This window comes from Pelodiscus sinensis, chromosome 7, assembly GCF_052426305.1.
Source record: "Pelodiscus sinensis isolate ZL-2025 chromosome 7, ASM5242630v1, whole genome shotgun sequence".
Taxonomy (NCBI): Eukaryota; Metazoa; Chordata; order Testudines; family Trionychidae; genus Pelodiscus; species Pelodiscus sinensis.
Window position 1 is genome coordinate 10,160,655 of NC_143058.1, and position 243,793 is coordinate 10,404,447.

The following is a 243,793-nucleotide window of genomic DNA, read 5'->3' on the forward strand; positions in this document are numbered from 1 at the left end:
CCCAAACTTACTCCCACTGCAACCAGTGGCCAAGACCTTTTTAACATCAAGGTGAAATGCTGTAAACTGTGAGGCTGGATGCTGTGTATTTGAGTCAGTTTGTGAGTCCATCTGTCTGTCCGTCCATCTGCCCGTCTGTGAGTCTATTTGTTCAAGAACGCCTCCTAAATGGTACGAGCTAGGACCACCAAATTTGGTATGCAGCTTCCTCTTACCCTAACTTAAAGAAGTGGTCTGTGGACCCACTCTGAAGCTACGGCTACACTGCCTTTTTTGTGCGGAAGAGGATATGCAAATTGTGCTCTCATTTGCATATCTTTTTCCAAGTCTTTTTGTGGAAAAGGTTTTGCCGATGAAAAGCCCCGGGTAGACAGGGCCATTTGTTAGAATCCTCCCCCCTTTTTCGCAAGATTGCTTATTCCTTGAAAATCAAGGTTTACAGGATCTTGCGAAAAAAGGTTTTTTTCCAACAAATGGCCCCGTCTACCCAGGGCTTTTTATTGGCCAAACCTCTTCCGCAAAAAGAATCGGAAAAAGATATGCAAATGAGAGCATGATTTGCATATCCTCTTCCTAAAAAAAAAAATGCAGTGTAGCTGTAGCTTGAGAGGTGCTACCAGGCCACTCCAGTTTGCTTACTTACAGGTTCCGGTTCACCATTTTCAGCCAAGGGGAGCCTCGGGAAGCAGCGGCCCGGGTCATACTGCTTACTGCAGCTTCCCTTGATGGCAAACGGCGAATCACAGCCGGTGGGAGATGCGGGGCTCTGTGGCTGCGGAGCCAGTAAGTAAACAAACTGGAACGGCCTGGTAGCAGCTTTCTCAAAGTGGGTTTGTGGACCACGTTGAGAAATGCTGAATTAAAGCCAGGTCAGGGTTTCGGTTGTGCCAGGACAATAGGATGTGTGTGGAATGCGATTGTTTCTCATCAAACAGAAAGGGAGGCTGTGATGTCAGAGAGAGTTATACGCCAGAATGACCCAGGGTGAGGCACGACAAGCAAGCATGCCTCTGCGGCCCTGACAGGTCTGGAGAGTAGCAGAGCTGCCTCCAGCTAGGCAGCCTGGCCCCCTCCACCCCAGGCCAGCCCCTGGGAGTAGCTGCTGGCTGAATTGTGTGGCCCCTGCCAGCCCGGACCAGACTCAAGGATCAGTCCTGCCCCCACCTCCTGCCCTGAGCCATCCACTCCCTGCTCTGAGGGTGAGGGTGCATTTCTGCACCAAATGCACCCTCACCCTCTTCCCTGAGACCCCCACCCCTGCCCTCACTCCTGCACCCCCCTGCTGTGAGCATCTCCTTACCCCCAGCCTTGACTCCTGCACCCCCAAACCCTCAGCCCCCTACCCTGAGCCCCTCCTCACTCCCTACCCTGACTCCTGTGCCCCCATACTCACAAGCAACCTCCCAACCCCAGCCCTGACTCCTGCACCCCCTACTCCTTGCTCTGAGCCCCCGCAAGGACCCAAGCAACACCAGGTAAATCCTTTAGGCTATGTCTACACTCGTGGCTTCTTGCCCAAGTAATATGCAAATGAGGCTAAGCGTGGAATATCACCGAGCCTCATTTGCATACCTAATGAACCACCATTTTTTTTCAGAAGAGGCTCTTGCGCAAGAAGGAGCATCTACATTGCTCCTTCTTGTGCAAGAAAAGCCCTCTTGCGCAATGCCATTGCACCTATTACTTGACAGGAAGAACGGCATTGCGCAAGAGGGTTTTTCTTGCGCAAGAAGGGGCAGTGTAGACGCTCCTTCTTGCTCAAGACCCTCTTCTGAAAAAAAAAATGGCGGCTCATTAAGTATGCACATGAGGCTCGGCGATATTCCACGCTTAGCCTCATTTGCATATTACTTGCGCAAGAAGCCGCGAGTGTAGACATAGCCTTAGTTTATAATGTATTCAAAGGAAGTAGCATGGAACAAATCTAGGCAGAGGTAATGGCAAGAACATGTTTAGGCCTTGTACTTGCAGGATCAGAGAGAGCACAGGTTTGTCTCTGTAAACCCCACCACCTAAAGCATAGGACACCAGGACAGAATTTGATCTAATGTGAGGAGAGCTATTACTATGGAATTTCTCATGGTATTCCCAGCATAACATTAATACCCAGTCTGCTCAGGTATAATCTGAGTTTTAGGTGAACTTTGAGGTCAGTCTGTATTTTATCTAGGCAGGTTCCCCTATCTCAACTTTGTTGTCCCTCCTCAAGAGAAACCACAGTGAAGTAGGAAACAAACTGATGTGTGTCTCCAGTTAGTCTGTCATGTTTTATGCGAAGTTAAAATAAAAGATGAGGAGCACTGAAAGAACTCAGTGTATAGAGGTAACACCAGACATAGTATTTTGCGAAGTTATTAAGCATGATGTCTGGGGATCTGAAATTTATTTCATTTTAAACACTAAGTGGTTGGTCCTCAATTAGCACTTTGGGCATTGGTTTATTCAGAAACACTGAATTTGGATTCTGTATGCATGGTAGTCTATGCAATATACAGTAATTGATTTCCATTGTACTGTGCCTTGGTAAAAATCAGATTGCTGGCAGATTATCTCTAGTGACCTTGTGCGACAGTGCAGGAGAATGCTAATGTAATGTCTGATTTTTAGTAGATCAGCTACTGCATGTGGCTGAGAGAGGAGAGAAAGTTACTTACTCAGACATAAATACGTGTGCTCGTTACCAGAGCCTCTGAGTGTATCCACCTCAATGAATTCTGTTTTTAGCATTATGCTGCCAGCAGCCAGCATACTCCAGATGTACAACATTCCCAGTGGAACACAGCTGCCCCATGGGATCCTTAGATGAAGGTGGTTGAGGGATCCAGATAAGGAAGGCTGGACAGAAAACAGGAATATTTTTCAATAACAAAAATCCCACCAAAACTAATGCTAAGTAACAGGCTCAAGTTAAAAATGACAAAGTGAAAATACAACGTAAGATCCCGGAGTGATGGCTTCCATGACTGTCACTGGCAGTAAGAAGAAACTGAGGAAGGGGCCAGTTGGCAGTGGGCTATATACTTGCCACACTGGCACCACTCTAGGGGTCTCCATTGCCGACCTGCGGGTCCTGCTAGGGAAAAGCCTTCCAACAGCTGTGCACGCACACCTAACTTGGAATGCATGTGAAAACTCCTGCCAGCTGATCCCAGGGCTAAATCCTCAGCGCCCACTCCCCCAGATCCTTTGTCACCACACAGGGCTATAAAACTAGCTTATTTGCCCTGATCTTCTAGTAAATGGGGATTTTTACCATTTAATCCTATGGGGTCAGAATCAAGCCTTAGTAATTAACAGCAATGTGGAGAGAGTTTATTGTCGTTTTTTATCTGTATTATGATAGCAGCTCCAGGCCCCATCCAAAATTGGCGCTTCCTTGTGCTAGGCACTGTACACACAGCTAGAGCTGCCCCAACCCCAAATAGCTAACAACTAATTAGGCACAAAAAGCAAGTAAGAAAGGAAGTATCATCACCCCCAGGTTACAGAGGGGAAATTGAAGCACAAAGAAATTGAATAACTTGATGAAGGTAATGTATAATATCTATGGCAGAGGTTGAAGTAGACCCCAGATCACTTGATTACTAAGCCAGTATTTTAACTCTAGGACCAGCCTTCCTTGCTGAATTGAATATTTTCTGAAGAGCATCTATCACCCGCCATTGACAAAAGTCTCAGTGATCACCAGACTAAGACGGAAATGTAATGAGAGACCAAGATTTCTCCCTGATCCAAATCTCCACATGGCTCAGTGTTCTGTATCTTTAGCTCAAGTTACTTTCAATTATATGAGTGAGTCATAATTTACACTGGTCCATTCCAGTGGAGCTGTTTTGGGCTCTTTGCTAGAAAAATCACTAAGTGGTAACCCATTGCTTTAAGAAAACCATAAAGTATAGCACTCATTAAAAGGAGGATTCTTACTAATGTGTGTACTGTGTCTTCATTATGTCAATGCACGTCTATAAAGAGATTTGTAGGAGAATCCGTCCATTCATTTCCACACATAATTTCTCAATAGACCATTTGCTTCAAAGATTTTATCGACTTTTCCCACTACATGAATCCTCAGGTATTTATTTTTAGGTCCCAGAGGACCCATTAAAAAGAGAATTTATTTTATTAGCTTTTATGACTGACTGAGGTTTTTCCACAGCTAAAAAGCTTCCTATTATTGCCCAACTTCTGTTCTCTACAAAGAATCCTTTGCAGACTTTTTGCCTACTCCTGATTGCTGACTAAGATGGTGCATTGACTTGCAAAAATTTAGCCCCTACAAACAAATAAGAATCGAATTCCCATTATATCACACATCTGACAGGACACACTAAAGGAAACAGGAATACTGCAAAGACAAGTAGACCCTGGCTTGTAGATCCTTCTTCTCGTCCTTAAGAGATGCAGAAGGACTGACTGTAGCCTGGACTGAGTGGAAGAAGTGCGGGATGATGTCCGCCACATTGGAAATCCTTCAGGATCAGGGGCAAAGAGTACCAGGTGGCGGAGGTACCAGGTGTAGCACTCAGCTGGTGCTCTGGGGAGAACTCACTTCATTTGTTCAATGTGTGGTGGAGCTGCTCCTCCAATGTGTATTGCTCTGATTCAGGTGGGATATCTCCTACAGCACAGCCCCTTTTTGCCTTCCATCAAGACAGGCCAGGACTTAAAGCCCCAGACTGACTCTTAATGGGGATTCCCTCTTGAGGCAAGAGGTCAGTCTTTGCTCATTTGATCATTGGTGTCTTTTTGACACTTAATTTTGATGATAGAGGGATACATCGCCACTGGGTTGTCAGACCACCAAGAAAAACTCACACAGAGCACAAAAGGTCATAAACTCCTCAAGGACATGCCTGTGCCTCCTCTTGTGTCTGTTACTTTCCATGTCTGCTTAGCGGTTCTATGGTAATAATGTGACATCTTTGAGCAGACATCAGCAGGTAACAATTTATATCATTAATGACTGGGTCTGGATTCAAGCCAGCTCCCTAGCAGGGAAAGAGTGAGCTTGATGAAGAGCTGGGATTTCACAGTTCACTGCCAATTCCAGAAAAAAAATTGACGTGGTTTTGGGTTGTCAAAAATCAAATGTTTCCAAATTTTAGGCAAGTCTGATGTTTTTTGTTGTTCTGGGCTAAATTAAATATTTCAGACAGAAATGAGCAGTTTTGTACATTTTAAAATGGTTTTAAAAATAAAATGAATTTGAAAATTCAAACCATGCTTTTGCATATCATAACTGGGACCTTGAATCATACAAACAATAGCCAATGCTGGTTTTACAGGTTCGTTCTCTGCATCTTACCACAAAATCCCGAGTCTCGGGTGTTCTCAGTTATACTCCCTGGTTACATCTACATTGGCAAGATTTTGCGCAAATACTCTTTAACGCAAGAGTTTTTGCATTAGAGCATCTACACTGGCATATGCCTTTGCGCAAGAGATGTGCTTTTTGCACAGGAGCATCCGTGCCAGTGTAGACGCTCTCTTGCGCAAGACAGCTCTGATGGCCATTTTAGCCATCGGGCTTTCTTGCGCAAGAAATTCATGTTGCCTGTCTACACTGGCCTCTTGCGCAAGAACAGTTGCACAAGAGGGCTTATTCCTGAGCGGGAGCATCATAGTTCTTGCACAAGAAGCACTGATTTCACACATTAGAACGTCAGTGTTCTTGCACAAGAACTCCCCGCCAGTGTAGACAGGCAGCATGTTTTTGTGCAAAAGCAGCCACTTTGGCACAAGATCGCGCCAATGTAAACACAGCCCCTGTGCTGAACTGTTCCTCCTTGCTTGACTCCAGCTCGTGGGCACATTATATATTTCCACTCAGTATAGTAGAAAACAGCCAGTTGCAGTGCTCCATTCACAGCTTTTAGGTTCTATCTACCCCACAAGTGGCTGCATTTCATTGGTGAGACAGGTGGAGTCCATAGAATATGCTGGGATTTGTAAAATGCAGTGGGATCCTTCAGGGATCAAAGGTGCAATATAAATATAAGATTATTGTTATTTATTAACTTGTTACAGCTCTAAAGCCTGCTAAGCCAAGCTATCACCTTCCTCACATATTCAGATCCCTCCTAAGGAATCTCACTTGCATAGATCCCTAAAATATAAATCATGTTGGAAGATTTTGATTTTTGTTATTAAACAAAAACTGACACACAAACTGACAAAAATAAGTTTCCATCAATGAGAACTGAAATGTACAGATACTCAAAGAAAAATGCAGCTTCCATACTTACTAGTTGGATAAAAAGATATTTACTTTGTACATTTGGACACAGGATGCTGACAAGTTGTGTTTTAATGGTTATAAAGCTTTAACTTTAGAATCTCAGGGTGTGTCTTCACTGCACAGAGGTAAACGCTGCTGCGATCAATCTTCTGCTGTTCAGTTTAGTGGCTAGTAAAGACCTGCTAAAGTGAATACTGAGACAGCTCCCGTCAACTGCAGTACTCCTGTTACAGTGCAGCTCTGCTTTCCCCTTGATATTTCTTTTTTATACCCACTACCTCCCCCCCTCCCATTTCTTTCCTTCGTCTCCCTCCTTCCTTCTCCCCTATTTGTTTTAGTTCTGGACATCCAACACTCTGGTCATCTGAAGAAGTGGGTTGTGCCCATGAAAGTTGGTGGGTTTCCAGTATAGGGTGGTGGAAATTTGTCCACTATTTAATTGCACTGTAGTGTCCAGGAAGTGGATTTTCTGTGTGGACTGGTCCAGGCTGAGGTTGATGATGGGGTACAAGTTGTTAAAATCCTTGTGAAATTCTTCAAGAGTCTCTTTTCCGTGGATCCATATGATAAGATGTCATTGATGTAGTACAAGTAAGAGTTTTAGAGGGCAGGAGCTGAGGAAACATTCAAGGTCAGCCATAAAGATGTTGGCGCCATGTGGGTGCCCTTGGCTGTGCCGCTGACTTGAAGATACAAATTGTCTCTGAAATGGAAGTAGTTGTGGGTGAGGACAGTCACAGAGCTCTGTAACCAGGTATGCAGTGCTGTTATCGGGGATGGTGTCCCTGATGGCTTGTAATGTCTGTAAGCGGGGTCAGGGTAAGCTCTACCCTGCCATCTGGTGGCGAACTGTGGCGAGTGGTGCAAAATGACTTCAGGGGCTGATCCCAATTTGCATAGACACACCCACCCCATCTAGCATGTGCTCACAGCAACCCAAATGGTCACTTTGGCCACTGTGGGATCCCCAGTCTCTCTGTTATTGAGGCAGAGGGGATAAAAGTGTTGTTACCCTGATTAGGCGAATCAAGGACAATGGACTGGTGGAACTGTTTATGACAGAGGGATTCGCCATAAACTAAGTAGCACTCACTACACAAAGGGCATGAGTTCCAAACCCAGTCAAATTGAGAGAGGCTGGTGATAGGGCCCTGTCTGAGGGCCTAAACAACACTGATGGCACTCCTTCTCCCTCTCCCCACTGTGGAATATCAGAACTAATTTGGATTCCATTTGGAGTCTAGTTGTGAGCTGCAGTGTTGACTTCTCTGTGGGCCAGTGGAGCACTAGCACTGAGGCTCCTCTATTTTGAGCTGAACTTACTGAAGAGCTGAAATCACTGTGTGCTGTAGAGAGCCTGGAGCTATACTGCGGAGGAGCTGAATCACTGTTGCTGAGGGGAGCCTGGTGCTATGCCGTGGAAGAGCTGAAATCACTATTGCTGTGGGGAGCCTGGCGCTATGCTGCTGAGCTACTAGCAGAGCGGTTTGCAGGGACAACCAGCAAGCTCAGGTGGACAGGAGAGCGGTTTGCGGGGACGACTGGTGGGTGCACACGGACAGCAGAGCAGATGGCGGGGACGACTGGGGGGTGCACACGGACAGCAGAGCAGCTGGTGGGGGCGACCTGTAACCGGTAGGAGCGGCGGCAGACAGCCAGTGGAGCAGCTGCAGGATCAACCAGCTGGCGGCCAGGGGTGTGGACCGAGACGGCAGTTCGTGGGACAGCTGAGGTGGTTGACTGGACAACAGGTGGAGTGTGGCGGAGTGACTCGCATTGACGGCTGTGGCAGAACCCTACAGAGAGGCGGAGCCATCGGTAGACCATGTAAGGTGTATCAATCCCCGCCTCTCCAGGTTGGGATGGAAAACCCTTGCTGGGTGAACTTTTGAACCCTGAGGCGGCACTGACCCGGGGCAGAGACTTTTGAGGTGTTGGACTTTTAGGACTTTGGGGGATTCGTGGCTGGGGAAAGGGTCTTTGCTCATGTTTGGCCTATGAATCCGAGTTGTGGTGTTTTCCCAAGTTAATGCTGATGTTGGTTACCTCATGTTATTAAAGGTTTGCTGCTATACTGAGGCTCTGTGCTTGAGAGAGGAGAAGAATTGCCTCTTTGAGGCACCCAGAGGTGTATGTAAAATTTCCCAGATCACTGAGTGGGGGCTCGAGCCGGTGCTGTATTACCTTATTGGGAGGAGACCCCTAGATACTCAACCCAGCCCTTGCTGCTATTAACTCGGCCTGACAGAAGGGTTACATGTCTTTATGTGGAATGTTGGTATAAAGAGCTTCTACTTCCATAGTTGCCAGGATGATATTATCAGGTAGATTACTGATGTTTTGAAGTTTCCTCAGGAAGTCAGTGGTGTTGTGGAGATAGCTAGGAGTGCTGATAGCATAGGGTCTGTGGAGGGAGTTGAGATAGCCAGATAATTCTGTGATAAGTGTGCCAATGCTTGAGTTTATGGGTCGTCCGGGATTTCCAGGTTTGTGTATCTAGTTCTGGACATCCAGCACTCTAGTTATCTGAAGAAGTGGGCTGTGCTCACAAAAGCTCATGATACCATCTACATGTTTTGTTAGTCTTTGAAGTGCTACCAGACTATTTGGGTTTTTTAAATTGTATCCTGTACAGACTAATTTGGCTACCCCTGAACAGTTCTTTCAGTCTTCCCTCATAGGTCATGTTTTTTAGACCTTTCATCATTTTTGTTGCTCTTCTCTGAACCCTCTCCGATTTCTCCACATCTTTCCTGAAATGTGGCACCCCCAACTGAAAGGAAGAATCAGATTATAAAGCCAGAAAAGGCGGTGATCATCTATTTAGTGTGACCACCTATATAACATGGCCATAGTACTTCCCTTGATTAATTCCTACTTGAACTAGAACAGGTCTTTTTTAGAAAAACATGCAGCCTTGCTTAAAACATTTAAATTCTTGATGTCCAGAGAGAGAGAGAGTTTCTATCTGTCCAGCTGCCTTGTAAATTCTTTGGACAGAGACTGTGCTCATTTGGTTTTGGGCAGAGCTTTATTTTCAATGCTTAAGAATAACCAAATAATAACAGGACCTGACTGTCTGTGCCAAGGCCACTTTGTCTGAGCCATGCCTGTTCTTCTCACTTTGATTGACACCAGCAATTGATCTTGTTATCCATATGAGCACTTGAGAGACATATCATGCCTTCTGTGACTCATGATTGTTCTTACTCAGAAATTGTTACTGACATTAAAACACAGCTATTAGTTGCAATCATCTTTAATTATCATATGGGTTATCACAAGGCTCCTCTTTCTCTTTTCCCTCCCTCTTTGGCCTCTCATAAATTAAATGGAAACTTTCTATAGCCAAGGATTGGATTATCCAATATTACTTGCCTGAAGCAATCAAAATAAAAGGTGGAAATTGTACTCTTTTAATACAAATAAATAGATTCCAGAAGCTGTAATCTAATTAACCAGCGATTGAGTTAAGTGGAAGATACTGCATTGTGCATACAAAATACTTCCATCCCAATAAGAGATTACAGCCAGGTTCTTTATTTGGTTTATGTGAGCAGAGACAGAGAACCTCTCTTAAGGAATCATAGTTTAATGTTTACAGGTGTTCACAGTAGCGAAAAGAATAAAATGAAAGATGCTTAGAGGCAATAACAAAGTTAACAGAAACACTCGGGGTTAAATCCCAGATGTCAATATGAGTTTTGCTATTGACTTCAAGGGGTCCAGGATTTCACTTTCTGGGATTAAATTTCTATCTCCACAGTGAATATAAGGTGAATCTTTTAGAGAAGCTGGAGGAAAAGGTTTGCATCTTATGGTCTTCTGTACAGAGACGCCAGAAGTCCCTATTTAGTCTCCATCATATTTTCTTGATATCACACTTTTGGTTAGACTAAGGCCTTGTCTAAATTTACCTGGAAGAACAAATTAAGATATGCAACTCTGGCTACGTTAATTGTGTAGCTGGAGTCTACATACCTTAATTCAACTTTTGGTGCTGTAGTCACAGCAGGAGGTCAACAATAGAAAACTCACGAATTGAGGAGTACCGGCATCAACTGGAGTGCTCTCAGCATTCGATTTAGCGGATCTTTATTAGACCCGCTAAATCGAACTATGGAAGTTCAACTACCATACTGTCGATCTTCCTGGCATTGAAGATGTGGCCTTAGATATCACAGTTGTGTCTGTAGTTATTTTGAATGACGTGACTCTGGCCATAGTCCCTTGGGTGGAGAAAACCTCTGCCATTGGTTGCTTGCAAGAAGCTCCCATGGCAGTCATTGGGCATGCCTGTTTGAGGGCAGAGATTTTGATCCTCTGTATTTATCTTCACCTGCAATGCAGTGGAGATCAGATGCAGCTGGACTCTGAGTTAGTGAGGCATTTTAAAGCTGATAGGAAGAAGTCTCTGCTCTGTTACACTGGGGCAGTTCTGGAGATTTGCATGGCGCTGCACAGCTGGTGCTGAGATCAGAATTTAGCTCCACCTCTTAAGCCTTCATTGCTAATGGCCTATGGTGTGTTCCTGGATAGGAGGCTCACCGGGGCAGTTTGCCCAATGACCAGACAGCACGTGTGAGAAATCAGATGGGCTACAGGGTAATTGGTGCCTATACAGGTTGGGCCTCCCTGGTGCAGCACCCTCAGGACCTGACTGGTCCCAGATGAGAGATTTTGCCAGACCAGGGGAAGTCATTCCTGTCCCCTCCCCCTGCCACTGCCCCTCCTGCCTTGCTGCCCCACTGGGCTTCCTGGCTCCCGAAAACAGCCCAGTTGGGCCGCACATCGGGCTTCTGCCCCCTCTTCCCAGCAACACAGCTGGGCCATGTTCTCCCAGCGTCAATCCCCTCCCCCTCCCCTCAGAAGCATGGCAGCTTCCTGGCTCCCGCCCCACACATGGCAGAATGGCAGTTCCTGGCTCTCAGCCCCCCGGCAGCCCAGCTAAGTTGTAAGCCAGGATCCCCCACCCACCCGCAGCACACCGGGCTCTTCTTTCCCTTCCTCCTCCCCTTGCCCCTCCTCGTCAGCATGCAGGGACTCTCTGGAACATCTGTGATCCTATTGGACCATGGATGTTGCTAGACGGGAGAGTCACAGATAGAAGAGCAACCTACATAAGCAAAAGCCCTGAGTATCAGGACTGTCCCTATAAAATAGAGATATCTGGTCGGCCTCCAACTCCTAGGATCTGTTTGACCCTCAATGAGAAAGCTCTATTGAAGGAGTAAAGGAAACCCACGGAACCTTCCACACACCCATGGTCATTCACAGTAGACTTGAAGAGATTATGTGAAAATATAGTAACAGCTAGAAGGAATTTGCCTCTTGGGACACATCTTATGCAGAAAATCTTGAGGAAGGAGTTTATTTTATTCTGGAAACTCCTTAGCCTTTTTCCTCCCCTGTATTTATCTTCATATAGGTTGGCAACATGCCGATGGTCATGTAAGGATGTGACACCAAAGGTCATCCTCCATTTTAAAAGGCAGGGCTTTGGGTAGCAGGCTGCCTATGTTCTGGGTCTTGTTATGTTAGAACCAAGCCGTGTTTAAATAAAGAGATTGTAGATCTTGAGCACAAGTTCTCTGCCCCCTCAGAAGAACTTCACCACAGGTAAGGGAATGTGACTTTAACCTGCCATTGTCCGCTTAGCACTGCACCTTCTCCAGAATTAAAGACCCCCATGATGAAGTGTAAAAAACCCAAGCTACTTGTAACTGTGTATTATTTGAAAGCAAGGCCTGTCAGGGATTTGTCATGAAAAGGGAGGGATGATTGTGCGGAGTTACTCCTGCAGCAGGAATTTCAGGCAGGATCCCAAACCAGGTGCATTGATAAATGTATCACAGCCAAAAGCTTGCACAGCCTAAGAGCTTCTATGATTATGATGAATTTTCCCAGCTGCTGGAGTTAATGCATAATGTATTGATATCATTTGTGTTCTTTGGTAGCAAATAATTACCTTAAAATATTATCATTCATTTGCATTACTTGACTTCTCTATTAATTGTATAAATAATTGTTTAAAACATGTTCAGATCAATGAGAAGCATCAATAATACACTTGTGTTTCCTAATAAATACATAGGAAAAATTGGCAGGCACACAGAGATGTGGTTAAAAAGCCTGGAATATCTTGGAATTTCATAGCTGACATTATGCATATACTACTGAAAAGATGCGTTGTAGGAATAGAACTTAGCTGTTCAAGATCAAAAGTATCACTCTAGCTAAAGTAACTCTCCGTAAGTTCTTGGCAGTACAGGGCATGTAACAAATGTGCAGGCAGCTCTTTCCACACAGTAGAGGGCAGTGGCATGCCATATTCTGATTAATGTATGATCCAAATTGTAATTAACTGACTAATGTGCATACACATTATACAGTTAACTGTAATATGGATGATACTTTAAACAGATAAATGCATTGCCAACATATTCTTATCTACATCAGTTTGCAAGAGATGTGTTAAACTGACTTGAGAGTCATCCTGTTAGTATCTCTGCATACTTTAGTATTACATTTTGAGCCAAATCATATGTCAGCTGCATGTGGAGTTTCCTCTCACTTCCAGAGAAGTGTCTCAAATGGAGGATTAGCAAGGGCCCAACATCTTCATGTACAAGTAGCAAGAAGTATCACATGATGCAAAGCTGAGGGAAGAGTTGTTTTAATAGTGGAGCATCATAGCTAGGGGAAAAAGCTGGTGGCTGTTGTGCTCTTGCATTGAGCATATTTTTGGTTGTCACACTAAAGCCTTGTCTCCACTTACCAGAGGATTGATGCTCTGGTGATTGATCTTCCAGGATTCGATTTAGTGGGTCTAGTGGGACCTGCTAAATCAAATGCTGAGGGTGCCCGTCCCATTGACCATGGAACTCCTCACTGTCATGAGGAAGGGAAGTCAAGGGCAGTGTTTCATCCTATCAACTTCCCACTGTGGGGCTTCCCCAGAAAATCGATACAAAGTACATCATCTCTAGCTACACAATTCACATAGCTGAAGTTGTGTATCTTGCATTGATTTTTTCTGCCAGTGTAGACCAGGGCTGCGTCTAGACTGGCATGATTTTGCGCAAATACTTTTAACGGAAAAGTTTTTCTGTTAAAAGTATTTGCGCAAGCGAGTGTCTACACTGGCACGGATGCTTTTGCACAAAAGCACATATTTTGTGCAAAAGCATCCATGCCAATGTAGATGCTCTTTTGCGCAAGAAAGCTCCGATGGCCGTTTTAGCCATCGGGCTTTCTTGCGCAAGAAATTAACGTTGCTGTCTACACTGACCCTCTTGCGCAAGAATACTTGCACAAGAGGGCTTATCCCTGAGCGGGAGCATCAGAATATTTGCACAAGAAACACTGATTTTGGACAGTACAAGTTCAGTGTTCTTGCGCAAATACTCGCAGCCGGTGTAGACAGGTGGCAAGCTTTTACGCAAAAGCAGCCGCTTTTGCACAAAATCTTGCCAGTCTAGATACAGCCCAGGTGTTTGACCTAGCTGGAGGACTGGACCAGCATTTGGGGAGTGGTGCTGAATGAGAGGGAGCTGCAGAAAAGACTTAGAGACACCTCTGCTGCTTGGAGCCGCACTAGAAGCATAGGGGCTGGACTGGATTAGAGGATGATGATGGATGTGCTGTCTGAGCCAATTGTAAAGGGTAAACTGTATCTACGACATCCAATTTTTGCTTTAAAATATGGAAATAACCTGTTATTTCTCAGGAAAGAAGGAGAAGTGTCTGCTCTGCTTTTATAACCTCTTGCTCTAAATTGTCTGTCCCGTGACACTTCTAGAAAGAGCAGTCCTAATCACACCTGTTTATAATACATACAAAGGTACCAGATGAAAGGCTACAGGGCCAATAACTCCTCTACTGGGTGCCCTTCCATCTAGCTTGATAAATGGTGATTTAGCACAAGATTTTTTCATGCACTAAAATAGCAACATCAGGCTATTTTCCTTCCTTACAACGTAAAGCAGAAGAGATGTGCTTTTCCATTCCATGGCAGTGGTCTTCATTTCCAGAGCAATCTCAAAGTAGGACAAGTGAGGGGACTGACTACAAAGAAATGGAAAAGAACTTTTACAAGTGGTTTGTGAGTTGCTCCACCCGCTTCTGATGCATCAGTCAAATCACTAGAGTATCAGGAGAACATGCTTACCTCGTTCTCATCTTGTCAGAAATCCTTGGCAAGGTTGTATCAATGGGAAGCACAGCTCCCTGGGAAACCGCTCCAATCTAGCAGGCTGCCAAAAACAAAAAAAAGTAGCCAGTCAATTAGCTGATTCTCTCCGAAGAAAGGATTCCAAACTGCTCTGAAGAGAAAACGTAAAAAGCTCTCGAAGTTTTTAATTTGATAAAGGGTTTGATGCCGTCTGGCCAGTTTAGTATTCTAGAGGCAGTACCACTCTGTGACAGTGGAAAATAGTGCCAGGGGGCTTCGTGTACTTATGGCTTCTCAGTGATTTCCATATGAAACATGCTTGGGATCAGAGTGATGCTCAAAACTGGGCAGTCATTTAACGGGGGCAATACCACGTATGGATCTTTGCTACTCCTTGTTGTAAATCTTTGTAAATCCTACCATCAATCTTGGTCACAGGGCTTGAAAGCAAAAAGAGTGGAGAGCCAGTGGGGAGCTCCGACTCCACGGCAAATACTCTCCTTCTAGTTATGCTCCTGACATGGCCCCCATCTCGATCACTGATTAGTTATCCTCACAACAATCTCTTTGAGCTAGGCCAATGTTGTTATCCCCATTTTACAGATGGGGAACTGAGGCACTGAGAAGCTAAGTGGCTTGCCCAGGATCATGCTGGATGGAAGGTTGTGACACAGCAAGACCTTAAGCCAAGGTCTTCCAAATCTTAGAAGTCAAGTCACCAGGGCCTGATGAAATCCATCCTAGAATACTTAAGGACCTGATTGAGGAGGTATCTGAGCCATTAGCTATCATCGTTGAAAAGTCATGGAAGACAGGAGAGATTCTGGATGATAATATGGTGATAGATAACAGCGAGCATGGATTTGTAAAGAACAAATCATGTCAAACCAACATGATAGCTTTCTTTGATAGGATAACAAGCCTTGTGGATAATGGGGAGTGGTAGATGTGGCATACCTAGACTTCAGTAAAGCATTTGATACAGCTTCACAGGAGCTTCTTATCAATAAACTAGGAAATACAATGTAGATGGGGCTACTATAAGGTAGGTGCTTAACTCAGAGAGTAATTATGATGCTGGAAGGGCATAACAAGTGGGATTTTGGGACCGGTTTTGTTTAATATCTTTATCAATGATTTAGATAGTACTCTTATAAAGTATGCTGATGATACAGTGATTGGAGGGGTTCTTTGGAGGATAGGATTATAATTCAAAATGATCTGGACTAATTGGAGAAACAGGATACAGTTCAATAAGGACAAACGCAAAGTACTCCTCTTAAGGAGGAATAATTCATTTCACACCTACAAAAGGAGGAAGTGACTGTCTAGGAAGGAGTACTATAAAAAAGGGCTAAGGGTCATAGTGGACCACAAGCTAAATATGAGTCAACAATATGTTGCAAAAAAAAAAAAAATTCATCCCAGAATGATGTTGGCTTAACAGGAGTATTGTAAGCAAGACATGAGAAGTAATGCTTCCACTCTGTTCTGTGCTGATTAGGCCTCAACTGAACTATAGTGCCCAGTTCTGGGCCCCACATTTCAGGAAAAATGTGGAGAAATTTGAGAAGGTCCAGAGAAGAGCAAAAAAAAAAAAAAAGATTAAAGATCTAGAAAGCATGACCTATGAGGGAAGACTGAAAGAGTTGGGTTTGTTTAGTCTGGAAAAGAGAAGACTGAGAGGGGACATAACAGTTTTCAAGTACCTAAAAGGTTGCTACAAGGAGGAGAGAGAAAAATTGTTCTCCTTGGCCTCTGATAATAGGACAAGAAACAACGGGCTTGAATTGCAGCAAGGGAGGTTTAGGTTGGACATTAGAAAAACTTCCTGTCAAGGTGGTTGAGCACTGGAATAAATTGCCTAGAGAGGTTGCAGAATCTCCATCACTGGAGAAATTTAAGAGCAGGTTGGATAGACATCTGTCTAGGATGATCTAAATGGTGTTTGGTCCTGCTGCAAAGGCAGGGAACTGGACTTGATGACCTCTCAAAGTTGGTCACCAAGGAAGCATGCAGCAGAGATAAGACTTACATGCAGATTTTCTGAACCCTAGTCTAATGTCTGAAGTACAGAGCCAAGGAGGCATAAATGCAGGCTGTAGATTATGCACAATCCATAGCAGAGCCAGGATCAGAACCCAGATCTCATTCCTTGCTTAACCACAGGAGCTTCCCTTTTCCTCTGACAGTTTCATGGCCCCTGCTGTTGTGCAATGCATTCCCAATGAATCTCAAGCCATCCTCATCTCCTTGGGTGTGTCTAGACTACAGGGTTTTGTCTACAAAAGTGGACTTTTGTCAACAAAACTATACTTGCGTCCACACTGCCTTTGAGTTATGTCGACATAACGTCGACAAAACTCAGCAGTTTTGTCGACGTATGTAAACCTCATTCTATGAGGAATAACGCCTTTTGTTGACAGAGTTCTGTCAATAGAAGGCATTATTGCATCTACACTGTCCTTTGCGTCCACACTGTTATGTCGAGAAAGCAGCTTGCTTTGTCGACAGAACTGGATGTAGTCTAGACGCTCTATGTCAACATAAGTTTTGTCGACAGAATCTGTTGACAAAACTTATGTCGACGTAAGCCTGTAGTCTAGACATACCCCTTGTAGGCACTGACAGTACAGTAAAGCCACTCCAGAACCTTCTCTTTGTTGAGCTTAAGTAGACCACTCTGAGTCTTTCACTTCGGTACTTGAGTCTATCACTCGTTAGATTGGATTGCTCAGGTGCCCGGAGCAGTACGAGTGATAGACTGAAGTACTGAAGTGAAAGACTCAGAGAAGTCTACTTAAGCTCTACTGTACTGTCAGAGCCTACAAGGAGAACAAATATTTAACATTGGGCTCTTTGGTCTAGCGGAGAAATGCGCAATGTGATTCAATGGCTAGAAATGGAATTCTGATGGAAATAAAGAACACATTTGAAACAGTGAGGGAAATTCATCTTTGGCACAATCTACCAAAGGTCATGGTGGGTTCTCCATCACCAGCCATATTTAAATCAAGATTGGATGATTTTCTAAAAGATCTGCTCTAGGAATTATGCTGGGGGAAGTTCTCTGGCCTGCATTATACAGGAGGTCAGACTTCATGATCTCCGTGATCCTTCCTGGCCTTGGAATCTATAAATCTTTGAAATTTGATTGCCTGTATCTACTCATGCCTCTGCCCTACAGGCCCTTCTTATGTCTGCTCCACTTCCTGTGTCCTGTATTGCTCCCTTTTACATATAAAACAAATGGGGATGAGCCACTCCTTGAAATAACTTGGATTAACTATCATGCTATATACTTCTATTACTATTTTAACCAAATCCTGGGCTCAGGTCTGAGCATTTGTTTGGCTCATCTTCTGTGATTTTGTTGGTGAGATTTCACATCACCTATTTCTCTGTCCCCTTGCAACATTCCCAGACTTGCTGTGGCTTAAAAAACTATCCAGTTGCCCATTGAGGGATAAAGAACACAAAACAGTTGGTGGCAAATCAATTATCCTGGCTTGTTTTGCATAGATCTCTGTTGTCTACCTCCCCAGCCCTAAACCAATACACATAGCTATAGCTAAACATTTCCATGTTTCTGGAGTTCTGGGAGGAAATGTTTTCCACTTCCGTTCTGCTATTTCCAAGCATAATAACTGGAGCATGTTAGCATAAGAGAATTCCAGAGGAGAGATTGGATCCTGAAAAGCTCAGACCCAAAGATCTTCAGACACAGATCAAAAATCATGCCTGGTAACTTCCCCAGATCCCCCAGAGAAGGAGGCCTCAGGCCCCCAAAGCATCATCATATTATAAAAGCAACTACAATTTATTGGCACAAAAGGAGCAAAGATTATTTAAGTTAGCGATTAGCCAACAAAGCCTCACACCAAGCTGGAGTCTTCAGAAAATGTGTGCTCAGAAGTTTGTTTGCCAAGGTTAATGAAACTCTCTCGTGGCTGTGTGTGCACTCAAGTAGGATTAAATAAAAAACATATATCCCAACGGGACCCCAGGAGGGAAAGCAACAGAAAATTGAAAATATGCAAAACATTGCAAAGCAAAAGGCTGCAAGGGCCTGAACATTTTGCAGTGTTTCATGGCAGAAGATTCTAACTATGCCCTAGGAATTATTTTGTGGGGATTTCAATTCAACACTGAAGGTCAGAGGAGATGATCACAGTGGGCCCTCCTGGCCTTAGAATCAATGCAGCTTTATGGAAGTTAAATTAGAAGCAAGGCACACATTTTGAATAGCGTGGGGTGATTACCATGGGCACAAACTACCAAGTTGTAGATTATCTGTCACTTGAAGTTTTCAGATTAAAACTGGATGCCTTTCTGGAAAAAATACTTTGGAACTTCTCTGGCTGTCCATGAGCCTAAGGTCCAACCAGATCCACCAGGGTCCCTTTTCAACTGGCCGTTCCAGTCGAAAACCAGATACCTGGCAACCCTAGCTACTGGACTCATCAGAGAAGTAATCAGATGACATTCTAAGGCTTGTGTTATGCAGGAGCTCAGGCTAGATGAGCTAATGGTCCCTGCTGACATTAGACGCTAGTACTCTGGATAGGAGCAGGTCTCTGGTATGGAGAAGGCTGAGAACCACTGATCAGAAAGAAAAACAATCAAAGAATCCCAACAAAGTGTTGACAAGCAGGTCAAGAAGGGACTGCAAGCCAATGCTACTGGGGTGTAGCCAGTAGTCTGTCATTGACATTCCATATAACTGTGGGCTAATCCATCAACATGACTGTGCTTTAGCTGACCCAGCTGTAAAATGGGAATTGTTTTGGGTAACTATGGAGTATGTTGATGAAATTTTGCGAGGAAAATTCTCCCCAAGGGGTTGTATTGGGGCCATAAACCAGCACTGCACATTAATGAGATTTCAGTTTGCCATCACTGACCAGCTATACAAGGCATATTTGAAAATAGCAAAATGAAAACAACGCCTAACCTATTGCATGTCCTAGCCAACTCCAGTGCATGCTAGTGCTTCTTGGAGATGTAGCAGTGCCCCTGACACGGCTCTATATATGAGGAATAAGCCCCACGTCCTCTGGTCCTAAACACACAACATAGGCTTGCCAGCTCACCAGACCAGACAGACCAGAAACCATTGTAGCAAATAATGTCTGGTCCATCCAGTCGAGTTGGAAACCTACACACAAGTCTCTGCTGCAATGACAGGCAACCTAGGCTAGTGAGTGGGCCACATGAGTGGCCGTCCTATATCTCAATGGGCTGCAAGACTGTTGTAATCAAGACAGTCTCCCGGGATAGGGTGGTTTTGCCAGCTGCACTTGCACACCTAGAATTTGCAGTGTGCGCTGATTGAACTGTTGCTGCACTTTGGATGGGGCTGGGGGGGAGCACAGTCAGTGCTGGGTGGAATCAGCATGCCGCTCCCTTCACATGCTTTGCTTTTCACTTTCATAATACTGGTAGGGAAAAAAACCTGTGTGGCTGGAAACCGGCAGAATCTGGCAAACCTGCGCATGGGCAATGATGACCAAAATATCTCATGGACCCCACACAGAGCTCCCATGGGCATCATGTGGCCCGCAGATTGCCCACCAATGCTCTAATGATTGAGGCTCCAGTTTGTAAATGGGGGGCAAAGGGGGCAATAGCACATTGGTTGAGTTCCCCATCACAGTGGTCTAGAGTGCACAGCCTAGTGTAGATGCATGCCTGACTGCAGCTGTATGCTGCATAAGTGTAATCTGTAAAGTCAAAATGACTGAGTGTTTAAAAATTGCATAGTGACCGCTAGTGAACCCGAATGATGCTTCAGCCTGGTGATACTCTGGACAAAAAGAGCTCTCATCATCCTTTTAGCTGTTGCCACTGCTTCACACTGACTTAATGGACATCTTGGGGTGCAGCCAGGTGACAGTCCTGGAATCATCTTCTCTCTAGAGAGGGACTGACGAGGAAATTGCTGGTAGCATTACAACAGTGCTCAGGTAGGGCACATTAAGAGCCTGAGCTATGTAACCGTGGCTATCCACAATGTTGTCAGTCCCTGAAACTTTTAGTTTTCCTGAATGATCTCTTCTGAGGTAACAAGGCAGCCCCAACCCTGGTATTGCTCCCCCTGCACCTCTGGCATTATGCTGCTCATGCAAATGTGATGAAGGAGTTGCCAGTGGTTTCAGTGCCTATAGTGGCTTGGGATGGAGTTTGACCATCACAAAATAAATACTCCTAGCTCAGACTGGACACATTACATGGCTTTCAGGCCTGAGTTATTACAGCATGCAGACAGAGCTTTGGATCCCACCAGCTGTAATTATATGATTTTAGCTCATCCCCTTGAAGTGATACCATTAGCCTGAAACATAGTCAGTTTATAAGGACTTTGGGTACCACACCTTCCCCCCGTGTTTTGTTTTTCTAATCACACCCTACTTGTTTTTTAAAACTTTTTACCCTTGCTATGTGAAAAATCTATGTAAACAATAGGGAAAACTGACTATAAAGAGGCACATTTAAACTGACGGTTCTCAAAGTGCTGTGAAATGCACAAATCAATCAATATGCGGGGTGGGGAGGACAGAAGAGCCAATGGCCATGTCTCCACTTATCAGAGGATTGACATTCAGACGATCAATCCTCCGGGGTTTGATTTAGCAGGTCTAGTAAACACTCACTAAATCGAACTCTGAGGGCATCTCTGTCATCACCAGAACTCCTTGCTGTCACGAGGGGTAAGAAAACACACTGGGAGCGTTTCTCCCTCCTGCTCTGGGGCCATCCCAGAATATCAGTGCAGGGTACGTTGACTCCAGTTATGCAATTCACGTAGTTGGAGTTGTGTGTCTTGCATTGATTTTCTCCACTAATGTAGACCAGGCCAAATTCTTTTCTCTACCTCTGCACTCTTTCTGCTACACTCATATCAGGCCTTACTTGTATCAAGAGTAGGTAAATCAAATGTGCAGAACAGAGTGTAGTTTTTATTCAGTTTCCTTTAATAAGACATTCATGTAGTTCAGTGTGAGCCCTTCATTAAGCTTGAGAGCTAATAAAGTTAAGTCTAGGGGTGTATGAGGTTACATTCCTGACATACTAAAAAGAGTGGAGAGTCTTGTGGTTAAGGCAACAGCTTGTGAATCAATAGGTTCTGTATTCAATTTTGAGCTCTGACATTTACTTCCTGTGTGAGCTTGGGAACGTAATTTAACCTCCCGGGCCTTAGTTCCACATCTTTTTTTTAAAAAAAAACCCCTACCAATAATGCTTTCTTTTGTGCATCTTTTGTGGGTCTTAGAATCTAAATAGACGCACTCTTCCAGACAGGGACGGTCTCTTAGTATATGTCTGTACAGAGCACACCACAATGGGCCCTGAGCTCAATTGCAAATAGAGAATAAATGATAAGAGCGAATACAGGTTCAGAATATAAGAACCGTTCTTCACTAGAAAAGCAGGCCCCTTTTCACAGTGCATTGGAAACAGATGCACCAGCCAAGTGTTTGTACAGAAAGTGAAAACAGATCTGTCCCGCGAGTATCTCTCTTGAGTGCCCTCCAGTTGCATGGTAACTGATGAGTCCCTGACCTAATCATTGATGCCCTAGGAGAACAGTAAAGTTTTATCACTGTTGTGTAAAGGGAATAAGCTGTTACCAGTACCCACTGTGTCTGATTGGTATGCATATTTAATAAACACAAGATGTAAATGAGGACTCGTGCTGGCATGGCCATCTGGGTAATGGCACCTCAGTTTTGAGTAAGTGATGTTAGTCTGTGGTTTCCTCATGATTGTTACTTCCATAATGATTTTCATTTTTCTGCTGCTTTCATTGTGGTAATTTTAACCTGGCCATGGAAATCAAGTTATTTTCTGCTTCGCTAGGCTACCACCAGTGAGCAGATCATGGGACATATTGTACGATTCCAAGGCAGCTGCCGCTAGCCTCAGATTTTCAACTGAAACCAATTTTTTAATGGCAGCAAATTGCTAATTTCACTCAATGGAGTTAGAGCTAAGGAGGTCTAAAACCCCCAAACAACTGCACTTGTCAGTTTTAAGCTGTTCTGATCCTTGTGCTCCTTGTTGTCGGTTTCGTTTCTCTCTCTTGTCAATTTCACACCCAGGCACCTTGTGTACCTGGCAAAAGGCACATGGGCCTAGGCGTGCCACATAGCACACTGCAGCCCTGGGAGGGGGGCAGGAGAGAAGTACTCCTGGCTTGATGGCATCAAATCAAGAAGTAGAAGCGGACGCTATACAGGCAGTCCCCGGGTTACGTACAAGATAGGGACTGTAGGTTTGTTCTTAAGTTGAATTTGTATGCAAGTCGGAACTGGTACATATTGTAGGGGAAACTCTAGCCAAACATTTCTCCAGAGCTCAGTTTTATTCTCCCACACCTCACTTCCCTCCGTCCTTTATTCTCAAGCTGAGGTGTCTGCTGAGAAAAGCCGCTCCGCGTCTCCCTGGTCGGCTGGGGGGAAGCAGCTAGTGCAGGGTTGCCTCACCCCGTTTGTAAGTAGGGATCCGATGTAAGTCGGATCCATGTAACCCGGGGACTGCCTGTATACAGACACAGACACAGATAACGGATATTGCTATTATTTTATGCTGCAGACCTGTAGCCCTAAGCTGTGAGGTACAATATGTCTGGCAAAGTGATTATGTTTGGCTGAGTTTGCCTGAAGGCCTGATCTGGCTCCAAAAGTGTTTCGTGATTAATGCAAAGACTTAATCCAGAAGCAGTTGGTGACGTGTATCATCCACAGGAAGAACTGCGCCTCAGAGAGTTCCCAGGCTGTTTTCTCCCCGACCTCAGGAAGGGTATGAAATGCGTTGCTTGTAACGCCAATAGACCCTGATCAGGCTGGATCAGAACTGGAGTCTCTGGAGCTAAATGAATGAACCTCTACTGCAGTGGTCTCCATTCTTTTATGCCCAAGATCATTTTCTGAATTTAAGGGCAACCCAAGGTCTATCTGCTCTTTCCCGAGGCCTCGCCCCTCCCCTGAAGCCCCACTCTACTCAGTCCATCTGCCCCTCTCTCGTCACTCTCTCTCCCCCACCCTCACTCACTTTTACCAAGCTGGGGATAGGGGGTTGGGGTTCAGGATGGGGTGAGAGCTCTGGGCTGGAGTTAAGGGGTTCACAGTGTGGGTGATGGGTGCAAGCTCCGGATGGGGGTTTGGGTGCAGGAGGGGGGTCTGGGCTGGAGCAGAGTGCTGGGGTGCAGGAGGATGTATGGGATACTGGCTCTGGGAGGGGGTCTGGCTGAGGCTGGGATTTGGGGTGCAGGCTCTGGGAGGGAGCTCAGGGCTTGGAGCTCAGGGTGCAAGGGGTGTGTAAAGGGGTCATGCTGGGGCAGGGGGATTAGGAAGGGGTGTGGGGTTTTGGCTACAGCAGGGGGCGGTTGGCGTGTGCCCTCCTGCCCGGCAGCACTTATGGCCGGTGTTTCCTGTGCAGCAGAGCAGCAAGGCTATAGCAAGAGTCCTGCCAGCCCCACACCGCTTCTGGAAGGGGCCAATATGCCCCTGTGGCCTCAAGGATGGGGAGAAGGAAGGTGGCCCCATGAGCTGCCCCCTCTCTGCTGGCACCACCCCTCTTGTCTCATTGGCCATGGTAACCCGTTCCTGGCCAGCTGGAGCTGTGGGGGGTGGTGCTTGCCGGCAGGAGCAGCACACCAAGACGCCTGCCTCCTCGGTCCCCTCAGCTCACATGTAGGACTGCATTGGCCACTTCCAGGAATGGTCTGGGGTCATGATCAACATGGAGACTCTCCAGGATCATCCAGTTGACCGTGATTGACCCATTGGTGACCTCAGCAGCACTGCATGAACATGGCTCTTAAGTAAAGCTGTAGAGCAGCCTCATTGATCTCTCTCTAAGTGGTCTCTGAGCCACTAGATGGGACAGAACACCACTCCCAGGACATGCATGGGTCACGTAGGCCTCAGTTACAGGTTGGCTGTGCTGGCTCATGCATTGCAAGGGGTGGAGCCAAGCTCTGAACACTCCCAGCCCACCTGTTCTCCGGGCATTATTCTTCTGCTTATTGCTGCATGCCTAGACCCAAACACTGGGGAGCACAGATGCATCAGGGTGGAGGGTTTTACTTCCCCAAAGGCAAGAGAAACTCCTTGCACTCCGAGTCACACTTTAGCCCTGTGTCACCAGAGTTATCCCAATCAAATATGTTTTCCAGGAAAAGCCATTGGAAAAGGCACAAAGAATGCACTCTCCAGTGTTTAACTTGCTCAGTGTACTTACTTAGACAATTATAAATACAAGACGGAGTCTCTCACCAGATTTACAGCAGTAGCTTCTCACCCTGACATTGACCTTACAGTCATTTACTTTCCTGCTAATTCCCAGTGCAATCCCCAAAACATAGTCAATCAGTGGCACTGAAGAGCAGCCAGTATTTTCATCTGCACTCCATGAAAGCACTTGTTAATTCTCTATTCCTGCCTTAATTACGTTAATGCAATGACCATTTTATCAGTGCTTTACAACTCTGCAGGTAAATTTACTATTAAGGCAGGAATGCTCCAGCTCAGATATTTTAATTAACATGAGTGATCTCACCTTTGTCTGCACTGGGGTTTTTTAATGTTATTATTCTAGGTAATTGTTAAACTACTCACTGTTTTAGAGAGTTCTCCTCTTTTGCAAAATGTCAGAGCTTTTTGACTCAGGCTTTTTGCTCATTTTTTGTTAATGTAACATTTGCAGATTATTCAAGCTAAATCCAGTTAAATGAAATAAGAACATGGACTGTTTAAAGCAGGGCTGGGCCCAGCCTATGAAATTCTTGTTTGAATCAGAACTTCCTCAAAGTTCCAGCGGTTTTAGCTTTGGGATTTAGGTTCAGGCTCAACCCCAGACCTGGTAGAAGAAAAAGATAAATATATTTAGCAAAATACTTCAAAAGAAATAAATGGTAGTTTTTGTTTGGAATATTTAAATACATTCCATTTTATATGTTTCCTAATAAGTGAAATTGGGTTTGCAGGTAAAACTAAAGAACAAAATTGAAACTTTTAGAACTTTTATCAAAAATTACATTAAATTCTTTTTGTTTTGAAGATTCAGTGAAAAACAGGAAATTTCAAAGAAATGGACATTCTTTTGTGAAATACTGTGATTTGGGTAAAATACCATTCTTGACCATTTTTTAAATTGAAAAAATATGAAGCAGCTCTACTCCTCTCTAGATCAGGGCAAAATGAAGCATTTTTGTTTGATCTGTTTAGACTTATTAAAATGCTGCTGTTTCTGCGTGCAACTTACGTTGTTGCCTTAAAAACCCATACCTAAGGGACCAATAGCTAGAAACCAATCACTCCCCTTTGCCCCCACCCATACACTTCACACTTTCATTTCCCCTCTGTGCAACCTTCCCCCCCACACCGTAGCAATGCCAGAAAAGCAGTCAGGCCATTGAACATGAACTGAAGGTTTCCAAATTCAGTCTGTGATTAAACCAACTGTAGGTGCTCAGATACGATAGCGATGAACTACGTATCTAGGTACTAATAAGCTCTCCACTGTAGTAGCCGAGCACATTCAGGGTGTGTCTACACAGCACACCTACCTCGAAATAAGCTACGCCATTTGCACTATGTAAATTGTGTAGCCTATTTCAATGTAATAGCTTATTTTGAAATTTGGTGCTGTCTATACAGCATCAGATTTCAAAACAGAGCACTATTCCGAAACGTCCCTTATCCCTTGTGCAATGAGGTTTACAGGGATGTCGGAATAGCAAGCCCATTGTATTCAGATATAAAGGGCTTGCTCTTAAGACACGGAATAGCTATTTCGAGATACCTCTGGTATCCCGAAATAGTTCCGTTGTATAGACGTAGCCTCAGTGCTTATGGATTAACTTCATAAACATCCCTGTGTGGAAAAGAAGTATTCTGTCACCCCAGTTTACAGATGGAAAAACTAAGCCTATATCTACAATATCGTGTTTGTCAATAAAACTTATGTCGACGTCCAGAAGTTGGCAAAACAAAAATAATCAGCAAGTGTTCATGCTTGCTCCCTCTGTCTACAGATCATGTCCACATTGTGTCTGTCCCCTCCCCCTGCAGCTGCAGTTTGTCTGCAGCTGTGATTCTAGTGCAGGGCAGAACAGGAGCGTTCCAATGATTTGCTCTTTGTTTGTTCCAAAAACAGAGCAGCTCACTCAGCTGTCAGATATTTCCCAAAACTTTGAAAGGGGGCGGGGGCACATGTCTCCAGGACAGCAAAGATCAAAACACTGAGCACAACCATCAGGGCAGGCATTCTGGGATACTGGTGGAAGCCAGTTCTGTAGACAAAACAAGCAGCAGTGTTCACATCGGCTCTTTGTTGATAATAAAGAGAGAAAAAGAAAAAAGTCTCTTGTTGGGGTGGAAGTTTTTGTAGCTGAAACTGGGCATTTTTCCCAACAAAAGTCTCAATGCAGTGTGTGCACTTTCAGAGTTTTTCACCAACCAACTGTAGTAGTATAGACACAGCCTAAGTGTCACGGAAAGATTAAGTGATTTGCTCAAGATTACATGGTTTGTGGCCAAGATGAGTGTTTAATTCAGAGTTTGCAAGCCCGAGCCCAGTGTCTTATCTACCAGAGCTTTCTTCCTGACACCGAGTTTTAGACAACACCGAAGCATGCATTCCAAAGCTGAGGACCTTTTATGGAGAATGTCCTTCCACCAGCCCTCTTTCTGGTTTAAACAAGGGGGTTCTCAGTTCAGGCACCTTAGCTGATCACAGCTACTGTCTTTTCAGGCACTCTGGCCTCAAACCACTAGGAAAGAGAAAAAGAGGCCAAAATTAGAACTGCATATCTAAAGCCCTTCAAATTTCCAAGGAGCATGTGGCTAAATCTGAGTCCAAGCTGTAGTAAGATGAGGGTCTGTAACAAAAAGATGAGGGACTGGACTTGATCTCTCGAGGTCCCTTCTAGTGATTTAAATCGATTATTCAATTAACTGATATTTTATCAGTTACTTGACTATTCTGTAGTACCCGGGGGTGAGGTCAGCAGCTAGTGCACTCTGGCCCCACTCCTGAGGAGCTCCATGTCACTCCGCTCTGCTGCTTCTGTATCAGAGGCAGCAGCGTTGGGGTGCCAAGCGGGAACTGGTCCGCAAGGGGAGCCAATTTAAAAGCCACCTGCCCTTGCGGACCAGCTTCCTGTCACCCCGTGCTGCTGCCTTTGATACAAAGGCAGCAGAGTGGAGTGGCAAGGATGTGTGAGCTCCCGGACCCAGCACAAGCCGGGCTGCCTGCCTGCCTAGCTCCTCGTACACTTTAAATGCAGAGGTCCTGGACCCAGTGTGAGCCACGACTGAACCTGGCTGCTGGCCAGCCTGCTAAAAAAATTTCTGTTGTGGGGAGGGAGGAGAAATGTGAGTAGTTTATAGCATTAACCTATAAGCTTTTGTTTATGGGTTAAATAGTTAATCGACTGTACGATTACATCTCTAGTCCCTTCCAGTTCTAGTATTCTATGATTCTATGAAAAAATCGGCAGGCCTGAAATCTGGTGAGCAAAACTTTGGCTCAGTGACACTGCAACTTGTTGATAAGGGAGAAGCGGTACATGTGGTATAACTAGATTTCAGTAAGGCATTTGATACAGGCATGACCTTCTTATCAATAAATTAGGCAAATACTACTTAGATGAGGCTATTATAAGGTGGGTGTATAACTGGCTGGATAACTGTGCTCAGTGAGTAGTTATTAATGGTTCACAGTCATGCTGGAAGGGTATAACAAGTACGGTTCCGCAGGGGTCTGTTTTGGGACCGGTTATATTTAATATCGTCATCAATGATTTAGATAATGGCATAGAGAGTATGCTTATTAAGTTTGCAGATGATATGAAGCTGGGATGGGCTGCAAATGCTTTGAAGGAGAGGGTCAATTCAAAATGATATGGACAAAGTGGAGAAATGATGTGAGGTAAATAGTTTAATAAGGACAAATGCAAAGTATTGCACTTAGGAAGGAACAATCAATCTTACACATACAGAATGGGAAATTGAAGCAAAATGCAGGACAATGTAGCACTTTAAAGACTAACAAGATGGTTTATTAGATGAGAGCTTTCGTGGGCCAGACCCTCTTCCTCAGATCAAATAGTGGAAGAAAGTAGTCACAACCATATATACCAAAGGATACAATTAAAAAAATGAACAATTAAAAAAATGAAAAAATTAAAATTAATGGATGAAAGTAGTCACAACCATAAAATGACTGTTTAGGAAGGAGTACTGCAGAAAGGGATATAGGGGTCAAAATGGACCACAAGCTAAATATGAGTCAACAGTGTAACACTGTTGTACAAAACACAAACATGATTCTGGGATGCATTAACAGGAGTGTTGTGAGCAAGACAAGAGAAGTCATTCTTCCGCTCTACTCTGCGCTGATTAGGCCTCAATTGGAGTATTGTGTCCAACTCTGGGCACCACATTTCAAGAAAGATGTGGAGAAATTGGAGAAGGTCCAGAGAAGAGCAACAAAAATGATTAAAGGTCTTGAAAACATGACCTATGAGGGAAGACTGACAGAATTGGGTTTGTTTAGTCTGGAAAAGAGAAGACTGACAGAAGATGATAGCAGCTTTCAAGTATAAAAGACTGTTACAAGGAGGAAGGAGAAAAATGGTTCTTACTGGCCTCTGAGGATAGGACAAGAAGCAATGGGCTTAAACTCAGCAAGGGAGGTTTAGGTTGGACATTAGGAAAAACTTCCTCACTGTCAGGGGGTACATCTAGACTACCGCATTTTGTCGACGGAAGTTTTGTCGACAGATACTGTCGACAAAACTGTCGACAAAGAGCGTCCAGACATATTGAGTTCTGTCGACAAAGCAAGCTGCTTTGTCGACAGAACTCCGTAGTCTGGACGCATGTTACAGGCAATAACACCTTCTGTCGACAGTTCTGTCGACAGAAGGTGTTATGCCTCGTAAAATGAGGTATACCAGCGTTGACAAAACTGCTGAGTTCTGTCGACGTTATGTCGACAGAACTCAGCGGTAATGTAGACGCTGGTATAGTTTTGTCGACAAAAGTCCACTTTTGTCGACAAAACTAGATAGTCTAGACACACCCAGGGTGGTTAAACACTGGAATAAATTGCCTAGGGAGCTTGTGGAATTTCCATCACTGGAGATATTTAAGAGCAGGTTAGACAGACACCTGTCAGGGATGATCTTAGATGGTGCTTGGTCCTGATGTGAAGACAAGGGACTGAACTTGATGACCTAGCCAGGTCCCTTCCAGTTCTAGTGTTCTATGATTATATGAAAACATCATCAAGCCTGAAATCTAGTGAGCAAGACTTTGGCTCAGTGAAACTGCAAGCAAGAAAGAGGCTTGGCTAACAAGGAATAATACAAACAGGATCAAGCATAAAAAATGCCATAAGGTGCCAGGCACAGACCGTAAAACACATTCCAGAGGGGTTATAACAGAACACCTTGGTACCAACTACCACCCCATAAATAACATACTTACCAACCCAGGTTCAGGATCGGGTCTAAATTAACAGCATGATGGATAGTAATGGAAACCCCCGTTCTGTGAGGTAAGGGGGGTGGTAACTAGCTAAGGGTATGTCTACACTTGCACCCTTTTTCGAGAGAGGGATGCAAATGCAGCTGAGCGAAATTGCAAATGAAGTGGCGATTTTAATTTCCCGTGCTTTATTTGCATAATCGCGGACCGCTGCTATTTTGAAATACCCTATTTCGAAATAACAAACGCTGTGTAGACGTGGTTATTTTGAAAGAAACCCCTTCTTTCAAAATAACCCTTACTCCTCAAAAAATGAGATTTACTGGTTATTTCGAAAGAAGGATTGCTTTCAAAATAACTGTGTCTACACAGTGTTTGTTTTTTCTAAATAGGGTATTTCAAAATAGTGGCGGTCCACGATTATGCAAATGAAGCACGGGAAATTCAAATCCACGCTTCATTTGCAATTTTGCTCAGCTGCATTTGCATTCCTCTCTCGAAAGAGGGTGCAAGTGTAGACATACCCTAACAGAGGTTGGCAACTTGAAACTTCAGGAGTGATGTGTAACTTGTTTGTACCTGTGTATAAAAGTGCACCCCAAAGGGTGGTTGTCAGCTGACCGAGGGGATAATGTTAAAATCCAGAGCGTTGATTGTCATAATGGACACCAAGGACAATCTAAGCAGACAATGGATAAAACAAGAGTGGGTAGTAAAAGCAGCTACAAATTGAAGGTTCAGGTTAGGCCTTGCCCTGTTTTTTATTTCTGTTGGCTTGCTTTGTTTTCGTGTGTTGTGTATGCACTTCTCTTTCCATGAGTTACGTGGATGGGTGGGATAGTGTTATACCAGCCTCCCTGACGAAAATTGTTTCACTTACATTGTAAGCTGATTGGGGCATAGATTGTCTTGTTGGTCTGTGTTTGTACAGCACCTAACACAAAGAGGTCCTAGTCCATGACGGGAACTTCCAGGCCATGTTCCCTCAAAGCTGAGCCCTTGGGCGGTTGAACAGAAGAGATTCAGGTGCCACCTAGCTGATTAACAGAGCTCCCACAGCTGGTAGCATGTGTTGTTGAGGGTGGTGCACATCCACCCAGGCCTTGGAGCACATAACAAAATTTATTCTGCTCATGGATGGAAAAAATTAGAGATAACACTACTCCCAGGTGCTGCCATCATACAAATAATCAATATGAAAGAACACAGGAGGGATGGGCGTCTCAGACAAGCTTGGGACAGGGCTTACAGGCATGAGTGTGGAAGAACATGGTGGTGGCCTTTAGTAATACAGCTGGAGTGTTGAAATCAATAGGACTGTTTGCCGGAGCAGGCCCAATGTAGCGATGCCAAGAACTGTCATTAAGTGGGTTAATCATATTCATGGTGCTAGGAACATTGTGAGTTATGTTAATAGGCGCATCTGGGGAAATTACATCTTCATTAATTGGTCCTGATTGCTTTTCGCTGGATGTGATGTTTTTGGCTTTAACATCCAGCGTAACAATTATTGTAATCAGCCCATGCAATAGATGCACAAACACTAAACCGTCCACTAGCCAAGCTAATTAATTCTTGCAGGCACTAGACATGGCAAAGGCCTGTTAGGTCATCTTCACTCCTCTCCCTTCTGAGCCAGCCAGTGCTGGGTTGCTTCTGGTGCTGTGTCTTGGAGAGTTTTTAAACATTACCCTGACATTTAAAATGGCAACAGTGTGGCCCACAGCCATAGGGCAGAGGTGATGTCTGATCTCCGAGCCAGGGAGCACCGCGGGATGCTTTTGGGCCCAGATTTTGGTGGCAGTTCTACCTTGGTTCTCTTGGTTCAGTTACAGCAAGAGGGGCTGTATGTGAGCCCTGATTCTGCAAGGCACGCAAAACCCCTTAGCAGGCACTGCGACTGCTACACACCTGGCTAAAGTCAGAAAATACTTGAATAGTTTATGGCCACAAGGGACCATTAGATTATCTAGCCTGATCTCCAGCATATTAGAGATAGGGCTGTAAAATATTAAACAGTTAACTAGTTAGTATTAGCCTTACTGTTAATCCAGCCTAACTATTAGCCCGCTGTGTGTGGGCCTCATACTGGTTCTCCTGCAGCAGAGGCACTGTTTTGGGATGCTGGTAAGAGGTGCCTATGGCAACCAGGAAGGGGCTAACCTGACAGAAACCATTGGGAGCCCAGTCTCCTCCTAAAGGGGCAGGGCCAATGCTAATGCTCTAGCCCGGGGATTCTTTGCCCCCAGGGCTTTGTGGGGAGGTGGGGGGAGGCAGCCAGATGGGCAGAGAGAGCATGTTTAGGCTAGATTTGCCAGCTCTCCAGTTTTTGACTGGGACATCAAGCGGAAAAGGGACCCCTGTGGCTCCGGTCAGCGCTGCTGACCAGACTGTTAAAAATCCAGTTGGCAGGGCTGGCAAGCTCCCAACCGGGCTCTGCACAGCTCCCCAGAAGCAATGTGAGAAGGAGGGGTGGCCACATGGGTTCCACATGCTGCCCCCACCTCATGCATTGGCTGTGCGGCTCCCACCTGGCTGGGAACCGTGGCAGGTGGAAGCTGCAGAAAGGCAGCATGCTCTGTGCAGAGCCCCCTGGCTGTGCTCCCGCCTCAGAGCCGAGGGATATATCGCTGCTTTCTGGGAGCGGCCTGAGGTAAGCGCTGCCAGGAGCCTGCTGCCTGCACCCGCTCCCACACTCCTTCCTATGCCTTAACCTCCTGCCCCAGCCTGGAGACCTCCCCTCCCCCGGACCAAAATTCCCTCCCAAAACCCACACCCTGCAACCGCTCCTGAACCCCAGCCCCCTCCCACACACTGAACCTCTCACTTCTGGCCCACCCGGAGCCCACACCTCCAGCTGCAGCCTTCACTCCCTCTTGCACCACAACCTACAGCCCCAGCCCGGTGAAAATGAGTGAGCGAGTGAGGGTGGGGAGGAGCGAGCGACAGAAGGAGGGGGGACGGAGTGAGCAGGGGCGGGGAAATGGTATTTGGTTTTGTGGGATTAGAAAGTTGGCAACCCAAGTCTAGGACTGGTGAAGCATGGGCTGCGGGCCCAGTGTGTGGGGGGGTAAAGTAGTCCACGACCTTCCCCCAGTGCCTCTGGAAGGGGCAGGACTGAGGAGGTGGATGGCATGCTGGTCAGTGAAGGGAAAAGAAGCTCTTTTTGGGGTGGCCTGTAATATCTGCAGAGGCCTCATTGGGACAAACTAGGTACCTGGGGCCCCTCCCCCTTGAATTGGTGAATTGGGTGCATGACATGTTTAAATAGGTTGAACGGCTAGCTTTTTCAATGATATCTACATCCCTCATTAGAGCCCACTGAATTTCACCCAGAGCGCCCTATACGAAGCCCTGTGGCTTGAGTCAGTCCCAGGGAGACTAACCTGTTGTGTGCCACAGGCAAGAGCCAGGTAGCCTGCTGTGCCACCAGTGCCCCAAAGCCCAGTGATGGTAGGGAACTGATTAGGTGAGATTTACCCAGTTGATCCATACCCCATGCTGCAGAAGAAGATGAACATCCCCTCCCCCTATATCTTTGCCACCCGGATAAGGGTCAAAATTCCTTCCTAAACACAAATCAAGCAATTGGTTCGAACCTGTGTATATGAGCAAGATATACCAGCTAGTACTCAGGAAGAGGATTTTCTATACCACTGCATGGCCCTGCCCCACCCTGTCTACTGCCCAGCTCCAGCTATGGCAGTCTCTTATGCTTCAGAGGAAGGCAAAACAACCCATCCCCAAACAAAAATACCCAGAATACGTTTGACCAATTTTGCACTGGTGGGGGGTTTCCTTCCTGACCCCTGCAGGTGACCAGTTGAACACCTGCAGCATGAGATTTGATTAAGTCATTATCTTAATCCAGAGCTGCAAGTATTGTGCCTTTTGAAAAGATTCCAGGCAATTCCTTTCCTCCTAAGGCCTATGAAGGCTGGGGTGAACAGGGGATGGGTATGCCTACATTTACAAATGCCGAGGGCAGAAGAGACCACCCTACTCCTCCAACTTGAACCCCTGCAGACATCAGATCTATAATTTCTCCCAGAAGCTGGTTTAAAGCATAGCTTTACAAAAAATCCAATCTCCCCTTACACCTCTTAGAATGATGAGTCGACCACCTCCCTGATAAACTCTTCCCACTGTTAGAATAGTGATAGAAATGTAGCCATGTTAGTCTGGTGTAGCTGAATCAAAAAACAGGACTATGTAGCACTTTAAAGACTAACAAGATGGTTTATTAGGTGATGAGCTTCCGTGGGCCAGATCCACTTCCTCAGATAAAAAAAAAAAATCTGGCCCACGAAAGCTCATCACCTAATAAACCATCTTGTTAGTCTTTAAAGTGCTACATAGTCCTGTATTTTGATTCCCACTGTTAATTACACTTATTGCTAGGAAACTGCATCTTCTATCAAGGTGGAAAAACTCCCCACTATCAGATCTTTTTTCCATGTGTAAGTACCTATACTCAGTGATCAAATCACCTCTCAATTTCTTTTTGATAAACTGAATTAGTTGAGCTTCTTAAGCACCACATTATAAGGCTTGTTTTTCAGCCTCTGCTTTGTCTTTGGAACCCCCACACCCAAATTCACTTCAAAATGTCCACATCCTTCTTGAAGTGCTGGAGATCAGGCTAGTGTTTTCATGGTGGTTTCACCAGTGTCGGGTCAGAGGCAAAATCACTTCTTGACTTCTGCTTGATAGTTACCTTTTTATACATGGAAGGATTGCATCAGCTCCTTTGGCCCCAGCATTGCCCTGAGAGCTCATGTTGAGGAGATTGTCTAGGCTAGGGTGAACCCTAAATCCGTTGAGTCGTTGCTTTCCAAGGCAATCTCCCGCTTTGCTGGTATATCCTGCAATCTTAGTTTTCAGGTCTATTTCCTTGCATTTGGCAGTATTAAAACCCGTGCTTTAGCACGTGTTTCTGAATTAGTCCAGCCCTGACCATGGTGGTGGGGTAAAGTAGTTCACGATCTCTCCCCAATGCCTGGAAGGGATACGGCTGCAGAGATGGATGGTGCACTGTCATGGCACGGGGTGTCTGTAGAGGCTGCATTGGGACAAATTGTCAGAGTAACTCAAAGGCTACTGACAAAGATTCTTTAAGCCGTTGTGTCCCCCCCGCCACAGACCGTGTTAGCCCGATGATCTGCAGCTGGCCAGAAGGAGCTCTTTGATACAATGGCAATGATCTATGTACAAAGCAGCGCATGGATCTCAGCAACTGTTTTGCTTTCAATGTAGCTGCAAACACGGAATTAAACTGCATTGCCGGGAACTATTGCTGCCTGGCAGAAAGCCCCGTTTTCAGTGAGGGCAAGGAGACTAATTTCTTCGGGCAAGAGAAAAAGCTCAAAGACAACAGCATGCCGGGCAGAGGTAATACATTACCACTCCCAAGGAAATAGGCTAACGCCCACTCAAGGCAGAGCTCCTCATAAGTTTTAAGGCAGATCATTCTGGGCTGGCAGTAAGTTGTCTTATGGCCCTGCTTGCTCTGCCTTTTATTTACACAACATCATTTTTCACTTTTAGTGGTGGTTCTTCAGTCAGCTTTATAAAGGCTGTTACTAATTGGATTGGATTTGTATGCTTTGCCAGGAATCCGAACAAGGCCTGCATTGGTTAAATGAAAAAGGCAAATTTTGTCATCTAGCAATTCCAAGCATTTTGAATGGTGGTTTTCTGAGCTGAAGAGTGGTGTGGGGGAGACATGCCAAGAGAGAAAGTTAGTACAGGAGTTTAACCCATTAGTTGCCCTAGAAATGTAGATATGCCCTATAGTTGTAGTGGTTCAATAGAATACCAGTGTATTAGAGGGTTAAGAAAGAGTAGCAGAAAGAGAGGAACAATACCCTACAGCTTTTTGCAACTACACTTCACAGCCTTCCTGGGGAGGAAAGATCTGCTTTCTTTTTAAGAACATGGGTTTAAAGATCAACATTTTCATTCTTTGGAAAAATGTGATTTTAATTGATTATTGAGGACTGTAATACCTATTGGAACGTCCTATAAAGATCCCCTTTTCCTAGGGCTTTTGGTAAAAAAAAGAACAACAAAGCAAAGTCTACCATCAAATGCTTCAGATTAGGTCGCACCGGGACATCACAGTACTTGTTTCATGTTCCTTTAAACAGGGACCTATCAGCTTATTTACCTGTGAGATGCCCAGTGTCATAGAATTATAGAATCACAGAACACTAAAAATGGATGGGACCTCTGCCCTCATGACAGGACCCAGTACCATCTAGACCATCCCTGATAGATGTCTCCCTAACCTGCTCTTAAGTATCTCACAGATGGAGATTCCACAACCTCTGGAGGCAACTTATTCCAGTGTTTAACCACCCTGACAATTTCTCCACATCTTTCTTGAAATGTGGTGCCCAGAACTGGACACAATACTCCAACTGAGGCCTAATCAGTGCAGAGTAGAGCAGAAGAATGACTTCTCATGTCTTGCTACAACACTCCTGTAAATGCATCCCAGAATCATGTTTGCTTTTTTTGCAAGAGTGTCACACTGACGACTCATATTTAGCTTGTGGTCCACTATGACCCTTAGATCCCTCTCTGCCGTACTCCTTCCTAGACAGTCGCTTCCCATTCTGTATGTGTGAGATTGATTGTTCCTTCCTAAGTGGAGCACTTTGCATTTGTCCTTATTAAACTTCATCCTATTTACCTTAGACCATTTCTCCAGTTTGTCCAGACTATTTTTAATTATGACCCTATCCTCCAAAGCAGTTGCAGCAACCCCTCCCAGCTTCATATCATCTGCAAACTTAATAAGCGTACTCTCTATGCTAATATCTAAATCATTGATGAAGATATTGAACAGAACCGGTCCCAAAACAGCTCCCTGTGGAACCGCATTTGTTATGTCCTACCAGCAGGATTGTGAACCGTTAATCACTACTCTCTGAGCATGGTTATCCAGCCAGTTATGCACCCACCTAATAGTAGTCCCATCTAAGTTGTATTTGTCTAGTTTATTGATAAGATGATCATGCAAGGCCGTATCAAATGCCTTACTAAAGTCTAGGTATACCCTGTCCACCGCTTCTCCCTTATTCACAAGACTCATTATCCTAACAAAGAAAGCTATCAGATTGGTTTGACATGATTTGTTCTTTACAAATTCATACTGGCTGTTCCCCATCACCTTATTATCTTTCAAGTATTTGCAGATGAATGCTTTAATTACTTGCTCCACTATGTTTCCTGGCACAGAAGTTAAACTGACTGGTCTGTAGTTTCCTGGGTTGTTCTTATTTCCCTTTTTATAGATGGGCACTAGATTTGCCCTTTTCCAGTCTTCTGGAATCTCTCCTGTCTTCCATGATTTTCCAAAGATGATAGCTAAAGGCTCAGATACCTCCTCTATCATCTCCTTGAGTATTGTAGGATACTTTTCATCAGGCCCTTGTGACTTGCAGATATCTAACTTTTCTAAGTGATTTTAACTTGTTCTTTTTTTATTTTATCTTTTAAACCTAACCCCATCCCACTAGCATTCACTATGTTAGGCGTTCCCTCATCATCAGACTTCTAGGTAAAGCCTGAAACAAAGAAGTAATTAAGCACCTCTGCCATTTCCAAGTTTCTTATTACTATTTCTCCCTCCTCACTGAGCAGTGGGCCTACCCTGTCCTTGGTCTTCCTTTTGCTTCTAATGTATTTATAGAATGTCTTATTGTTTCCTTTTATGTCTGTAGCTAGTTTGAACTCGTTTTGTGCCTTTGCCTTTCTAATCTTGCCCCTTCACACCTGTATTGTTTGCTTATATTCATCCTTTGTAATTTGTCCAGGTTTTCACTTTTTATAGGACTCCTTTTTAATTTTTAGATAATACAAGATCTCCTGGTTAAGCCAACGTGGTCTTTTGCCATTCTTTCTATCTTTCGTACGCAGTGGAATAGTTTGCTTTTGGGCCCTTAATAATGTCCCTTTGAAAAGCTGCCAACTCTCTTCAGTTGTTTTCCCCTTAGTCTTGCTTCCCATGGGATCTTACCTACCAGCTCTCTGAGCTGACCAGAATCTAGCTTCCTGAAATCCATTGTCTATATTTTGCTGTTCTCCCTTCTACCATTCTTTAGAATCACAAACTCTATGATTTCACGATCACTTTCACCCAAGCTGCCTTCCACTTTCAAATTATCAACTAGTTCCTCCCTATTTGTTAAAATCAAATCTAGAATAGCTCCCTGCAGTAGCTTTTTCAACCTTCTGAAATAAAAAGTTGCCTTCAATGCAGTCCAAGAATTTATTGGATAATCTGTGCCCTGCTGTATTAGTTTCCCAACAGATGTCCGGATAGTTGAAGTCCCCCATCACCACCAAATCATGCGCTTTGGATGATTGTGTTTGTTGAAAAAAAGCCTCATCCGCCTCTTCCACCTGGGTTGGTGGCCTGTAGTAGACCCCTAGCCTGACATCACCCTTGTTTTTTACTCCTTTTTGCCTAACCAAGAGACTCTCAACACATCTGTCTCCTACGTCCTCTCCACCTCAGTCCAAGTGTATATATTTTAATATATAAGGCAACACCTCCTCCCTTTTTTCCCTGCTTATCCTTCCTGAGCAAGCTATCCCCTTCTAAACCAATATCCCAATTGTGTGTATTATCCCACCAAGTCTCTGTGATACCAACAATGTCCTAGTTGTGTTTATTGATTAGACTTCCAGTTCTTCCTGCTTATTCCCCATACTTCTCGCATTCATATAGAGGCATCTCAGATACTGATTTGATCTTGCCTCCCAGTTCTGCCTTGTCCCTCCGTTTTCTTTGCTTTGTCCTCTTTAAATAAGTAAACAAGGGTTCTGAGAGCAGGCATATTAGAAGTTTTAAGAAGTCAGTATAGGTGTCAGGCAAAGCTAGGTGCCTTAAATAGAGCTGTGAGTCTTTTACCTTACTGCTCAGTTTGAATGGTAGCTCAAAGTGCCCATTAATCTAGTAAACAAGACCTGGTGGCCCTGGGTTCCTAGTTTATCCAAACTAACCAACTCACTCGTGTGATATGGCATCTCATTCCCAGAACAACTTCAGCCCAGCTATTAAACCTCCCAACAGCGATATCACAATTTTAGTTTCATAAGAATAGTGATAGAAATGTAGTCGTGTTAGTCTGGTGTAGCTGAAACAAAAAACAGGACTATGTAGCCCTTTAAAGACTAACAAGATGGTTTATTAGGTGATGATCTTTCGTGGGCCAGACCCACTTCCTCAGATCAAATTGTGGAAGAATATATGGTTGTGACAATTTACCAAAGGATACAATTACAAAAAATGTTTTTAATTTCATAGTTTTAGTTTCATATGGATTGTCAAGACAGGAAAAAGGTTGAAGATAAGATGACTCAGACCTTTTCCCTAGCACAGGTAAATGGTAATGCTTTTACCTCCATTGATGGTTGAGGTCTACCCCAGCTGCCTCACTAGATAGGGTAATTCTCCTTTCATGCCCATTCAGATTTTGGATTCTGTGTTGAGACTGCCAAGTTATAAGCGATAGAAACACATAAGCAACAAATTCAATAAACAGGATGCTAATTTCATGAGGTGGCCCCTAAAAACAGCCCCATATTTTATTGATAACAAGAAGGTTTCTAACAACTATTGCAATGGGTCACACATTGCAAATTATTTCCTTGTGGACCCAGCCTCCAAAATAGACTCATCTTATTTCCATTGACTCATCAGACCAAAGACATACTCATGTTCACAGGGGTCTGTGTGGAGCATTGTCTGCCTCTGATTGCAAGACCAGATTCCTAGTTAGAAGAAGACAAAAGTGAGAGGTAGAGAGACATCGTGATCCTTCTGACTAGAAATTCAAATGCAGTAGATGGCTGTGTGCATCACATTTGTGATAGTTTTCTTTTTAAGACAGTGTTGTAAAAAAAAAGGTCAGAAAAAAGCTATAAAGAAAGAGGCTGCCGTTACCATAAGCATACATGAGTCAAGCTTTTTGGTAAGAAACAGAACACATTAGCTTATTAGTAGGCTGGAATTATTGATAGATAGCACTATGTTTATCTTACACAGCAATTAGGGTTGTACAAGCATTCACATCGCCTCATCAATATGCCAAATTCATTAGTTGAAAATTTCAATAGCGGTCTAATGCTGAAGCATAACATATGCTGGAGTTCTTGAGCACAATTGCTTTATGACCTCAAATAAATAAAGATGAAAGTTACAAAAAATACAATGAGAACAAAATTAAAAAACAGGGAACTAATTAATGATGTAAAGTAGAATACTAACTTGTGAAATTATACTTCTGTAATGGAAAAAAAAGTTTACAAGAAGGGAGAAAAAATGCGTAAGAAACCTAATTGCTTCAGGACATTTTTCTCTAAAAGGTGCGACTATTTTTGCAGACATCCTAAATAAATTCAGCTCCCTTGCTGAGAAAATGAGTACTCCTGTGGCATCTTAGGGTGCATCTACACTGCACCATTATTTTGGAATAATGGCCACTATTCCAAAATAACAATGTGAGTGTCTACATAGCAATTCTGTTATTTTGAAATATTGGATGGCTTATTCCAACTTCTGTAACCCTCATTCCATGAGGAATGACTCCTCTTCCGAAATAGCTATTTCGAAATAGGGTGTGTGTGGATGCTCCACTGCTGCTATTTTGAAATAGCTCCTCCGCAGGGCCATTTTAAGTACTTTCTCCCCAGTGCTTCCTGTGGCTTTAAATCGAGGTAGCATGTCCACATTAGGGGAACCTACCTCGGACTAATTTTGAGGCTTCCCTGTAGCACAGACACTCTATTTCAAAATAACTCTTCTGGAATAGCTTATTCTGAAATAAGTGTGCAGTGTAGATTCACATATATGGTATCATGAGCTTTCATGGGCAAAACTCCCTTCATCAGATGAGCTGCTCATTTGGTGAAGTATGTTTTTGCCCATGAAAGTTCATGATACTACATATATTTGTTAGTCTCTAAGGTGCCACAGGAGTACTTGTTTTTAAAATTAGGGTATGTCTACACTACATTGTTTTTAAAAAAAAAACTGCCCTTTTTTTTCAAAAAACCCTGCGTCCGCACTGCAATCACGTTCTTTTGAAGCTAAATCAAAAGAACACAGGTTTTTTTTTGACATTGGTAAACCTCACATTACAAGGAAGAACACCTTTTTTGAAAGAGTTCTTTCGAAAAAAGGCGTGTGTGGATGCAGAACAGGGACATTTTTCAAAGGAGGAGGCAATCAAAAAAAGCACAGATGCCTTGGTGGCCATTTTGTGAATAGCAATCAGGGTTTTCTTTCGAGAGAGCGTCCATGCAATCTGGATACCCTCTTTCAAAAAAGCAGATTGCTTTTTCGATCTGGTTTTGAGGTGTGGATGCTCTCTTTCGAAAGTAGCTTGCAGTCTAGATGTACCCTTAGAGACTAACACGGTGACCCATCTGAGACTTTTTCTCTTGCTGTGGTTTGTGTTCGATGACAGAAAGTTACTAGTGCTGGTATAAAGAGCCTGTGAGGGCAATGGGGAAATTTATCTTGCTTTGTTATATGACTTTTCAGCTCCAGCCATCTTGTGGTATGTTGAAAGCTCAATTCTCTCACTTAAGTATACAAAAGTTAGCTTGCGTTTGTCCAGGCTTTCCAAGATGGCTTTAACATTGACCGAGCAAAGCTTCTGCATTTGACTGTGGTCAACAAGAGTAAGGAGTAAGAACTTTAATAGTGTGGGTCTTTGGAGCCTATGTTTTACTGAAGATCAGTGATACATTCAGGTGTTTACGTGCCTAAGAATGGGATGTAGCCATATGAATCATATAGGACAGTGGTCCCCAACGCGGTGCCCGCAGGCGCCATGGCACCCGCCGGGGCATTCGTGTGCGCCCGCTGACAACCTGGGCCAGCCCCGCCCCCGGCGCACAGGAGGCGCCGGCCCCAGGCACGCGACATGCACCGGCGCTGGGTGCGCGGCTCTTTGGCGGCCCCAGCCCCGGTGCACACGCGGGCGCTCGGGCGCATGGTGCTCGAGCTGTGCCGGTGCCAGCACCAGCCCCGGGCCCACGGCACAAGGCGCTCGGGTGGCCCCAACCCCGGCCCTAGGGCAGACGCTGGCGCTGGGTGCAAGGGCATCCCAGTCCCCTGGCATGCCCCCGGACACGCGGCCCTACCTCCCGGGCGCCCGGTGCGTGAGTGGCCCCACCTCCCGGGCGCCCAGGAGCCTCTAAAGGTTGGGGACCACTGATATAGGACTTGTAACTCTGAGTGGTGCAACATCTAAATACCTTTATAAATCCTGACCTGTGTTCCTTTTGTGAAATCTCACTTCCTTTTACAGATCTTGGCTGTGCACAAAAGATGAAATCCTGCCCCCAAAAAACACAATGGGAGTTTTTGACATTGACTTTAATGGAGTTAGAATCATAGAATACTAGGACTGGAAGGGACCTCGAGAGATCATCAAGTCCAGTCCCCTCATGGCAGGATCCAGTACAGTCTAGACCAGTGGTTCTAAACTTGTTTTAGTCCATGGACCACCAGGCCAATCAAAAAATGTTCGTGGACCACCTCCTTTTTGAGACATGATAAAAAAGAGCAGACAACGAACATTTTGGTTTGAAATGTATTTCTTACTAACAGATTTTTGGATTCTCTTCTCACTGACAAGCTTTTCAGTGTTTGGAGTGGTACTTGATAATGCACAACTGCAAGCCGATTCCACTGCAAGCCGATTCCTCTGTTTGGACTTAACGTGCAACAAACACAAAAAGCCAGTCTCACACATATAAGTTGATGCAAATGGCAAAAGAAATCTGACTGCACGTGTGCTGACAGATTTGGGTAACTCCCAGTCACGCTGGCCCAAAATTTCTCTATGGTAGCCTGCTGGTACATGTCTTGAGCTGCAAAATTATTTTTCAGATCCAAGAATTCCTCCTGCAGATCCTCTGGAACACTATTAACATCTGTTGTAAATGGATTCCTGATGAAAGATAATCCATCCCTTGTCCTGTCCACTTCCGGAAAGTATCGTTGGAATTTGGCTCGTAGCTTCTGTAAATGATCGAGAATTTGCATCCGAATGGCTTCCTTTTCCCCGAGTATGGCATTCACACATGGAAATTGAACCAAATTATTGCCTTTGACTCTTACGATCCAGAGTTTCAATTTGTCAAGAAAAGCTTTGATGATGCTTTGGCGAGAGAACAGATTTGCACCTTTCCCTTGCAGCTGAAGATTCAGTTTGTTCAAGATTCCAAAAATATCGACAAGATACGCAAGATCTATATTTGACTGCGTCAGCACATTTAGGAATTCCTCTTTCCTGTGAGCCTGGAGAAATAAATTCAACTCCTCTCTCAGTTGAAAAACTCTCAGTACATTCCCTGCTGACAACCATCGTACAGAAGTGTAGAATAGCAACACATCAAAGTCGGAACCCATGTGCAGCCAAAATCCTTTGAACAGCCTGGTGTTCAGAGCCGATGATTTGATGTGATTCACCACTTTCACCAACCCTTTGAAAAGGGCATTCAGTTGATCAGGCAATGTTTTTGACACCAAAGCTTCCCTATGAATGAAGCAATGAACTCCGGTTACCATTGGAGCGCGCTGTTTCACCAGTGTTTGGAAGCCCGATCTTGAGCCCAGCATTGCAGGTGCACCATCAGTGGTGACACTCATAAGATTTACCCAATCCAGACCATGTACTTCAAAGAAATTGTTAACAATTTCCATCACATCCTGAGCCTTTGTGGTGGTATCAAGAGTCTTACAAAAAAGAAACTCATCTTTGAAGTCTCCCTCAACCATGTATTGTGCAAACACCAAAAGCTGAGAACACAATGTGACGTTGGTCGATACATCCAATTGTATGGCCAACAATGGAGACTTCTTTATTTCATCCACAACTTGTTCACTGATGTTCTGTGATACCTCATTTATCCGTCTTGATACTGTGTCGTTAGAAACAGATATATCATTCAGCTTCCTTGCTGCTTTCTTGCCAAGAACAAGCTGCACCATCTCTTATGCACAGGGGAGCACAAGTTGCTCTACAGTGGTATGAGGCTTCTTGGCCTGTGCAACTTTGTATGCAACAATGTAGGAAGCGCGCACTGCATTGCTTTCTTATTGTAAAATGCATTTGTTGAGTTGAGGCCCTGGTGTTTCAGACCTGATAACGGGCGCTTAAAACAATCTGCATCCTTTTGCAACGAGTTGAGGTGACACTTTTCAAGATGGAGTTTCAGCTTAACCAGCTTCACTGAGTCATTCCCCAAGACTTTGAAATAAATAACACATTGTGGCAAATCCACGCCACCTTTTTCTTGACAAGTGAAGCTGAATTTGATGTAGTCCTCTGAATACTTGCGCTTGACATTTCTTCCTGTTGTTGCCATTATAAACAAACTACACCACACCTGTAAAACAGCACATGTAGCACAGGACAAATGACACAGCAACCGCTCAGCATGACGGCAGCAGCTACACTGACACTCAGAGCCTCAGACAGAAGTTACTGGCAACACAACGTGTTTGTGTTCTAGATTACGCTATGGATGACATGCTGCATGCTTGTGAACATGGGGTAAAACAGCCTAATGGCGGCGCCTGTTCACACCGTGTGACTTTGGACAATGTTCCTGTGGACCACCGAAAAAGTCAGCATGGACCATCAGTGGTCCATGGACCCAGTTGAGAACCAAAGGTCTAGACCATCCCTGATAGACATTTATCTAACCTACTCTTAAATATCTCAGAGATGGAGATTCCACAACCTCCCTAGCCAATTTATTCTATGTTTAACTACCCTGACAGTTAGGAACCTTTTCCTAATGTCCAACCTAAACCTCCCTTTCCAGCAGGATTGTGAACTGTTAATAACTACTCTCTGAGATTGGTTATCCAGCCAGTTATGCACTCACCTAATAGTAGCCCCATCTAAGTTGTATTTGCCTAGTTTATTGATAACAATATCATGCGAGACCGTATCAAATGCCTTACTAAAGTCTAGGTATACCACATCCACTGCTTTTCCCTTATCCACAAGACTCGTTATCCTATTAAAGAAAGCTATCAGATTGGTTTGACATGATTTGTTCTTTACAAATCCATGCTGTCTGTTCCCTATCACCTTATTATCTTCCTAGTGTTTGCAGATGATTTTCTTAATTACTTGCTCCATTATCTTTCCTGGCACAGAAGTTAAACTGACTGGTCTATAGTTTCGTGGTTTGTTCTTATTTCCCTTTTTATAGATTGGTCACTATATTTGCCCTTTTCCAGTCTTCTGGAATCTCCCCTGTCTTCCATGATTTTTGAAAGATGATAGCTAACAGCTCAGATACCTCCTCTATCAGCTCCTTGTGTATTTTATCAGGCCCTGGTGACTTGCAGACATCTAACTTTTCTAAGTGATTTTTAACTTGTTCTTTTTTATTTTATCTTTTAAACCTACCCCCTTTCTATTAGCATTCTCTGTGTTAGGCATTCCTTCATCAGACTTCTCGGTGAAGACCAAAACAAAGAAGTCATTAAGCATCTCTGCCATTTCCAAGTTTACTATTACTGTTTCTCCCTCCTCACTGAGCAATGGGCCTACCCTGTCCTTGGTCTTCCTCTTGCTTCTAATATATTTATAGAATGTCTTCTTCTTTCCCTTTATGCCTGTAGCTAGTTTGAGCTTGTTTTGTGCCTTTGCCTGTCTAATCTTGCCCCTGCATTCCTATATTGTTTGCCTATATTCTTCCTTTGTAATTTGTTCTAGTTTCTATTTTTATATGACTCCTTTTTCATTTTTAAATCATGCACGATCTCCTGGTTAAGCCAAGGTGGTCTTTTGCCATATTTTCTATCTTTCCTAAGCAGCAGAATAGCTTGCTTTTAGGCCCTTAATAATGTCCATTTGAAAAACTGCCGACTCTCTTCAGTTGTTTTTCCCCTCAGTCCTCCCATGGGACCTTACTTACCAGCTCTCTGAGCTTACCAAAATCTGCCTTCCTGAAATCCATTGTCTCTAATTTGCTGTTCTCCCTTCTACCATACCATAGAATCATGAACTCTATGATTCCATGATCACTTTCACCCAAGCTGCCTTCCACTTTCAAATTTTGAACAAGTTCCTCCCTATTTGTTAAAATCAAATTTAGAACAGCTTCTACCCAGTAGCTTTTTCAACCTTCTGAAATAAAAAGTTGATTAATTAGGAATTAATGCAAAGTTACATGGACTTAACCAGAATCTATTTTTACATAGATTTAGTTAAATCAGTGCTAAGTCCTGCAAGTCCATTATTAAATTTGATTTCGGCCTGGTTTCCTGGCAATGTAGTGTCAGTTGGTAAGGGATCAAAACAAGCTAAATTGCTAGAAACCAGGCGGCAGTTAAGAGTGTGCATCCAGAAATTGGTATCAATATAAATATAAAAACACCACTTTAGTTACTCTTATGCAGCTTTGTGTGTAGACTGGGCCCTAGCAACATTTATTAAACATTGACCCTTCAGACACCACAGTGGTGTTACTCTTCAGGATACTGGCAGACCTGCTTGTCTGTTTCACTACGCCAGAAAAGCTTCCATAATAGCTCCATCCTACTAGCCCTTTTTGCTGCTACTTTAGCCTCCCACAACCTACTGTAGTGGGACTGTCCTGCCAGTTTCTCTGACTCCCATCCTTGCAGCCAGCAAAGACTTCCTAGGACCTCCATACCCCCTGCACCGTATTGGAAAAGTACCGTCTCCCTCCCCCATACTCAGAGAATTGCACCTCTCTATGAACCTGCTTCCATATGCAGGGAGACATCCTGGCCCCATGCAGTCAAAAATAATGGCTCTAAGTGGGACTAGGCAGCTGAGGACTGGGGGGCTAAAGTGACTTTTTAAACCACATTTGTGCCTGCCCAATCCTGGGTTGCTCCAGATAAAGGCCCCTCAGCAGAACTTAGAGAGCCTTGGATCTCTCTCAGTGCTGGCAGCCTCCTTGGACTACCTTGTAGGCTACAGCACTGCTCAGAATCCCCATAATTCTGCACCCGTGCCCTTGGTACCACCCTCCTGCCTTAAAGGCCTGGCATGCTCCCAATGCCAGCGCTTTGTCTCATCGTGCCAGTGCTGAGGGAATTCTCCTCCAGCTGGAAAAAGTGGCTTTCAGAGCCCTTTTTGCTTATCTGGCCCTTCTGCCCAGGGAAAGGCTATAAGGAGTGAGCTCCTAAGTCATTGTCCAAACAGCCTGCCACTAAAGAGGTCAGAACCGTTTGTTTAAACAATCTGAATCTGTAGAAAGCTATCCAAACTCTTCTGTGCAGTGCCTAAAGCACATGCTGAGTCCGAAATCATGGTCTCCTGTATACTCTGAATTGGCTCATAGAACTATAAATTTCCTTCTTATTAGTCCATGGGCCATTTGCTATACATGACTCCATTCATCTGGTAGTAATTTCTCTCTCCATAACCACTTGCATTGAGTATATGACTGATTTTTATAGTATGTCTGTGAAGCACGCAACCCTTCTGGTGTTTTTACACAGCGTTGTAAACAGGTCTGCTTTGGCCTCCCCATCTCCTCAGATAACGATTTCTGGCTGTAACCTCATCTGTTAATCATGGCCCGCACCTGGCCAGATGTAAAAAACGCTACTCTCAGCAGACAGACTGAATGTTTATTTCAATGAGTGATGTCTCTCTCTGGTCTAATTCAGTGTTGTAATCATGGCTGCCTCTGTTATGCAGACTCTCAAAGGTAGGCTTGTGGATACTATAGGAGAAAGCTTGTTAGGATCTTTGAGGAGTCTATAGGCCTTCTCAAGGACAGACATTCTGCAACAGGAAAACTTTCACTGTAATACAAAATGCCCTGGTCTTGTAACATCTAAAGTTATCTTGGCTATAGAAAAAAAGGATGCTTAGCTTAGACTTTGCTGAATGTAGTAGCCCTGTGTCTCAGGATCTGCTTTTCCTTCCTACCCTCTGTGTACGTATCCTCTCTGGCTACGTCTACACTGCCGGCTTCTTGCGCAAGAAGCCTTTTGTGCAAGAGCTTTTGTGCAAAAACTTCTTGTGCAAGAGCATGTCCACCCCTCAAAGTGCATCACAAAAGCGATGTGCTTTCGTGCAAGAGCATGTCCACACTGTATGAATGCTTTTGCGCAAGAAAGCTCTGATGGCCACTCACAGATTAGCCATCAGAGCACCTGTGCTTTTTCCCCTGGAGCATCCACACTTGCCTTTTTACGCAGTAGCTGTAGTGCAAAAGTGAGTTATGCCTCATATAAAGAGGTTTACCTACACCAGCAAAAGTCCTCTCTTCTGCTGTTTTACTGTGATTTACTTGTGCAAAAGCACATTTGAGGTGTGGATGTTCCATAGGTTTTTGCGCAAAAACGGCTATTTTTGCGCAAAAACCTTGCAGTGTAGACATAGCTTCCTAGATAGCAAAGCTTTCTTCATGAGAATTTCTGCTGAGTGTATATTTCAAGGAAACATTTACAGTATCCCTCACCTGATGTAAATATTCCCAGCAGCAGCCTCTGTCTGTGCTTCAACACCTGTGGTCAGACCGAGAAGACGGCCAACAGAGCAATGGGGAATGACTTTCATTAGAGCATGGTTCCATTCTGAAAACTGACAATGTAAAAATGGTGCCTTCTTACTCTACAGCTCGGCATCTAGGGTGCAGGATGAGTCAGAAAGGCAGCAGATGCAACTACACTGACGTTTCTATTTTTTGCTTATACCCCACTGGCAGGGCACCGCCAAAACAGAGACAGGTAGATGATGTGGTCATTCATCAGTAGAACGATGTACTAACTTCCAGCCTGTCACTCTTGTGCAGTCTTACAGAAGCATAAACCAGATTGTACAGCTGTAACTGATGATTTAATTTGGCCTGCAATCTTTGTGACTGGTAATGAGGCACAAGAAGAAAAGAACCATCTTGGGTTTGAGGTCATGGTTGAGTGTGCTGGACTGGGAATTAGATAAAGAGAAGTTTACTTGTTAACTGGCACATTTAGGTCACAGGGAGACAGCAAATATTCCTTCCAGCGCAACAGAACCACATTCCAAACTTCTGAAATTTTCCTCTGAGCGTGCTCAGAAGTTACTTTCCCGAACTTCTTATACTTTTATTCTTCATTTTTAATTCCCCTCACCCACCTGTGTTGGTACACTAACCTTATTGTCTCTCTAGCCACGGCTGGCTAGCTCCAAGTTCAGACTGGAAAAATGTGGGTGACATATTCCTCTGTACATATTCTCCAGTCTTCTGTATCATTCTCCAGTCCAGTCCCATCAGGGGTTGAGGCCTGGATTTCCCAAGCTGTGACTCAGAACAAGGATCCCAATCCTGCAAAACTATCTCATGTCAGTCGTGACAACTCTGACCCCCTAAATGCCCAGTGAGGACCTTATCTCAGCAACATTTCAAATTTCAACTTCAATTAATTTTTACTCTAACAAAACGGAGTTGATTTTTTGTTCATTTTTTATGACTGGAAAAGTCTCTCACCCAATAGTATTATTAATTATTTACATGGCTATTGCCTGGAACAGGCTTAGAATACAGCACAGATGAAGAGAATCTCTGACCTTACAATTTTCATAATTCAAAGATGGTTGGAAAGTGACTTGTGTGGAAATAGCACTATTGGGAAGAGATCTGGCCAAGAAAAATGTGGGACAAAAGGATGGAAGCTTCAGAAAGTTATCAGTGAGTATAACTGGAAACAGATTTGCCATCTTAACTACAGATGTTATTAGGTGTCAGCAATAAAATTGTCTATGCAAAGGTTTCAAAAGTGGTCTAAAAAGACTCTGGCTGAAGCTATCATTAATTAGGACAACTGCCATTCTAAAGTTCTGAAGCAGGTAAAGCAAAGACATTAAGATCATTTCAAGGGACTTTTAAAGTGACTTTCCAACTGTGTTTTATTGTAATGTTCTTGCAAAGATCTTCCAGCTAGACATATCATATCCTGTGGTGAAAACAGCACCGAGTTCACCATGTGTTAATCCCCCAAGACTATGCTTCAGGGATCAATATCGTAGCTTCAAAAAGATTCTGCATAGCTTCCAAACTTGGGAACAGACTCTTGCTGTGGATCAGAGGCTATTCAGTATGCTTCTTGCAGGATACACAAAAATGGATTTCCTCCCAACTTTTCTAGCAACCTGCTGAAAACATAAATCAACGAATCAAAAATAGCCCACTGGATTTGAATTTCCTATTATCCGAACAGCTGCTCAGAGGGTCTGGAGGAAGGACTGTAGAACTTGTAGCACTAACATTTTTTCATATTTCATATGGAGTAGCTGGTTTTCCTCATTGTAAAACTATCTTCTTCGTTATATTTCCATGTGCTACCTATTTCCAAACTACCTGAAGGCCACTTGATCCTCACTGCAGGTTCTTCTCCCACCCCACCACAAAACTACTTATTGTGGAGAAGGGAGGGACATGAATATTGCATTAGGTGTAGAACTTCTAAATTGGTATTAAGTATCTCCAAGTACTTATTTCTGTCTCAAGTGTTCTTTCCTGCTGAGAATATATCAATTTACAGTAGACCATTTGCTTTATATCCAGTTTACTTAATGGCTTTTCTATATGGCTGTGTACACGGCCCCCAATCCTTTACACTGTGCACTATTATCTGGTAGAGGACAGCTGGTTTTCTTCTGAGATGAAACTTCTCTTCAGGTATAGCTATTGCTGTGTCTGCACAGGTGAATCAAGCCCAATATTCCACGAAATGCTGAAGTGGATTAATGACATCCACTTTGACATCCACTTGACTTTGGTATTAAGTACTAGGTGCTACAGGATCTTAACACCCCATAATTATTGCCTTTCACAGGATTATGCCTGTTTCAGGTTGGCATGTACAGAAAATCTGTATCCAGGTGTGCATCAGTCTCCACTCAAAGGCCAGAAGGGACTATCAGATTACCTAATCTGGCCTCCTGGGTATCACAGTCTACCAGCCTTAAGTATTACAGCCCCCAGGAAACTACAGATTCAACCTCTCAAATCTCAGAACTTTCTGGTCTGGCAACATCCAATTGCTGGGGATCCCCAGTCTAGGAATCCGCAACTGTGTCTAGGGCCTGTGGCAGCTGGGGATCCCCATGGCTGAGGATTCCCGGCTGTGCTGGTATTGGCTGGGGATCCCCAGCGGGGCAGCAGTAGGGACGGGCAGTAAGCTGGGAGGCCAGTGGCAGGGGATCTCCCCTGGTCCGGCAAAATCCCTCATTTGGGACTGGTCAGTTCCCAAGGGTGCCAGACCCGGGAGGTCCAACCTGCAGGCTATTATGAGCCACAGGCAGAGAATAGGAGGCACTGAGGTACCCTAGTGGCTACTGTATTATTCATTCTCTCATCGGTCTGTGCATGATTTTGTTTGAACCCCATATGAATGGAGGTTCCACATACCTGTTACGGATTTAAACTAATTATTAGGTTATGGGACACTAAAGATACAAATTGGAACCATGTTGTAATCCAATCAGGGGACAATTGTGTAGTAGCTGAGTACAAGTCTGTTATATTTCTAATGCGGATGGATCCAAAAGGCACTGAGTACACATTCCCTTTGTTTTAGCTCTATTCGTTGATACTGACTATTGTTAGTTATTTATTCTAGTTTGGGGTATTAATTTTTATACTACCATTTAATCATCTGAAATATGGAGTTGGTCTGGTGCCTTACATGCATTCCCAAGCATACTTGTCATATTTAAATATATGCAGTTTTTTAAAAATAGTAAAATATTCAATTACTAGTGAGTTTAAAACCCCAGAACAATCTTGCCAGTTTCTCTCTTTATTCTAGAAATAAAATAATAAAGTACACTGATATCAAACTTCCTCTCTCTCCAACAAGAGACCAGCCACTAAACTGATGACTTCTGGATTAACCAAACAATCTAGCAAGTCATTTGTAGAAATGGCCATTTGTGAAGAGTTTGCAGTGCTGTCTGATTCAGTTTGATCTGCCAATGTTTCATAGTCACTGTTCATTACCGATTGCTTCCCAGTGCAGCGTAATTTTCCAAAATGTCGTCCTTCATTTTCACTGAGAAGGTCTCTAAAGTCACTTTCCACTGCTCCTGCTCCCACCATGCTTGCTTCTTGAGGCTGTGGTAATACTGGAATAAGATGTACCCCGAAAGGTATTTTCTGCAATTTTTGTGCTTTAACCACTGTAAGTCCAGCTTCATGGGTCAATGATTTGCAATCCTCTGGTTTGGTGTTTACTTGCATTTTCCTTCTTTTACTTGAAGATGCCACCTTCTCTGTATCACGAGTGCTGGGATCTCTGTCCTCTGATACAGTTGCCTTTTGGTAGTCTAAATATGCAGAAGTTGCTTTATTTAAGTATTGAAGATTGGTTTCATAGGATGTTGCCTCAACCTAAACAAGCGAACAAAAATAAACCTAGTGAACAAGCTGTACGTTTCTATTCAGTGCTTATTCTTAGCTGCACGAAAGGCACTTAAAAAATTGTTTCACAGGAAGAAAAGACTCATAATAAGTTTAAAAGAAATGTCAGTAACTCCAGGCTATTGCTGCTAATGGAAACAAGAGGGAGCTTACTTCTGTGGGATTTAGCCAGGCAGCCACATGGCTGGGGTTTTCTGCAGATTTTATGGCACACACTAGCGTTCGAGTTATTGCCTCTTCTACCCGGGCTCTGTGGTCAGCATCCTGTCTCAAGGAAATAAAAGGTAAATGTAAAAAATGTGGCACTTCATATCCTTTAAAAAGCCTATGGACTTTGGAGAGGACCAAACCAACAGCCTTAACTTGAAAATCCTTCTTAACACAAGGATGACAAGCCAATGGGTCTGCCGAGTCCTTGCCATTCCTTACTCATGCAAGTAGTTGTTATTGGAATAGTCATGGGAGCTGACAGCCGTGCCAGGCCTCTGGGTATGTGTGTGTGTGGGGGGGGGGGCGGTGGCTCCGTGGTCACAGAAGGGGCAAGGCCGGGGACAGACAGCCCTGAGAGTGCCACCCAGACCATGGCATGGGCCCCCCCTCCTCTCTAGCCCTCAGGAGCACAGTGCTGGGTGCTCTGGCAGCAATTTAAAGGACCTGGAGCGACCGCTGGTGCAGAATGTGGACGCCCCAAGCCCTTTAGAATCACCAGTCCTGGGACGACTGCCTCGTTTGCCCACCCTGTTGACAGGTCTGCATGGGGCTATTCACATGAGGGAAGAGGCTGCAAGAGGGATCTTTTGTTGTTGTTTAAATCTGGTACCTCATCAACTATACAGCATAGGGATCCTGTTGAATTTCTATTGATTTACATTTATACAATCCCTTTGATTCAGACAGACCACTATAGCATTTCACAAAATTATATATATAAATATTTTAAACACTTGAAACACAAAGGATTTGAGCACGAGACAGCAAATATCTTGGGGCTACCAAGACACAGGACTAAGTTCTATGAAAATTCAGGAAGCTCGTTGTCATCTGACAGTAAAAGAACCTCACTGATGTGGGGTTGCAATTTTAAATAGCAACAGAAGGAAAAAGAAATGTTTCCTTTACTGAAAGATGCTGATATGCTTCTGCTGGAATAAAAAGCCAGTAATTGATAGAGCTTCACAAATGTGAAATAAAATGAAAAAGAACATATAAAGTGACATGCAACAAAACTTGCCACCTGCAGTAGCAACTCCTACTCCATGGGACCACTCCCAAATCTGAGTGGCACTATGGGCCTGTGTGCCAGGTTGCAATGGCTAGAATGGAGCAGGGATGTCAGCGTGTAGACAACTACACAACCCTGGACTTCAGAAAAGCAGACTTTGACTCCCTCAGAGAACTGACGGGCAGGATCTCCTGGGATGCTTACCTGAAGGGGAAAGGAGTCCAGGAGAGCTGGTAGTATTTTAAAGAAGCCTTATTAAAGGCACAGGAAGAAACCATCCCAATGCGCAGCAAGACAAGCAAATATGGTAGGCGACCAGATTGGCTTACTGGGGACATCCATGGTGAACTTAAACACAAAAAGGAAGCTTACAAGAAGTGGAAAATTGGACAGATGACTGGGGAGGAGTATAAATATATTGCTCGAGAATGCAGGGGAATTATCAGGAAGGCGAAAGCACAACTGCAATTGCAGCTAGCAAGGGATGTGAAGGATAACAAGAAAGGTTTCTACAGGCATGTTAGCAAGAAGAGGGTGATCAGAGAGGGTATACGGCCCTTACTGGATGAGGGAGGTAACCTAGTGACAGATGATGTGGGAAAAGTTGAAGTACTCAATGCTTTCTTTGCCTCTGTCTTCATGGACGAGGTCAGCTCCCAGACAAATACACTAGGCAATGCAGTATGGGAAGGAGGTGGACAGCCCTTGGTGGGGAAAGTTCAAGTTAGGAACTATTTTAAAAAGCTAAACGTACATAAATCCATGGGCCCAGATTTAATTCATCCAAGGATACTGAGGGAGTTGGCAAATGTCATTGTGGAGCCTTTGGCCATTATCTTTGAAAACTCATGGAGATCGGGAGAGATCCCGGATTATTGGAAAAAGGCAAATGCAGTGCCCATCTTTAAAAATGGGAAGAAGGACAATCCAGGGAGCTACAGACAAGTCAGCCTTACCTCAGTCCCCGGAAAAATCATGGAAGGATCCTCAAGGAATCTATTTTGAAGCACTTGGAACAGGGGAAAGAGATCAGGAATAGTCAACATGGATTTACGAAGGGCAAGTTGTACCTTACCAATCTGATTAGCGTCTAAGATGAAGTAACTGGTTCTGTGGATATGGGAATGTCAGTGGACATGATATACCTTGACTTTAGTAGAGCTTGTGATATGGTCTCCCACAATATTCTTGCCAGCATGTTAAGGGAGTATGGATTGGATAAATGGACTGTAAGATGGATAGAAAGCTGGCTAGACTGTTGGGCCCAACAGGTAGTGATCAACGGCTCGATGTCAGGTTGGGGGTTGGTTTCTAGAGGAGTGCCCCAAGGATTGGTTCTTGGACTAGTTTTGTTCAACATCTTTATTAATGACCTGGATGAGGGGATGGATTGCACCCTCAACAAGTTTGCAGATGACACTAAGCTAGGGGGAAAGGTAGATACGCTGGAGGGCAGGGATAGGGTCCAGAGTGACCTGGACAGATTAGAGGATTGGGCCAAAAGAAAGCTGATGAGGTTCAACAAGGACAAGTGTAGAGTCCTGCACTTGGGATGGAAGAATCCCAAGCATTGTTACAGGCTGAGGACTGAATGGCTAAGTAGCAGTTCTGCAGAAAAGGACCTGGGGATTACAGTAGATGAGAAGCTGGATATGAGTCAACAGTGTGCCAAGAATGCTAATGGCATATTAGGGTGCATTAGGAGGAGCACTGGCAGCAGATCCAGAGAAGTGATTATTCCCATTTATTTGGCTCTGGTGAGGCTACATCTGGAATATTGTGTCCAGTTCTGGGCCCCCCACTATAGAAAGGATGTGAACACATTGGAGAGCGTCCAGCGGAGGGCAACCAAAATGCTTAGGGAGCTGTAGCGTGTGACCTATGAGGAGAGACTGAGGGCGTTGGGTTTGTTTAGTCTGTAGAAAGAAGAGTGAGGGGGGATTTGATAGCAGCCTTCATCTTCTTGAAGGGAGGTTCCAAAGAGGATGGAGAAAGGCTGTTCACAGTAATGACCAGGGCTCGACAAATAATGCAATCTACTCACCCGTGGAGTAGACAAATAATGCAACCCGGAAGAGCCGGGTTTTGGCGATCTGCGCATGCGCAGAACGATCTGTGCGTGCACAGATCGCCGGACAGCTCGGCTAGAGAGCAGGACTTGCTGCGGTTCAGCAAGCCCTGGTAATGACGGATGGCAGAACAAGGAGCAATGGTCTCAAGTTACAGCAGGAGAGGTCTACGTTGGATATTAGGAAAAACTATTTCACTAGGAGGGTGGTGGAGCACTGGAATGGGTTACCTAGGGAGGTGGTGGAATCTCCATCCCTAGAGGTTTTTAAGCCTTGGCTTGACAAAGCCCTGGCTTGGTTGATTTAGTTGGGATTGGTCCTGCTTTGGGAAGGGGGCTAGACTTGATGACCTTCTGAGGTCTCTTCCAGCTCTATGATTAATAGATAAGCTTATTGGTTAATCCTGTTGACTACATGCATTCCCCTTGCCCCCCTGCTGCCTCTGTATTAGGGCTGCCTCTTTTAAGCCAGCTCCCTATTAGCACTGGATCCATTTGCCTTCCCCATCCCTGTGCTGCTGCCTCTCATCAGGGGCACCATTTCAGATTGCGGGGGGAGGGGGACGACAACCTATGCACATCAGGATACCAAAGTTCTGTCTAGCCCAGTATCCTGTGTTCCAACAGTGGCCAATGCCAGGTGCTTCAGAAGGCATAAACAGAAGAGGCAATCATCATGACCCACCCCTGTTGCTCATACCCAACTTCTGGCCAACAGAAGTAAAGGACACCATGCCTGTCCACTCTGGCTAGTAGTCATTGATAGACCTATCCTCCTTGAACTTCTTTTGTACTTACTGTTAGGCTACGTCTAGACTGGCATGATTTTCCGCAAATGCTTTTAACGGAAAAGTTTTCCATTAAAAGCATTTGCGGAAAAGAGCGTCTAGATTGGCACGGACGCTTTTCCACAAAAGCACTTTTTGCGGAAAACCGTCCGTGCCAACCTAGATGCGCTTTTGCACAGAAAAGCCCCGATCGCCATTTTCGCAATCGGGGCTTTTTTGCGCAAAACAAATCTGAGCTGTCTACACTGGCCCTTTTGCCAAAAGCTTTGCACAAAAGGACTTTTGCCCGAACGGGAGCAGCATAGTATTTCCGCAAGAAGCACTGATTTCAGACAGTAGGAAGTCAGTGTTCTTGCGGAAATTCAAGCTGCCAGTGTAGACAGCTGGCAAGTTTTTCCGCAAAAGCAGCTGCTTTTGTGGAAAAAGTTGCCAGTCGAGACGCAGCCTTATAGTTTGGGCTTTTCCACCATCTCCTGGCAAAGAGTTCCACAAGTCGATTGTAAAAAAAATAATTAATTTTGTTTTTTTTTTAAATCTGTTGCCTATAAATTTAATTCCAGCAGCTTCTTGTGTTATGTTAGTGAAAGAATAAATAACATTTCCTTATTCTGCTTTTTTCCACCCTGTCCACAATGTTCTAGACATCTAACGTATCTGTGTCAGCAGCCTCTGTCCACAGAGGAAGGGAGGGGTCCAAGTTCCCTGTGGACTCAGGTGCCCCATGGACAGGGACTGCTGCTGCCTCTGATAGAGGCGCATCAGTGTGGAGTGGAAGGGGGCTTCCAGGGGGCTCCCTGTGCGGTTACACGACTATTCAATTACACGCTATCTTACATCCCTAGAATGGAGAGCGGGGCACAGCCCTGAGAGACAGAAGCTGCTGCTGTGAGGTAAGTGCAGGATGGGCTCACTCTGAAACATCGCAGGACCCCTCACTCTCCCAGCAGGCAGGATAACACAAAATAACATGACATTGCCTCAAAATAAAACTATATGAAACAATTCAGTTTCATGGGGCTCTTGTGAGGTACTTCGCTTCTCCCTTTTCCCCTTGGCCAGCTAGACATGGGCTACTTTGGGATTTCAGAACAGAGGAATGCAATTTTGTAACAGTCCGTAGTCTTCCACTTTTTATTTAATGAATCACTTAGGGGCAGTGGAACGCAGCTAGAAAGTCAGGAGGCTGATCAGGGTGTGCAGTGTATAGCATTCTGGTATCACAGGGATGAATACACTAGAAATGTAAAGATAATCTAAGAGTCACTCATGCTCTTAGAAAGCAGGGTTTGGAAAAAAGGAAGATGTACAGTGCTCGGTTCTGCCGTGAGAGCAGGGGACTGGACTCGAGGACCTCGCAAGGTCCAGTCCAGTTCTAGGAGTCTGTGATAATAAAGCAGCATGTTCCCAGCCTGCAATCCTATGAGGAGACTTTTATTGCAGTGAGCAGTCCCTTTGCAAAACGATGTACATAAACAGTTAATATTTTTCAAGGTACACTTGAACCTCTTTAATCCAGCAACCCTGTGAAATGGAATGCTAAATTAAATATTTTTCTGGGCCAGAGAGGGTGCTGGGTGGGTGTGTCTTGGCATAAGCGAGATGGGGGTGGAGTGCTTACCTGGCATCCTGCTCCTGAGGACCCATTTGGCACCTTGCCCCCTCACTCCCAGCCCCCACTGCTATGGGAGCAGTGGGGAAAAGCCACAGGGGAATCACATCACTGTGCTGCTATTCCCCTAGCTGAGGGGTAGGGGGAGCAGCAGCATGCAGAACCGCTTCCTCCTCCATACTATAGATGTTCCCAGATTAGGGACACCTGGAATAGAGAGGTTCAAGTATACTGTGATCTTGGGATTGATTTTACAGTGCTAAATCCTGGGGCTGCATTAATCACGTGACTTAGTTTGTTAGGAAGCAAGGTTTGAATCTGTCACATTATGTAGAAAGCAAATTACACTTCTCTTATTCTAAGAAGTTGGCAAAATAATTAATGGTATCACTAGGACAATGCTGGTATGACATGCATCTGTCAAAGTGAAAGCAGCTGGTTACAGCTCCAAGTGAGAGAAATGCTTGAATAGGTAATGGAAATGTTCTCAATATTATATTTTAGTGCCAGTGTCATTCATTATTTTCCTAGATGGATTGCCCACATGTGAAAACAATGTTGCTGTCATCTGCAGGGATAATAGGCTGTAATCAACTGTCACCTGTGCCACAATGCTTACATGCAGTCCGTTCTAAGGTTAAACTGCTGTGCAATTTTCTTATTACCAAAGTCATTTATTTTGTTTGTGGGGCTTTTTCATTTCTGATATCTTATTAGGAAAATCCAACAGACTCTATTCAAATAGGACTCCCATTACGTTCAGCCAGAGCTTTACATTAGTAAAGGTTGTAGAATTTGGCTCTTTCTTATTGCAACCATGAACAAAATGAGAACAGAGAGAGGTCACAAAAGAACAATGGGCCCAATTCTGACCTACGTTCCTGAGTGGTGCCGTTCAAGAGGTGAAGCCCAGATAAGTGCTGCGGATGAGGGGAGCTTTAAGTGACCTTTGCATGCTCTGAATTTTAGAACCTGACACAGGCACCTCCAATCGCTGGCACAAATCAGAATAGTCTCAGGGTCTGCACAAGTTTATGACAGCTTTGAATGGCTGTTTGTGGGCTGTATGGCTGACCCAGAATGGAGGGAATGCAGTGTGTTCCGAGTTGCCCGCTGTAGCCCTGACATGTTCCTCCCATGACACAGTGTAGGAGTCTGGTGTAAGGCTGCTACACATTGTTCTTATAACGGACTCTCCCTTACAATGAGGATTCTTTAATGGAGGAACCATCCACGTTTGAATCCCTCTGTTCTTCCAGGGTAACATAAAGGTACCAGAAGATGTCGGAGAAAAGGGGCGAGCACTATAATTCTTTGTTTGGATCATTTTAGCTCTCATTTAGCACCTTCCCAGATTTCTGTCCTAGTAAAGCAAGTTTCTTTCTTTAGCTACTTCAATAGTATTTCATATTAAGATAGTATTAATAATAACGTGATGTGAGTTTGAGAACATCGTGGAGTACAGGTTGGACTTTCTTGGTCCAGCACCCTTGGGACCTGAGCTATCCTGAACCAGGGAAGATCAGTGCTCCCCTGCTGGCTACACTGCTCCCGGGCTCTGGCACAGGCTCTCCACTATGCTGCCCCAGGGTCTCGCAGGGTTCCTGGCAGGACCCTTGGCTGCTGCCAGCCCTGCTGCCACAGAGTGTTCCCCGGGTTACAGGCTGGGGCCACCTGGCCGCTGCCAGCTCTGCTGGGGTTCCCCAGCTTGGGCCACCTAGCCATCCCGCCCTGCTGCTAGGGCCGCCCTGCTGCTGCTGGGGATTCCAGCCACCCTGCTTCAGTCAGGAGTGTTCCCCAGCAGAGCTGCCTGGTCACCCCGGCCCCAGTGCCACTGGGGGGGGGGTTCCTGGCCGGGGCCACCTGGCTGCCAACAGTCCCACTGTAACTGGAGAGTCCCCAGCTGGGGCTGGAACTCCCCAGTCACCTGGCCCAGCTGGGGTGGGAGCTCCCAGCTTACTGCCTGCCTCACTAATGCCAGGGCTTCCCCAGTTGGGAGGTTCAACCTGTACTGAGACTGTATCACTGAAATTATCACATACCTGTTGGTGAGCACAATAAAAATCAACGCCTAGAGAAAAGGTAAATTAACAAACTCAAAAAATCCAATACAAGCACAATCTATGTCCTCAGGAAGATATGAATTAAAACATTCCAGGCAGCTCATGTTCTTTGTCATTCATTTTTTGTCTGTCATTTAGGGCCTGATTTAGAAAAGCACTTAAGCAGAGTCTTTGCTAGTCTGAACAGGCAAAGAATCAAGCTCACGCTTAACTTCAAGAAGCTCATAGAATCATAGAGCTGGAAGAGACCTCAGGAGGTCATCAAGTCCAGCCCCCTGCCCAAGGCAGGACCAATCCCAACCTCATACTTAAAATCCATCCATATTCATCAAAGCAATTAAACATGTGCTTAATATTAACCTGTTACTTCAAAGCATATTGCTTTTGTCCCATTGAAACCACAAGTTAACATTAAGCATGTATTTAATTACTTTGCTGAATAAATAGGGTGAATTTAAGGACTTGCTTGAGTTCAAATGCTTTGCTGAATCAGGGCCTGGAATTCTGAGTCTTCAAATCCTTATTCATGGGAAGTCTAACTGATCATGTGGTTAGGAGTAGAGCCTGCTTCCTTCCTTGCCAAACCCTAGACAGAGGACAAGATTAAGGGAGCCTTTATATGGCTTCCTGTAGCCCAGCTGTTTCCTCAAGAGCAGGCAGATGAGAACTCTCTGACCTGGTCAAATTCCCCTCTGTAGCATTAGAGAAGTTATTCTGCTTCCTGATTTTCCTTACTAAAAACATCCAGGCAAACACAAACCATTGTGCAATGTGTTGACCTACGTAGCTACATTCTAGTGATAGGTGATAAACGATCCTTGTTAGTCTCCCTCAGGATGCTATGTAAATATTAAATTATTATTATAAACCACTCTAATGTGGCTCATGATGTCATCAGATATGGGGCAGAATTATTTGTTTTTGGCTACTGAGCCTATCTTATAGGGCATACCTATGCTTTGTACCGTAAGACTTACATAATAATGGCTTAAAAGGAACATACCAGTTCAATCCAAGAGTTTATACTGACTGTGATGGGGTCAACACTTTCTACGTAGTGCCACCAGTGCCTGGGAACAAACAGGACCTGAAATGAAGGGACATTGTCGTTAAAATAGCAGCAGGAACCCCCCTTTTCCAAATATTTTAGCAAATGGTCAACAAAGCCTCTAGTGTAGCAGCAATATATCCTTTTTTTAAATGAAAGTTGGAAGAGTATTCCCAGTTTGAAACACTAAGGCAAAAATGATGATACGGTCTCATTAGCAAAGTACCATACTGTACCCAGAATCATTACAAGAAAACAAATAGTTACTTGAATATATCATTCATCCAAAGAGTTCAAACACTGTTACATTTCATCTGTGATGCAACAGCGTGCCTTTTATGTAGATGGGAACAGAGAGGTTAAATGATTAGCCCAAGGTCACATAAGAACACAGCCAGGTCTACAATGCAAGGGGTCTGGTCGGACTTTCATTTCTCCCTCAAGCTCAGCATAGTTCACTGTCTTAAAATATCAGTAGCTATTGTGCATGGCAAGGAATATAATCCTGTATTCTCTCTCATTCAGAGTCCTCTAACAGGGTTGTAACCTATAACTGTCTTAGTTGCAGGAGGTCCTGATGCATAAAAGGCTGCCAGCTGGCTTAGCAGGGCTTTAGAGAAAGCTCTAGCCATACCCTGCTGAGCAAGGACTCTATAGACTCTCCAGTTCAATAGGCTTTCCAGTTTCTTTATAAAGATTGCCAAGCTGGTCTCCCCAGAAAGGTAGTATTCTAATGTTCTTCTAGGTTATTAATAATGTGCAGCTCTAATTCTGGCAAATAACTGTCCTTTATTACACTTGTCAAATTCTGTGGACTATTTTAAAAATAAGCTGCCCTAAAAATCATGACCATCTAGTTTAGAACAGAGCTATATTACAATATTAGTGTTGTATTTTTGACATACAATTGATTTTAAACGTTGGCTTTATGGTACAAAGACATTAACGTTTTGATGATACAGTATTAGCTTATCAAGACCAGCATACAAGACTGCATTTGAATGAGCAAGAAATTGGTTGGGCTACAGAGAAGGTAAGAAGATGGATTCAATAAGGGGAAAAGAAGCAGTAATTTTTATCTGAACTATGGGCAGCTTTTTTCTTGCTAGATACAAATTATTTATAAGAATGTCCTCATCAAGAGAGCAACCTTTTTGGATAATACAATACTAATTTGACTAGAAAACGGTCTGGGAAAAGACCAATATACTATGCTACAAACACTCACACATTTAACTTTATGTACATGAGTTGTTTCCTTTAAGTCATTTAAGACCTACATAAATGAATGAGGTATCAGGGCTCATTGGCCCTGGTTAATTTTGATGATGAGCTGAAATACTGCTCACAAGTTTTTATTTAAGAACATAGAATGGTCATACTAGGTCAGACCAAAGGTTCATCTAGCCTAGTTTCCTGTCTTCTTACAGTGGCCAATGCCCGATGCTTCAGAAGGAATGAACAGAACAGGTAATCACTGTTTAAAGTAAGTGAGAGGCTGTAGATGTTTGAAGGTAAAAAATATTCAGAAAGTAACCATAACCTCATGCAGGAGCAGATCAAATCATAACTACCAGCACAATGTATACTTGCCATTAAACAAACTGAAGCAACTGTTAAATGGTAGGTACAGTGCACAAATCCAGACTCTTCCACCACTTGCTAGAGATGGACTCCAGTGGAGTTAAGTCAGGGAGTTAATTTAATTATTTGCCCTGCATTTTATAGGATATTAAACCAGATAATAATGGTCTGCTCTGGTCTTAGAATCTATAAGTGCAGTTCTCAGTTTTAAGACTTTGAACTTGATCCAACAAAGTCAATGGCAAAATTCTAAGGACTTAATACTCATATACATGAAGGCCCCTTCAATTTATACTTGCATTACACTACCTTGTACGGCATTTTGATTAGCACAATTGGACCAATATAAAATTAACATAGCACACTTTACGTGGATTAAAAGCTGGCTAGCTGACAGGTTTCAAATGTAATTGTAAACAGAAAATCATCACAGCATAGGGACAAATCACAAATACAGAGCTCCCAGTGGGCTGCTGTGCCCCAAAGAGCTAATGCTATTATTGGAAGAATTGCAAGGGAATCTAGCGTAGGAGTAGAGAAGTTATTTTACCCCTGCATTAGGGATGTTCAATATCAGTTAATTGAATAGTTTATTAACCTCGTGAATTCCTATTGGTTACTTGACTATTCTATGGTACCCAGGGGTGGGGTCAGCACCCAGTGCGCTCCGGCCCCACTCCTGAGGAGCCCTCTGCCACACTGCTCTGCTGCCTCTGTATCAAAGGCAGCAGCATGGGGGCACCAGGCAGGAGCTGGTCCACAAGGGGAGCCAATTTAGAAGCCAGCTCCCCTTGTGTACCAGCTGCTGTTGCCCCATGCTGCTGCCTCTGATAGAGAGGCGGCAGCAGCACAGGGTGGCAGTAGCCCCTGTCCAGGGGAATGTGAGCTCCTAGACCCAGCGTGAGCAGGGACACCTGCCCGCCTAGCTCTTAATATACTTTCAATGCAGAGCTGCAGCAGCAATAGGTCGTGGACCCAGCATGAGCCAGGATTAAGCCAGGCTGCTGGCCAGCCTGCTAAAAAAAATTTCTAGTGGGGGGGAGGGAGGAGAAACGCGTGTAGTCAATAGCATTAACCTATAAGCTTTTGTTTATCAGTTAAACGGTTATGACTACACTTTTACATCCCTACTCTGTATTAGGCATTGATGTAATGGCTGTTGGAATACTGTGACCAGTTCTTGTGTTCGCAATTCAAGAAGAATGTTGATAAACTGTAGAGGGTTCAGTGGAGAGACAGGTGCATGACAAAAGGAACAGAAAACATGCCTTATGGTGACAGCCTTGAGGGGCTCCCTCTATTTAGCCTAACAAAGAGTCCTAAGTACCTATGTGTTGAGCAAAAAAAATGGGGAATGTATAACACAATCCAATGGCTGGGAGCTAAAGCTAAGAAAATTCAGACCACAAAGACATAAATTTGTAATGGTGAGTAATTAACTAGTGAAACAATGTGTCAGGGGTTGTGGCAGATGCTCCATCACTAGCAAGATTGGGTGTTTCCCCAAAAGATCCTAATAGGAATTATTTTGGGGAAGTACTATGGCAGCAATAGGCAACCAAGGTTACTGAGTGGGCTGCCTCAGTGGCCCTCCTTTATCTGAGTGGGCCACAAAATTGTTACGACAAAGACAATCTCCTAGGATAGAGCATTTATGCTAATTACGCTTGTGTACCTAGAATCTGTGGGGTGTTCTGACTGAATCCATAGCAGCGCTTTGATTGGCTGCAGAGGCAGAGCACAGCTCGCACCGTCAATGTTGTGTGCCATCAGCTTGCAACTCACTTCATGTGCCCTTGTTTTATATGCATGTCACTTACGTAATACTAGTAGGAAAAAACCTATGCAGATGGAAGCCAATGGAATCTGGGAACCCTGCGCATGGGCAATGCTAAACAAAATGTCTCATGGGCCAGACTCTGAGCCCAAATGGGCAACATGAGGTCTGTTCTATGGCCTGTGGTATACAGGCAGTGACACTAGCTGATCACAATGGGTCCTTTAGGCCATTGTGATGTATGGGAAACATTGCTTCCAGTTAGAAGCCTGTTGCACTAGAAGAAAATGGAAGAGGATGAATGCAATACAATGCGGAGGAAGAGGATGGTATCTATAATACTTCTCATGTAGATCTTGAAGTGCTCTTTCAAAGGAGGTCAGTCTTCTTATCCTCATTTTACAGATGGGAAAAAGAACCATAGGGTAGTGAAGAGACTTGCCTAATATGGTGTAGCACAGCTACGACTAGAACCCAGCTCTCCTTAGTCCCAAAGAAAGGGTTATGGCAGGGAAGCATAAGCAAGGTAACATAAATTGGCAAGTGCAGAAATGTTAAATGCAAGGTGCCGTTTGGAAAATGAATTCTATGCCAGGAATGGAAGAATGTGCAGGCAGTTTGCCCTTTCGGTGTGGTTGGTCTGTGGTTGCAGGAGCAGAAGAAAGGATTTCACTTGCCATCTCATCAAATGTAATCATTGTAAAGGATGTTTATATCTGGAGCCAGCCCTGTTTCCTTACCAAATGTATAGAACAGCTACAACGCTTTGATAGTAAGAGAAAAACTATGAATCATAAATAAGAAGCAGAGAGACAGCTGAGTTTAGTGAGCATATGATCATTAACATCAGAATTTATTCTAGAAAGAAATGTACTAGTTATCAAAATGTAGATAGGCAAAGATTTAGGGAAGTTGCAAGAAACAGAAAAAAAAAAAAAGACACTGGCACCCAAAAATAATGAGTATGGAGGCGTCCATAGATTACGTAACATTTTTCGAGTATTTTCAAGCCCTATCTACATCTCAGAACACTTCAACACTGAAACACAAAAAATGAAGGCCTACCTACCCCATAATGCAGGGATGCTGAACCTGTAGTCTGCAGGCCATACATAGCCCACCAGATCATTTCTTAAGACCCATAGCCTGCTTCAACACAGTGAACTAACAGCTGATTCATTAGAATTCTCTCATCATTTTCAAATTATTTTAGTTTATACAACTGTATAAACAGACAATACTGTATTTGGGAACAACGTATCTAAATACAAACATAACAAGCAAACAAAATATAAATCAATACAGGTGATTTTAAATCTTATTAAAATGTATGTAGAATCTGTTTGGTGCACCCAAAATTGTGCTTAGGTTTATGTGGCCCTTTGGTGTAATAAGGGTGAGCACCACCTGCCCTAATGCGTTTCATAGATTATGGAATGTCCCTAAAAGAACAAAACTGGTTGAACGCTGGGAATATTTCAGGTGAGAGAGAAATGGAGAGGTAGGGATTTTACAGAAAGGAAGAAAACATTTCATCAGATTGCCAACGGAAACAATAAGGAGTTCAATATGTTTGTGCTCCTTCAAAGTGGAGCATACATATTTAACCACATATGAAATTCAATGAGGAACATGCCAGTAAACCATGGAGAAATTGAAAGAATGGGGTAAAAGTTTAGCATACAGCTCTGTGGATGTTGGTGAAAGGTTATACCAAAAAACAAAGGACAGACAGAATAATTTCAAGCTGAGAAAGAATTCTCTGTTGTCATGCTTTTCATTCAAACCACTTGGTTGCAGAGGCTGGGAAAGAAAGATACAAACTTAAATAACAAATTGTCAGCCAGAAGCATCGTATAATTATATATTTTTGGGTAGTAGATGATAAATATAGCTCATCACGGAAAAAGGCAAACTAAAGCATTTGTAGAAATCTCCTGAAAACAAAATGAAAAGGCAAAACACTAGAGCACAGATACATAGGTAACATCTATGGAGTAAATGGAACAATACAGAGGGTTTCTATCTCCAGAGTGACATAATGGGATGAAACTTTCATGGAATACGATAAACTTAAATCTTGCTAAAGTAATAAAATGCAAATATATGGTGGTAATAGCCTCGCTTTTTAAAGAAAAGGCTGAGCTTTCTGAGAAGTGAAGTATGTATACCCACGCTTGTCACAAAGAGATGCTCTAGAAAGTGATGCATAGCAGAACTTCAGCAGGGAAAGTGGATGGTGGCAAAAAAAAAAAAAAAAAAAAAGTGCCATCTAATTTAAAAATTCCCAGGCCAGCTCAGCTTGTCACAGGGATCTTAGTTCTCTGTGTGCACCCACTATCACAGCAAACTGTGGCAGATGATGAGAAGTATCCCATTCTTGCATCCTTCACCAGCGCCTCTAAGAATAGGTCTATATGATAATACAGGTTGAACCTCTTTAATCTGGTACGCTGTTCTGGAAACATCCATGGTCTGACATCATTGGGGACCCCTGGGTGCTCTGAGGTACTCATGGTGAAAAACTGGCCCAACGGGACCACAGATGTTGCCACAACAGAGAGCCAGGCTGGCGGCCAGGAGCAGAACCCAGCGGCTGGTGCCCAGCAGCTGTAGGTCAATGGCCAGGATTGGAGCCCAGAGACTGGGAGTGTAGTCTGGAGGCTGGCTGCAGAAGGGCCAACATTGACCTCCCTGGCCTAGCAAACTCCTTGGTTCAGGACTGGTCAGGTCCAAGTGTGGAGGATCAGACATCCAACCTGCAACAGACCAAGGCACGACCACCGCTGACTCAGGGCAGTGGACATTGGCTTGTGGAGCTCAGGCTAAGAGCTAAAAATGGCAGTGTAAATACCTGGGCTGGGGTTTGGGCTCTGAACCTTATGAGGAGGGATGATCTCAACTCTCTACAGAGCTATTATTAGCCCTACCAGGCTCTGAGACTTGGTGCCCTTGGTTTTATTGCAATGTAAATGTACCCTAAGTGCATGTGGGGGCACCACAAAGTTCTACCCTCCCCCACCCACAATAGCTTGTCTTGTCTCCGTTCACTTGCAGCTACTGCAGGACACCTGGACTGCTACCACAGCAGTAGGCAAACAGCTATGAGGTAGGAGAGCCAGGAGCCTCTGTGAAACACCAGAGAGGGGTCAGCATAGTAGGTCAGGTGGTAGTAAGCAAGAGGATGGAAGGATTGAGGAAATGGGAGTACATAGTTTGTGGATTTCCTTTTTTGGTGAGTACAGGAAAAGAGTGGAGCTGATGGACGAGTAATTCAGACAGGGATTTTCACATGTTTTGCTAAGGTGGTAATTTTGTGAGGCAACCTATTTTGGCAGCTCACTGATAATGGCATAAATCCACTACCAGTTTCTCCACCTCATCCAAATGTATTGTACCAGATAGGATTGTTCTGATGTTTAACTGAGCCAACCAGATGCTCCATTGTATTAGCAAGAGCCCACATGACTTGCAGCCGCACATGCTGCTCCCCCAAGGAAGTTGTTTTATCCATGTTAATCTAATAGTATACTATGCCAGTTCTGACACTTCCGGATTCTTCTTTAGTTTCATTAAAATCCCTTTGGATATTTTAATACACCCTCTGAGCTTGAACATTTTACTGACTTTTCAGAAAAGCTTGAATATATTATGTTTCCTATATCCCTGGCCTGTACTTCATTTTCAAGAGTTTTTATGTCAAGATAGAACTTTTATTTATCAAGAATTTATCTGCTCTTGTTGCTTATTACTGGGGGCCAATCCGTGAAGTGCTAAATTGGTTTAAAAAATTGGTTATTCAGGTAAAATCGGTGGGAGTTTTGCTCTGCCTAAGGGTTGGGTAAGAACAAAGTAAAGGGTTCAAGACCTGGTTCCACTCAAAGTCAGTGTTGTGCTGGATTTTATTTTATTTATATTACAGTGGGGCCTAGGACACCAGTCATGGAGCAGGATTCCATGACGCTAGATACTGTACAAACAGAGAACTAAGACAGTCACTGCCCCACAGAGCTTAGCAGAATTACCAGCTGTGGAATGAGAGGTTGCGGGTGAGGACATGTATATTGTTAGTTTACAATTTTAGCAGGAAGCCAGATAAAGAGAGAAGTTGCAAAAGGTTCTAGGCAGAAGCCCCACAATGAAGCAGAGGGGGAGAGAGAGAAAGATGAGGAGTTTTTCCTTATCCTGTTTTCCTCATTTCCAACACTGAAAAAGGAGCGTTATGAAAGACAGTGAATGCTTCCCTATTGATCACGTGACATAGAGGATATAATGACAGGAGCATCACAGCAGGAGGCGGCAGTAATAACAGGGGAGTGGGGTAAAGGGAAACAATGATCAATAATACTTTGCACTTCCATAGCATCTTAATGTATTTTACAGGCATTAAATTAAACCTCTTATTACTCTGGAAAAGGTAGAGAAAGGCAGAGGAAGAATAGGATATGGCTCTGGCTTTTCTTTAAGAACATTTTTTGTATTTTTTTGGAAACATTAAATCATTTGTGAATAAAGAAACCAGAACAGCAGTGTTTTGAGTGAAAACATATAGGCTTGCTGAATGAATGCATCAGCAGTCACTCATTCAGTTTCTGGTTTGCCCTTGTGGTTCTCCCCTATCGAACAATCAAGTAGAAGGCTAGGGCCACATTTTTAAACACAGCCTCTCATTTTGCCCCTGACATTTTGTAAGTTTAAATGCAATTGCTTGAGCTTGCAGTTTTGTGATTCCAGTCACTTGCAGATGTACACACTTGATTTGAGACCTCCAGCTATTGGCCCTCTAAACAGCTAGCTGTTTATCATGTGCATCCAAAATGTATTGTGGGTGCAAAATTGGAAGTTGCATTGAGGAATTATTAGAAATTTAGCCCACAGACACAAGTCATGTTTAAATTGCAGTCCTTCTTAAAACGAATGCAGTCTGTATATAGCTAGCTAAATTGGGAATAGAATTCTTTTCTTCCCGTGATAAGTTAAAGAGCACAAACGTTATAACCAAAGCAAACTTAATATATAATGTAGCCTCAACATACTAATGAGGAATAGTGTTAAACTTTGCTGTAAGCAATTTTCTATGTTTATTTGTAAACTGATGAAATTAAAGTCTCAGAGGGGCAGCTGTAACTTAGTCTGTAACTTTAAAAACAATGAGTAATCCTGTAGCACGTTAGAGACACACACACACACACAGTATTATGAGCTTTCGTGGACAAACCGCACTTCCTCAGATGACCAGAGATGTCTCGGCTCATCTGAGAAAATGGGTTTTGCCCACAAAAGCTCATGATACTATATATATATATTTTTTGTTAGTCTTTAAGGTCTACTCGTGATGAAATTAACACACTGGCCAGAAGGTGGCATTAGCAACATTACATTTATTTGATATTCAAAGCTGCACTCAACCTACATGCAATTGCTTTCCTGAATACCCAGAAACACCTTTGTCTTTATTTTTTTCAATCCTGTATTGTTACGTATCAAATACAAACCATTTTGTTCATTCTCGAAGGAGAAGTGGAGATTACTATAAATTACCACAAGATACTGCAAATTCTATTTGCAAAAGACTGCAAATCCTGAAGTAACTGTATTAATTCCCATCTGAAAGAGAGAGACTGAGTGGATATCACAGTCTTTATTATTTAGGGATCTTCTCCATCACTATTAATGGCATCCTTCTAGGTTATTCCCTTCTTCTCACTGAAACAATAAAAGGTTCCAAGCCAGTAGCTATCATACTTGTGGGTGAGAAATACTGGATGAGTAATACTGCCCTAATAGTTGGCTGTTGAATGGCTGGAGGTACATCCTCACTAACCCAAATCACTGTACGGTTCTCTGTGCATGTGGGGTGTGCGTGCATACACACAAACACACATTTTCTTCATGGCACTGACTACTACTGAACTGACCAAAGACGTTTATTCTTAAAGATTAATTTGTAATTGGTTTAAGCCTAATTAAGATTGTATTATAGAGTACAGGCAGTCCCCGGGTTACGTACAAGATAGGGACTGTAGGTTTGTTCTTAAGTTGAATCTGTATGTAAGTCGGAACTGGCGTCCAGATTCAGCTGCTGCTGAAACTGATCAGTAAGCAGTTATAAATACAGGCAGTCCCCGACTTACGTCGGATCCGCAGTTACGAACGGGGCCCATCTCCCTGGTCTCCAGCAGACCAGGGAGAGGAAGCAAAGCGGCGGGGCTGTCCGCTGCCCGCGTGCTCCGCCGCTTTGCTCCCCGTCCCCCTGGTCTGCAGACCAGGGAGACGGGGAGCAAAGCAGAGCAAAGCCGCGGAGCACGCGGGCAGCGGACAGCCCAGACGCGTCTGGGCTGTCCGCTGCCCGCGTGCTCTGCCGCTTTGCTTCCTCTCCCTGATCTGCTGGAGACCAGGGAGACGGGCCCCGTTCGTAAATGCGGATCCGACCTAAGTCGGATCCGCGTAACTCTGGGACTGCCTGTATTTATAACTGCTTACTAAATGATTCAGTATGATAAATCACTATAGCAGTGTGTGGCACTGTGGATAATGGTATGCTAAACAAAACACACAGTTTTACTGATATTAAGGACAAATTAAAAATTTAGTAACACCCCTCCAATGCACTACTGCCCTAAGGCATTCATTCATTTCATTTTTGGCACTTAACTATTAACAGTGTAAACTATCAATATGCTATGCACACAATAAAATTACTTTGAAAAGGTCTAAGCTCTCTCTTTTCAGGAGCACTTTACCAGAATGTGCGTTGCTAAATATGAGAAAATGGATAACGAATGCAATAAATGGCTGAAAGCTGAAGCTAGACAAATTCAGACTGGAAATAAGACATACATTTTTTATGGTGACAAGAATTAACCACTGGAACAATTTCCCAAGGTCGTGATGGATTTTTCATCACTGACCACTTCAAAAAAAATCCAACCTTGATTTAAAACAATCTGCTCCAGGAATTATTTTGGAGAAGTTCTGTGACCTGTGCTATGCAGGAGACCAGATTAAATTATTACAACAGTCCCTTCCGGCAGCAGAATCTAGGAAAATCAGGACCATGTTGTACATACAGGGAAAATCATAGAGCTTAGAGCAAGAGATTAGGAATTGAAACTCATGAATTTTGGTCCTTTTCTGCTACTTACTGGCTGTGTGATATTGAACATCTCTCTTACAACTTGATTTTCAAAGAATCAGTCCATTGGTTCCCTCATCAGTAAAATAGGGTTACTAACACTAGAAAACCTTGTAAAATGCAACACCATCTTTCAATGAAATAAATGCACAATACGTGCAAACAGCATTATAAATGCTCCACTATGAAAGCAACAATTTGGGCAAATGTTTCCACAGTGAAAGTTATTCCTTACCATCATAACAAACATGTTTCCTTGCTAGTTCTGCCTACTCATTAATCAAGTACACTTCACACAACATCCTGGTTTTAGAGGAGAGAGCCTAGAGCACTTCTCTAATAAGTTTCACAACAACTTTTTAAAGAGGATATGTAAGTGTTTGCAAGGACTTTCTATGAAACTAGGCAGCCTTTTGAGCTAGTCCTCAAAGTGTCTGCAGTTCTTAGTTAAATGTCAGGTTGAAAAATGTTACTGAGCAAAGCAAGTTATAATTGTCTGGATACAGCATGAAATTCCAAGAATTGAGGGGGAGGGCAAGGGGAAAACTGATCTGTTGTCTTTTCCTAGCTCATTTTTAGCAGCATAAACTATTTACAAAACGGTCCAAAGTAAAGTCTAAATGTAGGTGGTACCTGTCCTGGATTCAGTGTAATCACATGGGTGTGGGCTTTCCTGAACATAGGAAAGAGTTTCAGATCAGGGTTGACCACGTTGACTTTGCTGAATATGCTGGATTCTTCATAAGGGATCCTAGTGGGATAAAGGAAAGTGGTATCCCCAGGTGGGAAAAGGTGCCATCTTTTCCTGAAAGGAGAGAGAAGATAAAAGTGGATTCAGTACATGTCTATTATGATGGATGACTGAAAGCAGTCACATGGTTTTCAAATCTGCCTGCTGTTTGAGTCTCCTACACAGTAAGAACACATGCCGTTCTTACAGTCTGTTCTACTAAAATGGTTTAAGAAAATTCGACAGATTTTTTTTAACCAAAAAGGAAGATTTACAGCTTCTCAACAACTTGTTTTGCAAGGGGAATAGGAAGTCTATAGCTCTTTCATTAGAGCACTTGAATAATCTACAAATACTCCGGGCAACTCTACACTACAAAATTAAGTCAACTTAAAGTATGTCAATGTATAGCCCACTGAAATAATTAAATCAGTTTTGCATGGTCACACTAGCTCCTTCTGTCAGTGGTGCATATCCTAATCGGGAGAGTTTGCACAGATTTAACTGTAATCATGGGGTACTGACAGCCTGAGCCCTGGGCGGTGGGTCTATGGCTGTCAGGTGGAACACTCTGAAGTAAGCAACATAGTGTCTACACAGACACTGCACCAACTACTCCTCCTCTCAGAAAGTGGAATTATTAAGTCAGTGTAGTGGGTGACTTATAATGACGGGAGTAACATTATAGTATAGATGCGTACAGAGTTCTGCCTCAAAATGTTCAATGCCCGATGTTTGTCCTATGAATCATGATCTATGGGTGAAGATTAAATTTTATTAGGAAAATATTTTTTGATTCACTAACTGTCTGCAATATCCCTGCTTGCTATAAGTAGAGGGCACAATACGTATGTGATGTTGATAGTAATACGAGTACAATATTGATATTCTAATATGTGTTGTCTACATTTCTTATATTCTTCTGTTAATCCCACAAAGTTAATTATTTAATTCACTATTCCATAACAACGTGGTACTCATCTACCATAGTTATAAATATGGCATAAAGACCAATAGGTTAGCTAGATATGCAATTAGCAAAACAAGATGGGAGAGGTAATATCTTTTACTGGATCAACATCTATTGCTGAGAGAGACAAGCTTTTAAGCTTCATGGAGCTCTTCTTCAGGTATGGGAAAGCTATACAGTGTCACAGTTAAATGTAAAGTGAAAAGGATTATTTAGCAGAGCTAGTTAGTTAGTTAATACCAGTGAAGTATCTAACTGGCCCTTGGCGGTGCACGAGGGGTCACACCAGGCATAGCGTCCAGCTCTTTATAGAAACGGCAAGTTTTGCATGCAGCACTAGAGCAACTGTTTGCCTCCATCTCTTTAAGGTCTGCCTGCCTCAGCTCCTTTATCTTCGATTTGTACTGCAGCGTATCCTGATCGTAGCCCTTTTAGCACAAGCCTTGAGAAACGTGCTCATAAGCATCCCTATAGGTCAAACGCAGCTGGGACTGCACAGCCTCTTCTCCCAATATACCAATCAGATCCAACAGCTCCACAGTGGTTCAAGCTGGAGAATACTTGGTGTGATAGCCAGATATGGTCACCTGGGAAGATGCAATGGAGGCAGTAAGAAATGGAATTTAAAAATTCCCAGGGCTTGCAAAGGGAGAGGCGGATGGTTGCTTACCTGGCTGCAGGGCAGAGCAGCAGAGTTCAAAGTGCTGACCAGGGAGGCCAGGAAAGGCATTGTGGAACACTTCCTTGAGGTCACATAAAGTGATTAAAGCAGCCATGATGTAGGGATGCGAATGTTTAACTGGTAAGCCTCTCTCTTAATAGGTGAAGTTTACCATTTAAGGAGCAGCTTTGGGCCCTGGCCGGAGCAGCCTCTGTCTGCTTGGTGCCCCGGAGGCAGCAGCTGCTCCAGCCCAGCCAATGCAGCACCTGCTTGTGGAGGGGGGCCAGTCCAGCCCCCCATCTACATCCACCCTTTAATCAGTTAACTGATTAACCAATTAAACAGGATTTACATCCCTAGCATGGGGTCTTCACTGGCTCTTTGTCTCTAAAAAAATGTATAGGAAAAAGACAAAAGTCTCTTGTGGGGGTGGAAGTATTTTGTCGTCAAAACTAGGCATTTTTCCTGACAAAAGTTACATTGCAGTGTGTATGTACTCACTGTTTTATTGCCAAGTATAGACAAAGCTGTACTGTTGTTCTGGTCATTGGGAACTTACTTCTGAAGATGAGCTTGGAGTGATAGTGTGGAGTTGTTTGACGGCCAGTAGGAAAGACTTATTTCAAGATGGGGGTCACAACTGAATATGGGTTGTAGTTGCTCAATGATACCCTGTATGGGGTGTTGTGTGAGGTGGCAGGTGAAGGCTAGGGGTGTGGTCAAAGGGGTTTTATTTCTGTGTTGAAGTAGATTCTCTCAGGGTAGGTGTTAATGAGACACTCATCCTTGAATGGTTCCTAGTGTGTAATATCTATGCTAAACAATCTTTTCCACTTTGTATTTAGCTGTGACACTCAGAGTATTTTTCTAAGACCTGAAGAAGAGCTCTATGTAGCTCAAAATCTTGTGTCTCCCTTCATCAGAAGCTGGTCCAACAAAAGATAATACCTCACCCCCCTCGTCTCTTTGATATCTCTAATATCTTGGGACCAATACAGCATATGCGATTAGTAGTTAGATCTATATTCAATGTTGTCGGCATAAGTGTCAGACATCTCTAATAGCTAGTTCATGTAGTGGATAAGAGCCTACTTCTGCTCCCAGCTAATGGAGCTAATATATTAACCTGAGTAGTAGAGAACTGTGCTTTGGAGTGCAAAGACCCAAGCTCAATCCCTATCTATGACCAGAGGTACAGGTACTTCTGCACAGCATTGTGCATGCTGATAAAATAACCTAGGAGATCTGAACCATATCCCGAGGAGTTTGCAATCTATTTAAACTGCACATGCTGCACTGAAAAATGTTGAGTTTGCCAGACTTTGGAGCATAAGTTTTATGTATAATATAAATAAATCTTCTTAGCAGGTAATTTCTACATATATTTTTCCATAATGCTGAATGGCTAATATATGAGGCGAAGTAAACAGGCACATAAATAACAATTTGTAAGGAGAGTACATTATGTGATGGAAATAACCAGAGCAGGAGTAATTAAAGTAACAGCCCAAATGGTGAATTTATGAAATGTTTTAAGAGTAGCCAACTAATCAATACAGCAGTGACCCGCATGTTTACTGACACCATGGACTGGAAAAACAGAAGGCAGCGCTATGAAGCAAGGTTAGAACAATCTGTGCTGCTCCCCTCTGACTTCCAGATTCTGGCTGCTTCCCCATTTCTTGCTCCTCTCCTATATTCCTGCTGCTCAGCTCTTACTTGCCTAGTGTATCTGGTTGTGAGTTCTAAGTCACAGATCTGAAAATGAGACATGAAGAAAGCCAAGTGGCACAAAACCAGAAGAGAGGGAAACAGAAAAGAAGCCAGAATGAGAAAAATCAGCACAGATGGGAGTACCACAGGTTGCTGACATTTCTTGGTACAGAAAATAAAAGCTACCGCTAAGCAGCTGGCACCAGAGAGAATTTTCAGTGTAAACAGTTTACCTGTGTCCCAAAACGCAATTACAGCAATATTTTGCACAAGCATAATGCCCTGATAAGGGACAGGAGAGTGAATAGTTTCGGAAGCCATGGGGCTCTATGCAGGAAGACAAGGTTTCTATGAGCAGGACCACAATACAGCAGTAAAGCCTGTTAACCTCTTGAGAAACAGTCTGAAACATATAGGAAGAAGTGTGTGTTAGCAGCAAAGGCCCAGGGGAGCTGTGTGTCTGTACGGGAGAGGCAGCAGCACTAACTTCAGTGTAATCCTATTTTGGGAAATGAAGATTGAGTTGTTTGCCAGGGAGTTGAAAAGTTTTACTTTCTCTCTGATCTAAGAAGACAAGGGATTCACAAACTTAACATGCAGCCTATTTGAAAGCTTTAGGCCTTGTCTACACTGGCAAGTTTCAGCATGGTCAGTCAGCTCCCAGTTCTGTAACTCCCAAAGTGTCCACACTGGCAAGGCACTTAGTGTGCACTAACACCGCAGCTGCAACGCTCTAGAAAAAGCACCTTGATGAGAAGCATACAGCTTTCTGTGCAGGGGCTACAGCACCACAGCGCGAGTGTAGAGAGCTGGTCGATGACAGCGCTGTGACTGGCCTCCCAGACATCTCTCACAATGCCCGTTCTTGTCTGGTCATCGGATTAAACTCTACTGCTGTGCCCTCAAGTTGCCAACTGTCACGCCCATCCTTTAAATTCCTTGGGAATTTTAAAGTCCTCTTCCTGTTTGCTCAGTGATATGCTCTCAGCGCATATTTCCGGCTGGCTATGCCTGCTCCATGCACCAGGTGAACCCCTGCTTGGAGCCATGCCGAGGAGCTGGACCTCGTTAACATTTGGGGAGAGAAGGCTGTCTGGTCCTAGCTCTGCTCCAGCCACAGGAATGATGATACCTATGGCCAGATATCAAGAAGCATGATTGAATCAAGCCATGACTGGGATGCAATGCAGGGTCCACATGAAGGAGCTGCGGAACACATATCACAAGACGCGGGAGGCACACTGCTGCTCCAGTGCTGTGCCCACAAATTGCTGGTTTTACAAAGAGCTGGATGCAATACTTGGGAGTAACCACACATGCACTGTGAAGAGCCCTGTGGAAACTGCACCAGCTGAGACTGAGCTAGGAGGAGGAAATTGTGGACAAGGAAGCTGAGAGGGGGAGGGAGACCCAAAGCCAGAGGATGACTCAGCATCCAGAGTCAGAAGCCCTTTTTACCCTACAGAAGGTTAGCCAGAAACCTGTCAATGGAAGCTGCAAGAGTGTGATGAGGACAGGGGCAGTACACAAAGCCCCCCCCCCCCCATCCAGGCTTGCAGCTGTTTACAGAAAAACAGGGCCCTGCAGTCGCCTTTTCTAAGCAATGTGCAGAAGCAGGGCAGACAGGGAGCCTGACTGAGGCTCCCGCTATGCCCACGAGCCAGATCAAGTACCTTGGCAGGCCGGATTTGGCCTGAGACACATATTTTGCCCAGCCCTGCAATAAGGGACAGATAGGGTCTCCTAGCATCACAATGAACATTTTGACTTTCTCTACAATGATCTGCTAGTTCAGGAAGAAAGATTCTGCCTGCAGTTTCCTGAACATGCCTGTGTTCCAAAAGCTGCATGCACCACGCACCTTTCTGGACCAGCTTATTTTAATGTCAGTGAAATCTCCAGAGTGATCCCCAAGCACCTGAAGAACTATGGAAAAATAACCCTTCTAATAGATATACTAAAAGGGTAGGTGATCGGATGCCAGAATTGGAATGTGTGTGCCATCTATTGCCCCTCCACAGTTAGGAAAGCCATATGTGCAAAATGTCACGCACATTACCCAGAGCCATGGTCTTGTATAGCAGGATGCAATTAATGGCCCTGCACACTTACATCAGCATGAATCCAACAGCTGACTTTCTCTCTCTGAACTGATTAGTGACCAATCGGTAGCTGTCAGGAGTAACCAGCTTACTGGGGATGTTAGATATTGGTTAATTGAATAATCATGTAACCACATCACATTTTAGCAGTTACACAACTATTCAATAGTCCCCGGGGATGGAGCTAGCAGCTAGTGCACTCCCAGCCCCACTCCTGAGGAGTCTCCTACCAGCCCACACTGCTGCCTCTCTAACAGTGGCAGTAGTGTGGGGCGGCAGGAGGGAGCCAGTCTGCATCTGTAGCTGGTTATTAAACCAGCTTCCCTTGCAAACTGGCTCCCTCCTGCCACCCAACGCTGCTGCCTCTGATACACAGGGAACAGCACAGGGCAGCAGCAGCCCCTGTCTGTGGGGGGTCCAAGTGGGCAAGAGCTGCACCAGCATCCCACACAGGAGCCTCTGCCTGCAGTGAGCCTGGGCCTGCTTCCAGTAGAGGTTGCTCTGCGGCACCAGCCCCAGTCCACGGGGGAGGGGGGGATGAGCTCCCTGTGAAGAGAGGCTGCACCAGTATCCCCTGGAGAAGCCTCTGTCCATAGTGAGCTTGGGCCCACCGTGGACAAAGGCTGCTCCACAGCAGCCTGCCCTGCTCCCCCGTCTCTGTGGGAGGTGGGAGCCTCCAGAGGATCCAGTGCTGTTGGGGAGCCTGTTTAAAAGCCGGTTCCCCTGGGCACCAGCTCCTGCCTCTCCACTCCTTGCTGCTTCTGATACAGAGGCAGCAAGCGGGGGAGAGGGGAAGTGTGTGTAGTCAATAGAATTAACTGATAAGCCCAGGCTTAATGGTTAATCGCATAGTCAACTACAAGTTGACATCCCTACAGCTTACATAGCGCAATCACCACGTGCTTCTCCATAAGCAGGGCAACTCTTGTTCTTGTGTCTTTATGCCACAGGGCAGGGGGCAGGCTCAACACACAGTCCCATGAAAGAGGCTTTCCTCATTCAAAAGTGTGCAGCCACCGCTCATCATCAAGACTTGTATGATGATGTGACCCCCCCCCCCACTCCGTGCTTGTTTCCCAAGCCCAAAAGTGGCAACTAGTGTGGTCAGCACCTCCGTGAGAGCGATAAGCAATCTCGTGGCATAGCTACTATATGTGGCAAGATCAATCTCCAATCTCTGACTCCTCTTCTTCACTTTGTAGTATAAGGAATAACTCGATGGCCATTTGTGAAGTGTTAGTGAGAGTCACAACATATTCTTCAACAGTGTCCGATCCATGCCTGCAGACCAAAGAGGCAGAGCACACACTACAAAAGTCGTTGAAAGATGGTTCCAAATGTGAACCAAAGCTCAGGGATTGCTAGGATGAAACGTGATGCACTGTGGGGCTTTGGGACAGGACCCAGGATGCCCTATGACTCCCCTCCATTTTTCCACAATCCTCAGTGGCAGAAGAAGAAGAAATGCTCTTTGAGGAAGCTGCCCAGAATGCACTGCTCTGAATGATACTGCAAGTGCCACAAGTGTGGTCACGCTATTGCACTGGCAGGTGTCAGTGTGAGTATACGACAGCAGTTTCCCTGCAGCACTCTCCCAGAAGCACTGACTGCCAGCACTGTACATCTGCCAGTGTAGATAAGGCCTTACGTTCTTGTTCTGAGGAGCAAAACTTTGTCTCCAGCGTGCTTGGAAGTTTTATGTCTATCCTGTCATAGAAAGGAGCATGCAAGCAGAACCAGGGACTTTATTTTACCAGAGATAGAAATTAATTTGGGGAAGGCACACACATCTGCAGACTAAATTCAGAATCCTGTCTAATGCTCTACACTGGAGACTGGAACTCCAAACTGTATAAGCCATAAGGACAGCTGGGAGGCAATTCTGTGTTGCTGTTGATCCCCCAAATAGGCACAAGTTGAACATCTCCAGTCTGGCATTCTCTGGTCTGGGAACATCCATGGTCTGGCATGATTTTAGTTAGCTGGATGTCCACTTATCATGGGTATAGTCAAATATCCTGCAGTCTCATAAAGTTTCTTTACAGCCACCAGTCCTGTCTCTGTGCTGTTATTTAGCTCTAATTTACCACTAAATGTCTTCTCAGAGCCCAGTAAGCAGTGGAAGTACTGGTAATGCTGCTAGACAATATTGATCTCCTGTGGTTCAGCAAATTCTCTGGTTTGGCACCGGTCAGGTCCAAGGGTGCCAGACTAGAGGCAGTAGCTGTACTAGCTGTTTACGACGGAACATAGTTCCTCTGAAGTCAGTAGGATTATTCATGGTAATAAGGACTATGGTCAATAGTATTTGTTGAACTGGGACCATAATGCCTTCCACATGAGGATCTCAAATTTCTTAACAAACATCCTTGAGCTAAATATAACTAACCTTGTTTAAAAGATGCAGGAACATTGAGGGGAAAAAATGCCTTGCAGCAATGGCAGAGGCAAAAAAGAAGTCTGAACTCCTGATTCCCAGTCCCATACCTTAATCTCAAGACTATCCTTCCCAAAACACAGTGGTTTAGTTAATGACATTAAAATCCACTGGCAAACCATTCTGCCTTACCCTCATAGAATACCAGAATGCCTCGCACAAATATACACAAACTGCTTTGTTAGTGGTGGGTTTTTAACTGGTGTTAATAGTATTTTTTTTCTAAAGGAAATTGGAACAGATACCTATAGGGAAGGAAAAGAAGAATTGCATGAAATTTTCAAAAAGGAAGAATGAACAACAAAAAACAGGTCCAAAATTTGAATTTCAAGCCTTGAAGCGTTCCTTTTAATGTTTCTCAGAGCTGGCTGTTAACTGTCCTAATATTTCCTTTGTAAATTAATTCTAAGGGGTTATTAAGCCTAGACCAGTGGCTCTCAACCTCTCCACACCACTCCTTTCACAAGTCCAATTTGTCTCGCAAACCTCAAGTTTCACTTCACTTAAAAACGTCTTGTTTACAAAATCAAACATAAAAATATAAAGGTGTCCCAGCACATTATTACTGAAAAACTGCTGACTTTCTTATTTTTATACATACAATTATTAAAAAAAATCAGTTGGAATATAAATACTGTGGTTATATTTCAGGGTATAGTGTAGAGAGCAGTATATGAAATTGTAGTTTGTACTGACTTTGTTAATGCTTTTTAGGTAGCCTGTTGTAAAACTAAGCACGTATATCCATGAGCTGATGCAGCACCTGGAAGACCTCTGTGTATCCCTGATTGAGAACCACTGGCCTGGAGCAGTCTATTTATCCTCACCTCTTTTATTTTTTTAAGAGAACAAAGAAATAAATAAACTTTCCTCTTAACCCCCAATCTGCTCAACTCATAACTATTCATGTTTTAAAATACGTATTTATTTTAGATGTATAAAATAGGCCCAATACAACCTGTTACCTGTATATTTTACAATGACTTTTTAAAGTAGGTAAACAAAGACTCTCCTTCCTTCAACACAACGAAATATAATTTATGAACCAAACATCCAATCAAAGGCTAACCCTCGAACCTTTCATCACTTCCCAAACAAAAACAAGCTCAGCTGTGCTGGCTGGATCTTTGAAGGGTACAGAAAATTAAAATGTGTGAAGAGTGAACAATTAACATAGTAAAGGCTGGTTTATAATAAAAGTCCCCTCTGTAAAATCTGCACAAACATAAATCTTTCTGGTTACCTTCCCTGTATCTGTAGTACTAAATTGCACCCATAGGAATCCAAATGACAAGGAGTGTTTGCTCCTGCTGAGCCAATCCACAATGTGCTCTCCTTTCCATTTCTTCCAGAGAAACCAAAATCAGACCATATTATATCCTGTGGCAGAGACAAAGTTATAGATGTGAGTGAGGACATCTTATCATCCTTTGACTTCTGAGGCCCTGTCCTCTTATGATTCTCTTTTCTCATTACCTTTGTGATCACCCTTTCCTTTTAATGTTTTGCTGTTCCTTCTATTCTGCTCTATATAAGGATCCTACAAACCTAATTCCATGGCCTGCTCCTCTTCTCCCTCTAAATGTTATCCTTGGGTGACCTGCTGTGCCGTGGCTAAGTAGAAGACTCAGAAATCCAGCGCTCCATGCCTGCCCTGTCCCTATATCTAAGGGTACGGCTACACTGTGAGGCTGTGTCCAGACTCAGGGGTTTTTTCGAAAAAAGTAGCCTTTTTTCGAAAAAACTTCACCTGCGTCTAGACTGCAGCCGCGTTCTTTCGAAATTAAATCGAAAGAACGCGGCTTTTCTTTCGATGGCGGTAAACCTCAATTTACGAGGAAGAACGCCTTCTTTCGAAAGTTCCTCTTTCGAAAGAAGGCGTTCTTGAATGTAAATAGGGCTTCTTCGAAAGAGAGCATCCAGACTCACTGGATGCTTTCTTTCGAAAAAGCAAGCTGCTTTTTCGAAAGTTCAACGTGCAGTCTAGACGCTCTCTTTCGAAAGAGGCTCTTTCGAAAGTATCTTTCGAAAGAGCCTCTTTCGAAAGAAGCTTGCAGTCTAGACATAGCCTGAGGGTTGTTTTTGAAGAAGGTATGGAAATTACACTCGCATTTGCATATCTTCCAATTTTTTTTCCGGAAGAGGATTTTCTGATATTTGGCCTATCTACATGGGGCTAAATGTCGGGGGGAAAAACCCCTATTTCGGAAGCCCCCTATACACCTCATTTTACAAGGAATAAGGGGGCTTTCGAAAAAGGGCTTTTTCTGACATTTGGCCCCAAGTAGACAGGCCAGATATCAGAAAATCCTCTTCTAGAAAAAAAAAAAAGGGAAGATATGCAAATGTGAGTGTAATTTCCATACCTTCTTCAAAAACAACCCTCACAGTGTCATCTGAGCTTTTCTTTTCTTCCTATACCCTCATCATCCTCCCATCTCTATTCCACTACCATCTGCTTCGGTTCAGAATTCCTGGTTGAAAGATGTCACAATCTGAAATTTCTACAAAAGAAAGGAACAAAATTGTCATAAAAACTCCACTGTCTTTTTCAACCAGGTCTGATTTGTGTGGCACCTTTGACATCTCTCTTTCTAAACACTGTCATGACTTCCCCCACAACTGCCAGAACATTCAGCCCTTCTTTCTTCTCTCTACCCAAATGACTAATGTTTGTGTGTCCTCAATTTCTGAAATTTCCTCCTTTTTTAAGATAATGGGGATAGTCCTGCTCCTGCTTTTGCAGCCATGGAGTCACCCTTAGCAGCTGACTCAGTGCAGTTCTGCTGCAAAGAAAGATGGGGAAGATGAAAGCATGCTATGGAGGGTGGCACAGGAATCTACAAGTGTTTGGATCCTCCCATCCTTCTTTCTTTGATGCCAAAGGCATATAATGATATACAGTGTGGTAGTGACATACCATGCATGGATGTGGGTGGTTCTAGGGCTGGATTAAGGGAGGGGCTAGCCGGGCAGCTGCCCGGGGCGCCAACATATGGGGGGGGCACCCGATTGAAGTGGTAAGGGGTGCCGCATGCCCGGGGGCGGAGCTGCGCATGCGTTACGCGCCCGGGGCGCAAGTATGGCTCGGTCTGGCACTGGTTGGTTCTCCCTAGTTTGGGGCAAAGTATTCCCATCTACACCCGCACCCTGCCCACCTGAACAAAATGCATCATAAATAGTCTGGCTAGCAGTTGGGTAGAGGATTTGTCCTTTAGAAAATATTTATCTGTAGGCAAGCAATATTGTCTACTGGGTAGAGCCCGAAACTGAGACTTTGGTGATCTGCGTTCTATTCCTAGTTCTGCCACTGGCCTGTTGGATGGTTTTGAGCAAGTCCATGTTCAGTTTCCCCGTCTGTAAAATGGGGATAATGATACCTCCTTTGTAAAGTGCTTTGAGTTCTACAGATGAAAATTAATAGAGCTAGATGATTATTATGTAATAATCATTACTGCCATGACTCAATATCTTGAATCTTTCAAAACAAATGAAGTACTGTTAGGCACATCTTGATTTTAGAAATATAATAAAAAAATACAAAAGCTTAATAAACATTTGTCAAAATCAAGAAGAAATCAAAAAGAAAAAAAAATGTTCAGAGCTTTCCACAGTCAGAAAATTTAAAATCCAATGTAACTACTTTAGTGACAAAGTTAAGCATAATAACCTCTCTACACTTTAATCTCACACCTAAATAGTTTTTGTATTTTGTTACAATTTAAATGGAAAGATCAATCAATATTTGATTTAAAAAAACTTTTTGAAAATGCCGCAACTATAGTAAATACTTGAAGTGATTGTGGGTAAAATAGTTTTTAACCAATGACCTGAAAAGAAATTGGTAGGATTATTGAAATCTTGGCACAGTGGTCGTCTTTTTTACAATAAAAAGGCTACAAAAAGACAAAATGCACTCAAAAAGGTGTTCCAACCATAACAGATGGCACATTACTTGTGAATTACATTTATTTCATTTTCTGCCTATAATGAAGTTAATCTGTACCCGTATATCATTTTAAAAGGTCTCATTTCTATTTAAACTTCATGCATATATCTTGCTGCTGATTTATATCTCAAATGTTGTAATAAAATATCAACTGAACAAAAAAAAGTAAGAGGCTAGATACTGCTCAGAGATTAGAATAATGGAATCATTACCTTAACCCACACAACTGTAAATGATAAACAGTGCAATCTAAATTTCAAACAACTTCTAAATGGCCCTATTAATCACTATAAATAACAATGTAGTTAGCCTTCTTTTCCCCTTCAAGTCACCTTAAGCAAATCTAAATAAAATCTAAATGAAAAAGGTGTTATCAAATTCATAAGAGAACAGGAGAAAATTACTACAAATATTACTTTTGGGTGGCACTATAGTGCAGCTGTGGTTGGCAATTCCTGTCAGTCTGTAGCGGATCGCAAGATTTCACTCCCATGCTCGTACCAGAGCATATAAGTAGATAAGATTCTTAAACTCCAAATTATGTATTTGTGTGGGTGGGATGGCAGTTGCTTCCTTCAAGAAAATTTCTTACTGACCCAGTGAAATAGCATCTACTTAAAGATGTTCTGGATGTGGGTTTTTGGTGTTTTGGTTTTTTTTTTTAATTCTCCCGATCTTGTGTCGTAAACGAAGGGTTCATGGGGGCAAAATATACAGAGCCAAAATTTGAGACAGTCATGCGGGGAAAGCCTGAAATAGTGCTGAAGCAGTGTCCTCTGTAAGCTGTGTGCCTCTGCAGCCTCTCAGGCTGATTAGCAGAGCATCCACATCTAGGTTTTGTGTTTCTAGTGGTGATACACAGTCACACATGCCTCGGTGCACATAAAAATTTATTCCACACATGGATGTAAAAGATTAGAGATTGTACTGGAGCTTCAGATCTCATTTTAGCCAGAGAGAATTCCTCTTACGAATCATGCTGACATTTGCCGAGTCAATACCCCAATATTTAGAGCTGTGCAGCTGTATTATTTATTAAGCACTGGCAATGTGTACAACATGGTGCATAACAGATGTTATGAGAATCAAGCAGAGAAGGCCAGGAGAAAATATAAAATATGTCCAAAAACTTTGGCTTGGATGTATGCTCATCCTTGCAAGAGCAGGCAACTCCAGTGTATTCTAGCAATTTCATGGACAGTAAGGGCATAACCTTGCAAAGACTTGTGCATTGGGCATCAAGAATTATTTAAGGAGGAGCTGTGGGCTTCCTGAGCCAGCAAAATGGCAGAAAAATTGTATTATGGTCTGAGTCTATGTAGATGGGATCCTTGGGCCAGTGGAGTTCTATTGATGTTAATGGAGCTGGGTATAACAGCAGCATCCAACAGCAGCATCAGAGCTTATATTTGTAAACTATCATGCATGCCAACTGTTTATAATATTAGTGAGAAAAAAATCAAACCTCATACTCACATCTAAAAATAATAAAGAGTAGAGGTTTTCACTTGTATAAGTCACATAAATGGCAATTTAAGGGCCTAATCCAAAGCCCACAAAAGTGAGCGGAAATCCAAGTAATCAATAACTTCAACTGAGTTGAGATCAGACCCAAAATTATTTGTGGTTGGATGAGGAGGAAGTACAGCTGTTTTAGACAAGTTTTGTAACTCCTGTAGTGCTGTGTTTTTAAACATTTATCACACATTTTTGAAGCTTGAGATGGATGCTCTTTGATGAGAAGATATTTTTTGTTAGACTGAAATAGAAATAAATAAGTCAACAATAAAACTGAAAAATTGGTCAAAGGAATAGAGAAGTGAAAATGCTAGGTGGATTTCAAAAGCTACAATTCACTTAAATAATTAACCAATGCCTTTAGGATATTTTCCTGCATAGTTCTAAGTTTAAGGTAAAAAAGGTAAAGATAACCATTTACCTTGAATTTTTCTCTCTTGTCTTCAAATAGCCTAGCAATATATTTATAATCAGCATAAGCCCAATATTTGGAGGAATCGTAAAAACTGAATGGTCCAGAGAAACAAGTAGGCTGTCCACCACTCCAGGCCAAAAACTCTTCAAGTGTAGCTTCCACATAACTGCACTTGGTTTCAAATTGAGGAGCTGGAGCAATATAAGAAAAGACAACACTGCATGCATACTGAACACAAAGCCATAAAAAATAGATATAGGGTGAAGCAGTTTAGCACAAATCAACAATAACTTTCTGGCTCAGTTTGGACCATTGATTAAATGCAATATAAAACCCAAAGCAAAATTAGTTTGGTTGTCTCAGCCAACACACAACTAAAATAGACCATGCCACCATGCTCATGATTAATTTAACACAACTGATGGTTAATTTGTCCTTTAATTAGTATCCCTCCGTAAAGGTTCTCTCTTTTGCACATTTTCCCCTGCCCTCCCACCTGTATTGAAGTTCCTTTGATTTATGGAGCTGGACTCTATCTTTTCTCCTCTGATCTAAGGGAATAACTAAACCAGCACATAAACAGCAAATAGGGGTGGGGAACCTTTTTTGGGTTGGGGGCTGCTGACACCCAGAAAAATCAGTCCTGGGCCACACATAAGTGAAAAGCAAAAAAACAAAAACAAAAACCCAACCCCACTTTTCACTGACATGGTGCCCGACAGAGGCATTCCCCTTGCACACCAGTGCCTAGGAGGGGTTCAGGCCAGTAGATTTTGTGTGCTCCAGACCTTCAGGAGGGCGCTGATGGGGTGAAAGGGAGCTGGAGTGCTAGTGTGGGTTCCCCAGTGCTGGGTGGGGAGCCCTGAGCCTCAGCGGCCAGAACCAGGCAAGCCAGGGGCTGGATAGATTCTCCACCCCTGAAAGCAGATGCTTATATATGTCTAATAACCCATCTGAAAGGCTGTCACTATTTTTCAGCACTTATGGATAAAGCATCTTGCAGCATCCCTTGCCAGCCATAAAAGATTCACTAGGACAATATCCCAAATGAAGTGAGCATTCTTTCCTCAGCAATATATTGACAAGATAGCTAATTTTAAATATAATTATCTTATAACTAAGCTCCATTCAGTCCAGCTATCTCCATCTCTGTGCTGGGAGAGAGACTGCACAGCTACATTATCTCTACACAGGAGTCAAGAAGTGTGGTTGCAGCAGATGCAGACATACTAGGGATGTTATAATGTGGTGTGTGTCAGGAACCGGTTTTTAAGCCAGCTCGTACCTGCCACCCTGTGCTGCTGCCTCTGATACAGAAACAGAAGCGTGGGGCAGTAGTCAGTTTCCTGGGAGCCAGTTTTAAGTCAGTTCCTAGCAAGTATTGGCTCCTGCCTGCTGCCCTGCTCCCAGGGAGCTGGACCAGGAGCTGTGTGTAATCATTTGGAACAAAATACAGGACTATGTAGCACTTTAAAGACTAACAAGATGGTTTATTAGATGATGAGCTTTTGTGGGCCAGACCCACTTCCTCAGATCAAAAAAACCCTTTGGGTAACTGATAAGCACATGTTTATCAGTTACCCATTTAAACAGCTACACCTTTAAATGGCTACCCCTGATTGCAGTGCAGGCATATCCCATCAGAGACTAATCTTTAGCAGCTGCTACCTGCTCACTCCACCTTCCTGTGTAAGTGGCATGCTTTAATGGGTTAATGTCCCTTTCATCCTACACTTCGGGGTGGGGGGGAGCTGTGAATCTGGCTGGAAGCAGGCAGGTGGGCATTTCCTGATCAATAATCCCTCCAGCACCCTTGGTATTTTGTCTCTGGATGATTGTCATTGTTTTATCCTTGCTTCTTCCTGACAGCCTCCTTTTAAAAAAATGTTGTGTAGTCAGACAGAATATCATCAGCAGGTAAATGGAGGCCCCTATCATATTCATACACACAGTACAGATATCGCACTTGCTTTCCACATCTGGACTGTGGAACACAATCAAACCTGGAACCGCTGGAGTTTAGTGCATGAGCCTCTACTGCTTGAGCAAAGAGCCAGCTGGCTCTCAGCTAAAGTTGTAGAGCAGACTCATTCTTCTCTCTGTAAGTGGTCTCAGTGCCACTAGATGGAAAGCACGCTGGCTACTGGCTATTTTATATTAACAGTAAAAGCAAGTGCAGAGCCAGGGCCCGCACGGAGTACACCTTGCCAGCAGCTCCCTTTCTTTTATACTGAATGAATTTCAGTTTGAGGGCTTCCACAAGCTACAGCGTTGACTCTTGGAAGGTAATCGGCAGTCTCAGGTAGGCAGGGCCCAGGCCACTTAGGGCTTTATAGATCAAAATAACCAACTTAAACTCCTGCAAGAAACCAGTAGGCAGCCAGAACCATTTACAGCGATAACACTGTTGGCTTGCAACAAAATCCCCTTAACCATGCAATCTGTCTCACTCTGAGCCAGCTTCTGAACGGTTTTCAGGTGTAACTCCAGATGGAGTGCACAGCAATAGTCTAATCTTGAGACAATGAGCATTAACAAGATCTATATCTGAAATGAATGTTCGCAAGCTCCTACCCAGGCATGGATGGAAAAAGCCATCCTGGCTGCTGTTATCATGACCACTGATAGGATCATCTAACAACACCCTTAAATTGTAAACTCACCTTGACTAATGGCAGGTGAACACAATCAGAGGGGCCAATGTAAACTTTGCAATATCCTCTAGTTCCTTCCTATAATCACTATCAGCACCTCAATTTGTCTGGACAAAGATACTAGCTCTGGATAACAGTGATAGGAAAGAAAGCGCCAAGCACATCCTTCAGAAAAAATGTTAATGCGCAAGACAGCAAACAACCTACGTACATCTAGCAACACACACAGATATATTACATTGTTTTAGGCAGTGGTTTATGCAACAGACTCTTACAACGTAATGCTTTTTGTTAGAACAAGATCCTCATTTAGCGACAGTGCAGCCCCAAAGGCTCTTCTCATTTTCTTGAATACATTTGCAACCTGTATTAGTATAAAATGGTGTGATCCTAGAGACTGGCTGTCTTCAGGGGTGAGCAATGAAGGACAAAACATACAAGGGCTTTAATCTCAAAATATGAAAACTCTAAATGCTTTGAATCTAGTCCATATCCCTGGCGACTGAAAAGTTGTTATATGATGACTTATCAAGTAAGTAGGTGGCATCAGTCCAATTCTTGACAGGTGTTCACACAACTGGAACTCTAATTTCCAAATCTCAAGAAAGATGCTTAAGATTTGATAGACACTGAGGCTAAATTACCCTTTCACTCCTATTGGAGTTTCCTCCATGTTAAGGGGTAAAATGCATTAAGAGAGCATTGAGCTTCACCGCTGTTACATCCACTGGGCTTGTTTTCACTGGTATTGACATAGTACCATCTGTAAAATGAGGATAATTATAATGGCTGCTTATGTAGTGCTTTTTATCCATAGTCTTGAAGAGCTTAATGAAGTCAGTATCATTATCCCCATTTTACACCTGGGGAAACAGAGGCATGGGAGACTGACTTGCTGAAGGTCACCTAGCAGGTGGGCAGCAGAGTCAGGAATAGACTGATATCCAGATCTCCTGGGTATCAGTCCTGTGCTCTCGACATATGAAAAAGGGGCAAAGTGAGGATTGATTAATTCTTGTTTGTAAAATGCTTTGAAAATATAAAAGGCCAAATATTACATATCTGACAATATCTGCGTTTCACAATAACCCAACATATACTTTATCAATTCGGTTGTTGTTAGTATCTCATAATACTATTACATACTTTTATCTTTCTGGTTTTGCTTTGGCACATTCAAAAAAATATTAAATCTTCCTGATTAATTAGTGCACGTGTGTGTGTGAAACTGCCCTCTTCTGGTTAGACTCAGAACTGACTGCATATTCATGTCCTGTTGGATCAGATTGTCACCATAGACAGCAGCCTCTAAAGCAGCGATGGGCAACATCATTTACACTTCCTTTGCAATATTAACCCCCGACCAGCCTCTTTTCTGTCTCCTCTCCCAAGTGTAGGCTGTCTCTGCTCCTCCCCCTCTCTCCCAGTGTAACCTACACACCTAGGCTACATCTACACTGCAGGCTTCTTGTGCAAGAACTTTTTGCGCAAGAGTTCTTACGCAAAAGTTCTTGCGCAAGAACACGTCCACACTGCCATTTGCTTTTGTGCAAGAGAAGTGCTTTTGTGCAAGAGCGTCCATGGCACTGTGGAATGCTCTCTTGCGCAAGAAAGCTCTGATGTCCATTTTAGCCATAGGGTTTCTTGCCTTCTTGCACAGAGCTCTTGCACAAGAAGATGTTTCTGTTAAAAGCATTTGCGGAAAATCATGCCGGTCTAGATGTAGCCATGAAGATTGTCTCCATTTCACAGAAGAAGAAAAAGATTGGTTAATGGCATGATTTTCAAATATGATCAGCACCTTTCAATATCTAAATCATCACCTACAATCTAAATTAGTGGTCTCCAACCCTTTTAAGCATGAGGTTGCTTTTTTAATGCAAGTAAAATCCAAGAACTACCTCAAATTCAAATACCCGTGCCCCTTCTCCAAGGCCCTGCCTCTGCTCACTCCATCCTCACACACTTTCACCAGGATGGGGCACAGGGTTAAGGTGCAGGCTCTGGTCTTGGATTAAGGGATCTGGAGTGTGAGAGGGGCTCTGAGCTGCTCTTTGGGCAGGCAGTTGGAGTACAGGAGGGAGTTCTAGGTGCAGGCTTTGGGAGGGTGTTTGGATGCAAGAGTGCTCAGGGCTAGGGCAGGGGCTTGGGGTTCAGGATAGGGTTCATAACTGGGGTAGGATTTTGTGATGTGGGCTCCAGCTGGGCACTGCTTACCTCAGGTGGCTCCTTGGTGGTCGTGCAGTAGGGTAAAAGCAGGCTCACCCCTGCCCTGGCCCACTCCCAAAAGCAGCCAGAAAACTTCCTCTATCCCAAGTTCTGTTGTGCCCCCTCTCTGCTCTGTGAAGAAAGGATACAGAGTGGGAGGGGGCACCATGACATCAGCACCCTTCCTCTTCCTACCCTGCCCTGCACAGAAAGCAGGAGGCTCACGAGGGAGGGGCAGCTCCAAAGCAAAGGGCAAGAGATGCACGGCAATGGGAGGAAGGGCACCTGAAGTGCAAGACCTTGGCTGTGTCTACACTGGCCCCTTCTTTGGAATAGCCATGCTAATTTAGAACTTTGGAATAGGGAAATGTGCGGGGGATTTAAATATCCCCCGCGGGATTTAAATAAACATGGCCGCCGCTTTTTTCCCAGCTTGGGGAAAAGCTGGAAAAGAGCGTCCAGACTGGCGCGATCCTCCGGAATAAAGCTCTTGAAAGTAGGAATAAGAGATCCTCCGGAATAAATCCCCCGCGCATTTCCCTATTCCAAAGTTCTAAATTAGCATGGCTATTCCGAAGAAGGGGCCAGTGTAGACGTAGCCCCTGACAGCCTCTTGGCCAAACCACCTGTCAGAGGCTCCAAGAACTATCAGTAGATCCCAATCTACTGGTTGGTGACCACTGATCTAAATCATTAGGGATGACCTCATAGCAATTATGTAATAGAGCCAGGAAAAGAAACCAGGATTTAAGATGATCAGAAGTTAGCTCTCACTATTAGATTTACTGCTCTAAATGTTAAAAGTGGGAAAAGAGCAAGTGAGAGAGAAAGATGAGACATCACTGGCTAAAATAAACCTCCCATTTCACTCCTCTCACTCAAAGGCTTTGTTAGATGTAATTTACTGTGAAAAGAACATCTGGCATGAAAGCACTGCAGAGGATTAAGGAGGATATTAAACAGAGTTTCTAACTGTAACCTAATACCATCTAAAAACCTACCTGTGTCCTTTTTCTTTATTCCCATTCTAAACTGTATTGTCTTTCCATCCAAAGCCTCAGAAAGATATTTAGCATTCCAATGTAGTACTGGCCAATCGAAAACCATGTTACAAAAGATTGCAGGTTGTTGTAGAGACATCACAATTTCCTTGGCTTTCTCTGGAGTGAAAGGTTTGACAGCTTCACCTTTGGAAAGAAAGAAACAGTTGCAGAGAGATAATTTACAATATGTGAACAGTTATCTATCATCCCGCATATTGTGGAAAATACAAATTACTAATATCTCCCTCAATGATGGTTGATTTTTTTTCTACGTGCTTGCTATATTTGTTTAACGAAAATTCTATTGTAAGTCCAGAGAGGTCATTCCTTATCCTAAATTATAATTTAAAGAGGCACATTAAACATCCAGAATACAATACATTGGTAAATATTTATGATTTTCAGTTCCCTATTGTAGAATGTAGTCCATTGGTTTATAATTACTCTGACAATTAAGAGTTTTGTGATTAATGTTCAAAGTTTAAAGAATATCAATTTTATGACTAACATTGCTTCTGTGCAGGGCTCCTTATGAAAAGTGCAGTATACCATCAGAGATGGCAGACAGAATGCCTAATGCATCTGATTCTAACTAATGAATTAAACATTCCTTCCAGTGTAATCACAAGAGCAAATATATTAAAAGATAGATTTATATCTATTTTAAATTATTTTTGCCTATAGGATTTTAAAAGACAAACATAGTGCCAATACAAGGTCTATGATAATCCCAGATTTCAATTCAGTCTTTAGTTGTGGAGAGATTTATATATCCCACTGAAACTGTCAAGCTGTAACATTGGCAACCTTGAATAAACTCAGCAGTTTTACAACTTCTCTTTAGGGATGTGTTGAGAGGGAAAGCTTAAAAAAATAACTGGGGCAGTGGATTAAATGGATCATAAAAACCGTACGTTCATTATTCTAACCTCTAGTAAACTGTCTCGTGCCCATGCTGCAGAGTGCCTAAGCAGACCAAAAGGTGGCCCATTATTCCCTTGCACCAGTTTTCTCTATCACCACTTGAAGGCCTGATGTACACTAGGACTTTACATTGACTTTAGCACCATACAGTTGCTTTTCTAAGTGATGCATCCACACTACCACAACTACCCATTAGTTAACATCCCTAACAGAGAGACTGGTCTGATTCAGGTAATAAACAAGAGGTCCAGCATACTTACTGTATAACCATTTAGTAGGTGTTTGTAGGCAAATTTTAAAGTAGAGGTCTGAAGAGGGATAGCAGAGTGGCCCTGGGGATTTTTACAAGGGCAACTCCTATTTGCAAAGTGTGGCCCGAGGAAATGCACAAAGATGCCTGATGGAAAATTTGACCAATAGACAATATAGACAGATATTGCATTACTGTAATTCACACTGAATATAAAGAAAAAATATCCTATCAGAGGCACTGGTACTGAATGATTAACAATAACTGCACAAAATGATAAAATTACATTTTGTAATTTTTACTTGGGAAAGAGAAAAGATTAGCAAAGACCAAGTTTCCGTTCCTTGGGGGATATTAGCAATGTGCAAGCTAACGTGGATCTGACTGATAAAACAAAAAAGGAACATTAAAAATATATTGTTTCCAGTGAAAACTAGGATCTCAAAGAATGCAATCACCTGAATTCAAAGTACAGATTGCGTGATCACCAGCATTAACCAAATGCCAACTTTCCATTTTGAAAATTACACTGCTGTTGGCAAAGACAAGAAAACCATAAATGCATGATGGGTTTAATATTGCAAGGTACTGAACTCACTGGCCCAAGTCAGCAAAGCGCTTAAACATGTGAATAGTTCTACTGACACCAGTAGGTTTGCCTCCTTGCTTAAAGTTAAAAATGTGCTTAAGTGCTCTGCTGGGCTGGGGCCAGAGTGTTCAGTAGGTTGTAGGATTAAACCTTATATAAAAGCTTCTTTCCCTCATATATTATGCTTAATTTGAAGACTTCCATTCAGTTTCTTTACTCTGTCTAAGAGTTGTCTCTTAGAACAACAACATGGCATAATTTATTTGAGAACAATCAAAAGCCCTTGAACTTCTTAAATGAGCTGCAGAAGGGAACAATGTAATTCGGCTTCAAATCATGTAAAAGTGGAACAACATAAGTAAATATCTGATTTCATAAGCCACACAATATTTCCATCCAAGAAAACAATGTTCATTAAAGAAAATTCTTCAGCGTATACAACAGTTTTAAAATCAATCTGTGTTTTGGAAAATACAAAATAACTGCATACTCTAAATTTCTATATTCCTAGATGCTGTGAAAAGCGTAATTTTATCTGAGAAGAAACTGGTGTGTTAATAAAAGGAAGAAAAAACCAGAATGGATTTATTTAAATCAACAAGTAGAAAGCCTTGGAATAATTGATTTAAATCTTTTTCATTTGTGCACTAATTTTTAAATAAAGGTGCATTTTAATTGGTTAATATAACTATTAAAGCATATTGATTTTCAACTAAATAGTTTTCACTATAATAGCCTTTTCACTAGATTGGATACATCTTTTTGCTATCTAAGAGTAAACTGTAACTATATACATTTAGTTATACAATCACATAGCTTAATGTTATAAGACTTTTATTAATTGTACATTTTTAGTATGTTAGAAAATGGTGAATGATATATTGCTTATTTACTAGACAGTTAACTTTTTGCTCATGATGTGAGTCAAGTTGCATTAGGATGGTAACTGAAATTTAATTTAATTAAAAAACTGCATAGATTTTTGTTACACAAAACCACCATAAATGATATGGATACATTAACTTCTCTAATCAACACACATTTCACATTTACAAGTGAATGATTTATTAAACAGAGGGATTAACTGTTGTTAGAGAATTAAACTGATTACTTCAGGTCAGTCTGGGAAAATTTTCAAATAAGCTTAAGTGAAAGTGACAGGAGCTTTAACTTACTACCCAGCTAAGTCTCCGGAAAATGATACAGTATCTTAAATTACTGAGGCTGACCTATTGTAGCATATTTATAAATCTTAACCTCAAAAGTTAGACATTTTCTCTCAATGCTTTCTTTATATAGGAAACAAGGCTTTAATTCAACACTGGATTCAGAGTATTTATTTTTTATATAAATGTTTAAAGAGATAATAAATTTAGGCCTTATCATATTTTGTATTGAATTCAAATCTCATTTTTAACAGATTTATTTTTAAACAAAAAAAATCATGATTTAATTAACAAAATAAAAAAATCCAATTTAAATTTAAAAATCAGATTTTTTTCTTCAAAAACGTATTTATTTTTGTCCACCTGAAGAAAAACGAATACATTCATTTTCTTCTAATAGAAAAGTTTAGACTAGTGGTTCTCAAACTTTTGTACTGGTGACCACTTTTACATAGCAAAGCCTCTGAATGCATCTAGACTCACTAAATCAAACTCTGGAAGATGAATTGCAGCAGCAACGATCTTCTGTTTAGAGAAGACATGGCCTAAGGGTGTTTGGTCCCTAAACCTCATTGAATTTCAATGAAAGTTGAATTTCTAACTTCATTTAGCTCTTATGAAAATTTCGGCATGTAAAGTTTAAGAATAAACCCGAGGCATCTCTGTTCATACATTTTTACCAAATTCATGGCCATGAAAAATGTGTCTCAGACTCTGAAATCTGGTCTGTTGTGTGCTTTTTTCCCTATTTTATACTGATTTCAAATCGGGGGTTCTGACCCAAATGGGAGTGGCGGTGGGGGGGAGGTCACAAGGCATTTTAGGGGGTTTATATTGCCATCCTTACTTCTGTTCTGCCTTCAAAACTGAATGGCTAAAGAGCTGTGGCTGTTGGCTGAGTGCTCAACTCTGAAGGCAGTGCACTGCTAGCAGCACAGTAGAAGAAAGGTTGGCAATATCTTATCAAGGCACGCTTACTTTTGCACTACTGCCTTCAGAGCTGGGCAGCTGGAGAGTGGGGGCTGCTGATGGCCCAGTTCTGTAGGCAGCAGCGCAGAAGTAAAGGTGACAGTATCATACCAGGCCATCTTTACTTCTGCGCTGCTTCTGGTGGCAACTCTGCCTTCAGAGCTGGGCCTCTGGTCAGCAGCCTCCACCCTCCAGCTGCTAAGCTCAGAAGGCAGCATCACAGCAGCAGTGCTCAAGCAAGGATAGCAGTATTGCAGCACCCATAGAATAACCCTGTGGACCCTCATTTCCCACAGCTCCTTTTTTTGGGTCACAACCCCTACAATTATATCATGGAGGCTACGTCTAGACTACACCCCTTTTTCGTAAAAGGGATGTAAATTAGACATATTGCAATTGCTAATGAAGCGGGGATTTAAATCTCCCCCGCTTCATTAGCATAAAAATGGCTGCCGCTTTTTTTCGGCACTGAGCTTTGCCGGAGAAAAGCGCCAGTCTAGACGCTGATCTTGCGGAAAATAAAGCCTTTTCCGAAAGATCCCTTATTTCATAGAGGGATAAGGGATCTTTCGGAAAAGGCTTTATTTTCCGCAAGATCAGTGTCTAGACTGGCGCTTTTCTCCGGCAAAGCTCAGTGCCGAAAAAAAGCGGCAGCCATTTTTATGCTAATGAAGCGGGGGAGATTTAAATCCCCGCTTCATTAGCAATTGCAATATGTCTAATTTACATCCCTTTTACGAAAAAGGGATGTAGTCTAGACATAGCTTATGAGTTTTCAGATTCAAATAGCTGACATCATGAAATTTACAATTTTTAAAATCTTATGACCATGAAATTGATCGTGGTCTTGGTAGAGCCTTACTCATTTTGAAGGATTAAAAAGTAATATTTTTAAAGCTGGCTGCTATTTCTTAATTCAGGTTTTTATAAGCTCTCCTCTTTTAAGCAGAACAAAACTCACCAACATGGTATTGCTCAGAGAGAGAGAAAAGAGATAAGGTTAAGTCCTGGCTTTCAACCTGACACACTCCATTACATTATACCCAAGCATATGAAGGTCTCATGGGGACCTTGCCATATGTTATCCTTTACCCCAGAGAGCAGCAGCTATGGGTTACCAAGCAGTAAATTTAATATACATGGAAAAAGTCCGTCCGAGAGCAAGACAACAGATACTGGTGTGGTCACAAGAAAGCTGGCTATCTTGTATGATTAACAGATTGCTGCTCAGCATGTTTTGGTGAGACACTAGGTCAAAGATTAAGGGCAAAGCTCAGACAGTGCTGGAGGGACAGACCGAACTCTGGGAGGAGAGACCTTTTAAAAAATTATACCACCCTTCACTGCTAATTCCTAGTGCAATTCATTGTGTTATAGAGCAGAGCTAGCTTTCCATGACTGGGCAGCTGTGCTGGACTTATTTATCTTTTCAGCTTTTCAAACACAGAGTAAAATAAAATTACTGCTAGACAGGCTAAATTTATCCCCCACACAGCTGTTCTTCTGCCTGGCTGGATCTTAAAAAGCTAGCAAAAGCCTGCAACATTTCATTTTTGAGTATAAATTCAAAGAGACGCAAACAATTAGGGCAGTATTCTTCCTTGTTAGATTTTTTTAAAACTGCATTTTAATGTGGAAATATCAGGTGTATTATATAGATTAAGATACTCAACGGTTGGGGGGGGTACTGCAAAAGCCCGTGTCTAGAGACTTTCCCCATAGGGTAAGTGGGAGGAATCATTACAGCATCCATTCAGCCAACTGTTGATTTTGTGTGTAGTTCCAAACTGATTTGTATATATGTCTTGTACTTTAGCAAAGTGTATTTTTTAAAAACCTAATGAATACACTCTTCTAGAAAGCTTGGGGCTTGAGCCAAGAGAGTTTGTGCTCATCTACTATCTATTTGAGAGTGTTTGTGCATCTGACTGCCTGTTCAAAAAGTCCTCCTATATGGTAAGAACTGGGACCACCAAATTCAGTACACCGCTTCCTCTTATCATAACTTAAAGCAAGGTAACGGGTTTGGTTTGCCAGGAAAATGAGATGTGCTTGAAATGGAAACCGTACAGAAAAGAGACAGAGTCACAAAGCATATGAAAAGGGCTGGTTGAAGGTGCTCATCCCGCACATTCGGGACTGCCCCAGACCCAGCTTCCCACCCCCAGGCGTCCTTTAGCTCTCCCACTTCAATTTGTATCGGAACTGGGCTGTTCCCCAGGGATCAAGGGGAAAGTGTATGGTTTGCTGCATTGCTCATTCTGATTAAGGAGTGCAGTGGAGATACAAATATGAACCTGTCCCAGCCAGGGGACATGCACCCCTCCCCTAGCTGTGCTCACTGGAGCTGCAACAGCTAGGGTTACCAGGTGTCTGGTTTTGAACCGGACTGTCCGGTATTTGAGGGTTCTGTCCGGGAAAAAAATTAAGAAAATACCGGACATATAAAATGTCCGGTGTTTTCTAATTAGGTAAGTTTTATTATTATTAGGAGTATCAGTACAGAGTTGCGTACTGCCTGGCTGGTAGACACGCTCAAACAGTGTCTACCAGCCAGGCAGCACGCAACTACGCAAGGGGAGGTGGGGCGGGGTGAGAGGGAATCCCCAGGGCTGGACTCACTCGTCCTTCACCAGGACTGTGCCCGGGATAGGCAGCGCCCCGGGATCTGTGTGCGCCTGGGTCAGTCCTGCTCTATGCTGGCTGCTTCTCCCCACCCCACAGCCAGCCCTGCTTCCCGTCAGCTGGTCCCTACACCACCGGATCTCCCCTGGCCAGCTCTGCTCCCCCTAATCCCCTCCAGGCCAAACCTGATTCCCGCTGGTCAGTCCCCACCCCATCTCCCCCAGCCAGCCCCACTGCCCCCAACCCCAGCCCCCGCCAGCCCTGCTTCCCACCAGCCAGTCCCCCCCCCCACACATCCTCCCGACCAGCCTCCCCCCCCCCATCTGCGATCAAGTGTGTCTGACTTTTTTTGAAGCCACCTGGTAACTCTAGCAGCAGCCCCATGAAAAGGTGCTTCTCACCTGGCCCCAAGCTGCTGTGGAGAGAGAGAGGGCTGGGGGGTAGTCCTCTATCCCCAGGGCAGCCTGTATATTGAACCATTCATTTCCAGCCCCTCCCAGAGCAATGATTAAATGAATAAAAATTGAGTTAAGAACCCAAGCAACACCGGGTAAATCTTCTAGTGCCAAATCATTAAAAATCCTTTCTTATTTCAATTGCTCTAGTTTCTCTTGTGATATCAAAATCAAATATCTCCTCCAGTCACATGGGTGCATTGTATTGCAAATTTAAGTTCCGGTTAACTGGAAGGGGCTGGAACAGCTCCACACCCGCCCCGGGAGGGCTGCTTCAGCCCTGCAGGGATTACAGGAGCAGCCCCAGTTAACAGTGATAGAAATGTAGCCGTGTTAGTCTGGGGTAGTTGAAGCAAAATGCAGGACAATGTAGCACTTTAAAGACTAACAAGATGGTTTATTAGATGATGAGCTTTCGTGGGCCAGACCCACTTCCTCAGATCAAATAGTGGAAGAAAGTAGTCACAACCATATATACCAAAGGATACAATTAAAAAAAATGAACAAATATGAAAAGGACAAATCACATTGCAGAACAGAAGGGGGATGCGGGGGGGTGGGAAGGGGGAGGAAGGAAGGTAAGTGTCTGTGAATTGCTGATATTAAAGGTAGGGAGAGTGGGATGTTTGTGAGTTAATGGTATTACAGGTGATAATTGGGGAAACTGTCTTGGTAATGGGTGAGAAAGTTCAAAGTCTTGTTAAGTCCTTGTTACAGTTACCTACATGCATCCAGCTCCCATCCAGAACACACCACACGATCCATCGTCTATAGCCAAGCCCTTCGATACAACCGCATCTGCTCTAACCCCACTGACAGAGACCAGAAGCTTCAGGATCTCTACCAAGCATTTATAAATCTCAACTACCCACCCAGAGAAATAAAAAAGCAAATTGAAAGAGCCAGACGAATACCTAGAAACCATCTACTTCAAGACAGACCCAAGAAAACCAACAATAGAACACCACTTGTCATCACCTACAACCCCCAACTTAAACCTGTCCAACACATTATCAATAAACTACAGCCTATATTGGAACAGGATACCATACTCAAAGAGGCTCTGGGAGACAGACCCATAGTCTCCTATAGACAACCACCTAACCTCAAGATGATTCTTACCAACCACCACAGGACATACCACACTAATACCAACCCTGGTACCTTCCCTTGCAACAAACCCCGTTGCCAGCTTTGTCCACATATTCATTCTGCTGATACCATTATTGGACCTAACCAAGTGAGTTATAAGATCAAGAACACATATTCCTGCGCATCCAGAAATATAATCTATGCTATCATGTGCCGAAAGTGTCCGTCTGCTATGTACATTGGACAAACATCTCAGACACTTCGCCAAAGGATTAATGCCCACAAAACAGATATCAGACAAGATCACAAAGAGAAAACAGTTTCTTGCCACTTTAACCAGAAAGGACACTCTCTAAATGACTTAGCCACCTGCATTCTGCTACAAAGACCTTTTACATCTGCACTTGAAAGGGAATCCTCTGAACTGTCATTCATGTTAAAATTCGACACTTGCCAACAAGGACTTAACAAGACTTTGAACTTTCTCACCCATTACCAAGACAGTTTCCCCAATTATCACCTGTAATACCATTAACTCACAAACATCCCACTCTTCCTACCTTTAATATCAGCAATTCACAGACACTTACCTTCCTTCCTCCCCCTTCCCACCCCCCCGCATCCCCCTTCTGTTCTGCAATGTGATTTGTCCTTTTCATATTTGTTCATTTTTTTTTAATTGTATCCTTTGGTATATATGGTTGTGACATTTTTTTTTAATTGTATCCTTGTGGTATATATGGTTTCTTCCACTATTTGATCTGAGGAAGTGGGTCTGGCCCACGAAAGCTCATCATCTAATAAACCATCTTGTTAGTCTTTAAAGTGCTACATTGTCCTGCATTTTGCTTCAACTACCCCAGTTAACACTGCTTCTGCTCCCGGGGAGGCAGTTTCACAGCAGCAGCATAGCCTCCTTCCCTGGAGCTGGCTTTGCTGTCTCCTCTGGAATGGGGCTGGCAGCAGCTTCTGCTGGTCCCGCGCCTAGGCAGGCTTTGCTGCTGACTCTGCAATGTAAAGCTTAAACAAGGAGAGCCTGCAGCATGTGTAACTGTAAAACTGCTAGGATGTTTAGCAGTTACACAGTTACCTATTTAACCACATTTTTACATCCCTATTTAGCATCCAGAGACTTGTGTCAATTTGGGCTATAGACTCTCATCATAGACTTTTTCGACAGATCCCTTATGCCTCCTGCAAGGAAGTTTACAGGATCTGTCGAAAAAGGCTTTCTTTCTCGACAGATCCCCCTCTAGACTGCCGCTTTTTGTTGACAAAGTGCTGAGTCGGCAAAATGCGGTGGCCATGTTTATGCAAATTAGGCACAGGATATTTAAATCCCTGACTCATTTGCAATGTCGACGCTGCCTAATCTGCATCCCTCTGCCAACAGAGAGATGCAATCTAGACATACCCCAATAGTATGAAGAGAAGAAGGAAGGGGAAGGGGAAAAAGCACTTCAGGTTCCAAGGAGCATCTCTGCACGCTCCTGCTCCTTCTCCTTCTATGCAGAAGGAGAAAGAGAGGAGAATGATTCACTAACCCAAGAGGTCTACAACAACACTAGATAACTATCTTGAGGAACACTGGATGGGAATGCTGAAAAATGTAATGGAGAATTCTGCTATTCTTTCCTACAAAACAACAGTCCAGTCTCAAGAGGGTACTGATCTGCATGATATAAATACCTCTCTTTTAGTTAGAACTAATATAGTCTCTACTCTCTCATTGCAAAGTTGCTGCCTGGATAGGTACTGAAATACTTTCCCCATTCAGTAACAAAGCAGCCTGTGAACTGTAAATAAGCAATTCTTTAATTAAAACAAACTTCCTACATAATTTTGTCCAAGAGAGAGTGAATGGTGTTTGTTTTTTGGCAAAAGAAAAAAGGCCTCTTTGGGGTGCAGCTTAAAGCTTCAGAGAACAGTCTGGCAGGAAGCCTTCTTCTGTTTAGGTAATTTGTATGATTTGGTAAAATCCAAAGAACAGAGAAATAGTTGTGACAGATACAGCAATTTTCTGCAGGATAGTTGGGAGATTTTACTTTATGTATCATTATGGGCCAGGGATTTTAAGTAGCTCCATGGGAGAAGGGATCCACGGCTTCACTCAGAACAAATTCACTCAGGCTATAACATTCCCCAAGAGATACCCCTAATCTGTACAGGCTCACATATACCGGTTCAAACTGGATTCTCTAGGGAATCAACAGACAAAGAGGACTTTGGGATAAACATCCTGAGTTTAAACTCTGATCTAGCCAAGAGATAGGCTTTCCGTCCAAAGGCCCCAATCCTTCCTGGAAAGAACTCACCTGCTCCTGGGGTGGGAGTTTGTTCTGGGACAAGGTAGTTATGAATTATTTAAACACTCCCTGGTGGGATCTGAAGGACTGATCACCTGTCAGAGTCCTTGTTGGAGTTAGACATAATCTCTCTTTAGTTTGTTAGCATGCATGTGGGTGCTCTTCAAGGATTTTAAGTATCAGGAAATTGACCAAATGCATAGTCGATGCATTTTGCATCGACTATTCGATAGGGCGCCTCCGCCTTTGAAGTGTAGCAACAACCCTAGAGCTGTTGCTACACTTCAAAGGCAAAAAAGCATTGTGTGGAGCCTGGGGACAGCTAGCCCCAGGCTCCATGCAGCGCTGCCACTTTGAAATGTCGCAAGGAGCCAAATGCCGGGCTCCCCAGCATTTCAAAGAAGCAGCGCTGCACAGAGCCTGGGATGCCAGGCTCCACATGGCACTGTCTCTTAAGAACCCCCTCTTCTTCCCTCTCTTACTGCCTCTGATAGAGACAGCAAAGGGGGGGAGGAGGAAGCAACTAGTCGACTATCCTGTCAACTATCCAATAAGCATGTGCTTATCGGATAGTCGACTAGTCCTTCACATCCCCCTAGTTCTCTTATTAATGTAATATATCTTCTCTGTAACTTTCACCCTATGAATAAATGTGCTTGTTTAGAATACGTCTACACTACCAAGTTTTGTTGACGAAACTTATGTGAATACCCAAACGCGGACAAAAGAAAAATCGCCTGAGGGTGTTCATGCTTGCTCTGTCAACACATCATGTCCACCAGCGGGCACCATCAGAGGAAGTGTGAGCAGTGCACTGTGGGTATGTATCTCACAGTGAGTGTCGTGGGAAGGCACAGTTGATCCCTGTGCATCTTGGGATTCCCTCTAAGTTCTCCCACAGCATCCTCAGCCACTGAGAGCAGCATCCTGAATAGCTCTGTGAGCTCTTGGTCCTGAGGAATGTCAAAGCAGCACACCTTCTATCTCTCTCCTTGTTACCCAAACTGAGCAGCTCACTCAGCTGTCAGAAAGTACCCAGAGCTTTGAAAAGGGAGGGACGCATGTTTGTAGGGCAGCAGAGATCAAAACACTGAGCACAGCCATAAGGACAGGTACTGAGACACACTGCTGAAGCCAGTTCTGTAGACAAAAAACCCAGCAGAGTCTAGACTGTCTGTCGACAATAAAGGGTTGGGAAAAGAAAAAAGTCTCTTGTAGGACTGGAAGTTTTTTGTTGCCAACACTGGGAGTTTTTTCCCGACAAAAGTCACATTACAGTGTGAATGCTTTCACTGATTTGTCACCAAAAAGCAGTTTTTGGCAACAAAATTCAGTAGTGTAGATGAAAGTATCACGTAGTGACTTATACGAATGGGCAATTATGCTACTGAGAGCCTCTGAGGTGAAGGCACAGCAGCCTCCATAGGTGATCTTATTTTCTGGGGAATTCAAGGTAGACAGCCTAGAAAAAACCCAGTGAAGTGGGAGAGAGACACAGTCTCTGCCCACAAAATGAGACAGGTGGGGAGCTGGAAGCCTGAAAGTGGGTGCTCTTGGTGGACCACAGAGGAGGAATACTGGTACAATTATCCTGACCTGTGACATTTGCGTCAGGGGTTTTTGAGCGGTCAGTTATTTAGGAAGCTGAGGCTCTTCAGACTCCCTATATTCATCTAGTTCTAGTTTATCATTTTCCAGTATTATATCAGTCTCCTCCACAGCTTTCTAAAGAGTTGTAAGCAATGAAAATTAATAGGAAATAAGTAGTTTTATTTTGCTTCAAATCTTGCATCCTCCTTCCTTCCGCTGGGCTGACTATAGCACTGTCAAGAGGAAAAATGCCCTTTTCTGCACTTCTAAAGGTGCTGTGATAGGATGTGTCAACTTCTTTCCTGTGTAGCTCTTAATCAGGACGAGCTCCCTGGTGTAGTCCTCTTCATACCTCTTGGTAATTAGCAAGCAAAGGAGAATATTCATTTTTCAAAAAGTTCACCTAGGTCGAATTATTTCATTCCTCAAGCGAATTCATGGGCAACACCATGACACATACAGTATGTTAAGAAGGCTATTTAATCCAAGTAGATAATTATCAGTCAATTGCAAATAATATAGCCAGTAAATCCTGGCATAAAATAGAAGGTAAAACTTCCTGAATATTCAGGTCATATCATACCACTTAATAAAACATTTATATCACATTAAACTTTCACACAAAAATGTAATTATGTTTCTGTCATGTGAAAACAGTACAAAAGATCAGTTTTGAAAAGGTATAATTGGATTAATCATGTGCTACTTCATTTAAATTGTTTTATACTTCCAAGTGTATGTCAGTTGTAAACGAATGTCATGATTTTTTGCTTTATTAACTGTGTGGCTGTGAGCTATGGATAAACACTTCTCTCTCAGAACTTCAGGTATCCAACATGAAATCTTATTCTCACTGCAGTGAAACAAGTCACTCCTCTAAGTTTATATTCTTTATCGCTAAGTAAGTGCAATCCTATAATTCTGTGCTCACATGAGTAAAATTAAGTGTATACTTGTAAGATCAAGGCTTTAGTGATTGTGAATAACTTGTCCAGACTGTAAATTGATGCAGATATGCAATCTGCTGCTTTAAAAAAAAATTCCTTTCTTCTAATACTCCTGGGTTACCTTCAGTTTTACTTAAGCTCATTCCTAATTACCAAATTCTATACTGATTTATATCCTGTGCAAACTCCCTGTATTGCAGGGAGCAGAGATGCAGGTTCTCATTGAAGAGGAGAAACATTGAGTCTTCTGCTGCCCAGTTGTAATCTGATTTAAAAAGACACATTAGTATTAGCAAACTAATTCTTTCTGTCAGACCCAACAAGTGACGTATCTTCACAGCACAAAAGGCGAACAAATTATTTGTCCTACTTTTTTGACTTTGCACAAGACACACACAGACGCCAACCAAAAATTGTACTTTGTCAAGTTTCAACTCAAATTCTGTTACTGCAAATGATCTGGCACAGATGTTTTGTATTGTTTGGAATGGCACTTCATTGCTGCTACATTTCAAAATAATCTGCTAATTGAAAAGGCAGTCATTTTTAGAAAAGGTGCTTTAATATATGACAATAGATCCAGATTTTAGTACAGGAAGGGAGGTAAAAAGTGTAGTGATGATTTCTGACAATCACTTTCCAGTCCTTTTGTGCTGCTAAAAGAAAGATCAATTTTTGATTTCTGATTTAAAAATTATTCTGAATAGTGTGCAGGGTTTGGGAATAGAGAGTTTAACACAGCAGGGAGTCTGCAGAAAAATGGGCTTGATCAAAGTTGTTCAGCAGTTAAATGTACAGTCATTAACGTAGAATAATGTAGCAAATTACAAGAATTCATTAGCGAACAGTAGTTGTCTCCTGCCAATGTATCCTGCTGTTTAAATAATGGAGTTTAATTGAGAGGTTTTAGAATTATTTTCTAAAGGAAGGAGAATAAATCCTATTGAAAATATTTGTAGAATAAGCCTCATTACACTGTTTTCCTTGCAAATGAGTAAGACTTTATTATCCTAAGTTCTTATAAAGAGAAAAAAAAATGATAAAGAGTTAAAGGAGAACCCCCGATATTTTGAATACAGTACTGTGGAAGTGCCAATCCATTCAGGTCAAATACCCTCCATCTTCTCATGTGCCTGGCAATGAAGGGAAGGTAGTCAAGGCAGGGGAGCCAAAACCCTGAAAACTGAAAGTAAATGTAATGATGTGGGCAGGAACTTATTCTTAAAAATGTTCTCAATTACACCCAACAAAGAAATTTTTTTTAAATAGTTACCGTAATTTGCGTGTGGTTATACTGGTCTACAAATAACAAAACTACAACCAGTATATTTCATGTCAACAGGAGGCACTTAAATATATTTTGATAAGATTTTAGGGCACTGCATGATATGACTTCTCTGAGCAAGTGATTAAAATTCCACGGATCTCTGCAACTATTGGAGGAGTAGCCATAAAGACAAGAAATGGACCCCACCAACCAGCAGTGCTTTCCTAACATCCTTGAAGAATCCTACTAGCAAAGGGAATGATCAATCTGTAAAGTTATGCTCAAAGCCTGATGAAATAAATCACATTACCTACGGTTTATATTTCTTTCTCTGAAAAGTGATTTAAGTCATCAACTGAGAAGCCAGCATTATGCTCAAGCTGCATTTCATTATTACAAAGGAGAGGATGCAACTCTAGACTTCAGCTGGAGCACACTCTCATTTGGGCTAAAGGACAATATTTAACAGATGTTGGTAATCTTTGTGTATTTCTGTTTATTGGCCTTGGTGTCATGGGACACAGAATGTTTAGAGGATCAAGGGAGAGGTAGATATGCTGGAGGATAGGGATAGGGTCCAGAGTGACCTAGTCAAATTGGAGGATTGGGCCAAATGAAATCTGATGAGGTTCAACAAGGACAAGTGCAGAGTCCTGCACTTGGGATGGAAGAATCCCAAGCATTGTTACAGGCTGGTGATCGACTGGCTAAGAAGCAGTTCATCAGAAAAGGACCTCTGGATTATAGTGGATGAGAAGTTGGATATGAGTCAACAGTGTGCCCTTGTAGCAAGAAGGCTAAAGACATATTAGGGTGCATTAGGAGGAGCATTTCCAGCAGATCTAGAGAAGTTATTATTCCCCTTTATTCAGCATCGGTGAGGCCACATTTTGAGTGGAATCCCCCCACTAGAAAAAGGATGTGGATGCATTGGAGAGGGTCCAGCAGAGGGCAACCAAAATGAATAGGGGGCTGGAGCACATGACCTACAAGGAGAGGCTGAGGGATTTGGGCTTATTTAGTCTGCAGAAGAGAAGAGGGAGGGGGGATTTGATAGCAGCCTTCAACTTCCTGAAGGGAGGTTCCAAAGAGGATGGAGAGAGGCTGTTCTCAATAGTGACGGATGGCAGAACAAGGAGCAATGGTCTCAAGTTACAGTGGGGGAGGTCTAGGCTAGATAGTAGGAAAAAGTATTTCACTAGGAGGGTGGTAAAGTACTGGAATGAGTTATCTAGGGAGGTGGTAGAATCTCTATCCCTAGAGGTTTTTAAGTCCCAGCTTGACAAAGCCCTGACTGGAATGATTTAGTTAGGGTTGGTCCTGCTTTCGGCAGAGGGCTGGTCTTGATGACCTCCTGAGGTCTCTTTCAGCTCTATGATTCTATGATCTACAGAACCACAGGGCTGATGACTATTTGTTTGTTGTAGAGAGAAAAGATGATGGTGTTTGATCAAAAATCTCCAACAGGGCGGTGTACGGGGCGTGTATACGGTTAACACACCCGAGATGCTTTTGCCGCCAAAATCATTATCTGCACACAGTACATGACTGTGTACACTGCACTATGGTGCTGCACACAACACGAAAGTCTGCACCCGACTCTAGTTTTGCACCCAGCACTATGCCCTGCTTTGCACTAGAGACCCTTAGAGTTTTCCCGCCTTGAACTCTATAAAATCTAGAATCCTAAGGAGATCAGGTCAGCAGTTTTCTCGACCATCTTGGAGAAGGAGGTGTCCTGTCACAAGAGAAGACCATGGTGAAGGCCCAGTCTAGCTGACAGACCTACCTGATTCCATTCCTGCCACCCTCAGGGCGCTTCGGCCCACACTGTGGCAATAGCCCAGCATCGTGAGCCTTACCTACCTGATTTCTCCCTGCATCATCGGGACCAAAACAGAGCCTCAAACATTCTTCGGCACCTGCTATGGTGAAGGCCTTCACGGCGCTTAGAACCACTCTTTGCACAAACTGCGCATCTGTCCGTTGTGCAAGCAGAGACTTAACAGCAAACCAAGCGTCTCACCATATCCTCAGGGACGCCTCAGTGTTCCTCCCCTGACAGATACCTTAAGCTAAAGGGTTGAAGGTCCTGAACATCAAAGCTGCCTCTGACGGACTAAGTATAATATTCTGTTGCCAGTTATCTCTCTCCTATCTTCTTTTATTTCAGAGGGTGAGGGGCTGGGTTATCGATTCAGTGTTGTGTTGCTGTTACTTACTTGTTGTATCTTCAATATACCCTTTAACTTTGAATCTGAAACGTGTCCGTGTTTATTTAATGGGACTGGGGGGTAAATCCGACTGTGACAGATACGGTGGTTTCCAGGTCGGACCTCCTTCTGGGGACAAAGGCATTTTAACATCTAATCAGAGCGGGCCCCGTTAAATTTCGTTTACTAGTGCGCCTTTGCTGGTAACAATTTGGTCTAACATAAGGATGTAAAATTTAAATTAATCAGCTAATCGAATAGTTAATGGAATTTCCATCGACTACTCAATTAGTCGATAAAGAATAGGGTGGGGCGTTCGCTATCCCGGCTGCACCTCTGCCTTTTAAATATAGTAAGAGCTGCCCATTCCCTCTGCACCTCCTCTTTCTTTGCAATTTAGCAAGATTCCTGCAGGGCTCTTGCTACATTTAAAAGGCAGAGGCACAGCAGTTGGACTGGTGCAAATGGGGACTGCTTCAGTCCCTGCTGCTCCATTTCCCGCTGTGCCTCTGCCACCCCCACCCCATGGAGACCAATCCAGCTTCTGCTCCCTCTCCCCTTGCTGCCTCTGACACAGGGGGAAGCGACTAGTCATCTCGACTACCTGATAAGCCTGTGCTTATTGGGTAGTTGACTAGTCGCTTAGGGTATGTCTACACTACCCTCCTAGTTTGAATTTCCCGGGCTTCATTTGCATAAGCGGGGAGCCGCCATTTTTAAAACCCCGCTGGTTCAAACCCCGTGAAATGAGGAGTAACAGTAGTTCGAACTAGGAAGCCTAGTTCGAACTACCTAGTTCGTGCCCCGTGTAGCCGCGCTGCACGGGGTTCGAACCAGCGGGGTTTTAAAAATGGCGGCTCCCCGCTTATGCAAATGAAGCCCGGGAAATTCAAATCCCGGGCTTCATTTGCAAGTGTGGTATGCCTACATTACACCGCTAGTTCGAAAAGCGGGGTAGTGTAGACATACCCTAACATCCCTAGTCTAAAGAGATTACACCCATTAGCTATAGTGTACAGCCTTTAACACACTTTTTGAACCCCTGGGTTGCAACCCACATTTTGAGTTACAACCTTATATAAGAACATAAGAATGGCCGTACTGGGTCAGACCAAAGGTCCACCTAGCCCAGTATCCTGTCTGCCGACAGTGGCCAGCACCACGTGCCCCAGAGGGGGCAGACCGAAGACAATGATCAAGCGATTTGTCTCGTGCCATCCATCTCCAGCCTCTGACAAACACAGGCCAGGGACACCATTCCTATCCCCTGGCTAATAGCCTTTTATGGATCTAACCTCCATGAATTTATCTAGCGTCTCTTTAAACTCTGTTATAGTTCTAGCCTTCACAGCCTCCTCTGGCAAGGAGTTCCACAGGTTGACTATGCGCTGTGTGAAGAAGAACTTTCGCTTATTAGTTTTAAACCTACTACCCATTAATTTCATTTGGTGTCCTCTAGTCCTTATATTATGGGAACTAATGAATAACTTTTCTTTATTCACCCTCTCCACACCACTCGTGATTTTATATACCTCTATCATATCCCCCCTCAATCTCCTCTTTTCCAAACTGAAAAGTCCCAGTCGCTTTAGCCTTTCCTCATATGGGACCCGTTCTAAACCCCTAATCATTTTAGTTGCCCTTTTCTGAACCCTTTCCAAGGCCAAAATATCTTTTTTGAGGTGAGGAGACCACATCTGTACACAGTATTCAAGATGTGGGCGTACCATAGTTTTATACAGGGGAAGTAAGATATTCTGTCTTATTTTCTATCCCTTTCTTAATAATTCCTAGCATCCTATTTGCCTTTTTGACCGCCGCTGCACACTGCGTGGAAGTTTCCAGAGAACTATCCACGATAACTCCAAGATCTCTTTCCTGATTTGTCGTAGCCAAATAAGCCCCCACCATACTATATGTATAGTTGGTTTTTTTTCCAATGTGCATTGCTTTACACTTATCCACATTAAACTTCATTTGCCATTTTGTTGCCCAATCACTCAGTTTTGTTAGATCTTTTTGAAGTTCTGCTTCTGTCTTGACTATCTTGAACAGTTTAGTATCATCCACAAACTCTACTACCTCACTATGTCAAAGGGTTGTGTGGAAGATCTATTGGGGTAAGGAGGAAATCAGGTCCCAAGCCCTGAGAGAGGGGGTCAAGTTCTGTACCCCGGGGATTGTGGGGCAGGGTTTCGAACTCACCCTACACTTACCCTGCAGCAGTGGTTCCTGCAGCTCTGGTCCCATGGTGCTGGCTGGGCTTGAGTGTCCACTCCAGGAACTGTGAGGTTGCTGTGTTGCTCAAGTATAATCTAGCTGCCCCTCCAGAATGATGATGGGGGGCCAGCCAGACCAAGATTGAATGGTACTGTGACACTAAGTACAAGGTCACAGTTTTACTCTCCAAATTTGGCCTGGCTATTCCTTCAATCAAAGAGGCTGGGCCAAATCTGACCAATTCTGCAACCCCAGAGGACAAAATGATCAGAGCAAGGAACTGAGCCCAACCAGTTTGATAGGACAGGAGCTGCTGCTAATGCCATACTACACACAAACAGACTCCAGTCAATAGTAAATAAAGCTAGCTGTACATCACCTATTTTGATATCTGCTGCTTATTTTTTGTTATGGTTGCTGTTTCTTGCTTAAAATATATCAGCTTTTACTGGTCAGTACAAGGCAAAATATATTCCAAAACAGATGATAAGATGGCATGAATTAATTGCTGGACATTTATTATGTTAATTATTTCACATGCATTTCAGAGTCTTCATTTTTACACTATGGTAAAACAGGGCACTTACTAGACCAGTGATACTCAGACTCAGGCTTGGAGGCTGCAAGTGGCTCTTTCATGTGTTTCCTGCCACTCCTTGAAGTAGGGATGTGAACAGGTAATGGGTGATACTTGCCAGATAACAGTTAACTGTTATCATGGAAGCAGCCCGCTGCCCACCATAGGCAGAGGGTTGCTCTAGCCCTGCGAGGCTGCTGGCTCCTAGACCATAAGCCTGCACAGGTTAGGAGCCAGCACCTTCCACCTCCCCTCCTTCCCCCACCTCAGCTTCCGGCCCAGTGCTGGCAGCCCAATGTGGGGTTGGAAGCAGATGGGCTAAAGCAGCCCTTCCAGCCTAGCCCCATTTAATCAGTTAACCGGTTAATCTTAATGCTTAACTGGTTAACTAATTACACGGGATTTTATATCCCTTCTTTGAAGCACATGATATTAAAACACCGTGATTTAAATATTAACCATTTTAAGCTCCGAACCAATCAGGATGCTTTTACTGTGTTATTAATCAACTGTAGAATACTTAGTCATTTTGCTGTGACAATATATAAAAAAGTTTTCCTCACCGGGCCACAGAATGACATCATCATGCTCTCTGGCGATGAAAGCTGCCAGAGATAGGGGGATTGGAGGGCAGTGTTTCCTTTAACATTTTCTATCCTTGGGCAGGTTGAAAATTCTTATGTGCACCACCAACATTAAGGCAGTGTAGATGTGGCACCACCAATGCAAACAAAACACACACATTTTTTATATATATTTCTAACAACTCGAGCTAGTATTTGCTACTTCTGACTCATAAGAACTGTACCACATAGCAAAGATCTGGCCTTAATGCAATACAATATGCCATGTATTAATTAGTAACACAGGATTTTTTAAAAAAATCACTAAGATCAGAGTTTTAGATATCTGCAGCACTCCAGAAAATTCTGTTAAAAGAATATTTTTCTTTCTTACCTTAAGTCATTAACACCTATGTAAACTTTGTTTGAAATGTAATCATGCACATGTCATTCTGGCACACACACACACACACACATCATATACCATGCAACCTGCTCCCCCCCATTCCAGACAAAGACTGCAATGAGTCAGACACCCGAAACTACCACTTGCCTCCACCTCACTGCATAGATGCCAGCACCCACCCACCTCCTTTCCCCCACCGACACTATGCTGTGCACTCACACAGTCTCCTCGCAGAGACTGGACTCTCCAAACTCCCTTCCCCTCTGACTCCTCATCAGCTAATTACTTACTTACGCCCTTCCTCTCCTCTTCCTCTCCCTGCCATTTACTGTCTCCTTATCTCCGTTTACGTGCTCTGGAAGCTGCTCCATTTCAAGCAGGAGCAGCTCTGTTTAGCTGCTTGCTCAGCAAGATGACACTCTGCCTACCACTGGTCAGCTGAGCTCCCTGTCTACACGGGAGCTTTGAACTTCTGAGCACAGCTCAGAAAACAGCTGCACGACTGCACAGATGCGTAGCTTACAGGAAACTTAGTTGGTGAGCGTAGCAAGCAAGGGGCACAGCCCCTGAGAAAGTAGCCAGAGAGAGGGGGGGTTGGTGAGCATAGTGAGCAGGGGGCACAGCCCCCTAGTAAATATAAAAATATTAAATGAAATAATCAATTCACACTATTGTGGCTCTTTTGGGTAAAGCTGACTGCTAATTTGACTCCTGAACAACTGAGGTCTGAGTTTCACTGTACTAGACATTATAGAGCACTGAAAATTCACATTTCTGAACGAATTCTATTTTCTACTCATTAATGTAGCTAGGAATACCTAGGATTAATATAACTTAAAAAGGTTGGGGGGAGAGAATCTTTTTCCCCTCACTTAGTTTACTTTTTGCATTTGACAGCAATTTATCATTAATGCTACTTTAATAAGTCTGAAATTAGTAGCAGTGTAGTTGCACCAAACTGCAAGTTTTCAACGGGCAGAGTTGAAATATTTTGAGGTGTTGGTGTTTGTAAAGGACCTCCCACTATAAGGCACTGATTTTGGTTGATACTAGGGAAATAAGATCCCATTTAACCGATTAAAGGGAGGGAGTAGGGGAACTTCTCCAGCTCAGTTGAAATGGAGCAGCCCATGCCTTGTGGAAAATCCACCTCGTGGATAAAGGCTGCTCCGGCCACTGAAGCAGCCCCTGTCCGCAGTGCCCACTTTCCCCCATGAGGCTGGAGCAGCCCCCTACCCACAGGAGGAGGGAAGCTGCTCTAGCCCTGACCAGTTAAACATTCACATCTCTAGTTGATACCTCTAAGCATTACTGAATATATACAATACATAACTGAGCCAGGCCTGAATTTAGATCATATTTAGTTTGGAAGCCATTTCACATTAAAGTTCAAATCTAATTTTCTCTCTTCTATTATCCATATGTCTCTCCTATTAAAGAATTGTGTGTGAAATATATTGTCCCAAGTGAGTTAGTCTGAATTAGACAATCTCATTTTCTTATTTTTTGCCCATATGTCTAATTATTTAGGCTGTTATAAATTTACTTCAGTCCACTTTAGTGCCTGCAATTCGTAGTTTAGGTCCTGTTCCTGCAGTCAGATTTGCATGGGCCATACCATTGTGCCAGTGTCCATCGTCTTTCATGGGGCTCCATTAGGGCATAAGGATCCACCAGCACAGATATGATTGCAGAAACAGGGGTTAAGTACCATGCATGCAAATGTCATTGGTGTGCTGCTTAGTGCATCAGTAATGCGATGTATTAGTGAGATAAATAACATTGAATCTAACAGTTATTTTGGTGCATGCACCCCATTACAAAGTTTACCCTCATTCAACATACTGCCATTTTATCAAGTTAAGTTCCAATCTTTGTGACAGAAATCCTATGCAAGCTCATTTGAAATAAATAATTTTTCAGAGGTATTGAAGTACTGTGAAACATTAACCACTAATTTTATTATGACAAATGCATGAGGTAAACAGAGTCTATTACCTATTGATACCTGTGTCATACAGAACTGATTATATTCTTCAATTTATTCAAATGATAATTTATAATGAGCTTAGCTCATGTGACAGACGACTAAATTAATCTAAGGTTTTCTAGTCTAAATGCAAATCATAGCAAAATTCAATGGGGATTTAATTTTGTTTTATTTAGACCACTGCTGATTTTTATCCACCTTATAAAACAATACTAACAGCCTAGAAGAGAAGCCCTGTGCCCATCCAAGTCATATCTAGCAGCACAGGCAACTGTTGCCTGTGGTGGGTGTATGTGTGCAGGCAGAGACACGCAGAAGAACAAGAAGGGGGCATGAGGAGGCATCCCATTTCACAATTAAAATTTTGGCAGGGGCACACTGGGAAATGCACTGAGGTCTACCACAAGTCACCTATTTCTAGCAGATAACATCAGAAACCAGATTTTTTCCCCACCTCTTTGTTTCCTAATCAAGTAGATAACCTATCACAACACCTCAACATCTCTTATAGAATCTCAAAACCAAACTTAATCCTGGATCCTGCATCTGAATCTGTGCACATGGATCACAACGAGTCTCGTTTAAATCAAGGAGAAGTGGTATCAGATCAGGGAGATTTATGCAGTGTACATATAATGAGGTTGCTTGATTAGTAAGTTACCTACATCCACTGAGGAGGTTCCTTTAAAGATTAAGTTATTTTAAGCATAGAGGCATGGATTATTATTTGGGAGGAAAGAGACTTTGAGTAGGGATATGAAGGAGCAGAGCAGGGAAGGGATGGGGCCTTTAAATAGAAATAAATGAAAGGGCTTCTGCTTCCCCTGTGGCAAGCTCTTTGAATTGCTTCTATTTAAAGAGCTTGAGCTTTAGCAGCCAGGGGAAGGTGAGAGCCCTTTAAATAGAAGCAGTTGAAAAGGGCTGCAGCTCCTGGCCCCCCTAATGCATTGCCTCGGAGCCTACGGGTAGGTGCAAACCCTTTAACAGAAACAGTTGAAAGGGCTCGCATGTCCCCGGTTCCCAGGCAATGCATTAGGGGGTGGGACTGGGAACTGCCACACGGGCCTGACAGAAGAACTAGGTGGGCTGGATGTGGCCTGCTGACAGGCTCTGCCCAGCCCTGGAGTAGAGGGAAGATGCATGGTACACAAAGTCCCAAGGATCAGCAGAGGATTAGCCACATACGAATTTACAGAAGAAAGATACAAAGAGTGAGTGAAGACACTGGGGCTACATCTACACTGCAGGCTTCTTGCGCAAGAACTGTTTTGTGCAAAAGTTCTTGTGCAAGAGTGCATCCACACTGCCATGTGCTTTTGCGCAGGAGATGTGCTTTTGCACAAGAGCGCCCATGGCAGTGTGGTGATGCAGCCATGTTACTCTGGTCTAGCTGAAAAAAAAAGACAGAACTATGTAGCACTTTAAAGACTAAAAAGATGGTTTATTAGGTGATGAGCTTTCCTGGGCCAGACCCACTTCCTCAGATCAATGGCAGTGTGGATGCTCTCTTACACAAGAAAGCTCTGATGGCCATTTTAGCCATAGGGCTTTCTTGTGCAAGAAACCCCTGATGCCTGTCCACGCTACCTTCTTGTGGAAGAGCTCTTCCACAAAAGGGCTTATTCCTCATGGGAAAAGGACTAACTTTTGCACCAGAAGCCCTGTTTTCCCACGCTTTACTGTAAATTTACTTGCGCAAGAATGCATGTGCAGTGTAGACGCTCTGCAAGATTTTGCACAAGAATGCATGTGCAGTGTAGACGCTCTGCAAGATTTTGCGTAAGAATGCATGTGCAGTGTAGACGCTCTGCAAGATTTTGCGTAAGAATGCATGTGCAGTGTAGACGCTCTGCAAGTTTTTGCGCAAGAATGCATGTGCAGTGTAGACGCTCTGCAAGTTTTTGCGCAAGAATGCATGTGCAGTGTAGACGCTCTGCAAGATTTTGCGTAAGAATGCATGTGCAGTGTAGACGCTCTGCAAGATTTTGCACAAGAATGCATGTGCAGTGTAGACGCTCTGCACGATTTTGCGTAAGAATGCATGTGCAGTGTAGACGCTCTGCAAGATTTTGCGCAAGAATGCATGTGCAGTGTAGACGCTCTGCAAGATTTTGCACAAGAATGCATGTGCAGTGTAGACGCTCTGCAAGATTTTGCACAAGAATGCATGTGCAGTGTAGACGCTCTGCAAGATTTTGCGCAAGAATGCATGTGCAGTGTAGACGTAGCCAGAGAGTAGGATTGAACCTGTACCTTGTATCCTTGGAAAACAGCAAACAGAAACAGATTTATTTAAAAAAAAATACAAGACATTTCAATCTTAACTGGATACGAAGTGGATACGGGCAAGTTAACCTGAAGATGAGAACTTTTAACTTCTGTGTTTCCTGAGGTTGTACGGTTTTTAAATCCACGGCCATCCTGCCTTTCATGCCAGCGGGCCGCCAATCCCCTACTTCGCCCTTGGCTTTGAGACAGGGCGAGACCAGCACTGGGGTGTAAAGGCCCCCTGCGCCCGGCACGTTACGAGAGCCTTGCAGGCTGCAGCGCCAGGCGTGCTGGGAGCGGCGCAGCAGGCAGGACACCCCGCAAGCCCGAAGACTCTGCCGCCAGGGCAGAGCAGTGCACGCGCCAGCCGGCCGCGACCACCTACCAGGGAGCGGGGGGTCCGCGGCCACTGCCATGTTCGCGACGAGGCGGGGGGGGGGGGGGGGGGAGGGGTTAGGCCTGGCTCAGGCTTTGCTCGTCACCGGCAGCCCCGCCTCCTCCGATCCCGCGCGAGCAGCGGAGCCCTCACGTGGGTTTGTTTGTGAGGCGGCCGAGCTGTCACGCGCGCCAGGCGGGGGGGTGGGGTCAGGACCCGGCTAAGGGCCCTCGCAGCCCTGGTCGCCAACCGCGCGCGCGGCTCCCCATGGGGGAAGCGACCGTTGCCCCAGGGGAGGGAGGCTCTGACTGAGGTGGTGACCCTGTCTCCCACAGCTCCCCCCCCCCTGGAGTAATTGGGTCTGATAGAGGGAGGGGCCCCCTTACCCTAGGGAGTGACTGTGGTGGGGGGAGTGGGAACTGCGTGGTAGCCCCCCCCAACGAGTGTCGGGGGGCAGGCTCTGACTGAGTGCCCCTCCCCCCACGGACTGACCGTTGCTGGACTGGGGTTTTCAGTTGAGGGGCTCCCCCGCCTCCTGCTAAGTGACCGTTGGGGGCGGGGGGGGGGAGGGAGGCGGTGGCTGGGCAGAGCCGCCCGGCTCGCGCATGCGGCTGGGCAGGGCCCGACAGAGCTGCTGTGATTGTGGCTCTGGCCTGGCATCGCTTTCCCGGGCCTCCTGGCCGCCCGCAGGCTGCTCCCTCGCCGCCCCGCGCACATGGGTCTCGGCTGGAGCAGCTCGGAGGAGCGGGAGTCCCTCCTGCCGCCGCAGCCCCGAGTGGCGGCCGGGGGTCCCCTAGCTCCCCAGCTCCGGCGGGACCTTGCTCCTGCGGCGGCGGCGGTGCCCCGGCTGGCCCCGGCGCCGGGCCGGGTGTACGGGCGGCGCTGGCTCGTGCTGCTGCTCTTCTCGCTGCTGGGCTTCGCGCAGGGCCTGGTGTGGAACAGCTGGGGGCCCATCCAGAACTCGGCCCGCCTGGCCTTCGGCTTCTCCAGCTGGGACATCGCCTTGCTCGTCTTGTGGGGCCCCATCGGCTTCCTGCCCTGCTTCGCCTTCATGTGGCTCATGGACAAGAGGGGTGAGCGCGGCGGGGGGGGGGGGGGGGAGTTGGAGCTGTCGGGTGGCAAATGAACGGCCCTAGGAAAGGCTTTCGGGAAACATGAGGTTGCTAAGCGCACTGGTGGGGCCGGGGGATAGTGTGGGTCGCACCCCTAGGGCGCTGTATGAGGAGTGGAACTTGAGGGGCTGTGGCTGCCTGGCAAGGGGGTCTCATAACACCTCTGTTCTCCTTATCCCGCCTTTCCCATTGTCTTTTTCGTGTTCCCTACTCGCCCCTCAACATCTTTCACTCCTCTCAGCTCGTCTTCCCTTTGCCATTCCCTTCTCTCTCTCGGGGGGTCAACTGAGGACTCTGACCTACTTTTTGTGTGTGTGTTCCATTTGTTTGAGTTTTTTGTTTGTGGATGGCTGTAGTTTGGAACTAAACCATATAGTATCTTTTTTTTGTCAACATAACTATATGATACTGCTGTTACCGATCTATAATGTACTATTTTTCATCCTTAAATCTCCTTATAACTCACCCATTCCTATTTGTGTTCAGAGTTGTCCATTAAGATAGTTTGAATGAGGTAATGTCTTTAAAAGGATTAAATGAATGATATTCTAAATACACAGTTGAAATAAATGACTAGCAAAAGACATTCATTATGAAGATGTTTAAACATGTCTTTAATATTTTTTAAAATAAAAGGTTTTAGGGAATTTCCAACACCAAATCTGAAGACCTTTAGGTGAGGATTCAGAGGTGGCTTAATTTCTATAATCTGTCCATTTGAATTATTTGGAAGCACAATGGTCTTAAAATCTTAACACGTTAGGCTTGCGAAACAGAGCTTAATGTTAGATGTTAGGCATCAAAAATGAAAATGTTATGACAAATTGGAGGACTTGAGGTATTTGCCGTGCCTTGAAAAACTTTAAATTAATTTTAAATGGATTATGTGTCAAATTGGTGGTATTTTTTAACCATTCTTTGTGAAAATTTAAGATATAAAACTGATTCTTGAAGTGGTAAATTAGATTATAAACTGTTTGAAACTTGTTTTCTTACCAGTATTTAAAGTAGCATATTTACCATGCAAAAAGTCTAGATTTTAGACTTTTTGCATGCTAAATACGCTATTTTAAATGCAAGGCCTGTTAGGAACATGAGTACTCCCACTGATGTGAATTGTGATTATTCATGGATTAAAGATGTTAAGTATCGGGTAATTGATTGATCAAATAGTTGATGTATTTCTGTATCAACTATTCAATTAGTCGATAGAGTGCCTAGGGCTGTTGCAACACTTCAAAGGCAAAAGAGCTGAAGCCTTGGGTCAGCTGGGGAGTCCCCTCCTGATCCCGGGCTCCAAGCAGCACTGCCGCTTTGAAACTCAGGATGTTGAATTGCGATTAATTGACTAGTGCTTGGAGGAGAACAAAACGGGAGAGGAAGGAGTGCAATCTTGGCCAGAAGGGGAGGGACCAGAGGCTAGCCTCCCCCTGTAGGCATTTCGCTTACTGCCCATGTGCCTACGGCTTACAAAAAAGTGACTTTTTGTGTGGCTTTTACGGTTCATGCTGCCATAATATTTAGAAATGCACTGTTGAGCAAGATGGCAGCGATTATCAGGTTTTTTTTCTTTCTATGTCATGCTTCCCCAATGGGAGGGAAGGAGGAGAGTTCAAGGCTTGAGGCTTCAGCTGCTGGGGGAAGGTAGGGGTCTTGGAGAGCTAGCTCTGTGGAGCTCAGGGCTTCAGGCACTGGATAGGTAGGGAGGAGGGGTCATCTTGTGCCCGGTCATAGTTTGACTTCTGTTTCAGAAGTGCAGGCCTGGTAGGGTTCAGGCCACATCTGCACAGCAGGGCATGGGGAGGGAGCAGCACATGGGGTCTGAGCATCAGCCACCAGCAGATGGAGGAAGAAATGTGGGTGTGCTATAGCTGCCTTCTCTCACACTGCTTGGCTCCTGCTTCCTCCTTCTGACCTGGTCAGGGTGCAGGGTCTCGGGTGCAAGGAGAAGAGGAAATAGGTCTTGGATATATGGAGCTGCCTCTGGAACTGCCCTAATTTGGCGTTGCAGTTTGGAGGGGCATCATCCCCCACTTCACACCTTATCTCTACCATGGGTTTGGGGCTTCTGCCCTACAGAGCACTAAGATGTGCAGACCCCCTGAAATTGGCATGGTCCCACAGGCGGGTGCAGACCCTCAATTGAGGACTGTTGCTGTCACGCACATAAGCTTCGTCAGAGCATTGACCTGGTTCTTTGGTGGTTGAAGCTCTCTTGGTTAAACATTTTCATTTAGAGCTATGTTTTGATTTCTCTTGAGGAATACAAATATGTTTGTAATTACTCTTAATTTGCTGTACTGCGGAAACATATTGAAAATACACCATTTTCTCTTATAGTATATTCACCCTTACTTGCTATCTTCAGCACAGAAAAGTACATTGAAAACTGTATTTGTCAAATTTCGTCATCTGAAATTAGTTGTTTTGTTACATATTACAATTCACGAGAGAAGAAAAACAGTTCCAGTTCAGTAATACTGCTGGTCCATATTCTGCCTTCAATATTTATGGACCTTTCAGAGGCCATAATATGGCTTATCATTAATTGTGTAGCTGGCCATGCTCTGTTTAGTCCGATTTTGTTTCATGATGATTCAGATTCTTTGACGTGAAAGTTATTCATTTTTTTAAAATCGCTGTTGTGAATAGTTTCAAGCTTTTAAACTTAAGCTAGTTCCTCATCAAAGTTGATTTGTCTTTATCACATACATGTATGTTACATTACTGTTTATAAACATTTGACTACTGGATTGATTTTTTTTTAATCTTTTTAAAATCTGGAAATGAAAATGATCATTCTGCAATATGTGCTCAATCCCACTAATTAGGCTGAAAAGAATATTATGCATATAGACAACAGCATATTTTATTTTTTATTTTTGAAGGATTCATAAAATCATACTGGTGTACTCTAGTGCCCCCATATGCTCTCATTTTATGACATTACAGTTGTCAAAGAACCCTGGACTGTGAAGTCAGCTTTAAAAGGGTCAGGTAAGTGGTGTTTCTTTTTAGTAAATCCTATCATTCTAAAATAAATACTACTTATCTGACCCATAGCCACATTCTTTCCTACCAACATCTGCATACGGAAGGGATATTTCATGCACATATCATAGAAATGTAAGGGACCCGGAGAGATCATTTAGTCCAGCTTCTTGTGCTGAGGCAGGACCAAGCAACTAAATCTAGACTATCCCTAAATGGCATTTGTCCAGTCTGCCCTTAAAAACCTTCAGTCATGTGGATTACACATTCTCTCTTAGAAGCCTGTTCCAGGGTTTTTCCATTTCATGCTTTGTCATAGACATAGGCATGACTGAACCCTATCTCATTTAGTCCTAGCCATTTCCCCAGAGTCCTGGATCCTGTGGGAAGATTGGATTTTACATATGTGATGAGATTGGAGTCTGGGTGAGCTGTGGATGGGAGGAGTAGAGCGGCTGCAAGAGATGTGTATCATCCCATATTTGATTTTAAAAGATAATCTCCAGCATATAGTATAGCCTATCTGGCTTGTGGAGCCTTCCCAAAGAGTTCAGGGAGCACCTGCAGCCAAGGACAGGCTTATGGGAAGCGACTGTCTAGGAAGGAGTATAGCAGAAAGGGATCTAGGGGTTATAGTGGACCACAAGTTAAATATGAGTCAACAGTGTGATGCTGTTGCAAACATGATTTTGTGATGCATTAACAGGTGTGTTGTCAGCAAGACACGAGAAGTCATTCTTCCGCTCTACTCTGCACTGGTTAGGCCTCAGTTGGAGTATTGTGTCCAGTTCTGGGCACCGCATTTCAAGAAAGATGTGGAGAAATTAGAGAGGGTCCAGAGAAGAGCAACAAGAATGCTTAAAGGTCTTGAACATGACCTATGAAGGAAGGCTGAAAGAATTGGGTTTGTTTAGTTTAGAAAAGAGAAGATTGAGGGGGGACATGATAGCAGTTTTCAGGTATCTAAAAGGGTGTGATGAGGAGGAGGGAAAAAATTTGTTCACCTTGGCCTCTGAGGATAGGACAAGAAGCAATGGGCTTCAACTGCAGCAAGGGAGGTTTAGGTTGGACATTAGGAAAAAGGAGTGGTCAAGTACTGGAATAAATTGCACAGGGAGGTTGTGGAATCTCCATCTGTGGAGATATTTAAGAGTAGGTTAGATAAATGTCTATCAGGGATGGTCTAGTCAATATTTGGTCCTGCCATGAGGGCAGGGGACTGGACTTGATAACCTCTCGAGGTCCCTTCCAGTCCTAGTATTCTGTGATTCTAGTATTCTATGGTATGGCTTCTATGGAGCCAGAGTGGTTGCTGGGGTTGGAGCCAGTGTGAGTTCTGGGCCTAACTTCCTTCAGATACTCAGGGATATCCTAGGTTTGAGGGTAGATCCTAGAGCTTTTGTCCTAATGGTGTTTGTGATAAAATCCTGATAAACGATGTGGAGAACTTCCATAAGGGACTCGCCATGGGGAGTATCACTCTGCCTGGAAAAAAAAATCTTCCACTCCCACAAAGAAAGATGAAGTGGGTCCCTTTATGGGCTGATGTCATGCTCTAGTAGGGTTCTTTCATCCCTAATGCATTTGATTTTGGATGGTGAGTTGGGGAGAGATGTGAAGTTTCATAACAGAACTCTATCTAGTTAGTGTTATTTTGAGGCATCTGAGCTGACTGATATGTTTTGTTTGTGCAGCATATTGCTTAGGTAAATAAAAATGTATTGATTATGTTGTTAGAGCATAGTTAAGAAAATATACTGTGCAATATCTTTAATATTTGATTTTCAGAAAATAAACTAAAATATGTAGACTTGACAAACAAGTAAGAGTGAGTCAAGGGATGCTTTTCTGCTTAAATTTTTTTCTTCTGCGTTGAGAATAAGGTTTTTCTGACCTAATGTCATTTTACCAAACACTTGCTCTTCTATTAAAGGTCCACTTGTAGGATTTTATTTGAGAGGAAAGGTGCAAAGGAATGAGGGTTTTATTTTTTTTTTATTTTTTTTTAAACAAATGTATCTTCTTCAGTCAGAGAGTAGAAGTTATACCAATCTTAAGACCATTTTCTTCAGTTCTCTTAAAACATGAGCTATTGCTCATCAAAGTAAATGAGAATATTTTCACGGAGGTCCGTGAGCCTTGGATTAGGCTCTTGTTGTTTGAATGGTCCATATTGGCTAAAAATTTTAAGTAGGGATGTTAAAGTGCATTTAATTAAGTAACCATGTAACCGCTACAAATTTCCTAGAACCAGATATGCCTGTACTCACCTTCACTTGCCGGGCAGCCACTTACTGTGAGGAGGTGAAGAGCCTGACGTTCGCAGGCAGAGCTGTGAGACCCTGCTCTTGCAATCTATCCAATAATATCTTGTTCATGATTGCAAACAGTTCAGAGTTCTGAACAATGTCCCTTCCCGAGGTGTCCATGACTCTAAAGTTCTACTATATTGCTGTCTGTTAGATCATTCACTAGTCAGGAACAAGGGTAACTTCAGCTGAAGAAACCCGAGATGAGGCCAGGCTCCTACACTTCAAAAATTCTTGTAACTAGAGTCATGGTTAAAAGGGAAATTGAACACTTTCTGAAACTATCCATTCAGTTATTGCAATTTTTGTCAGGTCCAGTAAGATGTTGCGGTTCTTCTTCGAGTAGTGTCCCCGTGGGTGCTCCACTGTTGGTGTCATGCTTGTCTCGGTGCCGCAGATTGGAGAACTTTTAGCAGTTGCCTGCCAGACCATGCATGCGCGGTGGTCGTCTAGCAGCTTTTTGCACTGTTTCTGGTCAAATGGTCCGGCTCCCGCCAGTTCCTCCTGTCTTCGGGAGCAGATGGAGAGAGCTACCTCTCATGTTAATTCTGTTAGAAATCGAGAGACAAAATTTTTTTAAACGGTTAGCCGTTGTCACCTAGGGTATGTCCAGACTGCATCCCTCTGTTGACAGAGGGAAGCAAATTAGGCAGGTCGACATTGCAGATGAGGTGGGGATTTAAATATCCTGTGCCTAATTTGCATAAAAATGGCCACCATGTTTTGCCAACTCAGCACTTTGTCAGTAAAAAGCGGCAGTCTAGAGGGGGATCTGTCAAGAAAGAAAGCCTTTTTTGACAGATCCCTTATGCCTCCTGCAAGTGCCACGGCAGGAGGCAAGACCGCCCCCCAGAGGCGAGTCTGTAATGCTACAGCGTTACAGACTCTCAGACATTGGGCTACTATATACATGATAATTCAGTACGTTCGCTAAAAAAAACCCCAAAAGGCCCCCAAGGATGTTCTTCACGATGCCCTGCCAGGATCACGAGGCTTAAAAAAATGTGGCACATGCCGATGCCTGCATTTGACGGGCACGCATTGTCTATAAGGTGCTTGGGCGAGGGGCATATTCTGCAGAAATATCCCCAGTGCTCGAGCGTGACGAGACTGGGAGATACGGCTAAAAATGCTGCTCTTTGATAAAGCTCTCCAGTCACAAACATACTCCCCTGGCCCTTCACAATCGTTACCAGCAGCCAAGCGTCGACCTTCTCCGAAGGCGACGCATTCTAAAAGAAGGCCTGCTCCCTGCCATCAATTTGTGTGAGCACGGGAGACAAGCCAGGCACTTCGGGCACAACTACAGCCTGCCGACCTGACAAACAGAAACAGGTTCAGAGTGTGTCGGCACCAAGCCCGGCACCGACAGTACAGTCAGCAACGGTCGCACAGACCAAACAGGTGCTGAGTCTGGCAACAGCTTCCACACCAGCACTGGAACTCCATGTGTTGCCAACAGCACTACACACGTCGGCACTGACGAACCAGCCGGCACCGGCGCACTGCCCGACTGCGGCGCCGTCATCCTGCAAAACTCTCCAGACGGCACCAATTCCCACATTGACACCGCCCTCGTCACCAACGCAACACTCTCCAGCACCAACCAAAGCGCGTCGGAAAACACCCAAGCTACCGACCCCATCGCCAAGTCCGGAACAGACTGTGTTCTCTCCTGAACCACCTTCACCTTCTCCGATTCCATCAGTCCATTCAGACCACTTTCCATCCAGAACTCACCGATACTCACCAAGTGCCTCTCCTTCTCCCAGATATTACTATTGGCACCATTATATGTCACCCTATCCGGTGTGCTCATGGGGTAGATCCTGTCAGCCGATGGTCAGGGCAGTGTGTGTGTCTGTTTCCGAGAAAAGGTTTAACGTCCGTGCCTTTACTGCTAGGACCGGGGTCCCATCGCAGAGGGTGGCCAGCAGGCCAACAGACGCCCCGTTATATAGGAAGAGCTTATTACACCTTAGATTTTAGCTGCTAGAACACAGGGATCCTTCGCAGAGGGCAGCCTTGGGGAAAGGCTGAAAGGTGCCCCAGTGGATTGTGCCACCTGGGTGTGACAAATCCAAACGCCCAAGCTCTCCCTATATCTGTCCCTTTATGACCGGCTGAAGTTCTTTTAAATTGTGCTTGGTTCTGTTACAGCAACTGAAGGAGTCAGGTTAAAGCTTAAACAGTTACAGGTTTATTTGAGGAAGCTTATAAATCATATGGTTGCAATGGCTATTGTTCTATTTCTTAACTACTAGCAAAATATAGATCTTAAAAATGGTTACAAAGAAGATAAAGATAGAAAAATAGAAATAATGGTACCAAGTAACAGCTTACTCTTTCTATGTGTACACTTAAGACAGAGGACCACATCCAGGTACCATTTTTACCTCCTTCTGTGCCTCTTGACTCCAGCATGTCAGGCCAGGGCCGGTCCCTCAATTCCTAGGAAAGACGAAAATACGAGGTGGGCGTCCCCATAGAACCTCGGGAGGTCAAACACCTAACCCGACCAGCAGGTAGAGGGTAGAATGACACTCAAAGTGAGTGTATGCTGGGCCCATCTTTTACACTCATGGGGTCACGTATTTCTCTTTCTTATCTGTCATGCCAAATGGGGCTGGTCTGTCTTTTGTGAGACCAGTTCTTACAAGGGAGCTGTGAACTTAATTTACACTTGTAAGAGAGATAACTAAATTGGAATTACTGGGGATTCTTTTCTCAGTGGGAAATTCCTCTTCCAGGGACTGTGTGTGTGTTCGAATCAACATAGGTGCCAGCCGGTGGCAGTTCTCGCAGCCTCAAGGCCAGCTTATTGCCTTAATCGCTCTCTTCTCATATCTATGTTTCAGCTTCTCAGGATCAGATGAGCCAGCATAGACTATGCTGATTTTACTGCTCCTTCTCTGCCCTGTATGCTTCAGAGAGGCAAATAAGATGGATGTGATGGAGGTGGGCTGTCTGGCCACAGATCCAGATCACCTAGGTCCACCACACTTTCCACCAGCTCCAGGTACTGAGAGATTTGCAGACTCAGCCATCACCACAGATACTCCCAGCACTACTACAACCGTCAGCATAGACACAATCATCATGACCGTCATTACACTCACCGGATCATACTTCATGCTGGTCACCATCCGATCATCGGACACACGCAACCTGTGGCACAACTATCTCTTCTCTCCCTCTACAGTGAGGCCATCCACACATACAGGAAACCACCCAACCATAACACATCAGTCTGAGTCAGAAGACGGACAGCTGTCAGACAGAGATGAACCACGAGATCGTTCTCCTGCAGACATCTCTTCCTCTTCACTCTGATAACTCTGTCTTCCCTGGAGACTCCTCACCCATAGATGACCTAGGCCAATTTCAGGAGCTGTTTAGAAGGGTTGCCAACAGCCAAAAGGTGCAACTATCAGAGGTCCAGCAGAAGCATCACCATCTCCTAAGAAATCTACAGCCCTCGCAAACATCAAAGGTGGCTCTACCACTTGACGAGACAATCCTAGAAGTGGCAAATGACATATAGCAAACACCCGCCTCCACTCCAGCGTCAAAAAGACTGACAAAGTATTTTATACTGACAAAAGGCATGGAGTTTTTATTTAATCATCCACAGCCTAACTCCCTTGTTGTCGACACGGCGCAACAAAGAGCAAAGCGCTGCAATACAAGAACCTCTCTGGAGGCAAGGATAGTAAGCATCTGGACCTTTTGGGGAGGAAGGTCTATTCATCAGCCACTTTAACATTGAGACTGGCCAATTATGCAGCATTATTGGCCAACCACAGTTTTGATAATTATTCAGAATTAGTTCCCCTCCTCAAACATTTACTGGACACTAAGTGTCATGTACTCAAGGCTGTTGTACAAGAGGGTTATGCGGTCTCCCGATCGGCATTGCAGATCAGCCTTGATACAGTGAATGCAGTGGCGTGGACCACAGCCACATCAGTGGTCATGCTCAGGGCCTTGTGGCAACAGTGCCAAAGGAGCTTCAATCAAAGGTAGAGGATCTGCCTTTTGATAGACACAGCCTGTTCACCGAGAAAACTGACTAGGTGTTACACTTGGGTAATGATTCTCGTACAATGCTTAATATGCTAGGCATGTACATGCCGCCCTACTGTTGCAAGCAATATCCATCTTACCAGAGACAAAGGCCTTTCCCTTACTCGACACCACAGTTCAGACACTACAAACAGCAGCGTTCCTGGCAGTGTCAACAGAGACTGAGGCCACAAGCCAACAAACAGGCCATCCAATCAGCAAAACACCAGGCAACAGGTTTGACACGTCAATCGAGGGGTTGCAAGCCATTCCAATATCAACTGGCCAAGACATCACCACCAGACTTTCACCGTCGTTTAAAGTCTGTTTTGACATCGCTGTCCCCCTATAACCACAAAGCGATGGGTCCTACAGCTGATCACATCAGGCTACACAATTCCATTCACTTTGCCCCCTCCTCCTACCCCTTCCTCCCCATCCTTCTTCAGGTACCCCTCTCACAAATTCCCTCTAAGACAAGAGATGGCTCATATGCTGGATATCGGCACAGTGGAGAGAGTACCAAATTAATTCAAAGGCAGGGGATTTTATTCCCACTATTTTCTAACTCAAAAGAAGTCGGGGGTTGGAGACCAATTTTGGTCCTTCGTCGGCTAAATCGGTACCTCTGCAAACAATGATTCAAGATGGTGACGTTAGCAACGATTATTCTGGCACTTGACCAAGGGGACTGGTTTTCATCCCTCGATTTACAGGACGCCTACTTCCATGTGACTATCCATCTGGCACACAGGCAATTCCTACGTTTCGTAGTAGGATCTGAGTACTTCCAGTACAAAGTCTTACCATTCGGCCTCTCTTCAGCTCCCAGGGTTTTCTCAAAAACGCTTGGCAGTTGTAGCGGCATTTCTCCAATGGTCGGGAATCATAATATTCCCTTACCTAGATGATTGTCTCCTCAGAGAGTCTTCCTTCGACAAAGCACTCTGTGCCACCAACATGGCAAGGGCACTATTCAAGGCACTTGGCCTTATAATATATGTTCCCAAGTCATCCATGACACCTCAACAATCCATAGAATTTATAGGGGCTCGACTCTATTCAGACATGGCATGTACGTACATACTTGCCCACCACCAGATTCCACGCTATTCCAGACCTTATTCAAGTTCTCACCACCAGTCCAAGGGTTCCCATACTTACCTGCCGACACACTATAGCTGCCATGTGCCCCATGGTCTGTCGTGGCACATGCAAGACTGCACTTTCGATGCCTCTGACATTGGAGGACTGCAGTGTACGTGCCGCACAGACACAATGTACACAGGATGGTGATGGTGCCACGCATGGTCAAGGAGTCATTTAACATGGTGGACCATTCCCTGGAATATGTTGGCTGGGATACCTTACCACCGACCCCAACCAACCATGCAGACCCCAACCGATGCATCCCTACTTGGCAGGGGCGCCCATCTCCATGACAAACAGACCCAAGGACCGTGGTCTGCACAGGAGTCCATTCAACATATAAACTTTCTCGAGTTGAGAGCTGTCTTCGATGTCTGCAAACATTTCCTTCCTCTTATCCATGGCTATGTGGTGTGCATCCTCATGGACAACATGACAACAGTATACTATATAAATAGGCAAGCAGGGGCTTGGTCCCGTTCCTTGTGCATGGACGCCATACGTTTATGGAACTGGTGCAACTGGCACGAAGTTGCCATTACGACAGAGTACCTCCCTGGCGAGGACAATATCACGGCAGATGCCCTCCGCAGGCATTTTACCCAGCAGCATGAATGGGAGCTACAGCCACACATCCTGCTCGTGCTATTCTACCGCTGGGGATATCCATCCATAGACCTCTTTGCCACTCCATAGAACGCGAAGTGCCCTCAATATTGTTCAAGAGCGGGCATCAGTCTGGCATCCAGGGTAGATGCTTTCCTCTTCAGTTGGAGTTGTCACCTCCTATACACGTATCTCCCCTCACCCCCATTCCTTTGATTCCAAGGGTTCTAGAGAAGATAGCTATGGATGGAGCCAGAGTGGTATTAGTGGCACCCTTCTGGCCGCGTCAAACGTGGTTTCCTTACCTGTTCCGCATGTCGCTCCATCCCCCGTTTCATCTTCCCAGACGACCCTATCTATTGACATAGGACTACAGGCACCTGCTACATCCTCAGCCAGATGGCCTCGCATTGACAGCATGGCTCCTATTTGGTTCAGACAAGGAGAAATGAGTTGTTTGCAGGCTGTCAGGCATGTTCTCTTACATACTAGAAAATCTAACACGCGCATCACTTACCTGCACAAATGGTGCCGGTTCTGTTCTTGGTGCTTGTACAGGAAGTTAGACCCTAGCATGCTACCCCTGCAGTCCATCTTGGGCTATATTCTTCACGTCAAACACCTGGGCCTCGCACTTTCTTCTCTGATGGTCCATTTAGCAGCAACCATGGTTTTTCGACACCTGTGAACAGCTATACTGTTTTCTCGCACCCTATCACAAGAAGATTCATGAAAGGGTTGGCCAATATCTTCGCATGCCACAAGCAACCCCTGGATCCATGGAATCTGGAATTGGTCCTAGATATCTTAATGTGACCACCATTAGCCATGTGTGATTTAGTCACTGTAACCATGAAGGTTATATTTTTGCTGGCAATAACCTCAGCACGCAGGGTAGGAGAGTTGGCACGCAGGGTAGGATAGTTGCTTAGGTAGTATGACTCCCTATCGGCAACATCTCCCTATACCGTCTTTACACCTCAGGGAGTTATACTATGACCTCAACCAGCATTCTTACCTAAAGTTAACTCGGAATTTCACATAAACAAGGCCATATTCCTTCCCATATTCTACCCAAAACCACATTCTTCAGAACAGCATGCTTGACTGCATTCCCTGGACGTCTGTTGAGCACTGGCCTTTTATATTGAAAGAACTTGGGCCTTCCGGAAATCTGTGTCTACTTCTTTCCATAGTCGACCGTTCCAAAGGTCTTCCATTATCAGTACAACATATATCGAAGTTAATCGTCTCCTGCATTACATGGTGCTATGCATTGCGAAACAAAACTCTTCCACATGCTGTTAGGGCCCATTCTTCCAGGGCAATGGTGTCCTCCACTGCTTTCCTCACTGGAGTTCCCCCTCAAGGATATTTGCCGTGTAGCCACATGGTCCTCAGACTTTACATTTGTGAAACACTATGCACTTTTTAACATTTTTATGACTGATGCAGCGGTTGCCTCCACTGTCCTCTCTATGGCGGCAACACGTTGACTCTGAATCCCGCCTCCTTTACCAGGCTACTGCTGTGGAGTCACCAATAGTGGAGCACCCACGGGGACACTACTTGAAGAAGAAGAAGAAGAGGAAGTTACTCACCCTGTGCAGTAATGATGGTTCTTCGAGTAGTGTGTACCCATGGGTGCTCTACAACCTCCCCTCCTCGGGGTCTCTGATTATGTTTTTCAGACCTTGACGATCAGGAGGAACTGGCGGGAGCCATACCATGTGACCAGAAATGGCACGAAAAGCTGTGAGATGACCACCGCGCATGTGCAGTCCAGCTGACTGCTAAAAGATATCCAATCTGCGGCTCCAAGACAAGCCCGATACCAACAATGGAGCATCCACAGGGGGACACATCTCGAAGAACCATTATTATTGCACAGGGTGAGTAACTTCCTCTTCTCAGGGTATCCGGGACTGTGTGTCACACATGCCATGTCTACACTGCAGATAAGATTGAAGTGGCCACAGTTGATCTTCTGGGGGTTCGAATTAGCGAGTCTAGTGAAGACACACTAATTTGAACTGAGAGGGCACTCCTGTTAATGCTGGTAATCCTGCTTCTTAGAGGAATAAGGGAAGTCGAAGGGAGAGTGTGCTCCCTTCCACTTCCTGCAGTGTGATGGCACCAAAATTCAGGTTAAGATACTTCGACTTAAACTACGCAATTAACGTAGCTGAAGTTGCATATCTTAATTCGAACTGCTTCCCTAGTGTAGACCAGGCCAAAAAGAGTGTGTCTTGTAGTAGCTGGATATTGGTTTTCTTATATTTGCAGCCATCAAGCACTCTCCTCTGGTCTTACGCTAGCCTTTTCTTCATGTTGTTGGTTAACAATAAGTGCACCCCAATCTCCCTTAGAATTGTTTCCCTGTGATGATACAGTCTGGAGTTTGAGAGTACCCAATGTCACCAATCGTCTGCACCCAAAGGTGTTGTACCCCATATGTCAGTTTTACTTCAAACTGATGGTATTGTAAACCATAAAGCACTTTTGAGCACTTCATAAAACAAAGGTTTATTTATAAGAAGGAATAAAGATTTAATTAGATGTATGAAATGAGAGAAAAAGTGATGGAAACAATTAGTTAAACCAAATCATAAAACTCAAATCTGAGTCTACACTTAGTTACCTTTCTTGTATGAATATAAAATAGGTTTCTTCTCCAAAAGTTCAGTCTCTTGTAGAGCTGGCTGGTTTCACAAGAAGCAGGACCCAACTGTTCACGAAAGCAGCCTGGCTTCCCAAAGCATTTCTTCAGTGAATGGAATGCATCTCCCTTCTCTATGAACAGCCTTCTATTTTTGTTCATAGCCAGGGCAAAACGATTGTAATGTTTCCTTTTGCCTCTAGGAGATTTGGATTGTTGTTATTTCATGGTGTTTCTTTGATAGTTTGTGGAGGGAGTAAATATTGTGCCTTGCATAGCCTCACTGGCTGATGAGGGAGTTTTTTCCACTCCCTATTGCTTGAATGGACCACCATCATCACATCCTGGTGATAAATTTCTATTCCAAGTCCATAAAGCATATTTTCAGTATAAATATATTACTCCTTAGATTGGGGTGGGGAACCTTTTTTGGGTTGGGGCCACTGAACAACAGAAAAATCAGTTGAGGGTTGCACACAAGTGAGAAACAAAAAATCCCTTACTCCTCAATGCTGGGGAGGAGCCCTGAGCCTCAGAGGCCAGATCAAGGCAAACAGGGGGCTGCATCTGGCCCTTGGATCTTAGGTTCTCCACCCCGTCTTAGATATTAGTTTTATGTACATCTCACAATGATTAAATCTTGAGACGTTATGAAATGAATGTAGATATCTCAAATGATATCCCTTTGGTATAATGAGTTTGTTAGGACTGAGGTAAGAGCTGTTTAGAAGGTACAGGGGACCCATTGCCAAGAGGTGTACATACATTAAAGAAACATTGACAGTAAAGCTCAGATTTGAGAACAAGGGTGGTTGGGGAGAGTAGCAAGAGAGTGAAATGCAATACTACAGCACTCAATTGAAATACCTTCAGATATAAACCTTTGTAAAAATTTACATAATACAGAGGTAAAAAGAAGTGTCTTTACATCTGGAGATAATGCATAGATTATGCACAAATACGAAGTTTGTTTTAGAAGTTATAAGATACATAAAGTACATAGTCAGCAATAACCCACATTTAGATGAATACATATAACTACCATTTAGATATTGGCATCTAATTATTTGGGTATATTACTAATGAAAAGTTATACATCATCTTTCTACAACTAACTCTTTGTATCAGTGAGAGAAGATGGACCTTCAGTAAACTAGAATTTAGGGTAAGTTGTTAGAAGACATAACCCATCAAGAAAGTATTTGAGTTACTTTCTCAATTGCATTTCTCATTAGTAGTCCAGCTCATTCCTTCGAGTCATGCTAATGTCTGGTGATGTGTTTTAGGTAGATGTCCCTCAACCACCTGACGACATTCGATACTGTAAGTTGCCACATTAGCCAGCCGTAGCATTTTAAGCTCTTACTTTGTCAACAGTGTTCTTTTAGTGATTTCTACATGCATGCTGTGGCGCCATAGTTAAATTGTAACTAACATTCCATTATACTGGCTTTTGACCAATCTTCCAACTTCCTCAAAAAAGCTGCAAATTAAGCATGTTCTGTAAACCAATGAAGGATTTTTTTTCCCTTTGTGAAGTTTGAGGTTAAACTGACTCAACATAACAGAGGGATGAGAGTTTTGAAAGTAAGAGGCCTTCTGCTTTTGTAATTTTTTTTTTTTCCTTCTGGAATCTTATAGTTCAAGTATAGATGGAACTAAAAACTTTGCATATGTGTTTTTTGAGTTGCCTTCAACAACTAGCCCCTTGGATTACTTTTTCCTGTAGCTCTTGCTTTCGCAAGGGTCCTCCAGCAATTGTTGCAGTGGGTGGCCCAGAGCTTTCTTTCTGCTCTGTCCTGTATAACATGAGATCGCTGGGTTCTCCACATGATCAAAAGGGGATACTCCCTCCAATTCTCTGTACTCACCCTTCCATCTGTCATCCATGTACCTCTTCAAGGATGCTTCTCATGAGCAACTTCTCATATGCGAAGCGCACTTACTCTTACTGCTGGGAATAGTGAAAGAGTTATTTCCTAATACTGCAAGCCAAAGATGGCTCAGGCCCATCCTAGATCTGTACAAGCTCAGCATTCTCATGAAGAAACTGAAGTTCTTCTTAAGTGCTTGTTCATGTGAGCTCAGATCAGTTATATGTGCACATGCACGGTGATTAGAAGATTTTTTTTTTTCCCCATAAAGGCACCTGGAAACGTGCCTTCATAGTGCACTATTTAGAGACCTTCCAACCTGTCTCCTCCTCCATTTCTTCTTAATACCAGCAATGGTAGGCTGGAACCTTCCCTCTCTTACAAATTTCTTTCTGACCCCCGAAGTTGTAGCATGCTGCAGTCTCACGAGTTAAAAAACTGTGTGTCTGTGCAAAGTGCAAAACAACCGTCTCCATGCTTAAGGTACCTTGGTGAGGGTCACCAGCGGGATTGTTGTCGCGTCTGTCATGAGTTTTAGCCCAGAACTCTCAAAGACAAGGAACAAGGCTTAAAGTACTCCTGATGGAGGCAGTTCTATGCTTCCATTCAGACCCAGGGCCAGGGGACCTGGCACCAAGCACCTCCTCAGCGGTGCGGAGCATTGTGACACCATTGTCTAGTTCAACACAAGAGACTTTTTGCAGCACTGAAATTTACTAGAACCTCAGAAAAGAAAGAGGCTGGAGGGGCAGAGCTCTGTAAAACAGCAGGGCGGGACGACACAACCCTTGGGGATCCCGCCCCCCCCATTTCCCCATGCAGGGATTGCAGCCCGAGAATGCCTTACCTCCATGAGGAGGGCCCTGACAGTGGACTTCCCCACACTGAACTGATTGCCCACTGACTGGTAACTGTCTGGGGTGGTGAGCTTCCAGTCAGTGATTGCAACCTGCTTCTCCAGGGGGATGGTGGGCTGCAGGTGAGTGTTGCATTATTGGAGGGCAGGGCAAGGCAAGCACACAGCTCCAAAAAGGTAGCTTTCTGCATGCGGAAGTTTTGGAGCCACTATTGGTCATCCCACCACTCCATGACCAGCCAGTTCCACCAGTCGGAACTTGTGTTCAGACTCCAGAAAAGCCTTTTCACTGTGGGTTGTGGTTGTGGTTGCATGGGTGTTGCTCCTGCACACAGGGAGAGGGTCCCAAGAATGAGCTCTTGTGCAGGACCAGGAAGGCAGCCTGCCAGAAACTGCATCATGGCCGTGTGGGGCCATCGCATGCCCAGAGGCAGCTCCGGCTCCGTGGTACAAAGACAAAAGTTGTGGCATTCAAAAAAGCTGGGCAACCACAGCACACACTGCAAGAACTTTGCTATCCTTCGAAGAGGTAGGCAAGCACACAGCAGAAGCAGAGAAATGGCTGTCTCAGCTAGGCTCTGGCACCAGCACTCAGAAGCAATGGGTGACCTAAAGCCTGACTGAACAGGTTCCAGGTAGCCTTATATACAAGATAGAAAGTGTAGAAAAATGTGAATTTATCCAAAAAGATTCAAGGAGTTCCAAACATTTTCCAGTTGATGTTCTTAGATCTTTGCAAGCATATTACCTGAATATTTTTTATATTAATAAGCTGCACTCAGAAATGTTTGCTGTGTATAACTTATAATAGCAACAAGGGAAAAATGAATTTGACTTGTATAGAACTAGTCATGTGTGGATTTACATATTGTGCTTGTCCAAGGTCAACAAGTCAGATGCCTTAATTCTGACTATTCCCTTCTCTATTGCCACAATGGAGCAGTCTTTTTAACTTCAAAGAACATTAAGACTTTCACATACAACACTCAACACAGCAAATGCTTGTCCAATTTGGCTTTAGCAATAATCAGAAGGGAATTACTTATGTATTTGTGCAGCTTACCAAATGTCTACACACTGGAGTTTCTTAAAGATAGAAGAGGGGATTTTCAGTTTCAGTAGAATGGTTAGATAAAATATTCCTCTATTTTCACCTTTCATTGTATTTGATTACTAATATTTGTCAAATTATGTATCTGATTTATTAAGTGCTAGGTGTAGGTTTTTAGATAAATAAACAATTTAATCTGTTATCTAAAAGGTTGCTTTATGCCTTAATTTCACTGAACACCAGTGAATAGCACCCATATCTGATAACTGTTGCCAGCTCCCGCTAATTTTCCTCATATACACCAGATTCCACAACACATGACCATTTTAGGTGTGACCACAATTAGCATCTTAAGCATTACTAAACTGCATACAGGCAGTCCCCGAGTTACGCGGATCCGACTTACGTCGGATCCGCAGTTACGAACGGGGCACTTCCTCTCCCTGGTCTCGAGCAGACCAGGGAGAGGAAGCAAAGCGGCGGCGGAACGCGAGGCCAGCTGACAGCCCAGACGCGTCTGGGCTGTCAGCTGGCCGCGCGCTCCGCTTTGCTCCCCCCCCCCCTGCAGACCAGGGGGAGGGGGAGCAGAGCGGAGCAGAGCAGAGCGGCGGAACGCGCAGCCAGCTGACAGCCCAGATGCGTCTGGGCTGTCAGCTGGCCGCGCGTTCCGCCGCTCTGCTCTACTCTGCTCCCCCTCCCCCTGGTCTGCAGACCTGGGGGACGGGGAGCAGAGCAGAGCAAAGCCACGGAGCCCGAGGGCAGCAGGATAGCCACGGCGCGTCTGGGCTGTCCCGCTGCCCCCGTGCTCCGCGGCTTTGCTCCGGACGCCTGTGGTACAGCAGCTGGGGCGCTGCCGGTTGGTCCCGTAGCGCCGCTCTGGATGCCACTGGACCAACCCAGCAGCACCCCAGCTGCTCTGCCCCAGGTGTCCCCTAGTCAGCAGCTGCTGAAAATGACCAGTGGCTGACTACAGGAAGCCCCTGCCCCGGGCTTCCTGGAATCAGCCGCTGATCAGTTTCAGCAGCAGCTGACTTGGGGATGCCTGGGGTTCTTAAGTTGAATCTGTATGTAAGTCAGAACTGGCGTCCAGATTCAGCCACTGTTGAAACTGATCAGTTTCAGCAGCGGCTGAATCTGGACGCCAGTTCCGACTTACATACAGATTCAACTTAAGAACAAACCTACAGTCCCTATCTTGTACGTAACCCGGGGACTGCCTGTATATTATATGATACTATAATACTGGCAGTCTGCTCAGGACTGTAAAAGGCAGCAAAAGACACAGGCCCACCCCTCAAAGAGCTTATACAGTAAAGGCCCTGCCAATGTACAACTTTTAGCTGAGTTACTAGCATGGCTGATGCTTGATACTCTCAGACTACCTGATTAAAATAATATTAATAACCATAGCAGCAAACAGTTCCTTGCCTGTGCCAAGAACATGGCTATCTTCATGTAATGGACTCAGCAAACTTTGTTTTCTTTGTGCAACACAAATAGGACCGCTATATTTTATAAGCAGTTTAACTAAGTGGCCTTCTAACCAGCTTTTGTTACCTTGCCATCTTTGATGACATTGCCTCATGTGATGCTGATGCCCTGTAGCTTGTGGATTGAATATATGAAGGCTAGGGCACTACTGGATAAGTACCCATACTCTTAGGGCAGGGTTGGCCAACCCGCGGCTCACAAGCCACACGCAGCTCTTGGATGAAAAAATTGCAGCTCCTGAGTAAATTTTTTTTATTAAAAAATTATGGTCAGGCTGGCCGCTCTGCACAAGGTTGCTCACAGCCAGGCCACTCTGAGCCGCATTCCAGTGCGTGCTCGCTGCTCTGCTCATGCTCCCCCTCTCCCCGCCCCTCATGCTTGTCATCCCAGCCAGAGCGTGCTCACGGTCAGCCCTCTGCGCTCAGCGTCCCAGCCCGCATGTGCTAAAGGCTGGCCACTCGGCTCATGTGCCCACACGCTTCCTGAGAAATTGGAGCTGGCTTGCAGTCCCAGGACACACTCACACCCCCACCCTGCACAGGCAGGCAGCAGGGGGGAGGAAGTCCCCAGCCCAGCAACAGACCCAGTGTTTCAGGAAGCGTGCCAGCTGTTTATGGGAGGGGAACGGAGGAGAGAAGAGGGGAATGGAAGAGCAGCCAGCGCTCTTCCTTAGGCCTTGGATCCCCAGGTACCGGCTGAGCTGTCGCTGTCCCTTCCCCCTGGCCAAACCTCACCACCACCAGCCCCCTACCCCAGAACCTTGCCCAAGCACTCTGTCCCCTGCCTCCACCAGCACACTTGGGGCCACGTGAGTGAGGCTTGGGGGTTTTCGGAGGGGGTGTTTTTTGCATCTCACTTCTGTGGCCTTAACTGACTTTTTATTTAAAAATGTAGCCTTGCTAACAAGTCCCAATTGGGGCCAAAGCCCCATCTGGCCGCAGCATCATAACACTTCTGCACCCCCCCCCCCAGACTCCAAACCTGAGCCTATCAAGCACTGGGAATCCCCTGTCCTGAGCCTCTCATCCCCAATCTTTTGCCACAACACTCCTGCACCATCCACATACTGAAAATCTGTCTCTTGAGCCCATCATACTCCCAGCCTCCCTGCCCTGAGCCCCTCATGCACCCCAGCCCAAACTCCTGCACCCTCACAGCCACAAGTCTGCGGTTTGCTCAGCTCCCCAACCCTCCACCTGACCCCAATGCTGTCCAGCCTGGAGCCCCCTCTCTGAGCCAGCATGCTGTTCTCTACTTCCTCCTGCACCCAAATTCCCTCCCAGAGCTTGCCCCTCTCACCCTTTCCCAGTGCTTTTTTTGTGATGTTATGCCCCGGGATGGTGTACCGGCACCTATTTTCCCCCAGCGTGGCTTTTTTCCCCCCCCTCAACAACTACGCCGTCCCCCCCAGGTACGTGACTCTTTGCACTCTATCCACTGCTTTTTTGGCTCTTCGTCGCTAACTGGTTGTCCACCCCTGCTCTACAGCAATGCTAATCAACTTTGAAAGCCCAGGGGCCACAATGATACAGCACATGCCGAAGACCGCAACTTAAGTGTGATTGCATATACGTGCAAAGTATATGCAAAAAGGTTCTTTCACATAATGCCCCGGAGCTCCTGGCACCACCTCCCTGGATGCTAAAAATGCTGACACCCTGTACTCATCTGTAACAGCCAGCCTATCCACTTTCATCTTTCAGTGCTCACCCCACCTGGGAGATGCTCCACAACAGCAAGGCATGTTGACAGACAACTGAGCTGGAGCAGCATGAAAACTGCAGTTTTTCAGAACCCTGTGCGCACAGTGACACTAACAGAATCACATGTATCTGAGCCATTTTTGGGCCAATTCATGCTCAATATTTAGACAAATGTCTTCAGTGTATAGTCAAAGACACTACTACAGTACCCTAGCTACACAATAAAGAGTTCTCAGCTGGAGATTTATCAATATGCATCTACAGTTAATTCAAGGGGTCTTCTTAAGGAATAAGCAGACTCAACATTACACTAATATATAAAGGAGAATGTTTGTATATTTGTGCTCTAATAACGTGGACACTATAAGATTTACTGCAACCAAACATTCCATGGGATAACCTTTCCTCCAGGAAAAGGTTTTAAGGTACTTTTGGACCCGAGTGAGCCTGATCTCAAACTATAAAAATAAAAAATAACCCGCTGCGCCACGCTGCAGAGGCAGCCCCGCCCACCCTAGGTTATGTGCCTGCCACCTGCGGCCCCAAAGTGCCATCCAAGACTTGCCCTATCCCTACGCACAGAGCAGCTCGGGCATCTGCCCTGCCCCTGTGGCTACGGTTACCAGGTAGTCTAAAACAAAGGCAATACTTGATGAAGGGGGAGGGGAGGAACTGGCCGTGAGGGGTGTGGATCTGGCCAGGAGGAAGCGGGGGGGGGAGGGGGCAGGAAGCGGGGCTGGTTGTGGGGGGAGCAGAGCTGGCCGGGGGAGATTGGGAGGGGGTGGCCGGTGGGAAGCAGAGCTGGTGGGGGGGGGGGATGGCCAGGGGATATTGGGGGGAGGCGGATGGCGGGAGCGGGGCTGGCTGGGGGAGATCGTGAGGAGGAGAACCAGCTGGCAGGAAGCAGGGCTCGCCGGGAGTGGGAAGCAAATCAGCCGGCAGGGAGCAGGACCGAGCAACGCCGGGTAACTCCAGATAGTGTAATATAGGACTTATTTTACTTACTATAGCTGTAGAGGAAAGTGAAATACATCGTCTGGATTGTATTGGGAAAAGTAACCAGAAATGATTACTATTAACGATACATGTAATTTATGGCAAAAGCACAAGAAGCTTTTGGTAAGCTGGTAAATAATGTTTGTACCAGTACTAGGAGATGAAGGATGCATTTGACAATAGTTTGTTGCATTTTGTAGAAAAAATTTCACTGTCAGTACTTTCACAGAGAGCACCAAGCAAATAATAATTTCAGATTAAATAAGGTTTCAAGGAAAAATACAAAGGAAGAGTTGCACAGCATTCCTCCTAGCTGTGCTGTTATTGTTACTATTAAAAGCACAACCAGCAGCTTCTGGTTTGTTATTCAAAATCAGACAACTTTTATCCTCACCCCAACACTTTAAGGCTGTGTCTACATTGGCACCCTTTTCCGTAATAGGGATGCTAATGAGACAAGTCGGAATTGCAAATGCCGCGGGGGATTTAAATATCCCCCGCGGCACTTGCATGAACATGGCTGCCGCTTTTTTCCGGCTCGGGGCTTTGCCGGAGAAAAGCGCCAGTCTAGACGGGATCTTTCGGAAAATAAAGCCTTTTCCGGAAGATCCCTTATTCCTCTTAAAATCAGGATTAAGGGATCTTCCGGAAAAGGGACTAAAGCCTGTGACTCAACCAGGGGGGCTGTATAGGGTTGCCAGATGGTTTAACCAAAAATACCGAACCCCTCCAACTCCCCTTCGCCCCCCCCAAAAAATGGGGAAAAAATTCTGTTGAGGAAAAAGGAGGGAGACCCCAAGAGTGGTTAAGCTCAATAAATAAATAAATAAAAGCGCATCCCCTTTAAGAAATGCTTTTGAGGGTTTTTTTGCCCCTAACAGGTTGCTGGTGGCCGTCCGCCATCTCGTTTCCCTGCTCCGGGCTGGACAGTTCCCCTGCAGAACCTGGTAAGCACCTAGGATTTTTGCTTCCTGGCCAGGAAAAAAATCAGAAAATACCAGACAGTTTAGATGTCTGGTATTTTCTGATTTCTTTTTACCGGACAGGAGGAAAAAATACCGGACTCTCTGGGTCAATACCGGACAGCTGGAAATCCTAGGCCTGTAACCTGAGCCCCATTGTCCAGGGCTTTAACCTTATGCCCCAGCAAGTCTAAGCCAGTCCTCACAGCCCCATTAAATAACCACTTTGGAGTCCTAACAGTTTGAAAACCACTGATGTTACACAATCACACTAAATTATCAAATTCTGCACTAAACTGAGTTTATGCCACTAGCTTTCTTCTATCACAGATGATTAATATGTACACTTGCATGCCTTGTGTATTCAATTTTACATTTGCACTGGCTTGTCTCAGCTATAGGATGGCACTGGTGAGGTAAACACAATAACAATGATCTCTTCCATGCCCTTTCTAGGCATACTTGGTATCCTCTTTATTTTCTGATTAATTAGACTGTATTTCAAACTGAGATTTATATACAATGTGGCACTTTAATCTATGCCTTAAGCTCTCACAGAGAAATAGTGTTTTGCAAAGTGTTGGCTAGTCTGAGAGTATATGGTACAGACCAGAAAATAGAGGAACATATGAAACAAAATTGTATAAAACATTTTTCAAGGATTCATTTAAAAGAATCAGGTATACTAATGAAGTAGACACAATAGCATCTACCTCTTGGCTTTTAAGCTCTTAAAATATTTAAGTACTGTTTTCTAAAACAAAATCTAAAGTTTCAATGTAATTAAGTTTATAACTATCTAAGGGCTTTGTTTAACATGGCAATTTTAGTATGCATATTCTCTATAGTGTACTATATAAGGTTATATTTTCTCCTGTATATAAATTTAACAGAACTTGAGCTGACTGCAGCTTATCTTAGTCCGATTTTCCAGGGCATACGTGGAGTATTCAGTTTCACACTTGTATGTCTACCATTCCGCAAAATGGTGTCCTCCACGCAGTGTGACCTTGCATGCGTAGGGCGAGCTAGGTCGTACTGTGTGGTCATGATTTTCAAATAGCACCCTCCTCTGTGCTCATTTGGGTAAGGGCATTGGACAGAATGGGACCACAGTCAGATAGTTTTTCTTGTGCACACAGTAGATAATGTTGCATGCATGGGTAGCACAACATTGGTGCAACCTGGGCTGGGCTTAATTGCATTTGTACATAAAAACTAGGGTTGCCAACACTCCAGGATTGTCCTGGAGTCTCCCAGAATTAAAGATTATGTTATGGGATGAAAGCTCCAGAAAAATTGGAAAGCCTAATAAGTTCATTTGGAGGTCAGAAATGGTGGTAAATCCCAGAATCTATGAATGATAGGAAGTTTAGAACAAGAAACGTTAAGATTTCTTATTTGTCTATTAATACTTAAGTTTTATATAATTTTTTTTATTCCACTAGTCTCTGCACCTCGAGGGACACACATCTTGCTACATGCAATGTTTTCTTTTGCTGTGCATTAACTTCAAGTTGTATTGCCATGTAGATATTAAATTTATGGTCACATAAATATACAATGTACAAGTGCTGTCAAGGTATATCAGCACTTCTATTCGTTGATGATAAACACATCATTAGTAGTAAGTAAATTGTTGGTAAATTAAATTACAGCACTAAAGATGAAGTTGTTTCCTGTCTAGCATGGGGTTGGACAATAATTTTTGGTAGGAGGCTATGCCAAGATTTTGGAAAGTGGTCAAGGGCCACACTTCTCTGTAGAGGAGATGTGGGATTTAGGATGGAGGCTAGGTACAGAAAGATGCACAGGGTAAGGGACTGAGATGCAGGAGACAGTGGGAAGTGTGAGAGGGAGTTTGGGTGAAAGAGGGGATTGTGACTTGGTTCAGGAGATTGGGGTGCAGGTCTGGGAGTGTGTTTGGGTGCAGGATAAGAATGTTAAGGACTAGTTGCGTTGACTGGTTGCTTCCCCTCCTTTGCTGATCCCGGGTTCTGCAGAAATGCTGCATGGAGTCCTGGATCAGCTGGAGAATCCCCAGCTGATCCCAGGTTCCATGAAAATGCTGCATGGAACATTGTTGTTTCTGGCCAATGGGAGCTGAGGATTGGGCTGGAGGTAGGTGGAGAGATCACAGGAAATCTCCCCCCTCCCTCCAGAGCAGAGAGCTTCTAGACTGTGCTTTAAACCTGCAGCAGGTGTGTGCTTGAGGGTTCTGGCAGGATGGTCCACAGGCTGGATCCAGTGGCTTTGAGGGCCATATTCGCGTCATGGGCCGTATTTTGCCCAGCCCTGATCTAGCAGTTTCTCAATTCTGAATCATAGATTTGGAGGGGAAAATGTATAAACAGTATGTCAATTGTAACTTTTAAAAATGTATTATATACATAACTTCTGACAACTTGATCTGAATACATCAAAAACTTGTCTTAATTTCAAGTACTTCAAAGGAAGCAATTTTTTCCAGCAAATAAAGTAGATTTACTTTTCATCTTGAAATAAATATGAAAGAATGCAGCAAACCCTCCCCTTTCCAAGATCTCACTATTTCATTTAGTGTTCAGAAAAGAGCATGTGTGGGGTACATTTCTCTTTTTGCATATGTAGTACAGAGATTTTTTTAGATTGTATGTTGTTGTAATACTTCAGTTGTGCATAATAAGGAAACTTCAGCATGAGTACCTGTGAAACTATAGTATTTTTCTCTTTTAAAGGTCCGGCATAAAGTTTTAAAAGGTTGGAGCTTGAATCTTGAAGTGTTTCGTATTTTATAATGTGAAGTCATGGTTGATATACAATATGCAATAGCAAAGGCTTCATGATTGTGTAGATATTTATTAAAATTATGGTGTGTGTCAGTTGATTTCATGTTACATGTATGTATATGTATTCAGTTTCATTCTTAGCAATATTGCTGCTTTATTTCTAAAAATTGTAACACATTGCAATTTTTGTTTGTCTTAGGTCTCAGGGTAACAATGTTGTTAACATCCTCCCTCATGGTATTAGGAGCTGGCCTAAGATGTGTACCACTGTCAGACATAACAATAAGGAAAAGGTAAGTGGAGAAAATATATACACTTTTTGCTCGTTTTAATTGTTCTTGTTTATGCTGCTATTCTAATGCAGAGTAGTGCACTACGATATATGGAAACACCTATTCAGTTTAAACTAGCTGTAATATTTCTTTCTTTGCTTCTCAGAATGTATTTTATTATAATTCTTTTACATGGTATCTGAGGAAAGGACATCAGTTAATTTAATCTTACCACACACCTATGAAAATAAGCATTAATCTTAGTCGTACTATGTATTTTAGAAATTTGCATCTGTCTGTCAATTTGTTCAAGAACTCCTCCTAAATGGTAAGAGCTAGGATCACCAAATTTGGTATGCAGCTTCCTTTTATCATAATTTAAAGCAAAGTCAGGATTTGTTGTGCCAGGACAATGGAATGTGCCCGGAATTCAGTTTTCTCATAACATGGAAAGGGAGGGGTCTGGTAGGAGGGAGTTAAACTACAGAATGACCAAAGAGGGCAGCAGCAAAGGACCAGAGAAGGGGACCAGAACAGCAATAACCCCATTGGGGCAGGGGTGGAGAAAGAGACTATCTGCTATATATTTCAGATAGTGAGTTTGTATGTGTCTGTCTGTCTGTCCCCCAGCTGGTTGACATGCACCCTTCCAACGGCTATGCTTACCAGAGCTGCAGCAGCCATGGACAGGCACTTCTCACTGTGTCCCAATCTAATGTGGTGAGAGGAGGGCTGCAGTTGTCCTCTCTCTCTGGGGCAGCTCACATACTGAATCCTTTAGCTCCACCCAAGAACAATGATTTAAATGAAAAAACAAAATTTGAGCTAAGGACACTAGCAACACCAGGTAATCCTTGGAGTTTTACAAATAAGAAAACTGAAGTATAGAGAAACTTATCCAAGATCACACAATCATCCCTCATGAAACAAAAATGTTGTTTGCAAATATTGAATAAATAATTTACATTGTATACACTGGATTTTTTATATCAAACATTGAGGAAAATGAGCTAACGTGCAAGGGGGTCCTTTCATTCATATAGTAGGTTACAATCCTAATTCCTAGACAATATATATTTTAAAATTACTTGCTTTCTATGTAGTTGAAATGTGTCCTTAGCGCATAGGCTGTGATGGAGATGGGAATAGAAAGTAGAACTGTAATAATGTCAAAGTGTTCAGACTTTCTTTAGAATGTCTTCAATTTGGTTACAGCATAAACTCTTGTTTTTATGGTCATAATAAATTACCGCTTGTTGTTCAGCCATTTCGTCTTTTTTTTTGCACTCTTGTCAATAGGAGGCAGCATGGTAATAGAGCTCTATTTTTTCCTCCAGAAAAGTATAGTAGCATCAACTCCTGATTATTTATGTATGTATATATGTATCTCATTATCTAGACATGGACTTCATTTTAAAAGTTCTTTTGGTCTGTGTTTGTAAGGCAAGGAGAGATTTCCAATGGTGTATTTAACCTCACGTCTTTCTGCTTTCAGTAATAGGAGCAGGATTGAATTGCTCTAGGACCAAATGTACAGGCAGTCCCCGACTTACGCGGATCCGACTTATGTCGGATCTGCACTTACGAAAGGGGCTTTCTCCCCCTGGAGCTCGCAGGCAGCGATCCGCCACCTCGACCTCCGGGGCGAGAAAAGCTGTTCCCGGTGCCCCTGGTCTGCTGGAGACCATCTCCAGCAGATCAGGGGCACCGGGAGCGAAGCCACAGCCGCGGCGGGTTCCCGCGCTTCTGAGGCTTTGCTCCGGCAAAGCCTCAGAGGCGCGGGACCCCGCCGCGGCTGCGGCTTCGCTCCCGGTGTCCATGGTCTGCTGGAGACGGTCTCCAGGAGACCAGAGACACCGGGAGCAAAGCCTCAGCGGCGGCGGGTTCCCGCGCTTCTGAGGCTTTGCTCTGGCAAAGCCTTAGAGGCGCGGGACCCCGCCGCGGCTGCGGCTTCGCTCCCGGTGTCCCTGGTCTGTTGGAGACGGTCCCTAGCAGACCAGAGACACCGGGAGCAAAGCCGCAGCAGCTGAAAAAGCTACTGGGGGGAAGCTGTTCTAGATTTGATTTTAACAAATAGGGAGGAACTGGTTGAGAATTTGAAAGTGGAAGGCAGCTTGGATGAAAGTGATCACAAAATCATAGAGTTCATGATTCTAAGGAATGATAGAAGGGAGAACAGCAAAATAGACACAATGGATTTCAGGAGGGCAGATTTTAGTAAACTCGGGGAGCTGGTAGGTGAGGTCCCATGGGAAGCAAGACTAAGAGGAAAAGCAACTGAAAAGAGTTGGCAGTTTTTCAAAGGGGCATTATTTAGGGCTCGGAAGCAACCCATTCCACTGTGTAGGAAAGATAGAAAGTATGGCAAAAGACCACCTTGGCTTATCCAGGAGATCTTGTATGATCTCAAAATCGAAAAGGAGTTCTATTAAAAAATGGAAAGTAGGACAAATTACAAAGGATGAATATAAGCAAACAATACAGGTATGCGGGGCAAGATTAGAAAGGCAAAGGCACAAAACGAGTTCAAACTAGCTACAGACATAAAGGACAACAAGAAGACTTTCTATACATATTTTAGAAGCAAAAGGAAGACCCAAGGACAGGGTAAGCCCATTGCTCAGTGAGGAGGGAGAAACAATAACAGGAAACTTGGAAACGGCAGAGGTGCTTAATGTCGTCTTTGTTTCAGTCTTCACTAAGAAGTCTGATGAGGGAATGCCTAACATAGTGAATGTTAGTGGGAAGGTAGTAGGTTTAGAAGATAAAATAAAATAAAAAAAGAAACAAGTTAAAAATTACTTAAAAAGTGATATGTCTGCAAGTCATCAGGGCCTGATGAAATGCATTCTAGAATACTGAAGGAACTATCTTTGAAAAATCATGGAAGACAGGATTCCAGAAGACTGGAATAGGTCAAATATAGTGCCCATCTATAAAAAGGAAATAAGAACAACCCATGAAACTACAGACCAGTCAGTTTAACTTGTGTGCAGGGAAGATAATGGAGCAAGTAGTTAAGGAATTCATCTGCAAATATCTGGAAGGAAGTAAGGTAATAGGTAACTGCCAGCATGGACTTGTAAAGAACTAATCATGTCAAACCAATCTGATAGCTTTCCTTAATAGGAGAACAAGTCTTGTGGATACAGGAGAAGTAGTGGACGTGGTGTTCCTAGACTTTAGTAATGTATTTGATATGGTCTCACATGATCTTATTAATAAACTGGGCAAATACAACTTAGATGGGGCTACTATGAAGTGGGTGCATAACTGGCTGGATAACCATTCTCCGAGAGTAATTATTAACAGTTCCCAGTCCTGCTGGAAGGGCGTAACAAGTGGGGTTCTGCAGGGGTCTGTTTTGCGACTGGTTCTATTCGATATTTTCATCAATGATTTAGATATTGGCATAGAGCAGGGCTACTCAACTTTGGAAGTCCCAGGGGCTACAATGACACTCTCAGCACATGCCGAGTGCTGCAAGTTAAGTGTGGTTGCATATACATGCAAATATATATGCAACTAGCTTATTTCACACTGACGGGAATGAATACAAAGCACTTCCCACAATGCCCCGGCGCTCCCGGCACCTCCTCCCTGGGGGTTAGTAATGCTGACACCCTGTATCTGTCTGTTCCAGCCACCCCGTCCGCTTGCATCTTTCAATACTCACCCCTCCTGGGAGATGCCTCACCATTGTGGAGCATGTTCCCAGTGGAGGTCTTGTTCAAAGTATCCCACCTGCGGGCCTTATATTGAGCCACACATAAACCTAAACCTCACCGCAAGCCGAAAATAAATGAGCTGCGGTCCACGTGTTCGGTAGGCCTGGCAGAGAGTATGCTTAATAAGTTTGCAGATGATACGAAGCTGGAAAGGGTTGCAAGTGCTTTGAGGATAGGGTCATAATTCCAAATGATCTGGACAAACTAGAGAAATGGTCTGAGATAAATAGGATAATAAGTTTAATAAGGACATTTTCAAAGTACTCCACTTAGGAAGGAACAATCTGTTTCACAAATACAGAATGGGAAGTGACTGTCTAGGAAGGAGTACTAGAGAAAGGGATTTAGGGGTCATAGTGGACCACAAGCTAAATAAGTCAACAGTATGATGCTGTTGCAAAAAAAGCAAACATGATTCTGGGATGCATTAACAGGAGTGTTGTGAGCAAGACATGAGAAGTCATTCTTCCGCTCTACTCTGTGCTGATTAGGCCTCAATTGGAGTATCGTATCCAATTCTGGGCAACACATTTCAAGGAAGATGTGGAGAAATTGGAGAAGGTCCAGAGAAGAGCAACAAGAATGATTATAGGTCCAGAGCACATGAGCTATGAGGGAAGACTGAAAGAACTGGGCTTGTTTAGTTTAGAAAGGAGAAGACTGAGAGGGGACATGATAGCACTTTTTGAGTATCTAAAAGGGTATCACAAAGAGGGAGACAAATTGTTCTCCTTGGCCTTTAAGGATAGGACAAGAAGCAGTGAACTTAAACTACAGCAAGGGAGGTTTAGGTTGGACATTAGGAAAAACTTCCTAACTGTCAGGGTGATTAAACACTGGAATTAATTGTCTAGGGAGGTTGTGGCATCTCTATCTCTGGAGATTAAGAGCAGGTTAGGTAGACATCTATCAGGAATGGTAGATAGTTCTTGGTCCTGCTGTGAGGGCAGGGGACTGAACTCAATGACCTCTCGAGGTCCCTTCCATTTCTAGTGTTCTATGATTCTATGCAAGTGAGATTATCAATTCAGCGGTCTCTGAATCGAATCTAAGTGCTTAAGTGACTTCCACCAGCTCACTGGTGTGACTGCCTTTAAAATATCTTCAGCAAACATATATATGCTGAATGGTTCACCCTTAGCTCTGAAGTTTATTATAACTGGTATTATGATGGGATGGTGGTTGGATGCAACTCCTCTTCTTCAGTAGTTAAAGTTTGACCCTGGTACCTAGTATTGAGACGAGTTTCAAGGAAATGAGCGTGGCGATAGTGCTTATCCCATTCTCTCTTTTTTTTTTTTAATGTTTGTAATTACGCTCTGTCATTGAATATTTCTCTCTTTATATTCTGACTCAGTTCCTTCCAAATTTAAACAGTATCAGAAATAAAACAAATATTCTGTTTTGAGCAGTGTACCTGTGGGTGCTCTACTGTAGGAGTCTTGGCACTCTTGCGCTTCTATCTGGAACTTTTTAGCAGCAATATCCCTCCCCCAGTGTTGGTGCGCACACATGGCACTGCTTGCAACATAGCGAACATGCCAATGCACACTGTCAGCCTCCAGATAGTTGCTTCTCAACCACTCCTGATTTGGTCAGAACACAGCAGCGCTCAGTGTGTTACCTTAGAGAATTATTGGTGGTCATTGTAGTTGTTGTTAGATAGTTACATTTCCCTTCCTTGAATGAGTTAGTTTAAAAATATATTGTTTATACTCTCTTCATAGTTCATGGATAGGATAAGGTAAGCATGCCAGGCTCACCAGTGTTTAAATGGTGCCTGACATGCAGATTGTCTGTACTTGTCTCTGACAAGCATGCCCAGTGTATCCATTGCTTGGGCCAGGAACATTCACCGAATAGCTGCCACTGTTGCAAGCAGCTCTCATCCAGATCACTAAAGGCAAGAGAACTCCAGTTAAAGCTACTCACCATGGAAGAATTGAGGCCAGCCTCGAAATTGGCACCTCAAAGTTCCCTGGCTTGTATCTTGCCAAAGGTGGCTTTGGATCAAGGCCCGTTGGCTCCAAGAGAGGTTCCAGCCAAGAAAATGCCCAAAAGAAAGCACTCTTCACTCTCGGCAGAGAGGGCAATGAAGAGATCTTCTCCCCAAAGTAAGCCTCCATCACTAAAGGGGAAAGCTACTGGGCATGCAAAAGTACAGGGAAGTCTGGTACCAGCAAACCCTGAGGGGCAGTATCTCCCAGAGAATCATAACCTTCAGTGTCGGCGCTTAAGCTGAAGAAAATTGCCACTGCGCTGTTGGTACTGACAGCGATGGTAATGATGAAAATGGTAGCTAAACCACTTCACGGTCCCACAGACAAGAGGCCTTCTGAACTGCTGGTATGGGCACTGGCCAAGTCCGTACCAGCCCTGAGTACAGATGTCTTCCCCGGTACCGTCTGCAGCCTGGAAATGGGCAGGCTCTCTGACACATGGAGAACTTGTGATACTGACCTTTGCTTCTCCAAGACCTTTGACTACCCAGCAAGAGCTAGCAATAGCATCAGTACTAAGCACACCCTTATTCGGTACCAATGCCACACTGACACTGGAAGGAACAAACAGGCTTGCACACACTATCAAGCTTGGCGCGCCCCCCCCTTCTCCAGCGTCAGAACACGAGGCCGTCCAATCCACTGCAGAGATAGTCCATCTACTCACATCTCTAGGTCTCCAGATAAATGCATAAATATTACACACCGCTCCATCCCAGAAGCTGGAATTCATAGGAGCCACATTGAATTGCATGAACACACAGGTGCGACTACCATTACATGGTTCCAAACTCTGTATACACTAGCAAAAACTATTATAGACAGTCCCACAGTGTCGGCCAGATAATGCCTTCAGCTTCTAGGCCACATGTTGGCAACCAAAGGCATGGTTCCCCACTCCAGGCTACGCATGAGAGATCTCCAGATGTGGCTTCATATGTGCTTTTGAACTCACAAGCACCATATGCAGAAAATGCTCAGCCCCACAAAGAGGGTCAGAGAATCATTTCTACGGTGGTTACAGGTTGACAAGCTATGTTCAGGTATCCCTTGCCAGCAGATGCCCCTGTTCATAAGCATAACCACGGATGCATCATTAGAAGGCTGGGGCGTGCACAGCGACGAGCACAGCACCCAGGGAAGATGGACACCGACAGAGTCAACCCTGCACATCAACATTCCCGAACTTTGCGCAGTGCGAAGAGCATGCAAGCACTTTCTACCATTGATACGCAGCAAGTCTGTGAGGATACTCAGACGACACTGCCTACATGTTTTACATAAATCACCAAGGGGGAAGGGGGAGATCATATCCCCTCTGCAGGAAGGGAGCAACACTATGCCAGTGGTGCAATCACCACCACATCACCCTATCAGCAGTGTATCTCCCAGGCAACTGAAACATCACTACGGACCATCTAAGCCACATATTTCATCAGACATATGAATGGGAAATACATCCTCGAGCCCTACATTCCATCTACCTAAAGTGCGGTTTTGCAGAAAGACTTATTCATCACATTGCACAACACCAAATTCCCCAAGTATTGTTCCAGGTCGGGGCTGGGTGAGGACTCCAAGGGGGATGCCATGATGATCTGCTGGTCTCAATCTCCTATACGCCTGTTTACCACTTACCCTTCTTGGCAAGGTCATACACAAAAGAAAGCTGGACAAAGCTGGAATTGTTGTCAGCACCAGCATGTCCCAGACAAACCTGGTTTTCTTACCAGTCACAGCTGACAGCTGTGACATTGATTCCTCTTCCACTGTGGTCAGACATACTATTTCAGGATCAGGGTCGAGTTCTCCAGCCACATATTCACAAACTCCATCTCCAGGCATGGCTCGGCTCCTTCAGGAGTGAATACTCCATACCTGGTTTGAGGAAGTCCCCATTACAATACTAATTGTCACAAATGCATTACAAGAAAGACCTTTTGCAGAAATGGAGCCATTTCTCTGAGTGGGCAGATCAAAGAACACACATCCTCGCTCTGCACAGTTGAGAATAATCTTAGAATATCTTCTTTCATTAAAAAACCAGAACCTTTCCAATTCATCCTTAAAGGAACACCTAGTAGCTATCTAAAGCAAGCACGAGGTCGTGGATGGCCACACTGTATTTTCTCACCACACCACAAAGAAATTTCTGAAAGGCCTCAACAGTAATTTTCCCCCTATAAAGCTGGCAGTGCCACCTTGGGATCTCAACTTTATTCTTAACACCTTGACCCACCCACCCTTGAAGTCCACGGCAACATGTTCCCTCACTCATCTTTCTACAATAGTGGCCTTCTAGCAATCACGACAGCAAGAAGAGTAGGTGAACTGGTCATGCTTATGGTGAAGTCACCATCATCTACAAGGATAAATTAGTTTTAAAACCACGTCCCAAATTTCTCCCAAAAGTAGTTTCACAATTCCATCTTAACAAACCTATATACTTAACCTGTTTTCCGCCAAAAACCGCATTTGGACACCAACACAGCATGGCTCCACTCCTTATACATTTGAGCACTTGCCTTCTACCTAGATAGAATGAAATGGCATGTTTTCCATAAATCACCAAGGCGGAGGGAAGAGATCATATCCCCTCTGGAGTTCTCCTAGAAATTATTCATTTCTATAGCAGAGCGTTCTAAAGGAGCTGCAATCTCAAAACAGAATCTTTTGAGATGGATAACAAACTGTATTAAAGAATGCTACCATGTCTATAAGATGCTGTTACCAACCCCTTTGCGGGCACATTCCGCCAGGATGGTAACCACTTCTACGGCCTTCCTACGTAATATGCCCATCAAGGACATCTGTAGGCCAGCAACTTGGGCATCAGTCCATACATTTACAAAACATTATGCTATAGAGACTTACACTTCACAGAATACCATTTTTGGACAGGCAGTCCTCACCGCTGACTACCATCCACATCTGAAGCCCCTCTTCCACAGACTGAGGGCACTGCTCCGTAGTCATTTACAGTGGAGTGTCCACAGGGACACTCCTCGAAAAAGAAAAGAGGTGGTTCTTCAAGTGATGTCCCCATGTGTTCTCCGTTGTTGGTGATGGGTCACCCAGAGCTGCAAATTGGAGCATTGCAAAGCAGTTCCCTTCCCCCCACAGTGGTGGGTGCATGCACAGGAGGCATCTTGTGCCACTGCCTCCAGAGTGCCTGACATGCGTGGCCTGGCTCTTCCCTTTCAATTCCTCGTCAACCACCCTCAGCTGCAGATGGAGCTTTAACACTCTCACTCTCCTTACCTCAGATAGTTATTTAGTGTTTGGACCGTTCCTTTTATAGAGTTAGTGTTAGAAATTCATGTAAATAGTTTCCCTCCATGTTTACCTTAAGAAAACAAAACAAAACAAAACAAAATTATTTCCCTCAGGGGATTTGAATGCGGCATTAGCCGCTCAATCGCGGCAGACCAGGTGCCTCTTGGTTCTCTGACCAGGTGCCTCTTGGGTCCCTGCTTCTGTGGGAGCGGAAGAGTCAAATCAACAAATATTAACAAACTGATAGAATAATATTAACTAACATGTCTGCCTCCTCCGGCTTTAAGAAATATACTGACTGCTGAGAGCCCATGCCAGTGTCTGATGGTCATTCCCTCTGTATATGCAGTTTGGGAGAAGCCCTCAACTTGCAAAAATGCAAGCACTGTTCAAGCCTGATGGCAAGAGCAAGAAAAGATAGAGAGCTTTGCCATAGATGAGGCAATTATGGAGACATCTGAGAAACTGTGGCAAATGCCTGTATTTATCCAACCTACCTGTAAAAGGACAGAGAGAAAATACTTTGTCCCCCTCCCCCCCCCCCAAGACACTGAATTCCTATTCTCACACCCACAACTGAACTCTTTGGTTGTAGAGTCGGCTCAGCACAGATCTAAACTGCCCCTGTATAAAACTGCTAACCAAGACAAGGATCATAAGAAGCTAGATCTTTTCGGTAGTAAGGTCTACTCTTCCTCCACGCTGGCAAATCATGATTTTAATAATTACTCAAAACTGGGAGAGCTCTTGGAACACCTTCCCAAATCAAAGAGCCCTATCTTGAAAGCAATAGTCCATGAGGGCCAAACTATTACATGTACTGCCCTACAAATTAGTCTAGATGTGGCTGACACTGCAGCCAGAGCAATGGCCACAGTGGTCATGATGTGAAGAGCATTCTGGTTACAAGCTGTGGGGGCTCCCTTTCCCTGTGCGCAGATGCCATCCGCTAATGGAACTGGTGCATTTGCAACCATGTTACACTAGTAGCATCATTCCTACCTGGGGTCACCAACACCACTGTGGACTTTGAGCCGCAATTTTTCTGAGGACAATGTATAGGAGCTGCATCCCGAGGTCACGAACTTGATCTTCCCTTAATGAGGTTGGCCAACAATGGACCTTTTTGCCTCTCCCCACAACACCAAATGCCCCTGATTCTGCTCCAGAGTGGAACCCAGCAAGGGCTCGCTCCTGATCTAATGGAGGGCTCCTCTGTTCTATGCCTTCTCCCCCCATACCACTCCTTCCCATAGTACTCCACAAGATCCGCACAGAGGAGCTCCAGTCATTCTGATAGCTCCATCTTGCCAAATGTGGTTTCCATTCCTGCACAGGCTGTCTACTCAACCTACATACCCATTACCAGGGCTCGCCAACCGCGCAGTTCTGCAAGTAGATTACATGATTTGTTAAGGCGAGTAGATTACATGATTTGTTAAGCCCTGCCCATTACCACATCAATGCGACTTTCTCTACCAGAATCGTGGAATGATGCTACATCCTTAGCCGCATGTCTTCACCTCCATAAGTGGCTCCTATCTAGTTTGGGGAAATAGAGGCCCGGTGCTCTCAACAGGTGAAGGATGTTCTCCTACACAGTAGGAGACCTACCACTCAAAACTTACTTGGACTCGTTTCTCTCACTGGTGTCAGAGAGCAATGATGGACCTTCGTACATCCCCACTAAATGTCATCCTCGACTACATAATAGAACTTAAGACATCTGGACTTTCACTTTCTTCCATAAGAGTCCACCTTTCAGCTATAACAGCTTTCCATACCCCAATGGATGGCCTCTCCATTTTTGCTCACCCAGTCACAAAAAGGTTCCTTAGGAGTCTCCAGATTATATACTCACCCTACACAGACCTCCTCCTCCAGCATGGGACTTGAACCTTGTTTTGGACTATTTGACTAGGCCTCTGTTCAAGCCCTTGGCCACATGAAGGTCTGCTTTCTATTGGCTATTACCTCAGCGAGGAGGGTTGGGGAGCTTAGGACCCTTACAGCTGAGTGCTCCAACACTATTTTTGTCTCCTCTAGCATTGCTCCAAAAAGTATGTACAATGTTCTATATTAATGAACCCATCATATTACCTACTTTCTTTCCAAAGCCACATGCTTCACCAAGGGATGCCATGATGCACACCCTCGATATTCAACTGGCATTGGCTGTCTCTTTAGATAGAACCAGTCCCTTTCATGAATCTCTGACTGTGAAGAACTCCAAAAAGATCTCAACAAATGAAGTGATTGGGCAACAACATGGCAAATGAAATTTAATGTTGATAAATGTAAAGTAATGCACATTGGAAAAAATAACCCCAACTATACATATAATATGATGGGGGCTATTTTAGCTACAACTAATCAGGAAAGAGATCTTGGAGTCACTGTGGATAGTTCTCTGAAGACATCCACGCAGTGCGCAGCGTCAGTCAAAAAAGCAAACAGGATGTTAGGAATCATTAAAAAAGGGATAGAGAATAAGACAGAGAATATCTTATTGTCCTTATACAAATCCATGGTATGCCCACATCTTGAATACTGCGTACAGATGTGGTCTCCTCATCTCAAAAAAGATATACTGGCATTAGAAAAGGTTAAGAGAAGGACAACTAAAATGATTAGGGGATTGGAATGAGTCCTTCACTGTTTACCCCTTTCTCCAGATCATTTATAAATATGTTGAATAGGATTGGTCCTAGGACTGACCCTTGGGGAACACCACTAGTTACCCCTCTCCATTCTGAAAATTTACCATTTATTCAGCTTGGAAAAGAGGAGACTAAGGGAGGGATATGATAGAGGTATATAAAATTATGAGTGGTGTGGAAAAAGTAAATAAGGAAAAATTATTTACTTGTTCCCATAATATAAGAACTAGGGGCCACCAAATGAAACTAATGGGCAGCAGGTTTAAAACAAATAAAAGGAAGTTCTTCTTCACACAGCACATAGTCAATCTGTGGAACTCCTTGCCTGTGAAGGCTAGAACTATAACAGAGTTTAAAAGAGAACTCGATAAATTCATGGAGGTTAAGTCCATTAATGGCTATTAGCCAGTATGGGTAAGGAATGATGTCCCTAGCTTCTGTTTGTCAGACGATGGAGATGGATGGCAGGAGAGAGATCGCTTGATGTTCACACCTCCAGATCAGCTGCTAGAAGTGTGCTTCACCCTCCCTGACTGAATTAACCTCATTATCTCTAGTCTTATTCTGGCCTGAATATTTATACCTGCCTCTGGAAATGTCTATTACATGCATCTGACAAAGTGGGTCTTTGCCCACGAAAGCTTATGCTCCAATACATCTGTTAGTCTATAAGGTGCCACAGGATTCCTTGTTGCTTTTGCAGATCCAGACTAACACGGCAACCCCTCTGTTACTTATTGCATTCAGTGACACTCAGTACCACTTTAAAGATGGAGTTGTAAAAGGAAGATCATCATCTGCCTAGATCAGGAATTTATTTTTATCACAACTGCATCAAAAAATGATAGCACCATAGAGTAACAACAATTTTTTGTTCCAACATGAGAATTCAAAAATAGTTCAGAAGGCAGACAGGCTTAAAAAAGAAGTATGAAATAAGTTTACCAACCTGAAGATCCTGCATGTACATATATATTTCTTTCAACATCTTCATTGGAGCTTCCTCCTGAGAAGGAATACATCTCATGATATTGTTTCATTTGGACAGCAAGTCCTTGCAATTTTTTTTTTTTTTTGGTGGCACTGTTTGCATTTTGTATGCATGCCTGTCTTTTTGTTTCTGTCCCTCCTTCCTCACATTTATCTCCAGACTTCTCTTTGTCCAGATCTATTCCACTCCCAACAATCTTCTATTCATTGAACTTTTTGAAATGGCACTTTTAGGGAAAGGTAAGGGATTGAGTCGGTGTACACATTTGCAGAGAAACAATGGAGTGCGGTCTCTATTTCTTATCTCTCTCTATTATTTATTTTAAAACATTGTTGCTGTCAACAAGCATGTCATCTCTGGAGACACAAATCCACAGTTTGAGAACTGCAAAACTAAGCACTTGATGGTATCTTCTAGACAAGTGTTTCTCAATTGGTGCTTCATGGAACCCTGGGGTTCTGCGAAGTGAAAGTAGGGGTTCCGCGAGGAGCCGGCACTCCCCCGCCCCCCTCTGAAAGAGAGAGCACTGGCTAGCCAGCTTCTTAAAGAAGCAGCACACTTTCCCCTTCGTCCCTGGCGACGCAGAGGTATAGCGAGGCGGGGGCAGAGGGGAACAGTTGCTCCCAGCCAGCACACTTTGGGGGTGCAGGACAAGGGTGACACCATGTGACCCATAGCGGGGAGGGAAGCATTTCCCCTCCCCAAAGGAGCTGGTGCGCGCTGCCTGAACAGCTGTGGCTATGGCACCCAGTAACTTAGTTCCACGGCCTTTCTGCGCGATGAGGGGAGGGGAAGGTCAGGAAACCCGGGTCTGCGCAACTCCAGCTGTGCAGGCAGAGGTCTTTGCCCTGGGACTCCCCCCCCTCCCAGCAGAACGACATCGTGGAAGTAAAGCCCCTGCTGTTCAGGGGAGGGGAAGTGCAGTTGCACATGTCCTGGAACTCAAAGGTGCTGCAGGATTGCTAGGTACTGGTCCCAGCTGCCCCGTCCCCTGCCCAGACCCCCCACGAGTACCCTGTCCCCTGCCCTCACCAGCACTGTCCCCAGCACCACCTTCTCCCCGGCCCCAGCACCCACTAGCACCCTGTCTCCTGCCCCCACCAGCACAGTTGAGACCACATTAGTGAGATTTGGCGGTTTTGGAGGGGTTTTTTGCATCTCACTTGTGTGGCCCCAGCTGACTTTTCTGTGGGTCAGTGACCCTTGACTCAAAACAGGTTCCCTGCCCCTCCCATAAATTGACAATACTAAAACCTTTTGAGTTTGACATATTTTATTTAAAAATGAAGCCTAGCAAAAATGCCCCCAAGGCCAAATCCCCATCTCACTGCAGCATCATAACACTCCTGTGCCACCCCAAATCTGAGCCTGTTCTACACTGGAACCCTGTGTCCTGAGCCTCTTACATCCCCAAACTCCTGTATCCCCACATCTTTAGTCTTTTGTCACAACACTCCAGCACTATCCTCACATCACAAATCTGTGTCCTGAGCCCATCATACTCACAGCCTCCTTGTCCTGAGTCCCTCACATATCCAACCCAAACTCCTGCACCCTCACATCCACAAGCCTGTGACTTGCTCAGCACCCCAACCTTCCACCTGAGCCTAACACTTCCCAGCCTGGAGCCTCCTCCCCAAGTCAGCATCCCCTTCTGCATCCAAATTCCCTCCCAGAGCTTGCACGTCTCACCCCTTCCTACACCCAAATCCCCATTCCCACCCCAGAGCCCACATCTCCTGTCTCTACCTAGAGAGAGTGTATAAGGGCTAGGGATAGCAAGAGGGAAGCAAGAGCATATAAGGGCTAGGGCTAGGGAGAGGAGGGGAACAGAGAGGATGGTGCCTCAAAGGGGTGGGGTCTTGGAAAAGGAATGTGATTTTCATGCATTGGTGGGTCCCCCTCCGTGTGTGTGTGCGTGCGCGCGCACGTGTGCTTGACAAACCTAGGGGTTCCTTGAAAAACTGAAAAGGGTTCCATGGCCAAATAAAATTGGGAAACACTGTTCTAGACTGAGCACTGAGTCCATTGGTAGAAAGAGAGATTAACCTAAATTATCTAGACCGAAGACTCTGGAAAATTGGACCCCTAATCCCTGTACTATTGGAACGGTTTTGCAACATTTTAAAAATATACAGTAATTCCTCATTTAACACGGTAGACACATTGCAGAAAATGATCGTGTTAAGTGAAAACGTGTTATGTGGAGTCAATTTTCCCATTGAAAATAATGGAAAAGGTGGGGGTTTCAAGCGGTGGGGAATGGGGAAACCCAGCCGCCGGCCTGCAAGCTGGGTCGAAGGAGAGGGAGCAAGGCGTCCGGCGAGAGGGGGTCTCCGGGGAACGGCTCGGTGAGCAGCAACCCCCCTGCCGCTTTGAAAGGAGGCGGGGGAAGCCCCACGCAACTGCCGATGACCGGCCGGCTGGGGAAACCGTGTTATTTTGGGGATGGTCATGTTGTTCAAAAAACGTTCCCCAAAAAAATCGTGCTGTCGCGAAAACGTGTTAAGCGAGTAATTACAGTATTGTCTCATACTATAGAATTAGTATTTATAATCTGTATTCCATGGTGAGATATTTTTGAGCTATAATGTACCTTAATTAAAAACTGAGAGCTTTTTTCCTCAAAAAGCATTTTATAAAAGAATTCTCATTTAAATAAAAAAAATCTAGTGTTTTTTAATCCACACTAGTATGCACTCACTTCCATTATAAGGATTTCCCTTTTGTAATTTTTTGTGTATTATTGATGAAAAGCCTCACACTCTTGGGTATTTTCTGTTATTTGGGCTCAATACTTGCTGCATTGCTTGGTACCTGAAAATACTTTCCCAGTATTAATCTAGTTAATGTAGAAAATCTGAGAGCAGAACAGAGATAAACACAGGATCAATTAAAATTCAACAGTTAGTGTGTCAGGTCTTAAAAATGTTTTGAATAGGGTTTAGAACTCAACTAAAATTCTTTTACAGTCCTTGCCTTTCTTGTATTACAGAATCAAACTTAAATTACAGTGTAAGGCTGTGGAGAAAAAAATGGGGTTGCTCTTTGCTCCTTTTGGATAACAAAAACCAGAAGAAAATGGGGAAAAAATAGGAACAAATGCTTCTAATCTTAGAGCAATTTTCTAGTGCTGGTGATGGTCTGTCGGAAATAGATCTTGATAGTCTTTTAGACTGAAATCTAGTTAATGACTAGCAAAACAGCAAAAGCCCTGATACTATTGTGTTCATATTTCTCTGTCAGCTGCTATATATTTGTCTCCTAGTGTATATTACTAGATAACTACTGAATGTATTGGATCATATTTTGAATATCTTTTCCGTCTCCTTTTGGAGATAAGCTAGAGATATGTAGAGGAACAAAGAAGATCTCTTTCCCTTGAAAAGTAAGTTAATTCAAACAAGTTTATGAATGAAGGATAACATGAAACTAACAATGCAAACACATGCAGAGACATTAGAAGCAGGCAATACTCAGGAAGCTGAAATAGTTGAGAGAATAAAGTTTGAAATTTAAAAACCTAAAATATTGTCATTTGAAAAAAATATGCAAATATTTAAAAGAAATAGGCTGTGTACAATGGATAACACCAGGTTTTATAGAAGACTAAGAGGCAAATAGAGCAGGTATGATGTACAGGCAGTCCCCGGGTTACGTACAAGATAGGGACTGTAGGTTTGTTCTTAAGTTGAATTTGTATGTAAGTCGGAACTGGTACATATTGTAGGGGAAACTCTAGCCAAACATTTCTCCAGAGCTCAGTTTTATTCTCCCACATCTCACTTCCCTCAGTCCTTTATTCTCAAGCTGAGGTGTCTGCTGAGAAAAGCCGCTCCGCGTTTCCCTGGTCTGCTGGGGGGAAGCAGCTAGTGCAGGGTTGCCTCACCCCGTTTGTAAGTAGGGATCCGATGTAAGTCGGATCCATGTAACCCGGGGACTGCCTGTACTATAAGAGTTCTCAAATGGGGAATCATGATTCCACCCGGTGGTCGTGAGGTTATTACACCGAGAGTTGTAAGCTGTCATACTGCAACTCTTATTCCAGTTTGCCTCTAACATATATAATGATAAAGTGTTTTTAATTTATAAAGGGGGATTGCACTTAGGCTTGCTGCATGAAAGGATTCACCAGTACAAAAGTTTGTGAACCACTGATATATAGTCAAAAATATGTTTGTAGCATATAGTGCTAACTTGTTAGCTTCCTGAGACATATATTTTTCTTATAGATTTCTTATTTCCTTATGGCTTGATTATATGTTTATTATAATAGGTTACAATAGTTTATATTAAAGTAGCTTGGCTGTAACACAAAGGACCAACCTGCATGTTGAGCTAAGACAAAATTAGTATATCTGTGCCTGGGATTTTCAGCCGGATAACATAGTGGGCTTATATATGTCTGACCCCTTTCACCTAGACAAGAGAGTCACCATGCATGTATTTAGGACCTTTCACCTGGATAGGGTTGAGATAAAGCAATCTTTAATGGCATAGTGGCTTCCAAGTATTCCCCTCAAACTTAACAGGTACTCCACAACTTGGAAAAACCTGAAATAGGTTGAGACCAGACCGAATAACCAATTAGGACATAACTACGAAAGGGGCCAGAGTAACAAATTGATGTATATAATAAGTTACACTGATCTATAGTAAAAAAATATTCACCATTAATAAGGTGAGAAAATGCAATTATAGAGAAAGGGATACATCTACTGAATATTCATCACACATGACATCAGCATAAAGTTTTACAAAAGTGACATCCCAGCCTAGGGTCAGTCGGAGAAGGAGATGTAGTCCTTGGGAGATGCCAGAATGATGGCCCCTAGTGATGGTGGAGAAGATGATGGTAATGAGGAAGATGATGATTAATGCCTCATGTTATTCTACAAGGAATTGAGTGAATTTATGAAAGAGTAGATGTATATTCCGTATCTATCCTGTTAAGTTTGGGTGTTTGTGACTGTGCTAAATGTGTTAAAGTATATTTGTAAATATACAAGAATTCCTATAGCGTGAGTGTTGCAAACTATGCATATCAGGGTTCCCAACTATGGAATAATTTAAATACTGTGCCTGATCCTGGGACAAGAACCTATCAGTCCTCTAAGTGGTAACTGGAAGTTCTGAAGTAATTGATATAATTATACATAATCTAAAGATAACAGGTCTTAATTTTGCAACTTTCTCAAAGACAGCACGTTACTACTTAAGCCATTCTGGAGCATTATTTCAGTACTGATTTAAGCTCTCTGCTGAATCACAAGCTTGATCATATCCATTCCACAGGTGCATGTGTGCTGCATGCACTGTTGCCTGATATTTTTCCCTCAGCCCTATCCCTTTGACCAGCTCTCGCACTCTTTAGTGCTACATGCTTCTGTGCGTGGTGGTACCATTTGCCCTTCACCCTTTTTTGGTTCCTTACCTCTCCTCATGGTAGCTAGAACAACTCTTCACTTTGGCAAGGAGTTTTTCAGTGGTTTTATCTCTGTATCCTAGTTTTAATTTTAGCATAGTTTTAATATTTATAAATATAATGTAAATATTGTAAATAATATTAATAGAGATAGCTGGAACCCCTCTTTGATTGTTGAAGGACTCCCTTCATCCCTGAGACTAGCTTCAAACTTTATATCTTCTGTGCAAGACTGTGCCTGCGAGTGACCCATACTCCACCTGTGTGGAGTGTTTAGGAGGCTCACATAAGAAAGCGCTGTCAGCTTTAGCAGTTCTTTTAAGCAACATGTGAAGAAAGAGAGACAAGACTGAGGGCGTTACTAATAGAAGCTGCTCTTAAACCAGCTATGGAGCTAAGACTTGGATTCGGCACTGAGCACTTTGGTCTTGGTGCGAAGTGGTCCTCTGGTACCATGCATATCCTGGCATCGTTTGCCATCTCTAGTGCTGAGGAAAAAATATAAAAAAGCATTGCTCTGAGAGAGAGTGCTTACTGGTGCAGAAGAAAGGTGGGTAAGGGGAAGGCAATGGAGTTAAATTTTCATTGGGCCACATCGCCATCCCTAGTGCTGTGGTGGCTCTACATATGCCCTGCCCTGGGCTGCTTCCTCTCCCCCCTTTCCTAGGTTTTGGGCTTCACCTACCCCTTTTCACTCCCGTCTCCTTACTTAAAGCTCCAGCGCTCCCGTCAGGTGACCCCCTGCCCCTTTCCTCTTCCTCCCTCTTACGACGTCGGGTAAGGCCCATGTCACTCTGGACATCCTCCCCCTCCGCTGATTGGCAGCCTGCGGACACACTGTGCCTGCACTCACTCACTCGCTCACCGCTCCCCCTCCAGATCTGGCATGCCGCCTTACCTCTCTCCCTCCCACCGGTTTGGCGGCATCTGAGTATGCCGCGCATGCACGTACCCCCACTCACTGCCCTCCATACCGGGCCAGCGTGGGGGGGTTTAAAGTGCAGGGCTGTGGCGCTCCTTCACAGGCCAGCGTGGGGGGTTTTTAAAGTGTGGGGCCATGGTGCACCATCACAATCATCCTCCATGACTTCCTGTGTTCAGGCATGCTATATGCAAGCAAATATTCCACTGTCTGCCATCTTGAGTGCTCATTCCACGAGAGTTCAGGACTCTTCAGTAGCATTTCTGGCCCAAATTCCAATCCAAGACATTTGCAGGGCTGCAACATGAGCAACAGTTATGGAAGGCCAATAACTATTTGGAATTATCTCGGAACCTCCAATCTAAGAATTGAACTTGCTTGATCTTGTTTAACCTGTGATATCTGTTAAATCACAGCATGAAATAGTATAGCTTCAGTTCTATATTACAAAGAAAGGATAACACTTCTAATAGTTAGTTTTTATAGAAGATATGTTTACTTTTATTTAATAGTTAATATAATTTAACTCCCATGTACAGTGTCAGTAAAATATTTCCTTTGAATATGTGGCGGTGTGTTTTTTATTTTTTTGTGTGCTCTGAATTATTTTTCATACATTTCTAGTTTGGATTGAAATTATTGCTAAATGAGTGACATTTCTATTGACATCTGTTTCAATAGATTTTTGTCTAGTGACATTTCACTGAGATTTTTTTTCCTTTGTACATTTTAAAGCTCATGCCACAAACTGACATTTCGCCATTTGTGGCTTGAAGTGTTGCCTAACTCCTGATTTAGCTTGGCTTGTGTTTCCCATTTTTAGACCATGTCTTTGTGTCTTATGACTTCTTGCAGAAGTAACAGAGGGTTCACGTTTCATGTTTTAAAAAACTCCTCAAAATGAATCTTTAAATCACCTTTGCTCTCATCTGAAAGTACAAAGGGTGTATCCCATTTGGAGATTAAAAATGATTTTGAGTGGTTTGCTATAACTAGCTTGACTCTGGCTGATTTTTAGATCTCAGGTATTTTATAAATTCTAAAAGGTCTTAGCATCTTAAGTCTGATTACATTTGTAAAAGTGAAAATGGAAGGTTTTTGGCTTGAATTCCATGTTTACAAGTGACCTCAAAAACTCCTCCGTGTATGCTGACTGTGCCCATGCTCTCTGTGTATGGTCAGTGTCTATAGGACTACCGCCTCCTTTTTGTTATTTCCAGTCTTTATCTGTTAAACTGAGGTGAGAGTGTACCAGAGGATGGGGGAAATGAAAGGGAATTTGTATTTTGCTACTTCACTGTTCTAAATAGTAGAATAAGATGATTCTGAGTCAGAACAACTAAGGGCCAAATCTTACCTGCCTTTTAGAGTAAAGCTGTAGTGTGGAAATGTATATTGTACTGAAAACATGCAAAGGGGCTTTGAGAGAGATCCAAAATTAAAACCCACTAAAGGGTTTAAAACTCTGTGGGACTCATGCCTGCATAACACACATGGAGTTAGGGTTAACATTTTGGAGCTTGACTGTCACTAAGACTCTTTCTTCCTTCATACCCCATCATGTTATCCTTTCTCCAAAACAGTCTCCCATTCTTATTCTCTTCACCGTTCCTTCTTTGAAGAGAACATTTAACTTCTCCATTCACTTCAATGCTAATAAGTACAAAGTAGCTTCTGTATTCTTCATGAATGTAGCCCTGCTTCTCTTAGTATAGAATATTCCTTTTCTGCTAATGATTTCGGCATCCCTTCTGTGGAGTAACACATATTGGCACATTCTATATCTTACATAATGGTTAAGTAATTACTTTGTAAATGTCTGCATATTCTTTTCTCCTTTCTAGATTGATTCATGGAGGGCAGCTGTTAAATGGATTGGCAGGTCCAACTGTAATGAATGCTGCTCCATTTCTCTCCACTACCTGGTTTTCTCCGGATGAACGTGCTACTGCAACAGCTATTGCATCATTGCTTAATTATCTTGGTGCAGCATGTGCATTTTTAGTAGGACCTCTGGTGGTTCCATCTCCAAATGGTACATCTCATCTTCCACTTGCATCAGAAAGTAATTCTGAGCACATCAAGGACCGCATTGAGGCTGTGTTATATGCAGGTATCTTAAAACTAAATTACTTTTATTGTGTGTAAAGTGTGAGCTACCACCCTCCAGTGCAGTGGTTTTCAAATTTTGGGTAGTGGGCCTGCAACACTTTATGTGAGTATCTGTAGCCATGGACCCTCACAACCCCCATTGGCTGCGGTTTGCCGTTTCCAGCCAAGCAGAGCTACAGGAAGCGGTGACTTGGGCCACATAGCATCCCACAGCTTCCCTTGACTGGAAACAGCAAACTGCAACAAATAGGAGCTGGGAGGCTCTGTGGCTGTGGGTGCTTTGTCTAAGTGTTGTGGGCCCAGGCCGATCCACAAGGCAGTGTTTACCTAGGCAGGTCCACAAGCCAACTTTGAAAACCACTGCTCTAGTGGCTTGCTTGCAGATGATAAAACTGTTGATAGCTTAAAGAGCTTTTGTCCGGTTTCTCAAGTGGTACAATTCTGTGTTCAAGGGTAGTGGTTTTCAAACTCTGTTTCATGATCCAGCACAGGGTCACAGAATGTAAAGCACCAAGGATCCTGGTAGCCAGCTAAATCTCGGTCACAACCCACACTTTAAAAAACACTTGTCCGTACCTGATCTGACATTATGCTGCGCTCCAAAAGTGCCAGTAAGTCCAGCTCCTAGGCAGAGGAGCCCTGGGTTTCTGCGCGCTAGCCCCACCTTGAGCATGAACTCCACACGCCAATTGAATGGGTGAGATGGCTCACAGAGCCACTTGTGCACCTTTACCTAGAAGGTGGACCTGCTGCTGGCTGCTCTCCAGACGCAGTAGTCTATGGTTCCAGGACTGGTCAGAAGTCTGCGTTAGCATCTCTGCTACGCTGCTGACCAGGAAATGCCTGAGCTAAGCCCATGCCCCACTCCCTGCTCCAGCACTGAGCCCCTCCCCAAACCTGGAGCTACTTCCTGCACCACAAATGCCTAATTCCCGGTCCAGTGCCCTAACCCCTTGCTCATACCCAGAGCCTTTTCCTGTCCCCCAAACACAGCCTCACCCCAGAGCCTGTACCCTTAGCTAAGAGCCCTAAGCCTCTCCTGCCCTCCCCCATGCACTGCTTCAGTTTATAGCCCTCTTCAACAGTCCAAACCCCTCATCCCCTGATCAGTTGGGTTGAAGGCATCAGCAGTTTTCTTTAACCAGGAACAAAGTTTGAAAACCACTGTTATAGAAGAAGCTAAATTCTGTTCCCTTTGTCACACGTGTAGGGTAACCAATTGAGCTATGTCTCTGAATGCAGACACAGATCCATTCCAAATAGAGTATCTGGTCTAGCTTTTCATGTGTTCTGATTTCCCAGGAGAAATATCTTCCACTAGGACTTTGTGTTTTAATGCAGAACTTCAAAACTCTGCTTGTTTTGTTGAAAAAAACCCCTCTCCCTACCAATTCATGTTTCTCTTTAACAATGATAGTGGAAATACAACAATCTCTCTACATTTAATGTTTAACTTTTATGTTAAATCAGTACTCACTTAAGGGTACGTCTACACTAGTTCGTTAGTTCGAGCTAGGTAGGATAATGAGGGCAAGCGGAGTTGCAAATGAAGCCCGGGATTTAAATATCCCGGGCTTCATTTGCATGTTCCTGGGTGCCACCATTTTTAAATTCCCCTTAGTCCAAACTCCGTGCCCGCGGTTACACGCGGCACAGAGTAGGTAGTTCAAATTAAAGATCCTAATTTGAACTACCATTACTCCACGCGGAATGAGAAATAACGGTGGTTTGAATTAGGATCTTTAATTTGAACTACTCTATTCCGTGCCGCGTATAGCCATGGGCACGGAGTTCCGACTAAGGGGGATTTAAAAATGGCAGCACCCGGGAACATGCAAATGAAGCCTGGGATATTTAAATCCTGGGCTTAATTTGCAACTTCGCTTGCCCTCATTACCCAACCTAGCTCAAACTAACGAGCTAGTGTAGACGTACCCTTAGAGCTTAAATGTGTAAGTCTTTCAAAAGTGATTTGTTAAATAATTATTTAAGAATATAATTGTGGAATAAAATCACACTAGATTTTGCCGCCTTAACCAAAAAGTACTTAATACTGTTCTTTATAAATTTATTAATAGTTATCACTCAGAAGCAACAATTAACTGATAATAGTAATGTATGAAAATGAACACTGTAAAATATTTGCTTTATTTACCCATGCTTTTCCTTGTGATGGTTTCATCAGCACAGCTGGATAATTCAGTAGCTGCCCTAAGAAACTTACTCTAATCCTGTTCATGGCAAATTGTTTTCTTTAAAGACGTGGCAGAACCATTGATATATTGGCCATGGCTGCCCCATCAAAAGTGGCCATACCTCTCAATGAGACTCTTACGGGTCTGGTCAGAGCATTGTGGCTGATCCCATCCTAGCCTCTCCTCAAAGAAAGCAAAGAAAAAAAATTATGTACTGGCCAATGAGTCTGAATATCTGTACTCCTACCCTTCTGCTAGGTCTTTGGTGCTTACTGCGGCGCATGAGAGAGACAGATATGAGTAGTTATGTATGACTCCAGAGCAAAAGGACTTTAAGAAGCTAGACCTGTTCAGTAAGAAGATTTATTCAGTGAATGGGTTACAGTTTTGCATTCCAACAAACGTGTCTTTTTGGGAAGGTACAACTACAACTTTTGGGACTCTAGGGGAGTGTCTAGACTACAAGGTTTGTTCAACAAAAGTGGACTTTTGTTGTCAAAACTATACCTGCATCTACACTACTGCCGAGTTCTGTCAACATAATGTCCACAGAACTCAGCAGTTTTGTCGACGGAGGTAAGCCTCATTCTACAAGGAATAACACCTTTTGTCAACAGAGTTCTGTTGACAGAAGGTGTTATTGCATCTATGCTGTCCTTTGCGTCTACACTCCTCATGTCGACAGAGCGGCTTGCTTTGTTGACAGAACTGGATGTAGTCTAGATGCTCTTTGTCAACAGAAGCTTTGTTGACAGTATCTGTCAACAGAGCCTCTGTCGACAAAAGCCTGTAGTCTAGACGTACTCTAGTACACAAGCACACAATTCACAGGAAACACTGATTAGGATTACCACTGAAAGTCAAGCAGTCAGTCCAGGATCTTCTCTTGAAGGGTGCATCCCTGTTTTCAGAACAGACCAACCCACCCATTCCATTGTCTGAAAAACTCCAGAACTCCTGAACTGGAAAAGGTTTCTAGGAGCATCCCTCCTTCAGACTTATGAGTGGTATTGTCATGGGTGCAGAAATATTGTAGTGCATCTTCTGAATTTCCTGTGTGGGCAACATTTCATAAGGCCACTGTAAGTTTTTACTTTATTCAGCATACTTTAAACACACAGCTTGATTTTTCTGTTTGATTGCATATGTTATGTTAATGAGGTATTCTAGGTGGGTGAGATTTCTATTTTGAGGTATAACTCCTTTATACCACTCATGCAGTGAAAGGAAGATGGATTCAGATAGGGATGTAAGTGACTACTCGATCACTCGATAAGCATATGCTTCTTGGGTAATCTAGTAGTGACTCCCAACTAGTTGCTTCTCCTCTGTCCCCTCCCCTTCCCCCCGTCCCTTGCTGCCTTTATCAGAGAGAGGCAGCAAGGAGGAGCCAATGCCGGGGGAACCAACTTAAAAGCCAATTTTCCCCCAGCACCATCTCCACAGGGGGGCAGGGAAACTCCGTGAGTGGGGACTAAAGCAGTCTCCACTTGGCTGGGTCCCGACTTCTGCGCTTCTGCCTTTGAAATGTAGCAAGAGCCCTGCATGACCCTTGCTACATTTCAAAGGCAGAAGCACAACAGTCAGAACCAGGGCGAGCGAGGTCTGCCTGAGTCCCTGCTTGCCCAGGGTTCCCCATTGCTCTTCTTCCTTTTAAATCTAGTAAAAGCCATGGGCAGCTCTTACTACATTTAAAAGGTAGAGGTGCAGCCAGGATAGCGAGCGCTCCAACTTCCCCTTATCAACTAATTGAGTAGTTGATGGAAATTCCACTGACTTCTCGATTAGCTGATTAATTGAAATTTAACATCCCTAATCCAGGATATAATTTGCCCAGCAAAAAATTCCACTGGTTGTGGGGAAACTGTAAGCTAGTTAAAAGCTTGCAGAGTTGGCTTAAGACACTGTCACCCAGGACTGGATAGGAAAGGGACTGGGATGAGATCTTGTAGTCCACAGAATAAGAAAGCTGTAACTTGATCCCTAATGGTCCCATACCCACTCTTCTATATCCTGTGGAGCTCAGATATGGGAGAGAATCTGTCCCATACTGTGTCATACTGTGTAACAATAATGCTTAGCAACTATATAACTGTACTAGCTTGGGTCATTGAGGGGCTCAGTACAGGGGGTTATGGGTGTGAGGGGTGCAGGAGTCAGGGCAGGGCCTTGGGCCTTGCAGCTAATCGAGGAAGGGGGGAGGGGAAGGGGTTGGGAGTCTCCAAAAGCTGTCCCTGGACTGCACCTGCTCCCTCCAGCCATGTAATTGGTTGGGGGAAAGAGAGGCTCTAAGGGCTGGTTCCAGCCTGCCTCCTCTAGTCCTGTAGCTGATCTGCGACCTCTCCAGGGCCAGGTTATGGTTCCAGGCCCTGGCCTCTCGTCCGGGGGGGTCTGGACATGGTTCTTGGCCTCTCCTCAGGGAGTGAGCAGGTCTCCTGGGTGATGGTTGAGAGGTAGGAAACTCTCCCCCTGTTATTTGGGGCAGAGAGGCCACTTACCTGCTGTGTGTCCGCAGCTAACCAGTGACTTATTAGTGTGGCTCCCCACATTGGTCACTCTGAAGTATAGCTGTCCCCTGCGCTCGCTGTCCACAGTGGTCATTGTGAATAATGCGTCCCTCTTCTCTGCTTGTCCCTTTCCATGTTTTGGAAAACAGTCCCTTTCTCAGAGCTTCCTGTTTTTCTGGCACAGCCAAATCATTACCTTGCTTTTAGCTGCTATAAGAGGAAGCTGCATACCAAATTTGGTGTTCATAGCTCTTACCATTTAGGAGCAAATCTTGAACAGACTGACTTGCAGGCACATGGACTCACAGACACACTCTAACATAGGGGCACCTAAGAATGGAACTTGAGCCTCTTAACACCTATTTCTTTGGCATAACCATGATGAAGCTCTTGCTTTGAGAATTTGGATATAGTACAAGAGTTATTGACTTAGTATTGGTGACATGGCAAAAGCTTATTTTTCCAAAGAATATTTTGTGTACTGATGGATAAAGTTGTAAGTGTACATCTACTTTATAGCCTTTCTCTGAACCATTCCCTTTCCTGTCTCTGTTTAATTATAGTGAGAGTTTCTTGCATTGAGAGCTCACTGAATTATCATAGCATGCCTGAAATAGCAGGAAAGTTCATATCAAAATCAAGTTGTATTACCAGAATTGCATGGAGAAGTTTGCTTTGCTGTTGGCTCTAACCAAAGCTGTTAGCCATTCATTGAATATTCAAATAATATTGAAGATTATTTCCTTATTGCCTCGCAATTTAGTACAGGATTAGGGCTTTTCAAATCTAGATATACCTTTTCAAAAGCAGATATACCTTTCACCAAAAAAAAGTATACCTCTGAATATAAAACTTTCCTTTTCCCATTTAGAGCCTATCCAACCAGCAAAGTGCCCATTTCTCAGGCTGTGCAGGGGCATCTCTTTACGTCAATATTTACAGGTCATTGTGGCACAGTGCTCACATTGCTTCCATGAGGCATTAGAAATCCACGCTTCAGGAAAAGATATACAGCTCTGTACTCAGTGTAGCATTTCCTGCCCATTAGTTGGTTGATTGTTCTTGTTCTCCATTCATGTTTCAAGTGCTTTGGTGGATCTATCCAGTGTTGCTGAAAGAACTGTCAGGAGGAAGACATTTACTGTTGAGGCGCTCTTGTCTCTGACTGCAATTCCCTTGGCTCTTACTGTACATGACTTATATCTTCCTTTTTTCCATTACTTGCTCTTGCTCATTAATCTCGAATAATAAGCTGGTGAACTTGGCCTAGGCTTTTACTTTTCTTCTTTATCTATGGTATGGTATAATGAATGACTGTAGAGACAAAGGTAAACCTGTTAGTCTTAAGCTTCAGAGAGGTAGCCGAATTAGTCTGTAACTGGCAAAATTTTAAAACAAAAAGTCTTGCAACACCTTTGAGACTAACAAAACGTCGATGATATGGGTTTTTGTGGGCACAACCCACTTCTTCAGATGGAAGTGGGTTCTGCTCATGATGCCATCTACATATTTTGTTAGTCTCTAAGGTTCTGCAAGACTATTTGTTGTTTTTTAAGTTTTTCCTGTTGTTCTTAGGCCTCCTAGTGGGGACAGAACTGCATCTGCTTTGTGACGTGAGAATCTGATTCTGTTCTGCATTTCTAAACTTCAGATCAGTGTTTCCCAACTGGCGTTCCGTGGAAACCTGGGGTTCCGCAGACTATTGTCAGGGGTTCCGCAAGAAATCGTGGAATAAATAAATAAAAATTTTGAAATACCATGAACAATTCCAAATATCCCTGGAAATATTGCCAAGCAAACATTTTCATAGGTAGGGGTTCCTCGGGATATGAAAAATTATTCTAGGGGTTCCTCCATGGGAAAAAGGTTGGGAATCACTGCCTCAGATAGTGCTGCAATTGTGAGGCACAAAAGGCTAAGCTGATATGAGGGTCATTTATTACCTAATAGCAGTGACCCCTTTATTTTTGGCTAGATTTCAAATGAGTTCTGCCCTTTTTTATGTGTAAGGGCAGTGACCACAAGGCAGATTCATCAGAGTAGCAGGTGGAAGGTGGAAAAATACTAAAGGTTTCAGGGAAACACTTCAGAGACTACCAGGTTAATTGAATAATTTAAAAAATGACCTAAGCTTTACTTGGTCATGTTCTTTAGAGAAGTTGTCACTGGTGAAAAGGACCTTGAGGTAAATCTCAGCAGTTGCTCCAAATGAGAGTAGGCACTTGTAAAAGTATTGCACTGCTCTTGAAAATATTAAATCAACATACTTTACATTTTAAAAAGAGTAAATTTGTAGTTACAGTACGAATAGCTAAGTATTTTAGCCAGTCTCCAAATTTGTCTCTAATCAGACAATCTTTTGGATGTGTCCACAAATATTGGAAGTTTTTTTCCCTTAGTGGTACCCGTTAGGCTAGCCAGGGAACCCCCTGCAATGGCGCCGCTATATAAGTGCATATATACTGCTGCTGGACCTCCATCTCCTGAGTTCCTTCTTACCACCCATGATGGTTGTTGGAATGCTCTTGGCTTGGTTTTCAAGTCCACCCTCAGTTCATTTTGTAGATAGTTCTTGTTGGTGTTTGGTAGTTCTCAGTGTTTACAGTAGTTAGTAAGTAGTTAGCGTAGTCACAGTGGGAATTCTCACTTTGTCTCCCCTCCTGGGGGGGAGGAACGTCTGGGCTGCATGGCTTCAAGCCCTGTACTAAGTGCTTGAAACCTATGCCATGTGGCAATGCCTGTGCTTTCCGGGTCGGAGCTGTGGGGTTTTAAAAATGGCGCCCAAGATGGTAGCCGTCTTAAAAGGGCAGTCTCCTTTAAAAAATTTGTTTTTATTTTTTTGTTTTTGCTCGACAATTCTGTTCTGGGGAGCTTCCCTTCCCGCCCCCACGTGACAATTCTGGTGTGGCTCTTCGCATTTTTTCTGCCACTGTTTTGTCTCTCTCTGTTAAATGGGTTGGCAACCTCTGCCATAGGGCCAGCAGCCCTCAACACCAGACACTTTTGACGCGGCTTGGGACCTCGTAGAGCTGACATCGCTGCTGGCACTGCCCTTGTCAGCCTCCGATTACTCATCTGAGTTGGAGTGGATTTGGTGCAGTGGAGGGCCTTGTCTACTTGGTTCTGATCTCAGCACTACTTATATTATAGGCCCCTCTCCCAGCACCATAGTCCAACAGTGCAGCAGATATGGACCCCAGCAATGGCAGCAGCTCATGCAGTAGCCCTTCTGGACACCGTGGGCCTACCAACAGGCCCAGGGCCCTATACCTATGAGACCAGGCTCTACTGGCACCTGTTCCAGGGGCACTCCCTTGACCATGCCGCTTCTAAGGGTACTGGCATTGGAAAGCAGGCATAGCCCCCAGAAGCAGTCAGACCACCTTCAGAGGATGAGAGGGCTGCAAATTGGGGCAGCTCGAGACCCGTCACAATGGGTGGATAAGTGGCAGGAGCACTTGCCTATCAGGGACTTTTCCTCGTCATCTCCTGATTAGGCCCTAGCTGACCCTTCACTGCCCATGACTGCCATGGTCGTGAGGACTCACCAAGAGTTGGTCTGTAGGTTGGCGAGCAACAAGGGTGTCCAGGCCAAGGAGGCCACGGAGGATACAGACCTAATGATGTTGACATCCTCACAGTGGAGCCCTGGCCAGAGTCGTATTGGCCTCAAACAAGACAGTGGCTAAGATATGTAAGCCACTGTGACTGATCCCAGTATCCATCCCACCACGCCAGAAAGGGGTGGAGCAGCATTACTTTATCTCCTAGTCGGGGCATAAGCATCTTTATGCACCTTCTCCCCCTCCTCCCTCGGTTCCTCTTCAGGGATCCGTCTCATGAGTACCTTTTAAGACAGAAGGTGTCGTTGCTCCTGTAGCTTTGGGTGGTGGAATTGGTTCTAGAAGAGTTATGGGGAATGGGATTTACTCCATTATTTCCTTATCCCAAAATCCAAGGGAGGTCCCCACCCCATTCTGGCTCTCTGAGGCTTGAATGCCTTACTAAAAAAGATGAGGTTCAGAATGATAACACTGGCCTCCATTATCCCCTCTCTGGAAAGGGGGACTGGTAGAATCGTAGAATCACAGGCTACGTCTAGACTGCACTCCTTTTTCAACAGAGGCTTTTTAGACAGTATCTTTTGAAAAAGCCTCTGTCGAAAAAGAGCGTCTAGATTACATTATGCGGATCGAAAAATCAATCTGCTTTTTCAAAAAAGAGTGTCCAGACTGCCGGACGCTCTGTCGAAAAAAGAAGGCACCCGGAAGTGCTTCTGGCAGGGCATGGGGGCAGCCTTTATTTCCAGGTGCTGTTGCATGCCCTTTGCAGAGACGTGTGCTTAAAGGGATCCCCCTGGGCAGCCGTTGCTATACTCCTGCTTCTGGCTTGCCTACCTCCTAGAGGGAAACAAAGCTTTCTCTGGTTGCCCCGCTCTGGCTGCCCTGCTTCCTCTGCTTGCTCTGGTTGCCCTGCTTTCTCAGACAACAAAGCAGTTTATTTTCTGTTTTTTTTTTCTGCTTTTCACTCTTTTTGGCCATGGAGCCTGAGCTGCCCGTGGGCAGGCGATGGCCCCACACTGCAGCTTCTGCTGCATCTTCATGGCTCTGTCATGAAGCTCCTGCCCCATGTGGACAAGGACCACACTGAGGAGACCCTCCTCTGGGATGCAGGAGCTCTGTCCTTGCCCCCAAAATTTTTTGGGGACAGGCAGATTTGGAGGCACGAGACGAGTTCGGACTGGTGGGACCAGCTCATCATGCCGCTCTGGGACACTGGCTCTGCAACTTCCAGATGAGGAAGGCCACATTCCTGGAGCTGTATGCCTGGCTTGCCCCTGCTCTGGAACACCGGGACACCCACCTGCGGCCCGTCATCTCCCTGCAAAAGCGGGTCGCTAGCACTCTGTGGGACACCAGTTTGGCGTGGGGAGGTCTATCGTCGGGGCTACTTTGATGGAGGTAAGTCACTTTCAGGGGATAGGCCCTGCTGAGTGGGGGGGGGGGTTAAGAAAGGGGGACTACCAGGCTAGGGCAAGAGGGAGTGGGGGGATGGAGTGGCACTTGGAAGCCGCTCCTCAGCCACCCCTGCACTGATGCGGGGGAGGGGGGCATCCTGAGAAAGTATGGGGAGGGTTGGGGAGAGGAGGGTTCTCCTCCCAAGCTCTTAGGTAACTTGTCTAGCTCCCTGGTTTCTGTCTATTTGTCTCATGCTGCAGGTGGAGAGAGCCATCATTGCGGAACTGCTGAAGAGGCTCGTCCGTCTCGGGGACCTGGACAACATCATTGACGGGTTTGCCGCCCTTGGCTTCCCGAATTGCGGAGGAGCTCTCGATGGGACACACATCGCAATCCGCACACCGCCCCATCAAGCAGCCCAGTTTATAAACAGGAAGGGCTAATATTCCATGGTGCTGCAGGTCCTCGTCGACCACTGGGGATACTTTATGGACATTTGTGTTGGGTGGTCAGGGCGGGCACATGATGCCCGCATATTCCATAACTCCTACCTTTACTGAAGGTTGCAGGCAGGAACATTGTTTCCCCAGCAGCACCTCGGGGACGTGCAGATGCCGTTGTGCACAGTGGCCAAAGCAACCTACCCCCGATGCCGTGGCTCATGAAGCCCTACACCAGCCACCTGGATGCGAGCAAGGAGCTTTTCAACACGCATCTTAGCCAGGTTTGCATCCAGGTGGAATGCACCTTCGACCGTCTGAAAGGGAGGTGGTTCTTTGGGTGATGTCCCCATGGGTGCTCCACGTATGGTGTCAGGTTCATCCCAGCACCACAGATTGGAGCTTTTTCTAAGCAGTTGCTAGTTGGGCTGCACATGTGCAGCAGGTGTCTCACGCTGCCGGCAGTTTGACAGTTGAGTGCGGCCCGACCCTCTCCTCTCTGTTCCTCTTCTACCACCGGTAGACGGAGTTGTCCTGCTGCTTCAGGCACTTTTCTCCTCATAGATAAAACCTTCAACCTTTTGACCTCAATTCATCTTGGATCCTTGATACTTTATTACCACTTCAAAGGCAAACAAATCAAGCCAGGGAACACTCTGTTCCCTCACCGCTTCAGCGGCAATCGCTGCTCTCGGTCAGCTGGCTCAAAAAAAACCCCACACCTTCACAACCTGACACCCTCACATCAACAGGGAGTCAGCAGCTTCACTAACCTCCCCTGCCTCCAGCCCAACCGCCAACAGATGGAATATAATTGCATCACAAGGCTTTAAAAAGTGCGGTGGCTGCAGCGATCCTAGATGGACACAGCTGCTGTGTGAAATGCTTGGGGGAGGCACACAGTCCTCAGGAATGTGACCATTGTAAAACCCTGCCTGCAAGAGCGAGAGAGGACAGAGAGCTTAGGCTCCATGTGTCCCGTATGGAGAGGGCTTTATAGCCCCAGGCAAAGGCTGCGCAGGATCAAAGGACACAGATCCCGAAGCGCAAATCAGCCTCTTCAACACCGAAGGCACATCAAAGGAGCAGGATTTCCCCTGCCAGATGCCTGCCACCCTCTGTCCCCCAGAATGAATGGGAAGGACGTGGCAGCCTCAGATTCATCTGCCTGAGCACCTGCCAGATCTCTCCCCGCACCGGGAGAAACTCACAGGCAGCCTCCAGCATGGAAACAGGCACAGGCACATGCAGCACTGCATGAAGCAGCAGAGCTGGCTTCAAAGCTGCCCTGCAAACCCTCGGTGCCACCGCTCAACTTGGCACCGGCTAGAGAGGCGGTGCTGCCTACACAGCGGACATGCAAAGCCTCGGTGCCGCTGCTTAGTGCACCCACCTCTTCACTGCCTTCATTACAGTAGGACTTTAGCCTGCAGGCTAAGCATATGGGCTTTGAACAGATGCAGACTGCACGGGGCTTAGGGGAAACTATACCAAGCACAGATGACTCCCCTCCCCCGCCTACATCAAGGGAACAGTCCCCAGCACTGTACCCACCCTACTCACTACCAAAGCAGGGATGGGGTGCTCAACAGAGATCTGTGATGAGAGGAGTGCATTCTCCTCCCAGCAGGCATCCCTCACTTCATCTCTACAAGGGCATCACTACACCCCATGACCATATCACCCACAGTGGCACCCAAGCTGGTATTACCCACAGCCACATTATCAGCCACAGTGGGCACCTTTGGATTGCTGGGCTGCAGCACCCAAATACCACTCTACTGCCCCATCCTCAGGAAAAAGGCAACCACCAGTTTCGCCATCCCATGCTATGGTAGCCATACCCGACTCAGAGGAGGAGGGAGGCCAGTTAGCTGATGATCAGGATGACACTCAGCTGGCACAGTCACAAGATAGTCCCACTTCCCCTCCATAGGAAGCCATAGTCCCGGATGATGATCATATGATAGTGGATCTGAAACAATTCCAGGACCTTTTTAAGAGGGTTGCTACATGACAAGAAATAAAATGTCAGGAGGCTAAGCAGAAACAGCACGATCTCCTGAAGAATATCCACCCATTATCACAGGGCAGAATCGCATTGCCCATAGATGAAGCAATTATGGAGGTCTCTGGAGACATCTGGCAAACACTAGCATTGGCTCAACTGACCTGCAAAAGGCGGACAAGAAATATCTCATCCCACCTAAAGATCTAGATATCCCTTTCTCCCATCCTCAGCTAAACTCACTGGCCATCACTGCGGCAAGCCAACAGCCCCTCACCTTAGATCAAATAATGACAACAAAGAGCACAAGAGGCTAGACCAATTCAGAAAGATCTAGAAAGAAGCTGTCTACCACCCTGCAGCTTAGGATAGCCAATTACTCAGCACATCTGGTAAATCACAACTCTTACAGCTACTCCAAACTAGCAGACCTAATGGAGCATTTGCCTGATACTAAGAAGCCCATACTCAGGGCAGCCATACGTGAGAGCCACACAATTGCCCGTACAGCACCGCTGTCTGTGATTGATGTGGTGGACACAGCAGTGAGAACAATGGCTACAGCAGTCATGATGAGAAGAACATCATGGCTTCAGGCCATGGGGGTGCCAAAAGAGCTGTAGTCCAAAGATAGAAGATCTCCCCTTCAACGAGCACAAACTCATCCAGCAACACAGATAAGATTCAGCACAACAGCAAAAACACGCACACCACCTTGCGTGCTCTGGGAATGTACACACAACTGTACAGGTGCAGGTGCTACACCCCCTAAAATAAAAGCAGAGACTTCTACTACAGCCGTACTCAATACAAACCAAATGAGTGCAGTCACACCAGGCAGTGCACCCAGAGAACATCAGCACAATCAGCATGGACCACTTTCAGTTTTCAGTTCTTCCATTTGGGCTCTCTGCAGCCCCCAGTGTTTTCACAGAATTTATGGCAGTCATGGCAGCCTTTCTCAGGACGTGCAGAGTTCAGGTCTTTCCATAGATGGACAACTGGTTGATTGGGGCACGTTCAGGACCCACATACTTCAGCTTATAGACTTAGTCAAGCATTCTTTTACTCAACTATGTCTTTTAATAAATGAGAAATCAACCCTTGTTTCCACACAGACTGTCGAGTTTGTAGGGGCCCGTTTGCACTCCACAAGAGTTATGGCCTCCTTTCCAGGGTCCAGGGTTTGTGGCCATACAGGAGATCATCACAGAGCTGAAGGTGTCACCCCTCACAATGGCCAGAAATTGTATGAGGCTGTTAGGCCACGTGGCAGTGTGTATGTTTGTGGTGCAGCACGCCAGGTTACGCCTCCACCCCTACAGGCATGGCTAGCATTTGTGCACAACCCAGCAGAATTTCTGTCATAGCCTGAGAAGCTGTCACAGGGAGGGACCAAGCAGGCAGAGCAGAGGGGGATGAGAAGTCAGGGAATACTCTGCAACCTTCCCTCTATTGTGTCTGTCTGAACAAACATGGCTGGCTCTCTATGAGTGGGGAAGTGCTCTGTTTAAGGACACAGCTCCTTTGCCCAGTTCCTGGTTCTAGCTGCCTGGGACAGACAGCTCACCCCTGGGGAAGTGCACAGCACGGGCGGAAGGCAACTGGGGAGGGTTGGAGATGTTGCGAGGGGTAAGCCCAGTCACCTTCCCTTCCCATGCAGCATCCTGCGACACAGCCAGTCTGCCCCGTCGGGCTGCGGCCATCAACTCTGCGGTTCATCTCCCGCGGGCTATACACATGCGTGGGTTATTTCAGACTTTTTGTACACAGGCAGGAAAAACTGCGGGTTATGCACAGGGTTTATATATACTAATTTACGGTAGTCTATGTGGGCATCCCCTTCACTGGACAGAGCCCATCAGTGCAGCTGGTCACAGATGCCTCAGACACAGGTTGGGGGGCACACCTCTTGGATCTATAGACTCAAGGTATGTGGTTGCAGGCAGAATGGTTGCTTCACATAAATGCTTCACATAAGGGCAATTCGCCTAGCTTGTCAGGTGTTTCTACCTCATCTAAGAAACAGGTGTGTTTCAGTACTGACAGACAATACAGTAGCTATATTTTATAGGGACAGACAGGATGTAGCCCATTCTTCTCTCCTGTGTTAGGAAGCCCTTTCCCTATGGCTGTGTCTACACTGGCATGAATTTCTGGAAATGCTTAAAACGGAATACTATTCCATTTTCAGTTTTTCCGGAAAAGGAGCGTCTACATTGGCAGGCTGCTTTTCCGGAAAAGCCCTTTTTCCGGAAAAGCGTCTGTGGCCAATGTAGACGCACTTTTCCGGAAACGAGCCCCGATCGCCATTTTTGCGATCGGGGCTTTTTTCCGGAAAAGACTACTGGGCTGTCTACACTGGCCCTTTTCCAGAACAGTGTTCTGGAATAAGGACTTATGCCCGAGCAGGAGCAGAATAGTTTTTCCGGAATAGCGGCTGATTTTGTACAGTAGAGCGTCGTTGCTTTTCCGGAAATTCAAGGGCCAGTGTAGACAGCTCGCAGCTTATTCCGGAAAAGCGGCTGATTTTCCGGAATAAGTGGCCCAGTGTAGACACAGCCTATGTGAGTTCGCTCATGAGATTCACCTAGAGGCTGCATAACTTCCAGGAACCCACAACATCCTGGAGGACTGGCTCAGCAGTCCTTGAAGGTACATGAGTGGTCCCTCAGGGGACATGGCCCGGGACATTTTCCACAGGTGGGGCTGTTCTTATCTAGACCTGTTGGCCACACATAGCAACATGAAGTGTCAGGAATTCTACTCCTACCTGAGTAACAACCCAGGGTTACTGGGGGATGCGATCCACACAGAGTGGCCTTCCTAGTTCCTCTACACAATCCCCCCCACTTTCCGTTGATACAGAAGGTTTCACTCAGATAGCAGAGGTAGAAGGCCTTAATGATTTTGGTGGCAAAAGCATGGCCCCACCATGTGGACAAGGGGGATCCAGTGGATATAGTATACTTAGATTTCCAGAAAGCCTTTGACAAGATCCCTCACCAAAGACTCTTAAGTAAATTAAGATGTAATGGGATAAGAGGGAAGATCCTTTAATGGACTGAGAACTGGTTAAAAGACAGTAAACAAAGGGTAGGAATAAATGGTAAATTTTCAGAATGGAGAGGGGTAACTAGTGGTGTTCCCCAAGGGTCAGTCCTAGCACCAATCCTATTGGCAGTAAAGTACAGCAGCTTAGAACTTACTGTTTATATAACCTGAAGGCAATGGGTTTAAGTAAAGTGTCCTTCACCATCACAGACAATCCATTTATGATGAAACTGCAGTAAGAAAAGGAAACATGACTTCATCCAGAGTGAATCGTGTAATATTTGATGCTGGAGAACAAAATGGTCAGATCTACAGTTGGCAAAGTACCTTCTCTATATTGACTTAAACAGCATTTAGAGAGGAGGAAGCTAAAACAATCCAATGCCCAGCACTACTAGATTTCTAGGTAATACTGGTGAATTATTTCATTTTAATAAGATCCCTGGTACTCCTCTAAGAGGATATAATCCATTGCTTTAGGATTGTCTATACAGCACTAAGAATCCTGTTTAAGAGTTTAGGAAAACTAACATATTAGGGTTAAGCCTGTAGAAGGGAGACTACTGTGTAAATTGTAAATGAATATATATATCAAATTGGCTGGGGATCGTTAAACAACCGTGGCTTTCTCTCAAAAAATCTGCTCATGAGACTTGCTGAGTGTCTACTAAAGATTCAGGATGAAGTTGCCAGGCTGAAATTTCTGACAGACATACTGCTATTGAGTAAAAGCAGCATCTATAAACATCTGTTTCTTCATTTCTCTCCCATTGTATCCGGTCTCTCATTGGGGCACGACTGTCTGTGCTTTCTTTTTTATGCTGTAAATCTGTCTGTTGCCACAGTAACACACTCTGAGTGTGCTGTTACTTGACTCCCCTTTTGCTGAAACCTTTTTTCATGCCTTCATCTCTCTCTGCTGTGATTATTGTTATTCATTACTCGAGGGCTTCCCCACATCATAAGAACAGCCATACTGGGTCAAACCAAAGGACCATCCTGTCTGCCGAAAGTGGCCAATACCAGATGCCCCAGAGGGAGGGATCACAACAGGTAATCCTCAGTAATCCCTCCCCTGTTACCCACCTCCAGAGAAACAGTGGCTAGGAATACCATTTCTAACCATCCTGGCTAGTCATTGATGGACCTAACCTCCATGAATCTATCTAGCTCTTTTTTTAACCCTGTTAAAGTTCTAGCCTTCACCGTAACCTCTGGAAAGGAGTTCCACAGGTTGACTGTGCGCAGAGTGGAAAAAAACCTTGCTTTTGTTTGTTTTAAACCTGCTGCCTATTAATTTCATTTGGTGACCCCTAGTTCTTTTATTGTGGGAACAAGTAAATAACTTTTCCTTATTCACTTTTTTCATACCATTCATGATTTTATAGACCTCAATTATATCCCCCTGTGGTCTTTTCTTTTCTAAGCTGAAAAGTCCAAGTCTTTTTAATTTCTCTTCATATGGAACCCGTTCCAAACCCCTAATAATTTTTGTTGCCCTTTTCTGAATCTTTTCCAGTGTCACTATATCTTTTTTGAGATGAGAGAACCACATTTGTACACAGTGTTCAAGATGTGGGCATACCATGGTTTTATATAGAGGCATTACAATATTTTCTGTCTTATTCTCTATCCCTTTTTAATGACTTCTGACATTCTATTTGCTTTTTTGAGTGCCGCTGCACACTGAGTGGATGATTTCAGAGCACTATCCACAATGACTCCAAGATCTCTCTCGTGAGTGGTTGTAGCGAAATTAGTCCCCATCATATTGTGTATATATAGCTGGGATTATTGTTTCCAATGTGCATTACTTTACATTTATCAACATTCAATTTCATTTGCCATTTTGTTGCCCAGTCACTTCGTTTGTTGAGATCTTTTTGAAGCTCTTCACAGTCTACTTTGGTCTTAACTATCTTGAGCAGTTTGGTCTCATCTGCAAATTTTGCCACCTCACTGTTTATTCCTTTCTCTAAATCCTTTATAAATAAGTTGAATAGGATAGGTCCCAGGACAGACACTTGGGAGACCCCACTAGTTACCTCTTTCCACTCGGAAAACTTATTTATTCCTATCATTTGTTTTCTGTCTTTTAACCAGTTATCAGTCCATGAAAGGATCTTCCTTCTTATCCCATGACAACTTACTTTACTTAACAACCTTTGGTGAGAGATCTTGCCAAAGACTTTCTGGAAATCTAAGTATACTGTATCCACTGGATCCCCCTTGTCCACATGTTTGTTGACTCCCTCAAAGAACTCTAATAGATTAGTAAGGCACGATTTCCCTTTGCAGAAACCATGTTGATTTCCCCCAACAAATTATGATGATTTTCCATGTGTCTGACAATTTTATTTTTCACTATAGTTTCCGCTAATTTGCCCGGTACTGATGTTAGACTTACCAGTCTTTAATTGCCATGATCACCTCTAGCACTCTTTTTAAATATTGGTGTCACGTTAGCTATCTTCCAGTTATTAGGTACGGAAGCTGATTTAAAGGATAGGTTACAAACCACAGTTAATAGTTCCACAATTTCCCATTTGAGCTCTTTCAGAACTCCTGGGTGAATGCCGTCTGGTCCTGGTGATTTGTTACTGTTAAGTTTATCAATTTGTTCCAAAACCTTCTGTAATGGCACCTTAATCTGGGACAATTCCTCAGATTTGTCACCTAAAAAGAATTGCCCAGGTTTGGGAATCTCCCCAATAGCCTCAACCATTAAGACTGAAGGAAAGAAGTCATTTAGCTTTTCTGCTATGACTTTATCATCTTTGAGTGCTTCTTTAGCATCTGAATCGTCCAAAGGCCCACTGGTTGTTTAGCTATAGACAACCACCTAACCTCAAGATGATTCTTACCAACCACCACAGGACATACCACACTAATACCAACCCTGGTACCTTCCCTTGCAACAAACCCCGTTGCCAGCTTTGTCCACATATTCATTCTGCTGATACCATTATTGGACCTAACCAAGTGAGTTATAAGTTCAAGAACACATATTCCTGCGCATCCAGAAATATAATCTATGCTATCATGTGCCGAAAGTGTCCGTCTGCTATGTACATTGGACAAACATCTCAGACACTTCGCCAAAGGATTAATGCCCACAAAACAGATATCAGACAAGATCACAAAGAGAAAACAGTTTCTTGCCACTTTAACCAGAAAGGACACTCTCTAAATGACTTAGCCACCTGCATTCTGCTACAAAGACCTTTTACATCTGCACTTGAAAGGGAATCCTCTGAACTGTCATTCATGTTAAAATTCGACACTTGCCAACAAGGACTTAACAAGAATTTGAACTATCTCACCCATTACCAAGACAGTTTCCCCAATTATCACCTGTAATACCATTAACTCACAAACATCCCACTCTCCCTACCTTTAATATCATCAATTCACAGACACTTACCTTCCTTCCTCCCCTTCCCCCCTTCCCCCGCATCCCCCTTCTGTTCTGCAATGTGATTTGTCCTTTTCATATTTGTTCATTTTTTTAATTGTATCCTTTGGTATATATGGTTGTGACTACTTTCTTCCACTATTTGATCTGAGGAAGTGGGTCTGGCCCACGAAAGCTCATCATCTAATAAACCATCTTGTTAGTCTTTAAAGTGCTACATTGTCCTGCATTTTGGTTGTTTAGCTGGCTTCCTGCTTCTGATGTACTTAAACATTTTACTATTGCTTTTTGAGTTTTTTGCTATCTGTTCTTCAAACTCCTTTTTGGCTTTTCTTATTGTATTTTTGCACTTAATTTGACAAAGATTATGGTCCTTTCTGTTTTCCTCACTAGGATTTGACTTCCACTTTTTAAAATATCTTTTTATCTGTCACTGCTTCTTTTACTTGGTTGTTAAGCCACAGTGGCATTTTTTGGTCCCCTAATGTGTTTTTTAATTTGGGGTGTACATATAAGTTGGGCCTCTGTTATGGTGTCTTTGAAAAGTTTCCATGCAGCTTTCAGAGATTTTCCTTTTTTCACTATACCTTTTAATTCCTATTTAACTAACTTCCTCATTGTTGTGTAGTTCCCCTTTCTAAAATTAAATGCCACAGTGTTGGGCTGCTGAGGTGTTTTGCCCCCACAGGGATGTTAAATTTTATTATATTATGGTCACTATTTCCAAGTGGTTTAGTTATATTTACCTCTTGAACCAGATCCTGCGCTCCACTTAGGACTAAATCAAGAATTGCCTCTCCCCTTCTGGGTTCCAGAATCAGCTGATCCAAGAAGCAGTCATTTAAGATACCATGAAATTTTATTTCTGCATCCAGTCCTGAGGTGATGTTTACCCAAGTCAGTATGGGGATAGTTGAAATCCCCCACTATTATTGAGTTTTTTAATTTGATAGCCTCTCTAATCTCCCTTATCATTTCATAGTCACTGTCATTGTCCTGACTAGGTGGTCGATAATATATCCCTACTGCTATATTCTTATTATTGGAGCATGGAATTACTATCCGTACAGATTCTGTAGAATACTTTGACTCTTTTAAGATTTTTACTTAATTTGATTCTGCATTTTCTTTCACGTATAATGCCGCTCCCTCACCAGCATGACCTGTTGTATCCTTCTGATATACAGGCAGTCCCCGGGTTACATGGATCCGACTTACATCGGATCCCTACTTACAAACGGCATGAGGTAACCCCGCACTAGCTGCTTCCCCCCAGCAGACCGGAGAGACACGAAGCTAGCGCCCTCTCCCCCCCAGCAGACCAGGGAGGCGCGGAGCGGCTTTTCTCAACAGACACCTCAGCTTGAGAATAAAGGACTGAGGGAAGTGAGGTGTGGGAGAATAAAACTGAGCTCTGGAGAAATGTTTGGCTAGAGTTTCCCCTACAATATGTACCAGTTCCGACTTACATACAAATTCAACTTAAGAACAAACCTACAGTCCCTATCTTGTACGTAACCCGGGGACTGCCTGTATTTTGTACCCTGGTATAACTGTGTCTTTGATTATCATTCTACCAAGTTTCCATGATGCCTATTATATCAATATTCTCCTTTAAAACTAGGCACTCTAGTTCACCCATGTTACTATTTAGACTTCTAGCATTTGTGTATAAGCACTTTAATAATTTGTCACTATTTATCTGTCTGCCATTTCTTGATGTGTTAGACTCTCATTTTGATTGTGTCTCATCTGATCTGACCCATACTTCCATCTTCTACTCCTGACTGAAACATAGAGCATCTCTGTTAATAGAGCCTCTCCTAATATATGTCTAGTATGTACTTCTACCACCTAGTATGTACTTCTACCTGGCTTTTCTCACAATGAAAAGTAACCTCATCATTGCTCTCATGCCTTCAGAATTATCCAATAGTAAGTCCAGTTTGATATTATTCTTGGAGCTCTGTGTGGATACACAATTGATATCCACATCTGCAAAAATGATCTATACATATCTGCATTCACATCCGTGGACGTGGATATCTGGATACATAGTGGATATTTGCAAGACTCTAGATATGAAATTCATGCTGCATCTGTTATGCTTATAAGAAACACATAGGATCTTTTTAGAGGAGAAGGCAATATTGTTTATTGAGAATTCAGACAGACACACCAGTCCTTCAAACATTGTTATAGTTATCAGTTTGTTGCTCACATTATCCTCGGGGCCATTGAGGCTGAGATAAAGGGAGGAGCTGGGCTTTGTCGGTTCAGACTGCTGCTCCAGATCTTGGTAGGATAGAACCAAAGCTTCATGGCAAGGCACGGCATCTTTTATAAGAATCCCTTATGTAAACTTATGGATTTTGCTGCATTATATTGTAATTAGTCACTTTGCTGCATACGTTTATTTGGAGATTGTTTTTATTATTGTTTAGTATTTGTCTGCTGATGATATTTTGGGGTGTTGTCCCACTTTTGGTTTTAACAGAATTTCTTATTATCACACATTGTGAGTGCTTGCTTCTAACTTTAGGTTCCTCAAACTGGCCCTCAGTCATCAAATACAGTGGGTACATAAACACTCAGATTCCTTACTTATACTTACAGGAATTGCTTAGTGCAAAACATTTTAAGATTAAAAATAACGATTACAGTTTTTTCCATAATTCAAAAAACATTTGTACCCTCTTAAATTAAAGACCAGTCCTAAAGGTAAAGGGGTGACCATAGTGATTCAAGAGGACTATTCTGGTCTGTTCCTGCCGTAACATCAGTGGCCGTCAAAAGCAGCCTGTTGAATGCATCTTTACAAACAGCAGTTAGCTGTTTCTTCATGCTAGTTAGAAAGGGTGGCTGTTAGGGTACACTGAAGCACATTACATTGTGTAAAGCTACATTTCAGTTACATGGCTACACATCCATATCCTCAAAAAATGAGCTACGGAGAACTGAAGATTTGCAGGGGTCTAATTATCATCCTTGTGCTTAAAACCACAGACAGACCTTTTCAGTCTCTTCATTAGCCTCCCCTCTCACAATACAGCATGGATTGTGTCCTCTAGAAGTACCTGGGATCTTATTCGTAAAAAATGATTCACCAGTATAACCTGAAAATATTGCCGAGAAATTGAGTAGTCTCTTCAGGAAGTGTTATAAGTATTGATACACAAGCTTTTATCTCTGCAACTCTTGCCATTGCAAATGAACTGTGCCTGTATCTATCTAGGTAATTGACTCTCAATCTTACTTGAAAATATATTCCCTTAATTTCTCTTCCTATTGTTTTAGATCTATAGTTTTATTATTGTATGAAAGAGGCGAGATAAATAATTTTAGCATATTAAAATAAGTTCTCTCTGCTACAATCCATCACACTGTTATGTCTTACTGTGGTTTTTCTTAATTGTCTCATAGAATTTGGAATGGTCTCCCTGATATTTGCTGCAGCACTAGCCTACTTCCCATCACGCCCTCCATTTCCTCCCAGTGTGGCTGCAGCTAGTCAACGGCTGAGCTATAGGAGAAGTTTTTGTAGGCTATTAAGGTAGGTGCTCCTGGAAACAGCTTGCGTTTACAGTTCAAGGCAAATTCAGCTTTTTTTAAACCTAAATTTAAAAAAGCAAAACAGACTATGCGCTATAATCTTCTCACTGAAGAACAAATAAGTTAATTTGCAATGCTTTGTAACCAAATTAAATATTCATATGTAGATATGAAAGAACACTTAAATGTTAAAAAATAAAGTCTTTAAATATTAACCATGTTCAGAATATCGCAAATGTGTCAGAGCCCCTCAGTATCATTACTGCTATGGTCAGTTAAGACAACCTCTAAGTCAGTGGTGGGGAACTTTTCTTGGGTCAGGGATCACTGACCCACAGAAAAATCAGTAGGAGCCCATGTGAGAAGGAGAAGAAAAAATCCTCAGTTGTGGTCCCCAATTAACAAACAGGAAAAAAGACACCTTTCCTCAGCCCCTTTAAGCTCCATCCCCACAGGGGGGGAAAGGTGCCAAGGCTTAGCGCTTACCCCCAAAGCTGGATTAAGTCTTCTGTCTCAGCTCCCAGGGGAACATAAGTATCTCTGCAGGGCTCTGCGCACTGCAGGGCAGGGCTCCTTGGAGGCACCACCCCCATATCGCTCCCATTAGTTGCAATTCCCAGCCAATGGGAGTGACAGAGGGCAGCGCTTGCAGGGACCACTTCTCTGCAGTGTGCAGAGATTCTTCCTGCCCCCTTCCAGGCAGATCCCAGGGGCCCAGTCCAGCCCCAGTTTGCCTAGATTGGGTCCCCAAATTTTGTCGTCCTCTCTTCTCTTCCTGCCACCCAGCATCGTGAGCCAACTGGCGCTGGCACTCTAGCCACAGTGCCCCTTATGTGGCTGGAATGCCAGCATCAGCTCGTGTCACTGAGAGAGGGAAGGCAAGCCTCGAGCCTCATGAACTGGATCAAGGCAAACCATGGTCTGGGTCATAAATTCCATACCTCTGCTCTAAATAATAATTTTGTTGCACTGAATACAAGATGATTAAAGGGGTGTGTGCTGTAAAGTGGTGAAGTAATTAATTGAACACTGTGAATAACTGACCATTAAATTGCTTTTTTCATTTTCTTAATCTATTAACATTGCAGATTGCTCTTTGTTGGAATAACTTGGGGTCCAGTTTCTCGTTCACATGTGAGCCCCACAGTCCATGGGGGTAAATGTGCAAATGCACCTAAGGCAGATTTTAGCCCATCTGAGTCCTGTTAATTGCATGTGGTGTTAAAGTGAAAAATGGGGGAATGAAAAATAAGTCATATTGCTGGGCAAGGTCTCAGATCAAACATTTATGTTTTTTTAACTTTGCTATAAAGAAAATGTGCAAATAGTGCTATTACTGGTGTTTTCAGAACCCCTAACGGGCAAATTAACTATTTCATTCCAGGTGGCATAAGGAATAAATCAACAACAACTCAGCAATTCTGTCTGATTGAGGAGTAATGCAAATAAGCATGCTTTTGTCTGACACTGTAGTAAATTAGATTTAAGCACACATGGACATAAGCAATATGTTTAGAACATCCTAGATATTTACCTAAAATCTGGAACGGTATTGAGTAATTATTAGCAAGTTTGCAGTGACCAGTTGCTCACTCACTGGGAAGAAAAATGTCAGGAAAAATGTGTCTCAAAGTGACTTCAGAGGTCTTCTTCAAAGTACATTCCATTAACTAATCATTTATAAATAAAACACATAGGTCATAATGACCGCTGCTGGATCATCCCTTTTTTGAATAATCTTGTACTATCACAGGCATCTAGACTCAAGATTTTCCAGCTACCAAGGTTTTCAGACAGATTAGTAGAAACTAGCTACTGTTGAGTTTGCTTCTGAAAACCTATTTCCAAATTAGACTTTAATTATGTGGTGTTCTGTTTTACTGATTTATGGTGGATGAATGCAAGTAATATGGTTGCAATTAGTTTAGTCACATTCTGGGGTATACTCACCCCTCAAATCCAAGGCAATAGTGCTTCCTTTCTCCCACATTTTATCTGTCCTGTGTATTTAAACTGCAAGCTCTTCAGGGCAGGGACTATTTCTTTTTATATACTCATAGCACCTAACACAATGGCATCCTGATATCAATTGGGTCCTCTTGGAGCTGCTTGAATATAAATAAAAAGTATGCTTAAAGGCCAGAATCCCATAACTGATGCATGTAGAGTTGGTTGACTTCAGTAGAGCTCTGCTTATGCAGCAATCTGTCACCATGATCTCAGTAGCAGGAATGCAATCAGTGTGTAAAAGGAACTATCTGGGGCTTGGAATATTTGTGAAGTGTTTTTAACTAAGCAATTATGAGAGAGCAATTAAATTCATACTTGTAATACATTCTTTGCCTTCTTTATTTGTATTTAAAGCCATCAAAATTATTCTTCTCTTGTTCTTAGGGAAATAATTTCTGATCAGAAATGCTCAATTTCTGCTATTTGAAACCTAGCTAAGGCTATGTCCACACTGTAGTTAGACACCCATAGTTGGCCTGTGTCAGCTAACTCTGGCTCAGACTAAGGGGCTATTGAATTGCAGTGTAGATCTTAAAACTGAGCTACAGCCCAAGACCACATGTATTGGGCTACACTGCTATTAAATCAGTGGTCCCCAACCTTTTGAGGTTGTCGGGCACCAGGGGGCGTGGCCGTTTGCCTGCCGGGCGCCAGGGGGCGGGGACACTTGCGCGCCCGGGGGCGGGCCCCCCCATAGCTGCGCGCCCGGGGCCGGCGCTCCCCTCCGCCCCCTCCCGCCGAGTGCCGCGCGCCCGGCGCTCCCCCCGCAAGCACCCGTGCGCCATGTGCCCGGGGCCAGGCCAGCCCCGAGCACCTGGCGGGCGCATTGAAATGCCCCTGCGGGCACCGTGTTGGAGACCACGGTATTAAATAAACCCTTAGCCTGAGCCCCAAAAGCACAAGTCAGCTGACACAGGGCAGCTGCAAGTTTTTAATTGCAGTGTAGACATACTCAGTTACCAGAAAGTGCAGGGCAAGTTAATCACCAAAGTATGTCCTTTTGGGAGAAGGTTGGCAGTGGGGGAGGAGAAGCATTGGTGAATTAATCTGTAGTGTGACCGACTTGCGGTATTAAAAAGTAGTTCTCATGAGGGCACTGAGCATACTTATTAATGCTGCATTATGGAGCCTAAACTGCTGTTAGGAGAGATCTTGCCTGAGGGATGAGTTGTAAAAACGTTGCTGTCAAATAAAACCCCAAACTACAACTGACTTGGCAGGTGAAATATAAAATTTCTGTTGACAGTACTCCATTTGGCCACCTTATAACTAATTGGTATTCACAGTACAGTAAACACTAGATCTGGGATATTTGTAGAGTCAGCTGGTGAACTGCAAAACTCTGAATTACCAAGTCACTAAACTTTTCTTTAAAAAAATCTTGCAGTTAACTATTTAACATATCTCCATCAAGACTCAGGATTGTCTATTGCCTTTAAATAAAACATTGCCTCTTCCTTCCCTTATACATTCTTCCATGCTATCCCATCCACAAAGCACACTCGTTTCCTTTGTACACCAATCACCATTTCATCATTCAATAAACGCTTCTCTTGGGGAACCTTTCAGCAATAATCAAAGAAATGGGATTTATAAAAGAATGGAATCTGCTGTGCTCTGAGAGATCCATCATTGGACATCTAAACTGTTGCTTGTCTAATCTACATGTTATAATCTTTGAGACTGGGACTATTTCTTCTGAAAGTGCTGTGTAAATTACTTAATTGATGAGCCCAGGAAAATCCTGACACCCTAGATTACAATTTTAATGTCTGTGTTTTGAGATTGCTTTCATATGTTACTGATATGCACTGCTGTAGTTGATAAATGTATGCCTGTGGGCTAACTCACAAGTACATACACCAAAAAACACATCAGCCATGAATTTGTATTTTTTTTTCTTCTTCAGGGCTTCAGTTTTATTTCTTCAAAATAAAACTGTTTAGCTTAAGTTCAACATTTCAGTCATGACTTTTACCCCGATCTGGTATCAACTTCAGGAGCCTGTGTATCTTTATAGGTCTTATAGTCCACCTACTTGGTTCTCCTTTGTAACCTGCTTTCTGCAGATTACCTGGGAGTCGCACATGATCTAGCTTCCTTCCCCTAACATGAGGACTCCTCCTGGAGCCTACCTAAACCCCGAAGCCCTCAATAATAACTGAGTTGCTTGCTGACTTTTATGGAGACAACCTGATCTTCAATTTATCACCTGATCCCAGTCTCTCATCATCAGCTGGGAGGCATAGTTTTACAAGGCATCTCCATCAAGAAAGGAGGCCACTGAATAAGCTTGGTGCTAAATAGACATTGTCAAGATTATTGCCAGGAAGCTGATTGTTCAGATGGGAGCCCTGTCAAAATCAGTCTTATGGGTTCTCATAGTGTGCAATAGCTTTTTCTGTGTGGTTTTTTTTAAAAGCTGATACATATTTCCGCAGAATATTTTAATAAAAAAGGTTTATGCTAACTTAGGCGCATATGTAAAATGCTGGGAAATAGTGTGGTTGATGCAGAGGTTGATAGTGTGACAGGCAGCAATATGCTTGCTTTTTCTGTAAAAATTTTCAAATTGTGCAATTGCAAAGATAAATATGCATGACCATATTCTCAGCTATGTTCACCTGTGCTTTACTGTGTAATGCCGGGGCTTCTGAAAACATGGCGACTCCCCAGTTGTCAGTTAAAATAGCCCAAAGCCTGCAGTAACTAATATTGGCTATTTATAGCCAGTATTTGTCTCCAAGGAAACAAAATGGCAGCTAAAGAAATTAAGGAGAAAATTCCCCCCCCCCCCTTTGCTCCTTGTAATAATCTGTTAGATACATGAAAACTCTCTTCTCTTTTCCAAACTAAACAAACCCATTTTTTTTCCAGTCTTCCCTCTGAGGATGTTAAAATGTGATTATCTGGCTAATCGTATAGCCGATACAATTTGTATCAACTATATATGATTAGTCTGTAAGTGCTGATCTGCAGAGCTGCAGTGGGGGTAGCTCCAGAAGCTGACTCAAGCCGGGACTGAGCAGTACTGGCACCTGCTGGCTCTGGAGCCACCCGACTGCAGCTCTGCATTTTAAATGTAGTAAGAACTGCTGGGCTCTTATTGCATTTAAAATGTAGAGGTGCAACGATCGGCGCGAGCTGAGACTGCTCGGTCCCAGCTCGTGCTGAGTCCAGCAGCCCTGTCAGCTGCGAACAGAGGCTGGTCCTGGAGCAGCTCCCTCTTCACAGCAGCTAGGGCTGGCCGCTGGCAGGGGCTGCTGCCTAAACTGCCCTGCCCACAGCTAGCTCTGGCCACTGTGAACAAGGATTGTTTGGTGGCAACAGCCCCTGTCTGCAGGGGCAGACAAGGGCTGCTTTGCAGCAGTGACCCCTGTCCTCCCTCCCCCTGCTGTCTCTGTCAGGAGGCACCCCAGAGACGGTGATGAGGGGAACCAGCTTTTAAGCTGGCTCTCCCCAGCACTGTCTCCTGTCTCCCCTTGCTGCCTTATAGAGGCAGCAAGGGGGGGGAGGGGTGCCACAGAGCACAGGACAAGTGGGGACTGCTTGAGTCCCTGTTCGCACCATGCTCCCTGCCGCATTTCTACTTTTGAAATGTAGAAGAGCCCCACAGGGCTATTGTATGTTTCAAAATTAGAAGCACTTACAGTGGAAACTGGCATGAGCAGGGACTGCTTGAGTCCTCGCCTCCCCTGTGGAGATGGTGCTGGGGGGAAACCAGCTTAGAGCTAGTTCCCCCCAGCACCAGCTCCCCCTTTTTGCCTCTCTCAGATAGAGGCAGCAAGGGGAAAGCAGGGCAGCAATTAGTCACTTACATCCCTACTTCCCTCATATGTCATGTTTTTTAGATCTTTAATCATTTTTGTTGCTCTTCTCTGGACTTTCTCTAATTTGTCCACATCTTTAATATATGGAGATATACCTATCTCATAGAGCTGGAAGGAACCTTGAGAGGTCATTGAGTCCAGTCCCCTGCCCTCATGGCAGGACCAAGTACCATCCCTGACAGATTTGCCCCAGATCCCTAAATGGTCCCCTCAAGGATTGAATTCACAACCCTGGGTTTAGCAGGCCAATGCTCAAACCACTGAGCTATCCTTCCCTCCCCCTCTTCCTGCAGAGTGGTACTCCGAATTGGACATGCTATTCCAGTTCAGACCTAATCAGCATAGAGTAGAGCAGAATTACTTCTCCTGTTTTGCTTTCAACACTCCTGCTCATACATTCCAGAATTATGTTGGCTTTTTTGCAGCAATGTTACATTATCTCTCTAGCTTGTGATCCACTATAACTCCCAGAGCCCTTTTTTCAGTATTCCTTCCTAGGAAGTCATTTCCCATTTTGTATGTGTGAACTGACTGTTCCAAAGTGGAGTACTTTGCATTTGTCCTCATTGAATATGAGGAACATATGAGGAGGTTCTGAAATGTTTATTACTTGCATTATTGACTTTTTCACTGTACTTTTCTATGGTTCTGCAACTGAAAATGGGAACAGTAACATTTAAACAAGTGAGATTTCAAATAACAGGACTGTATTGTAGGAGGAAAGGTAGTGTTATGAGCCAAGGACTTTTAGGTTCTCTTCCTCTTTCTGCCACAAACTGTCACTTTGAGGGAAATGTTGCTGAATATTTTCAAATAAAAGTACCTAAATTGTACCAACACAGGACACGTGTGCAAGCAGAAATGCTAATTAGCGAGTTTAAAATATGTATTTACATGTGCAAAAATGACTACCGTATATACTCGAGTATAAGCCGACCCGAATATAAGCCGAGGCACCTAATTTTACCCCAAAGAACTGGGAAAAAATATTGACTCGAGTATAAGCCTAGGGTAGGAAATGAGGCAGCTACTGGTAAATGTAAAAAATGAAGATAGATACCAATAAAATTACATGAATATTTATTTCAAAGAAAAACAATAACCTAGCTCTGTAAGGGGAAAAGGGGGTCAACAAAAACAATATGGTTCTGCAGGCACGGCCACAGCTCAGCCCCCGCCGCCCCCGCCCCGCAGTCCCCACGTTCCGGCCCCCTCACCTGCCAACGAGCCCCCTCTAAATGAGCCAGCGGGGGGGGGGGGGGCTGTGAGAGACCAGAGCCGGGCATCGATGGGCCAATGAGCCAGCGGGGGGGGGGGCTGTGCGAGTTCCGGGCCGGGCGTCGATGGGCCAGTGAGCCAGCGGGGGGAGCGGGTGCCGGTGCTGGCTGGATTTTACCACGGGAGGGGAGGGGAGGGGAGGGGGAGCAGGGAGCAGCAGCTGGTCCTTGTGCACCTGCCCCAGAATCGGGCCCAAGCTCGTGATCAGGGCTCCCGGGCGCTTCCAGAACAGACGCCCACGGTGCCGAGTCGGCTCCTGGCCCAGCTGTTCCCGAGCTCAGCGCTGCACCCGAGCGTCATGGCGAACGGCCCCAAACGCCCTTCCTCCCACGCGGCAAGGGCCCATGGTGCCGGGCAGGCAGGGGCTGGGGGGCCAGGAGAGCCAGGAGGGCAGGGGCTGGGGGGCTGAGGGGGCAGGGACTGGGTGGGCCAGGAGGGCAGGGGCTCGGGGGGACAAGGGGACAGGGGGGCCGGGAGGGCCAGGAGGGCAGGGGCTGGGGGGACGAGGAGACAGGGGCTGGGGGGGATGAGGAGACAGGGACTGGGGGGGACAAGGGGACAGGGGGGCTGAGAGGGTCAGGAGGGCAGGGGCTGGGGGGCCGGAGCTCCGGGCTCACGCGTCTAGACCCGGCCGGCGGCAGAGACGCGCTGAGCCCGCCCGCGAGCAGGAGGCTGACTCGAGTATAAGCTGAGGGGGGCATTTTTCAGCACAAAAACTGTGCTGAAAAACTCGGCTTATACTCGAGTATATACAGTAATTATGTATTCTCAGCCAGTGTCTGCCTCAAAATGTGTGGCAGAGTTTCCTTTTATATGTGCATATTTTGTGAATTTAACTTAGGATCTTATGAAGGAAACATGTCCCTTAAGTAAAAATACTTGCCTATTTCACCAGTGAGGTTTGTTTGCCTGAGTATATTTCACTAATAGACTTGCATAAAAGTTCACATATAATTGTAAATTGTTTTTTACATTCTGTATGTGTATTCCAAAGAGTTGATTTATAGTATTTTTGTTTAAGTACAAAATAGTTTTACGTTTAGAAGGGCAAGGAGAGAATACAGTAAATGTCCTTTTTTCCAAAAAAAGTAAACAGCAAGATAATTTGAAGAATATGAATCTCTGAATTTTTATACATGAAATATGCTTTTTCATTCTGAATTTATGCTTATTAGTTTTTAATGATAACATTGCATAGACCATAATATAATAAAATAGCATAAAAACACTTAATTTCTTGTGAAGAAAAGGAAAGTCTGAGAGACTAGCATGTTCCAAAAATCAAGATGATGCCATTGATATACAGAGAATATGCTTTTTCTTTAATATCATGACCCTGGGTAGGGATGTAAGCGACTAGTGAAATACCTGATGAGCCTAAGCTAACCGGGTCTTGCCCCCTTCCCTTGCTGCCTCTGCATCAAAGGCAGCAAGGGGGAGGAAAGCAGGAACCAGTGCTAGGAGGAGAGCTGGCTTTAAAAGCTGGTTCCCCCCAGCACCATCTCTGTGGTGGTGGGGGGGCATGGGAGGTATAGGCACAGTGGGGTTAGGTCCAGGACCTGGCACGATCTGGGACTGCTCAGCCCCAGCTTGTGCCAGGTCCCAAACCTACCCCGATACAGCTCTGCCTTTTAAACATAATAAGAACCAGACGGCTCTTACTACATTTTAAAGGCAGAGGCACAGCAGTCCGGGACCCGGCGTTAGCTGGAACTGCTCATTCCCAGCTCACATTGGGTATGGGACCTACCCCATTGTGGCTCTGCAGTTTAAATGTAGTAGGAGGTGGGCTGCCTGCGGGCCCGGCTCCTACTACATTTAAACTGCAGAGCCACAGCAGGGGTAGCTCCTGGACCCCACCTCCTCTTACAATTTGCATCGACTACACGATTAGTCAGTATCAACACACAGTTAGTTACCCACTTCTTAACATCCTTAGTCCTAGGCAGTAACATCACAGCACTTGGAATTTCAGTGAACTAGACAAATACTATACTTGTATTTTCTTACTCACTCTTTAGATTTCAACTTTCATTCTCAATTGGTAGGAATATAGATTCTAGGATACAGTTTACTCTAGAGTTAATCTCAGAGCTATTTCTAACACATACAGCAGCTAACTGCATATTTGTTGTCTTAACAGCAATTTCCGGTTTTTGATGATTGCATTAGCCTATGCTATACCACTGGGTGTTTTCTCTGGCTGGTCTGGTGTTCTGGACTTGATATTAACGCCAGTACATGTCAACCAAGTAAGTATTTACATGTAGCAGCTGCTATATTTCATAAGTATTTTGTTAGATTTGTAATGCTGTTTGAGCTGATATACATGTTCCCTACCTTTAACTTTTCTCAGTATTTTTTTGGAACTCAATATATATGCACCACTTCTCTGCTGAGACATTTAAAAAAAAAACCATTATCATTGACATACCAAAAATAATTGTGGCTCCCCCTGCGGATTGTACTGTGGCAGTTCATATTTTCAGACCTGTATACACCTATTGATGTTAATAAAGAGTCAAATAAATAAAAGGGAGTACTGTTGGCTGCTATACCTTCACACACAGAGAAGGAAAAGAGAACCAGTGTTTGCCAAATTAAAAGATTAAAATCAGTAGAAGATGAAAATTTTATTTTTAAGCCTCTAATTAATAGGGTATTATAGAAATCCAGATGACAGTCCCTAGTGGATTTCAATATAGAGAGAGGTCATATTCAGGGCATAGACTAGGTGACCTTGTTCTTTTAACTGATTATATTTCCTTTGAATTTGTTGGAAAAATCTGTCAATTTTTTGCTGGGAGTTTTCAGTACCCCTCCACCTCCTTTTTTCAAAGTAGTGTCTTGTTTTCTCGTCTTTAACACTTTCATTCCCCGTTGCTGTTTTCCATCAGGTAGATGCAGGTTGGATTGGATTCTGGTCCATAGTTGGAGGCTGTGTGGTTGGCATAGCCATGGCAAGGTAGGAATAATGATCTTTCCTTTAGCTCTTAATTTTTCCTCACCTGTAATGATCACTTGGGCTTTTAATACTATACAGGCAGTCCCCGACTTACGCGGATCCGCACTTACGAACGGGGCTTTTCTCGCCCCGGAGCTCATGGGCGGCGGGTCGCCACCCGTGTCCTCCGGGCCAGAAAAGCTTCTCCCTGTCTCCCTGGTCTGCTGGGGGGGTCCATCAAAGCCGCTGGACCCCCCAGCAGACCAGGGACACCCGAGCAAAGCCGCCACCTGGGCGGCTTTGCTCGTTTGCCTGGGAGCAAAGCCGCCCAGGCAGTGGGACCCCCGCTGCCTGGTAGGCTTTGCTCCTGTCCCCCTGGTCTGCTGGGGGGGTCCAGCAAAGCCGCTGGACCCCCCCAGCAGACCAGGGACACCCGAGCTCGTTTGCCCAGGAGCAAAGCCGCCCAGGCAGCGGGACCCCCGCCACCTGGGCGGCTTTGCTCCTGTCCCCCTGGTCTGCTGGGGGGGTCCAGCAAAGCCGCCAGACCCCCCCAGCAGACCAGGGAGACAGGAGCAAAGCCACACGGGCGGCGGGGTTCCTCCGTCTGTGTGGCTTTGCTCGGGTCTCCCTGGTCTGTTGGGGGGGGGGGGGCGCAGCTAGTGCGCCCCCCCCTCCCCCCAGCAGACCAGGCTTTTGTTGCGGGACGCCTCGGGTAGAGCAGCTGGGGTGCTGCCAGGTTGGTCCTGTGGGAACCTACCGGGCAGTGCCCCAGCTGTTCTGTCCCAGGCTCCAGATTCATCAGCTGTTGAAACTGATCAGGCTGATTCCAGGAAGCTGGGGGCAGAGCAACTCTGCCTCCGGCTTTCTGTAGTCAGCCCCTGGTCAGTTTCAGTGGCAGCAGCTGAATCTGGAGCCCGTTCCGACTTGCATATAAATTCAGCTTAAGAACAAAACTATAGTCCCTATCTTGTACGTAACCCGGGGACTGCCTGTAAACTGAATTTATGTCTGATCATTAGTGAAATGTATAAATGGCAAATGTGAATCTCCAAGATGATCATGTATTGTTTCCTCTACTGCAATAATTTGTACATTACATTTATTGGACTACATGAGTTGAAAACATTTGCTTACTCATCAAGTTGAACAAGTCATATTGCTGTGTTTGAGAGTGCTTCCTATCCACTCCTTTTCAGAGTAGCCTTGTGAGAATGGTCTTGGAAAGAACCAGGTTAGCGCCTTTGAAAAAGCATCAAACAGCTAGGGATGTAATAGTGTAGGCGATTAACTGATAGTTAACTACACGCATTCCTGCCCCCCTCCCCCCCAGTAAATTTTTTAGCCGGCTGACCAGCAGCCCGGCTCAGTCATGGCCTGTGATGGGTCTGGGACCTGCCTCAGCTCTGCATTTAAAGTGTATTAGGAGCCAGGCAGGCAGGTAGCCTGGCTCAGTTCTGGCTCATTCTGGGTCTGAGAGCTCAGACACCCTTCCTCCCCAGACAGGGATGTGGAGTGGCAGAGGGCTCCTCAGGAGTGGGGCCGGAGCACACTGGCTGCTGGCCCCACCCTGAGGTACTATAGAATAGTTGAGTAACTGATAAGAATTCATGAGGTTACTTGACTATTCAATAACTAATATTTAACATCCTTGCAAAGAACATCAAGGTCTGTTTCCTGCCAGCTGCTGTCTAGCATTCTGATTCACTGAGTGTTTGATGCTGAGAGTATAACACGTTTCCCACATGCCTGGATACAGAGTGTCCTTAGCATCTCTCCTCTTGACTACCATAGGTGTGGAGTACATTAGCACCAACCATCAGAGAAAATGTGGATTTATGTGTGAAAGAGTGGGAAAAGGAATGTGTTTCCCAAACCAGGCTATCCAACTCTTTCCATCCTAGCTTCTTTAAAAACAAAACAAAAACCATCACCTTCCTTAAGGCCCTGATAGAAAAATAAAATAGAAACTCGATACATTACACTTATCTCTGTGATTTCCAAATGCAGTTTTCTTTCTATTCACTGCTAAGTCCCTAATTCTTCAATGAGCACTGCACAGAGTCTGCACAAAGGTGGTTGCAGGAGTAGGCCCCAAAACTGTAACACGCTCTTTGGGGCAGAGGCTGTTTTCTTGTACTGTACACCAAGAATGTGCATAACTAATAAATAACAAATGATTTCTCCTCTTTCACTTATTCCACTTACTAGCTAAAAAGGAGAAAGAGGAAAGCTCACTCTCAGACATGGAAAAGAGAAAAAGACATTTGACTGCCCACATCCCAGCACACCAAATACCAAACTAGACAGAGCTAATCCTACTAATCAAGAGTCGGATCCAGTTGGATCCCATTGTTTGTTAGCTATTGTTAGACTTGACTGTGATTTTTTTTCTCCATAGGGAGAAGTTTAAAGCCCTCCTGGCACTGTAAAAGTGGTTTGATAAATACAGACCCGTTAATATATGTCCATGAAGGAAAAGCAATGTGCTGGAGAACCTAGAGTGACTTGACTATTCATGCAGAATTCTCTCACTTGCTAGCCTATGTCCTGCAGTTGAAGCCCTTCAACACTAGATGGGCACCCTTTCTAGCCTTAAACTTCTCTATCAAAAGCTTACTGATTCAGACCCATAATGCAAATCTCAGCCTTTATAGTAAATTAATTTATTTAATATATAGCCTAGTTTTAGTTCCGGAAAATGCTTAATAGCTCTGTAAATAGTGCAAAATTGACTGTAGAATTTATAGCAAGGTCAGTATTTTGTAGAATTCAAAACTTTGCTTTTGAGTAAATTAAAAGAATGCTACTAGTCTGCTTCCAAATATCTCTCTCCAATTCAGGCAATATTTAGTTTAAACAATAGTGTTTGCACACACACACAAAGTGGCCAAGGGTGATTTGTCACTTCTGATAGACGACTCCCTCCTGTTCAGCAAGTATCTGTGTAGATTTGAACCAGTGATGACTTTGACTGCTGAAAGTTATAATTATGAAAATTAGGTAATGATTCTGGGCAAGTGTGCCAAGTTGATGTATTTCGCTGTCAGAACTGTGACTTACCAGGCAAGCATCTTTGTCTTAACAGCCTCTGATAAAGTGGGATTTTTGTTTTTGCTCTACCAACTGCTAATTTGTAAAACTAAAAATGTTATAATTTAAGTGATAGTGTTGCTTTACTTTATTCTTCTCACCATAAGTTCAGGCCTAATTTTACTTTATTGTGAATGTGGTTTAGTTCACTGCATGAAAAAGGCCTAATTTTCAAACCTGGTTTCAGTTTTTGATAATGTAAATGCAACCATTTAGATATCTTAATTTCTTGCTGACTGTAATGTAAAGTCTATACCTAGACTTTAGTAAGGCGTTTGATACGGTCTCGCATGATATTCTTATCAATAAACTAGGTAAATACCACTTAGATGGGGCTACTATAAGGTGGGTGCATAACTGGCTGGATAACTGTACTCAGAGAGTAGTTATTAATGGTTCACAATCCTGCTAGAAAGGCATAACAAGTGGGGTTCCGCAGGGGTCTGTTTTGGGACCGGCTCTATTCAATATCTTCATCAACGATTTAGATATTGGTATAGAAAGTACGCTTATTAAGTTTGCAGATGATACCAAGATGGGAGGGATTGCGACTAATCTGGAGGATAGGGTCATAATTCTAAATGACCTGGACAAATGGTCTGAGATAGATAGGATGAAGTTTAATAAAGACAAATGCAAAGTGCTCCACTTAGGAACAATCAGTTTCACACATACAGAATGGGAAGCGATGGTCTGGTCTGGAAAGGAGTACGGCAGAAAGGGATCGAGGGGTTATAGTGGACCACAAGTTAAATATGAGTCAGCAGTGTGATGCTGTTGCAAAGAAAGCAAACGTGATTCTGGGATGTATTAACAGGTGTGTTGTGAGCAAGACACGAGAAGTCATTCTTCTGCTCTACTCTGCGCTGGTTAGGCCTCAGTTGGAGTATTGTGTCCAGTTCTGGGCACCGCATTTCAAAAAAGATGTGGAAAAATTGGAGAGGGTCTAGAGAAGAGCAACTAGAATGATTAAAGGTCTAAAGAACATGATCTATGAGGGAAGGCTGAAGGAACTGGGTTTGTTTAGTTTAGAAAAGAGAAGATTGAGGGGGGACATGATAGCAGTTTTCAAATATCTAAAAGGGTGTCATAAGGAGGAGGGAGAAAACTTGTTCATCTTGGCCTCTGAGGATAGAACAAGAAGCAATGGGCTTAAACTGCAGCAAGGGAGGTTTAGGTTGGACATTAGGAAAAAGTTCCTAACTGTCAGGGTGGTCAAACACTGGAATAAATTGCCCAGGGAGGTTGTGGAATCCCCATCTCTGGAGATATTTAAGAGTAGGTTAGATAAATGTCTATCAGGGATGGTCTAGACGGTATTTGATCCTGCCATGAGGACAGGGGACTGGACTCGATGACCTCTCGAGGTCCCTTCCAGTCCTAGTATTCTATGATTTTATGGTAGCATTTGTGTCTGCAGTTCACTGTAAGTATTAAATTTTGCCCCTTTATAAGAAAAGCTCTAGATTGAAAATCAGGACCCCAAATCTTTTTATCTCGCTTTCAGTTGCATGATGTGCTTTTGGCCACAAGACATATAAATCCCACTTCTTTCTAATCCCCCACAATCTTGAACTAGCCATATTTGGATAATTTGTGTGATGCATTTTAATGATTAAAGAGCTTTGGGGTATTTTAGGCAGTTGGCAGATGATGTACCCTTTGCTAGCAGAGGTAGAATGAGACTGGTTTGAAGCAAAAAAAAAAACAACTTTAAAAAATGACATTCATGTTTTATCTTGCTGAAACATAAATCTATCTCCTTTCCCCAAGAATTTTTCTTGTCATGTTAGCTAATGATCACAGATATTTCTGAGTTTTTGTCCTTTGCAGCCTAGCATTTCCTTCTGCTTTTATCCTGCAATGAAGTCAAAATGCTGAAATGTTGTGACTTGGTGATAATTTCCTTAGCAACAGACAGCGTTCTCAGGAACATACGTTTAGACCATAACTGCAGGATCCAGCACATGTGGATTTGCTTGGTCATGAAATATTATGCCACAAAGTAGAGAGCACACTGATACATCTTGCCCCCTCATTACAGGCAGGTACTCACCTACCATCCTGGACTACCTCTTCTTAAGGGTATGCACGCATCCACCCATAAGGGCTGGTTTTGGCTGATAAATTATTGTAGAATAAGAAGTTATGGGTGTAAAATGGTGTTGGTGTGTTCCAGCATGGTTACAAGTGACAGAGCTGCTGGGACTAAGGAACAAAAACATTCTTCCTGATCATTGGACTGAAACTAGTGCTGTGAAAAGTGTACAAATCTTGGAAGCATTTATACTAGTCATACTAAGTTTTTCTCTGCCCAGAGATAAAATACAGGTACTAAAAGGACTGAGTATGACCTAGTGTGTTATGTATACTTCATTTCTGTTAAATTTAACAGCTTTGTGAAACTTAGAGCCAAATATGGGTCAATTGTCAACTTTAACTCCCAGCAAAATCTGAGATACCTGTTTCTGCTACTAATTTCAACAGCTTCTCTTTCTGCATTAAAATACAGCTGTAACTGCCACTACAGGAAAGTGGAAAAAATATCTGACTCCATTTTCTTTCCTCAGCCTCCCACTCCTAGTCTGATATTTCATACACCTTCTCATTCGGCAGCATATGTAGCTCCTCTCAACTTTAGAAATGGAAAACTGATGTTGGCAGCAAGATAACCCCTCAGACTTTTTTAGGGGAGGCCAAATATGAAGTTTGTGTTTTTGTGACACTTCTGAGAAGTTTCACATAATTAATGTTTATTGACAAAAATACAGAAAATAATAAACTGATTGTCATGATTTTTAAAGTATGATCATTATTATTTTCTTCCTCCTAACTTCAAATCTAGCATGAGCAACTAAACTTCTGCAGTTAGAAGTTAATGCTCTATGCCATTTGAAATCTGGGATTACAAGCTTTAAGGTGATATACAGCATTGATTCTAGCTCTACCAGTTATTGACTTTTAAGTGCAGTGTAGAATTGAATTAGAGCGAAGGTCAAAGTAAAAGGAAAGATGAGGTCTTAAGAGCCAGTATTTCATAAAACTCCCATACTAGATAAACTGCTAAACATTACTTAAAGTTGGCATTCCCAGCTTTCAAGCTATATAGAGTGTTACCTTCTATATCAGATGGCCCATGTAGGATTGGGCCTTAAAATACCCTCCCATCTTTTTTTTTTTATCAGGGGGCAATAATATAATTGGAAGATAAAGTAGAGTGTCTTCATCATTCAAACCCCAATCCAACAGGAGGAGAAAAACTGAGCCATGAGAGGAGAAATTCTTCAGACAGAACTTCAATAATAGCAAGGGAACCAAAAAAAAGTACTAGCTAATTGAATAACACCTGCCTCTCCAATGGTTTTCTAAGTTTGCACCAGTGTTACAATCCCTTTTTGAAAAATGTAGTTGAAGTATTAATTGTGTTGTTCAGTGCTCAGCTGGATATTTTTTTAAATAAATGCAGTGTGTGCAAAAAAATTGATTGCACCAGCAAACTGTTTAATAGATCATCTTTGGTTTTGTATCAAGGTACAAGTGTCTGAGCATAGGGTTTCTGCTTCCCTCATCTACTGAGACTTCCATCATTGATTCATGTGCATTTGCAAGACCCAATTTATCCTCTTGTTATATCAAGTATGATGTTAGGGTATGTCTACACTACCCCGCTAGTTCGAATTAGTGGGGTAATGTATGCATACCGAACTTGCTAATGAAGCCCGGGATTTGAATTTCCCGGGCTTCATTAGCATAAAGCCGGCTCCGCCATTTTTAAAAGCCGGCTAGTGCGAACCCCGTGCCGCGCGGCTACACGCGGCACGGGCTAGATAGTTCGAACTACGTAGCCATTCCGATCTTTCTGTACACCTCATTCCACGAGGCATACAGATAGTTCGGAATAACTACGTAGTTCGAACTATCTAGCCCGTGCCGCGTGTAGCCGCGCGGCACGGGGTTCGCACTAGCCGGCTTTTAAAAATGGCGGAGCCGGCTTTATGCTAATGAAGCCCGGGAAATTCAAATCCCGGGCTTCATTAGCAAGTTCGGTATGCATACATTACCCCGCTAGTTCGAACTAGCGGGGTAGTGTAGACATACCCTTATATATTACAATGACTTCATAGTGATACTGTTATTGGAGGTTTGAGAATAATCAGAATGGTTTGATTTTTTTCACAAGATGGTTCTTAGTTCTTTAATCTAATTTGAATGAAATAAATATGTATCTATTCTTGTACAGTAAACTTCTGATAATCCGGCACCTTTAGGACCCAGGGGGTGCCGGATTATCAGATATGCCGGACTATCAGAAGCAGGGGCTATGAGGGGTCTAGAGTGGGGTGGGAGGGGATGCCACCCCAGGCCCCTCATAGCACCCCCTTACGATAGTCCGGCTCTGCCCCAGGTGTCCCTGATTCAGCTGCTGCTGGTCAGTTTCAGCAGCAGCTGAATCGGGGATGCCTGCAATAGAGCAGCTGGGGTGCTGCCGGGTTGTCCCGCAGCGCTGAGGGGCGGCACTATGGCATCAACCCAGCTGCACTCCAGCTGCTCTTGGGGATGCCTGGGACAGAGCAGCGGGGGTACTGCCCGGTTGGTCCTGTAGCGCTGCCCCTCGGGGCTGCGGGACCAACCCGGCAGCACCCCAGCTGCTCTTGGGGATGCCTGGGGCAGAGCAGCTGGAGTGCTGCCGGGTTGGTCCCGCAGCGCCAAAGGACGACGCTGTGGGACCAACCCGGCAGGACCCCAGGGGCTCTGCCCCAGGGGTCCCCGATTCAGCCGCTGCTGAAACAGATCAGCGGCTGATTCCAGGAAGCCCGGGCAGAGCTGCTCTGCCCAGGGCTTCCTGGAATCAGCCGCTGATCTGTTTCAGCAGCGGCTGACTTGGGGACCCCTGGGGCAGAGCAGCTGGGGTCCTGCCGGGTTGGTCCCGCAGTGCCGAGGGGCGGCGCTACAAGACCAACCCCGCAGCACCCCAGCTGCTCTGCCCCAGGCGTCCGGATTCAGCCTGCTGGTGAAACTGATGCTGCTGGTCAGTTTCAGCAGTGGCTGAATCCCAATGCCTGGGGCAAAGTAGCTGGGGTGCTGCCGGGTTGTTCCCATAGCGCCTCCCCTCGGCGCTGCGGGACCAACCCGGCAGCACCCCAGCTGCTCTGCCCCAGGGGTCCCCAAGTCAGCCGCTGCTGAAACAGATCAGCGGCTGATTCCAGGAAGCCCGGGGCAGAGCAGCTCTGCCCCGGGCTTCCTGGAATCAGCCGCTGTTCTGTTTCAACAGCGGCTGAATCGGGGACCCCTGGGGCAGAGCAGCTGGGGTCCTGCCGGGTTGGTCCCGCAGCGCCGTCCTTTGGCGCTGCGGGACCAACCCGGCAGCACTCCAGCTGCTCTGCCCCAGGCGTCCCCAAGAGCAGCTGGGGTGCTGCCAGGTTGGTCCCGCAGCCCCGAGGGGCAGCGCTACGAGACCAACCCGGCAGCACCCCAGCTGCTCTGCTCCCGGCTTCCCCGATTCAGCTGCTGGTCAGTTTCAGCAGCAGCTGAATGGGGGAAGCCTGTCTGGCTGCCCCAGCACTTCCGGGTTCCTGATGGTGCCGGACCATCAGGAGTCCCGGAGCATTGGATGCCGGACTAATGGAGTTTTACTGTATATAATGAAACAAGTGACCCTAAAGTAATTGGTCTATGCACCCTCAAGTCTAAATTCCACTGACTGGAAAGCAATCATGCAAGTAAGGGTGTGATTTTTTTTTCTGAGACCCCTGCTTTTTTTGTGGGGGGAGGGTATATAATATTTTCTCTTAACTTATGTTTAGCTGCCAAAATCACTCTGAGAGCTATCTTAAGTTTCCTTTTTAAATATCTAAAATGAGACAGTGTCCCCAATGACTGAATTGTTTTGAATTATTGTGATTAATTTTTATATGAATTACTGTATTGTTTAGGAGTTATGGCCATGAACCATGTACTCATTGTGCTGATTGCTGTAAAACTAAAACAAAAACACTGTTCTTGTCCCAAAGAGCTTACAATCAAAGAATAAAATGAGGTGACAGGACAACAGACACAAATGGAGGGAGTAAAAGTAAAGTGACGTAGTACTGGTGAGCATGATAGGTTGTCAACAAAAATGATTAAGGGTTTGGAATGGGTGCCATATGAAGAAAGATTAAAAAGACTGTTCAGCTTAGAAAAGAGGAGACTAAGGGGGGTATGCTAGAAGTCTATAAAATCATGACAGGTATGGAGAAAGTGAATAAGAAAAAATTATTTACGTGTTCCCATAACATAAGAATTAGAGGTTACCAAATGAAATTAAGAGGTAGCAGGTTTAAAACAAACAGAAGGAGGTTTTTCTTCATGTAGCGCCCAGTCAACCTGTAGAACTCCTTGCCAGAGGATGTTGTGAAGCCTAGGACTTTAACAGGGTAGATAATTTCATGGAGATTAGGTCCATCAATATTTATTAGCCAGGATAGGTAGGAATGATGTTCTGTTTATCAGAGGCTAGAAATGGATGACAGGAGAGGGAATGATTACCTATTCTGTTCACTCCCTCTGGGGCATCTGGCATTGGCCACTTTCAGAAGACAGGATATTGGGCTAAATGGACCTTTATTCTGATCCAGTATGGTACTTCTTATGTTCCCTGCATACCAACATGATAAATATTATCAAGGTTTTTGTAGGTATCATAGCAAACTAGGGTTGTCAAGGAGGATAATGTTATTTTTGCAGATGCTTAAAGCTGAGGGAGAGCATAAAAGAAAGTACAAAAGTACTTATTTGAAAATTTAACAAATGGATGATTGACTGGCCCATAAAGTCAGAGTCTAAGATGGGAGTCAACATCTTGATAGTATATGAAAGATGATTGGATGGGAAAGTGAAGACAAGTAGTTAATTTAATAGAGAAGAGGAAACAAGTAAGGTGATGCAAAGAGGGGTTATATGGTCAAAGCAATAGGCTAGGTCAGTTATCTATGTAGCACCATTCTACGGGAATATGAACAGGAGCAAGATTGTATTTATCAAGGCCAGAGAATCAGATGTTGCAATAATTGAGACATGATATGGTAAAAGCCTGGATTAGAGTTTGAGCTGTGGATGAATGGGAAAGGCCATGTCTTACAGATGTTAGACAGAAAGAATATAGACATAACCTGGATACCAGGACATAGGGGAAGGTCCAAACTGAAGATGGTGCTCAAGTTATGGGCTTGAGTGACAAATGGCATGGAGATGGTATCATATTGATTAAGAAAGGAGGTAGAGGGGCTAGCTTGATGGGGAAGATTAAGAGCTTCATTTTAGCTATGTTGATCTTTAGCTATCAGGTAATGTCCACAAGAAGATATCAGAGAATGGTAGTACCAGGTTAATTTTCAAATGTTTTATAATGTTAGAGATTATTCTTATGATAACTGTGATTTGGCAAAAATACATAGGAGTCAAGTATAAGAAAGGGGCAGTAGTGTGTTTACTGTTTAATGAAGTTTTGTATACTGGATCTGTGAAGATACTTTTAAAACAGCAATGAAATCTTGAATTGTGGTTGTGAGACTTAAAAGAAAAATTTCAAAGCAGATGTTAAACAGTTATTTTCCAGCATGATGGCTTTCAGACATTTAAAAATATGATCCCTGCTGAAGAGGATTTACAGTCTAAGTATTAAAAACAAGAAACCTTCCTGTATACCAATGATCCTGAATTGATGACACAAGATTTTTTTAGCTGTTGTAGAATAAAAGCGGGCTATGACAAAAATTTTAACCATGACAAAAATTGCCACTAGCAGTTTCAGAATAATGTGTAGGGGTTTTTTCTAGTTTTTGGATTAATTTCACTGTGAAGTGTAATGCTTAAATACCTTGAAAAAATATTTGAGTTTGAGATTTGTACTTTTATTTCAGGTTTGCAGATTTTATCAGGGGCATGCTGAAACTTATTCTTCTGCTTCTGCTATTTGGCGCAACACTGTCATCCACTTGGTTCACTCTCACCTGCCTTACTAGTGTCACTCACCTGCCTTTAACCACAGGTACCTAGAACAATGTCTAACTGTAAAATAGATTGTTTATTGGCCTTTAGGACTGTTCTATAAACATCTGATATTGTAGACAAATATTTGCCATCTTAATTAAACTTTTTATTATACCTGTTTTGAGACACCAGTCCTGATGATAAATACATTAAGCTTTTGTAATTTGCAGATGGAGTCTTGTAACTGGAATGGGTTTCATGGTAAGCCATCCTGATAGGTAAACTGAAAGGAGCCAGGTTAATTTGAGGGGAAGGTAGAGAAGCAGATTTAACAGCATTTTGTAATTTTGGTCCCCTTTGTATACCACAAAGTGCATTAGTAATAATGGCATTGAAGTTGAAAAGTGCTTTGAGTCTAATTTTGAATGAAGCATCAACTTGTGCAAATTCAAGCATCAGTACACAAATATGATAGATCCCATCTCTGTGCATGCCTCTGGTTGAATTTTTGTGGGCAAAATGTGTTGGCTTACACATACCAGAAATAGTTCATATATACATAGAAAAGTACACAAGTGGAGGCCATATATAACCTGACCGTCTCCAATCCTCATTGTATACTTGTGGTCTGGAGTAGGAATGTGACTGGTTAACTGGTAAGCATCACCCTTACTGGATGATGCGTTCTGGTTAACAGGAAGCCTGGCTGAGCTGGAGCAGCTCCCTGTTTGCCTGCAGTGTGGTGGGCCCAGCAGAAACAGCCCACAACTTCAGTGGGAGTTGCTTCAGCCTGGCTGGTCCACCACACTATGCTGCAAGTGGGGAGCACTCCAGCCCAATTGCAGCAGTCCCTACCCATGGCAACCTGGCCTGACCAGAGCAGCCCCTGCCTGCCCAGCTGAAGTGGTTAACCTGATGAATCTAACATTTAACGGTTAACTAATTAAACGATCAGTCTAATTCACAGATAAGGAAAATTGCTTCAACTGGTGGTAACTTCACCAGTGTCCAGAGTATACAGCAATCGTGGGCAATCTGCATTGGGGTTCTATGTGTGGTGTACGAGACATTTTGTTTACTGTTGGGTATGCGCAGGTTTGCCAGATTTCACTGGTTTCCATCTGCAAAGTTTTTTTCCTACTGGTGTTAAGTGACATGCACAAAAAGCAAGGTCACATGAAATTTGGTGTGTATGGACTCCATGCAATATTGACTGAGAGAGCCATGTGCCTTCTCAGTATCTAGTCTAAGTGCTACTATGGTTCAGTTGGCACACCCTGCAAATTCTAGGTATGCAAGCGCAGTTAGCAAAACTACTTTATTTCGGGAGACTGTCTCGGTTACAACAGTCTTGCGACCCCCTGAGATAGAAGGCCAATTATGCAGCCCCCTTGCTAGCCTAGGTTGCCCATTGCTGATTTATAGAGCCCTTCATAGATACAAAATTTATATCCACATTTGTATCTGCACAAATGAGCTGCAGATATCCACATTAATATTTGCTAATTTGCAGGTTTCTAGATACAAAATTTGTGTATGCATCCATGTCCACAAAAATGAGCTGCAGATATCTGGATTTGCAGAGGTCTATTTATTTAACTAATATAAAATAAATGCAATATGCCTGCTTAATTTAGGTCTTTTGTATATTAAATATCAGTGACACATCTTTATAAAATACATTCTCATGGATGAAAATGCACAAGCTATTTAAAGTAATAATTTATAGGGCTTCATGCTACATTATTCCTAACTGTAATTATGCAATATGGTTATGACCTCTGTGCTTCACAGTAAGTGGGATAAACTGCTTATTTAAATAGGTTTGGTTGAAGTTTTTTGTTTAATTAAAAGTTTGAGGGTATAGAATATAACTGAGCCAAAGTATAGAAGGTCAAATGCAAGCCACTGCCTAGTGGCACTTGGGCTTAAGAGAAGAATTGTGATATTGCTATTTAACATGGAAGCATCTCTGGGTACTCAGTCAGTGGAGCAACACTGACCTTGGAGGTCAAGGATGTGATTTGAACTTTTTTGTATTTGGAAGAAGATGAACACTATGTATAACTGAAACAATTTATCTTAAGAATTTTTGTAGCAATTACTATGTAGTGTTTTATTTCTTCTAGATACTTTGGGTTCATTAACTAATCTTCACAACAGCACTGGGAAGCAAGCATTGTTATTCCTATATTAGTGTGAGGATTCTAAGGCATAGAGATCAAGGTCCAAAAATAATTGTCTCAGAAACTAGCATAAAAGGTACGTGTAGTGGAGTTCTTTGCTCCCTACACAGGTTTCTCTTTCAAGATTTGTGTGTTCATTTCCACTCCACTCACTTCTCAGGGAGCTTCAGTGGTGTCAAGTTTCTTTTCTTGGATGCTCCATCTGCCCATTAGTATCTGCAGACATCTTTCATCTGAGCTAGAGTTGGGCAATTTTCATTGGGAGGCCACATAATGAATGTTGGTATGAGGTCACGGGTTGGCTCCACCCCTGAAAGGGGCAGGACTTGGGTGGAAGGCGTGGGGCTGAGAACTAGCCTCCCCACAGGGTTGTCTGGGCTGGAGTCTTTGATGTTAAAAATACAGCAAAGGGCTCACGGCTCCCAGCCCTGCATTGCTTGGCAGCCTCCAAATTTTTCTGAATGTTCCACTTAAACTGTCCTTGCTGCCCGCTGCTTATTGTCCTATCCTCAGAGGCTAAGGAGAAATTTTTTTCTCCCCTCTCTCTCTAAAGCCTTTCATGTACTTATAATCATAGGGTTGGAAGAGGCCTCAGGAGGTCATTGAGTCCAACACCTTGCTCAAAGCAAGACCAACCCCAACTAAATCATCCCAGCCAGGACTTTGTCAAGCTGGGACTTAAAAAATCTCTTGATGGAGATTCAACCACCTCCCTAGGTAACCCATTTCAGTGCTTCATCAGCCTTCTAGTGAAATAGTTTTTTTCCTAATATCCCTCCTAGACCTCCTCTACTGCAGCTTGAGACCATCACTCTTTGTTCTGTCATCTGTCACCACTGAGAACAGCCTCTCTCCATCTCCTTTAGAATCCTCCTTCAGGTAGTTGAAAGCTGCCATCAAATCCCCCCTCAATCTCTTCTGTAGACTAAATAAACCCAAATCCCTCAGTCTTTCCTCATAAGTCATGTGCTCCAGCCCCCTAATCACTTTTGGTGCCCTCTGATGGATTTCTCCAATGCATCCACATCTTTTCTGTAATGGGAGTCCCAGAATTGGATGCAATACTCCAGATGTGGCCTCATCAATGCCGAATAAAGGGGAATAATAACTTCTCTAGATCTGCTAGCAGTGATTCTCCCAATGCACCCTAAAATGCCATTAATCTTCATGGCTACCAGGGCACACTGTTGACTCATAGCCAGCTTCTCATCCACTGTAATCCCAAGGTCTTTTTCTGCCAAACTGTTGCTTAGCCAGTCAATCCCCAATCTGTAACAGTGCTTGGGATTCTTCCATCCCAAGTGCAGGACTCTGCACTTCTCCTTGTTGAACCACATCAGATTTCTTTTATCCCAATCCTCTAATTTGTCTAGGTCACTCTGGACTCTCTCCCTACCCTCCAATTTATCTACCTCTCCCCCTATCTTCATGTCATCTACAAACTTGCTGAGGTGCAATCTGTCCCCTCATCCAGGTCATTGTTAAAGATGTTGAACAAAACCAGCCCCAGAACCAACCTCTGGGTCACTCTGCTTGATGCTGACCACCAACCAGACATCGAGCCATTGATCACTTGGGATTACAGTGGACCCATGGAGTCCAACAATCTAGACCGCTTTCTATCCACCTTATCTAATCCATAGTTCCTTAACTTGCTGGCAAGAACACTGTTGGAGACCGTATCAAAAGCTTTGCTAAAGTCAAGATCTATCATGTCCACCACCTTCTCCCATCCACAGAGCCAGCTACCTTGTCATAGAAGGCAATCAGGTTGGTCAGGCATGACTTGTTCTTGGTGAATCCATGTTGTCTATTCCTGATTACTTCCCCCCTTTCAAGTACTCCAAAATGGATTCCTTGAGGATCCCCTCCATGATTTTTCTGGGGACTGAGGTGCAGATGACTGGTTTGTAGTTCCCTGGATTGTCATCCTTTCCTTTTTTTTTTTTTAAAGATGGGCACTACTGTTGCCTTTTTCCAAGCCTCCGGGACCTCTCCCAATCGCCACAAGTTTTCAAAGATAATGGCCAATGGCTCTTCAGTCACTTTAGCCAATTCCCTCAGGCCCCCTTGGATGCATTAGATCTGGCCCCATGGGTATGTGTATGTCCAACTTTTCTAAATAGTTTTTAACCTGTTCTTTCTCCATTAAGGGCTGCCCACTTCTTTCCCCATACTGTGTTGCCTAGTGCAGTAGTCTGGGAGCTGACCTTGACTGTGAAGACAGAGGCAAAAAAAGCATTGAGTTACTTCACCTTTTCCCACATCATTTGTCACTAGGTTACTTCCCTCATCCAGTAAGGGTGCCATATCTTCCCTGACCACTCTCATATTACTAACATGCCTGTAGAAACCTTTATTACCCTTCACATCCCTTGCTAGTTGTAAGTCCAGTTGCGCTTTGGCCTTCCTGATTACACCCCTGCATGCTTGAGCAATATATTTATACTCTTCCCTTGTCATCTATCTAAGTTTATACTTCCTTTTTGTCTTTAGGCTTACCAAGGATTTAACTGCTAAGCTAAGCTGGTTTCCCACCTTATTTGTTTTTCTTACTGCGTATTGGGATGGTTTGTTCTTCGAGTAGCATCCCCGTGGGTGCTCCACTGTAGGTGTCAGGTGATCAGCGCTGCAGATCGAAGACGTTCAACAGCCGAAGTCAGCCATACAAACCGGGAATGTCCAGCACTGTCTCTATAGCCACAAAGTGCCAAACCCTCCATCCTGGAATCTGGACTTGGTGCTGGACACACTAACGCGTCCTCCCTTCAAGCCTTTGGCCATGACGCCACTCCACATGTTAATGCTTAAATTGGTCTTTTTGCTGGCCATAACATCAGCCCGCAGAGTCAGCGAACTCACAGCCCTGATGTCATCACCACTGTACAGAACATTCAGCAGAGATTCGGTGGTGCTATGGCCTCTCCAAAGTCTGCTCCGAGTTCCACATTAATGAAACAATTATACTTCCTTCCTTCTATCTTAAACCACACGCCTCATCTTGGGAGGCAGTTCTCCATACCCTCGACGTACGTCGAGCACTCGCATTTTATATCAACAGATCGCGAGACTGGCATAAAACGGACCATTTGATAATATCGCTCACGGAGCAATCTAAGGGCCAGACATTCTCTGCCCAGTTTATTGCTAGACTTATAGTTTTATGAATCACCACCTGCTACTCCATTTGTAACAGACCGCTTCCATCCCAATCGAAGGCCCATTCTACAAGGGCAATAGCCACGTCTATGGGTTTCCCATGAGGGGTTCCCTTTTGTGACATTTGTCGAGCAGCCACGTAGTCATCCAACAGCACATTCATGAAGCACTATGTGATCTTGCAATGTTTTGTTGCAGACTCCTCAGTGGCCTCGGCAATACTCGCAGTTCATGACAAACCTTGATTCTTCGTCGAGTAGTGTCCCTGAGGGTGCTGGGCTCGAGGTGCTGGGCTCATCCCGGTGCCGCAAACCGGAGGATTTTTGGTAGCAGTAACCCTACCGGACCGTGCATGCACGACTGCTGCCTCGCACTACTCAACTGAGCGTGGTCCGGTCTTGTCAGTTTCCTTTTAACTGTCCACAGCTGCAGATGGAGTTAGGACGAGCTCCCCCTCCTGTCTGAGGAGAACGGGAGAATAGCTTTAGAAATAGGGTTTTTCTCAGTTTACTGTTTATTAGAGTTAGCTTAGTTGTTTTCTTGGTAGTTACAGTTCTATTTTAAAAAAAAAAATTCCTCCTCATAGTTCAAGTTTTATGTTTCAGTCAATAGATAAAGACTATGCCAGGATCACCTGGCTTTAAGAAATGCACCCAGTGCCAGGATGCCATGCTGGCATCGGACGGGCACTTGCGGTGTATAAAATGCCTTGGAGAGGGACATGTGCCGCTTAAGTGCAGTCACTGCACTAAATTGACCACCCATGCCAGGCGGGACCGGGAGCTGAGGCTGAGGGTGCTTTTATTTAATAAAGCTCTTCAGACCTCTGAAAGAACTGAGCCGTCTTCCACTGCCTCAGGACGGTCTCCTCACAGGACCTCTAACCCCTCTAAGATGGGGAGCGTCGGAGACAGACCGGGCATCTCTGATGTTCTGCCAAGGTGTCCCATTGACAGGACGGGCAAGGGCCGCAGCTCATCAGCCCCAAACTCTGCCCACATCAAAGACCCAGTATCAGCACTTGGGAAAGGGCCACGAGCTGACTCGGCACCAGGACCAGCTACAACGGCCGGTTTGAAGCCGGCAATGGCCGCCCCAGCACCAGCTTATCCGGCGCATGTGCAGATGAGCGCAATTGTGCCGGCACCCACAACAGCGGTGCAGGCAACTGCACCTCTGCTTTCCTCAGTGCCAGAGGCGCCGGCACCGGCGCCGCAGGTAGGCACTATAACTCCACATCCCTCAGCACCAACACTGCCTCCTCGGGTCCCGCAACTAACTACATCTGCGACACCTATTCCAGCGGCATCGGTGCTTCAACTGAACTACAGCCATAGAATCGTAGAGCTGGAAGAGACATCAGAAGGTCATCAAGTCCAGCCCCCTGCTCTAGGCAGGACCAATCCCAACTAAATCAAGCCATCCAGGGGCTTGATCAAGTCAAACCGAGGCTTAAACACCTCTAGGGATGGAGACTCCACTACTTCCCTCGGTAACCCATTCCAGTGCTTCACCACCCTCCTAGTGAAATAGTTTTTCCTAATATACAAACTGGATCTCTCCCACCACAATGTGAGACCATTGCTCCTTGTTCTGCCATCTGTCACTACTGAGAACAGCTTTTCTCCATCCTCTTTGGAACCTCCCTCCAGGAAGTTGAAGGCTACTATCAAATCCCCCCCTCACTCTTCTCTTCTGCAGACTAAATAAGCCCAAATCCCTCAGCCTCTCCTCATAAGTCATATGCTCCAGCCCCCTAATCATTTTGGTTGCCCTCCGCAGGACCCTCTCCAGTGCGTCCAAATCCTTTTTGTAGTGGGGGGGTCCAGAACTGGACACAATACTCCAGATGTGGCCTCACCAGAGCCGAATAAAGGGGAATAATGACATATCTGGATTTGCTGGCAATGCTCCTCTTAATGCAACCTAATATGCCATTAGCCTTCTTGGCTATAAGGGTACACTGTTGACTCATATCCAGCTTCTCATCCACTGTAACCCCCAGGTCCTTTTCCGCAGAACTACTACTTAGCTGGTTGGTCCCCAGCCTGTAACAGTGCTTGGGATTCTTCCGTCCCAAGTGCAGGACTCTGCACTTGTCCTTGTTGAACCTCATCAGATTTCTTGTGGCCCAATCCTCCAATTTGTCTAAGTCACTCTGTAACCTATCTCTGCCCTCAAGGGTATATACCTCTCCCCCTAGCTTAGTGTCATCCACAAACTTGCTGAGGGTGCAATCCATCCCCTTATCGAGGTCATTAATAAAGATATTGAACAAAACCGGTCCTAGAACCGAACCTTGGGGCACTCCGCTAGAAACCGACCGCCATCCTGACATCGTGCCGTTGATCACTACCTGCTGGGCCTGTCCTTCTAGCCAATTTTCTATCCATCTTACTGTCCACATCCCCTTAACTTGCTGGCAAGAATATTGTGGGAGACTGTATCAAAAGCCTTGCTAAAGTCCAGGTATATCACATCCACTGACTTTCCCACGTCCACAGAGCCAGTTCCCTCATCATAGAAGCTAATCAGATTGGTCAGACACGCCTTTCCCTTTGTGAATCCATGCTGACTATTCCTAATCGCTTTCCTCTCTTCCAAGTGCCTCAAAATGGATTCCTTAAGGATCCCTTCCAAGATTTTTCCAGGAACTGAGGTAAGACTGACCGGCCTATAGTTCCCTGGATCGTCCTTCTTCCCTTTTTTGAAGATAGGCATTACATTTGCTTTTTTCCAATCATCCGGGATTTCTCCCGATCTCCATGACTTTTCAAAGATAATGTCCAAAGGCTCCTCAATGACATTTGCCAACTCCCTCAGTATTCTCGGATGCATTAAGTCCGGACCCATGGATTGGTGTACGTTTAGCTTTTCTAAATAGTTCCTAACCTGTTCTTTACCCACCAAGGGCTATCCGTCTTCATCCCATCTTGTGTCACTTAGCACATTAGTCCTGGAGCCCATTTGCGCTTTCGCCTTCCTGATAACCCCCCGGCATTCTCGAGCTATACATTTAAACCCCTCCCTGGTCATTTGTCCAAGTTTCCACTTTTTGTAAAGCTTCCTTTTTGTGCTTAAGTTCACCAAGGATTTCCCCTGTAAGCCAATCCTGTCTCCTACCATGTTTGCCTCTCTTGCTACGCATCTGGATGGTTTCTTTCTGTGCCTTCAATAAGGCTTCTTTAAAATACTGCCAGCTGTCCTGGACTCCTTTCCCCTTCATGTTAGCATTGCAGGGGATTCTGCCCATCAGATCTCTCTTTTTTTCCTTTGGTCAGGATCCTGAAATCTACCATCTCATGATCACTGCTTCTCAGGTTGTCATCCACCTCTACTTCCCCTATTAGTTCCTCCCTGTTTGTGAGCAGAAGGTCAAGCTGCGCACAGCCCCTGGTCAGGTCCTTCAGCACTTGTGCCAAGAAGTTATCCCCAACATTCTCCAAAAACTTCCTTGATTGCCTGTGTACTGCCGTATTGGTTTCCCAACAGATGTCAAGGTGATTAAAGTCCCCTGCGAGAACCAGGGCCTGCGATCTGGAAGCTTCTCTCAGTTGTCCGAAGAAAGCCTCATCTACCTCATCCACCTGATTCAGTGGCCTGTAGCAGACACTAACCACAACATCACTGCTGTTGTTTGCTCCTTTAAACTTAACCCACAGACTCTCAACAGGTTTTTCTCCCTCTTTATACTGGAGTTGAGAGCAATCATAGTGCTCTCTTACATATAGTGCAACTCCTCCTCCTTTTCTCCCCGTCTGTTCTTCCTGAACAGTCTATACCCTTCCATGACAGCGCTCCAGTCATGCGAGTCATCCCACCGAGTCTGTTATCCCAATTAAATCATATTTCTTGGACTGGGCCAGAGCCTCCAGTTCTTCCTGTTTGTTGCCCAGGCTTCTCGCATTAGTATACAAACACCTCAGATAACCAGTTGATGGCCCTATCTTCTCCATTCAAAACAGGGGTCCTCCTTTGTTGCTTGTTCCCCTTTGCATTTCTTCCAGGTATCCGACTTTCCCACTCCCCTCGGGGTTTTGGTCACCGTCCCCTGACGAGCCTAGTTTAAAGTCCTCCTTATTAGGTTTGCTAGCCTGCCTGTGAAGATGCTCCTTCCTCTCTTGATTAGGTGGATCCCATCTCTTCCTAACAATCCTTGTGCCTGGAACAGAGTCCCATGGTCGAAGAAACCAAAGCCCTCTCTGCGACACCACCTGCACAACCACGCATTTACTTCCTCAATTCAACGATCCCTGCCCAGTCCTTTCCCTTCAACAGGGAGGATGGACGAGAACACCACTTGCGCTCCGAATTCTTGGATCCTCCTTCCCAGCACTACATAATCCGCAGGAACCCGCTCAAGGTCATTCTTGACCGTATCATTAGTTCCCATGTGGAGAAGCAGGAAGGGGTAGCGATCCGAAGGTTTGATCATTTTGGTAAGCCTCTCAGTCACCTCCTGAATGCGAGCTTGCAGTAAGCAGCACACCTCTTGAGATTCCGGGTCCAGACGGCAGATGGATGGCTCAGTCCCTCTTAGGAGGGAGTCCCCAACCACCACCACCCGTCGTTTCCTTTTGAGGGTGGTGGCCGTGGAACCCCCCATCCTTAGGACTGTGTATCCCATGCCTTCCAGTAGATGGTGTTCCCTTCCAGTTTCCTCCTTGTGAGGTCCCTTCCAAAGCATTCAGCACTGCAGAGCCTGTGGAGAGAGCCTGAAAGCGATTACTTACCTCTATAGCATTGGGGGATTCCCGTGCTGGCCTTTTTCCCCTTCTAGAAGTTACATGCTGCCAGTTCTCTTCCTGGTCCAATATTGCCCTCTCTGGCTCTTCCGCCTGCCGTGCTTGAAGGATCAAACACTGCCTTCTTTCGAGGAAGTCTTCATCCTCTCTGATCGAGCGTAGGGTCGACACTTGGGCCTCCAGTCCTCTAATTTTTTTCTTCCCAAATGGCAACCAGCTTGCACTTAGTGTAGATGAAATCCGTTCTTTCTTCCGGGAGGAAGACAAACATGGCACATTCCATGCAGGTAACAACAACTGACCTATCACCATCCATCGCTGCTGTCCTGGAGAAGGGATTTAAAAAGAAAGGCAAGAGAACCTCATGCCCTTCCCTCTGCCCTTCCCAACTCCCTTTCTAAACTCCCTGTTAGCACTCACCTGTTCGCAAGCTCCTTGGTTGCTTGCCCACTGCCTTATAAAGCCCTGGACTGCCTGAAAGTCACTCCCCCTACCAAGGGTCAGCCAATCAGCAGAGGCTTCTAGAATTCAAACTTTAATTAGAAGCCAACAGTTTCCACCTGCCAATCACAGCACACACATGAAGGGGAGAAGGAGGGCAAAGGGGAAGTGGAGAAGAAAAAAGAAAAAAAAAGCCTCACTCGCAAACACAGGGGAAAAAACAAACAAAACCAAAAAAGAACACATACCAACCCTCACTGACAAACACAAGCTCAGCACACAGCAAGAAAGCCCCAAACACAACACACACTTCCCTCAAGAGTCCTCTATCTGCTTCTCCTCTACCTGGAGAACTCCCCCTCTAAACTCCCTGTTAGCACTCACCTGTTCGCAAGCTCCTTGGTCACTTGCCCACTGCCTTATAAAGCCCTGGACTGCCTGAAAGTCCCTCCCCTTCATGGAGTGTGTACACAGCCCTCGGCACCGACACTGCTTCCTCCGGTCCCGCAACTAACTACATCTGCGACACCTATTCCAGTGGCATCGGTGCTTCAACTGAGCTACAGCCAGCCTATGGAAACTGTTTCTTTACCACTCACCTCACTGCAGATAGCAACCTCTTCCCCTCTCAACTGCTCCATGCAGACCAAGGCACAACACAAGTCAAGATGGGTCCAAACACCATCACTCACTCCAGACCGTGCTGTTTTTTCTCCTGGACCTTTGTCACCGACCTCGTCATACACTGGCAGCCATCACCGCGCTCCTCGTTATAGATCAACCAGGGACCATTACTACAGGTCACCTCATCACTCACCGCCACAAAGATATTATTGAGCACATTAATCTTGATCTCCCACCCGCTACTCCATGAGGTCTATTTCACCAAGATCTTCAAGACCCTCAGGATATTCACGTTGAAACAGAATACAAAGGGGATATTCTCTGAGATGCTCACTGGGCTTATATAATCGCACATGGTACTACGACCGTTACTACCAAGAACGTCATTCCTCACCTGGCAGGAGGTAACCGCGTTCATGATCCCTGTGCTCCAGTAGACCGGTGTCTCCACGTCTTGCATCATTAGAATCCCACCCTCTAACGGTTCCACCAACTCCTGAGGAGGACAGTGCCTCGATCCAAACTCATGAGGAATAGCAAGACAACCACACTCCAAGCCGGGAACCTCAGAGCCCTAATTCCCCTTCCAACCACTCATCTTCATCACCAGACAATGCAGTTTTCCCCGGAGATTTATCTCCAGCTGAAGACCATGAGCAATTTCAAGAACTCTTTAAGAGGGTTGCTCAATCTCAGAACATTCAAACTACGGATGTTCAACAAAAACTTAAGAACTTGCAACCTTCCCAGAAATTGAAGTTGGTGCATCCCTTTGATGACGCCATTTTGGAAATTGCCAATGACATCTGGCAAACTCCAGCTACATCCTTGCCGACCAACAAACGATCGGCTAAGAAATATTTCATAAACCAGAAGTGTATGGAGTTCTTATTTACTCACCCCCAGCCCAGTTCCCTTGTCATGGATGCCGCACAACAAAGGTCCGAGACAGCACAGGCTAAAAATGCTGCAAATGACAAGGAGGCCAAACGCCTTGACCTCTTGGGCAGGAAAGTGTACTCTTCCGCCACTTCAGCGCTGAGAATTTGTAATTACGCTGAAGTGACGGAAAAGTACGCTGTAATTAGGCTCCCCTCACAAATCACGATTTTGACAATTATGCAAAATTAGTTCTCCTTTTAGAACATTTACTGGGCTCAAAGCATCAAATTCTAAAGGCGGCAATACAGGAAGGCTACACAATGGCCCGAACAGCATTGCAGATCGCTCTCGACACTGCCGACACAGCGGCTCGTGCTACAGCTACTGCCGTAATCATGCGTCGTGCTTCCTGGTTACATCAAGCTGCTGCCCCGAAAGATCTACTAAACAAGGTAGAAGACTTACCTTTTGATCGCCAGTCACTCTTCGCTCAATCAACCGATCAGGTATTCCACTCGGGCAAGGATTCCTGCACTACTTTGTGAACACTGGGGATGTACACACCTCCCTATAGACGCAAGAGATACATGCCGTATAACAAACAGAGGCCCTTCTCTTATGCGACACCTTGAGCCAGACCATTTGAATAGCAGAGGCCGAGACAGCGTCTGCAAAAGCAACGACAACAACCTAACAAAGTGCCCGTCCACCAACAAGGTCGGCAGCAGGTTTGACATGCTGATCGAGGGACTGTGTACCACCCCTTTGATGGAGGCTCCAGACAACGTGCAATGTTTATTCCATCATCGCCCGAGACCTTATCAATACTGTTGGTCTCTCATAACCACCGACCGTTGGGTCCATGACATAGTTGCTTCATGATACGTCATCCCTTTCAATTCCATCCCTCCTTCCTCCCTACTTCCCCGTCCCCTTTCAGGGACCCCTCTCACGAGACTCTTCTACAACAAGAGGTCTCTCGTTTGCTTACCATATGAGCAGTGGAGAGGGTGCCACCTCAATTTTGCGGGAGAGGTTTTTACTCTTGTTACTTCCTCACCCAGAAGAAATCGGGGAGTTGGAGGCCTATCCTGGACCTACGTCGGCTCAACCACCACTTCTTGAAACAAAAGTTCAAGATGATCACATTAGCCTCTATCCTCCCAGCACTCGACAAAGGAGATTGGTTTGCGTCCCTCGATCTACAGGACACCTATTTTCGTATAACAATACATCCTGCCCACAGGCAGTTTCTTTGGTTCGTAGTAGGAGCCAACCATTACCAATACCGAGTGTTACCTTTCAGACTTTCAGCAGTGCTACGAGTCTTTTCCAAGACCCTGGCAGTGGTAGTGGCCTACTTTCATTGCCTCGACATCATGATCTTTCCATATTTGGACGATTGCCTAATAAAGGCCCCTGCACTCGACGAAGCTACATGGGCAGTTACCACTACTGTGACAGTGTTTGAGACTCTCAGGCTCATAATCAATTTCGAGAAGTCCTCCTTGAAACCGACTTACGATGTAGAGTTCATCAGCGCAAGACTCAATTCTCTGACCGCAAGGGCCTACTTACCCATGAAGAGGTTCCAACTAATCCGGGATTTGGTGCAGACTGTTTCAGTTTCTCTCAGATCCTGCATACTTACCTATCTACAGCTGCTCAGCCATATGGCAGCCACCACATATGTGGTACCACGCACGAGACTCCACCTGCGCAGCATTCAACATTGGCTGTTCACTGTTTACAAGCTTAGTACACACGGCACAAACAAGACAGTTTCTATTCCCAAATAGGTCAGGACCTCGCTGGCATGGTGGGACAACCCCAGAAATATGTTAACAGGGGTCCCCTTTCACAGCCAGAAGCCTTCACTGCAGATCACAACGGTTGCTTCCCTACTCGGCTGGGGAGCCCATTTGCAGCAGAATTGAGCTCAGGGTCTCTGGACATCCCAAGAATCCTTGCAACACATACATTTCCTTGAGTTACGAGCAGTATTCAACACTTGCAAACACTTTCTCCACATCATCCGAGGCCTTACGATCCAGATTCTCATGGACAACATATGCACGGTGTATTATATCAATTGGCAAGGAGGCACACATTCACGCCCCCTCTGTGCAGAAGCGGTACATTTGTGGAACTGGGTGAATCAGCAGGGTATTACCCTGACCGCATCGTACCTTCCTGGCAAGGACAATGTTATCGCCAATACCCTCAGCAGGCACTTCCTTCCTCAACACGAATGGGAGTTGCACAACAAAGTCGTTCACAACCTATTCCATCTCTGGGGCTTTCCCGATATAGACCTCTTCGCCACCCGTCACAACAGGAAGTTCCATCAGTATTGCTCATGGGTGGGCATTGGCAGAAGTTTGTTGGGGGATGCTTTCCTCCTCAACTGGAGTCATCACCAACTGCTCTACGCCTTTCCTCCTCTCCCACTCATTTCAAAGGTGCTGGAGAAAATAACATTGGAGGGGGCAGTAATTTTGATAGCACCCTTTTGGACCCGACAAATGTGGCTAACACAGTTGTCAAGCATGTTGATGGCCCAGCCACGACGACTACCGAGGCTGTTCAATTTACTGTCTTAGCAATGAGGTACAATGATCCACCCAGCTAGGCGTGGCTCCTAGCTGGTTCCAAGAGCATGAGTTAATCTGTTCTCAGGAGATGAGGCATGTGCTGATTAACAGCAGACGACACACTACTCGCAAGACTTACCTTCAGAAATGGTATCGGTTCCAGTCCTGGTGTTCAGCAAGATACCTTGATCCTCTCTCCTCAGCTATCCAACATTGCTAGATTATATTCTGCACCTACAATCGGCCGGGTTGACGATTCCTTCCCTTCAAGTGCATTTGGCGGCAATTCTGCCTTCCATCTCTCTTCTGACGGTTATTCGGTATTTGCACATCCTCTCGCCAAAAGGTTTTTAAAGGGGCTCGACAACCTATAGCTGCCTCTCAGAACCCCACCGGAACCATGGGACTTGTCCTTAGTCTTGGACACTCTGATTTGCCCCCCTCCCGTTGAACCACTTGCAACATGTGACCTATGAATGCTCACAATGAAGGTAGTGTTCCTACTTGCCATGACGTCAGTGCGCCGAGTGAGTGAATTAGCGGCTCTCTCTGCTGATCCGCCGAACACAATATTCTCTGACCATGGTGTGGTTCTTTGCATACACCCCACCATCGTACCGAAGGTGAATTCTGCCTTCCATATAAATGAACAAGTCTACGGACATTCTACCCCAAATCTCACTCCTCCCAGGAAGAGTCACGACTGCACACACTAGATGTCAGGTGAGCGTTGGCTTTTTACCTTGACAGGACACATTCCTTTAGGAAGTCTCAGCGCTTGTTCCTGTCTACAGCCGAGCATTCCAAAGGCAAACAACTTTCCACACAACGCATCTCCAGCTTGATTGTCGCGTGCATCACACGACGTTATGCTCTACGTAACAAATCGCTTCTGATGCGACCTCGTGCCCACTCTACCAGAGGTCCACTGCCTACCTTAGGGGTGTGCCATTGCGGGATATATGCCATGCAGCAACCTGGTCGTCTGCTCTTACCTTTGCTAGACACTATGCCCTGGCGAGCACACTGAAGACCAATTCAGCGGTGGCCCAAGCTGTCCTGTCCACAGCGCAGAGGCAATAAGTCCGAAGCACGTGTGTAGCATTGGACCTCAAGTGGAGCATCCTTGGGAACACTACTCGACGAAGAAGAGAGAGTTACTCACCGTGTGCAGTAACATCTGTTCTTTAAGATGTGTCCCCCCGTGGGAGCTCCATGTTCCTCCCTGCTTCGGAGCTTCTGTTTTCTCTTTTTCAGACGCTTCCGGTTGGGAGGAAACTGACAAGACCAGACCGCGTTCAGCTGAGCGGTTCGAGGCAGCACTCACGCATGCGTGGTCCAGTAGGGCTACTGCTACCAAAAATCCACCAGTTTGCGGTGCCGGGACGAGCCCAGCACCTTGAGTGGAGCACCCACGGGGGGACACATCTCAAAGAACAGACGTTACTGCACAAGGTGAGTAACTCTCTCTTCCGGAGCCTACATCTGAACATTCCAAGTATTGCTATATAGTCACCTAGGATGTGAGACACCCCTACAGTGGAACACCCATGGGGACACTACTTGAAGAAGTAGTAGTAGTAGTTACTCACCTTGGTGCAGTAATGATGGTTCTTCAATATGTGTCCCCCCCGTAGGTGCTCCACTACCCACCCTTTCCTGGAAAATACCTGAATTCATTCTTGCTGTGTTCTAAGCTCAGCTGAGAATAGATAAATGGCTACCACTGTGTAACCTTTTCCTTTAATACAGAGATCCCCAAATTATGGGGCACGCACCCAAGAGGAGCATGGAAGAATGTTTGGGGGAATGATGGGCCCCAGTGCAGTGCCCCCAGTGCATTGGGCATGGGGGTTTGTGAGGGAGTGCCACCTAGCCCTATTCCACGTACAGCTCTGCCCCTAGCCAGACCCTCAGCCTCTGTTCCATTCATGACACCATCTCCAGTTGCATTTGCAGCCTCAGCCCCCTTATCACATCTTCAGTGCCCTGCCCAGGAACTGCAGCCTTGCTCCCAGCTCTGCAGACGGTAGGGGCACAGTCAGTGATAAGGAGGGCACAGCTGAGACTAGTCTGGGGATCACTGCTGTATTCCAGTTCTTTCTTCTTGTCAGGGAAATTTGTAATAATGGATATCCAAATAAGCTCATATATCTGCCCTAACCAATATTCCCACACCATTTCTGAAACCAAACCTCGGGCCCTATTTTTTACCTTTTATGCTGAACCACCTGAGAGATGTCAATCTCTAATCATAGTTGTCCTTTGAACAGCTGACTTTGTGATGCTATCACGAATGCTTATCATTCTCTCCTCCCTAGCAGATGTGTTTGGAATGGACACTGGAGTGTAGTCTAGCCTGGTGATGTCTGAAACGTAAATATGACATGGTTCAAACAAGAATCTTGATTTGGGCTTCCACCCACTGAGGCAGTGCCATGAGGAAGAGTGCCCAACTAAAGGCAGCCCAAGAACCAGTGCTTTAGATCAGTGTTTCCCATCCTTTTTTATGCCACGGACAGGCCAACCCATCCACAAACTTTTGGTGGACTGGTAAGATTTTATTTGCATATCTGCGTATTTGTTATGCAAATATTACCAGTCTGCCTAGTCACAATCCAGCCCCTTGCTCCCCAGTGCCTAACACCCTTTGACCCCCCCACGCCTGATTCCCCCTGAGCCTCTGACTCCTACAGTTCATGCCAACACCCTCTTGCCCCATGATCCCACAATGCTCTTACCCAACACCCCTTTGCCCCCACCCCATCCGCACACTCCCCAGAGTGAGGCTGGCCCCTCTAGGAAGCATGGCCGTTACTGCCGTGCATGCAGAGTGGCTCTCCCTCCCTCCATGGGTAGAGGTAGGGAGTGCGGAGCCCCGGCCAGCTGCCATTATCAATGGTGGAGGAGGGAGGAAAGGCACCTTCTACTCTGACTCCTTCTGCTGCCACCTCAGCTCCAGCGCTGCCACCAGCAAAAGCGGCCTGGGGAGCTGCCTCCTGCTCCACCACCTCCTGTTGCTGCCAGCAAAAGTGGCCATGCAGGCAGAGGGAGGAGCACGGAGCCCTGTGGATTTGCCTCCTGCTCTGCCGCCTCCTGTTGCTGCAGGCAAAAGCAGCTGTGCGGGCAGAGGGAGTGACCGTTGGTGGCACATGCACCTCCTTCCTTCCTTTGTGCCCTTTCCCTCTCCAAGCACATCTTCCCAAGCGTGGAAGAGGCAGGAGAGAGGGGAGGCACCTCCTGCTCCACCTTCTCCTGCTGTTGCTGCCTTAGCCACCATGGCTGCCAGAACTGAACCCCCGGGGACAGCCGGTTTGAGTTCTGACGGCCGCCACGGCCCAGCAACTGGCAGTTGGTGACCTGGCAGTGGGCCGTGGCCCAGCAGTTGGGAACCACTGCTTTGGATGAATGTTCTGCCAACACTATTCATACTGCAGTAGCAGATCTGCAGTCTCCTTGAAAAACATGAGAACTGTGGAAAGCACAACCATGTGTGCCACACATACAGTAAGTGTCAAAGCTTCAGGTGCTGCAGTTAATGGCTGTTTAACATACACTGAAATCTATAGAGATCCTAAAAATACCAAGTACTCTATCACAGTTGTTTTAAAAAAACCTGCTTCCATTATTTCTTAATGACTAGAAATAGCTAATGTGAGTGGCTTGGGCACATGTCTCAGCACACTGCTCTTTTCCCAGCTAATTGCCTTTCACAGAAAAGGGCAAGTGCTCTTCTGATATAATATATGTCATGCAGCTGAAGTACAGTTCTGGTGTGTATTTTTATCCAAGCAGACATGAATTAGTTGTTTACACTGTTCTTAGAGTAAGGGATAGAGGAAGAAATGTTAGCTTTTCTCCTGGCACTTGCACTTGTCTATTATGCACCATTGAGAGTAGTCAGAGTTTCTTAATTAAAAAAGTGGAATTTTAAAAGCAGTTCTTTTAAACTATAAAATATCATAGGACTCTAATGAACACCCCTGTTGTGAGAAATAAATAGACTCCATTTAATAGGTGGCACTCACCCAGCCATAAGCAGCTTTTTCACCCCTTTAGATGGTATTTTAGCTACTATATTAACTACAGTAGGTTAATTAAAAGGCCAAAGCCTCTTTTGGACTACCATTGATGAGACTTCTTCCAATATATTTTTCTTGCACTGTATATTTTATTTATGACTTTCTGCATAGTCAGACAGATTGGATTTGTTACTTTTAAATGCTGAATTGATTTAGTAAAATCATTTATAATATTTTCAGCGCTTAACACTTTTAGATGCTTTCACTACCATGAGATGAAAATATTTTTCTTGTCGGAGTATGATTACAGTTAGAGATGTGATTATAAATATGTTATTAGAGGCGGACAGATTTTAAATACAGGTTATACCCTCTCTTAACTGGGACTGTCTGGTCTAGCAACATTGGACCACAGATGTTCCTGTACCAGAGAGCCCAAGTTTAGGGAGGTCAGGCCACAGGCCAAGAACAGCAAGCGAGGTGCAGAGACTCAGCCGGGTGGTGCAGCAGTGAGCTTGGCCCCTGCTTCCAGGTGATAGCAGCAGCCACGGAACTCTGCTGTAGAGCTTGGGGACAGTAGCAGTGGCCGCAGAGGTCCAGCAGCAATGGCAGCCATGGTGCTCTATCCCTGGCTGTGGAGTTCTGGCAGCGGCAGCGGCCAGGGAGCTTTATCCCCAGCTAAATAGCTCCGACCCCAGCGGCAGCCATGGCCAGATAGGCAGCCGAGGGTCTAGGCTGGAGCCCTAGCTGGGGGCAGCAGGACAACAAGGGCCATGCTGGGAGGGACCTCCTCTTGTCCAGCAAATCCCCTCATGCCGGACCTGTCAGGTCCTGATGGTGCTGAATTAGAGATGTGAATAACTGACTATCCGATAAGCAAAAGTTGACTAGTTGCTTCCCTTCCCTCTCTTTGCTGCCTCTATCAGAAAGAGGTGGGGTGCTTCAGAGCAGCAGCATGCAGCACCTGAGGCCAGATCCTGGGCTCCACGGGGCGCTCTACTTTGAAATGCTGTATGCAGCCCAGGGTCCCCAACTGGCCCCGAGCTGCACGCGGCGTTTCAAAGCAGCAGCTCTGCATGGAGCCCTGGGTCAATTGGGGACTGCCGCTTTGAAACGCTGTGGGAGTACGGGACCAGTGGGGGACTGCTGCACTTTTGCCTTTGAAGGGTGGAAGTGCCCTTATTGACTAATTGAAATTTTATATCCCTATGCCAGATGAGGGAGGTCCAACCTGTACTGACATGTCAATATTCATTTTTTTTCTTAGTTTACAAGTTAAGATTTATTTTTTTAATGCAAGTCCTATAAATTCATCCTGAGATCTACAATTAGCCCTATTCTTTCTGCCTTCAACATTGATCCTCTTGATTTGGCATTTTTAGTGTTTTCTTAGCTTTTAAAATGTGTGTACGTGTTATATGATGTTGTTTTTAAGTATTTAGCTATCACCTTTGGAAAATCATGGAAGACAGGAGAGATTCCAGAAGACTGGAAAAGGGCAAAAATAGTGCCCATCTATAAAAAGGGAAATAAGAACAACTCAGGAAACTACAGACCAGTCAGTTTAACTTCTGTGCCAGGAAAGATAATGGAGCAAGTAATTAAGGAAATCATCTGCAAACACTTGGAAGATAATAAGGTGATAGGGAACAGCCAGCATGGATTTGTAAAGAACAAATCATGTCAAACCAATCTGATAGCTTTCTTTGATAGGATAACGAGTCTTGTGGATAAGGGAGAAGCGGTGGACGTGGCATACCTAGACTTTAGTAAGGCATTTGATACTGTCTCACATGATGTTATCAATAAACTAGGCAAGTACAATTTAGATGGGGCTACTATAAGGTGGGTGCATAACTGCCTGGATAACAGTTCTCAGAGAGGAGTTGTTAATGGTTCACAATCCTGCTGGAAAGGTATAACAAGTGGGGTTCCTCAAGAGTCTGTTTTGGGGCTGGTTCTGTTCAATATCTGCATCAACGATTTAGATATCGGCATAGAGCAGGGGTTCCCAAACTTTTTGACATGGGGACCAGTAAATCCATTCACGAACTTTTGGAGGACCAGTAATGTTCATTTGCATATTTGTATATTCATTAATCAAATGATGAATATTCATATAAGTTGTTTCTGGTCTTCCCAAATCTCCCAGTGCCAGCTTTAGCACAGCTTTTGATATGGTCACTGACAATATTCTTGCCAGCAAGTTAAGGAATATGGATTGGATAAATGGGCTGTAAGAGACAGAAAGCTGGTTAGTCCAGGGTTTCCCAAACTTTTTACTTTAATTGGAACCCTTTTTTTTTTCAGTTCTGCTTTTTGCAGCCCAAAAATATAAACACATGAAAAACAAACTGAGAAAATACCAGACATACAATATGTCTGGTATTTTCTCTGTAGGTAAGTTGTATTATTACTAGATGTATCAGTTTGTAGTTTTGAATTGCCTGGCTGGTAAATGTGCTCAGGCTGCATGAGGGTATGTCTACACTACCACCCTAGTTCAAACTAGGGTGGTAGTGTAGACATACCCTGAGTGTGTCTACCAGCCAGATAGTTCGCAACTACTTGAGAGGGGGGGGGGGGGGCAGTAGAATCCCTGTGCCAGACTAACTCGTGCTTTGTGGGTGGGGAGGGGGGAACGAGGTCGGGTCAGTCCCACTCCCTGCAGGCCGATTCATTCTCCCCCTGCTCCCCTTGCTGCGCCTCTGGCCAGCCCCACTTCCCCCAACCCCCTCCCGGGCAGCCAGTTCTCTTCCGCTTCTCCTCCCAATTTCCCTTGGCCAGCCCCGCTGCCTGCGTCCAGCCCTCCTTCCAGCGTCCGCTTCCCCCCACCCCTCCGCCCACATCTTCCCCGGCCAGCTCCCTGCCCCCAACCTCACACCCCCCGGCAGCCCTGCTTCCACCAGCCCCCCAATCTCCCCAGCCTGCCCTGATTCCCCTGTCCAGTTCTGCTTCCGGTGGCCAGCTCTCCCCTCCTCGTCACCCCAGAATCCCCTGGCACCTGCACCTTTCCTTAGCCCTCCACCCTCCTGGTGTCTCCCTTTGCCCACTTTTTCCCTAATACCCGCCCCCTCACCAGTCTCTGCCCCATTCCCCTCCTGCCCCTCTGTGCCCTCACACACGATTTTCTCCATCCTGACCTTCCTCATGGCCACCCCTTCTTTCAAGCCTTCTCCCCCTCCAGCCCCCAGTGCCCTTCCCCTCTCCTCTCCCAGCATCAACCTGTCCCCCCTCCCACTGACACCTCCCCTCCTGTCCTTTCCCTCATGGTCTGCAGTTGGCCCCCCCTGGCATTTGTCTCTCTCCTGCACCCCTGTCCCTTGGTTCCTTCCCCTTCCCCACTCAAGTCCCTCCTTCTTTCTCCCGCCCCCAGCCTCTCCTCGCCTCTGCCGCCGCGTGAGCCGGTTCCCTACCTTCTCCTTCCACGTTGCGGGGCCGGAGGCCGCACTCAGGCCCCGGAGGCCGAACCCGGAGCCAGCCAGGCCCCACAACGTGCCTCCCGCGGGTTTCAAAACCCCGGGCCGTCATGTCACGTCATGCCCGGGCCTCCTCCCCGCCCACGTGCAACGCTGCGCATGGGCGGCAGGCGGTGAGAAGGAGCTGTGTGCAACAGGGACGGTGCGGGGCTGAGGGGAAAGCTCTGGGGGCGGGGTGGGAGGATGCGCGGGGGATCCGGGGCCTGCTCCAGGCAGAGCCGGGGAGAGACCCAGCTCCACATCGTGGTGGAGCAGGGCCCCGGTTCTTAACTCGCTGGCACTTCTGGGTGCAAGGGTGCGGGGCCCAATTCGACCGAATGGGTCGAATCGGCCTAAGGGCCGGCAGCCACCAGGCACGCTGAGGCCCGGCATTTTTTTGGGAAATGCTGGCATAGAGAGTACGCTTATTAAGTTTGCAGATGATACCAATCTGGGAGAGGTTGCGACTGCTTTGGAGGACAGGGTCATAATTCAAAATGATCTGGACAAATTGGAGAAATAGTCTGAGGTAAACAGGATGAAGTTTAATAAGGACAAATGCAAAGTGCTCTACTTAGGAAGGAACAATCAGTTTCACACATACAGAATGGGAAGCGACTGTCTACGAAGGAGTATGGCAAAAAAGGATCTAGGGGTTATAGTGGACCACAAGCTAAATATGAGTCAACAGTGTGATGCTGTTGCAAAAAAAGCAAACATGATTCTAGGATGCATTAACAGGTGTATTGTAAGCAAGACATGAGAAGTCATTCTTCTGCTCTACTCTGTGCTGGTTAGGCCTCAGTTGGAGTATTGTGTCCAGTTCTGGGCACCACATTTCAAGAAAGATGTGCAGAAATTGGAGAAGGTCCAGGGAAGAGCAACAAAAATGATTAAAGGTCTAGAGAACATGACCTATGAAGGAAGACTGAAAGAACTGGACTTGTTTAGTTTGCAAAAGAGACGATTGAGAGGGGACATGATAGTGGTATCTAAAAGGGTGTCACAAGAAGACGGGAGAAAAAAAATTCTTCCTGGCCCCTGAGGATAGAACAAGAAGCAATGGTCTTAAACTGAAGCAAGGGAGGTTTAGGTTGGACATTAGGAAAAAATTCCTAACTGTCAGGGTGGTTAAAAATTGGAATAAATTGCCTAGAGAGGTTGTGGAATCTCCATCTCTGGAGATGTTTAAGAGTAGGTTAGATAAATATCTATCAGGGATGGTCTAGACAGTACTGGGTCCTGCCATGAGGGCAGGGGACTGGACTTGATGACCTCTCAAGGTCCCTTCCAGTCATGGTATTCTGAGATTCTATGATGTGTGCAGTGTTCTGAAAGTTTTGTGATTCAGAGGAAATATATAAATATGATCTATAACTATTAGCCTGCGAGCTCCTGCCTGCCTTTCCCTCCCCCCCTCACGCTGCTGCCTCTGTATCAGAAGCAGCAGGGACAGGAGGCGGCTCCGTGGGAGCTGATACGCGTGGGGAGCCGACTTAGATTTATCCAGCTGAATTTTTGAGGGATTAAAAATCTGTCTCTGTTGTCTTCTATTCTGATATTACAGCATCAGAAACCAATAGCAGGTCTCCCTTTTTGCCTCTGTACCAAAATGATTCAAATAGCTAGCTACAAATTAGAAAACTGAATCAATGATTGCTGCTTATTTAAGAGGGATTAGGGAACTGTGAAAGCAAGAGACTGTAATGCTGTATGTAACTAGGACTTGTGCGAGAGATTTACTGACTTCAAAATGTCAATGAGAGCTTGCAGGAGAATTACTCTATTTCAGATACAAGAGCCTGTTGGCTTCAGGATACTAAATTTTGTTTTCACCTTTTTAGAACTCTGAACTTACCTTGGAACAGTTCCTCTCACTTTCATCATTCAGCTGATTATAAAAGAATTTATAGGAGCTGGAAAAGCTTTCATGTCTTCTCATATTTAAAAAGAGAGAGAGAGAATCATAACCAGGCTTGTTTAAAAACAATTGTAGAGTCCAGCCTGAAGAGTCCCTTTCCAAAGTTTTGCCACTGTATAATTTTCTTGGCAGCCTTTTCTGCTCTTTCTACCCACCACCCCTACGTTTCCAGGCAAAACGCCTACTCTAGGAAAAAAAATAAGTCTCTGTGTTTTGGCAGAGATCCACATCAACTGATTAAGTTAATGAATGGGCATTTCTACTGTATCTCTTACAGACTTGTTTTTTGCCTTTTTATACCTCATATATTGATGCTGATTTTTTTAAGCCAAAAGTCTCCTGCTTACTTTCAGCTTCTAAGCTGAGAGATTGAACAATGCTTAATTTAAGGTGAAGCATAGCTTTTTCAATTCTCAACTTTCCATGATGGATTTTTTAATATAGTATAGAAAGTAGACTTTCATCCTGTTCAGATTTCATATATCATCCTTCTGCCATTGTACAGGGTTAAAGATGATTTCACATTTTAAATCCTTTGCAAGCAATTGGTTGACTTTTTGCATTCTAAGGATGTTTTTCACCATGTCACCAGAGCTTTTACAGAATCTTCAAGAAATATTCTAGACATTTTATTTATTCTTTTCAGTCTTAATATTTCTTCAGGCTAATTCTTTCCCTTATGTTTTTGTTTTTCCTTTGATGGATCCCATCATTGTCAGAGATACTCTAGTACAGAAAATCTTTATTATTGAGTACTGCTCTTAAACAAGATTTAGATTTCCTAGCAAAAATATGTGTACTAGTATGGAACTGGAAAGAAATGTGATGATATTAAGTCACAGAACAAAATAACCCAGCCAATTATCAAAATTGCCGTATTTTAATATTACATAACCAGATGAAAAATCAGAATCCTGAAGTGATGACATCTACTTTTTTCAACTAGAGGTTAATATCACAATGCCTGGGTAATTGGTAGATCATTAGTATTATTTGTCTGAAAAGTGAAAGTAAAAATTAGTTGGGACCTTTGGAACTGAGAGTCAAAATATTAATTTCCAGTTCTTTTCTGATTCAGCACAATAATTGTTTTGCTGTAATAGAACACTTATTGGTCATTTAGGAGGTAAGTCAAGGTGTAAGATGTCTCTTTGTGTAAATATTTTTTCCGGTGTTTTCTAATATTTGGTAAACATACCCCCAGCTCCATCAATGTTGTCTTCAGGAAATCTGAATAGATCCAAATAAAAATTATTGAAATGATCATACTAATAATAAATGCTGACTTGCTATCCGAGAGACATTATACAATTTATGATGCACAGAGGGTAAAAATAGGTCTAATTCTCCTTTGTATTGAAGTTACTTAATTAAGCCTTTTGTTTGAAATATGACAACAAAATACTACTATGAAACTAAAACACTTTTTTTGTTGTTGTAGCTACCTTATACACGTCTTGTATCTTGCTGGGAATATTTCTGAATAGTAGCATACCTATATTCTTTGAGCTTTTCGTGGAGACGGTCTACCCTGTTCCAGAAGGAATTACGTGTGGTGTTGTCACCTTTTTAAGTAACATGTTTATGGGAGTGCTTTTGTTTTTTCTCACATTTTACCATACAGGTAAGAAATATGAGTTACTTACTGAATGTAATTCTCTGTGAAGGCATTCTATAAGAGGTCTATTTTGGCGCCAGTGGGAGGAGGGTTTACATACAGAACTCACATTGATGTTTATTCTGTGCATAAATCTCTTGCACATCAGTGGGAGAAAAGACCTAATTGTTTGTCTTTATGTGCATGCTAATCAAATAATGAAATTCTTTAGTTCGAAAACAGATATTGAGACTTTGCGTAGAAGTCACTGCAGCAGGAAGCTATTGAGATAAACATGATGGCTGGATTTTTACAAAGAACTGGATAATGTTCTGGCCATTAATAACATTTGTAGCTATGCTAGTTAAAACAACAATAAAGCTAATCCAATCTCATGCTTCAGGGTATAAACTGCTTGCCAGTAGTGGGCAGAAAATATTTTCTCCTCCCTCCCTACAATGTCCATGAAACACATGCTGGGTACAGTACTGATGATGGGAGAGAGTTACCTCCACAAGATACTGAACATTGCTCTGAGTCATACTTCTGCATTAACTGATGTGTAGAGTCATCTAATATGCTAAGGCGGTCCTTTGTGTTGATATTTCCAACAAATTATTTGTAGAGCCTTTTCTTTTTTATCTCTTGTGTATTATTTATTTGCTCACATAATATGTTGTAATTTTGAGTGATGTTTCTTTGTAGATTATATTTGCATTTAGATACTGAGTTACTATGGTAACAATATGAGAACCTAGATAAGTTCAGAATAAAACCCTGCAACCTCTCTGATTCTTTTTAAAGTTATAAATTGCTATTTTTATATGTAGAAATCAGCTAAACAAGAAGAGTACTTTCAAGCAAAGTGTCAGTACTACGCTTTTTAAATATATAACCTTATATTAATTCTAAGTATTATTGTCATAATATCTCTTAATTAAAATCGTATGTTCCCAGCCAAGAGGACAGTAGTAAACATCACAGTAATCTTTTGAAATAAAGAATATTCCAGACTTTCAGATGCCTCAACATATAATTGAAAATTGTATGAAATGATTGAAAATTTATTCTAATTATTGTTTTGTAGATGCAAGATAATAGAAATCTAAGCTCTTATTTGTGACCTGAAAATTAAAAACCAGTTTAAATCAAATCTATTTTGAGAAAATTAGTGGATGTGAAGTTCATTAATACAAATATGATTTTTCCAATGGTCAGAAATGAGCTGGCAAAATGAAACAAACCAAACTTGAAATAATTTCAATGTACTTCTAAATGACTGAAAAAATTCAGTGTTATGAATTCATTTTCCATTAACTGTTAGGATAGAGTACAATATACTAAATCAGTATTTGATAGTAATACGTCAAAATATGGCAGTAGTATGTTGTAAAAATCAGTTTGACCATTATTTATAATACGTAAGCAAATTTTTCCATAAAGGATGTCAATAAATATATGTGAATGCAAACTTGAAAAAAGCATAAACCTATAGTCTTTTTTTCCAAAGAAAGAAGCAGAGAGTCACACTGTTTTCTTCAAGATAAGACATTCTCAATGATGCAGTGTCTTAAATTATTAAAAGCATGACCATTATATGATCTGTAAGCATTGATCAATGTTCATCTGGTGAAATTAGGGCTAGGTTACCAAAAGAAAAATTCATTGAAGATGGAAAATGATTGTGTAATAAAAATACTTCCTTATAAAATCAGTCTTTTTTCCCCCTTCTTTTTCATACACCTTTTATGATCATTCAAATTAGGGTGTGTCTAGACTACAGGGTTTGTTTGGTTTTTTTCAAAAAAAGTAACACCTCCGCCCCAAACAACCTCCCTAGGCAATTTTCCAGTGCTTAACCACCCTGACAGGAAGTTTTTCCTAATGTCCGATCTAAACCTCCCTTACTGCAATTTAAACATGCTTTATAGCAAGAGACTCAACGAGCTCTATCCATTTAGTTTAAAAAAGAGAAGGTTAAGGTGACTTGATTAGTCTGAAAGTGCCTACATAAGGAACAAATATTTAATAATGGCCTCTTCAGTTTAGCAGAGAAATGCATAACTTGATCCAATCGCTGGAAGCTAAAGCTACACAAATCCAGACCATAAATAAAGAATAAAGAGTAATTAACCATTGGAAAAGATTATCAAGAATCATAGTGTATTCTCCATCACTAACTGTTTTTAAATCAATATTGATTTTTCAAATGATGGCCCCTATAGAATTTCATTCAAGGTTATACACATGCACCCAGAGTCAGGTTTTCTGAATAGCATCTGTTGATCCACCCGTGCGCCTTTGCTGCATCTTGTGGTTTCAGCTGCAATAAAGGTTAACCAACCACACCCTCAGTTCTTTTTCACCACTGCATGGTCTGAGTTAGTCTCTTCTATTCTCTTGTCTCTTGTGATGCACTTTTCTAAAGATTATTTTATTCTTGTTGTTAGTGTTTTGTTAATTTTGTAGTAGTTTTAGCAGTAGTTTAGGACTTAAACTACTTTGGGATGCTGTTTTTGCCAGATTCCTCCCCTTTCTTCTGTCATTACCCACATATGGATACTGGATTATTCTGAAGATGCAGGGTTCAAGATCTGCACTTCCTGCCCTTGCTTGTTTTCCATTAGTGACTAGCACCAGCAGTGCCTTTGCTCCTTGGAGTGGCCAACGTTACATTCAAGTGCAGTATTTGCCTCTCCTTCCTAGCCCATACCCAGAAAGGCCATGCTTTTCACTTCAAGAAACACCTCACAGAGGTCACCATGAGACCACAGTCAGATCCAAGTTTGGGATCCCACCCCTCCATGTCATACATTGGCCTGAGCATGGAGAAGTGTGCCTCCTACCACAGCACTCCAGTCTGGTTCTGCTAGTATAGCACTGCAGATCCCATGCTGGGGTCTAGCCATGAGGTAAGGAAACTTGTTGCAGAGAACATGAGACTTTCCTCAAGACCCATGAAAGACATTATGTCCTCCCTAGGTTCTAGCCATGGAGAAGCGCTGTGTTCCAAGGCATGTAAATATGACAGGAAGTTGCATAGAACACTGGATCCTCAAGTCCTGCTTACCAAACTGTATACCCCTTCTGGATCAATACCCCCAAAGTCATGAGCATGTTGGGTTCTGAGGCAGTCCTCCATTCCAGCTCCCATTCTGGCTCTGACTTTGTGGAGTGTATGTCACTGGCACCAAGGAGGCTCAAGTCAGCTCCTTGTACTCATGAACTGTTTAACTTGGATGAGGTGAGGTCTCCATGTCACCTGTTACATTCATCTCATCAGAGACGCCCACTTCTCCTTCGAGTGGTCCCTGTGGGTGCTGCACTCTGGGTGCTGGTGCGTCCTCACGCTAGCGACCGGAGACTTTTCTAGCAGTTTCTGCCGTGGCGCGCAGGCGCCGTGACGTCCTCTAGTGTCGTTGGAATTGTTCGGCGCGGCTCCTCAGTTCCTTCTCTACCATGCTTGGCAGCAGACGGAGCCGATTGTTCTCCTCATTTCTTTAAAAAAATAGTTAAATTCCCAGTTTTAACCCTCATTTTCCAAGTTTTTAGCCCTATTCTCCTTCCCTGTCAAGTTTAAAAAAAAAAAATTCCCGTTGCAGTTCGCCACTTTTCTCCAACCTCTCATGCCTGGCTCTCCGGGCTTTAAAAGATGCAAGTCATGTCGTGATGCCATGCCCACCTTGGATGGGCACTCTAAATATATTAAGTGCTAGGGGGAGGAGCACCAAACTCAAAAATGCCTCCACTGCTCCAAATTGACAGTGAGGGTGCACCGGGACACAGCCAACAGGCTAAGGACACTTTTATATGAAAAGTCCCTCCGTCCTTCCTCAGAGGACTCTCCCGCGACTTCAAGATCAGTGCAATTGAGTAAGGGTATGGAAAAGAATCAACCCTCTACCTACTCTGCTCCTACTACCTCTATATCAGGTCTTTCTCCAACTCCGTTGCTACCCTCAGCACCATCAGCCGTACAGGTCAGGACTGAGAATAGGCCGGGAACCTCCGGTACGGTGCACTCAAAAGCATCGGCACCTCACAAAAGAGCTCATTCAGAGCCAAAGCAGAGGTCAGCGGCACCGACTGGTGTGGCAGCAGAGCTGCCCCCAGCGCCGACGGCACCAGCGAAAGGTCGCTCAGCACCGAAGCACCACATCAAAACGGCACCAAGTCTGGCGCCGAAGAAGGCATGTGCCGACAGACCACCACCGAGTGCCACAGCGCCGGAACGATCCTTGGCACTGCCGCTCCCTGCACCGCCACCATCCAAACCGCATCATCCCGCACCAACCGAGCAACGTTCCCCGGTACGGAGCCACACATCATCGGCACCGCCTTCCTCGCGCTCCTCCATCCGTTCCGTGTGGTCTCGACACTCCTCCATCGCTTCTCGCTCGGCCAGTGACATTGGCACTGAGCCAAGGAGCAGGTTCTCCTCCCAGCACTTCAGCCCGGCACATAGACCTCCATCTTGGCAGCCAGCCCCGGTCCAATATGCATACCCTCCCCCTCCGCACCCTTGGTATGCACAACAATACGCCTACTCACCTCCACCATATGCCACCCAATGGCAACCATGGGAGCCACCACCAGGCCTCTTCGACTACTTGTAGGCCACCAGCCCCCTCAGAGGCACATGACTCTCTATCTGAAGGGGAGACCAGATCACCTCTCCATAACTCCTCCTCTTCCCCAGATGAAGAAGCGGTTACAACGGAAGCCCCACCATCCGGTGATGACGCTAAAAAATTCCAGGACTTGTTCAAGAGAGTGGCCCAACAATTCCAACGACATTAGAGGGTGCCCCACTACAGGGCGCCATGGCACCTGCGCGGCGCAGCAGAAACTGCTAGAAAAGTCGCCGGCGTGAGGACGCATCAGCACCCACGGGGACACATCTCGGAGAAGCACCGTTACTGCACAAGGTGAGTAACTCTTTCTTCCCAGCTTTGGACCTGTTGCCTTCAGGTCATGTTCCTGAGCATTCTTTTGAGACTTATGTGATTCTGACTGACATAAATAGGGCAGCCATGTGGAATTCAGTATATATCTTTTCTTCCCATTATACCTTAGCACATGACTCTGCAATCGATGCCTCCATCAGTGCAGCTGCTCTCTGTTCCATGTTGCCGTCTTCCTTGCACTCTCCTAAGTTCTACACATCAGTCATCCTCAATGGAATACAATAGGGACCATCACTCGAAGAAAAAGAGGACTTCCATCTACCTGTTCTTTGAAATATGTTCTCCCTATCTTTATTTCAGTCCCACTCTTCTTCCCCTCTGCTGTGGATCTGTTTAGTTTGCAGTGGAAAAAGAACTGAGGGCATGATTAGTCCACCCCACACTTAATCACCTTGGTCAAATCCATGACACATAGCAAGGGCACAGGCATAGACCAATGGACACTTTTAAAAATACTCCATCTCTGGATACATGGCACATGCATTTAACTCTTAGCAGAGTACAGATAGGAACCACACATCTTAAAACTTCCTGGTATGGGTAAGTAACCTTTTCATATTTTTCTATAAATTCTGCTTTAGGAATTATTTTGGGGAAGTGTTGTGGCCTATGTTATACCCAACGTCCAACTAGATGATCATTAATGGTGCCTTTTGTCCTTTGAATCTATGAAAGGTGAATAAGTAAATAAATTAATGGTATTGAGGGTTTTTAAAAAATTCTTAATGTCTCACAAATACTTTCTGTCTCTTAATCCTATGCATTGTTATTGTTTTGCTGTTAGAGCAGAGTGAGCTTAAAGCCATCAGTTAAATTTCTAGTTTTGAGTGTTTACGTCCAGATTACTTTGTGACAGTAGAAATGTTATATGAACTTCTGAAACTGCATTTTTTGTTTGTTTTACAGAGTTGTCCTGGTTCAACTGGTGCCTCCCAGGATCATGTTTGCTCAGCCTACTCCTTATTCTTTGTTTCAGAGAATCCTATGATAGACTTTATCTTGATGTCGTAGTCTCAGTTTAATAGTACAGAACTGACAGTTTAGAGAGAGACTGAAAATCGATACTGCATTCTACACATTGCCTGGAATTGCACACTTGTTTGACAGAAAAAGCAAAGAAGCTGCAACATTTTAAATGTGGTTTGACCAACTACAAAGATATTTTTTTTAAATACCTCTTGACTTGATTTTTATTACAGACTTGATAAATGTGTGGGATTTCAGTTGGGAATAATAATATCCTAAAATACACAAGTGAAATGTATCTGATGTGTATATTCTAAAGTCAGAACTGTGATGTCTTATTTAAAAAACAATACTTGTAACTGTAAAGTGTATAGATTTTCTATGCCAACTCAAACCACTTAAAGATTGCATGAGGTACTCATAGGATGCCGAGGTACCAGTAATCTTTCCATCTTCTGTTAGAATACAAATAGTGAATAACATTTTAAAAAAATCTATATTAGCCAAATAGGTATCACATTTAAATATTAAAAGGCCAGTATACATCCAAGCTAAAATAATGTGGATTTTTGCGTTATATTAGCCTTTAATAAAGCCATTTGTGTTAAGACTTCGATACTTGGGTTTTCAACCGACTAATCTTAACAGTCCTTGTACTGTTGTTGGAAATCATTTAACATTCACTCCAGAATAAGTGTGCACTGAATGATAAGTGCAGTTTTAGTCATACAGTACTTGCCACTAAAAATCACTTTAGCTGACAGTGCCATCTGAAATTCTGCGGTTTTCCCATATGCTTAGAATAGGAAAGAACTGTGGTATCACGGATGTCTCTGTTGATGCTGTAGTGGCCACCATAATACTTCTCATTCATCTCCAATTAATGCTGTGAAATCCAATTTAATGTTACTAAATAATGTGGGTGTATAGGGCCAAATCCCCTGTAGATTTAGCTTTAGTTAAAGGTTTCAGGGTTTGGTCTATAGTGAATGTATGTTTTTAAGATTAGTTTACGATTATGGGTACCTAAGTAATGCTTTTTAAATACACAGTTCTTTAAATGTGGCACTTTATAGAAATGTCTTTGTGCTATGTGAGGTGCTCTTGTTAGCATTAAAATAATAAATCATATGGAATATTTTTGTTTCATGAGTCCATGAATTTTGGCATAACCTCAAAAGTACAGTGCAAAGCAGTAAATTTTGGTCAGTCTGGCCCTCACTGGAACAAAGGTATTTTAGACATTTTGAGTAGTTTTTAACTCAATTTTAAACTGTTTAGTAACTTTTCAATTATATTCTTTTAATTTGGTTCAGATACATTTATGGCATTTCCATTCTGAGTGTGTTCCTGTACTTCGCGGTGTGTGTGTGTGTGTGTGTGTGTGTGTGTGTGCGCGCGCATATATATATATATATGTGTATGTATAGGTGTGTGTAATATTTATATGTTGTATATAATTATATAATATATAAATATTGTATGTAGAGTATGTTTATAGGTTTATTTAAATCATGTCTTTTGAGTGGTTGTATGCCACTGTTTGTAACTAAAATTATTTTAGTGAATTAAGTTGCACACGTTTACTAACCATGACATTGATTTTATTTCACTGGGTGAATGTCTTTTCTTAATGTAGCTATTTGATATAGAGGGATATATACATGTTTGAGAGTATTGGCATGTAATGTTCTGTGTCAGTGAGAACTCTGAATCAAACTCACACCACTCCTGTGAGGGGTTGATTAATACAGCCACTATAACTCAAAAATAAAATAAAAGCTGAATTGTGCACTATCCTTCAGTTATGTATGCATTCATTCGGTCTGCTCTCTGTAGAGAGCAAATATTTCATTGACGCTTTAAATTTAAAATTGTATTCATGTACTAAAATGAAATAAGATATCACACATCGTCTACTTTTATTGTTTTCAATGAAATGGGCATATTTACCATAGCAGATAATGGGATGTTGTGACTTCGTTTATTGGCTACATGAGTTATTACAAGATCAGTGTTATTCCTTGAAAGGCACTAGTCAGACAATGAAGCTACCTGTATTGAGATACCCAAAATAAATCTAAAGAACATGTTCAAGCTGCTGAAGAAAACTGGCAAAATGTAGTTGGTCGTATCCTTTTACTGTCTTCATTATTTGATTGGTACAAAGGTTATTAACCCTTCAACTATCTTGGTTAAGTTCTACTAAATTTAACTAAAGCCACTTACCTACCAGACCTTACTCAATCAGCATTCCCCTGTTGATCCTGATGAAGCTTTTGCCTGAGGAAGAACTACAAGAGCAAATCCCAATTATGTAAAGGAGTTCACCCATAGGTAGGAGTCTGCTGCAATGATAAGTAGAAAATAATTTTCAGACTTAAGGACTTTATCAGATCAACATATTTTTGAATGGTGGAGGAGAATGTGTTGGAGGACAGAGGATGAGGAAAATATAAAATAGTGTGGGTTTGTTAGCGTACACGTTGAGATTATCTTTTAAATAGCTCACATCTTCATTTAACTTCACAAAAAAATATTCTTCCCCAAAGAATCCAAGCCAGCAATCCTTAGGTAGAAATCTAGCCAATGAGAGTTTTGCCTGTAACAATTACCAGATCAGGCTAGCTGTTAGTATTTTTGACTTTGTAAAAGTCATCTTGGTTAATTGTGTTTTACTGAAAGAGACTGCATATTGCATTGGGAGGGTTTAAAGTATTGCTTATATATTAATAGTAAGTAGTTCCAGAAAAGATTTAGAAATTAAATATAATATGTTTCTAATTGATTACTGAATAGCAGAAAAGCACATCTGTTTTTAGAAGTGCAATTTAATTTTAATTGTCCCTATGTAATTTTCAGTGAGTATGGACATGATTGAAATAAACAATTTTTGACCATAACCATAATGGATTTTAACAGGAAAATACACGACAATATTCCCTTTCTTCTCTTGGCTCTTGAGTTAGTTCCTGTAGAAATCTAGAAGAGCCATTTTCCCTAGCCCTATCTGCAAAGCTACTAGAATATGGGCAAGTATGCTGCATTTTTGTGTTGAAAATGAGAGCAATGAGGCTGTGCAGTTCCTATTTCTCTCTTGTAATAGATCTTTGTTTTAAATGGCTGGGTATATTCTAGGCTGCTCCTCTGTTTTTCACTTGGTTCTATAGTAACTGTAAATTCAACTTCCAACTATGCTTCTTTTTTCTTTTGGCTCACTTGTGAGCTGAGCTATTTCTCTTGCTGCTAATGAGGCAGATAAGATTTAGAAGGAATGGGCTTTGCCTCTATCCCTATTTTCTATCTCTCTTCAGTCTCTTCCCTCTCATTTTACTTCTCCTTCTTGTATGGACTTTTTGCTCTTAAATGTGTGACCATACAAGTACCATGGAAGCAAAACTTTCTGAATTCCCAGTTTAATTCTAGAGAGGAGAGTTGGGCAATCACCTGTGCAATAGTCAAAAAAAATGTCAGTGTTAAATGATCACTCAACATAAAATGCAGAATCCAAGGACCTCAGGTACTGTATTATACTGAACTGTAGGGGTTCTCAACATTTTTCATGCTGAGCCATCCCCAACATCCTATAAAAGCTCCACTGCCCCCTTGTGCCACAACTGTTTTTCTGTATATAAAAGCCAGGACCAGAGTTAGGAGGTACTAACCAGGACAACTTCCTGGGGCCCCAAGCCACAGGAGGCCCCATATAGCTAAGTTACTTCAGCTTCAGCCTTGTGGCAGGGCTCAGAACCCTTGGCTTCAGCCCCAACTTTCTGTCCTGTGCTCCAGCAAGTCTGCCACTGGCCCTGCCTGGCAGACCCCCGAAACCTGTTCACAGCCTTCCCACCTTCCAGTGTGCCTCGGACTCCTGGTTGAGAACCAATGCTATGCAAAATATAGAGCCTATACAGGTTGTGTGTGTGTGAAGAAATAAATCTGGTGGACTATTTAATGTGTACAGCTATATGCTACAGCTGAGATTTTCAAAATGACCTTTTGGAAATGGGCTGGAGATATTGTCTGTCTCTGTAGGACACTTGAAAATCGAAGTACCAGATTATATTTGTCAAATACAATTAAAAGTTGGTTTCTTGTTTTTGAGAGCGGTACCTGAGTGTAGAACCATGTTAATAATCATGATTTAATTTGTGACTAGATTCCAAAAA

General features: G+C 44.2%; 2 protein-coding genes across 2 annotated transcripts; one reads left to right on the forward strand and one right to left on the reverse strand.

Moving 5' to 3' along the window:
• Positions 1-48,127: 48,127 nt before the first annotated feature.
• On the reverse strand, positions 48,128-116,950 carry HSPBAP1 (HSPB1 associated protein 1). The gene is made up of 8 exons (XM_075933109.2): positions 116,845-116,950; positions 92,001-92,186; positions 86,144-86,328; positions 81,499-81,635; positions 72,276-72,447; positions 61,102-61,185; positions 52,502-52,612; positions 48,128-52,318 (listed from the first exon to the last, which is right to left on the reverse strand). The coding sequence occupies exons 1-8, from the start codon at positions 116,873-116,875 to the stop codon at positions 51,764-51,766; spliced, it is 1,461 nt and encodes a 486-aa protein (XP_075789224.2). The 5' UTR covers positions 116,876-116,950; the 3' UTR covers positions 48,128-51,763.
• A 102-nt stretch (positions 116,951-117,052) lies between these two features.
• On the forward strand, positions 117,053-241,424 carry SLC49A4 (solute carrier family 49 member 4). Its single transcript, XM_075933110.2, has 9 exons — positions 117,053-117,908; positions 143,627-143,720; positions 164,546-164,814; positions 186,814-186,943; positions 196,204-196,312; positions 196,958-197,025; positions 207,996-208,123; positions 233,539-233,721; positions 239,568-241,424. The coding sequence occupies exons 1-9, from the start codon at positions 117,551-117,553 to the stop codon at positions 239,681-239,683; spliced, it is 1,455 nt and encodes a 484-aa protein (XP_075789225.2). The 5' UTR covers positions 117,053-117,550; the 3' UTR covers positions 239,684-241,424.
• The last annotated feature ends 2,369 nt before the right edge of the window (positions 241,425-243,793 follow it).

Coding starts and splice junctions, on each gene's coding strand:
- HSPBAP1 (XM_075933109.2), bottom strand. CDS start 116,875: ATGGCAGTGGCCGCGGACCCCCCGCTCCCTG. Junction 81,636..86,143: donor ACAAGAGAGAAAAATTCAAG/GTAAATGGTTAT, acceptor TCTCTGCCACAG/GATATAATATGGTCTGATTT. Junction 52,319..52,501: donor CCTGGCTAAATCCCACAGAA/GTAAGCTCCCTC, acceptor TCGCTTGTTTAG/GTTGAGGCAACATCCTATGA.
- SLC49A4 (XM_075933110.2), top strand. CDS start 117,551: ATGGGTCTCGGCTGGAGCAGCTCGGAGGAGCGGGAGTCCCTCCTGCCG. Junction 143,721..164,545: donor GACATAACAATAAGGAAAAG/GTAAGTGGAGAA, acceptor TCTCCTTTCTAG/ATTGATTCATGGAGGGCAGC. Junction 164,815..186,813: donor TGAGGCTGTGTTATATGCAG/GTATCTTAAAAC, acceptor ATTGTCTCATAG/AATTTGGAATGGTCTCCCTG.